The sequence below is a fragment of the Capricornis sumatraensis genome, chromosome X (genome assembly GCF_032405125.1).
Source record: "Capricornis sumatraensis isolate serow.1 chromosome X, serow.2, whole genome shotgun sequence".
NCBI lineage: Eukaryota > Metazoa > Chordata > Mammalia > Artiodactyla > Bovidae > Capricornis > Capricornis sumatraensis.
Window position 1 is genome coordinate 22,981,702 of NC_091092.1, and position 288,358 is coordinate 23,270,059.

General features: G+C 40.3%; 2 protein-coding genes across 2 annotated transcripts; both read left to right on the forward strand.

Annotated features, from left to right (window-relative positions):
* Nucleotides 1-40,027: 40,027 nt before the first annotated feature.
* Nucleotides 40,028-176,561, forward strand: KLHL4 (kelch like family member 4). Its single transcript, XM_068962430.1, has 11 exons — nt 40,028-40,446; nt 123,246-123,413; nt 123,773-123,909; nt 129,627-129,823; nt 133,627-133,839; nt 136,494-136,680; nt 143,024-143,248; nt 146,894-147,056; nt 150,421-150,633; nt 174,064-174,235; nt 175,456-176,561. Exons 1-11 carry the CDS (start codon nt 40,028-40,030, stop codon nt 175,513-175,515), a joined length of 2,154 nt encoding a protein of 717 aa, XP_068818531.1. The 3' UTR covers nt 175,516-176,561.
* Nucleotides 176,562-249,724: 73,163 nt separating this feature from the next.
* On the forward strand, nt 249,725-250,366 carry LOC138071575 (protein FAM209-like). Its single transcript, XM_068963094.1, has one exon. It carries the CDS (start codon nt 249,725-249,727, stop codon nt 250,364-250,366), a length of 642 nt encoding a protein of 213 aa, XP_068819195.1.
* The last annotated feature ends 37,992 nt before the right edge of the window (nt 250,367-288,358 follow it).

Consider the following 288,358-nt stretch of genomic DNA (forward strand, 5'->3'; position numbering starts at 1 on the left):
GACTCCGATTGAGCGGATTTGAGTGTCAAAGTAGGAGAGGAATTGTTGAGCATTGACATACCTTATCCAAACTAATAAAGCTATTCTGAAGCAAAAGAAAAAAGCCTCTGATGTTGTTTATTCACTCTACAGTTTTACCTTTCCCAGAGTGTTGTACAATTGGCAGCATGCTGTGTATAATCTTTTCCAGACTAGCTTATTTTACTTAATAACATTCATTCAGGTTTCATTCATTTCTTTTTGTGATATGATAGCTCACTTCTTTTTATTCTTGAATAATATTCTGTTATGTTGATGAATCATAGTTTCTTTATTCAGTCGTCTATTTAAGGACACTTTGGTTGCTTCCAGTTTGTGTGTGTCTGTGTGTGTGTGTGTGTGTCTGTGTGTGTGTGTGTGTGACAGAGAGAGATTATGAATTAAGCTGTTATAAAATTCATGTGCATGTTTTTGTGTGGGCATTAACTATCAAATCATTTCCTGAACAGTTTAGGAATGTAATTGATAGATCATGTGGTATAACAATGCTTAGCTCTGTAAGAAATTGCTTCCAAAGTGACTCTACCATTTTGCAATCCCGCTAACAACGAATGAGAGTTCCTGTTGTTCCTCATCTTTGTCAGTAATTGGTTTGTCAGACACTTGTTTTCAAATGTCTGGTACTGTGCCTAATTAATAGTTTTCTAATTAATATTTTATCATTAGTAAAATGCACATTCTGTTTACTTCCAACACTGATTTAAGTGGCTCATGAGAAAAGACATGTTTCAGTTAAATATGTTTGGGATTGACATGTACACACTGCTGTATTTAAAATGCATAACCATCAGGGACCTACGTTATAGCACGGGGAACTCTGCTGAATACCCTGTAAGAACATAAATGGGAAAATTAAAAAAAAAAAGATATATGTATACCTGAATCACTTTGCTGTCAACATAAGCTATCACAACATTGCTGACCAACTGTACTCTGATATAAAACAGAACATTAAAAAAGGAAAATAAACTTTCACTGAACAAAAATAGCAATATACACTAATAAATGTTGAGAATGAGGCAAATGATTATTTTACTTCACGGAACACTAGCTTTATCAATATAAATAGTAGTCGTTATTTCAAATGGAAGGCAATTAACTCAACATTGCTCTTTCACATGAAGGCATATATATATACGCAGCTTACTTTAAGTCGTTACCATGGATTGGCCTAGTACAAAGTGAGCCTGAAGTAGACTGGTGGACTTACTCATCAGAGCACTGAAAATCATCCCACCACCAGTGCAAAAGGCAGCTCAATGGCAAGCCACTACTACTTGAGTTTTTTTTTTTCCTTTTTTCATGTCGTGTGAATCTCCTCGCATGAAATATTTAATCTCTCAAACATAAGGAAAAGAAATGAAAGATAAGGTCACAAGAAAGGACAGAAACGGTATGGACCTAAAAGAAGCTGAAGATATTAAGAAGAGGTGACAAGAATACACAGAAGAACTGTACAGAAAAGATCTTAATGACCCAGATAACCACGATGGTGTGATCACTCACCTACAGCCAGACACCCTGGAAGGCAAAGTCACATGGGCCTGAGAAAGCATCACTCGAACAAAGCTAGTGGATGTGATGGGATTCCAGTTGAGCTATTTCAAATCCAAAAAGATGATGCTGTGAAAGTGCTGCACTCAATATGCCAGCAAATTTGGCCACTGGATCGGAAAATGTCAGTTTTCATTGCAATCCCAAAGAAAGGCAAGGCCAAAGAACATTCCAACTGCACAATGGCACTCATCTCACTCGCTAGCAAAGGAATGCTCCAAATTCTCCAAGCTAGGCTTCAACAGTACGTGAACCAAGAACTCCCAGATGTTCCAGCTGGATTAAGGAAAGGCAGAGGAACCAGAGATCAAATTGCCCAGTCCATTGGATCATAGGAAAAGCAAGAGAGTTCCAGGAAAACATCTACTTCTACTTTATTGACTGCACCAAAGTCTTTGAGTGTGTGGATCACAACAAACTGTGGAACATAAAGAGATGGGAATACCACACCACCTTACCTGCCTCCTGAGAAATCTGTATGCGGGTCTAGAAGCAACAGTTAGAACTAGACCTGTGACAGCAGGCCGGTTCTAAACTGGGAAAGGGGTAGGACAGGGCTGTTTACGGTCACCTTTTCATTTAACTTATATGCAGAGTACATCGAGAGAAACCCCGGGCAGGGTGAAGCACAAAGTGGAACTGAGATTGCTGGGAGACATACCAATAACCTCAGATATGCAGAGGACACCACCCTTACGGCAGAAAGCGAAGAAGAACTAAAGAGCCTCTCAATGAAAGTGAAAGCGAAGAGTGCAAAAGCTGGCTTAAAACTCAACATTCAAAAAATGAACATCATGGCATCCGGTCCCATCGCTTTTTGGCAAATAGAGGGAGAAACAATGGAAATAGTATCAGGCTTTATTTTCTTAGGCTCCAAAATGACTGCAGATGGTGACTACAGCCCGGAAATTAAAAGATTTCCTGCTGGAAAGAAAAGCTTCTTGCTGCAAGAAAAGCTCTGACCAATCTAGACAGCATATGAAAAAGCTTTACTTTGTTTTGACATTACTTTGCTGACAAAGGTCCCTCTAGTCAAAGCTGTGGTTTTTCCAGTGGTCATGTATGGATGTAAGAGTTGGATGGTAAAGAAAGCTGAGCACCAAAGAAATGATGCTTTTGAACTGGGGTATTGGAGAGGACTCATGACAGTCTCTTGAGTTCAAGGAGATGAAACCAGTCTGTCCTAAAGGAAATGAGTCCTGAATATTCATTGGAAGGACTGATGGTGAAGCTGAAGCTCCAATATTTTGGCCACCTGATGTGAAAAACTGATTCATTGGAAAAGAAGTGAATGCTGGGAAAGTTTGATTGCAGGAAGCTAAGGTGATGACAGAGGATAAGTCAGTTAGATGGCATCAACGACTTGATGTACAGGAGTTTGAGCAAGCTCCAGGAGTTGTTGATAGACAGGGAAGCCAACAGAGAGTTTAGGCAACTTCCCTAAGATCAAAGATTGCAGAGGTGGAAGCACAGAGAGGTCAGACAACTTGTCCAAGATCACATAGCTCTTAAGAACAGAGAGGTCAGGCAATATGCCTGAGATAACATAGGTAGAAGTGGAAGCACAGGGAGGTCAGGCAACTTGCCTAAAACCACACAGCTTAAATGTGGAACAACAGAGAGGTCAGGCAACATACGTAAGTTCACATAGCTCATAAGGACATAAGCACATAAACACAGAGAGGTCTGGCAACTTGACAAAGAGCACAGCTCAGAAGTGGAATACAGATAGATCTGACAACTTACCTAAGTTCACACAGCTCAGAAGTGGAAAGAGAGAGGTTAGCAATCTTGCATAAGATCACACAGCCCACATGCAGAAGCACAGAGAGTTTAGGCAACTTGTCTAAGCTCACATGGCTGAAATATCAAAGAACAGCATATACAGGCATGTTGCCTAAGATCATAGAGCTCAGAAGTGAAAGCAGAGAGAGGTCAGGCAACCTGCCTGAAATTACACAGCTGAGATATGGAAGCACAGATAGGTTAGGCTACTTGCCTCTGATGGGATGGTGCAATCTCAAAAACGACAAAAAGATCTCTGTTCGTTTCCAAGGGAAACCATTCAATATCACAGTAATCCAAGTCTATGCCCCAACAAATAACACCAAAGAATCTGAAGTTGAATGATTCTATGATGACCTACAAGACCTGCTAGATCTGAAATAACAAAAAAAGATGTCTTTTCATCATAGGGGACTGGAATGCAAAAGCAGGAAGTCAAGAGATACCTGCCATAACAAGCAAGTTTGGCCTTGGAGTACAAAATGAAAAGCAGGGCAAAGGCTAACAGAGTTTTGCCAAGAGAATGCACTGGTCATAGCAAACAACCTCTTCCAACAACACCAGAGATGACACTACACGTGGACCTCACTAGACAGTCAATACCAAAATCAGATCGATTATGCTCCTTGCAGATGAGAAGCTGTATACAGTCAGCAAAAAGAAGACTGGGAGCTGACTCTGGCTCAGATAATGAACTACTGATTGCCAAACTCATTCTTAAGCTGAAGAAAGAAGGGAAAAACATGAGATGATTCAGGTATGATCTACATCATGTCCTTTAGGATTCTACAGTGGAAGTGACAGGCAGATTCAAGGGATTAAATCTGACAGACAGAGTGTCTGAAGAACTATGGACTGAGGTTCGTCACATTGCATAGGAAGCAGTGATGAAAACCATCCCCAAGAAAAGGAAATGCAAAAAAACAAAATGGTTGTCTGAGGAGGCCTTACAAATAACTGTGTAAATAATAGAAATGAAAGGCAAAGGAGTAAAGGAAAGATATAACCATCTGAATGCAGAGTTTCAAAGAAGAACAAGGAGAGAAAAGAAAGCCTCCTTAGTGATCAAAGAAAAGAAATAGAGGAAAAGGGTAGAATGAGAAAGGCTAGAGATCTCTTCAAGAAAATTAGAGATACCAAGGGAATATTCCACACAAAGATAGGCATAATAAAGTGCATAATTGGCATGGATCTAAGAGAAGCAGTAAATATTAAGAAGAGGTGGCAAGAATACACAGAATTATACAGAAAGGATCTTAATGCCCCAATTAAGCATGATGGTGTAATCACTCACCTACAGCCAGACTACCTGGAATGAAAAGTCAAATGGGCCTGAGGAAACATCACTATGAACAAACCTAGTGGAGGTGATGGGATTCCAGTTCAACTACTGTAAACTCTAAAACATGTTGCTGTTAAAGTGCTGCACTCAATATGGCGGCAAATTTGGAGAACTCAGAAATGACCACACAAAAGAAAAGGTCAGTTTTCATTTCAACCCAAAGAAAGGCAATGAAAAGAATGTTCAAACTAGTGCACGACGACACTCATCTCCCATGCTAGCAAAGGAAGGCTCAAAATTCTCCAAATATTCTTCAACAGTACATGAACTTAGAAATTCCAGATGTTCAAGCTGGATTTAGCAAAAGCAGAAGAACCAGAGATATTGCCAACATCCACTGGATCATAGAAAAATCAAGAGAGCTTCAGAAAAACATCTGCTTTATTGACTACACCAAATCCTTTGACTGTGTGGATCACACAACTGTGGAATATTCTTAAATTAATGGGAGTGCCAGACTATGTTACCTATTGAATTCTCCTCAAGTTCCTCACTTTCTGCCGTAAGGGTGGTGTCCTCTGCATATCTGAGGTTATTGGTATGTCTCCCAGCAATCTCAGTTCCACTTTGTGCTTCACCCTGCCCGGGGTTTCTCTCGATGTACTCTGCATATAAGTTAAATGAAAAGGTGACCGTAAACAGCCCTGTCCTACCCCTTTCCCAGTTTAGAACCGGCCTGCTGTCACAGGTCTAGTTCTAACTGTTGCTTCTAGACCCGCATACAGATTTCTCAGGAGGCAGGTAAGGTGGTGTGGTATTCCCATCTCTTTATGTTCCACAGTTTGTTGTGATCCACACACTCAAAGACTTTGGTGCAGTCAATAAAGTAGAAGTAGATGTTTTCCTGGAACTCTCTTGCTTTTCCTATGATCCAATGGACTGGGCAATTTGATCTCTGGTTCCTCTGCCTTTCCTTAATCCAGCTGGAACATCTGGGAGTTCTTGGTTCACGTACTGTTGAAGCCTAGCTTGGAGAATTTGGAGCATTCCTTTGCTAGCGAGTGAGATGAGTGCCATTGTGCAGTTGGAATGTTCTTTGGCCTTGCCTTTCTTTGGGATTGCAATGAAAACTGACATTTTCCGATCCAGTGGCCAAATTTGCTGGCATATTGAGTGCAGCACTTTCACAGCATCATCTTTTTGGATTTGAAATAGCTCAACTGGAATCCCATCACATCCACTAGCTTTGTTCGAGTGATGCTTTCTCAGGCCCATGTGACTTTGCCTTCCAGGGTGTCTGGCTGTAGGTGAGTGATCACACCATCGTGGTTATCTGGGTCATTAAGATCTTTTCTGTACAGTTCTTCTGTGTATTCTTGTCACCTCTTCTTAATATCTTCAGCTTCTTTTAGGTCCATACCGTTTCTGTCCTTTCTTGTGACCTTATCTTTCATTTCTTTTCCTTATGTTTGAGAGATTAAATATTTCATGCGAGGAGATTCACACGACATGAAAAAAGGAAAAAAAAAAACTCAAGTAGTAGTGGCTTGCCATTGAGCTGCCTTTTGCACTGGTGGTGGGATGATTTTCAGTGCTCTGATGAGTAAGTCCACCAGTCTACTTCAGGCTCACTTTGTACTAGGCCAATCCATGGTAACGACTTAAAGTAAGCTGCGTATATATATATGCCTTCATGTGAAAGAGCAATGTTGAGTTAATTGCCTTCCATTTGAAATAACGACTACTATTTATATTGATAAAGCTAGTGTTCCGTGAAGTAAAATAATCATTTGCCTCATTCTCAACATTTATTAGTGTATATTGCTATTTTTGTTCAGTGAAAGTTTATTTTCCTTTTTTAATGTTCTGTTTTATATCAGAGTACAGTTGGTCAGCAATGTTGTGATAGCTTATGTTGACAGCAAAGTGATTCAGGTATACATATATCTTTTTTTTTTTAATTTTCCCATTTATGTTCTTACAGGGTATTCAGCAGAGTTCCCCGTGCTATAACGTAGGTCCCTGATGGTTATGCATTTTAAATACAGCAGTGTGTACATGTCAATCCCAAACATATTTAACTGAAACATGTCTTTTCTCATGAGCCACTTAAATCAGTGTTGGAAGTAAACAGAATGTGCATTTTACTAATGATAAAATATTAATTAGAAAACTATTAATTAGGCACAGTACCAGACATTTGAAAACAAGTGTCTGACAAACCAATTACTGACAAAGATGAGGAACAACAGGAACTCTCATTCGTTGTTAGCGGGATTGCAAAATGGTAGAGTCACTTTGGAAGCAATTTCTTACAGAGCTAAGCATTGTTATACCACATGATCTATCAATTACATTCCTAAACTGTTCAGGAAATGATTTGATAGTTAATGCCCACACAAAAACATGCACATGAATTTTATAACAGCTTAATTCATAATCTCTCTCTGTCACACACACACACACACAGACACACACACACACACACAGACACACACAAACTGGAAGCAACCAAAGTGTCCTTAAATAGACGACTGAATAAAGAAACTATGATTCATCAACATAACAGAATATTATTCAAGAATAAAAAGAAGTGAGCTATCATATCACAAAAAGAAATGAATGAAACCTGAATGAATGTTATTAAGTAAAATAAGCTAGTCTGGAAAAGATTATACACAGCATGCTGCCAATTGTACAACACTCTGGGAAAGGTAAAACTGTAGAGTGAATAAACAACATCAGAGGCTTTTTTCTTTTGCTTCAGAATAGCTTTATTAGTTTGGATAAGGTATGTCAATGCTCAACAATTCCTCTCCTACTTTGACACTCAAATCCGCTCAATCGGAGTCTTCGTTGCCCCAGAGCTCATATACTGAAATGTTATCGGGTGCATCTGCAGGGACCTTGACGTTGGGAGGGTTGAGGTTACCACCGGTTGCCATGGCGAGTTTCAGATTCCACACTCTGGAAGCAAATTTCACAAGGTCCATCTCCAGCAGGGTTAAGGTATCGAACATACAGTCTTTGTTGGGGGAAGCCTCTTTCTTTTTCTTTCCCTGAAAGCCAAATGAACCGGCCTGACGGGCAAGAGGAGTCTGCACACTACTCTCACCACTCTCCTGCCAGCCTCACTGTCAGGTACATTGGCACAACGAAGAAAAGCCAGAAAATGTGATCTCAAGCCAGTCTTGGGCATGCTCTGGTAGATTCTGCCAAACTGGAAAGTGTCCTCCGCAGAGCTTCTTCCCCTGGAGTTCTTCAGCTTTCTCTCTCAGAGAAGTAAACATTAAGGCGTGGACACAGGTAACACAACCATGAAGAAGCACAGGAACCATTTGACAGACCACACGGTGAGCTGAGAGGAAATGGCCCCTGGTGCTCTGGTCTGCCCTGGCACCTGGAGACTGAGGACCAGCCAGGGCTGGGCCCTTGGTGATGCCAGAGTGGGCCCCGCCCCAGCCGGAACCCATGTGGCCATTGTGATGACTTCAGGGCGGAGGGTAAGGAGGCTTTCGGGGGCAACTGGGAGTAGGGCTTAAAGGGAAATGGGGACATTTCCAGCGAGCAATCGAAAAAGAGGTGGGGAGTGACAAAACGCCATCTCTTTGCTAGTGTATTCTTTCTGAACCTGATGCTCTACTGGGAGGGGGGGTTCTGTCTTCTATTTTCATTACTCATTTTGTTGAATCCAGGCACTGGGCTGAGCAGAGCTGACCTTTGAGCATGTGCCCCTGTGGAACAGAGAGCCTAGTGGGAAAGAAAGATATTAAACAAGAGGCCACAAACTAGGAGCCACTGATGTGTATTCTGTGGCCAACACAGTTCCTAAAAATGACTGTGCTCAGTCACTAACTCGTGTCTGTTTCTATGAGACCCCACGCACTGTAGCCCAGCAGGCTGCTCTGTCCCTGGGATTTCCCAGGCAAGAATACTGGAGTGGGTTGCCATTTCCTCTCCGGGCATAGAGGATGTTTAAGGGCAGTGGAACTATTCCGTATGATGTTATGGTAAATACATGGCACTATATATTTGCCAAAACCTGTAGACCCTTACAACACAAAAAGTGAATCAGTGTATGCATATCTAAAAAAAAAAAAAAGAAAAAACACATTTTGACATCAAGAATGGAATGCAGAATTTGACTAATCAATTTAATTATATTACAAATGTATGAAGCCACCTCACTAAGATCCGCTGACATAAGTAACTTTGGAAATGAATGTAGTTTGCAAGATTGAAACCAAAGATAAAAGCACTGTAATTGAGTTGATAGTGTTTTTTCTCTTGGGTTACAGGTTAACCATCCTGATAGTCTTGCTGGTGCTGCTAAGTCGCTTCAGTCGTGTCCGACTCTGTGTGACCCCATAGATGGCAGCCCCCCCAGGGCTCCCCGTCCCTGGGATTCTCCAGGCAAGAACACTGGAGTGGGTTGCCATTTCCTTTTCCAATGCATGAAAGTGAAAGGTGAAAGTGAAGTCGCTCAGTCGTGTCTGACTCTTAGCGATCCCATGGACTGCAGCCTACCAGGCTCCTCCGTCCATGGGATTTTCCAGGCAAGAGTACTGGAGTGGGGTGCCATTGCCTTCTCCGTTAACCATCCTGATAGTCTTACACATGCATAATTGAACTGAACAGTTAAATAGATGGCACATGTGTATACATACATATATTTCTTTGTCTTGTTAGCTGAAAGGGTCTAAGAGAAATGATACTCTGAAAATCTGAAAGAAACAATGATGTTGATATAAGCACAGATCTTGGTTCCCAATACTCTTTTCCAATAAAAGGAGCCAGGCTTCTTGGAGAAATTACTGATTGTAGGGCTCAGAGAGGAACTATAGAAGAGGAGTCGGGTGGATATTATTGTATCAAAAAGGAAATAGTAAAAAAAAAAAAAAAAAAAGCCCCAGAGTAATGTAAGTAAGTAAGTGTTAGTCGCTCAGTCACGCCCGACTCTTTGCGACCCTATGGACTGGGGCACGACAGGCCTCCCTGTCCATCGCCAACTCCCGGAGTTTACTCAAACTCATGTCCATTGAGTTGGTGATGCCATCCAACCATCTCATCCTCTGTCATCCCCTTCTCCTCCTGCCTTCAATCTTTCCCAGTATCAGGGTCTTTTTAATTGAGTCAGTTCTTCACAACAGGTGGCCAAAGTATTGAAGTTTCAGCTCCACCATCAGTCCTTCCAATGAATATTTGGGACTGATTTCCTTTAGGATGAACTGGTTGGGTCTCCTTGCAGTCCAAGGGACTCTGAAGAGTCTTCTCAAACACCACAGTTCAAAAGCATCAATTCTTCTGTGCTCAACTTTCTCTATAGTCCAACACTCACTTCCATACATGACTACTGGAAAAACCATAGCTTTGACTAGATGGACCTTTGTTGGCAAAGTAATGTCTCTGCTTTTTAATATGCTGTCTATGTTGGTCGTAACTTGTCTTCCAAGGAACAAGTGTCTTTTCATTTCATGGCTGCAGTCACCATGTGCAGCGATGTTGGAGCCCAGGAAAACAAAGTCTGTCACTGTTTCCACTGTTTCCCCATCGATTTGCCATGAAGTGATGGGACTAGATGCCATGATCTTAGTTTCCTGAATGTGAGTTTTAAGTCAACATTTTCACTCTCCTCTTTCACTTTCATCAAGAGGCTCTTTAGTTCTTCTTTGCTTTCTGCCATAAGGGTGGTGTCATCTGCATATCTGAGGTTATTGATATTTCTCCCAGAAATCTTGATTCCAGCTTGTGCTTCATCCAGCCCAGCATTTCTCATGATGTCCTCTGCATATATATAGTTATATAAGCAGGGTGACAATAACAGCCTTGACATACTCCTTTTCCTATTTGGAACCGGTCTGTTGTTCCATGTCCAGTTCTAACTGTTTCTTCCTGACCTGCATACAGATTTCTCAAGAGGCAGGTCAGGTGGTCTGGTATTCCCATCTCATCAAGAATTTTCCAGTTTGTTGTGGTCCACACAGTCAGAGACTATGCCAGAGTCAATAAAAGAGAAGTAGATATTTTACTGGAACTCTCTTGCTTTTTCACTTTGAGAAGAGTGAAAGCAAAAACACATTACACCTAAGGTAGGGGGTGTGGCAAACCAAAGTCAAATAGGCAGCCATAGTAAACAATCTATATCGCAGCATAATAAATGAAATGGAGAATAGAAGAACCACAGAGGTACTCAACAAATGAAAATTTCATTGTTTAGAAAGGTCAGTAAGTTGACACAACTTTCGTGATATTGTTCAAGGGAGGAAGAAGACCCAAATCACTAAAATGAGGAATAGAAAAGGAAAAATTACTACCAACTTTAGAGGAATAAACATAATTGTAAAGGAATACCATGGCACTATTTAGAAAATTTAGATGAAATGGAAAAATTTCTAGAAATACACAAATGACTGAAATTGACTCAAGAAGAAACTGAAAATCTGAATAGCAAAGAGAGAGAATTATTCATTTTTAAACTTCCTGCCCAACCCACCTCACAAAAGTCCCACTACCATACCTAGACCCAGATAGCCTCACTGCTGAATTCTACCAAATATTTAAACTAAAAGTCATGCCAATTCTCCACACATGCATTCTAAATGTATCCGTAGAAGTGGAAAGGGACATTTCCCAGCTCGTTCAGTGAGGCAGTATTACTCGAATGCCAAAACTAGAGGACAGTTGTAAAATTCTCCTCAACTTTGCTCCATCCAGTGTTTGCTCATGAAGCAAACACTTTGCTCATGAAGAATATCATGTTTTGCATCTTTGACAGGAAAATGATGGAAATGATACTGTGTTCAGATCATCTCATTCTATCAAGTGGTTCATGATTTCAGTGTGTCCCAATATTGATGACGTTCACTTGGATCACTTGATTAAAGTGGTTGCTGTCAAGCTTCTCCACTGTCAAGTTACTCTCCCCTATCTTGTAATTGAAACATTCTTTTGTGTTTTAAAGTATATATACATATATATAATTCCTCTCCAAAATTTAGATTTATTAACTTAATTCAATCTATTTGATTAATAACCTCTTATTTTACTAAGGGAGTCATGACTTGTCACTATCTTTATTTATATTGATGTTCATATCGTTCCAGCCTCGGACGGGACAGTGGGAACCTCCTTAAGCCAGGCTCTCTGTCCTTTGGACATCTTCCCATCATTCTTTGAACAATTTGATGCTTTTGGTACAAGGTATTCCAGGCTCATCTTGTACTTTCCCTGACCTTGCCATGGAATTAACAATTTCTCCCAGAAATCCCAAAAAGTTTTAGTGGAAAATGGAATTTAGAATCCAATATATGAGACTCATTATTTCTCAGTTCCTCTCATTGGACAGAGTCTGGGAAGTGTACATGTGCGTGTGCATGCCTTTGTGTGAGTATCCTCCCTCCATAACTCTGGCTCTGATATCACAAAACTCTGGATTGTCCCCAACCCATGTGCCTTTCTCAACATATTCAGACTCTGACACCCACTCCAGGCAACCATTTTATAAACCTACTCCCCTTACCCTGCTTGGGCTTTGATACTCTGCAACGGGATACCCCCACGTTCAGATACTCCCCTTGTTCCACTCAGCCTCTAACTGCCCACACAGGGCTGCCCACTTCGGTGCATGGATGCCCTCCTCCTCTTGCTTAGCCTCTGATCTTCTACACAAATCTGCCTCCTCCATGTGCATTTCCACTCCTCTGGACTTAGGCTTTTACTCTGCATGCCTGGCAAGCGTCCTATTCGATATCCTCTGGATAAACTGACTCTTGTGGCAGGCTTCTCTGCTCTGTGAAGGCCTCTTAATCCCACTTTGGCCCTGACTGCCCATGATACGTCCTGGGATGGATATCCTTTTTTCCCTGTTCAAGTTCTCACATATCATGCTACATAGCCCCCTTCCCCGTTCTTGTGGACCTTATTGTTTCACCCTATTTGAGTTCTGATGCCCCATACTAGGCTACGTTGTCTGCATGGATATCCTCTTCACCCCTGCCATCTCGTCTGGCCCACTATGGCACCATGACCCCCTATCTTGGATGCCTGTCTTGAAAGACCTCACTGAACTGCTTTTTGAAGAGTTGCTTTATACTTTGGGGTATAATCCCAAAGGATGACTTACTTAATTTATTGCATTGCTCATTCTGTTCTAGCTTTTGCCATCGGAAGCTCATTCTTGTCTTCTTTGACATAGCGCCATTACTGTGGGCCTTTTTTTTTTTTTTTCCACTTCCCTTTTGATACGATAAGGTCCCCCAGACTCCTCTTCTATATTTCTTCTCTGAGCCCTGTAATCAGCAATTTCTCCTAGAAGCCTCGTTCCTTTCCTTGGAAAAAGTATTGGGAACCAAAATCTGTGCTTATTTCCACATCATTGTTTCTTTCAGATTTGGGGAGTATCATTTCTCTTAGAGTCTTTCAGCTCACAGAACAGAGAAATACATGCATGTATACTCATGTGCCATCTATTTAACAGTTTAATTCACGTATGCATGTGTAACTGTACCAAGATTGTTAACCTGTACCCCTACGAGAAATAACACTATCAACTAGATTACAGTGCTTTTATCTTTTGCTTTCAGTCTTGCAAACGCCGTTCATTTCCAAAGTTACTTAAGTCAGGGAGTCTGATTGAGGTAGTTTTAAATATTTGCAATAATATAACTAGATTGTTTAGTCAAGTTTCGTATTCCATTCTTGATGTCAAAATGTGTGTTTTTTCTTTTTTAATATGCATACATAGATTCTCTCCATATGCTGTAAGATTCTAAGGCTTTTGACAATTAGGCAGTGCCATCTATTTACCATAACATCATACAGAAAAGTTTCACTGCCCTAAAACATCCTCTATGCCTGGAGAAGAAAATGGCAACCCACTCCAGTATTCTTGCCTGGGAAATCCCAGGGACAGAGGAGCCTGAAAGGCTACAGTCCTTGAGGTCTCAATGAGTCACTCATGACTTAGCAACTGAGCACAGTCATTTTTAGAAACAGTGAAGGCCACACAAAACACATCCTTGGCTCCTAGTGTGTGGCCTCTCCTTTACTATCTTTCTTTCCCACTTGGCCCTCTGCTCCACAGGGCCACATGCCCATGGGTCTGCTCTGCTCACCCAGTGTCTGGATCTAACCAATGGAAAAATAAAAATGAAAGATGGACCTATCCTCCCAGTAGAACACCAGGTTCAGAAAGAATACACTGGCAAGGAGGTGGCATTCTGTCATCCCCCAACTCTTTTGCAACTACCAGCTGGAAATGTCGCCATCTTCCTTTAAGCCCTACTACCAGTTGACCCCTGCGAGCCTCCTTATCCTCTGCCCTGAAGTCATCACAATGGGCACATGAGTTCTGGCTGGGGCGGGGCCCTCTGTGACATCAGCAAGGGCCCAGCCCTGGCTGGTCCTCAGTCTCCTGGTGCCAGGGCAGACCAGCACACCAGGAGCCATTTCCTCTCGGCTCACCATGTGGTCCCTCAAATCGTTCCTGTGCTTTTCCATGGGTGTTACCTGTGTCTACGCCTTAATGTTTACTACTCTGAGAGAGAAAGCGGAAGAAATCCAGGGGAAGATGCTCTGGGGAGGGCACTTTTTAATTCGGCAGAGTCTACAAGAGCATGCCTGACACTGGCTTGAGATCACGTTGCTCTGGCTTTTCTTCATTGTGCTGATGTACGTGACAGTGAAGTGGGCAGGAGAGAGTGGTGAGAGTAAGTGCACACTCCTGCTGCCCATCATTGGGCTCTCTCAGAAGGAGAAAGGAAAAGTCTTCCTCTGAAGAAGACTACATGTTCCATACCTCAACCCTGCTCGAGATGTACCTTGTGAAATTTGTGTCCAGTCTGCGGAATCTGAAACTCACCACGTCGACCGGTGATAACCTCAACCCCCTCAGTGAGGAGGTTCCTGAAGACCTATGAGCTCTGGGGCAATGAAGAATCCGCCTGAGTGGATTTGTGAGTCAAAGTAAGAGAGGAATTGTTGAGCGTTGACATACCTTAGCCAAACTAGTAAAACTATTCTGGAGCAAAAGGAAAAAGCCTCTGATATTTTTTATTCGCTCTGTACTTTTACCTTTTCCAGAATGTCATATAATTCGCAGCATGCAGTGTATAATCTTTTCCAGACTAGCTTATTTTACTTAATAACATTCATTCAGGTTTCATTCATTTCTTTTTGCCATTTGATAGCTCATTTCATTTTATTCCTGAATAGTATTCTGTTAGGTTGATGTACGGTAGTTTGTTTATCCAGTTGTCTATTAAAGGACACTTTGATTGCTTCCAATTTGTGTGCGTGTGTGTGTGTGAGAGAGAGAGAGTATGAATTAAGCTGTAATAAAACTCATGTGCATATTTTTGTGTGGGCAGTAGCTATCACATCACTTACTGAACTATCTAGGGGCATAATTGTTAAACTATGTGGTGTGACAACATTTAGCACTGTAAGATATTGCTTCCAAATGGCATTCCCACTAACAACGAATGAGCGTTCCTATTGTCCCTCTTTGCCGGTAAATCGTTTTTCAGATTTTTGTATTTGACCATTCCAATAAGTCTGTAGTTGTATCTCATTGTTCTAATGTCACCAGTCTACTCTGAAAAGTTATCTTATTTCCATATTTCCATTGTATTTTATTACCATAAATTCTTCAGGTGTTTCATTTTTAACCTGAGGTTTAAAAAGATCTTCTGCTCAGCAAAACTTTTGCCTCTGTTTATGCCATCAGTCATTACTTTCTTTAATCAGTCCTCTAATAATTTTTTCATGAAGGACTCATACATTGAAATCACGTATATTAGAAAACAAAATAGTTTTAATTGACCAACACCGAGCACATTTTCTTTTCCTGAGTATTGCTGTGTCCACTATTCTTTAGTGCTTCCACACAAAACTTTAAGTTCAGCATCAACTTCTCCCCATTGTTGTTGGTTTTTTTATTTGTTTGTTTGTTTTGATTCTCTTCTATACTTACTAGATGTTAACCAAGTCTGTGTTTGTACAAGTTGCAGTTGCAGTTTTGCATGTATCGTGAAATTTTATGACAAGTGTATGTGTATTTTATATGAATCTTCACTTGATTATGTGTGTTCTTCATAATGTTTTGAAAAGCTATATGCTCATTATTCCAGTTTTTAACAGTCTGTGCCTCTTCTCCATTGAGATTCAAATGAATCTGTTTACATAATGTTTGAAACAGAGAGCAATCATAAAATGTGTTGGTATAGTTATTGAAGAAAATATATTTCCATAGTAACAGTAACTAAATGGTTTGCTATTTGATAGCAAAATTAATTTTCTCTCAGTGTATTTTGTAACCATGAAAGCCAAAATGTTCTTGCATATAGTCTATAAACAGAGAAGATAAGTTAGTAAGCACCTCAAAAGAACATAGATTTACAGAAAATCTAATGTTCTGTTTTAACTGGCTCAACTTACTCTCTTGTTATAGTTCAGTTATCCACAGTCTTGTTTTCGTGTCAGCAAAGAGAATATGCTAGTTCTCTTTGGGGGGAAGATATTTTAATCAACATTTTCATATGCTTTTGATTTTCCAGAGAAGAGAAATCTTTAGATACTTGTTTTCGAGTTTCTGGTACTGTGCCTGATGAATATTTTTTCTATTTAATATGTTATCATTAGTAAAATGTGCATCCTGTTTACGTCCAACACTGATTTAAAGTTGGATTGGCATCACCAACTCCATGGACATGAATTTCAGCAAGCTCCGGGAGATGGAGAAGGACAGGAAAGCCTGGCGTGCGTGGATCGCAAAAAATTTATGGGTCACAAAAAATTAGACACGACTGAGCGACTGAAACGATCCTATTAAGTACAATCATTACAAATTTTCAAAATAATATGTAGTCCTCAAATAAGACCTGATGACAACATTTGTCACAGGTATTTTGTCCTAAATTCACCTGGTAATTTGTTGTAGCCATCAGTTTTGGTAATTTGTTTTCTATGAAGGAATGTTAAATTGCACATAATTTAATGACTGAATGTGGATTTGGAATGAGGCATTCTCTCAGTTACTCTCTACAGAAATGAGTCTTTAGGGGCTAGTGTTAATGAATACCCATGTACCCAGTATAGTTAGGCCATGCGATATCAGAACATTGGAGCTTAAAGCCGAGAAAGTTTTATTGCAGGGCTATGAAAGGAGATGGGTGGCATATGGCTTTAAAAATCCTGAGCTCCCCAAGAGTTTTCAGCAAAACGCACTTCTGGGAGAGGTGAGGGAGAGGTGTGGTTAACTGTTGCAAACGTCTCCCTGTCAGATCCCCCGCTACTGAAATAAGGTCACGGTGAGGTAACAGTGTTCATGTAAGCCTCTGCTGCTGCTGCTGCTAAGTCGCTTGAGTCATGTCTGACTCTGTGCGACCCCTTAGACAGCAGCCCACCAGGCTCCCCCGTCCCTGGGATTCTCCATGCAAGAACACTGGAGTGGAGTGGGTTGCCATTTCCTTCTCTAATGCATGAAAGTGAAAGGTGAAAGTGAAGTCGCTCAGTAATGTCAAACTCTTAGCGACCCCATGGACTGCAGCCTACCAGGCTTCTCCGTCCATGGGATTTTCCAGGCAAGAGTACTTGAGTGAGGTGCCATTGCCTTCTCCCATGGAAACCTCTAGCGAAACAAATATTATTCCCTATGTTGAAAAAAAAAAAAAAACACTTCCAAGCTTGACTTTCACACTCCAAGGTCCTGTTTAGGAGGAGGGGGTCCCTGGGCCGGCTGGTTATCCTGACTGGGAGCATTCATCCAGCACCCAGTCTTGATCCTCCCACCAGTGGCCAGTCCCAGCTGAAGAGGCAGCTCTCAGTCTCTGGGCCCTCCTCTTACCATGGTCCCATACCTTGCCCAAACATCTTCAATGAGGGAGCCAGGTGTCCAGCATGCAGCTGGCCCTCAGTCTCCTCAGTCTACCCAGCAGGCGGGGGCTGGGTCCTGTAGACTGATTCATGCAGAAGCCACAACCGTTTGGTCATGGAGGTGGGGATGGGAGAGCTCGGCTATTGCTCTGAACCTGGGGCCAGGCCAGTGAGTGGCTCTAGCAAGCAGCTCTGGGCCACTGCAAGACACAGCCTTTAGCCTATCCTCAGGTGCCCTGGCTTGCTCCCCAGCCCAAGGCCAGAGGACCTGGAGGGCCCTGGGCAAAGCCTGCAATATATCTTTAACTAAAGTCTTCTGAAAGCCTGACTCTGGTGGAGCTGGATTTCGAACTTCACTAATGGACCTGAGCTCAGTGTGCAGCTCCATATTTCTTCTGCCCTCTTACAGTATCTTCTTTGGTGAGATTATTCAACGTATGACTAAAGTTGGTACCTTGGACCACCATGGTCCATTTCCGCTAGTCCTCGATAACCACATTCAACTCTCTGTTTCTATCATACCTGAGTGATAACTAAAAATATATAACTAAAAATATCACGTGATGAGAAAGTTTTCGTCTTCCTCCAGCTGAAATATTTTCCTTAGCGTAATGTCCCTAAAGACATTGCAAATGGGGGAACCATTTATTTATTCACTGCTGGAGGTACAGTTGCATTGCAACATTTTAAAATCAATGTTTATTTGAGTATAGTTCCTTTACATTGTTGTATTAGTTTCTGCTGTACATCAGTGTGAATCAATTATATGCTTACATAGATCCCTTCACGTTGGATTGTCTTCCCATTTGTGTCACCACAGAGCACTGAGTAGAGTTCCTTGTGCTTTCCTTTCTTATTTTGTCAGTAATTTAAATTGATTTCTTTAACTGGAGGATGATTACTATACAACATTGTGATGGTTTTTGCCACACATCAAGCTTAGTGAGCCATAGGTACACATGTGTCCAACATATCCTTAAGCCCACCCCACATCCCTCCCCACCCTATTCCTCTGGGTTCTTCCAGATCACTGGCTTTGGATGCCCTGGTTCATGCATATGTACACCTGAAGGATGATTTTCCTGCATGAAATATGTGTTTTCTATGTTTCACATATGAAAATATGGGTGCAGAGTTTTCTATGTGAAATACGAAATCTGCATTTCACTTTTGAAAATCTAGTTGTATACGTTTGGTCATGATACATGGCGTATGGGATGTTACACATCTGGATGTCTGTGTACACTTTTTCCTACGTGAATATGGAATTGTGTATATCTCACATAGGACAATTTGAGCATACATCTTCCTCCTTGAAGTATGGAATTTTATATATTTTCCATATGAAAATCTCCGTTAAGATCTTCTGACATGAGGCATATTCTCAATAGTTCAAATATGAAAGCATGATGCAAATTTTCACTCGTGAAAGAGAAACGTTGTACATTTCAAAAATGAAAATCTAGGTACAGATCATCGTACCTGAAATTTGGTATATTCTATATTTCACACAAAGACATTTGGGCGCAGATTTCCTTGATCTACATATGCAATACTCTATTATTTCTCATAGGAATATATGAGCAGTGTTGTTTCTGCACTAAATACATGTAATTCTCTATAGTTCACATTTGAAAATCTAGGCACACATTGTCCTGCATGATATATGGAATAGACTCTATGAAAATCTGGAAGCAGTCTTCACAATGGAAATATTGACTTCTTTATGTTACATTTATGAACATCTGTGAGCACGTTTTCCTGCACAATATTGGAATTCTCCATGTTAAACCTTTGAATATATGGACATTCATTTTCCTACATTAAGTATGAAATTCTCTCTAAAAAACATAGGAAAATATTAGCATGGCTTTTGTGGGCATAGATTTTCAAACGTGGAATACAGAATTCTGTATGTTTCACACGTGCTAATCAGTGTGCAGATTTTCTTAAATGAAATATGGAATCTCATATATTTTACAGATGATAATTGGAACAAAGACTTTTCTGCTATATTGACATGTGGGATTCTGTATATTTCATATATGAAAATCTTAATTGAGATTTTCTGACATAAGTATCTAATTTTCTATATTTCACATTATAAAAATCAGGGAACCGAATTTCCTACATGAATGAGGACATTTCTACACTTCACAAATAGAAATCTGTGAACAGATTTTCATACGTGTCATGTGAGATTTTTCACATTTAATATAAGTAAATCTCGGCCCAGATATTTGTACAAAAATAAAGAAAGCTTTATGCTTCATATATGAAAATATGAGTGCCAATATTCCCATATGAAATATGGAATTCTCTATGTATCATATTTGAAATAGCACCATCCATTTTCTTTGTATCACACATGAACATCTCTGCTCAAATTTTCCTAGAGGAAGTATTGAACATTATGTGTATCACATAGGAAAACCTGGGTGCCAATTTCCCCACATGCAATCTGCAATTCTGTATGCTGAAGATATCTATCAAATTCTGTGTACCAATTTTACTACATAAAATATAAAATTCTGTATATTTCAGAAATGAAAATCATTGTGACATTTTCACTCTATTAAAAATAGAATTCTCTATATGTTACATAAGAAAATTTCAATGCCAGTTTTACTACATGAAATGTTAAATGTTTTGTATTTCACATTATTAAAATCTGTACGCAGAGTTTTTTTACATGAAATATAAAATTCTTTATACTTCCTATATGAAACCCTGGGTAGTGATTTTCTTACATTAAATATGGGATACTCTACATTTCACACATGAACATCTAGGGATTGCTTAAGATATGGAGATCCAATATGGTGTTGGTATTGCCCCTATTTCACAAGTGAAAATATCGGCACCACTGTTTCTTCATGGAATATGGAATTCTTTGCATTTCTCATACATATATCAATACAATGATTTTTCGCCATGAAATATGGAATTTCCTATATTCCCTATATCAAAATCTAGGTGCTAATGCTCCTTCATGGAAGTTGGACTTTGGTATAGTTCATATTTGAAGTTCAGAATGGAGATTTTCCTATAAGAAATATGGAAATCTCTATATTTTGTATGAGAAAAGTGTTCTTCATGTACTGCCACGTGTTCCCTGTTTGCATTTGTGTCCCTGTCCCTTACACGTGTGTGCTTGTGGTGTGTGTGTGTGTGTGTGTGTGTGTGTGTGTGTGTGCATGGGTCCTGCCCACTGCAGACACAGAGATGAAGGTGACATCATCTCATGTGATGATGAGACAGTCCTGAGATGTGGAGCAACAAGAAGAGGAGGCACGAGGCGTTCACAGACTAGGGGAGACTGGTCCATGCATCTCTGTGATGCCCCTGTCCAGGACAGGAATGAGGAAAGGATGACAGGTGACAGCTCTGGACAGGGACTCTGCAAATCTGCAGTTACATCAAGAGGCATAACCAAGCTCACAATTTCTGCTGTGTTGTGTGTTTGTATCAGTAAGCAGTGGTGGGGGGGGGGGTTTGGAGACTCACCCAGAGGAAATAAATCAAGTGATGTGGGGATTTCAAACCACTGTCTGTGGACTCATCAGTCTGTGGAACATTGGCTACCCTGTGGAAATGCTGGATGAGGCTAGGGCAGGACCCCTGATTTTGAAGAGGCCAGAGTCCTTTGGAAAAAGGAAGAGACTGGAAGGAGGAGGATGGGAATGAGAGCCAGCTTCACTGCAGATTGTTCCACACAGGTGAGAAGGAGATCTGGGAAAGTCTTGTGCTAGTGCTGCCTAGGATCAGCCTGTCAGCCAGCACACTCCCTCTCCAAGTGTGTTACATATTGGCACCATGCGAGGCAAATGACATGCTAAGCTAGGCTCTCAGAGTGAATCCCCAGGCATCCTGGCAGAGACGGGGTGTGACCGTGGAATCCGATGGGCACTTCCAGCTACCTGGCAGTGCAGAAAGGTGAGGAAAGTGCAGGTGTTGGGTGTGTGTGTGTGCCCCACTGCCAGTGTCTGTCTGTGAGGGAGGGAACAGGGATGAAACAAGGACGGCAGGCTGTTTGCATGCAGGGACCCTGGGACAGTGAGAGACAGGTTCCAGTTCGGAGCCTGCTGTATTTAGGCTCCAGGCATTAGTGAACAGCAGTCATGAGGAAGACACCACATTGCTCATTTAAAGATGTCCTGATGTGAATTCCTTCCTTTTTCCGAGTGTGCTTCTGTACCCTGTATCCCTTGCCAAAAGAATAGGCAGGTAGATAGCACCAGTGGGAAGTCAGTGACAATGGAAAGGAGCCAAGAAACAGAATGGGGTGGATTCCCAGGCACAGAAGAGGGGGCAGGGCTACAGCCCCTTGGACACCCAGCTACAAAGATCTTTCTATCCTTCTCAACTGTAGCAGCATTCTTTCCCGAAAATGACCAGGGGCATGAGCACACCTTTTGTTTTATGTAAGCGTTGGTTGACTGACGGGACTGCAGCATAAGCAGCTGTTACCTGCAGAGTTTGCCAGTTTAAAACATCACTCTTTATACTCTTCACAGAACGCTAGGTATCAAGACTATGCAAAGGACGGTTTCAGTTTATCCATCGCTGCTCCCGACCCCACAGGCCTGAGGAGACAGGGTAGGCTGCAGTGTGTTCTCAACCTGGAGGCTGAACGAGAACAGCACCACTTTGAAAGGGCCTGTATACACTAAATGGGCAGACTTCAATGCCTCTGGCACTGGTGAGTCGTGGCCCTTAATGGAGAGGTGTCCTTGGCGTCTCACTGACGCACTCAAGCAAGTTTCAGGGAGTCCCCTCATGCCAGCTAGAGCATGCCCCATTTCTCCCCCTGTCCAAAGTGTGGCCAAGCCACCATAGTCCTGTGCAGTGTTCATGTCCACCATGTGAGGGAGGGAGGGAGGGACGCCTGTCTCCTTCTGTGGTTCAGCAGAGATTGCCTGTGTTTGCCTCTAAGTTTGAGAAAGCATTCCCCAGCTGTGTGTACTGATGAAGTCAGATCTCCTATGGGTGCAACTGACACAGGAGGAGAGCTTTGGCTTCATGCCTAGGTTAAGCGTCTTTTATGAGTGCTGGTGTCCAGAGAGTGGCAGAGGGCAGCAGCACCAGTCAGAGAGACAGAGACACACAGACACAATCCCCTACTACACACAAAGAAAGATGGACAGAGAAACAGTGCGTGCCAGAAGCAGAGACAGAGACACAGAGAGCTCTGTACCCTGTGGCTCTGCTGCCCCTGAGCAAAGGAGCTCAACAGTATCAAACTGGGTCTGTACCCAGTCTCCTATCATCCAGACCGCATGGGCCTCTCTGCTCAGTGAGGAAACTATTCAGCCACATTGCCCCCTGCCTTTCATGGGACACTTTGGGAGAGCACCCAGAGATTAAAGGTCCTGTGGGACACAGGAGTGTCCTTTTCTGATCTGGAAGTGGGAATTCATGGTTTGAATTTCTGGAGGCCAAGGAAGTGGCAGCTTGCACCTGGATTTTGCCAGATGGAAAACAGGCAACGTGCCTGGAGACGGGCAGTCAGCGAAGCAGAGGCATCACGTGGCTCGCTGCAGCCATGGAAGCCGTGGGGTGGGGGTGTGGGGAGGTGGAGCGGGGTGGGCCCGGGGAAAGGGGTGGAGGTGGGCTGGAGGCGACTCCCTTTGGGCTTGGGGCCTGTCCGTGGAGCGTGACGCCCACTACCCTCTCTGCCAATGGCTGAGAGTGGGCGCAGCGGACTGGGAGTGGTTCACAGCTCCAGCAGCCTAGGGGCCCGATAGCCTGAGCAATCAGGCCGGCCTGCGCACCTTGCTCCAGTTGGTCCCCCACCGCATTCTTCAGTCTCAGGGCACCCCAGAAGGAGGAGCTATGGCCACTGGGTGACGGCAGCATTTGCATCAGCTGTGCAGGCCGCCTGCTGTGTTGTCATGTCCAACCCCTTCACAGCTGCTCCAGCTCGAGCCACAGCCAGGGCCCGGTCCAGAGTGACGCTGCCAGAGGATGGCGGAGCACCCCGGGACTCTGGATCTTCCTAGCTGTGAGGCCAAGTCTTCAGGGGACGGAGGTCCTGGGTCCTGCCCTCACGGTGCGGGTGTCGGGGATCTTGTAGGCACCAGGTGGCGCAACAAACAAGGAGGCGGCTCTCTTCAGTGCGGAGGCGAAGAAAGAAAGGGGAGGCGCTGGAAGAGGGAGAGATGGGGGGAATCGGGCAAGAGGTCAGGCTGCTGGTGAAAGAAGACAGCACAGAGGAGGTGGAATTGGTGGCGGACGTGGAGCAGGAGCAGCTGTCCTCGCAGGAGCCAGAGAAGCAGGAGGAGCAGAGCCAGGAATGCGCAAGGCCAGGAACCCCGGGTGATTTATCCGGCCCATGCTGGAGGGGCTGGAGTCGCTGGCGGCCCTTCAGACAGTGAGCTTAGCTCTGGGAATGTGAAAGACAACAGGACCTACGTTTGTATCAGGTGGAACAACCATCAGAGGAGGGTCACTTGGCTCAGAGATGCGCCATCTTCCAGGGCATCGCAGGCTCCTGGGTTCCAAGCCCTATCCTGACTGCTATTCCTCAGAGTCACCTGTTCAGGAGGAGGCGAAGGACCACGAGCAGGAATAGAGGTGGGGACAAGGGCACAGGCAAGGTGAGGGGTGGCCAAGGGAACTGGGTGCTGGGGGTGTGGAGGTCCAAAGATACAGCAGAATTTGGGCATGGCCAAAATGCCTGTAGGTGTCTGAGCCGTAACTTTGGGTGACTCGTTTTGGCCTGCACCTGAAGCGGAGTAGTACCTGGGGGTGGGGATTCTATATCAGGAGTGACCAGAAACATCACGCCAGAGTAGCATTCCCAGAGAATTATTACTGTCATTTGTGGATAATCCCAGGAAGGAACAGAGACAGCGGGAGTCCCACAACCCATCCGGGTCAGCCAGAGCCCCTGTGGCTGTTCCCACTAGTGCAGTGCAGAAGCAGGTTTTCCACGCCCAGGGTGGAGATGGAAGGGGCTGCTGGCTGGTACGCTGGGAGAGCCAGCTGACTCCACCCACAGGGCTTTCTTGTTAAACACACACACACATCCCCATACACAACATACACGCTTGCCCCCAGACAAGGTGTGTCAAAGGGACTGCAGTTCCTGACGTTTTAAACAGACATGCCACTACTCAACACACACCAGCCCGTCAGAGATCAGAAGTGGTCAGAAGCAGGCTCTCCTTTGGCAAATGCAGACAACTTCAGACGCCAAAGACGAAAGGAGACCAACAGCCGTGAGCATGTTTGATGTTATGGCACTGGCTGGGGACATCGGTGGCGGGCAGGCAAGCGTGAGTGCCCAGAGTGCTTGCAGATGTCTGTTCCAGTGTCCCTGTGAAAGGCTGTTGCTGAGCCGTGAAAGATACTGGGATTCTTGGCCTGGGGAGGAGAGGAATTCAATCTGGGGCCAGTGACAAAGTTTGATCACTTAGAGCTTTTGTGTAATCAAGTTTTATTAAAGTATAAAAGAGATAGACAAAGATTCTGACATAGACATCATAAGGGGAGAGAAAGAGTGCCCCTCCCCCCCGCCCCTGGCTAGTCTTTAGCAGGAAGTTATATACCCACTAGCAGGCTGCTAATTAGAGAAAAGAAATGTCTCCACACTCAGAGAGGGGCACCAAGCCCCTCAACCACAACATGTATCTTGATATAACATTGGCTCAAGGTGAGTCATCCTGGGCCATAAAAGGATTGACAGGAATCTTGAAGAAAGGCAGGTTTCCAAGCAAATACATAGTCTTAATAAGATAGATTAGGAGAACAATTGTATGAGTAAACCATACTGGTTTGTTGAGGCATTGTCTGTTCTGAGTCTTAGGTGGAATGGACTTGAAGAATGACAGAGTCTAGGGTAAATAAATAGTTCATTAGCATAGCTTAAGAAAAACGGTTCCATCAGAAAAACGCATTGGTTGGCTCAAGGTTTGAGAAAAGTTAAGTCCAGGTGGAACCAGGTGTCATCATGGCAACACAGAATTTTAAAAGCAGCTTCCTTTTAATTTTGTATCAAGAAGGGGAAAAAAAAAATCTGATACGTGTAGTTTGTTTCCTCCTGCCGCTTAAGCGAGAGATAAAAATGTCTGACACTTGCAGCCTATTTCCTCCCTTGGCAGGCCCCTAGCCTCCCTGCCTCTGACCCTCTCACTTGTTCCTTCCCAAACTAGCCCTGTTGCTTGTGGCTCTACCTGGCCCAGCATGTGGCATGACTGGCTCCTTGACCTGCAGCGGATTGTGAAGAACCGCCAACTATCCATCATGATCAGTGAACAAGTTGAACTCTTGCTTAGCCACGTGATCGATTTGAAGGTCAATGAGGGAGAATGAGGACAGGTGGGTAGGGGAGCTGGGCAGGGAAGTGGGGGAGCATCTTATGTGGTGTGAGCACTTGGAGTGGAGAAGCAGAAGCTGTTGATGCCTGCCCTGCAGGCAAGCTATGGACCCTAGAAACTTGCACATTTCCCCTCCTCCTGGTCCTGGCAGGTGCAGGAACTGAGGCATCCCTGGTCCTGCTGCACACTGGTAAGGTGCCTTTCGGAGCAAACCCTACTTCAGGAACACAGTTATCGTTAAGGAGTACTACCTTGACATCACTGGTACAACCTGCCTCCCAGCGTGGTGTGGGTGGGTGGGGAAGGGAGTGGACGCTCCTCCTGCACGATCCTTCCCTGCCTCCCCTGTCTTCCTCCAGGATACATGCCGTGTTATTCCACTCCAGTCCACTGGTTCTGGGTTTATAAACGGGGAGCTCCAAGCTGCAGGCTGGAAACCAGCAGCCTTAACTTCCTCAACTGGTTGTTGGATCACAACAGCCCAGGATCAAACAGGATTGCTGAGATCGGGTTGCTCTGGGCCTCTGAGGAATTGGTGATTCGTGTTGGAGTTCTTCACTGTTCACGAAGGGTTTGGGTCCTGGTGAGCCCCATGCTGACCTTGTTCGTGTTGCCAGCAGGTAATCAGTGAAGACGTGTGGCTCGACCTCCTGCAGTACTTCCCAGGGGGGTAGATCCTGCCATGAGAGGTTACTGACAGAAACACAGGTTGTGAGGGGATCAAAGGTGGGCCCTGAAGGGACAGCCACGTAGAGGCTGGGACACTGTCCTTTCCCAAATGGGGATGCTCGGGCTCATGCAGGCTGGATGTGGAGCCTGGATGTGGGTCATACTGGTAGCAAGTGACAAGCTGAGACTGGAGGCTTAGGGACTTCGTGTGTCCAAGTCTCACTGGAAGAAGCTGTGATTATGAGAATCCTAGGTGATTCTGAGAGAGACAGGGTGAATCAAGCACCTTTGTCAGAATCATCTTTCCCCAGGTTGAGCCACCCCCAGGCCTCCTGCTGCTCACTGAGTTTGAGATTCCCCTGGGCCCTTAAGTCCCAACCTTCCTCCTGGAAAGCCCCACCACTTGGAAAGGGTTTCTCTCCACTGTCCCTTGGTACTTTTGTGCTGACTTTGGGGTCTTCTGTGAATTTCCACATCCACCGATTGGCCTCTCACCACCACCACAAAGTCAGAGACGACTTAAGGCTGGCTGGTGATAATACTGAATAGCTGGGGGAAGAAATGGACAGGGATCCCAAAAGGGCAGGACACGGCGCCTACTGACACCATCTCCCACGTTGCTGGACACAGGCATCCTCAGCTACTGGAACACCTGTGTTCCCTGTTTGTGTCTCTGTGCCTTCCTCGTGTGTGTTTACACAGGTATGCTTATGTCGCCTGTGGTGGTGTGTCTTTCTGTGTGTGCATGTGCCTGGCTCACATCAGACGCAGAGAGGAAGGTGACAGAACACGAGACTTGGAGCAACAAGAAGAGGAGGCACGAGGCATCCACAGGCTCGGGGAGCCTGGTCAGTGTATCTCTGTGGCATCCCTGTCCAAAACAGGAACGAGGAAAGGATGGCCAGTGACATCTCCGGACAGTGGTTCCACAAATCTACAATTACATCAAGAGACATAAACAAGCTCACAGTTTCTGCTCTGTTGCCCCGTTTTTGACTACCAGCCTTTTTCCATGACTGATCTCCTTAACTGGAAACAGCACACCCCTCATACTCTGAAAAGCCCCAAGCGGTGATTGGTCTCTTAGAATCCATCTTCCAGACCCACCGCCCCACCTGGGGAAACTGCCTGCAGCATCTCCTCACCCTATTCAATACAGAGGAATGGGGATGAGTCATGACAAAGGCTAGAAAATGGCTCCAGGCCAATGCCCCAGGCGGCCAATTAGATGTGGGGAACTGGGCTTGGGAGAACTTCCCAGAGGAAGAGCCTGGCTGGTACCCCAATACGGAGAGGGGAAGAAAGCAGTTGGAGAGATATCCACAGGCCCTCTCTACTACAGTGGGTAAAAGACAAGGCTAAGAAGCCTGCTAACATGGCTAAGACCACTGAGGTGCTACATGAACCAGATGAAAGCTTGGATGATTTCTACAAAAGGCTGTATGAGGCCTTCTGGGTTTTCACCCCTTTTGATCATGAAACCACTGAAAATCAATGGATGATAAATTCAGCCTTTGAAGGATAAGCCCAATCGGACATCTGAGAAAAAAAATTACAGAAGTTAGAAGGTTTGCAGGTAAAAATGCCACAGAACTGCTTTGCCAACAAAGTCTTTGTCAATCACAACTAAACAGAAAAAGTGTATGAAGCAAAAAGTTGCACCCTTGGCAGCTGCCCTGTCAAAGCGTGCACTCGTGTTGGGACCACACCGTAAGGCAAGGGGTCAAGATCTGAAAAGAACAATTCCCCTCAGGCATGATCAGTGTGCCTATTGCAAGGAAAACGGACACTGGAGAAATGAGTACCCCAGTTGCCCTGAGAAGAAAACCAAAGCAGCAGGCCCACCGAGCTGGTATCAACCCAGGCCACCCGGCACTAATCTGATTGGACTAGCTCAGGTAGAATCCAACTAGAGGGGACTGGACTCTATCCAACTGGGTCTCTGAGAGCACATGGTCAGAATTCAAGTAGGGGGCCATCCAGTGGATTTTATGTTGAAAACTTGTGCTGAGCATTCTGAGGTCACCCCGGAGATAGGCCCCTTATCGGGAAAAGAAACTATCACATCATCAGGGGCACAAGCGCCCAGATCCACGGACACCCAGACCTGCAGGCCGTTTTGCAGTCCTTGACAATGCCGACTGGGGGGCCATGAGGTAGAGCACGAGTTCCTCCCCTTGCCTAACTGCCCTATTCCCTTGATGGGAAGAGACCTGCTTGCTAAGATGGGGGCCCAGATTTCCTTTTCTGCTAATGAGTAACCTCTCCTAAAGCTAGCAGGCCCACCCTCCTCCTTGATTATGACTCTTGCTGTAAGGTGAGAAGAAGAATGGCGCTTGTATTCCTCCCTTCCAAGAGAAGGGACCATTCCTCCGGAATCAGAGAATGAGCACCCACCAGTTTCAGCCGAGGAAGATGTTCTGGGCCTGGCAAAACCCCTTGGTCCCATCCTGATTGATCTGAAACCAGGAGTGCAGCCCGTAAAACTACAACAGTATCCAATTCCCTGGTAGGCCTGGCTGGGAATCCAGGCTCATTTAGACAGACTACTCCAACACAGCCTTCTGATGAAATGCCAGTCACCCTGGAACATCCCACTACTACCTGTGAAGAAGCCAGGGACACATGACTACCATCCAGTTCAGAACTTAGGAGCTGTAAACGAGGCGACAATTACTCTGCATCCAGCAGTGCCTAAAACCTACACCCTGCTAGGACTGATCCCTTCCACAGCTGAACGGTTTACTTGCTGGCACTTGAAAGATGCCTTCTTCTGCCTCCAGCTTGCACCTGTCAGCCAACTACTATTTGCCCCTGAATGGGAAAACCCACATATTAGAAACAAGGAACAGCTCTCATGGACGAGGCCTTCTCCGGGTTTCAAGAACTCCCCTATTCTTTTCAGCGGAGCTTTGGACACTGACTTTGTGAAATTTCCTGGACAGGAGTTAGACTGTGTCCTGCTGAAATAGGTCATTGAGCACAATACAGGCTCGATGCCTAGAAGGAACAAAGGCCCTCGTCTCCTTGTTAATGGACATAATCTCATATCCTTATTAATTATTGGTATTTTAAGTCTATTATTTTGTGCCAATGGACATGAAATATGATATCACTTTCATATTTCATTTGTACTTTTCTGATCACACATGATTCTGAGCTTCCCTTCACATTTTGAGGGAACACACAGTTCTTTTCCTTTTCTTCTGGATTTTCTGTTCACATAAATTGCTCTTTTTTTATATTTCTTGCCTAACTTTACTGTATTTTTGCAAAATAATTGTGGACAGTACCAATTTCCTACACAGGAACCTGTGTGTGTGTGTTGTGTACCAAGAGCAGTTTTATGAGAACAAAGTTTACATATTAAAACAAAATTCAGTAAAATATTTTGGCAGATCATAGGTTTTTTTGTAATGTAAACTAATGCAGTTTTAAAAATCAAGACTAAAATGTTAGCTTTTCTATATTGGGTGGGCCAAAAAGTTCATTCGAGATTTTCTGTAACTGGAACAAATGGTTTGGCCAGGCCCAATATTGTGTACTGAAAGAGGCTAGCATATTTTATTTTTTCTCTCTTTCCTTGGACAGCACATAGTGCACTTTTTCACATTTCCGTATTACTTTGCTTTGATCATTCTAAACCGACAGTCATGCTTATAGACTTATATAGAAGAGATAAATGGCATCATTTAAGTGTACTGTTAACTGTTGAGAACATTTCATTAACCTTTTTTATGAGAAAATAGTAACTCCTTTTAACTCTTAGAATTCTTAACCACCTTTCCAACCATCCGAATATGTTCTGTCCACCCCATTAACTAGCAATATACTCAATATTGAGGGCTATGACTTTTCTTGATTTTTTTCATAATATTCCATAAAACATAGGGATTTGTTCAAATAAATTTTTCCAACAATAAAACCCTCTGAAATAATGGTTTTATAATGAGAAATTGTATTTTTACTTTGCCTGTTTTTAGACATCTTATAGATTAAATTGCCTTTTTTGTCCTCACAGTATCTCACAAACTAGGGAAAGGGCATATTTTCTTTACTTTCTTTTACAAAAACAACTTGAGGCACAAAGCAGTTTTCATGATTTTGCTCACACAGAACACATAAGGGAACTGAGAATAAGATCAGTTCAAAGATTTCTTTCTAGGAAATCTTTAGTGACCTCTCTCTCAGTTACCTTTTGATGACTCTGCTACTTTCATTTTATGTCTTTATTGAAGCCACATGCCCTGATAAACTTAGGCCATTCTTTTCTAATGGCATTTTATTCAAAACATTTTAACTATAAAGCTAGGTATAACCATTTCATGGAGCTCATCGTTTTTGCATGACCAAGGAGACAATAACCAGATTTTAAAGAAAGAAAACTGTTAAACAGAGCCCTTAAATTATTATAAATGTCAATATATACATGTTCACTTAGCCTTGATATTAATTAACATCTACAACTGCCTGTGGAAAGCTTCAGGTAAAATTTCACATTTGTGTACACAGTTTCATCTGTCCTCACAATTCATGATTTGAGAAATGTGGTTTACATAATGTATATTATAAGAATTTCCACAGCCTGCACCTCTGTTTTCTAGTAGATAGTTAATATATAAAAAATGACTCATGAAATTTTCTCTGCTGTTACTAAGCAGATACCAAGCACAGAGTTATCCTTAAAACTCCTGACCTTGCAAACATGAGCTCAGTTTTCTGCTCTGTATAATGTTGTTGTTTAGTAGCTAGGTCATGTCTGACTCTTGCAACCCTATGGACTGTAGCCTGCCAGGCTCCTCTGTCCATGGGATTTCCCAGGAAAGATTCTATATTACATAACAATATAATTTAAACTGTATTGAAATTACTTTGACTCTGGCTTATTATGACTAATTCATTTAGATTTTAGAGTTACAATTTTAATCGACTTTCTCCCTCTGTATAGAATGTTGAGAACCTTGGGTTCTCACTAAAAACACTTCCTAAATTGTTTCCTCTGTCCCTCTCTTATTCTCTTCCCTCAAATCTCGCAGACATCTTTACATAAACTGATCCACTTATAAGACTTTTCTTTCATACATACATACATACATATATATATATATATATATATATATATATATATATATATACACACACATATCCCCTTCATTTTGGATTTCCTTTCATTTAGGTCATCACAGAGCATTGAGTAGAGTTCTCTGTGCTATAGAGTAGGTTCTCAATAGTTATCTGTTTTATATATAGTAGTCTATATATATAAATCCCAGTCCCCCAATTCATCCCACCACCCTCTTCCCCCCTTCTTGATATCTGTATGTTTGTTCTCTCTATGTCTCTATTTCTGCTTTGCAAATAGCTTCATCTATACCATTTTTCTAGATTCCACATATATGCATTAGTATATGATATTTGCTTTTTTGTTTCTGACTTCCTTCACTCCGTATGACAATCTCTAAGTCCATCCATGTCTCTGCAAATGGCACAATTTCATTCCTTTTCATGGCTGAATAATATTCAACTATATATATATGCCACATCTTTAAAAATTATTTTTTAATTGAAGGATAATTGCTTTACAGAATTAATTTTGATGTTTTCTGTCAAACATCAACAAGAATCAGCCATAGGTACACCAATGTCCCCTCCCTACTGAACCTCCCTCCCATCTCACTCCCCATTGTGCCACATCTTTATTCATTATTCTATTGATGGGCATTTAAGTTACTTCCATGTCCTGGATATTGTGCTGCAATAAACATTGGAGTGAATGTATCTTTTTGAATTATGGTTTTCACCGAGTATTTGCCCAAGAATGAAATAACAAGATCACCTATTTTTAGCTTTTTAATAGACTCCCATACTGTTCTCCATAGAGCTTGTATCAATTTACTTTCCCACCAACAATGCAGGAGGGTTCCTTTCCTCTCCACCCACTCTCTAGAATTTATTATTTGCAGACTTTTTGATGATGGCCATTCTGACCAATGTGAGGTGGTACCTAATTGTAGTTTTGATTTTCATTTCTCTAATAATTAGTGATATTGAACTTCTTTCTATGTGCCTTTTGGACACCTATATGTCTTCTTGGAGAAATGTCTGTTTAGGTCTTCTGCCCATTTTTGAGTTTTTAAAATATTTTAGGGATTTATATATTTTAGATATTAATCCCTTGTTAGTTGCTTAATTTGCAAATATTTTATCCGTTCTGAAGGTTATCTTGTTTATGGTTTCCTTTGCTTTGCAAAAGTTTTTAAGTTTAATTAGACCCAATTTGCTTATTTTAGTTTTTATTTTCATTAGTTTAGGAGGTGGATTAAAAAAGATCTTGCTGTGATTTTATGTCAGAGTATGTTCTCCCTAAGTTTTCCTTTAAGAGTTTTACGGTATCTGGCCTTACATTTAGGTCATTAATCCATTTTGAGTTTACTTTTGTGTATGGTGTTAGGGAGTGTTCTAATTTCATTCATTTACATGTAGCTCTTCAGTTTTCACAGCACCACTTATTGAAGACACTGTCTTTTATCCATTGTATATTGTTGCCTCCTTTGCTGTAGATTAGTTGACCATGGATAGATATATGCGTTTATCTCTGTGTTTTCTATCCTCTTCCTTGATCTGTATTTCTGTTTTTGTTCCTGTACCATATGGTCTTGATTACTGTAGCTATCTAGTATAGTCTCAAGTTATAAATTGAATTTTATTTTTTAAACTTCTTTTGATTCTAAACATAATTTTTTCTCTGAAGGAGGATTTTAGCTATTAGTATAATAATTAAACAAAACAATATAGATCCATTTTATATTTTTAAAAGATATTGAACACATTAAAATTTTATTGGGAACTTATTAGTGGAGACAGATGAGTCTACTTTTGTGCTCAGTTCAGGTAATAACAATGGCTATTACTTTTTAATGAAATGAGACAGATGTGAGCAAAATTCAGTCATTTTGTTATTATAGATGTAAGCACTGAAGAAAGTTAGTTCATCTAAATAAGTGGATAAAATGAAGGAGTTTCCTTCAATTTATCATTCAGTTATTTGAGCTCCTTTTGCAGAGTCAGGAAACTGATAGGGACTCTGAGTCAATATTAATGTTTTTTAACCTTCTTCAATATTTCATAGTGATTTTGGGCACAGTGACTTAGGACAGGATTGGCTGAGAGCCATGTGCTTAGCATCCGACTTTTCCAATCAGATATTGCTTTTCTTTTCACCATAGTGCTACCTGTAGTGGTTTGTGTCAAATGAATAGTTCAATGTCAGGACCATGGTAGGTTGTTGATGTGTAACCTTTACTGCACAGAAATCTATGACCATGTTACTTTAAGTTTTATAATCATATAATTACTGGAAAGAAGTAAAACTAAGTATCCCTAAGTACATTTGGATAATGTTAACTATGGAGGTGTCCTATTAGCTAATTTAATTTGTTGGCCAGGATTTTACTCAGAATGAAACATCATTAGCGCATATAGCTGCTAAGCTGGTGGGAGTTTTCAGTTGGTTTGCACACTTGTTCCCCAACCTGTATAATTATTAATGATTTAGAAGGGTATTTTAGACCATAACCAATTTTGCATTTTCTTTTTAAAATTCCAGCACTTATTGAGATAGTAAATTCTGTGATAATAAAATAATTTAGAATTTTTCATTCATTAGTTCTACTTGGTATTTATAAACTACTTAATATTTCATTAATTTCATGTATATTAAATAGTATTAATAGATAGCAGGTAGATAATAAGGAAATGATTAATAAAATAAAATTCCTATCCTCACAAACATTTTTATTTCTATTTGAATATGCTTAAATCTTTCTTTTATAATCAGAAACTTCAAAGGGACCCTCATGGTTAATAATATATTATTCTTTTTATTTTCTAGATGGCACCCCACTCCAGTACTCTTGCCTGGAATATCCCATGGACAGAGGAGCCTGGTAGGCTGCAGTCTATGGGGTCACGAAGAGTCAGACATGACTGAGCGACTTCACTTTGATTTTTCACATTCATGCATTGGAGAAGGAAATGGCAACCCACTCCAGTATTCTTGCCTAGAGAATCCCAGGGATGGGGGAGCCTGGTGGGCTGCCGTCTATGGGGTTGTGCTGAGTCAGACACGACTGAAGTGACTTAGCAGCAGCAGATGATTTATATACTTTTTTGGTCATTCTAAAGTTTTGTATCTAATATCTAAGAAAATGGTCATAATCTACATATTTTAAACAAACAAACAAAAAAACGCACTCTTGGTAGAATCATACAAGTTCACTTCAGTTCAATCGCTCAGTCGTGTCCGACTCTTTGTGACCCCATGAATTGCAGCAAACCAGGCCTCCCTGTCCATCACCAACTCCCGGAGTTCACTCAGACTCACGTCCATCGAGTTCATGATGCCATCCAGCCATCCCATCCTCAGTCGTCCCCTTCTCCTCCTGCCCCCAATCCCTCCCAGCATCAAAGTCTTTTCCAATGAGTCAACTCTTCGCATGAGGTGGCCAAAGTACTGGAGTTTCAGCTTTAGCATCATTCCTTCCAAAGAAATCCCAGGGCTGATCTCCTTTGGAATGGACTGGTTGATCTCCTTTCAGTCCAAGGGACTCTCAAGAGTCTTCTCCAACACCACACTTCAAAAGCGTCAATTCTTCGGTGCTCAGCCTTCTTCACAGTCCAACTCTCACATCCATACATGACCACAGGAGAAACCATAGCCTTGACTAGACGGACCTTAGTCGGCAAAGTAATATCTCTGCTTTTCAATATGCTATCTAGGTTGGTCATAACTTTTCTTCCAAGGAGTAAACATCTTTTAATTTCATGGCTACAATCACCATCTGCAGTGATTTGGAGCCCCCAAAAATAAAGTCTGACACTGTTTACATTGTTTCTCCATCTATTTCCCATGGAGTGATGGGACTGGATGCCGTGATCTTCGTTTTCTGAATGTTGAGCTTTAAGCCAACTTTTTCACTCTCCTCTTTCACTTTCATCAAGAGGATTTTTAGTTCCTCTTCACTTTGTGCCATAAGAATGGTGTCATCTGCATATCTGAGGTTATTGATATTTCTCCCAGCAATCTTGATTCCAGCTTGTGTTTCTTCCAGTCCAGTGTTTCTCAAGATGTACTCTGCATATAAGTTAAATAAGCAGGGTGACAATATACACCCTTGACGTACCCCTTTTCCTATTTGGAACCAGTCTGTTGTTCCATGTCCAGTTCTAACTGTTGCTTCCTGACATGCATACAGATTTCTCAAGAGGCAGGTCAGGTGGTCTGGTATTCCCATCTCTTTCAGAATTTTCCACAGTTGATTGTGATCCACACAGTCAAAGGCTTTGGCATAGTCAATAAGCAGAAATAGATGTTTTTCTGGAACTCTCTTGCTTTTTCCATGATCCAGTGGATGTTGGCAATTTGATCTCTGGTTCCTCTGCCTTTTCTAAAACCAGCTTGAACATCAGGAAGTTCACAGTTCATGTATTGCTGAAGCCTGGCTTGGAGAATTTTGAGCATTACTTTACTAGCGTGTGAGATGAGTGCAATTGTGCGGTAGTTTGAGCATTCTTTGGCATTGCCTTTCTTTGGGATTGGAATGAAAACTGATCTTTTCTAGTCCTGTGGCCACTGCTGAGTTTGCCAAATTTGCTGGCATATTGAGTGCAGCATTTTCACAGCATCATCTTTCAGGATTTGAAATAGGTCTACTGGGATTCCATCACCTCCACTAGCTTTGTTCGTAGTGATGCTTTCTAAGGCCCACTTGACTTCACATTCCAGGATGTCTGGCTCTAGATGAGTGATCACACCATCGTGATTATCCAGGTAATGAAGATCCTTTTTGTACAGTTGTTCTGTGTTTTCTTGCCATCTCTTCTTAATATCTTCTGCTTCTGTTAGGTCCATACCATTTCTGTCCTTTATCGAGCCCATGTTTGCATGAAATGTTCCCTTGGTATCTATTGTATTATAAAGGATTGCAGCCATGAAATTAAAAGACACTTACTGCTTGGAAGAAAAGTTATGACCAACCTAGACAGCATATTGAAAAGCAGAGACATTACTTTGCCGACTAAGGTCCGTCTAGTCAAGGCTATGGTTTTTCCAGCAGTCATGTGTGGATGTGAGAGTTGAACTGTGAAGAATGCTGAGTGCCGAAGATTTGATGTGTTTGAACTGTGGTGTTGGAGAAGACTCTTGAGAGTCCCTTGGACTGAAAGGAGATCGAACCAGTCCAGTCTAAAGGAGATCAGCCCTGGGATTTCTTTGGAAGGAATGATGCTAAAGCTGAAACTCCAGTACTTTGGCCACCTCATGTGAAGAGTTGACTCATTGGAGAAGACTTTGATGCTGGGAGGGATTGGGGGCAGGAGGAGAAGGGGACGACAGAGGATGAGATGGCTGTATGGCATCACTGACTCAATGGACGTGAGTCTGAGTGAACTCCGGGAGTTGGTGATGGACAGGGAGGCCTGGTGTGCTGCAATTCATGGGGTCACAAAGAGTCGGACATGACTGAGTGACTGAACTGAACTGAACTGATTGTTCATAAAAGATACACAGGGAAATACACAATTATATCTGAATTGTTAGCAAGCTCAGGAAATACATAAAAAACTAGGTTGCTGATTCTTAGTATCCAAGAAGATATTTTTTAGAACTACTTAGATGGTCAATGTAGTGATTCTTCTTGTGCTTACCACATACTGTTTGCACTTCTATTGTAATACTTTATTCATTCTGCTTGGTATTTGCAGTTTGTTTACTCTTTGTCCAATATTGTGTTTTAGGCATATTGGTGAATACAAAGATCTTAAATATAAATCTTGACTCTAGGCATTCGTTTGGAATGTTATCTACCCAGATAAGAGAAAGGGAATTTACATTTAGTTGTCAGGACTCACTGTGCCTGGGACTCATCAGAACTATTTGAGATCCCCTTCAATTATTTATATGTTAAATATCAGGAACCGACATTACACCACTCACCAAGGAGAGAGGATGATAGAAGTGAACATTGAGGTTTAAGGAGCCTATTGGAAAATAGGTTGGGAAGTTGGAGAAAGGAGTAATGTGTTTGTAACTGGTATAAAAATCAGCTGTATATCTATCTGTGTATTTATCAATTTCTTAGTACTAGAAAAATATCGCTCAGCATGTCCGACTTTTTGCAACCCCATGGACTGTAGCCTGCCAGGCTCCTCTGTCCATGGGATTTTCCAGGCAATAGTACTGGAGTGGATTGTCATTTCCTTCTCCAGGGGATCTTCCCGACCCAGGGATCAAACCATGGTCTCTTGCATTGTAGACAGCCGCTTTACCGTCTGAGCCACCAGGGAAGTCCCATAGAGTAACAGAAAAATATAAATAGGTAAATTAATAGATATTCATTTATTATAAGGAATTGACTTGATTATGGAGGCTGACAGATCCCAAGATTGTAGTCAGCAAGTTGGAGACCCAAAAGAGCTGATGGTATAGTTCTGATCCAAAGGCCTTGCAGGTGTTGAGACCCAAGAAAAGTCAATATTTCAGTTTGAGTCTGAAGTCAGGGAAAACAGATAGTGTCCCAGCTTGATGGCAGTCAGGCAAGTGAAATTCCCTCTTGTTTAGGGAAGTGTCAGCATTCTGCTTATTCAGGCTTTCAGCTGACTAGAAGAGGCCCACCCACATTATAGAACTTCCCTGGTGGCTCAATCAGTAAAGAAACCACCTGTAATGCAGGAGATAGCCTGCAATATAGGAGACCAGGGTTCAGTCCCTGGGTCGGGAATTTCCCCTGGAGAAGGAAATGGCAACCCACTCAAGTATTCTTGCCTGGAAAATCCCATGGACAGAGGAACCTGGCAGACTACAGTCCATGGGGTCACAAAGAATTGGACATGACTGAGCGTCTAAACCATCACCACCTACATTAGGGAGGATAATCTATTAGTCTATTGATTTAAATGTTAAACTCATTCAAAAATACGCTCACAGAAACACCCAAAACAATACTTGACCAAATAGCTGGGTATCCTGTAGCCCATTTAAATTGACACAGAAATTTACCACTATACATATACAAAAAAAGAGGAGAAAGGAAATGGTATATTAGATTTATAGAAAACTGCAGGTAAATTTTCTATTTATAAATTTTTAAAAATTCATTGCAAGTATAAACTTGGAAATTTGTTCAGCCACTCCATATTATATATGACGAAACAGATACAAACAAGTAAATGACTTGTTCAAGATAATACAGCTCATTAATCATAAAACCTGAGCTAGAATCAAAACCTTATAATTTCAGTATTCTTTCTAAAGATACAGTGGTACAATTCCCCTTTATCACATGTGTGCATGACATGTAAGCTATAAAGTTCAAACTAAATTTCAAAATGGTATTGGTGAATATATTCTTTATATGTTACTGTTATAGAAACATTTACCCCTGTACAAAGTAGAGATTCTGAATCAGAGATCTCAAAGTACTTTGTGCACAGTTATTACTGAGATATGTGACAATTTGGAGTTACTTCAAAACATGCCTTTTGCACATCCTCTCATACGAACTTTTGAACAAAGAAAATAGACCTTTAACACTGCCTGTGAGAGTAAAGAGCATGATAAGGAAATGTTTATACAGGCACAGAGCCAGAATAGACTATTCGTTTTCAAGTTTTGGTTCGTGAGAGAAGACATGTCTTCCTACCTATGAGCTTAGAAAAACACTGTTCTCTTCCTTCAGGGGTAGACTTAAAATACTGCTAATACATCCTCTAGTGTTTTTAGCCATAGGTAACCAACACATTATGTTTCTAAAATTGTTCAGGTTTTCAAACAAATATCTCTATAAAAACAGTCACATTTCAGACATTTTGTAAAAAAATAACTACAAATATGCATGAGGAGACTGGTGGCAAGATACTTTTTCTTAATGAACTACCTTCAAATTTTCCATCAGAACACCAAAATAGATCATAATGAATTCATTGTTACAAATTCTCCTAGGACAAAATGTCACATTTTTAGAAGTGGGCTGCCAGGAAATAATATCTGACAGAGGGTGGGGTGAGTGGAATTTAGAAACAAGTGTTTTTAAACACTTTGCTTTTGTTCACTTGCTTGGACTTAAAAGCCAAAGCTACTATACTTCAGTTAGGAAGGAGCTGGGTTAGATATTTACAAGTCCAGGCGGGAAGGCTGGGAGTTTGCAAATCTAGCAGCTGGAGTGTGTTGTAGCTGTTTTCCTGTGCTAAGCTGATTTACTTGTTTAAGGTCTGACCTCATCATCCTGTCCGTATGGGTTCCCACCTACACTGTTAGCTGCTGCTTTCTGCTTCAGCTGGAAAGCTTGAACTGTTCGCAGTGTATCACAAACAGTGGGGGAGGGGGGAACAAGAGACTGCTCTCAACACTTGTGCTTTTGTTAGTCCTACAGAAGAGGCAGAGAAACAAGAGATAACAAAGGCTGTTTCCTTTCTGTGAGAGAAGGCTTTCGTCTTTCCTCCTGCAACAATGTCAGTGTCTGGCAAGAAAGAGTTTGATGTGAAACAGATCCTAAGGCTACGCTGGAGATGGTTTAGTCATCCTTCTCAAGGCTCACCCAACACTGGAAATTGCCTTCAGCAGGAAGGATATGAGCATAGAGGGACCCCGGTTCAGGGCAGATTGAAGAACCACTCTCGGGACAGAAATGGACTGAAAAAAAGCAACAGTCCTGTCCACCACAGCATATTACCACCAGTGCCAGAATTGGCCCCTGCCCATCAAAGAGCCTTTCAGAACTGGCACTCACGAAAACTGATAGAACATCTTCGAGCAAATGAAGATACTCCTAAAGCAGTTCCATGGAATTTGTTCAAAGAAGCTTATGAAAAACACTCACAAGATGTGGAGATGATGGCTGATGACAATACAGAAGATTCTACAGCAGGGTAGGAGTTTTTGAACACATAACAAAGTCATAGCTTAGATTAACTTATCCTCTGAAGTGCTCATTTAGTGTTTAAATAAAAGTTATAATAATTTATGAATTTGTATGCAGCCAATCGGGGTGTTCAAGTAATCCCCTTATCTAAGTCTATAAAAGAACATAGTCATAGTACATACTTTTAGTAATTAATGGGAAATATGCTTTAGAGTTGTGAGTTTAGTTTCTCTATTCCATTTTGATTCTGTTAAGAATTCTGTTTCAGTTTTTAGAGATTGGCAATTATTATAATTGTTACTTTTCTGTAAATATCCTCTGTGGCTTGAATGTTCAGATAGTTGTGTTTCTTTCTTTCTTCCTTTGTAAAATTGTGATCGATTACCTAGAACTCTTTCTGACTTTGTCAGGCCAGCTCTGACTGCTCAGCACATCCTTGTCTATAACTTAGTACATAGTTGCCATACTGATGCTTGATAAATATTATCTTTATGTGAGAGTATGGAAAAGTTTCTTTTGGCATTTGAGATTTATTTCAAGTAGTATTAGGTTCCATAGTTTGCATTTATGAAAATATTTTGCATAAAACAAGTAATGAAATGCTGCTTATGGCAGTGAGATCTTAAAGTAGGAAATGGAACATATCAACTATTTTAGAATATTAAAATGTGATAAAAAATGATAATAAAGTATTTTGTAAGTATAGCTCATAAAATCTTTGACCTCATTTTTATTTTTGTGTCTACCAGTATTGTTTGATTCTGTTTTATATTTTGTTTTTTTGGCCACAAGGCATGTGGGATCTTAGCTCCCAGACCAGGGATCAAATCCACACATCCTGCATTGAAAGGTGGAGTCTTAACCACTGGACCACCAGGGAAATCCCACACCAGTATTGTTTGAGTAGAAGAAAAGTATGTTCCCTCCTCTAATGCTGTCTAACATAACTTAATCTAGTATATTTTTACTTTATTTTCCTTTTTTCATTATCAGATTTTATTTCCTCAACATGTAGACACAACTAATGATTTTGATAATGTAATTACAGTGTAAAAGGTTATAGTAAAAAATGTATTTTTGAAATGGCTTAAATTTTATAGTGGTTCAGCATAAAGGTATGCTAATTTATTTAGAAATCTGGATATTTTGTGTACTATCTATTAGTGTGGGCTTCCCCTGTGGTTCAGATGGTAAAGAATCTGCTTGTAATGCAGGGGACCCAGGTTTGATCCCTGGATTGGGAAGATCCCCTGGAGAAGGGCATGGCTACCCACTGCAGTATTCTTGCCTGGAAAATCCCATAGACAGAGGAGCCTGGCAGGCTACAGTCCATGGGGTCGCAAGAGTCAGATGTGAATTAGTGACTGTTTTAGGGAAATTAAATTATCCACTGTGAATTCCTGATAAAATTTTTTTGAGCATCCTTAAATTGATTTTCCAGCATGAGAATATATTTACAGTAATTCAGATGCTAAACGAAAATACTAGATAAAATGTCAAATATAAAGTGTCACCAAATAATATCTTAAAAATATATTTCTCCTTTTATTCTTTACAGTGTTCATATTCTAAAAAACGTTCCCTTAAATATGCTATGGTTACAGTGCAAAGTTAATATTTTACTAAAATAAATACAGGAAGTAGTTTTATAGATGTGCCAGGAATATTTTAAGCTGAAGAGAAGAGGTAAATTGAGTGCTTAATTAATTGAAAATGATGATTTATTAATCTATAATTACCCATTCTGAATTACTTCATCTTGGGTAAAGAAAATTTGATAAGGAACTTTCTTATTTCCCACTTCTCTAATGCTTCTTTTTAAGCAAAATTGGGGAGCAGGAGGAAAAGATCCTGCAAAATTGGCAGCAACGTACTGTCCCCTCAGTAGAACTCTTGTGGTTAAATAACAAACAAAAACAGCAGTCAGTGTGGAGAACACAAGGTGAGTTCTAACACTTGGGCAAAAATAAGGGTTCTTAAGTCATCCTGCTTTCTACAAATATTGCAGGAACTAGAGAATGGACTAGTTTACTAAAATATAATATAGTTGAATAACCTATAATTAAATCTAAAACAGATAGTAAAGCCAAGATATTAAAGTTATATTAATACATTGGCTAGGGGATTTTAAAACTCAAATACATTCTTTGTAATTGAATTTTAAGTTTGTATTTCATTTAGGAGCAGCTCTGTATCATGGTCCCACACTGTGAGTATGCACGTATCAGCATGCATGTCATCAGAGGCCTAGGCTCAATTATCATCTCCTTTTTGCCCTCAGTTCAGTCGCTCAGTCATGTATGACTCTTTTTGCCCTAGTTATGTACTAACTCTGCATCTTTGCTTCCCATAACAAGCTTGCTCAATGGCCTTTCTTTTCTTATATCATCCTTAGAATTCAAAATATTAAACTATTTTGACAGTGTATTATGATCATGATTTTATGTGACAGAATATTGTTATACGGTTATATATATATATATATATATATATATATATATATATATATACATACATACATACATACTGCTGATAAAGAGATGATTGTGTAAGTACCCAGGAGTATAAAGTTGTTCAACTGCATTTGCTAAGATAAATGTGGTTATCTCTTCATTGTGCTTGAGAACATTGAATAAAATCCTGATGACCTGTGTATTGGCCCAGAACAACAAAGCTGAAGATTCACAGGGATGTTTAGTTTTAAGGAATTGGCAGCAATTGGGATCATACCCTCACCCTATATGTTTTTGTGTAATTTGTTATTTGTATGATATATGATTTTGTGTATCTTTGGCAGTATTACTCTGTTAGACAAGCAACAAAATTCCCTCCATTTTACACCTTTTTGATTTTCAAGTGAGGTGTCCCTCGGGAACAACAAGGATGATGTCACTGTAAATTGCGATAGCCTGAAGAAGGGGGGATTGAATGAATAAGACTTAGAATTCATTAATAATTCATTCCACAAATATTGAGCACCATTGTGTGTCAGGTACACTTCTACATACTGGAGATAAATCAGGATCAAAACAGAAAATATGTTTTCATAGAGTATACATTCTAATAAGGATAGAAACAATAAAAATAAACCAAATATAGTACTTTAGTAGTTGTAAGTAGTATGAAGAAAAAAAAATTAGAAGGAAGAGAGAGAAGAAAGGATCCTACTTCAGATAGGGAAGGCCTTTCTGATGAGGTAACATTTGAGCAGAGATCTAAACAAAGTGAAAGGGCAGTCATGAGGATGTCTGACACAGAATTCAAAGCAAGTGAGAGGTTACTGCTGCTGTGCCTCATGGGAGTCCATAACCTCCATTCATATTTTTTTTTACTCAAATCAATACCACATGTCCCCACACAATCCATTGATTAATGTTTCAAACATTCTTAATTTAAGTGGTGAAATCAAAAATATGCCCTGCCTGTTGCTTATTACAGTGACTTTAAGATCACATGCATATCCTCATGGCCACAGAGGTGACTTTCCAGTCATCCTTTAACCATGATGCCATTTTGTCCTCTGGGGATCTGGCTATTCAGCTAGTAGACTATATACTTCAGGTACAGAGGCCCCATGCCCTTAGTGAAAATGGACACATGATGGTTTATTTGTTCTCTTCACAAAACAATCCAGATGGGTCCAAACCAAATGCATTGTGTGTCTTTATCCTCAACACAAATCCACATGTAATATGGAATATGCTTGGGGAATATTTATGCATAAGAGAAATCTTAAATAATGAAGCTTACTGTAATATCTTTTCTCATAAAGTAGGAAGTAAGGTATGTGAGTATTTACAGGGAGCAGTTTCCAGAAAGACAGAACGGCGATTTCAAGAGCCTTGAAATGGAGTGTGCTTCATATGTTAAAACACAGCAAGGCTAGTGCAGCTGCAGGAGGGCTTTCAAAGGGGAGATTAATAGCAGATAGCTTTGAAAAGGCAACAATAGCACACATTAAAAATAATCAGCATCTTTTATAGATATTTACTCTGTGCCAAGCACTAAATACATGTATTTTCTCATGTTCTCAGGAAAATTTTTGAATGCAAAGAATGTTCACGTCTTTCTCTGGGTACTATGTTATTGGATATCTGTTGTTGTTGCTTATCTTCTTTCAAGACAACATTATGTGGCTTTATAAAGTTCAGAGTTAGGCTTGCTTGACTTAATTTCACACCGCATTACTGAGTAGAAACTGCTACTTCAAAGGAAAGAATAAGGAACAAACTACAATTTTATTGTTGTTTATAGAAAGTTTAAGATTAAATCTCTTTGTCTATGGGTTAAAATGTACCATACAAAACTACACAAGTTATTCAATTGCTTTGTTAAACTAACAACATTTTTAGAGCATGTTAACACCTAATTTAAATATAGTGCAATGTTTCATAATATTCCTAATTTCTAATGGAACTTTCGTTGGTTGATTTTAAATCCTTGCTAGGCACAGCCTATTTACTGAGAGTGAGGCACCATGGTCTTCACAACTCATTCTTAACAGTGTGGTATTGTGTATACATTTAAGTTAACATTAGTTAAAATGTATTTAATATTTGAGACATTTGGGGCTCCTTTCTATCCAAGGATCTGGCAATATGTTAGGACCATGTTTCTTTAAACATTATGATTACACACCTATAGTTGTTATTTCTGATATTTGAAGACAAAACTCAGTTTCCTTCTGCATTTGGAAATTTAAAAAAAATTATTTATTTTAATTGGAGGTTAATTACTTTACAATATTGTATTTGTTTTGCCATACATCAACATGAATCCACCACAGGTATACACGTGTTCCTCATCCTGAACACCCCTCTCCTCCTCCCTCCCCGTACCATCCCTCTGGGTCATCTCAGTGCACCAGCCCCAAGCATCCAGTATCATGCATCGAAACTGGACTGCCTATTCATTTCATATATGATATTACACGTTTCAATGCCATTCTCCCAAATCATCCCACCCTCGCTCTCTCCCACAGAGTCCAAAAATTGTTCCATACATCTGTGTCTCTTTTGCTGTCTTGCATACAGTGTTATTGTTACCATTTTTTTAAATTCCATATATATGCGTTAGTATACTGTATTGCTGTTTTTCTTTCTGGCTTGCTTCACTCTGTATAATCGGCTCCAGTTTCATCCACCTCATTAGAACTGATTCAAATGTATTTTTTTTAATGGCTGAGTAATACTCCATTGTGTACATGTACCACAGCTTTCTTATCCATTCATCTGCTGATGGACATCTAGGTTGCTTCCATATCCTGGCTATTGTAAACAGTGATGCAATGAACATTGGGGTACACGTGTCTCTTTCAGTTCTGGTTTCCTCAGTGTGTATGCCCAGCAGTGGGATTACTGGGTCATAAGGCAGTTCTATTTCCAGTTTTTTAAGGAATCCCCACACTGTTCTCCATAGTGGCTGTACTAGTTTGCATTCCCACCAACAGTGTAAGAGGGTTCCCTTTTCTCCACACCCTCTCCAGCATTTATCGCTTGTAGACTTTTGGATTGCAGCCATTCTGACTGGCATGAAATGGTACCTCACTGTGGTTTTGATTTGCATTTCTCTGATAATGAGTGATGTTGAGCATCTTTTCATGTGTTTGTTAGCCATCTGTATGTCTTCTTTGGAGAAATGTCTGTTTAGTTCTTTGGCCCATTTTTTGATTGGGTCGTTTATTTTTCTGGAATTGAGCTGCAGGAGTTGCTTGTATATTTTTGAGATTAGTTCTTTGTCATTTGCTTCATTTGCTATTATTTTCTCCCATTCTGAAGGCTGTCTTTTCACCTTGCTTAGAGTTTCCTTTGTTGTGCAGAAGCTTTGAAGTTTAATTAGGTCCCATTTGTTTATTTTTGCTTTTATTTCCAATATTCTGGGAGGTGGGTCATAGATGATCCTGCTGTGATGTATGTCAGAGAGTGTTTTGCCTTTGTTCTCCTCTAGGAGTTTTATAGTTTCTGGTCTTACATTTAGATCTTTAATCCATTTTGAGTTTATGTTTGTGTATGGTGTTAGAAAGTGATCTAGTTTCATTCTTTTACAAGTGGTTGACCAGTTTTCCCAGCACCACTTGTTAAAGAGATTGTCTTTAATCCATTGTATATTCTTGCCTCCTTTGTCAAAGATAAGGTGTCCATAGGTGAGTGGATTTATCTCTGGGCTTTCTATTTTGTTCCATGGATCTATATTTCTGTCTTTGTGCCAGTACCATACTGTCTTGATGACTGTGGCTTTGTAGTAGAGCCTGAAGTCAGGCAGGTTGAGTCCTCCAGTTCCATTCTTCTTTCTCAAGATTGCTTTGACTATTCAAGGTTTGTTGTATTTCCATACAAATTATGAAATTATTTGTTCTAGCTCTGTGAAAAATACCGTTGGTAGCTTGATAGGCATTGCACTGAATCTGTAAATTGCTTTGGGTAGTATACTTGGTTTTACTATATTGATTCTTCCGATCCATGAACATGGTATATTTCTCCATCTATTAGTGTCCTCTTTGATTTCTTTCACCAGTGTTTTATAGTTTTCTATATATAGGTCTTTAGTTTCTTTAGGTAGATATATTCCTAAATATTTTATTCTTTTTATTGCAATGGTGAATGGAATTGTTTCCTTAATTTATCTTTCTATTTTCTCATTATTAGTGTATAGGAATGCAAGGGATTTCTGTGTGTTGATTTTATATCCTACAACTTTACTATATTCATTGATTAGATCTAGTAATTTTCTGGTGGAGTCTTTAGGGTTTTCTATGTAGAGGATCATGTCATCTGCAAACAGTGAGAGTTTTACTTTTTCTTTTCCAATTTGGATTCCTTTTATTTCTTTTTCTGCTCTGATTGCTGTGGCCAAAACTTCCATAACTATGTTGGATAGTAATAGTGAAAGTGGGCACCCTTGTCTTGTTTCTCACTTTAGGGGAAATGCTTTCAATTTTTCACCATAGAGGATAATGTTTGCTGTGGGTTTGTCATATATAGCTTTTATTATGTTGAGGTGTGTTCCTTCTATTCCTGCTTTCTGGAGAGTTTTTATCATAAATGGATGTTGAATATTGTCAAAGGCTTTCTCTGCATCTATTGAGATAATCTTATGGATTTTATTTTTCAATTTCTTAATGTGGTGAATTACATTGATTGATTTGCAGATATTGAAGAATCCTTGCATCCCTGGGATAAAACCCACTTGGTCATGATGTGTGATCTTTATAATGTGTTGTTGGATTCTGATTGCTAGAATTTTGTTGAGGATTTTTGCATCAATGTTCATCAGTGATATTGGCCTGTAGTGTTCTTTTTTTGTGGCATCTTTGTCAGGTTTTGGTATTAGGGTGATGGTGGCTTCAAAGAATGTTTGGAAGTTTACCTTCCTCTGCAATTTTCTGGAAGAGTTTGAGTAGGATAGGTGTTAGCTCTTCTCTAAAGTTTTGGTAGAATTCAGCTGTGAAGCCATCTGGACCTGGGCTTTTGTTTGCTGGAAGATTTCTGATTACAGTTTCAATTTCTGTGCTTGTGATGGGTCTGTTAAGATTTTCTATTTCTTCCTGGTTCAGGTTTGGAAAGTTGTACTTTTCTCAGAATTTGTCCATTTCTTCCAAGTTGTCCATTTTATTGGCATATAATTGCTGATAGTAGTCTCTTATGATCTTTTGTATTTCTGTGTTATCTGTTGTGATCCCTCCATTTTCATTTCTAATTTTATTGATTTGATTTTTCTCCCTTTGTTTCTTGATGAGTCTGGCCAATGCTTTGTCAATTTTATTTATCCTTTCAAAGAACCAGCTTTTGGCCTTGTTGATTTTTGCTATGGTCTCTTTTGTTTCTTTTGCATTTATTCGTGCCCTAATTTTTAAGATTTCTTTCCTTCTAATAACCCTGGGGTTCTTCCTTTTCTAGTTGCTTTAGGTGTAGAGTTAAGTTATTTATTTGACTTTTTTCTTGTTTCTTGAGGTATGCCTGTATTGCTATGAACTTTCCCCTTAGCACTGCTTTTACAGTATCCCACAGATTTTGGGTTGTTGTGTTTTCATTTTCATTCATTTCTATGCATATTTTGATTTCTTTTTTCATTTCTTCTGTGATTTGTTGGTTATTCAGCAGCGTGTTGTTCAGCCTCCATAGGTTGGAATGTTTAATAGCTTTTCTCCTGTAATTGAGATCTAATGTTACTGCATTGTGGTCAGAAAAGATGATTGGAATGATTTCAATTTTTTTGAATTTATCAAGGCTAGATATATGGCCTAGGATGTGATCTATCCTGGAGAAGGTTCCATGTGCGCTTGAGAAAAAGGTGAAAATCATTGTTTTGGGGTGAAATGTCCTATAGATATTAATTAAGTCTAACTAGTCTATTGTATCATTTAAAATTTGTGTTTCCTTATTAATTTTCTGTTTAGTTGATCTATCCATAGGTGTGAGTAAGGTATTGAAGTCTCCCACTATTATTGTGTTATTGTTAATTTCCCCTTTTATACTTGTTAGCATTTATCTTACATATTGTGTTGCTCCTACATTGGGTGCATATATATTTATAATTGTTATATCTTCTTCTTGAATTGATCCTTTGATCATGATGTAGTGTCCTTCTTTGTCTCTTTTCACAGCCTTTGTTTTAAAGTTTATTTTATCTGATATGAGTATTGCTACTCCTGCTTTCTTTTGGTCTCTATTTTCATGGGAAATCTTTCTCCAGCCCTTCACTTTCAGTCTGTAAGTGTCCCCTGTTTTGAGCTGGGTCTCTTGTAGACAACATATATAGGGGTCTTGTTTTTGTATCCATTCAGCCAGTCTTTGTTTTTTGGTTGAGACATTCAACCCATTTATGTTTAAGGTAATTATTGATAAGTTACTGTCTTAAGGGGGCCTGTTCTTCTCCAAGGTTGTTCAGAGTAGTTATCTCTTAAATGACTAAGGCAAGGAATTTTGGAGATCAGCCTTTCAGAGGCTGGACCAGCTGAGAGCTGGGCATAATCAACCTTAATGTCCATTTCTTTTGGCGGGGGTCGGGGGGGGGGGGCACGGTGAGAGAGTTCTTTGTTTTCCATAGAATGGTGGGGAGGACCTGGAGGGGAGTTTTAACTCCAAGCTATTTTGAGCCATGTAACTTTCCAATAAATAGATTTCATAAATAAATACTAGGAGACCACCCAATTATACGAATTTAATACGTGCTGTTATTTGTTTTGCTTATTTTTGTTCTTTGGCAACTGATTAGAAGGATACCAAATCAGAATCAGTGGGCTGTTATTAGGTTGGTGCAAAAGTAACAGCAGTTTTGGACTCTGAATTTTAAATCATTATAACTAGGCTCAGATGCATCTTTATTAATCAAAATAGGAACCATTACAATCAACACATTTTTTCAGTAAGAAATGTTCATTTATTCCTGTAGCAAAAAAAAAAAAAAAAATCCATGCTTTGAGATTTGATGAACTCTTGGAAAGAATTTTCTATGTCCTTCTGGTTATGGAAGCATTTTACCTGCAAAAAAGTTGTCAAGATGCTTGAATAAGTGGTAGTCAGTTTATGAGAGGTCAGATGAATATGGCAGATGAGGTAAAACTTTGTAGCCCAATTCATTGAACTTTTGAAACTTTGGTTGTGTGACATGCACACACATGTCATGGAGAAGAATTGAACCCTTTTTGTGGACCAGTGCCAGCTGCAGTTGTTACAGTTTTTGGTGCATCTCATCAATTTTCTGAGCATACCTCTCAGATGTAATAGTTTCACAGGGATTCAGAAAGCTGTAGTGGATCATATGGGCAGCAGACCACCAAACGGAGACCATAATCTTTTTTATTGGTGCAAGTTTGGCTGGGAAGTGCTTTGGAGCTTCTCAGTCCAACCATCGAGCTGATTATTGCTGGGTTTTGTATAACATCCACTTTTGGTTGCACACCACAATCTGATTGAGAAATGGTTCATTGTGTAGAATAAGAGAAGATGACACTTCAAAACGACAGTTTTTTGATTTGCAGTCAGCTCAGGATGCACCCACTTTTTGATCTTTTTCACCTTTCTAATTTCCTTCAAATGCCAAATGACCATAGAATGATCAACATTGAGTTCTTGGGCAACTTCTTGTGTAGTTGTAAGAGGATCAGCTTCAATGATGCTCTCAGTTGGTCATCATCAACTTCTGATGGCTGACCAATGTGTTCCTCACCTTCAGGGCTCTTGTCTCCTTTGCAAAACTTCTTGAACAACCACTGAACTGTACGTTCATTAGCAGTTCCTGGGCCAAATGCGTTGTTGATGTTGCAAGTTGTCTCCACAGCTTTATGACCCATTTTGAATTAGAATAAGAAAAATGCTTGAATTTGCTTTTTCATGACATCATTTCAATAGTCTAAAATGCATATAAATTAAACAGAAAGTAATAATTCATTAGCAAAATCATAAAGCAAGAAATGTGCATTACATGATGTATAGCATAACCACAGTCATTTAAGAATGTATTCCAGTATCAAATGCCAAAGTTCAACAATGCAAAACCAAAACTACTTTTGCACCAACCAATTACCTCTTCTATGCAAAAATCCTATACATTGGCAACCAGATAATATCCTAAAGGCAATCCTAGGAAAATCAGCTAAAGTTATGATAACAATTAAAAATTACATGAAATTTCAGGTCCTATCCCGATGATATTGATTATGTGTAACATTTGGTGTGGACCAACTTTTAAGGGCATCACAACTGATAAAGTCATAGTTGGAAACTCATTTTTATTTAAATCACTCCAGAATAAATGAATTAAAGTCACTCAGTCAGGTCCAACTCTTTGTGACCCCATGGACTATACAGTCCAAGAAATTCTCCAGGCCAGAATACTGGAGTTGGCAGCCATTCCATTCTCCAGGGGATCTTCCCAACTCACGGATCAAACCTGGGTCTCCTGTATTGCAGACAGATTCTTTACCAACTGAGCTACCAACGAAGTCCTTGAATCACTCCAGAACACTGTGGATACTAATGAAGTGGCATACATTTATTGGTGCTTTCAAACAAAAACACAGTCTTCTATGTTTTTTTCTGTTTCTTTGTATTGCTGTCTGTGGTTTATCTCTCCAAAGGAAAATAATGGTACACATAAAACACACTTCCATACATAAAAATCTTTATTATTCCATGCTAAAATGAAAGATACACCCATTGAGTATATTTTATTCATGGTGATTACATTCCATTAAGATTATAATTTCATTAAAGAGAGTGAAAATGTATATCCATAGTGACTGATAATTAAGATTTTTAAAATAGACTTTAAAAGAACTATCTAATAAAATGTAACTAAAAGTGAGAAAATCTAAATAAAATAGTTTTCATTATCTAATGTTTTAGGATGGAACAGGTTATTACTGAAAATGTATCCTGCATAAGGCTTTACACTGAAAACATTATAAAATATGTATTTCCAAAATCAATGTATAGATATAATACATACCACTAGCCTTTGCACTGAAGGAGAGCAGTACCAGTGATCATATTATTGAAGCTATCAGATGTGAATGCTTCATTACTCCTGGCTAATCTTTCTTAGCCTGTTACTGTTAGTCAAAGTGACTTATCCTTTGCATACTTTCAAATGTTGTTTTACAGAATGGAAACTGTTGCCCTCCTCACATACTGTCTATTGCTGTTGTTTCTTCAGGAGCCATAGTAAATGCCTTGCCAATTTTTTCAATGGGTCTTTAACATAGGTGATTTGTTCATGGTCATTCCAGTGCTAGCTCAGTCAATAGAAACTATCTGTTAAATATTTTTGTCCACATTTTCCCTGTAAAACTATTAATAGATTGCTTCAGCACAGTGGCATTTAAATGTCCTTTTTTGGTGAATGTTGATCATATTAGCTATAACAATTCCAATCAGCAATTACATGTTTAACAGATGATCACATAGCACTTTAGGGCAGCACAACTATTTAATTTGGCCTGAATTCTGTTGTAACATTCAACAAATATTTGTTTAACTAAGATGTTGATATTTGTTTGTTTCTTCCATTCAGCAAGTGTTTATTGAACTGGCACTCTGAAGATGTAATAGAGGCTGATTCCCACTAGAGACTTACAATACTGTTGGGGAGATAAACTGGATCCACTTGGAAAGTTTTATGGCAAAAATAGTTTAAATTGATTGGTCATTAAGACCAATAGGCATTCAGAGACAAATAATTCTTTTCACCAGAGCAACTGTAGAAAGCTTCATGTAGGAACGATTTGAGATCAGTCTTAAGGATGGATAGCATTTTGATGCAGATATGGAAAAGAATGAATTCTAGGTAGGAGGACAAACACAATGCCTTGAAACAGGAATTGAAACATGGTGTGCTCAAATGGCAGATTTCAGTTTGGCTGAAGTGAATGATATATTTTGGAGAATAGCATAAAATTAAATAAGAAAGGAAAGTTAGGCATAGATTATGGAAGATCTTAAAAGACAGAAAAAGAACCATCTGGACTTTATCTTAGAGGTCTGGGTTTATTAACCTCCAAGAATTTACTGAAGTATTTTGCATCTGTGAATAATTTTGTAAAGAAGTTCCACTTGCTTTCTTCAGATTCTCCAACGTTCCATTACACCAGAAAAAAAAAAAAAAGCTATTAAAACATCTCCAGCTGGCACTGGAGCTGCAGCTGCATGGTGCTGGAGTGGTGGCTGCATGGTGCTGGAGAGATTTTGAGGAGATACCCCACCTCCAAGGGCAAAGAAGAAGCCCAAAAAAGATGGTAGGAGGGGCGAAATCGCGTTTAGAATGAAACCCCATACACACCAGGATGCTCAGAGAGCTCAAACAAACCTTGTTTGCACCCAGGACCCAGAGACTGCATAGAGGCTGAGTTTGAGTGTTTTTGTGTTTCAGTGTTTTTGAGTTTGAGTGTTGACCTGTGTTTGAGTGTCTCCTGTGGAGGTATGGGTCAGCAGTACACTGCTGCAGGGACAGGGACACTGGGTACAGCAGACCTGGGTATGGCATAAGCCCTCTTGGAGGAGATTGTCATTAACCCCACCATCGAGTTGCCAGAACTTACATAGGACTGGGGATACAGATTCTCGAAGGGCACAAACAAAATCTTGTGTGCACCAGGACCCAGGAAAAAGGAGCAGTGACCCCAAAAGAGACTGACCCAAATTTGCCCGTGAGTATCCAGGAGACTCTGGTGGAGGCATGGGTTCGTGGTGGCCTGCTACAGGGATGGAGACACTGAGTGTAGCACTGCATGCATGGTACATTTTGAAGGAGGTCGCCTTTATCTTCATTACTTCCACTGCAGTTTGCTAAGTTGCTTCAGTCGTGTCCAACTCTGCGTGACCCCACAGACGGCAGCCCACCCGGCTCTCCTGTCCCTGGGATTCTCAAGGCAAGAATACTGGAGTGGGTTGCCATTGCCTTCTTCAATGCATGAAAGTGAAAAATGAAAGTGAAGTCGTGTCTGACTCCTAGCGATTCCATGGACTGCAGCCTACCAGGCTCCTCCATCCATGGGACCTTCCCGGCAAGAGTACTGGAGTGGGTTGCCATTGCCTTCTCCAACTGTAGTTTGGCCTCAGGTCAAATAGCAAGGAGAGAACACAGCCCCACCCATCAATAGAAAATTGATTAAAGATTTACATCAGAGGGCAGACAGAATGAAAACCACAATCACAGAAAACTAACCAATCTTATCACATGGATCACAGACTTGTCTAACTAAGTGAAACTATGAGTCATGCCCTGTAGGACCACCCAAGATGGATGGATCGTGGTGGAGAGTTCTTACAAAATGTGGTCCACTGGAGAAGGGAATGGCAAACCACTTCAGTATTCTTGCTTTGAGAAACCTATCAATGGTATGAAAAGGCAAAAAAATAGGACACTGAAAGATGAACTCCCCAGGTTGGTAGGTGCCCAATATGCTACTGGAGATCAGTGGAGAAATAACTCCAGAAAGAATGAAGAGAAGGAGCCAAAGCAAAAACAACATGCAGGTGTGGATGTGACTGGCAATGGAAGTAAAGTCTGATGCTCTAAAGAGCAATATTGCATAGGAACCTGGAATGTTAGGTCTATGAATCAAGGCAAATTGGAAGTGGTCAAACAGGAGATGGCAAGAGTAAACATTGATATTTTAGGAATCAGTGAACTAAACTGGACTGGAATGGATCAATTTAACTCAGATGACCTTTATATCTACTGTGGGCAAGAATCTCTTAGAAGATATGGAGCAGCCATCAGAGTTAACAAGAGTTGGGAATGCAGTCTCAAAGAGGAGAGAATGATCTCTGTTCCTTTCAAGGCAAACAATTCAATTTCAGAATATTCCAAGTCTATGCCCCGATAAGCAATGCTGAAGAAGCTGAAGTTGAACAGTTCTATGAAGACCTACAAGAACTTCTAGAGCTAATACCCCCCAAAATATGCCCTTTTCATTATAGGGGAGTGGAATACAAAAGTAAGAAGTCAAGAAATACGTGGAGTAACAGGCAAATTTGACCTTGGAGTATAGAATGAAGCAGGGCAAAGGCTAAAATACTTTTGCCAAGAGAACGCACTGGTCATTGCAAACACCGTCTCCCAACAACACAGGAGAAGACTCTACATATGGACATCACCAGATGGTTAATACAAAAATCAGATTGATTATATTCTTTACAGCCAAAGATGGAGAAGCTCTATACAGTCAGCAAAAACAAGACCAGAAGCTGACTGTGGCTCAGATTATGAAATCCTTATTACCAAATTCAGACTTAAATTGAAGAAAGTAGGGAAAACCACTAGACCATTCAGATATGACCTAAATCAAATCCCTCATGATTATACAGTGGAAGTGACAAATTGATTCAAGGAATAAGATCTGATAGACAGAGTGCCTGAAGGACTATGGATGGAGGTTCATAACATTGTACAGGAGACAGGGATAAAGACCATCCCCAAGAAAAAGAAATGCAAAAAGGTCTGAAGAGGCCTTACAAATAGCTGTGTAAAGAAGAGAAATGAAAGGCATAGGAGTAAAGGAAAATATACCCATTTGAATGCAGAGTTCCAAAGAATAGCAAGGAGAGATAAGACAACCTTTCTCAGTGATCAATGCAAAGAAATAGAGGAAAACAATAGAATGGGAAAGGCTAGAGATCTCTTCAAGAAAATTAGAGATACCAAGAGAACATTTCATGCAAAGATGGGCACAATAAAGAACAGAAATGGCATGGACCTAACAAAAGCAGACAATTTTAAGAAGTGGTGGCAAGGATACACAGAGGAACTATACAGAAAAAATTGTCATGACTCAGGTTATCATGATGGTGTGATCACTCACCTAGAGCCAGTCATCCTGGAATGCGATGTTAAGTGGTCATTATGAAGCATCACCACGAACAAACTAGTGGAGGTGATGGAATTCCAGTTGAGCTATTTCAAATCCTAAATTATGATGCTGTGAAAGTGCTGCACTCAATATGCCAGCAAATTTGGAAAACTTAGCAGTGGCCACAGGACAGGAAAAAGTCAGTTTTTATTCTAATCCCAAAGAAAGACAATGCCAAAGAATTCTCAAACTGCCACACATTTGCACTCATATCACATGCTAGCAAAGTAATGCTCAAAATTCTCCAAGCTAGGCTTCAACAGCTCGTGAACCATGAAATTCCAGATGTCTGAGCTGGATTTAGAAAATGCAGAGGAACCAGAGATCAAATTGCCAACATCCACTGGCCATTAAAAAAAAGCAAGAGAGTTCCAGGAAAACATCTACTTTTGCTTTATGGACTATGCCAAAGCCTTTGACTGTGTCGATCATAACAAGCTGTGGAAAATTCTTCAAGAGATGGGAATACCAGACCACCACACATGCCTCCTGAGAAATCTATATTCGGGTAAAGAAGCAAGAGTTAGAACTGGATGTGTAACTACAGACTGGTTCCAAATAAGAAAAGGTGTACATCAAGTCTGAATTTTGTCACCCTGCTTATTTAACTTATATGCAGAGTACATCATGTGAAATGCCAGGCTGGATGGAGCACAAGCTGGAATCAAGTTTGCCAGGAAAAATAACAATAACCTCAGATATGCAGATGACACCACACTTATGGCAGAAAGCAAAAAAGAACTAAAGAGCCACTTGATGAAAGTGAAAGAGAAAAGTGAAAAAATTAGCTTAAAACTCAACCTTCAGAAAACTAAGATCATGTCATCTGGTTCCATCACTTCATGGCAAATACATGGGGAAACAGTGGAAACGGTGACAGACTTTATTTTGGGGGGCTCTAAAGTCACTGCAGATGGTGACTGAAGCCATGAGATTAAAAGAGGCTTGCTCCTTGGAGGAAAAGTTATGACCAACCTAGCCAGCATCCTAAAAAGCAGAAGCATTAGTTTACCAACAAATGTCCGTCTAGTCAAAGCCATGGTATTTTCCAGTAATCATGTATGGATGTGAGATTTGGACTATAAAGAAAGCTGAGCATAGAAGAATTTATGCTTTTGAACTGTGGTGTTGGAGAAGACTCTTGAGAGTCCCTCGGACTGCAAGGATATCCAACCAGTCCATACTAAAGGAGATCAATCCTGAGTATTCATTGGAAGGACTGATGCTGAACATGAAACTCCAATATTTTGGCTTCCTGATGGGAAGAACTGACTCTTTTGAAAAGACCCTGATTGTGGGAAAGATTGATGGAGTGAGGAGAAGGGGACAACAGAGGATGAGCTGGTTGGATGGCATGACTGACTCAATGGATATGAGTTTGATTAAGCTCCGGGCACTGGTGATGGCCAGGGAAGCCTGGCAGCTGCAGTCCATGGGGTCGCAAAGAGTCAGACACGACTGATCGACTGAACTAAACTGAACTGAGAAAATAAAAACTATGATTTTTTTTTTAAATCAAGGTCTGGTTGAATGATACTTCAGTACTCAACACTTCACTATACATTTGAGTTAGTGATTTTTGATTTCTAAAAATCTTTTGCTGCTGCTGCTGCTGCTAAGTTGCTTCAGTCGTGTCCGACTCTGTGCGACCCCACAGACGGCAGCCCACCAGGCTCCCCTGTCCCTGGGATTCTCCAGGCAAGAATACTGGAGCGGGTTGCCATGTCCTTCTCCAATGCACAAAGTTGAAAAGTGAAAGTGAAGTCGCTCAGTCATGTCCGACTCTTAGCAACCCCATAGACTGCAGCCTACCGGGCTTCTCTGCCATGGGATTTTCCAGGCAAGAGTACTGGAGTGGGGTGCCATTACCTTCTCCAAAAAATATTTTTTAGCTTTATTTTATTTTTTATTGTGATAGGAACACAACATTGAGATCTATCTTTTAAGTACACAATAGAGTATAGACACAATGTTGTATAGCAGATCTCGAGAACCTATTCGTTTGTATTGAAAACATACCCACTAAACAGCACATTTCCATTTCCTCAGTTCAGTTCAGTTCAGTTGCTGAGTTTTGTCCGACTCTTTGTGACCCCATGAATCGCAGCACACCAGGCCTCCCTGTCCATCACCAACTCCCGGAGTTCACTCAGACTCACGTCCATCGAGTCCGTGATGCCATCCAGCCATCTCATCCTCTGTCATCCCCTTCTCCTCCTGCCCCCAATCCCTCCCAGCATCAGAGTCTATTCCAATGAGTCAACTCTTCGCATGAGGTGGCCAAAGTACTGGAGTTTCAGCTTTAGCATCATTCCTTCCAAAGAAATCCCAGGGCTGATCTCCTTCGGGATGGACTGGTTGGATCTCCTTGCAGTCCAAGGGACTCTCAAGAGTCTTCTCCAACACCACAGTTCAAACGCATCAATTCTTCTGTACTCAGCCTTCTTCACAGTCCAACTCTCACATTCATACATGACCACAGGAAAAACCATAGCCGTGACTAGACAGACCTTAGTCCGCAAAGTTAATGTCTCTGCTTTTGAATATGCTATCTAGGATGGTCATAACTTTTCTTCCAAGGAGTAAGCATCTTTTAATTTCATGGCTGTAGTCACCATCTGCAGTGATTTTGGAGCCCCCCAAAATAAAGCCTGACACTGTTTCCACTGTTTCCCCATCTATTTCCCATGAAGTGATGGGACCAGATGCCACGATCTTCGTTTTCTGAATGTTGAGCTTTAAGCCAGCTTTTTCACTCTCCACTTTCACTTTCATCAAGAGGCTTTTTAGTTCCTCTTCACTTTGTGCCATCAGGGTGGTGTCATCTGCATATCTGAGGTTATTGATATTTCTCCCGGCAATCTTGATTCCAGCTTGTGTTTCTTCCAGTCCAGCGTTTCTCACGATGTACTCTGCATAGAAGTTAAATAAGCAGGGTGACAATATACAGCCTTGATGTACTCCTTTTCCTATTTGAGACCAGTCTGTTGTTCCATGTCCAGTTCTAATTGTTGCTTCCTGACATGCATACAGATTTCTCAAGAGGCAGGTTAGGTTGTCTGGTATTCCCATCTCTTTCAGAATTTTTCACAGTTTATTGTGATCCACACAGTCACAGGCTTTGGCATAGTCAATAAAGCAGAAATAGATGTTTTTCTGGAATTCTCTTGCTTTTTCCATGATCCAGCAGATGTTGGCAATTTGATCTCTGGTTCCTCTGCCTTTCCAAATACCATTCTACCCTATTTTTATGAGTTTGATTGTTTTTGTACCTCATAAATTTGAAATAATAGTTTTTGTCCTTTTGTTACTAGCTTATTTAACTTAGCATGATGTGCTCCTGATTTACTCATGTTGTTATATAAAGCCCAATTTCTCTAAGGTGAATAATACTCTAATGTGTGTCTATACATAATACAACACAGTAATACTGTACTACAATAATACTCTGTTGTATTGTATATACCACATTGTCTTTATGCTTTAATCCATCAGTGGACACTTAGGTTGTTTTCGTTTCTTAGATATTGTGACTAATGATGCAATGAACACTGTAGTGAAGATCCCTCCACAAGAAAGTAATTTCAATTTTTTTTTAATGATATATATCCAGAAGTAGAATTGCTGGATCATGTGGTAGTTCTATTATTAATTTTCAGGGGGAAGTTCTAGACTGTTTTCTGTAACAGCTACACCATTTTACATCTCCACCAACATTGTACAAAAGTTCCGATTTTTTCACATCCTCATCAACATTTGTTATCACTTTTGTTGTTGTTGTTCTCTCTATCATAATTGTCCTTCTAACAGATTTGAAATAGCTCATTGTGAGTTAATTATTTATTTTTTGAATTATATTTTTATTTTTATTTTGTTCAACATCATTCCTTTACTTTTTAAAATTTTTTTTCAGATTATATTATATTTTATTTTACTTTACAGTGTGAGTTTGATTTATATTTCCCTGATGGTTAGTGATGTTGAGCACCTTTTTATATACATGTTGGCCATTTGTATGTCTCCTTTGATGAAATGTCTATTTAAGCTCTTTGCCCATTTTTAAATTAGGTTGTTTTTTTGCTATTGACATGTGAGTCACTTATATAGTTTAGATATTCAGTTCAGTTCAGTCGCTCAGTCATGTCCGACTCTTTGCAACCCCATGAATCGCAGCATGCCAGGCCTCCCTGTCCATGACTAACTCCCGGAGTTCACTCAGACTCACGTCCATAGAGTCAGTGATGCCATCCAGTCATCTCATCCTCTGTCGGCCCCTTCTCCTCCTGCCCCCAATCCCTCCCAGCATCAGAGTCTTTTCCAATGAGTCAACTCTTCGCATGAGGTGGCCAAAGTACTGGAGTTTCAGCTTTACCATCATTCCTTCCAAAGATTGGGAAAGACTAGAGATCTCTTCGAGAAAATTAGAGATACCAAGGGAACATTTCATGCAAAGATGGGCTCAATAAAGGACAGAAATGGTATGGACCTAACAGAAGCAGAAGATATTAAGAAGAGGTGGCAAGAATACACAGAAGAACTATACAAAAAAGATCTTCATGACCCAGATAGTCATGATGATGTGATCACTAATCTAGAACCAGACATCTTGGAATGTGAAGTCAAGTGGGCCTTAGAAAGCATCACTATGAACAAAGCTAGTGGAGGTAATGGAATTCCAGTTGAGCTGTTTCAAATCCTGAAAGATAATGCTGTGAAAATGCTGCACTCAATATGCCAGCAAATTTGGAAAACTCAGCAGTGGCCACAGGACTGGAAAAGGTCAGTTTTCATTCCAATTCCAAAGAAAGGCAATGCCAAAGAATGTTCAAACTACCACACAATTGCACTCATCTCACATGCTAGTAAAGTAATGCTCAAAATTCTCCAAGCCAGGCTTCAGCAATATGTGAACCGTGAACTCCCTGACGTTCAAGCTGGTTTTAGAAAAGGCAGAGGAACCAGAGATCAAATTGCCAACATCCACTGGATCATGGAAAAAGCAAGAGAGTTCCAGAAAAACATCTATTTCTGCTTTATTGACTATGCCAAAGCCTTTGACTGTGTGGATTACAATAAACTGTGGAAAATTCTTAGAGATGGGAATACCAGACCACCTGACCTGCCTCTTGAGAAATCTGTATGCATGTCAGGAAGCAACAGTTAGAACTGGACATGGAACAACAGACTGGTTCCAAATAGGAAAAGGAGTACGTCAAGGCTGTATATTGTCACCCTGCTTATTTAACTTCTATGCAGAGTACATCATGAGAAACGCTGGACTGGAAGAAACACAAGCTGGAATCAAGATTGCCGGGAGAAATATCAATAACCTCAGATATGCAGATGACACCATCCTTATGGCAGAAAGTGAAGAGGAACTAAAAAGCCTCTTGATGAAAGTGAAAGAGGAGAGTGAAAAAGTTGACTTAAAGCTCAACATTCAGAAAATGAAGATCATGGCATCCGGTCCCATCACTTCATGGGAAATAGATGGGGAAACAGTGGAAACAGTGTCAGAGTTTATATTTTGGGGCTCCAAAATCACTGCAGATGGTGACTGCAGCCATGAAATTAAAAGATGCTTACTCCTTGGAAGAAAAGTTATGACCATCCTAGATAGTATATTCAAAAGCAGAGACATTAACTTTGCGGACTAAGGTCCGTCTAGTCACGGCTATGGTTTTTCCTGTGGTCATGTATGAATGTGAGAGTTGGACTGTGAAGAAGGCTGAGGGCCGAAGCATTGATGCTTTTGAACCATGGTGTTGGAGAAGACTCTTGAGAGTCCCTTGGACTTCAAGGAGATCCAACCAGTCCATCCCGAAGGAGATCAGCCCTGGGATTTCTTTGGAAGGAATGATGCTAAAGCTGAAACTCCAGTACTTTGGCCACCTCTTGAGAAGAGTTGACTCACTGGAAAAAACTCTGATGCTGGGAGGGATTGGGGGCAGGAGGAGAAGGGGACGACAGAGGATGAGATGGCTGGATGGCATCATGGACTCGATGGACGTTAGTCTGAGTGAACTCCGGGAGTTGGTGATGGACAGGGAGGCCTGGCGTGCTGCGATTCATGGGGTCACAAAGAGTCGGACACGACTGAGTGACTGAACTGAACTTCCAAAGAAATCCCAGGGCTGATCTCCTTCAGAATGGACTGGTTGGATCTCTTTGCAGTCCAAGGTACTCTGAAAAGTCTTCTCCAACACCACAGTTCAAAAGCATCAAATCTTTGGCGCTCAGCCTTCTTCACAGTCTAACTCTCACATCCATACATAACTACTGGAAAAACCATAGCCTTGACTATTAACCCTCATCAGATAGATGGTTTATAAATATTTTTTCCCTTACATAGGTTGTCTTTTGAGTCTTGTTTCCTTTGCTATGTAGACACTTTTTAGTTTAATGTATTCCCACCTGTCTATTTTTAGGTTTTGCTGATGTTTTGGTATTATATCCACGAAATTATTGCCAAGACCATTGCCATGAAGCTTTTCCTCCGTGTTTCATGCTAGGAATTTTATAGTTTCAGGTTTTCATTAAAATGTTTAATCCCTTGTGGCTTGATTTTTGTGTATGGCATAAGGTCCAGTTTCATTATTTTGCAGGAAGATATCCAGTTTTTCCAACACCATTGTTAAAGAGGCTATCCTTTTCCCAATCTAGGTTGTTGGCAGCCTTGTCAAAGATTAGTTACCCATATATGGGCGAATTTGTTTTCTTGGCTCTCCATTCTGTTTCATTGGCCTATAAGTCTGTTTATGCCAAAACCTATGCTGTTTTAATTGATGTTGCTTTGTAGTGTATTTTCAAATCAGGATGTGTGTTGCCTCCAGGTTTTGTTATTTCTTTAGATCTCTTTGGCTATTTGAGGTCTTTTGTAGTTCCATATGAATTTTAGAATTTTTTTCTATTCCTGTTGAAAAATTCCACTGGGATTTTGATAGAGATTGTACTGAATTTGTAGGTAGCTTTGGGTTTTATTGGCATTTTAACAGTATTGATTTTTTCCAATCTATGAACATGGGATGTCCTTCCATTTCTTTGTCTTTAATTTGTTTCACCAATGTTTTATAATTCTCACTTTATTAATCTTTCATCTCCTTGATTAAATTTATCCCTAAGTGTTTTATTCTTTTTGATACTTTTGTAGTGGAATTATTTCTTAATTTATTTTTTAGGTAGCTTTTGTTAGTGTAGAAACAAAGGACTTTTATATATTAATTTTGTATCCTGCAACTTTACTGAATTTGTTGATTAGTTCTACCAGTTGTTTTTTTGTTTGTTTGTTTTGTTTTGTTTTGCAAGAGTCTTTAGGTTTCTCTACATTTAAGAGCATGTTGTCTGCAAACACAAATAATTTTTCTTCTTCCTTTCTAATTGTGATTAATTTTATTTCTTTTTCTTCCTAATTGCTCTGTCTAGGACTTCCAGTATTATGTTGATTTTAATGGAGTGTGGGGGGCAAATCATTTTCAGAGACACTAGTTAAATGAGCTATTCCTGAAGCAATTCTCTTTCCTCATAGTGCAAATAGGATATTGGACTTCACTGTGCCTAAGAATCCTCTGGGGAGCTTGTTAAAAATGTAGTTACTCAGTATCTACTATCAGATAATTTAACTTACTCATTTCAATTGAGATTTAGGATTCTGAATTTTAACAAACTTCTGAACCAAACTTAAAAAAAAAAAAAAAAAGACACTTGGTCAGCTCCTGCAAGCCCAATTTGTCAGAATTCCTACAGAATCCTAATATTTGATATATTGATAAAAATGCAATAAACAAAAATGTTGACCAAGAAAATGTCTTAAAAATAGCCAACAGCATTAATTTAACCTTTTGTTCTTAATGTGTAATAAACTTTATTAATTTCTGTGAAAGGATGTCAGAGAAATAAAAACATAGATCCTACCCCTACGGAGTTTATAGTTGGAGTGAAAAAGTACACCCCCTCAACAAAAATGTTAAAAGCAATTACAAGGCAGCAGCTCAGTTCAGATCTCCTAGTGTTTAATATTGAAACTACACAGGATAATGAAGATGGAAGTAGGACTGATGACTCAGGACATGTTGAAATGCAAACACAAAGTTTAAGAATAGAAACAAATTTCAACCACATGGAAATTGTTTATTATTGTTAAGTTTTCAATCCAGAAACAAAATAACCAGTCACAATTTAACATCACTGTGGTCCCTCAACTCAGGTGAGCAATTTTGAAGGCTGGACGATTACTAATATAATGCTGTATATACTATAGATACTTTTTGAAAATACTGATTATATTTTGGGACATTACCTGCAGACTTGCCATCACCTGCTCATTCCCATAACTAATTCACTGCTCTTCTCTTTCTTTCTCCTCACATTTTTTTAGCACTTGAGAGATGCTCTCTTCATCTTCTCTGTTACCTTTGCTCTCTGTATAAGCTAATACACTAAAAGTATCTAAGTCTAAAATTGTAACCCAAATTAAAGCAGTAAAAGGGAGAAATAAGGTTTTGTCATTTTAAGTTAGCTAGGAAATGAGATGAAAAATTAAGCATTTCTTCACAAATTATGAATCTGATTAAGATAATTTTAATCGTAGATTTAGTAATCCCCATTCAGAAGTATTTGGCTGATCTAAATATTTGGCTTGCTTAAAGATAAAGAAAATTTGATAGCAATTACCATACATCTTAATAATATATCAAGATAGTTTTATTTCTATATTAAAGTGCTATGCATATATTTGAATTTGCCACATATGATCAAAGCAAGTATATATGCTATAATTATTTTCATAACAATTTCATAATTACTTCATAACCATTTTCTGGAGAAAAAGGAAATTTATGCTCTGATTATTTTTATCTGTTTTCAGGTGACTTAAGTGTCTATAATAATTGCATATTTATGTATATCAGGATTGTGGTTAGAAAATCTTTTAAAGAAATGGACAGTGTGAGAAAAGCCTAAAACATAGAATTTCTGACTACAGTTAATTAGGGGCAAAAATGAAACTAGAAGTAAAATTTCCTGACTTCTATACTTTAACCATTCTATTCTCTCATCAGCTTATTCAACCCCTTTCTTCTGGTAAATCTGTGAGTGTCCAAACATCATTATAACTGATGTTTAAAAGTGTCAATGTAGTGTAAAGTAATTGGCCTCCAATTAAAATAAATAAATTTATATTAAAAAAGTGTCAAGGTAAGGCTGATTACAGAATTTCTTATAATTAAATATGTGAAATAACTGTTACATTTTAAATCGGATAACTGCCACATCAAATACATCAGTTTAGTTCAGTCACTCAATCATGTCCGACTTTTTGTAACCTCATGGACTGCATGCAGCAGGCATCACCAACTCCCAAAGCTTGCTAAAATACAAATCCATTGAGTCGGTGATGCCATCCAACCATCTCATCCTCTATCGTCCCTTTCTCCTCCTGCCTTCAACATTTCCCAGCATCAGGGTCTTTTGCAGTGAGTCAGTTCTTCACATCAGATGGCCAAAGTATTGGAGTTTCAGCTTCAACATCAGTCCTTCCAGTGAATATTCAGGACTGCTTTCCTTAAGAATGAACTGGTTGGATCTCTTTGCAGTCCAAGGGACTCTCAAGAGTCTTCTCCAACACCACATTCAAAAGCATCAATTTTTCAGCACTTAGCTTTCTTTGTAGTCCAACTCTCACAACTATACATGACTACTGGAAAAAACATAGCTTTGACTAGACAGACATTTTTTGGCAAAGTAATGTCTCTGCTTTTTATTATGCTGTCTAGGTTGGTCATACCTTTTCTTCTAAGGAGCAAATGTCTAATTTCATGGCTGCAGTCACTATCTGCAGTGATTTTGGAGCCCCCTCAAAATAAAGTGTGTCACTGTTTCCATTGTTTCCTTATATATTTGCCATAAAATGATGGGACTGGATGCAATGATTTTACTCTTCTGAATATTGAGTTTTAAGCCAACTTTTTCACTCTCCTCTTTCATTTTCATCAAGAGGCTCTCTAGTTCTTTTCTTTCTGCTATAAGGGTGATATCTTTTGTGTGTCTGAGGCTATTGATATTTCTCCTGACAGTCTTGATTCCAGCTTGTGCTTCATCCAGCCTGGCATTTTGCATGATGTACTCTGCATATAAGTTAAATAAGCAGGTGACAATATACAGCCTTGATGTAATCCTTTCCTAATTTTGACCCAGTCTATTGTTCCATGTCTGGTTCTGTCTCATCTTGGCCTGCATACAGGTTTCTAAGGGAGTAGGTAATGTAGTCTGGTATTTTCACCTCTTTAAGAATTTTCCAGGTTGCTGTGATTCACACAGTCAAGGGCTTTAGCATACTCAATGAAGGAGAGGTAGATGTTTTCCTGGAATTCCCTTGCTTTTTCTATGATCCAACATATGTTGGCAACTTGACCTCTGGTTCCTCTGCATTTTCTAAATCCAGCTGAAAAATCTGAAAGTTCTTGGTTCATGTACTGTTGAAGCCTGGCTTGGAGAATTTTGAGCATTACTTTGCTAGCATGTGAGATGAGTGCATTTGTGCTGTAGTTTGAACATTCTTTAGCATTGCCTTTCTTTGGGATTGAAATGAAAACTGACTTTTTCAAGTCCTGTGGCCACTGCTGGGTTTTCCAAATTTGCTGGCATATTGAGTGCAGCACTTTCATAGCATCATCTTTTAGGATTTGAAATAGCTCACCTGGAATTCCATCACTTCCACTAGTTTTGTTCGTAGTGATGCTTCCTAAGCCCCACCTAACTTCGCAATCCAGGATGTCTAGCTCAAGGTGAGTGATCACACCATCATGATTATCTGGGCCATGAAGATCTTTTTTTGTATAGTTCTTCTGTGTATTCCTGCCACCTCTTCTTAATATCTTCTGCTTCTCTTAAGTCCATACCATTTCTGTCCTTTATTGTGCTCATCTTTACATGAAATGTTCCCTTGGTATCTCTAATTTTCCTGAGGAAATCTCTTGTCTTTCCCATTGTGTTGTTTTCCACTAGTTCTTTGCATTTATCCTTGAGGAAGACTTTCTTATTTCTGAGTTGTTTTATTGTGCAATCATCAGCTCTGGGCTTAAAGATAAAAAGTTTGTCCTTTTCTCCCCCTTGAGAAGCCAAGACTCCTTTCTCCTTCTCTAGGGCTCTGGACCCCTTTCTCCTCCTTGGGGACTTCTTATCAACTTACCTCGGAATTGACTCATTCCTCCCCTTGTGTTTTAGGAGAATTATGTTGCCAAGGGAAAAGGTCATCGTTTTCATTCCATAACTACTTCCTGTTGTGATGTGGCACTGTCTCTGAACTGTTGAGGCAACGTATTCTCCTAACCCTCAAATTGAGGGGCCCGAAGTAATAGTTTGAGGAGGCTGTGGCATTTATAGGAGGCTGGACAACCATTTGTAATCTAAAACCTTTCACATGGTTAGAAACAAACCCCATTATACAGTTAAAGATGTAAGGCAAAATAGTCATTAAAACAACTTAAAACCTAATCAAAATTAAAAGTCACATTATGTCCGTAGTTAAGGTACAATGTACTATATAGTCTATCTTAGTATTGTTAGATGTCATCAGATCAAGAAGAGGCATCACATATGATTGTTGTTGGTGAAAGTATTCACAGAGTTGAAAAAAGTCCTTTTTTTGAAGTGGAGGAACCAGCCATGCAAAGCCTTTCCCTGATGGGGAGGTTGAAAAGCTGAATGCTGAGTCACATAGTTATTTCTAAGGCTTTAAGATCTATGACAATATTTGTGCACAAAAATGATCTGACATTGAGACAGTCCCTTCTTCTTAGGGTCAGTTTGAGCCCTCATTAAAGCTATGGGTAAAACTTTAAACCCCAACTGTCTTGTGTTTCCTTAGTTAGCTTATGTAGATGCCTCTTAATAATATCATTAGACTTTTTAACTTTTTCTGAAGACTGGGGTCTCCAGGAACAGTGTAAGTGATATTCTATTCCTAGAGCTTTCAGCATCTCTTGAGTTATACAGCAGCTTTAAGGACAGAGCCATTGTCACTCTGAACTTTAGAGTTTAAGATCCCACTTATATAATGAGAAGTCAGTACAGTAAGATTTTGCACCTTAGTAAACTTAGGAGCTTTAGGCATTAGCAAAACAATGGTAGTAATTACCCTCAAGCAATGTGGTGGCCATAGCCTTTTTTTTTTTTTTTCAGTAACAAACAAACTAAACTCTGATCCTGCAGGCAAGCTCAAAGTTGGAGTCTGCAGGAGTTTGAAGAGCCTTTTGAGTCTCTGGGGACCAAACCAGCTTGTCAGTTTAGACCTGTTGAGTTTCAGTTATAAGTTTATATGACAGCCATGCAAGTTCCCTTCACCCAGAATCCAAATGCTGCAATAGCCTGTGATGCCCAAGAATCCTCTCAATTGTCTTAAAGTCATAAGTAGAGGATGATTTAGTATAAGTTTAACTCTAAAAAGTATCCTTCAAATTAATGAGTGAAAAATATTTGGTTCGTTCAGGAATTTCAGACAATAAAGTATAAGAATTAGGTATTTATTATTCGTATATTTTGAACACGTGTCCATTTACCTTTTGACTTTTTTACACCCAGAATAGCAGTGTTAAGACATTTTAGATACCTTTGTACCATAAAACATAGTTAAATCATCTTGTTCATTCTGTTTACAGAAAATATCTAAAATATTCAGTCAATTCAAGAATAGATGTTTGCTTTATATAGTAAATTGTCTATCACGACACAGAGGCTTCACAGACATTCAGTTGTGCAAGAACAAGACAAAGAGTATCCCTGGTCAAGGAATCATCTACTCTTTTGGCATCTGCCCATTAGTAGTATGGGTAATCAAGAACTTAGATCATATTTATGTCGTTATTTTAAACTAGATCAATGTTGCAACTTTATTGAAAAAATGAGGAGGTAATTAAAATAACAATTTATCTGAAAGCTAACCACAAATACACTAGAACAATTAGGTCTTATTCTCTTATTTTCCTCTCAGCAATATAAAACTTGTGATAAATATATCTATGTAAAACTTTCAAGATAATTTTTAAAGTTACACTGTAACTTTTTGTTCTTTAAGCCCAATTGTCAGAATTGACATAAAAGTCTTATTATCCCCTTTCTTACCCTCTAGATAATTTAGTTAGTCTTCTGTTGATGGCTATACAATTAGTAAGAGTTTGGTCATCACAGATTTTGTTACTTTTGTATTGAAAGTGGCTTGCAAAAATAAATGGATAAAAATTGCTGATTGTACTCAAAATTCTCTGACATTAAAATGAGAAGAAAATACTGGGAAAAATATGAAAATTCATGAAACATCAGGTACTGCTTCCAGTCAAGCTGAAATAATAGATATTTACCCTTAATAAAATTATTTCCTTTTATATTTCCAGCGTAACATGGATTTTTACATATGCATGAAAATTCTAGTCATCATTTAGCTAAAACATCAATCTGCTGAAGAGTGTGGTAAAGGCTCATGCGGGGGATATACTTGACAAAATTATTAAGTAGCATTTCTTTGTCTTTCGTTTTGAATGAATACACTGAGAGTCTTTCTAAAGTTCTATTAAAACTGTATAGAGTTAATTAAGTCATTCTTAAATAGATTGATCACTTCATACTTTTAAAATATAGTTTAAAAGTATATGTAAAAGAATTTAAGCATATATTACCTATTTATTAAAATTTTATACCAAATCACTTCTATTTTTTATAAGTAAATAGAAGCAATTTCTTTTGTTTGTTGAATGATGATTGCTTAATTCTGAAAGTGTACCTAAGAAGCACTTATAAACTAATGAACTATCAATCATTTGTAATGATTAGACCATTTACATCTTTAGTACTTTTAAGCTATTTATTACTTTGTACTGATGTACGGCAACCCACTCCAGTGTTCTTGCCTGGAGAATCCCAGGGACGGGGGAGCCTGGTGGGCTGCCGTCTATGGGGTCGCACAGAGTCGGACACGACTGAAGCGACTTAGCAGCAGCAGCAGCAGCATGCAGTACCATTAGTGAAGGACACTGAAGGCTTGGGATACATGAGATGATTTATTGATAGTAGTGAGAACAGTATGCATTGTGACATCAAAACACACTCTACTTATTGAATTCAAGACAGTTATTTAATTCCTTTGATTTGTAAAATATCTTCATGTTGAGAAATATCTTAATTATTCATCTTTGCTACCACTGCTATCGTGCTAGTTCCCAGAAGGCATGCTTTGACCCTTGTGTGCAATCAAAAAAAAAAAAAAAAAGAAACTCATTATATCTAACACAATAGTATATCTTCTCCTCCCTACCTCCATCACCCTAAAAAGAAGAATGGCTCTTGAATTTATAGTAACGGTGTTCAGATTTAAAAAAAGAGCCATTAAGGTCAAGATCTTACCTACACTGCTGAAAAATAGTCAAGTGAATATGTGTGTAACTGAGTAAATTAAATATTTCTAGATATTTTCCCAGTTTTGCTGCTTTAGTTGATATGTGGGAACCAAAACATCATTGATTTGGTACAAGTTGTCCTTTAAAAATACAACTCTGACTACAAAAGAAAGATGCACTAAAACAAGATAGTTTTTATATATAATATTAATTTGAGTTAGAAATAATGTTTTTACCAGTGATTTGGGGTTTTTAGAAATATATTTTATATGATTTTCTAGTTTTTTCAAATTTAAATGGAAATTCATGAATGACTATGATTTTCATCTCAAAGGTCCAATAATAGCATTCAACTTATACACACACACACACACACACACACACACACACTCACTCTCTCTCTCATACAAACACAAAAACACATGCACTCTTCCCAGAACAGGTCAAGCTTTCAAAAACTGTACCCTCTTTTCAATATAAATTGAATAAATATGATTTGTTTTACTCATAAATGCTTAAATAAATCTTAACTAACTTCAGATTTTACTTGTCTTTTTAAAAAGTTGTTCAATATCTAATTATTTTTTCAATAGCTACAATCACTTCTCATTTAATGGAAACTAGAAGCACATTGCCAGAAAAAGAGAGCCATAGCAACATTTATATTTTTTGGTTTTCATAATTAATTCAAGTTTTCTAAGAATTGACTCCAGAGTGTTACAAAAGTCATCATGAATTAGAAAGACACTCTAATATGAGTCTGCAAAATGTTCTGTCTGACTATGTTATAAAGTCAGGGTTGTGTTAGGAACCAACTATGGCAAAAAGATAAAGGTTACCTGACTAGGTATGAATTATGAGTAGTATTGTAATGGCTAATTACCCATTATAATGGGTAAGTAATATTGATGTTAATTTCTGGAGACTACTGCATTTTGTTGTTGTTCAGTCACTAAGTTATGTTCTAATCTGTGACCTTGTGGAATGCACCATCAAAGCTTCTGTGGCCTTCACTCTCTCCCAGAGTTTGCTCAAATTCATGTCCATTGAGTTGGTAATGCTTTCTAACTGCCTCATCCCCTGCTGCCACCTTTTCCTTTTGGCTTAAATCTTTCTGACTCATTGGAAAAGACCCTGATACTGGGAAAGATTGAAGGCAGAAGGAGAAGGGGACAACAGAGGATGAATGGTTGGATGGCATCACTGACTCAGCGGACATGAGTTTGAGCAGGCTCCAGGAGTCGGTGATGGACAGGGAAGCCTGGCATGCATGGGGTTGCAAAGAGTCAGACACAATTGAGTGGCTGAACTGAACTGAACTTTCCAGTATCAGGGTTTTTTCCAGAGTTAGCACTTCAAATTAGGTGGCCTAAATACTGGAGCTTCAGATTCAGCATTCAGTTCAGTTCAGTTCAGTCGCTCAGTCATGTCCAACTCTTTGCGACCCCATGAATCGCAGCACGCCAGGCCTCCCTGTCCATCACCAACTCCCGGAGTTTACCCAAACTCATGTCCATCGAGTTGGTGATGCCATCCAGCCATTTCATCCTCTGTCGTCCCCATCTCCTCCTGCCCCCAATCCCTCCCAGCATCAGGGTCTTTTCCAATGAGTCAACTCTTCACATGAGGTGGCCAAAGTACTGGAGTTTCAGCTTTAGCATCATTCCTTCCAAAGAAATCCCAGGGCTGATCTCCTTCAGAATGGACTGGTTGGATCTCCTTGCAGTCCAAGGGACTCTCAAGAGTCTTCTCCAACACCACACTTCAAAAGCATCAATTCTTCAGTTCTCAGCCTTCTTCACAGTCCAACTCTCACATCCATACATGACCACTGGAAAAACCATAGCCTTGACTAGACGGACCTTTGTTGACAAAGTAATGTCTCTGCTTTTTAATATGCGTTCTAGGTTGGTCATAACTTTCCTTCCAAGGAGTAAGCGTCTTTTAATTTCATGGCTGCAGTCACCATCTGCAGTGATTTTGGAACCCCCCAAAATAAAGTCTGCCACTGTTTCCACTGTTTCCCCATCTATTTCCCATGAAGTGATGGGATCAGATGTCATGATCTTCGTTTTCTGAATGTTGAGCTTTAAGCCAACATTTTCACTCTCCTCTTTCACTTTCATCAAGAGGCTTTTTAATTCCTTTTCACTTTCTGCCATAAGGTGTCATCTGCATATCTGAGGTTACTGATATTTCTCCCAGCAATCTTGATTCCAGCTTGTGCTTCTTCCAGCCTAGCGCTTCTCATGATGTACTCTGCATAGAAGTTAAATAAGCAGGGTGACAATATACAGCACTGACGTGACATACTCCTCTTCCTATTTAGAACCAGTCTATTGTTCCATGCATAAGTCCTTCCAATGAATATCCAGGGTTGATTTCCTTTAGAATTGACTGATTTTGTGTCCTTGTATATCAAGGAACTCTCAAGACTCTTCTCCAGTACCACAGTTTGAAAGCATCAATTATTTTGCTCTCAGTCTTCTTTATGTTCCAAATCTCACATTAATACATAACTACTGGAAAAACCATACCTTTGACTGTATGAACATTTGTTGGCAAAGTGATGTCTCTGCTTTTTTAATATGCTGTCTAGGTTTGTGATAGCTTTCCTTCTAAGGAGTAAACATCCTTTAATTTCATGGCTTCAGCCACAATCTGCAGTGATTTTGGAGCCCAAGAAATTAAAAACTGTCACCTCTTCCATTTTTTCCCCTTCTATTTGCCATGAAGTGATGGGATCAAATGCCATAGTCTTCATTTTTTGAATGTTGAGTTTTAAGTCAGCTTTTTCACTCTCATCTTTCATCTTCATCAAGAGGGCTCTTTAGTTCCTATTCATTTTCTGCCATTAGAGTGGTACTACCTGCATATCTGAGGTCATTGATATTTTTCCCAGCAATCTTGATTCTAGCTTGTGATTCTTTCAGCTCAGCATTTCACATGAGGTCCTTCCTCTGCATAGAAGTAAAATAAACAGGGTGACAATATACAGTCTTGACATATTCAGTTCCAAATTTTGAACCAATTCATTGTTCTATGTCCATTCTGTTGCATCTTGACCCATATAAAAATTTCTCGGGAGGCAGGTAAGGTGGTCTGGTATTCCCATCTCTTCAAGAATTTTCCACAGTTTGCTGTGATCCACACAGTCAAAGCCTTTAGTGTAGTCAATGAAGCAAAAGTACATGTTTTTTTTCTGGAATTCCCTTTCTTTTTCTATGATACAAAGAATGTTGGCAATTTGATCTCTGGGTCCTCTCCCTTTTCTAAACCCAATTGTACATCTGTAAGTTATTGGTTTACATACTGCTGAAGTCTACCTTGAAGGATTTGAATACAACTTCACTAGCATGTGAAATGAGAGCAACTATATGGTAGTTTGAACATTTTTTTGGCATTGCCCTTCTTTGGGAATGGCATGAAAACTGAAGCTTTCCAATCCCGTGGCCACTGCCGAGTTTTCTAAATCTGCTGACATATTCAGTGCATCACTTTAACAGCATCATCTTTTAGGATTTGAAATAGCTCAGCTGGAATTACATCACCGCCACTAGCTTTGTTCATAGCAATGCTTAAAGCCCACTTGAATTGACACTCCAGAATGTTTGTCTGACTCTAGGTGAGTGACCACACTGTTGTGATTATCCTAGTAATTAAGATCCTTATTTATTTATTTATTTATTTATTTTTGTATAGTTGTTCTGTGTATTCTTGGGCTCCCCGGACGGCTCAAATGGTAAAGAATCTGCCTGCAATGCAGGACACCCAGGGTCAATCCCTGAATTGGAGAAGATCCCCTGGAGCCAGAAATGGCTACTCACTCTAGTATTCTTGCCTGGAGAATTCCTTAAAGAGAGGAGTCTGGTGGACTACAGTCCATGGGGTGGCAAAGAGTTGGACATGGCTGAGTGACTAACACTTTAACTTTTTTTTTTTCTTCTGTATATTCGTGCCACCTCTTCTTAGTCTCTTCTGATTTTGTTAGGTCCTTACTGTTTCTGCCCCTTATCTTGCATGAAATATTCCCTTGATCTCTCCAATTTTCTTGAAAAGATATATTGTCTTTCGCATTGTATTGTTTTCCTCAATTTCCTTGCATTGTTCATTTAAGAAATCCTCCTTATCTTTCCTTGCTATTCTCAGGAACTCTACATTAAGTTGGGTTATATCTATCCCTTTCTCCCTTGCTTTTCACTTCTCTTCTTTTCTCAGCTATGTGTAAGGCATCCTCAGACAACCACTTTGACTTCTTGCATTTCTTTTTCTTTTGGATGGTTTTTGTCACTGCCTCCTGTACAATGTTATGAACCTCTGCCCATAGTTCTTCAGGTAGTCTGTCTACCAGATCTAATCTCCTGAATCTATTTGCCACATCTACTCTATAAGAATAAAGATTTACTTTAGATCACACCTGAATGGCTGAATGGCCTAGTGGTTTTTGCTGCTTTCTTCAATTTAAGCCTGAATTTTGCAATAATGAGTTCATGATCTGAGCCACAGTCAGCTCTCGGTCTTGTTTTGGCTGACTGTGTAGAGCTTCTCCATCTTTGGCTGCAAAAAAGATGATCAATCTGATTTTGGAATTGACCATCTGGTGATGTCCATGTGTAGAGTCTTCTCTTGTGTTGTTAGAAGAGGGTGTTTCCTGTGAGCAATGTGTTCTCTTGACAAAACTGTTATTGTTAGACTTTTCTCTGCTTCATTTTGTACTCCAAGGCCAAACTTGCCTGTTACTCCAGGTATCTCCTGACTTCCTTCTTTTGCATTCCAATGTCCTACAATGAAAAGGACATCTTTTTTTCAGTGTTAGTTCTAGAAGTTCTTGTAAGTTTTCATAGAATCAGTCAACTTCATTTTCTTTGGCATTAGTAGTTGGGACATAGGTTTGGATTACCGTAATTTTTAAAAAATTTTAATTTATTTATTTTAATTGGAGGCTAATTACTTTACAATATTGTATTGGTTTTGCCATACATCAACATGAATCCACCATGGGTGTACACGTGTTCCCAATCCTGAATCCCCCTCCCACCTCCCTCCCCATACCATCCCAGTGCACCAGCCCCAAGCATCCTGTATCCTGCATCGAACCTAGACTGGCAATTTTTTATTTGCCTTAGGAATGAACTAAGATCATTCTGTCAGTTTTGAGATCCACCCAAGTACTGGATTTTGGACTCTTTTCTTGACTATGAGGGCTACTCCATTTCTTCTAAGGGATTCTTGCCTACAATAGTAGATACAGTGGCCATCCGAATTAAAATTGCTCATTCCTGTCCATTTTAGTTTACTGATAACTAAAATGCTGTTGTTCCCTCTTGCCATCTGCTGTTTGACCATCTTCAGTTTTCCTTGATTCATGGACCTAACATTCCATGTTCCTTACGCAGTATTGTTCTTTACAGCATTGGATTTTACTTTCATCACCAGACACATCTATAACTGAGAATCATTTCTGCTGTGTCCCAGGCACTTCATTCTTTCTGGAGTTTTAGTAATTGCCCTCCATTCTCCCTCAGTAGAATACTGGACACCTCCCAACCTGGAGGGCTCATTTCTCTGTGTCATACCATTTTTGCCTTTTCATATTGTTCATGGGGTTCTTGTGGCAAGAATACTGGAGTTGCTTGCCATTACCTCCTTCAGTGGACCAAGTTTTGTCAGAACTCTTCACTATGACCCATTCATCTTTGGTGGCCCTGCATAGCCTGTCTCATATTTTCATTGAGTTACACAAGCCCCTCAACCATGACTAGGTTGTGATCTATGAATGAGTATTACTGTATTGATCTACCTAATTTTACTGTGTGTGCTGCAGTGGTATAGAATCTATCTGCCAATGCAGGAGATGCATGAGACTCAGTTTGGATCCATGAGTTGGGCAGATCTCCTGGAGAAGGAAATGGCAACCCACTTCAGTATTCTTGCCTGGAAAATTCCATGAGCAGAGGAGCCTGATGGGCTACAGTCCATGGGGTTACAAAGAGTTGGACACAACTGACTGAGAGAGTACTAGTGCTAAATTTTGCTAGGTATGGTAATTTAATTAGCAGAGCAATAATCTAAGATGACAAAATTGTCCTTGAAAAAAGTGACAATTTTTTAGAGGACTATTACTATATTTAGAACATATAATTAAAAGAGAAAATGATTTCTAGAAGTTTCTACTTAGTAAATTCTGCTCATACAGGTCACCTTGGGAATTCATAATCTGAATTCAGTTTATTTAAAGAAAATGTTTATTTTTGTGGATGCTTAAGGGAAAATCTCAAATTCTATCACAGTATATCACTAATGTGGTTTTGAATATAAGCTTCATCTAGCTTTACATTCTCCATCCTCATTCCTTTATATCTCTCTTCTTAAAGTACAAAGAGTTTTGTGAGAAAACTTGAAGAGATATAACACTACAGATTCCCAAAACTGCACCTAATCTTATATTTGGATTGCTTACCTTTCTGGACATTGTTGTCCAAACCTTTGACTTTCACAGATCTCATTAAAGAGTGATAGGCTCTTTAAGAACTAAAATAAAACAAGTCACATGAGGTGTTCATTTTAATTCCCTATTTTATAAATAATTGTGACTAAAATATACAGTAACATTTGAGAAGAGACCACTGCACAGTATATACAAGAATTTGCCATTTTAATGAGATTATAAAATGCAAAAAGGACCAAGAATATACAAATTATAGTCTTATCATATATGCAGTATAATGTACAGTGTATATATTTATATACATTCATATATTCTTAGTAATGTTAAAACATTTAGTCATCTTTTGTTTAATTTGGTTTCATGCTGGTTTCTGTGGAATCTTCTACTGAGGACTTATCATTAAGTCTGCTGCATTTAATAAAGGGTTATAAGGAGGACTTAAAATTATTTTTTTCTCAATTGAAACTTTTTGTCCTTTTTAAAAAATATAATTGTGCTGTTTTTTTTTTCCCCAGTGTGTCCAATTCCCTTTATGTTCCCTGTCTATCTGGAGAGTAGCTTGATCTCTTCTGCTAAAACATCATATTCGTGGCAGTTTAACTGGTTTGCTTGAAGTGTCTGATTTTCACATTCAATGATTTTTTTCTGGGTTTCAGCAATACTAAACATGATTTTATTGTTTTTTTTTTTCCCTAAATTTTCCATGTCTCCATAAAACATCTAAAATAATATGCCATTATAAAAATATACCTAGTTGATTTTCAAAGTGAGCTGTGACTGAATAGCAGCAATGCAAATTTGTAAATAATTATTATATCAATATCTATGAATTTTAAGCAGGCATCATTGAAAGGTCAGTCCTGAGCTTGTACTCTCTTGCTGCTCTGCCAAATGCAAACCAATTTTCCTCCTGTCTCTTCATTTGCTCTGTGCTGTTAGCTGTAAACATAGAGAATAATTGCTAATTGTTATGACCAGCAGACAAAGTGTGACTTTGTAATTTATGGTTTGTCTACCATAGAAGAATCATTATTTTCATAGTCTACCACAGTTTGATTTTCTCAAAATATCAAACATCACTTATTTTATAAAACCAATATAAATGGAAAAACATGCTGATGAAATGGCTAATATGGTGAAGAAAAAAATAATTGTTATGAGCAATGGAATTTTTCTTCAATTCTTGCTAACAAGCCTAAATTGCCCATTGTTTTTAGCCAAAAAAAAAAAAGAGTTATTTATGGCTCCATACCCAACCAGGGACAGTTTTCTTCCACACTCTATATAAAAAAGCATGATGAGGTGCACTCTGGATTTAAAGTATCAAAATCAAAGGCTAGTTCTGCAACATCTTTGTGTTAGACCTCAAGTGAATTATTTAACCTCTCAGCTTCTTATTTTTAATATGAAAAAACATATGTTAACTTATTTCATATTGTTGTGTGGAAGATATTTGAGGCAATAAAGATAAAGTTGTTGAAATAGTATCCTAAATATAAGTATTCAATAAAGGTTAATGTTATCATCTACATTTTGAACAGTTTTCATCATACCTCATTTGTCTTATGTAATAATGCAGATTGTTAAGCATACTATAGTTTCTTATTGGTGATAGTAACTATCTCCTAATTAGTCATTGCTTAATCATTCAGTTAATTATTTTATAATAGGTATGTCACTGTTATTTTACCAGTTCTTTCATTTAATTTCTCATTTGCAGAGATTTCTACATATATTCATAGCCTAGTCAATTGTAAACACCCTTCTCACCTTTGCTAAAGTGAATATTTGGAATGGTAATATTTAGCAGGTAACATTTTCTACACCTGTGACTGATTCCTGTGGATGTATGGCAAAAACCACCACAATATTGTAAAGTAAATTAGCCTCCAATTAAAATAAATAAAATTTTTAAAAAGATCAATTTTAATGAACCATTGTGTTTTTGAATTGTGGTAAAATCAAGCTAACAGAATATAACCTATAAGATAATAAAAAACTTTTAAGTCTGTTGATAATCTGGAAACACATTGTGAGACATAAATGCAATGAATATTTTACAGGAGCAGGTAAATTCTCTATAAAGGAACAAAGAGTAAATATTTTGGGTTTTTCAGCCCATCTAGTCTCTGTTGCTACTTCTCAACTCAAACTTTATCTCAAAAGCAGTCTTAGATAATAAGTAAATGAATGAGTGTGAGAGTATTCCAGTAAGATCATACTTGTGAACATTGAACTTGAAAATTACATAATTTTCTTGCTTCCCTTTGATTCTGTTAACCAGTTTTTTAAAAAAAATTTAAAACCCATTTTTAGCTCACAAACCATACAAAACAGATGGCTGTCTGGATTTGGCCCATGGCTATATAGTTTGCCAACCCTTATTCTAGAAGTACTTTGTGAGACATGAAGGGACTGTATTCCACAAGAGACAATCATGAAACTTCTGTCATTTTGACAGCCTTAGCTGAAATACTTTGAGCCTTGGATTTTCCCAGTCTTGGTCTTACTTCAGTAGTGTTTTGATTTGACATTTTATTTAGATTCAATTTTGTATGTCAAAGTTCTCTCACTACTATTACAGAAGCTAAGATAATTCTGACTGAACATTTTTTTTTGCACTGATACAAAATTGTAAATGAAAGTCAAGAAGGTGTATTTATTAGAAATTCCTCTCATGTCTGGAAAACAAAAATCACATGAAAGTAAAACACCTTAAACTACTACTTCATTCATATATCAAAAAAACATTTAGAATGCATAATATATCCAAATTGCAGTTGAAGCATGGGTCAGTGGTAGCCTGCTGCAGGGTCAGGGGGACTGAGTGCATGGGACATTTTCAAGGAGATTACCATTATTTTCCTTAACTTCACCTTTGTTTACCTGGTGGGCTTCCCTGGTGGCTAAGAGGTTAAAGAGTCTGGCTGGAATGCAGGAGACCCAGGTTCGATCCCTGGGTCGGTAAGATCCCCTGGAGAAGGAAATGGCAACCGACTCCAGTACTCTTGCCTAGAGAATCCCAAGAAAGGAGGAGCCTGGTAGCTACAGTCCAGTTCAGTTCAGTTCAGTTGCTCAGTCATGTCCGACTCTTTGCAACCCCATGAATCCCAGCACGCCAGGCCTCCCTGTCCATCACCAACTCCCGGAGTTCACTCAGACTCACGTCCATTGAGTCAATGATGCCATCCAGCCATCTCGTCCTCTGTTGTCCCCTTCTCCTCCTGCCCCTAATCCCTCCCAGCATCAGAGTCTTTACCAGTGAGTCAACTCTTTGCATAAGGTGGCCAAAGTACTGGAGTTTCAGCCTCAGCACCATTCCCTCCAAAGAAATCCCAGGGCTGATCTCCTTCAGAATGGACTGGTTGGATCTCCTTGCGTCCAAGGGACTCTCAAGAGTCTTCTCCAACACCACAGTTCAAAAGCATCAATTCTTCGGTACTCAGCCTTCTTCACAGTCCAACTCTCACATGCATACATGACCACAGGAAAAACCATAGCCTTGACTAGACGGACCTTTGTTGACAAAGTAATGTCTCTGCTTTTCAATATGCTGCCTAACTTGGTCATAGCTTTTCTTCCAAGGAGTAAGCATCTTTTAATTTTATGGCTGCAGTCACCATCTGCAGTGATTCTGGAGCCTCCCCCCGCCAAAAAATCTGACATTGCTTCCACTGTTTCCCCATCTATTTCCCATGAAGTGATGGGACTGGATGCCATGATCTTCGTTTTCTGAATGTTGAGCTTTAAGCCAACTTTTTCACTTTCATCAAGAGTCTTTTTAGTTCCTCTTCACTTTGTGCCATAAGGGTGGTGTCATCTGCATATCTGAGGTTATTGATATTTCTCCCGGAAATCTTGATTCCAGCTTGTGCTTCCTCCAGCCCAGCATTTCTCATGATGTACTCTGCATAGAAGTTAAATAAGCAGGGTGACAATATACAGCCTTTACGTACTCCTTTTCCTATTTGGAACCAGTCTGTTCTTCCACATCCAGTTCTAACTGTTGCTTCTTGACCTGCATATAGGTTTCTCAAGAGGCAGGTCAGGTGGTCTGGTATTCCCATCTCTCTCAGAATTTTCCACAGTTTATTGTGATCCACACAGTCAAAGGGTTTGGCATAGTCAATAAAGCAGAAATAGATGTTTTTCTGGAACTCTCTTGCTTTTTCTGTGATCCAGCAGATGTTGGCAATTTGATCTCTGGTTCCTCTGCCTTTTCTAAAACCAGCTTGAACGTCAGGGAGTTCACGGTTCACGTATTGCTGAAGCCTGGCTTGGAGAATTTTGAGTATTACTTTACTAGCGTGTGAGATGAGTGCAATTGTTTGGTAGTTTGAGCATTCTTTGACATTGCCTTTCTTTGGAATTGGAATGAAAACTGACCTTTTCCACTCCTGTGGCCACTGGTGAGTTTTCCAAATTTGCTGGCATATTGAGTGCAGCACTTTCACAGCATCATCTTTCAGGATTTGAAATAGCTCTACAGGAATTCTATCACCTCCACTAGCTTTGTTCATAGTGATGCTTTCTAAGGCCCACTTGACTTCACATTCCAGGATGTCTGGCTCTAGGTTAGTGAACACACCATCGTGATTATCTTGGTTGTGAAGATCTTTTTTGTATAGTTCTTCTGTGTATTCTTGCTACCTCTTCTTAATATCTTCTGCTTCTGTTAGGTCCAGACAATTTCTGTCCTTTATCGAGCCCATCTTTGCATGAAATGTTCCCTTGATGTCTCTAATTTTCTTGAAGAGATCTCTAGTCTTTCCCATTCCATTGTTTTCCTCTATTTCTTTGCATTGATCACTGAGGAAGGCTTTCTTATCTCTTCTTGCTATTTTTGGAACTCTGCATTCAGATGCTTATATCTTTCCTTTTCTCCTTTGCTTTTCACTTCTCTTCTTTTCACAGCTATTTGTAAGGCCTCCTCAGACAGCCATTTTGCTTTTTTGCCTTTCTTTTCCATGGGGATGGTCTTGATCCCGGTTTCCTGTACAATGTAACGAACCTCCATCCATAGTTCATCAGGCACTCTATCTATCAGATCCAGGCCCTTAAATCTATTTCCCACTTCCACTGTATAATCATAAGAGATTTGATTTAGGTCATACCTGAATGGTCTAGCGGTTTTCCCTACTTTCTTCAATTTAAGTCTGAATTTGGCAATAAGGAGTTCATGATCTGAGCCACAGTCAGCTCCCAGTCTTGTTTTTTTTTGACTGTATAGAGCTTCTCCATCTTTGGCTGCAAAGAATGTAATCAATCTGATTTCGTTGTTGACCATCTGGTGATGTCCATGTGTAGAGTCTTTTCTTGTGTTGTTGGAAGAGGGTGTTTGCTATGACCAGTGCATTTTCTTGGCAAAGCTCTATTAGTCTCTTTGCCCTACTTCATTCTGTATTCCAAGGCCAAATTTGCCTGTTACTCGAGGTGTTTCTTGACTTCCTACTTTTGTATTCCAATCCCCTATAATGAAAAGGACATCTTTTTTGGGTGTTAGCTCTAAAAGTTCTTATAGATCTTCATAGAACTGTTCAACTTCAGCTTCTTCAGCGTTACTTGTTTGGGCATAGACTTGGATAACTGTGATATTGAATGGTTTGCCTTGGAGATGAACAGAGATCATTCTGTCATTTTTGAGATTGCATCCAAATACTGCATTTCAGACTCTTTTGTTGACCATGATGGCTACTCCATTTCTTCTGAGGGATTCCTCCCTGCAGTAGTAGAGATAATGGTCATCTGAGTTAAATTCACCCATTCCAGTCCATTTTAGTTTGCTGATTTCTAGAATGTCAATGTTCACTCTTGACATCTCTTGTTTGACCACTTCCAATTTGCCTTGATTCATGGACCTGACATTCCAGCTTCCTATGCAATATTGCTCTTTACAGCATCGGACCTTGCTTCTATCACCAGTCACATCCACAACTGGGTATTGTTTTTGCTTTGTCTCTATCCCTTCATTCTTTCTGGAGTCATTTCTCCACTGATCTTCAGTAGCATATTGGGTACCTACTGACCCGGGGAGTTCCTCTTTCAGTATCCTATCATATTGCCCTTTCATACTGCTCATACAGCAAAGTGCGGCTGCGCTTTGCTGGAGCAGCCGTGAAGAGATACCCCCCGTCCAAGGTAAGGGAAACCCAAGTAAGAAGGTAGGTGTTGCAAGAGGGCAGACACACTGAAACCATAATCACAGAAAACTAATCACACTAGGACCACAGCCTTGTCTAACTCAATGAAACTAAACCATGCCCTGTGGGGCCACCCAAAATGGGAGGGCATGAATCAGAGGTCTGACACAATGTGGTCCACTGGAGAAGGGAATGAAACCACTTCAGTATTCTTACCGTGAGAACCCCATGAACAGTATGAAAAGGCTGGAGTCCGTGGGGTTGCAAAGAGTCGGACACAACTGAGTGACTTCACTTTCATGTTTCACCTTAGTTTGGCTTCAGGTCAAAAACATCAAGGGAGCACAGCCACACAGAATAACAGAAAATTGGATAAAAGACTTACTGAGCATGGCCCCGCCTATCAGAACAGGACCTAGTTTCCCCACAGTCAGTCTATCCCATCAGGAAGCTTTCATAAGCCTCTTATCCTTATCCTTATCCTTATCCTTATCTTTATCCTTATCCTTCAGAGGGCAGAAATAATGAGAACCACAATCACAGAAAACCACATGGACCACATGGATCACATGGACCACAGCCTTGTCTATCTCAATGAAACCATGAACCATGCCATATAGGAACACCCAAGACAGATGGATTGTGGTGGAGAGTTCTTACAAAACATGGTCCACTGGAGAAGGGAATGGTAAACCACTTCAGAGTTCTTGCTTTGAGAACCCCATGAATAGTATGGAAAGGTAAAAGGATAAGACACCGAAAGATGAATTCCCCAGGTCTGTAGGTGCCCAATATCCTACTAGAGATCAGTGGAAAAATAACTCCAGAAAGAATGAAGAGAAGGAGTCAAAGCAAAAACAACATGCAGCTGTGGATGTGACTGGTGATGGGAGTAAAGTCCAATGCTATAAATAACAATATTGCATAGAAGCCTGGAATGTTAGGTCCATGACTCAAGGTAAATTGGAAGTGGTCAAACAGGAAATGAAAAGAACGAACATAGATATTTTAGGAATCAGTGCACTAAAATGGACTGGAATGAGTGAATTTAACTCAGATGACCAGTATATTTACTACCTGGATGCAATCTCAAAAATGACAGAATGATTTCTGTTCGTTTTCAAGGCAAATTATTCAATGTCAGAATAATCATAATCTGTGATCAAACCAGCAATGCTAAAGAAGCTGAAGGTGAATGGTTCTATGAACACCTACAAGATATTCTAGAACTAATGTTATGCCCAAGTCGCAAAATCTCCCAATGACCACCAGGGAGCCAATATCTGATGCAAAACCAAGAGAGTTTTTATTACCAAGCTTGAGCTGGGGCTCCCACCATTACCGACGCAGCGGCAAAGGAGAGGAGCCCCGAACTCTGGGTTACATTGCTTATATAGGGTATTCTCATGCGAATAATTTGAAAAACGGGAGTTTCCAGGTTGGGAGATGTCTAATTGGTTACCTTCTATGGAAGGGTTAGGTGTTGGGTTCTGATTGGTTTTCTTATTTCCACGGTAAATCATCACAAATGTAACTCATTACTTTCAAGGTAAATCACAAATGTAAATCATCACTTCCAAGGTAAATCACAAATTCTTGAACTTAAAGTCAGGAGGTTTAACCTAAGGGCTGATTGGCTCGTGCACAGTGGGGCAAGTTTAGGCAATATCCAAAGTCTAAGTCTGTTTGCCTGGAACCTTTACAAAATGGAGTTCTTTTACAAGATGGAATAGCTTAGGCTCTTCACTAACACCCAAGAAAGGTGTCCTTTTCATCATAGGGGGCTGGAATGCAAAAATAAAGATCAAGAGATACCTGGAGTAACAGGCAAATTTAGCCTTGCAGTACAAAATGAAGCAGGACGAAGGCTAACAGAGTTTTGCCAAGAGTTTTCTATGCCACTGGTCATAGAAAACACCCTTTTCCAACAACACAAGAGAAGACTGTACTCATAGACATCACTAGATGGTCAATACCAAAATGAGATTGATCATATTCTTTGCAGCCAAAGATGGAGAAGCTCTATAGAGACAGCATAAACAAGACTGGGAACTGACTGTGGCTCAGATCATGAACTTCTTAATGCCAAATTCAGACTTAAATTGAAGAAATCAGGGAAAGCCACTAGACTATTCAGGTAAGATCTAAATCAAATCCCTTATGATTATACAGTGGAAGTGACTAATAGGTTCAAGAGATTAGATCTGATAGACAGAATGGCTGAAGAACTATGGATGGAGGTTTGTGAGGCAGTGACCAAGACCACCCCCAAGAAAGAGAAATGCAAAAAGTAAAATGTTTGTCTGAGGTGGCCTTACAAATAGGTGAGAAAAAAAGAGAAGTGAAATTTGAATGCAGTAGAATAGAAAGCAGAGATATGAAAGCTTTTCTCAGGGATCAATGGAAAGAAATAAAGAAAACAATAGAATGGGAAAGATTAGAGATCTCTTCAAGAAAATTACAGATACCAAGGGAACATTTCATGAAAGATGAGCACAATAAAGGACAGAAATGGTATGGACCTAACAGAAGCAGAAGATATTAAGAAGAGGTGGCAAGAATACACAGAAGAACTATACAAAAAGATCTTAAGGAACCAGATAACCATGATGGTGTGATCACTCACCTAGAGGCAGACATCCTGGAATTCAAAGTCAAGTGGGCCTTAGGAAGAATTACGATAAACAAAGTTAGTGGAGGTGATGGAATTCCAGTTGAGCTATTTCAAATCCTGAAAGATGATGCTGTGAAAGTGCTGCACTCAATATGCCAGCAAATTTGGAAAACTCAGCAGTGGCCACAGGAGTGGAAAAGGTCAGTTTTCATTCCAATTCCAAAGAAAGGCAATGTCAAAGAATGTTCAAACTACTGTACAATTGTACTCATCTCACATGCTAGCAAGGTAATGCTCAAAATTCTCCAAGCCAGGCTTCTACCATACATGAACTGTGAACTTTGTTCATGCTGGATGTAGAAAATGCAGAGGAACCAGAGATCAGATTGCCAACATCCATTGGATCATCAAAAAAGCAAGACAGTTCCAGGAAAACATCTACTTCTGCTTTACTGACTATGCCAAAGCCTTTGATGGTGTGGATCACCACAAACTGGGAAATTCTTCAAGAGATGGGAAAAACAGACCACCTTACCTGCCTCCTGAGAAATCTCTATGCAGGTCAGGAAGTAACAGAACTGGACATGGAACAACAAACTCGTTCCAAATTGGGAAAGGAGTACCTCAAGGCTGTATATTGTCACCCTGCTTATTTAACTTATATGCAGAATACTTCATGTGAAATGTCGGGCTGGATGAAGCACAAGCAGGAATCAAGATTGCCGGCAGAAATATCAATAACCTCAGATACACAGATGACACCACCCTTATGGCTGAAAGAAAAGAAGAGCTAAAGAGCCTCTTGATGAAAGTGAAAGAGGAGAGTGAAAATTTTGGGTTAAAACTCAACGTTCAGAAAAGTAAGATTATGGCATCCAATCCCAATCACTTCATGGTAAATAGATGGGGAAACAATGGAGACAGTAAGAGACTTTATTTTGGGGGCCTCAATATTACTGCAGAAGGTGATCGCAGCCATGAAATTAAAAGAAGACAGCATATTAAAAATCAGAGACATTATTTTCCCAACAAAGGTCTGTCTAGTCATAGCCATGGTTTTTCCAGTAGTCATGTACGGATGTGACAGTTGGACTATAAAGAAAGCTGAGCACTGAAGAATTGATGCTTTTGAACTGTGGTGTTGGAGAAAACTCTTGAGAGTTCCTTGGAGTGCAAGGGATCCAACCAGTCAGTCCTGAAGGAAATCAGTCCTGAATATTCATTGAAAGGTCTGATGCTGAAACTGCAGATCCAATACTTTTGGCTACGTGATGCAAAGAGCTGACTCATTGGAAAAGAGCCTGATACTGGGAAAGATTGAAGGTGGCAGAAGAAAGGGACGACAGAGGGTCAGATGGTTGGATGGCATCACCAACTTGATGGACATGAGTTTGAGTAAACTCCGGTAGTTGGGGTAGGACAGGGAAGCCTGGCATGCTCCAGTCCTTGGGGTCACAAAGAGTTGGACATGACTGAGCGACTGAACTGAACCCAACCTTGACAGAAAAAAATGATGTATAAAACAACTACTTTCCAGTTGCTTGTATTTTAGTAGATAGCATAAGTATGTTTACCAAGATCAGTAATATAAGATAAAATGTAATAAGTGCTACAATAGTAGCATGTCCAGTAAGTCATAGATATTGATATTGTGTATTGTGAAGTAAATTTGAAAAATGCTGACAAAACTGTACCCTTAGTATTAAAAAATATGAAACTGTACCTTTAGTCCCGGTATGTTAAGTAACTATTGCTATATTTTGTGTTTGTGTGATGTATTTATTCCTTTGGGCAATAGTTAGGTGCCTAGTAGTTTCACAAAAAGCAAGATGTTTCTCTATACTGGAAAAATGTTTATGCTACGGTAAAGCCAGATAACTAAAGGGAGTGTTGCAGACCTGGATTTCTTTTTAGAGTCCAGTAACATAATATGTCATTCTTGCTTCTGGAGTCTTAATGGCAGTACCTTATGCTGGCAATGTGTAATTTGAAGAATATAAGAAAAACACCTCAAGGTTCACATATTCTATCCTTATCTACCTTGCTAATTACCACATTTTGGGGGGAAGATTACTGCCTTTTCTTCAAGGCAGTCATTGTAAATAGCCTTGGCTTTCTGCTAATGGTTTTATAAAGGATCATATTTATTTGCAGACCTCTACTCTGTTTTCCACATGTTGTTAGGTTAATTTTCTGCTTAAGTTGCTAGAATATTAAATTACTGCTTAATAAGTAGTTATTGTTATTTGTAAACAATGTCATCCCAGAAATTCACTTTAGCAAATAAGAAAATATCTTAATTTAATTAAATGTGGGATAGAGATATATTTGGAAATATAATCTAAAACATAGAAAAGAAACTTTATCAATAAGAAAAAATTCTAAAAATGACCACTATGGTTTGAAAAATTGAAATCTGTATTAAGAAACAGTTAACATTGTTCTGGTATTGAAGTACAGATATGTACAAAGATATCTTGCCAAAGTGATTTAGTTGTAATGCATTGGCCACCAAGTTACAGATATATGAATGTGCATTTTTGTAAGATTTTTCTAACATAATTTTATAATCACATCATCAAAGTAAGATCAATTAGGCTTTTAATCAAGATCCATGTAAACTTATGTAATGCTACTGTTAACGCATGTCCTTCCAATAAATATTCAGTTACTTATTTTACATAATTTCAGTTATTTCCATGCCTTGGCTGAAAGGAGTTAATGCTGCTATGAACATAGGAATGTAGATATGTCTTTGAGATACAGATTTCATTTCCTTAGTAGAGAAACCTAGAGGTGGTATTGTTAGATCTATTTTTAATTTTTTGAGGAAACTTCAAACTGAGTTTCATAACAAATGCACCATTTTTCATTCCTACCAAGAGTGTACATGGTTGATTTCCTTTAGGATTGACTGGTTTTATCTCCTGGCTGTCCATGTGACTCTCAAGAGTCTTCTCCCAACAACACAGTTTGAAATCATGAATTCTTTGGTGCTCAGCCTCCTTCATGGCCCAACTCTCACATCTGTACATGCCTACTGGAAAAATCATAGCTTTGACTAGAAAGACTATCGTTGACAAAGTGATGTCTCTGCTTTTTAAAAAACTGTCTAGGTTTGTCATAAGTTTTCTTCCACGGAGCAAGCATCTTGTAATTTCATGGCTGCAGTCAGCAACTGCAGTGAATTTAGAGCCCAAGAAAAGTCTCCCACTGTTTCCATTGTTTCCCCATCTATTTGCCATGAAGTGATGGGACTGGATGCCATAATCTTAGTTCTTTGAATGTTGAGTTTTAAGCCAGCTTTTTCACTCTCTTCTTTCACTTTCATCATGAGGCTCTTTAGTTCTTCTTCCATTTCTGCCATTAGGGTGGTGTCATCTGCATATTTGAGGTTATTGATATTTCTCCCAGAAATATCCCTTGTGATTCATCAGCCTGGCATTTCACATTATGTATTCTGCATATAAGTTAAATAATCATAAATTAAAAAATAAAAATACTCAGAGTGACAATATTCAGCCTTGAGGTACCCTTTCCCAATTTTGAACCAGTCCATTCTTCCATGTCTGGTTTTCCATGTTGCTTCTTGACTTGCACACAGGTTTCTCAGGAGGCAAGTTAGGTGGTCTGTTATTCTCATCTCTTGAAGTTTGTTGTGATCCACACAGTCAAAGGCTTTAGTGTAGTCAATAAATCAGAAGTAGATATTTTTCTGGAATTCCCTTGCTTTTTCTGTGATCCAACTGATGTTGGCAATTTGATCTTTGGTTCCTCTGCCTTTTCTAAATCCATCTTGAACATCTGGAAGTTCTTGGTTCATATACTGTTGAAGACTGGCTTGAAGAATTTTGAGCCTTACCTTGCTAGCATGTGAAATGAATGTAATTATGCAGTAGTTTGAACATTCTTTGGCATTGCCCTTCTTTAGGATTGCAATAAAAATTGACCTTTTCCAGTCCTGTGGCCACTGCTGTTTTCCAAATTTGCTGGCATACTGACTGCAGCACTTTAACAGTATCATCTTTTAGGATTTGAAATAGCTCAGCTGGAATTCCACCACCTCCACTAGCTTTGTTCATAGTGATGCTTCATAAGGCCTACTTGACTTCACATTCCAGGATGTCTGGCGCTAGGTGAGTGATCATACAATAGTGATTACCCCAGTCAAGAAGACGTTTTTTGTACCTTTTTTCTGTGTTTTCTTGCTGCCTCTTCTTAATCTCTTCTGATTCTGTTAGATCCATACCATTTCTGTTCTTTATTGTGGCCATAATTACATGAAATGTTCCTTCTGTATCTTTAATTTTCTTTTTTTTTAATTTTTATTTTTACTTTATTTTACTTTACAATACTGTATTGGTTTTGCCATACATTAACATGAATCCACCACGGGTATACATGAGTTCCCAATCCTGAACCCCCCTCCCACCTCCCACCCCATATCATCTCTCTGGATCATCCCCGTGCACCAGCCCCAAGCATCCTGTATCCTGTATCGAACATAGACTGGCGATTCGTTTCTTACATGATAGTATACATGTTTCAATGCCGTTCTCCCAAATCATCCCACCCTCTCCCTCTCCCTCTGAGTCCAAAAGTCCACTCTACACATCTGTGTCTCTTTTGCTGTCTCACATACAGGGTTATCATTACCATCATTCTAAATTCCATATATATGTGTTAGTATACTGTATTGGTGTTTTTCTTTCTGGCTTACTTCACTCTGTATAATCGGCTCCAGTTTCATCCATCTCATTAGAACTGATTCAAATGTATTATTTTTAATGGCTGAGTAATACTCCATTGTGTATATGTACCACAGCTTTCTTATCCATTCATCTGCTGATGGACATCTAGGTTGCTTCCATGTCCTGGCTATTATAAACAGTGCTGCAATGAACATTGGGGTACATGTGTCTCTTTCATTTCTGGTGTTCTCAGTGTATATGCCCAGCAGTGAAAAGATCTCTCGTCTTTCCAATTCTATTGTCCCCTATCTCTTTGCATTGCTTGTTCACTTAAGAAGGCTTTTTCATCTCTCCTTGCTATTCTTTAGAACTCCGCATTCAGATGGATATATCTTTCCTTTTCTCCTTTGTCTTTCACTTCTCTTTTTTTCTCAGCTATTTTAAGGCCTCCTAAGACAATCATTTTGCCTTTTGGCATTTCTTTTTCTTTGTGATGGTTTTTTATTACTGCCTCCTGTAGAAAGTTATGAACCTCTCTTCATTGTTCTTCAGGCACTCTGTCTACTAGATGCAATCCCTTGAATCTATTTGTCACCTCCACTTCCACTGTAAGAGATTTGATTTAGGTGATAAGGTGATACCTGAATGGCCTAGTGGCTTTCCCTTCTTTCTTCCATTTAAATCTGAATGTTGCAGTAATGTTGCAGGAGTTCATGATCTGAGCCACAGTCAACTCCCAGTCTTTTTTTTTTTTTTTTTTTTTTTTTTTGCTTACTCTATAGAGTTTTTCCATCTTTGACTGCAAAGAAGATGATCAATCGGATTTTGGTGTTGACCATCAAGTAATGTCTATGTGTAGAGTTGTCTCTGGTGTTGTTAGGAGAGCGTGTTTGCTATTACCATTGTGTTCTCTTAGCAAAACTCTGTTAGCCTTTGCCCCACTTCATTTTGTACTCCTAGGCCAAACTTGCCTGTTACTCCAGGTATCTCTTGACTTGCTACCTTTGCATTCCAGTCCCCTATGATGAAAAGGACTTCTTCTTTGCTGTTAGTTCTAGAAGGGTCTTATAAGTTCATAGAACCATTCAACTTCAGCTTCCTTGGCATTAATGGTTCAGACATAGATTGCTTTTATATTGAATGGTTCCCCTTGGAAACCAACAGAGATCTTTCTGTCGTTTTTGAGATTGCACCCAAATACTGCATTTCAAACCCTTTTGTTTACTATGAGGGTGAATCCTTTTCTTCTAAGGGATTCTTACCCACAATAGTAAATATAATGGTCATTTGAATTAAATCTGCCCATATCCATCCATTTTAGTTCACTGATTTCTAAGATGTTGATGTTCATTCTTACCACCTCCTGCTTGACCACCTCCAATTTATCTTGATTTATGGACCTAACATTTCAGTTTCCCATGGAATATTTTGCTTTATAGCACTGGACTTTACTTTCACCACCAGCCACATCTAAACTGAGCTTCGTTTCCACTTTGGCCCAGGTGATTCATTCTTTCTTGAGCTATTCGTAATTGCTCTCTGCTCTTCCTCAGTAGCACAATGGACACCTTCTGTCCTGGGGGCTCATCTTCCAGTATAATATCTTTTTTTTTTTTTCCTTTTCATAGTGTTTATGTTGATGTGATTCTCACGGCAAGAATACTGGAGTGGTTTGCAATTCTCTCCTCCAGTGGACCAAGTTTCATCAGAACTCTCTGCTATGACTCATTTGTCTTGCATGGCCCTGCATAGCATGGCTCATAACTTCATTGAATTACACAAGCCCTTGCCACAAGACTGTGATCCATGAAGGGGAGATCACAAATTAGCTTAGGCCAAAATGGCTCCTTTTATTTCAAGAATGCCATTCTGTTCTCTTTCTCTGAGGACCCTCGAACTCATCTGTTTGTAGAAAGGCCAAGAAAACCCAGTGTGGCTTTTGCAAGTTTGCTTTTCTTTTTAAGTTTCTGCAGCTATTATTTCAAATATGTATGTAAGAAAATTGGACCCACAAACTGTCTCTTTTGGAAAACCTCCCAATTTCTTAGATGCCTGAAGAAATCTGACCTATTACAGCTGCTACAATTATCTATATCTTGATAAAATTTTATTATATGGTTAGTCATTATTAGTCTGTATTTAATCTCTGAAATTAATCAAGAAAGGGAAAAATGAGAAAAGATGCTTTATAAAGAGAGATTTTATTCAGTAGTCAAGACTCTGAATCTCTATGGAGAGACTATCTGGATTCAAGTTCTGACTGTGGTGTTTAACAGCTTTATGACAAGCAGTTTACTTAACCAATCTGCACAGCCTATTTCTTTATCAGTGAAATTAGTTTAAAAGAGTTGTCCAGAAGATGAAATGAGTTACATTATATGGGCTATGAGAAGTAGTTGTCATATGGGAAGTGATTATTCAGTGTTAGCTAGGATTGTTATTGATACTGACACTGTAGGTGAAATTCATTTCAGAATATAAAGATTGGCTTAACATAAGTAATTGAAATTCTCATAACTATTCCTAAGCTTTCTATGAATAGGAAGAATAAGAAAATCAAAGTTTGTCTAAATCGGCTTATATTTCTAGATGTTACAGATATTAGTACAGTTTCTTCTAGTTTAAAGTCTCTTCAAAGATGCCATGGCAATTCCAAGCTCAGCGTTTATCTAACCTTATTCCTCTTGAGTTTCTTCTCAATATTTCAAAGTTAATTTAACTGAAATTCAGTGAGGAAAATAAATTGCAATATGTTTTAGGCATTAAAAATATGTGTGGAGAAGGGACAAGATAATGGATACTTTAGTTCAGTTCACTCACTCAGTCGTGTCCGACTCTCTGCGACTCCATGAACTGCAGCATGCCAGGATTCCCTGTCCATCACCAATTCCGGGTGTCCACCCAAACCCATGTCCATCGAGTCTATGATGCCATCCAACATCTCATCCACTGTCGTCCCCTTATCCTCCTGCCCTCAATCTTTCTGAGCATCAGGGTCTTTTCCAATGAGTCAGCCCTTCACATCAGGTGGCCAAAGTATTGGAGTTTCCACTTCAACATCAGTCCTTCCAATGAACACCCAAGACTGATCTCCCCCAGAATGGACTGGTTGGATCTCCTTGCAGTCCAAGGGACTCTCAAGAGTCTTCTCCAACACCACAGTTCAAAACCATCAATTCTTCTGTGCTCAGCCTTCTTCACAGTCCAACTCTCACATCCATACATGACCACTGGAAAAACCATAACCTTGACTCGATGGACCTTTGTTGGCAAAGTAACGTCTCTGCTTTTCAATATGCTGTCTAGGTTGGTCATAACTTTTCTTCCAAGGAGTAAGCGTCTTTTAATTTCATGGCTGCAGTCACCATCTCCAATGATTTTAGAGCCCAGAAAAATAAAGTCTGCCACTGTTTCCACTGTTTCCCCATCTACCTGCCATAAAGTGATGGGACCGGATGCCATGATCTTAGTTTTCTGAATGTTGAGCTTTAAGCCAACTTTTTCACTCTCCTCTTTCACTTTCATCAAGAGGCTCTTTAGTTCTTCACTTTCTGCCATAAGGGTGGTGTCATCTGCATATCTGAGGTTATTGATATTTCTCCCGGCAATCTTGATTCCAGCTTGTGCTTCCTCCAGCCCAGCATTTCTCATGATGTACTCTGCATAGAAGTTAAATAAGCAGGGTGACAATATACAGCCTTTACATACTCCTTTTTCTATTTGGAACCAGTCTGTTGTTCCATGTCCAGTTCTAATTGTTGCTTCCTAATCTGCATACAGGTTTCTCAAGAAGCAGGTCAGGTGGTATGCCCATCAACAGTATTCCCTTTTTGTTCATATTTGTTTTAATGTATGTAGACATGCAGGAAAACACTAGGCTATAAATATCTTTTATTGAGATTCGGACCATAAGACCTTCTAAAGCAAGGATCCCCAACCTCGATGCAGCTTACCAGTACTGGGTGGCCTGTTGGGAACTGGGGCCACACAGTGGGAGATGAGCAGCAGGCAATGGAGAAAAGTTTCATCTGCTGCTTCTCATCACCATCTGAGCCATCTTCCCTGCTTCCCCCTCCCACCCTGTGCTGCCCTCATTCCATGAAAAAAATTGTCTTCCAAAAAACCCATCCTTAGTCCCAAAAAGGTTGGGGTCCTTTGTTCTAAAGAAAGTGGTGTGCTATTCACATGTATTATGTAGTGTACTATTCATCAGCTCTTGTACATAAGTGGGATCTCAATAAAATGTGCTATCAAAACGTCTACAAATAATAAATGCTGGAGAGGGTGCAAAGAAAGGGCAACCCCCTTACACTGTTGGTGGGAATGCAAACTAGTACAGCCACTCTGGAGAACAGTGTGGAGATTCCTTAAAAAACTGGAAATAGAACTGCCATATGACCCAGCAATTCCACTGCTGGGCATACACACTGAGGAAACCAGAATTGAAAGAGACACATGTACCCCAATGTTCATTGCAGCACTATTTACAATACCTAGGACATGGAAGCAACCTAGATGTCCATTGGCAGATGAATGGATAAGAAAGTTATGGTGCATATACACAATGGAGTATTACTCAGTTATTGAAAAGAATGCATTTGAATCAGTTCTAATGAGGTGGATGAAACTGGAGCCTATTATACAGAGTGAAGTAAGTCAGAAAGAAAAAACACCAATACAGGATATTATGCATATATATGGGATTTAGGAAGATGATAATGACGACCCTATATGCAAGACAGCAAAAGAGACAGATGTAAAGAGCAGACTTTTGGACTCTGTAGGAGAAGGCAAGGGTGGGATGATTTGAGACAATAGCATTGGAACATGAATATTACCATATGTGATCTAAATCTCCAGTCCAGGTTTGACACATGAGATAGGGCTCTCAGGGCTGGTGCACTGGGATGACACTGAGGGGTGGAATGGGGAAGGAGGTGGGAGGGGGGTTCAGGATGGGAGACACATGTACACCCATTGCTGATTTGTGTCAATGTATAGCAAAAACCACTACAATATTGTAAAGTAATTAGCCTACAATTAAAATAAATGAATTAATTTACAAAAATAAAATATGCTGAATTGAATGAATCAGTATTTTACATATTTTTTTTCTCATAAGAAATGAGAGAGTAATATCTTCCAATCATTTAACATTTGGTGCAGAGGAATCATTCATAATGCTTTTTCTGTGTAGAAAAGTCTGCTCATTCAGATTTTATTTTCACTAATCAATCTTAGGTGGTAAAACATTATAGCAATGGAATTCAGAATCTGTTTTGAAAAGAAATAATTTTTTAAAATGCATATGTCCTCTTAGGACCATTAATTCAATGTGTATTCAAGAATTACCTGTAATGAGTACATCAAAACCCAAACTGTTCTTCTCTGTTTATATAAGAGTTATATTTTTAGCTTGTAAATGACTGTTTCTCATATATCTTAAGATTGCCTTCTCTTTAAATGATAGATATTTCCCTTTGGCTTGGTAAACTCTTTTCAACAGAATTAGTCTACCATTTGTTTGAAGTATTACAAATTCTGAATTAGCAAAGTTCAAATTAAGATGTTTGACAGGACAGTTAAAGTAATTAATGTAAGTGCTAAGTTGCTTCAGTCTTGTCTGACTCTTTGTGACCCTATGGACTATCCCTACAGCATGGGGTTCTCCTGGCAAGAATGCTGGAATGGGTTGCCATGTCCTCCTCCAGGGGATCTTCCCAACCCAGGGATACAACTCACATCTCCTGCATTGGCAAACAGGTTCTTTACTGTTAGTGCCACCTGGGAAGCCCCAATAGTTAACATGAATGCAGAATATATTGACCCTGTAGCATTCCATTTGATAAAAATGATGACTGAAAACTTCCCAAATCTGTTAGAGAAATTTTAATATCCCAACACAAGAAGCTCACATGTGAAACTCGCTCAATAGTTGTGTCTGACTCTTTGTGACTCCTTGGACTATAGCCTGCCAGGCTCCTCTGTCCATGGGATTCTCCAGGCAAGAATACTGGAGTGGGTCACCATGCCCCTCTCCAGGCAATCTTCCTGACCCAGAGATTGAACCTGCGTCTCTTACATCTCCTGCATTAGTGGGTTCTTCATTCAGTCTAAAGGTATATTTTCCTTTTTATATTACAATTAATTAAGCTTTGATTAATCAAGCTTTGATAATTGAATAGCCTTTATAATGTTCTGTCAGAAATTTTTCTGCCACATATGAATTACACTTATCTTTTAATTTTGTTCTTATAACAACACTCTGAAAAATATCACTTTTTCACAGGTTCTGACTATTTTAAACACCTGAGGTAAACATATAATCAGATTCACTTGATCCTATGAATGGTTCAGAAATATGGTTCAGCAAACAAAACAGTGATGTGATTCTCAGAGAATGCCAAACATGAGTTTAGAGGATTGTACTGTGCTGCTTTGAATAGAGCATTCTTAAATCACTGACAGGATGTGATTATTTCAGTACATCATTTATACTTCTGTCACTATGTCATCCATCAACAGCTCTATTTTGGATTTGGTGATAGCATCACTCTCTGAAAAAGGAACCAAGAACAATGTGTGTGGCCTAAATATTCAGATAAAGCATATATACAAATTGCGGTAAAGCCATCCAGCTTAATTAGATTAAGATAAAACCTGTTATTCTGCTTTTGTTGCTTCTTGTAGTTTCTGCTTACCAAGAACACTATAAATCAAAGATTTGGTACAAGAGTCTAAAAAGTATAAATAAAATCAAAACACTTCATTATAAATCTGGAAATATATTTTCAAAAGTAAATACCATTCCCTCCTTTTATGTGTCTCCTCTAAAATCTAGTATGTGCGTCCCTACATGCCAAGTTGCTTCACTCATGTCTGACTGCTTGTGACCCTATGGACTGTAGCCCGCCAGGCTCTTCTGTCCATGGGGCTCCCCAGACAAGAATAGTGGAGTGTATTGCCATATCCTCTTCCAGGGGATCTTCCCCACCCAGGGATGGAACCCATGTCTCCTGTGTCTCCTGCATTCATAAGTGATTTCTTTACCACTGGCACCACCTGGGAAGCCAAAATTCTGGTATAGAATTACATTGCGTTTTTTTCTTTTAAAATATCCATAGGTAAGATTTTTTTTAGAGTATGATAAATGACATAGCTTCAAGAGTCTAGTCTTCTTGAAACAAGGTCTAAAAGTTGAGACTCTAAAATGCTGAAGTTAGTAGGTCATGTTATGCCCAGAGTCCGAGTCCCCAAAACTGAGAGAATAAGATGTCCACAGCAATGCAAAAGCATGAAGGGGTTTTATTTCTAGCTCGAGCTAGGGCTCCCGCCACATCCAACGCAGTGGAGTGGAGCAAGGAGCCCCGAGCCCAGATTTACAGCAGTATTCATAGGTTTTAGAACAGAGAGTTGGCAAGGGCTGATTGGCTGCAGGAGTTTCCTAGTATTTACTAATTGGCTAATCTTTATTGGCTGCAGGGGTTTCCTGGTATTTACTAATTGGCTATTGGCTGCAGAGGGATGTCTTTTACGTCCTGATAAACTCAAACCAGGTTACGGGGAGTATGCCGATTAGACAAGTCCTGGCATCCGCGGGGATGACCTCACTGGGCAATGACTCAGCCTTTCCCGTGAGTCCTACCTTAGTCCCTGAAGCCTATCATGGCGTTTGTTAGGTCCCAACAGTCAGCCAGGAAATTAATGCAGTTTTCAAATGACTTCTAAGCCAAGCATTCCCCAGATACCTTGTCTTCTTACATTAAAATATCTTGAGTTAAAAATGTAATTATCACAATGGAATATTACTCAGCCATAAAAAGGAACACATTTAAGTCAGTTCTAACGAGGTGGATGAAACTAGAACCTATTCTACAGAGTGAAGTGAGTCAGAAAGAGAAAGATAAATACTGTATTATAACACAAATATACAGAATCTAGAAAATGGTACTGAAGAATTTACTTAAGGGCAGCAATGGAGAAACAGTCATAGAGAATAAGCTTATGGACATGGGGAGAGGGGAGGAGAGGATGAGATGTATGGAAAGAGTAACATGGAAGCTTGTATTTGCATATGTAAAATAGACAGCCAACGGGAATTTGCTGTATGGCTCAAGAAACCCAAACAGGGGCTCTATATCAACCTAGAGGGGTAGGATGGAGAGGGAAATGGGAGGGAGGTTCAAAAGGGAGGGGATATATGTACACCTATGGCTGATTCATGTTGAGGTTTTGCAGAAAACAGCAAAATTCTGTAATGCAATTTTCCTTCAATAAAAATAAATTGATTTTTTAAATGTAATTTCTAGGTCACTAATTTGTAATCTTCACATTTTATCAATATAATAAGTGCTTTAAGAAGCTTTTTGAAATTGTAGTTAAGAAATTAGAGAACTTCTATCTCAACATTCTTATCTTTTCTGAGATTTTCTTCAGAATACACGTATACTTTACATTTGCCAATTATTTGGATATAATACAAAGATTCCAACATTCTCTAAGTTAAATGTGCAATGTAATGTAAGTACTTAAATGGTATTGTGGAATACTAGAAAGAAATAAGCCTTAGGACCACACAGATCTTGGTTTGGCTTGAAGCCTAACTCTTAATTTACTAACAACACAATATTAGGCATTTAAAAAAATCTTTCTGAGCTTGAATTTCCATTGCTGAAAAATAGAGATAAATTTTAACTTATAGTGAATATTAAATGAATTAATATATAAGAAAATATCTAGCCTGTTGCCTGGCTTATTATAAATACTAATATACTGGCAATGTATGAGAATATGTAAGTCTTTCTTTTCTGATAAGTGAAAACCAAAATAAAAGACTGTCTTATATTTACATGGGAATTTGCACCATAACTAAAATTATAAACTACAGAGTTCATACTAAAATGAATTTAGATATATTGCTGTTCAAACTGTCTCCTACTATGTAAAAATTTAACAAGTGTCTAATAAAGCAAGTGTCAGTTCTGTCAGCTCCCTTTTCAGCCTTATGAAGATATTTTTGATGTTATTTTTACAAAAACTCTTTTGGATCTAAAAGAGGAAAAGCGCTTTTTGTAAATAAATGTTTTCACTTGATTAACAAGTTAATACTGATTTTACTATGCTTGAAGAATGCATGTTTGGAAGACATTTGAACATTACCCAGAGTAAATATATTAGCATGATACTCAACCTCTCCCTATTACTAATTTAATTATATTTCATTTAGGCATGTAAAATTGATAGAAATTAATTGTATTTTAGAATGAGGAGAGAGAGGTCACAAGTACAAGAAAAGCAATTATTAAAGAGTTAACATTTTCTATAAGAATTATAATTAAAACTCACGACCAGTAGTTTTTTTTATTTTTGTCCTGTGGATTATTTCTGTCTTTCATTAAATTTTATTTCAAAACTAAGAAAAGCAACAGAAAAATCAAATAGCATTTGGAGTATAGGGTACTCTAAGTAGTAACACTTCAGCTTCCAGCATTCTCCTGAGAAAATCTTTTAAAAATATATTCTTTTGTCTTTATATGATGATATACAGCATGTTAGTCTTATATTCCACAAGTATATCTTTATTATAGTCTCTAATTTTCATTTAGGATATAGAAGTGAATATACATTTTTCCATTTAATCTAGATCTAGGACTTGACATATACTTCGTAGCACACTTTCACTAAGGTGGGTAGAACTGTGATGTGTGTATCTGCACACATATATATTCAGACAATTTTTGTAAAACAATATTAGGGTTATACCAAGAAAGCTTGGAAAAGAATGGCACTAATGAGTATTTTTATATATACAAAATAGCCTTCCATGGTGGTACCAAAAAGGAAAAATATACATGCGTTGCTGGCAGACTTATAAATATATAGGAAACAAGTATAACTCTTCATATTGGAAGTACTTTGATATGTTTCATTTTCAGCTCTAATAGTTTTTCTGTTTATATTAAATGAAACACTTGATAGACATCAGAGATTCAATATATTAAGGGAAATGTGGAAAATGTGCCTTAATTATGATAACTTATTGAAAAAGGAATTTTGAGTCGACATGTACCAATACTTAGTGATTTGGCAGCATTACTTGCAAATGCTTATACCAAATTTCATAACTTACTATTCAGAATTCTATAATTGTTCATTTTTGTTAGATTAAAATAGTTATTTTGAATGGAAATATATTCATACACAATATAAAATCTTTAGAATTATGAATACCTATAAGTAAAATTAATATATTTTCTAGACAAAGATCATTCATAATAAAATATTTAGATTAAAAAACATATTTAAATAATTTTATCATTAACTCAGGACTTCCCAGGTGGTACTAGTGGCAAAGACTCTGCCTGCAGTGCATAATACACAAGAGACATGGATTTGATCCCTGGGTGAGGAAGATCCCCTGGAGTAGAAAATGGCAGCCCACTCCAGCATTCTTGTCTGGAAAATTCCATGGCAGAGGAGCCTAGCAGGCTCACAAAGAGTTGGACATGACTGAGCACAGCCCTGGGATTTCTTTGGAAGGGATGATGCTAAAGCTGAAGCTCCAGTTCTTTGGCCACCTCATGCGAAGAGTTGACTCATTGGAAAAGACTCTGATGCTGGGAAGGATTGGGGGCAGGAGGAGAAGGGGACGACCGAGGATGAGATGGCTGGATGGCATCACAGATCGATGGACGTGAGTCTGAGTGAACTCCGGGAGATTGTGATGGACAGGGAGGCCTGGCGTGCTGCGATTCATGGGGTCGCAAAGAGTCGGACACGACTGAGCGACTGAACTGAACTGAACTGACCACACTGCAACATCATTAACACAAAAATTTGATCTCTGAATTTAACATAAGTCACAAATTTCATAAATCTTATAAAGCAGATGAAGAACAATAATGTTACTGAGTCCAAGTCCTTACTGCTCCTCCATGACAGGCCAGTAAATTGAGAGGTGAAGTTTTGGTGCAAAAAATAGCTATTTTATTCAGAAAGCCAGCAGACTGAGGAGATGGTCAATTAGTGTTCCAAAGTACCATCTTTCCCAAGTTAGAATTTAGGCTTCTTTTTTTTTAATATACTAAAAGGGGCAGAGGTGGCTGGTTGTTGCAAACTCCTTGGTGCCAGAGTTGCTTGCTTTTCAGTTCAGTTCAGTTCTGTTGCTCAGTCATGTCTGACTCCTTGCGACCCCATGAATCACAGCATGCCAGGCCTCCCTGTCCATCACCATCTCCCGGAGTTCACTCAGACTCGCGTCCATCGAGTCCGTGATGCCATCCAGCCATCTCATCCTCTGTCGTCCCCTTCTCCTCCTGCCCCCAATCCTTCCCAGCATCAGAGTCTTTTCCAATGAGTCAACTCTTTGCATGAGGTGGCCAAAGTACTGGAGCTTCAGCTTTAGCATCATTCCTTCCAAAGAAATCCCAGGGTTGATCTCCTTCAGAATGGACTGGTTGGATCTCCTTGCAGTCCAAGGGACTCTCAAGAGTCTTCTCCAACACCACACTTCAAAAGCATCAATTCTTCGGCACTCAGCCTTCTTCACAGTCCAACTCTCACATCCATACATGACCACAGGAAAAACCATAGCCTTGACTAGACGGACCTTAGTCGGCAAAGTAATGTCTCTGCTTTTGAATATACTATCCAGATTGGTCATAACTTTTCTTCCAAGGAGTAAGTGTCTTTTAATTTCATGGCTGCAGTCACCATCTGCAGTGATTTTACAACTGTCCATGTAGATCAGGTCACATATTTCTGAAAACCTTCAACAAGACAAATGTTATTCTCTTTTCCACAATGTTTTGTCTTTATGTCTCTATATGAATGACACATAATATACCTTTAAAGGTCAAGCTTGGAAGGCAGAGTTGAGAATGGGTTATCATGTATATTTCAGTTTTTTTTTTCCTTCTCCATTATATTAGCATAGTAAAAAAAAATTACTATCAGCAATCCTTAGAAAACCATATTAAAACAATAAATAAGCAAACGTTTTAATACCATATTAAAAACAGCTTTGGAGACTGTATACTTTCCTTGTCTCACCCATTGTTCTCATTAGGAAACCCAAAGCTACAGCAGTTGCTACATAAAGCTTTCACTTCAGTTCAGTCACTCAGTCATGTCTGACACTTGGCTATCCCATGGACTGCAGCATGCCAGGCCTCCCTGCCCGTCACCAACTCCCAGAGTTTACTCCATCTCATGTGTATTGAGTCGATGATGCCATCCAACCATCAAATCCTCTGTCGTCCCCTTCTCTTCCTGCCTTCAATCTTTCCCAGCATCAGGGTCTTTTGCAGTGAGTCAGTTCTTCATATCAGGTGGCCAAATTATTGGAGTTTCAATATCAGTCCTTCCAATGAATATTTAAGACTGATTTCCTTTAGGATGGACTATTTGGATCTCCTTGCAGTCCAAGGGACTCTCAACAGTCTCCTCCAACACCGCAGCTCAAAATCATCAATTCTTCAGCACTCAGCTTTCTTTATAGTCCCACTCTCACACCCATACATGACTGCTGGAAAAACCATAGCTTTTACTAGACGGACCTTTGTTGGTAAAGTAATGTCTCTGCTTTATAATATGCTGTCTACATTGGTCATAGCTTTTCTTCCAAAAAGCAAGTCTTTCACCAGTCTTTAACTTAACACATCAATCTTGACATCGAGGGGACTGTTATTTATGTATAGACTGTATGTATGTCTCATAATTTTCGTTTATAAATCTCTTTCACATAGTGTTTTGTCCAGCATAGCGTAACCAAAAAAAAAAAAGAAAAAGAAGAAGAAGAAGAAAGAAAGAAGAATTAGATTCTCTTCAGTTAACTAACTTTTCCCCAAATAAAATACACCAAACAGACCATTAGCTTTTCTTGATCCTACTGCTGTTTAAGTCACAATTCTATATTTTCTTTCTTGTCCTTGCTGCATTTCATTAAATTTGTGAATGTCCACCCCAACTGTGTCTGCCATACCCCCATCTCCTCAGCCAAAATGAGCAAGTGAGCCCTAATAAGCTGCTACTTTCACCCCCTCATGTCTGGGCAGAGAACAGACACATGGGGGCAGGCTAAAGGCAGAGGCAGGGCCAAAGCCAAAGCACAACACCAGGCTATGTAGGCAAAGGAAAGAAGAGGAAATTACTTCTGCAGCAACAGATATAGGGATTAAATCCCCACAATTAGCCAGCAACTGTGGACTTTTGGGGAAATTATAGACTTTGGAAGCAGGTACAAACTGGACTAATGCCAGATTTGAGTATGAGCAGATCCCACACCACTCACAAAACTTTGAGAAACCTTACTAGAAATATTGGAGGACTTTCTAAGTAGGCAGATTTACTGGAGCTCACTGTGTGGAGGGGTCAACAGAGAAATTATAAGAGGATTCTTCTGCTAACACTCTCTACACATTTTTCTCTTTTTTGTCTTTTTCATATTGTTCTATTTTTTATTATTCCTTTAATTTTTAAAACAAAAATTTTTAAAGCATCTCAATTTTAAACAATTTCATGTTATTTTATGCATAATTATTGCATTTTCCCAATGTTTTTAATTTTCTATTTTTGCTAGGCCATTTTTAGTATTTATTTTCAGTTATGCATTTGACTATTGGCTTGAATGTTCTCTTCTTTATTCATTCCTGTTTTTCTCTATTTTTTCCCTTTTCTCTCTCTCCCTTCCTCTTTGTAAGAGTGTGAGTTTCTTTGGGTGTTCTGGGATGTTGAGTGTTATTTCCACCATTAGTCTTGGGGTTTTGTTTTCTGCACTGTGAAGTCTTGGTGCTACACTAAGTAGTCAGACATGAATCCCCACCAAGTAGGAGACCCAAGTCCAGGACTTTGGATCACCAGAGAACTTCCAACCTGATGGAACATTAAGTGGCAAAATCTGTCCCAAAGTCCTCTATCTCAGCACTAAGACCAAACCCCAGCCAAAAGCCAGCAAGCCCCAGTGCCGGACATTTCACACCAGACCTTCAGCAAAACAGGAACACAACCCCACACATTAGCACATAGGCTGCCCAAAGCCATACCAAGCCCATAGATACCAGAAAACACACTATTGGACCTAGAATTTCCCTTCAGAGGAACAAGATCCAGTTCTATCCACCAGAACACAGGCATGAATCCCCTAAACCAGGAAACCTTCACAAGGCACTGATCCAAACCCAATCACAGGGGGGCAGACTTCACAATTAAGAGGAACAATGACCTCTCAGCCTGCAGAAAGGAGATCCCAAACACAGTAATTAAAAAAAAATGAAAAGAAAGATAAACATGCACCAGATGAAGGAACATGATAAAAACTCAGAAGACCAAACAAATGAAAAAAATAGGCAGTCTACCTGAAAAAGAACTCAGAGGATTGATAGTAAAGATGATCCAAAATCTTGGAAATAAGATGGATGCCCAGATAAATAGACTGGAGGGATGGATTGAGAAGATACAAGAAATGTTTATCAAGGACCTAGAAGGAATAAAGAACAAACAATCCAATGAACAACACAATATCTGAGATTAAAAATACACTGCTGCTGCTGCTAAGTCACTTCAGTCGTGTCCGACTCTGTGCAACCCCAGAGATGGCAGCCCACCAATTGAAGAATAACTGAGGCAGAGCAGATAAGTGAGCTGGAGGATAGAATGGTGGAAATAACTGAAGAAGAGTAGAATAAAGAAATAAAGAATAAAAAGAAACAGGGACAATCTCAGAGACCTCTGGGACAAAATTAAGTGTCAACATTCATTTATAGGGGTCCTAGAAGAAGAAGAGAAAAAGAAGCAGTATGAGAAAATATTTGAAGAGATTATATTCAAAAACTTCCCTAACATGGGAAAGGAAATATCCATCCAAGTCCAGGAAGCCGAGGGAGTCCCATACAGGATAAAGTCTAGGAGAAACACGTTAAGAGACATATTAATCAAAATAATGAAAATTAAGTACAAAGAACAAATATTAAACGCAGCAAAGCAAAAGCAACAAATAATATACCCATATAGTTACCATTGAATCCCCATAATGCTGCTGGCTGAGTTTTCAAGAGAAACTCTTCAGGCCAGAAAGGAGGGGTGAAACGTACATAAAGTGATGAAAGGGAAAAAAAGCTGCAAAGATTACCCTATCCAGCAAGGATCTCATTCAGATTTGAAGGAGAAATCAAAAGCTTTACAGACAAGCAAAAGTGAAGAGAATTCAGCACCACCAAATCAGCTTTACAACAAATACTAAAGGAACTTCTCTAGGCAGGACACAAAAGAAAAAGAAAAGACCTACAAAAACAAACCCAAAATAATAAAGGAAGTGGTAATAGGATCATGTATATCAATAATTACCTTAAATGTAAATGGTTTAAATGTTCCAACCAAAAGACACAGATTACTTGAATGAATACAAAAGCAAGAATGTGCTGTCCACAAGAGACCCACCTTGTACCTCAGGGCATATACAGACTGAAATTGAGGAGCTGAAAAAAAAAGATATTCCAGCAAATGAAATGCAAAAGAAAGCAGGAATAACAGTACTCATATCTGAAAAACCAGAGTTTAAAATAAAGACCATTAAAGAGACAAGGAAGGACACAACATAATGATTAAGGGGTCAATCCAAGAAGATATAGCAATTATAAATCTATATGTACCCAACATAGGAGTAACTCAATACGTAAGACAAATGCTAACAACAATTAAAGGAAAAGTCGACAGTAACACATGATAGTGGGGGAATTTAACACACGACTCACAACAATGGACAAATGATCCAGACAGAAAATTAATCAGGAAACAAACGCTAGAAACAATGCATTGGCCCAGTTAGACCTAATTGATATCTACAGGGCATTTCATCCAGAAAGAGTAGATTTCAGGTTTTGTCAAGTGAATATGGAACATTCTCCAAGACAGATCACATCTCGGGTCACAAATCAAGCCTTGGTAAATTTTTAAAAATTGAAATCATTTCAACCATCCTTTCTGACCACAATGCTATAATATTAGATATCAATCACAGTGAAGTTACTATAAAAAGCACAAGGACATGCAGGCTAAACAATACACTTCTGAATAACCAAAAGGTCACTAAAAAAAAATTTAAGAGGAAATACAAAATACCTAGAAGCAAATGACAATGAAAACAGGGCAACTCAAAACCTACAGGATGCAGTAAAAGCAGTTCTAAGAGAGAAGTTTATAGTCATACAAGCCTACCTAAAGAAGCAAGAGAAACATCAAATAAATAACAACTCTACACCTAAAGCAACAAGAAAAAAAAAAAACAAAGAAACCCCAAAGATAATAGAAGGAAAAAAATATAAAAATCAGAGCAGAAATAAATGAAAAAGAAATGAAGGAGACAATAGCAAAGATGAATAAAAATTGGTTCTTTGAGAAGATAAACAAAGTTGACAAACTTTTAGCCAAACTCATCAAGAACAAAACAGTGAAAACTCAAATCAGTATAATTAAATATGAAAAGGGGGAAGTTACAACACACAATGCAGAAATACAAAGGTTGATAAGAGATTACTGCAAGCAACTACATGTCAATAAAATGGAAAACTTAAGGGAAAATTGAAAAATTCTTAGAAAAATATAACTTTCCAAAACTGAACCAGGAAGAAATAGAAAACATGAGGAAACCAATCACAAGCATGAAAATAAAAACGTGTTCCAACAAACAAAAACCCAGAGCCAGAGGGCTTCATAGGAAAAAATCTACCAAAAGTTTAGACAAAAGCTAACCCCTACCTATCCTGCTCACATTATTCCAGTAAATTGCAGAGGAATGGAAGCTCCCAAACTCATTCAACAAGGCCACCATCACCCTGATACCAAAACCAAACAAAGGTGCCAAAAAAGAGAAAATTACAGGCCAGTATCACTAATGAACATAGATATAAAAAGTCTTAAACAAAATTTTAGCAAACAGAATCCAATAACGCATTAACTTGATCACACATTATAATCAACTGAGCTTTATCCCAGGGTGCAAGGATTCTTCAACATATGCAAGTCAATCAATGTGATACACCATAGTAACTAACTGAAAGACAAAAACCATATAATCATCTCAATAGATGCAGAGAAAGCTTTTGAGAAAATTCAACACCCACTTATGATAAAGAATCTCCAGAAAGTAGAAGGAACATCTACTGTGCTGTGCTTAGTTGCTCAGTCATGTCCAACTCTTTGTGACCCCATGAACTGTAGTCAGCCAAACTCCTCTGTCCATGAGAATTCACCAGGCAAGAATGCTGGAGTGGGTTGCCATGCCTTCCTCCAGGTAGAAGGAACATACCTCAATGTAGTTAAGGGCATATATAAACAAACCCACAGCAAACATTATTCTTAATGGTGAAAAAGTGAAATCATTTCCTCTAAGATCAGACAAGACAAGGGTGCCCACTCTCACCACTATTATTCAACATAGTTTTGAAAGTCCTAACCACAGCAATCAGAGAAGAAAATAATTATAAAATGAATTGAGATTAGAAAAGAAGTAAAACTCACTCTTTGCAGATGACATGACACTATACATAGAAAACTCTAAAGATACCACCAGAAAATTAATAGAGCTAATCAATGAATATAGTATAGTATAGTTGCATGATATAAAATTAATATACAATAGAAATTCCTTGAATTCCTGTATACTAACAATGAAAAATCAGAAAGAGAAATTAGGGAAACAAGCACATTCACCATTGCAGCAAAAATAATAAAATATCTAGGAATAAACTTATCTAAAGAGACTAATAACCTCTATGCACAAAACTATAACACAGTAGTGAAAGAAATCAAAGATGACAAAAACAGATTGAGAGATATAACATGTTCTTAAATTGGAATAATCAATATTGTAAAAATGACTACACTATCCAAAGCAATCTATATTTTCACTGCAATCCATATCAAAATATGAATGGTATTTTTCACAGAAATAGATCAAAAAAATTCACATTGTTTTGGGAAAAAAAGACACCAAATAGCCAAAGTAATCTTGAGAAAGAAAAAAAGTGCTAGAGGACTCAACCTTCCTGACTTCAGACTACACTACAAAGCTACAGTCACCAAGACAGTGTGGTACTGGCAGAAAAACAGAAATATAGACCAGTGGAGCAATACAGAAAACCCAGAGATAAACCCACACACTATGGCCACCTTACCTTTGACAAAGGAGGCAAGAATATACAATGGAGAAAATACAGGCTCTTTAGCAAGTGGTGCTGGGAAGACATGCAAAAGAATGAAATTAGAGCACCTTCTAGTACCTTACACAAAAATAAACTCTAAATGGATTAAAAACTTAAACATAAGGTCAAAAACTATAAAACTCTCAGAGAAAAACATACCACACTCCTTGACATAAATAAGAGCAAGATCCTCTATGACCCACCTCCTTGATTAATGGAGATAAAAACAAAAGTAAACAAATGGGACTTAATTCAACTTAGAAACTCTTGCATAACAAAGTAAAATATAAAGAAATGGAAAGACAATACTTAGAATGGGAGAACATAATAGCAAATAAATCAACTAACATAGGATTGATCTTCAAAATATAGAAGTCCATGCATCTCAATACCAGAAAAATAAACAGCCCAACAAAAAGCAGTCAGAAAATCTAAACAGACATTTCTCTGAAGAAGGTATACAAATGGCTAAGAAAAGTTGCTCAACATTGCTCATTATTAGAAACATGTAAATCACAACTATAATGAGGTATCACCTCACACTGGTCAGAATGACATTCACCAAATAATCTACCAACAATAAATGCTGGAAAGGATGTGGAGAAAAGGGAACCTTCTTGCACTGTTGGTGGGAATATAAATTAATAGAGCCACTATGAAGAACAGTATGGAGATTCCTTAAAATACTAGGCATAAAACTACCATATGATCCAACAATCTCACTACTAGGCATATATCCTGAGGAAACCGTAATTTAAAAAGATACATGTACTCAAATGTTCATTTCAGCATTATTGACAATAGCTAAGATATATAAGCAACCTAGATGTTCACTGAAATAAGTGGTAGTACATAAATGTAGTGGAATATTCAGTTCAGTTCAGTCGCTCAGTCATATTCAATTATTTGCGAATCCATGAAGAGCAGCACACCAGGCCGCTCTGTGCATCACCAGCTCCCAGAGTTTACCCAAACTCATGTGCATCGAGTCAGTGATGCCATCCAGCCATCTCATCCTCTGTCGTCCCCTTCTCCTCCTGCCCCAATCCCTCCCAGCATCAGGGTCTTTTCCAATGAGTCAACTCTTCTCATGAAGAGTGGCCAAAGTACTGGAGTATCAGTCTCAGCATCAGTCCTTCGAATGAACACCCAGGACTGGTCTCCTTTAGGATGAACTGGTTGGATCTCCTTGCAGTCCAAGAGACTCCCAAGAGTCTTCTCCAACACCATAGTTCAAAAGCATCAATTTTTCGGCACTCAGCTTTCTTCACAGTCCAACTCTCACATCCATACATGACCACAGGAAAAACCATAGCCGTGACTAGATGGACCCTTTGTTGGCAAAGAAATATCTCTGCTTTTTAATATGCTTTCTAGGTTGGTCATAACTTTCCTTCCAAGGAGTAAGCGTCTTTTAATTTCATGGCTGCAGTCACCATCTGCAGTGATTTTAGAGCCCCCCAAATTAAAGTCTGACATGGTTTTCACTGTTTTCCATCTATTTCCCATGAAGTGATGGGATCAGATGCCATTATCTTAATTTTTTGAATGTTGATCTTTAAGGCAACATTTCACTCTCCTCTTTCACTTTCATCAAGAGGTTTTTTCGTTCCTCTTCACTTTCTGCCATAAGGATGGTGTCATCTGCACATCTGAGGTTATTGATATTTCTCCAGGCAATATAGATTCCAGCATGTGCTTCCTCCAGCCCAGCATTTCTTATGGTGTACTCTGCATATAAGTTAAATAAGCAGGGTGACAATACACAGCCCTGACATACTCCTTTTCCTATTTGGAACAAGTCTGTTGTTCCATGTCCAGTCCTAACTGTTGCTTCCTGACCTGCATATAGGTTTCTCAAGAGGCAGGTCTGGTATCCCCATCTCTTTCAGAATTTTCCACAGTGTATTGTGATCCACACAGTCAAAGGCTTTGGCATAGTCAGTAAAGCAGAAATACATGCTTTTCTGGAACTCTCTCGCTTTTTCGATGATCCAGCGGATGTTGGCAATTTGATCTCTGGTTCCTCTGCCTTTTCTAAAACCAGCTTGAATATCTGGAAGTTCATGGTTCACGTATTGCTGAAGCCTGGCTTTGAGAATTTTGAGCATTACTTTACTAGTGTGTGAGATGAGTGCAAGTGTGCAGCAGTTTGAGCATTCTTTGGCATTGCCTTTCTTTGGGACTGGAATGAAAACTGACCTTTTCCAGTCCTGTGGCCACTGCTGAGTTTTCCAAATTTGCTGGCATATTGTGTGTAGCGCTTTCACAGCACCATCTTTCAGGATTTGAAATAGCTCAAGTGGAATTCCATCATCTCCACTAACTTTGTTTGTAGTGATGCTTTCTAGGCCCACTTGACTTCACATTCCAGGATGTCTGGCTCTAGGTGAGTGATCACACCATCGTAATTATCTTGGTCATGAAGATCTTTTTTTGTACAGTTTTTCTGTATTCTTGCCACCTCTTCTTAATATCTTCTGCTTCTGTTAGGTCCAGACCATTTCTGTCCTTTATTGAGCCCATCTTTGCATGAAATGTTCCCTTGGTGTCTCTAATTTTCTTGAAGAGATCTCTAGTCTTTCCCATTCTGTTGTTTTCCTCTATTTCTTTGCATTGATCGCCAAGGAAGGCTTTCTTATCTCCTCTTGCTATCCTTTGGAACTCTGCATTCTCCTTTGCTTTTCACTTCTCTTCTTTTCACAGCTGTTTGTAAGGCCTCCTCAGACAACCATTTTGCTTTTTTGCATTTCTTTTCCATGGGGATGGGCTTGATCCCTGTCCATAGTTCATCAGGTACTCTGTCTATCAGATCTAGTCCCTTAAATCTATTTCCCACTTCCTCTGTGTAATTGTAAGGGATTTGATTTAGGTCATACCTGAATGGTCTAGTGGTTTTCCCTACTTTCTTCAATTTCAGTCTGAATTTGGCAATAAGTCAGCTCCCGGTCTTGTTTTTGCTGACTGTACAGAGCTTCTCCATCTTTGGCTGCAAATAATATAATCAATCTGATTTTGGTTTTGACCCTCTGGTGATGTCCATGTGTAGAGTCTTCTCTTGTTTTGTTGGAAGAGGGTGTTTGCTATGACCAGTGTGTTCTCTTGGCAAAACTCGACTAGTCTCTTTGCCCTGCTTCATTCCATATTCCAAGGCCAAAATTGCCTTTTACTCTAGGTGTTTCTTGACTTCTTACTTTTGCACTCCAGTCCCCTATAAAGAAAAGGACATCTTTTTTGGGTGTTAGCGCTAAAAGGTCTTATAGATCTTCATAGAACTGTTCAACTTCAGCTTCTTCAGTGTTACTGGTTGGGGCATAGGCTGGGATCACCGTGATATTGAATGGTTTGCCTTGGAAACGAACAGAGATTACTGTCATTTTTGAAATTGCATCCAAGTACTGCATTTCAGAATCTTTTGTTGACCAGGATGGCTACTCCATTTCTTCTGAGGGATTCCTGCCCGCAGTAGTAGAGATAATGGTCATCTGAGTTAAATTCACCGATTCCAGTCCATTTTAGTTTGCTGATTCCTAGAATGTCGACGTTCACTCTTGACATCTGTTTGATCACTTCCAATTTGCCTTGATTCATGGACCTGACATTCCAGGTTCCTATGCAATATTGCTCTTTACAGCATCGGATCTTGCTTCTATCACCAGTCACATCCACAAATGATACTGTTTTTGCTTTGTCTCTATCCCTTCATTCTTTCTGGAGTTATTTCTCTACTGATCTCCAGTAGCATATTGGGCACCTACTGACCTGGGGAGTTCCTCTTTCAGTATCCTATCATTTTGCCTTTTCATACTCTTCATGGGGTTCTCAAGGCAAGAATACTGAAGTGGTTTGCCATTCCCTTCTCCAGTGGACCACATTCTGTCAGACTTCTCCACCATGACCCGCCCATCATGGGTGGCCCCACAGGGCATGCCTTAGTTTCATTGAGTTAGACAAGGTTGTGGTCTGTGTGATCAGATTGGCTAGTTTTCTGTGATTATGGTTTCAGTGTGTCTGCCCTCTGGCAACACCTACCATCTTACTTGGGTTTCTCTTACCTTGGACGTGGGGTATCTCTTCACAGCTGCTCCAGCAAAGTGTAGCCACTGTTTCTTACCTTGGACAAGGTCGCCCCTCCGGACCTTGAACGTGGAGTAGCTCCTTTCGGCCCTTCTGCACCCATGCAGCCACCACTCCTTGGATGTGTGGTTGCTCCTCTCAGCTGCCGCCCCCGACCTCAGACGTGGGGTAGCTCTTCTCGGCCTCCACCCCTGACCTTGGACATGGGGTAGCTCCTCTCAGCCTCCATCCCTGACCTCGGACATGGGGTAGCTCCTCTAAGCCACTCCTATGCCATTGCAGCCTGGTGCTCAGCCATTAAAATGAATGTATTTGAGTCAGTTATAATGAGGCAGATGAACCTAGTGCCTATTACAAAAAATGGAGCAAATCAGAAAGAGAAAAACAAATATTTTATATTAACACATATATATGAAACCTAGAAAGATGGTATTGATCAAAATATTTGCAGAGCAGCAATGGAGATGCAGACAGAGAAGCAACTTGTGAACATAGTAGGAGAAGAGGGTAGCATAAATAGAGTGTAGCATTGAAACATATACTTTACCATATGTAAAATAGATAGCTGGTGGGAATTTGCTGTATGACTTAGGGAGCTCAAAGCTGGTGCTCTGTGACATTCTAGAGGAGTGGGATGGGGTGAGAGGTGGGAGAGAGGTTCAAGAAGGAGGGGGCATATGTGTACTTATGGCTGATTCATGTTGATGTATGGAAGAAACCAGCCCAATATGTAAAGCAATTATCCTCCAATTAAAAATAAATACATTTTAAATAATCAGTGAATGTTAATTATTGCTTTCACTTTTGTTTCATATGTAATCTGTATATCCCAATGAAGGTGGTCAAACACTAGCGCTGAACATGCTGTGCACTTTTCTACTGCCAGGCATCTGGCTCAGAATTGCTATTATTTCACTCAGGGAAGACCTTCAAAAAGGGTCTCACTGCAACCAAATGCTAACTACTTTGATTTTCTTTGTCAAGTCACTGTCAGGTGAAGTCTAGAACTGCCCTTCAGACTAACGCTGAGCAAATTCTTCCCAATGACTCAGTTCCCAGGTGCAGATTTCTCTTTTCTCAGTTTTCATTGCCCATACCAGGTTTTGTAAATGGCCTATGATTTTACCAGTGTTTAACTTCTATTCCTAGTCTACATTTTACTTTGCTACTTCTCCCTTCCTTCCAACATGTTATGAGAAGTTTAGCTGGGCAAAATAACAGCAGTACAACACTTACAAACTTTTGTTCACGTTGCTCTCCATTTCTAAAACGTCTTTCTCATTCTTTTCTGCTCAGCCAGGACATGTCCATCCTTCAAGGCTAAGCTCACCTATATTCTTACTGTATCCTTCTAAAGCTATCCTTATTTTTTTTGCTGCTGCTTTCACTGATCATTGTAGTACTAGATGGTGATTATCATGATGAAATTATTATGATTGTAGTATCAGTGCTGGTGCTTTTGGTGACTATGATAGCTAATATTTAATGAGTACTTCTTGTTGCATCATTTAAAAAAAATCTTTGGAGTTGGCACTATTTTACAGATAAGAGGATTTGAGCATTAGGAAAGATTAGTAAATTTCTTAAAGTAATTAATTATTAGAATGGAAATGAAGACTTTATCTGAGTAAAAGGTATAAGTTCTTAATGACTACACTACATTGTTTCCTCTCAAATTTTATTAATTTTTAAAACAATTAATGTAATTAATATTTAATAAATTGTTGACATCTCATGTGATTTTGTCATTTATTATTATAAAATGCATGTAGTCTCTTTCAGCAAATGTTTATAAGCTAATGGTGAAAAGAACCTAACCTTATCATATTCAATTTTATATATGGCTTACATTAGTTTTCTAGGACTGCCATAATGAAATACCACAGACTTGGTTATTTAAACAATATAAGTGTCAGTTCAGTTCAGTTCATTCACTCAGTCGTGTCCGACTCTTTGTGACCCCATGAATTGCAGCACACCAGGCCTCCCTGTCCATCACCAACTCCTGGAATTCACTCAAACTCACGTCCATCGAGTCGGTGATGCCATCCAGCCATCTCATCCTCTGTTGTCCCCTTTTCCTCCTAACTCCAATCACTCCCAGCATCAGAGTACTTTTTCTTAATTCTGAAAGCTAGAAATCCAAGAGCAAATAAATTTTAGAATCTCAGATGAAAGTAATTTCAACTTTGATGCATCATTTATAATAATTAAATAACAAAATTTTGAAATATATTGTCTGAAATATTAACAACTGATAAGCCTTCATAGATGGCAAATGTTTTGGATTGAATGGAAACATTTTAGTCTCTTGTTTTGTATTATCTATATATAATATTTCTTTACAAATAACAATTTCAGTAATTTACAACAGATAATATCTTAAAATATGATCACATATGATATTGGGCTCACCAATATTTTGTTCAGGTTTTCCCATAACATTATATAAAGACCTGAATGAACTTTTTGGCCAACCCAATATATTAAAAGACTTACTTGGCTTGACACAGAAGAATGCATCATTTCTCCAGAGAAAAATCTATTACTTATTATAGATTTAAAATGTTGCTTAATTTATGTCACTCAAAATTATGATATCTGCATGACTACAAGTTTATATTATGTGCATAGCTATCTTAGAAAGAAGAAGTTTTAAGTTTGTGATTTGCTCTTGAGATTTAATTTATCCACTTCCAAGACTCCAAATGTAGTAAAGTTCAAGCTGTGTTTGTGCTCAGTCACTTCAGGTATGTCAGACTGTTTGTGATCCTATGGACTGTAGCCTGCCAGGCTCCTCTGTCCATAGGATTCTCCAGGCAAGAATACTGGAGCGGGTTGCCACGCCCTCCTTCAGGGGATCTTTCCGACCCAGGGACTGAACCTGTGTCTCTTACGTCTTCTGCATTGGCAGGTGGATTGTTTATCACTAGAAAGTTCAAGCTACAATAGCATTTAATATGTGCATAAATTATACATTAATATGTGCATAAATTATACATTAATATGTGCATAAATTAGACATTTTAGGACCTAAGGCAACACCATTATAAGAAGGCTAAGTTTCCATTGGATTTCGCAGGTGCCATTAAGGTCCCAAATCAATTGTCTTTGAGTTAATTAAGGGAGATTATTCTGGGTGGGCCTGACCTAAACAGATGAGCCAGCCCTTAAAAGGGACTGGACCCTTGCTAAAAGAAGAAATTTGAGTCACCACACCACGGAACCTCCTGCTGGAATTGAAGAAGTAGACTACCATGTTATGAGAGGGCCTATGGAGAAAATCCTGATGGAGAAAAGACTTTGATGCTGGGAACGATTGAAGGCAAGAGGAGAAGCGGGTGGCAGAGAATGGGATGGTTAGATAGCATCACTGACTCAATAGATGTAAGTTTGAGCAAACTCTGGGAGATAGGGGAGGGCATGGAAGCCTGGCATGCTGCAGTCCATGGGGTCACAAAGAGTTCAACAAGACATCGTTCATTGTTGAACGATAACAATGGAGAAACCCAAGTGGCAAACACCTGCAGGCAGCCTCTAAGATCTGGAGCTACCCTCACCTGATGACTACAAGAAAATGTGAACTTCAGTCCTACAGTCACCATGAACTGAATTCTGCCAACCACGGAGCTTGGAAGAGGCCTCAACACGTATGAGATTGCAGTTCTAGTAGATTAATGCTATCTGTGAGGTAATAGCTGGCCATTGTTTAAAGTCACTAAGTTTGTGGTAAATTGTTATGTAGCAATAAAAGTTGAATTTTCATTGAACAACAACAAAAAAAGAAAAGTAGAACTTACAAAAGAAAAACAAAAAGTATGAAGCTACTTGTGAAATGCTTAAACATTAATTTATGCACTCTGTTATCACTACCTGGTTCTTCTTTTTTTTACCTTTTTTTTTTTTAATGTGGATCATTTTTAAAGCTTTTATTGAATTTGTTGCAATTTTGTTTTTATGTTCTGGTTTCTTGGCTGTAAGGCATGAGGGATCTTACTTCCCTAACCAGGGATTGAACCCATACCCCTTGCATTATAAGGCAGAGTCATAACCACTGGACCACCAGGAAAGTTCCTTGCTCTGTGTTATTGCAGCATTTGAACTATAGTAAAAGACACATTCTCTAAAATAACTACATTCAGATTTTCAACTTCAAACTCAGAAGCTTGCCAAAAATGTCTTTACAAAGTATGCTTTAATTTTTTTAAGTTTATGTTTCCAAACAGCCTTCCAAAGTGGCCTCCAAAATTAATCACACCCTCACCATTTTTTAAGATACCGCTTTTCATTTTTTCTTAAAGTAATATTTTACAAAAAGCTTTGCAACAAAAATCTTAAAGTTTTATTTTTCTGATATCTGTTTTACTGCTAATCAGAAAAATAGGAACTTAAAGTATTCTTTTTTTAAAATATAAATTTATTTTAATTGGAAGCTAATTACTTTACAGTATTGTATTCGTTTTGCCACGGTGTACATGTGTTTCCCATCCTGAAATTAAATAAAAATCATACTGTAAAGCTTCTGTGATGTCAGCACAATGATGAGTTAAGAAGCTCCAGACCTTTGTCCTCTATGTAAATTTCAAGTAAACAATTACAGATTGATTTAAAAGGCTTTTGGGGAGCTTTGGAAGGAAATCAAGGATATACAGCAGTCAAGCAAGTCAATAAAAAGTCATATTCAAATCAATAGGAAAATTCATGGCATTGATGCTTGCTCTTGTACCAGGGTGGCACAACACAACTGGACGTAGGCAACTTATTTCTTGATTTCTCCCTCAAGTTATAAGAAATGAGTGAACTTTTTTTGCTACATTCTGCCCTATCCACATGATATGCAACAAACTGATCTCAGTATTGCCTAATTCAGTGCTCAGATGAGAATACCAGTGTGGTTTGAATCCTAGATTAGAAGTCACAGAAAGCAGTAGCAGGTATCACAGCATGTGAAAAATGTAGAAAGACTATAGACCTATGGAAACCTGGTGGCAAGAGATTATAGGCAAAGGAATATTGGTAGAATATTTAAGGCCCAACAAAGAAGCAGAGGTGAGACTTAGAGAAATTAAGACATGTATAAGCAGGTGTGTGTATGTGAGATTGGTATTAAAATGCACACATGCAAGTCCACAGAGAGGCATTCTCAAAAAAGGCCTGAAAAGACCTCATCCTTCATGCTGGGTAGATTAGTGAAAGACATCCCCCACACTGAACCATCATGCAAAGATTAGGAAAAGTGACTGTTTTTCAAAATACCCAGTTTTAACAAAAGATCATAAGACATGCAAAGAAACATGGAAACATAGCTCATTCAAAAGGAGCAAAATAAATATCCAGAAACTGACCTTAAAGAGCCACATGTTTTAAAATCTCTAGACAAATAACTTAAACAATTTTCTTAAGTATCTTCAAAGAGCTAAAGGAAAACACAGAAAAATAATTAAAAGAAGTCAGAAAAGCAATATATAAACAAAATAAGGATATCAAGAAAGAGATAGAAATTACCAAAAAAAAAAAAAAAGGCAAACAAACAGAAATTCTGGACCTGAAAAATACAATACTGAATTGAAGAATTTACTAGAGAATTTCAATAACAGACTTGAACTTGCAGGAAAAAGATCTGTGAATTTGAAGAGAAGTTATATGAACTTGTGATCATAAGACAAGTTAAATGAACAAGTTATATGAATTTGTGAGTCCTTACAATTATACAGTGGAAGTGACAAATAGATTCAAGGAATTAGATCTGATAGACAGAGTGCCTAGAAATATGGACAGAGGCTCATGACATTGTGCATGAGGCAGTAATCAAGACCATCTCCCAGAAAAAGAAATGCAAAAAGGCAAAATGGTTGTCTGAGGAGGTCTTTCAAAAAGCTGAAAAAGGAAGAGAAGCTAAAGGTAAAGGAGAAAAGGAAAGATACATCCATCTGAATGCCAAGTTCCAAAGAATAGCATGGAAAGATAAGAAAAGCTTCCTAAGTGATCAATGCAAAGAAATAGAGGAAAACAATAGAATGGGAAGACTAGAGATCACTTTAAGAGAATTAGAGATACCAAGGGAACATTTCATGGAAAGATGAGCACAATAAAGGACAGAAATGGTATGAACCTAACAAAAGCAAAAGATATTAGTAAAATGTGTTGAAAATGCACAGAGTTAAAATCGCTCAGTTGTGTCCGACTCTTTGCGACTCCATGGACTGTAGCCTGTCAGGCTCCTCTGTCCATGGGATTCTCCAGGCAAGAATATTGGAGTGGGTTGCCATTTCCTTCTCCAGGGGATCTTCCTGACCCAGGGATCGAACCCAAGTCTTCTGCCTTGCAGGCAGACTCTTTACCAAGTAAGCTACAAGGGAAGCCCCAGAAATACACAGAAGAATTACACAAAAAAGATCTTCATGACCCAAATAACCATGACAATGTGGTCACTCACCTAGAGCCAGACATCATGGAGTCCAAAGTCAAGTGGGTCTTAGGAAAAATCACTACAAACAAAGCTATTGGAGGTGATGGAACTCCAGTTGAGTTATTTTGAATCCTGAAAGATGCTGCTGTTAAGGTGCTGTGCTCAATATGCCAGCAAATTTGGAAAACTCAGCAGTGGCCACAAGACTGGAAAAGATCAGTTTTCATTCCAATCCCAAAGAAAGTCAATGCCAAATAATGTTCAAATTACAACACAATGGCACCCATCTCACATGCTAGTTAAGTAATGCTCAAAATTCCCTAACCCAGGCTTCAACAGTACATGAACCGAGAGCTTCCAGATGTTCAACTTGGATTTAGAAAAGGCAGAAAAACCAGAGATAATATTGCCAACATCCATTGGATTCTAGGAAAAGCAAGAGAATTCCAGAAAAACATCTACTTCTGCTTTATTTACTATGCCAAAGCCTTTGACTGTGTGGATCACAACAAATTGTGGAAAATTCTTCAAGAGATTTGAATACCAGATCATCTGACCTGCCTTCTGAGAAATCTATACACAGGTCAAGAAGCTAGAACTGGACATGGAATAGCAGAATGGTTCCAAATTGGGAAAGAAGTTTGTCAAGGCTGTATATTGTCACCCTCTTTATTTAACTTACATTCAGAGTACATCATGCGAAATTCTGGGCTGGATGAAGCACAAGCTGGAGTCAAGGTTGCCGGGAGAAATATCAATAACCTCAGATATGCAGATGACACCACCCTTATGGCAGAAAGTGAGGAGGAACTAAAGAGCTTCTTGATGAAAGTATAAGAGGAGAGTGAAAAGGCTGGCTTAAAACGCAACCTTCAAAAAACTAAGATCATGGCATTTGGTCCCATTACTTCATGGCAAATAGATGGTGAAATAATGGAAACAGTGAGAGACTTTATTTTCTTGGGCTCCAAAACCACTACAGATGGTGACTGCAGCCATAAAATTAAAAGACATTTTTCCTTGGGAGAAAAGCTATGACCAACCTAGATAGCATATTAAAAGGTAGAAACATTACTTTGCTGACAAAGATCCTTCTAGTCAAAGCTATGGTTTTTCCAGTAGTCATGTATGGATGTGAGAATTGGACCATAATGAAAGCTGAGCACCGAAGAACTGAGGCTTTTGAACTGTGGTGTTGGAGAAGACTCTTGAGAATCCCTTGGACTTCAAGGGATCAAACCAGTCAATCCTGAAGGAAATCAGTCCTGAACATTGATTGGAAGGACTGATGCTGAAGCTGCAGCTCCAGTACTTTTGGCTACCTAATGTGAAGAACCGACTCATTGGAAAAGACCCTGATGATGGGAAAGATTGAATGCTGGAGGAGAAGGTGATGACAGAGGATGGGATTGTTGGATGGCATTACCCACTCGATGGATATGAGTTTGAGAAAGTTCCTGGAGTTGGTAATGGACAGAGAAGCCTGGCGTGCTGTAGTTAATTGTGTCACAAAGAGTCAGACATGACTGAGCAACTGAAATGAACTGAACTGGTATGAAATTATCAAATCTCGAAAACACAAAGAAAAAAGTGAAAACTGTGAATGGAACCTTAGAGAATTAAGAACTATCATCAAACAGACAATATATTCAGAACTAAAGTCCCAGATGGAGAAAAGGGAGAAAATGGGCAGAGAGTTTCTTAGAACACTTAATAGGGTCTTGGAGATATGTTATCAATGAATACTTGAATGGAAAGGTGTTTAAAATGTTTCACAGTATCATCCCATATATTGTTCATTTACAAAAGGAAAAAATGTACTTTAAGTAAACAAAGATCTGGCAGTTACCATCTAAAAAAAGTAATCATCTTAGCATCACCAGCAGTGGGGCAGCTTGACATTCTGTATCTCTACTGATGCACTAAGAGATGCACCACAGAGTGAGAAATTGTAATTTAAATCTACTAAGAAAAGAAAAACAAACAAAGAAGCAAACAGAAAAATCCAAGTTTTAGGACTTTCTACAAGAATTCAGAATGGTTGAAAAAGTTCAAGGTCATAATGGAAAAAAATGCCAGAAAGAAGTATTCCTTATTAAATTAAAAGAGGAAAGACAAAAAAAAAAAGAGAGAGAGAAAAGACATAACCTGATGGGTGTATAAATTTTGGCTAGATCCTGGATGAGGAAAAAATTTTAAAAGACATATTAGAACTATAGGGGCGATTATTCCATATAAATCTATCATATTAGATTTTACTGAGCTATTGATCTCAGGTGTTGCAGTGGCACACCTTAAGATGTGAAGTGAAGTGAAGTCACTCAGTCGTGTCCAACTCTTTGTGACCCCGAGGACAGTAGCCCACCAGGCTCCTCCATAAGATGTAGAATATCCTTATTCCTAGTAATAGCTATGGTGAACAATGTTGGATTTGTGATCCCTGAAGAAGATTTAGCTTTGGGGCCAGGGACCAGGCTTGATCACTCAAGACCTTTTGTGTAGCAGAGTTTTATTAAAATATAAAAAGGGATAGAGAAAGCTTCTGACATAGACATCAGAAGAGGGATGGAAAGTGCATCCAGTCACTAGTTTTATCAAAGCCTTATATACCTCTACCAGACCCACTCCCAGGACATACATCTTAAATTATCAAGATTAGAACTAACAACAGAAAAGTCTTAACCAGACCCACTCCCACAATATAATTTTAAGATAACAGGATTAGTCAGAATGTTCTTAAGAAGGAGAAACATGTCCTTGAGCAGGCTACATTGTTGTGATATAGTTTAAGATGAGTTGTTTCGTTGTGTAATCATTAGCTCTGAGCTGAGAGAAAATAATGTCTTATGTAACTAAGACAAAGCAATGTGGAAAAATTGTGGTTTTCTCCTCCTTGAGAGCACTGTGCCCCTTTCTCCTCCTCAGAGACCCTGGACTTCTTATCAACATACCTAAGAATTGACTCTTTCACTAGGAGATAAATGCTTATATATTCAGGCATGAAGTGTCATATTGTAATAACTTACTTTCAAATGATTCAGTAAAACAGATAAAGTACTTTTGGTAACAGTTAAAAGTTGGCAGGTCTTGGGGGACATTATGCTTTTGTTCTTTCCCTTCAACTTTTCTGCATATTTAAAAATTTCAGTGTCAAAATGTTTTCTAAATTCTTGAAATTCATCAAGATCATTATCATAAATTCATCTCTTCTATGATTGTGATTTGTGAAAATACAAAGTTGTAACCAATCAATAAATATTTATTGTGCTCCTACTTATATACTTAAAAAATAAGAAATAAAAGTAGTGAATTCCCCAAATTTGAGGAGAGATATAGATTTGAAATACAAGTATCTAAATGAACTTTTTGTAGGATAAACCAAAGAGATCCAGACACACTGTAATGAAACTGTAATGGACAGAGTTGTCTAGAAAGCAGCAAGAAAGAAGTGACTCAGTACATACAAGGAATTATCAATAAAATTATCGATAATTTTCTGAGAAGAAACCTTGCAAGACAGAAGGCAGTGGTATGATATACATTTGTCCCTCAGTATCCATGGGGATTGATTCCAGGACCCACCACAGATACAAAAATCTGTGGATGGGTTCAATCCACAGATATGAAGGGCTTACTCTAAATAAAGTGCTGAAAGAAAAAAAATCTTGGCTATTCTGTATCTGTAAAAGTGGTCCCTTTTACATGTGACTCAGTGGTAAAGAATCCACCTGCCAATGCAGGAGACACAGCAGATGCAGGTTCCATCCCTGGGTCAGGAAGATCAGCTGGAGGAAATGGCTACCCACTCCAGTATACTTGCCTTGAAAAATCCCATGGTATGACTTAGTGACTGAGCATGCACGCAACCTTATCATGGTAATCATTTCACAATATATATGAATATCATCATCACACTGCACATTTAAAACTTACTCAATGTAATATGTCAGTTATATCTCAGTAAAACAGAAACAATATAAAAGGTGGAAATATGTTTATTTTCTTGATGGGAAACAACTGTAAACAATATCGTGGAACTCTCAGGCTTGAGATTCTCTAGGAAATATTTCTGATGTGCAATGAATACTTCATGGAGAAGCTCCAGAACATAACAAATTTGAAAAAAATATTTTAAATTATACCTACAATTCTACCATATCATGCCTAATGATTTAACTGTGATGTCAATAAAATTTTTAAAAAGTGGTTTGTGTTTTGAAATTTATGTTTGTGCATATAAAATTAGCATGACGTCTGCAGCTGTACTATACATAATTAGATCCATGGTTACATTCCAGATATAAATACTAACCATGACACTTCACTTTAATGGAGGTTAGGGAGCAATAACAGTAAAATATTTAGGATTGGTGGGCAAATATTGTTTACTTTAATTCAATTTATTTCTTTTAGAAGTGATGTGCCTAAATGTCCACTGGATATTTGCACACTCACTAGGAGAAACAAACCATATTCTCACACTTATCCCCCTTTCAGATTGGCTACACAGCATGCTGAAGACATGAGTGTTAGCAGATTTGAGGAGCAGTTTCATGCTGTAAACCATGCACAGCAAACTCTTCAAAAAATGGAGAACTACTTGAAAGAGAAACAGTTGTGTGATGTGTTACTCATTGCTGGACATCTCCGGATTCCAGCCCATCGGTAAGTACTGAGTATAGCATGTATGAATGAGAAAGAATCAGTCCATTGATTACAAATTGGAGCTTTTAAGAAAATAGATTATGTCATTATATTAAAAATACACTAGCCCATATGATCCATGTCGCCCTGTGATATTTAGAAGAGCTAAACATTAGAGAAATTAATGAAGAAAAGCAGCACAAATTGTCTAAAGAAAATAAACTTAATTTACTTTTCTAATTTCACTATACTTTAGTGACATATGAAATATGTACGCAGAAAGCATACTTACCAGTATTACACATTTACTGACTGTATTTCATGCTTTTCAGTGAGATTACGGACTGTTTTAAATTCCTATGAAACATTCCTATTTCTAGGTTGGTGCTTAGTGCAGTGTCTGATTATTTTGCTGCAATGTTTACTAATGATGTGCTTGAAGCCAAACAAAAAGAGGTCAAGATGGAAGGAATCGATCCTAATGCACTTAATTCCTTGGTGCAGTATGCTTACACAGGTAAGTGCTTGGTATGTATAAATTCATTCAATCCTCACAATATCTCTACATCATATAACTCACATTATTATTAGCCTGTGAGTCTATTATTAGTTAGTGAGAAAACTGAAGGATAGACCAGTTAAGTAAATTTCCTAAGGTAGTAAGTGACAGAGTCAGTATTTAAATTCAATAGTATAAAAGAGGAAGAGGTAAATAATATGCTATAAAATTTGGGGCCATGAGAAAATATAGCTATATTAACACAAAGTTACAAGAGCATGTCTGTCTGTCTCTCTCTGTGTCTCATGTTGTGAATACATTCTCATTTGTAAAACTAAGAGTGGAAAAAGAATATTCTACCTCTATAGATTTAGCTTCATTTTTTGAAATAATAATGTCATATTTACTCAAACCATAAAACAAAAGTAACAGGAACAGTTTGGGGGCCAAGAAACATTTATTCATTCATTCATTCCAAATTTATTGAGGAATGATTGACAAATATAATCATATATATTTAAAGTATACAACTTGATGATTATATATACATAGGGCTTCCCTGGTGGCTCAGACAGTAAAGAATCCACCTGCAAAGTGGGAGTCCCAGGTTCAATCCCTGGGTTAGGAAGATCCCTGGAGAAGGGAATGGCTACGCACTCCAGTATTCTTTCCTGGAGAATCCCATCAACAGAGAAGCCTGGGAAGCTATAGTGCATGGGGTTGCAGAGTCGAACACGACAGAGCAACAAATACACGCACATACATATACATCAGTTCAGTTCAGTTCAGTCACTCAGACGTGTCTGACTCTTTGTGACTCCATGAACCGCAGCACTCCAGGCATACCTGTCTATCATGAATTCCCAGAGTCCACCCAAACCCATGTCCATTGAGTCGGTGATGCCATCCAACCATCTCATCCTCTGTCATCCCCTTCTCCTCCTGCCCCCAATCTTTCCCAGCATCAGGGTCTTTTCATATGAGTCAGATCTGGTGGCCAAAATATTGGAGTTTCAGCTTCAACATCAGTCCTTTCAATGAACACCCAGGACTGATCTCCCCCAGGATGGAATGGTTGGATCTCCTTGCAGTCCAAGGGACCCTCAAGAGTCTTCTCCAACACCACAGTTCAAAAGCATCAATTCTTCAGTGCTCACCTTTCTTTATAGTCCAACTCTCACATCCATACATGACTACTGGAAAAACCATAGCCTTGACTAGACGGACCTTTGTTGTCAACGTAATGTCTCTGCTTTTTAATATGCTGTCTAGCTTGGTCATAACTTTCCATCCAAGGAGTAAGGGTCTTTTAATTTCTTGGCTGCAATCACCATCTGCAGTGATTTTGGAGCCCAGAAAAACAAAGTCAGCCACTGTTTCCACTGTTTCCCCATCGATTTGCCATGAAGTGATGGGACCAGATGCCATGATCTTAGTTTCTGAATGTTGAGCTTTAAGCCAACTTTTTCACTCTTCTCTTTCACTTTCATCAACAGGCTCTTTAGGTTTTCTTCACTTTCTGCCATAAGGGTGGTGTCATCTGCATATCTGAGGTTATTGATATTTCTCCCAGCAATCTTGATTCCAGCTTGTGTTTCTTCCAGTCCAGTGTTTCTCATGATGTACTCTGCATAGAAGCTAAATAAGCAGAGTGACAATATACAGCCTTGACGTACTCCTTTTCCTATTTGGAAGCAGTCTGTTGGTCCATGTCCAGTTCTAACTGTTGCTTCCTGACCTGCACACAAGTTTCTCAAGAGACAGGTCAGGGTGTCTGGTATTCCCTTCTCTTTCAGAATCCTCCACAGTTTATTGTGATCCATACAGTCAAAGGCTTTGGCATAGTCAATAAAGTAAATATAGATGCTTTTCTGGAACTATCTTGCTTTTTCGATGATCCAGCAGATGTTGGCAATTTGATCTCTGGTTCTTCTGCCTTTTCTAAAACCAGCTTGAACATCTGGAAGTTCTCAGTTCATGTATTGCTGAAGCCTGGCTTGGAGAATTTTGAGCATTACTTTGTTAGCCTGTGAGATGAGTGTAATTGTGCAGTAGTTTGAGCATTCCTTGACATTGCCTTTCTTTGGGACTGGAATGAAAACTGACCTTTTCCAGTCCTGTGGCCACTGCTGAGTTTTCCAAATTTGCTGACATATTGAGTGCAGCACTTTCACATCATCATCTTTCAGGATTTGAAATAGCTCAACTGGAATTCCATCACCTCCACCAGCTTTGTTCATAGTGATACTTCCTAAGGCCCACTTGACTTCACATTCCAGGATGTCTGCCTCTAGGTGAGTGATCAGACCATCATGACTATCTTGGTCATGAAGATCTTTTTTGTACAGTTCTGCTGTGTATTCTTGCCACCTCCTCTAAATATCTTCTTCTGTTAGGTCCATACCATTTCTGTCCTTTATTGAGTCCATCTTTCTTGAAATAGACTAGAGATCTCTTCAAGAATGATGGGCTTAATTAAGGACAGAAATGATATGGACCTAACACATATACATACATACACATATAGTGGAATGATTATCAAGATCAAGGTAATCCACACATCTCATATAGTTAACCCTTTTTCTGTTGATTTGTTGGTGAGACCACTTAATATACACTTTTAGCAACTTTCAAGTATGAGTAGCCAATGTTGTGTTGCTTCAGTTGTGTCTAACTCTTTGCAACCCTAGGGACTGCAGCCGGCCAGGCTCCTCTTGTCCCTGGGATTCTCCAGGCAAGAATACTGGAGTGGGCTGTGTGCCCCCTTCCAGGGGATCTTCATGATCCAGGGATCAAACCTTCATATTCTATGTCTCCTGCATTGTCTGATGGATTTTTTAACACTAGCAACACCTGGGAAGCCTGCAGTACCCAGTACAATACTATTAACTATAATCACCATGCTGTACTTCATATCCTAGAACTTGTTATAACTGAAAGTTTGTACCCATCAATCTACTTTTCCCCATCTTCCCTTCATGCCTCTATTTCATATACAAGTGATACCATATAGTATTTTTCTTTCTTTATCTTATTTCAGTTAGCATAATGCTCTCCAGTTTTATCCATGTTGTGACAAATGGCAGAATTTCCATCTTTCTCATGGTTGAATATTATTCTTGAGTATGTGTATCACATTGTATTAATTCACTAATCTGTCAATGGACATTTAAGTTATTTCCATATTTCATGAATAATGCCAAACAAACATAGCAGTTCATGGGGTTGCAAAGAGTCACTAACAATTTAGTGACTAAAGAAAAATAACAAAACATGGGAGAGCAGCTACCCCTTTAAGATCCAGTTTTCCTTTCCTTTGGAGTGGAATTACTGGACCCCATGGTAGTTCTTTGGCCACCTGATGCGAAGAACTGACTCATTTGAAAAGACCCTGATGCTGGGAAAGATTGAAGGTGAGAGCAGAAGGAGATGACAGAGGATGAGATGGTTGGATGGCATCACCAACTCAATGGACATGAGTTTGAGTAAGCTCCAGGAGTTGGTGATGGAGAGGGAGGCCTGGCGTGCTGCAGTCCATGTGGTCACAGAGATGGACATGACTAAGCGACTGAACTGAACTGAACTGATGGTAGTTCTAATCTTTAATTTTTTTTTAAAGAGCCTTCTTACTGTTTACCATAATGGTTGACCCAGTTTATATTTTCACCAACAATGTACATGGGTTCTCTTTTCTCCAAAGCCTCACCAACATTAACTGTCTCCTCTCATTTTGATAACAGCCATTCTAACAGGTGTGAGGTGATATCTCATTGTGGTTTTGATTTGCATTTCCCTGATGATTAGTGATGTTAAACATCTTTTAATGTATCTGTTTGTTATTTGTATGTCTTCTTTGGGGAAAAAAATGTCTATCCAGATTCTTTGTCCATTTTTAATTATATTATTTGCTTTTGTGCTATTGAGTTGCAGATATTTTCGCTCATTCTGCAAATTTCTTCTCAATTTATTTTTGTATCCTTTGCTGGGGAGAAGTTCTCTAGTTTGATGTAGTGTCACTTGTTTGTTTTAGCTTTTTCCCCTGTGCTTATGGTCTCTTACCCAGGAAATTATTGTCAAGACCAAGGAGCTTTTATGCTGTTTTCTTCTATGGGTTTTATGGTTTCACTCATTGAGAAATGAATATCATTCTTCATAACCAGGCCAAGTTTCAATGTCTATGACAGGTGAAACTTTATACCTGATTTGGAGAATAGTTTGTACTTCTGAGTTTTATGAGATAGAGGCAGGGCTCTCGTTTCAAAATCCAGATAGGAAACAATACATGAAAGTCTGCTAACGGACTGGATCCCTTTACAACATATTTTAAAGGCTGAACCAAATACTGTAATATTCTATTTTATACTTATGCAATTAGATAGAATCTATATTATGGTATTTTAGAAAGCAAAATCATAAAATAATAATTCATAGTTTATATGCTGCCAAGTCGCTTCAGTCATGTCCGACTCTGTGCGACCCCATAGACGGCAGCCCACCAGGCTCCCCCGTCCCTGGGATTCTCCAGGCAAGAACACTGGAGTGGGTTGCCATTTCCTTCTCCAATGCATGAAAGTGAAAAGTGAAAGTGAAGTCACTGAGTCGTGTCCAACTCTCAGTGACCCCATGGACTGCAGCCTATCAGGCTCCTCCGTCCATGGGATTTTCCAGGCAAGAATACTGGAGTGGGGTGCCATTGCCTTCTTATAACCCATATGAAATATTCTTTACAACTTCTCTAAGTGTGGCTAAAACAAAAATATAGAAATATAACATCAAAATAGTATAACATTTACAATGATTCATCAGTAATTCTTGCTTAAAAATAATGATGCATCAATAAACATTAAACAGCTTAAATTGCTCTGATCTTAATTTTTAAAAATCTTTATGGATATTTTAGCTGAATCTGTTTTTATACCTAAGAAAATAATTGTATAAGCAGTTCTTTATCTGAGGACACTTGGCAGCATTTTCTTTCTTTTAAAGAAGTGCTAGTGATTAATTCCAGGCATAATATTTGAGCAAAGTCACCCTAATCGGCTAATAAATGCAGATGCAAAAAAAAAAATTGACATATAAGCTTAATGTTCTTATATACCAAGACATTTTCCCACACAAATGACAGTTACCTGTATAGCCCATCATGATCCTTATGTGATAGTGAAAGTTAAGTACTCAGTCGTGTCCGACTCTTTGCCATCCCGTGGACTGTAGTCCGCCAGGCTCCTCCATCCATGGGATTCTCCAGGCAAGTGTACTTGAATGGGTTGCCATGTCCTTCTCCAGGGGATCTTCCCAACCCAGAGATTGAACCCAGGTCTCCCACATTGCAAGTAGATGCTTTACCATCTAAGCCACCAGGGAAGCCCCATGATCCTTATGTAATATATCATAAAGTTTCTTGAGTCCTAGTGTAGACAATATTTGATATTAGATTTATATACAGGTCTAAGATGGTAAATAAACAAGAAATTGCTGTTCTTTGCAATGATGGTACTCACAGGTCTTTTGCTCCAGTTGTTTTTCATAATCTTGCTCCTTTCAGCCATCTTGTTAGTGTTTGTACAGACTCACTCGCATATATTCACCTCAAATGGCATTCCCTAAATAGTCACTGTACGCTAGAAAAAAATAGCCCTATTAATGAGATAAATTGAACATTTTAGCTCTCTAGCATATTTGTGTCTTTTTTATGGAATATATAATCATTTTTTTTAACTTTTCAAACAATCTAGGTGTCCTGGAATTGAAAGAAGATACTATTGAAAGTTTGCTGGCTGCAGCTTGTCTCCTGCAGCTGACTCAAGTCATTGAAGTCTGCTCCAATTTTCTTATAAAGCAACTCCACCCTTCAAACTGCTTAGGGATTCGATCATTTGGAGATGCCCAAGGCTGTACAAAGCTCCTAAATGTGGCGCATAGATACACAATGGTAAAATCAATTGATTCTTGTTGTATTTATAATATATTAACACAATATCTACGGAGAAGGCAATGGCACCCCACTCCAGTACTCTTGCCTGGAAAATCCCATGGACGGAGGAGCCTGGTAGGCTGCAGTCCATGCGGTCGCTAAGAGTCGGGGACGACTGAGCGACTTCACTTTCACTTTTCATTTTCATGCATTGGAGAAGGAAATGGCAACCCACTCCAGTGTTCTTGCCTGGAGAATCCCAGGGACGGGGGAGCCTGGTGGGCTGCCGTCTATGGGGTCGCACAGAGTCGAACACGACTGAAGCGACTTAGCAGCAACTTAGCAGCAACACAATATCTAACCTAATGAAATGTTTACTGATATGTGTGTTTAGAACCATTCCAAGGTAAAGATTATAATGTTGGGATAACATTAAAAAGCATTATAGATTTATATAATTTTCAAATTACTTGCACATAGTAAATATTAGCTAAAAATATTGGTCTGGTTGATCTGTATACAAACAAATTTCACATTTTTTAAGCTAAAAAGATTTAATTAAACCTCAGAACTTTGAGAAGTGAAAATATTAGCAGTAATTAAACTGGACAAGTATATATTTCAAGTAGAATCCACAGTAATAAGATTAATAATTTCCCTGATGTTTTTATATTATTAGAATTTCATAAAGTTGTACAGATTATTGTTTCTAATGAAATTTAGATATCATTCAATATATAAAAAGGAAATATTAATGGCTCAGTGTTAACTGGAGGAGCTTAAGAACTGTCAAAATTAGTAGGTCAGACCATTCTATTGAATGGACTTTTTATTTTCCAATTAAAATATGTATTTTGGTTTAAAACAATTCACAGTTCAATTCCTTAATTAACTTAAAGTCCCTTTCAATTCTACTAGTAGTTACAATAAACTAAATCAACATGTTTAGCGTTAATTCTATAAAAGTTGCATTGGATAAGACTACCTTTATTCAGTCAAGTGACAGTGACATGAAATATAGATTATCTGTAGGGAGACAAGTAGACAGAGGATATTAGATAAATCCTTACCATTCATGCTAAATCAAATTAAAAGATAAAATTTCAAGCTAAGAAAATAGCTACATTTATTTAAGATTCAAAAATAAAAGACAAGTACATAAAAGTGAACAATAAAGAATCACAACTAAAAGCAACAATAAAATTAATATTACAATCCCATAATTGAGAGATATATAATTAAAAAGTATTTCTAGAGTTTTATATAGACCTCAAAATTTTCAAACTTGAAATATTTAGATTCTCTAAAAAAGTTCTTGTAAAACTTCACCTCTGTTCTTCCCACCCTTGGTCATTCTTCAATATTTGAAGTTTTAAACATGTTCCTGAAATGATACCATATTATAATGGATTGACATTTTAACATGTTATTTAATTATGCTATTTATATTCATATGTCCTAAGTAGAGATGCCATATAAATTATAGAACAGCAGTTCAAAGGTTAATCCTACTACAAAAGCCAAACATGAAAACTTCCTGTTAAATTACTTAAATTCTTGAACTATGTATTAACAGTTTCCTGTCTGGTATCTTACTCTTGCTGACAAAACACATTCTGATAAACAGCTTGAATTATTTTTGTTGCTCAAAATGGACTTGTCTTCCTTTTCCTATTATGTGACTGAAACTGAATGCTAAAGCAGGATGTACATAAAAATGCAACAATGTCTCCTTTAAGCTCTCTTTAGTTATTTTAGTATCTATTATAAATTTGGTAAAATATGCCAAGATCATGCTATAATAATGCTTTAATAATACTGTATTGATAGTATAAAATGCAAATAACTTTAATGTCTAAGAATAATGTTGATCTCTAAGAATTTAGTCATTTGAACCATAGACTGAATAAACAGATTGTCTTATCTAATGTGAGTGGGCCTCATCCAGAAATATCTTCACAGACACACCTAGAATAATGTATGGCCAGAAGACTCCAGGGCTGAGTCAAGTCGACACATAAAATTGACTATCACAGTCATATAAATAGTAGTCTGCATTGATGAAACATTCAGGAAATAGGCTATATTCATTTAATATTATTTAACACAACATAATTGTGGATTTTAAAAGATGAATACCAAATCAAGGGCACACACACAAAAGACACTTGGGAAGGTGATTAGAAGAAAGCATTTACCTTGAAATTAGGAGTAAAATAAATCAATTTAAAATTAATCTTTAAGCTTGACTAAGTATCTGTTTTATAGTACTGGATATTTCAGTGCCATATGTATATAATTTAATTAGCCATTAAGGTTTTACATACTAGGCTAATCTGCTTTTTTTCCTCTCTCTCTCTATTTTTATTTTCTTTCATCGGACAGTAAATAGGAGAATGAGATATGGGATCATGCATAACAGTTATACAGCTTCAAAGTTTACATACAGTATCAATAATAGGTAGCCATAAGTTTTGGAGTGTTTTATCTTTTTCTTAACCCTTTCATAAAAATTATGTCATTTATGAAAGTCAGTTGCAGTATCAAATAAAATGAAGTAGACCTGAAGGCATAGATGTGAGTCCACGCTTAGCCATTTACTGTGCAGGAGATCAAACCAATTCACAGCCTGTTTAATTACACTTTCCACAAGATTGCATTGGTGTGACTTAATGTTTATAAAAGAAATTTTTAAAGTGTGAAATGCTGTACAAGTGTAATGAATTATTAGTTTTAGTACTAACTTCACCACTTTGCTATAGGTGAGAGGGTTTTCAACAAGGAACATCTGCTATAGTAAATTCAACAGTTCTCCCCCTGGTGCTTGCCTTAGTCACAAGGAGGCTCTTTGTCAAAAAAGGCAAGTCAACTTGGAATTTATGGTCTTAGAGCCTCCTGATGGGACTGTCAAGCTTGATGATTGGTGTATGAAGAATTTTGTTATTAGGTTAACTGAGTTTCACAATGAATAAACTCAAGGGGATGAGTGGTTCATTGCCAGAAGTCTCACCTCCCACAATGACTAAACTCAGAATGGAGATGAAAGAGTGATCTGGTTTATCCAGATCCCCCAGTTACAAAGAGGCTGTCTTAAGCTGCTTCCAAAATATCAGTGTACTAGGCAATATAAGTTACCAACTAAACAGCTAAATGCAAAATAATGAGATAAGAATATTCCTTTATATCAATTTCAAAAGTATATTTTACTGAATTTAAACTTAAAATCATCACTATGAAAAATATTCGAAATGGTAATTGTGTTGTCAAATAAATATATATAATATAAATAGAAAAAGCATAATAATGTTTTGATTTTAAAAGTTGAAACATAACTGCCTGAGATTTGATACTTGACAGAAATACAGCACAAATGACAGAAGGGAGAATTAAGGTAAAATATATAAAAATTGAAAGATAGCCCCACTATCTATCCCTCAACAAACAACTCCATAAGAGTCACTTTCAGATAAACCTTAACTTGTAGATCTTTATTCATTATAAAATATACCTTTGCCTTGATTAATAGATCGTGTTTTTTCACAAGAGGAAGGAGTTTTTAATTGACCTCTTTTTTTCATCGTGAAATAATTCAGTATGTTGCCCCCTCAAATGCACAGCCTCTCCCAGGCCTTCTTTGATTCCTCAGCTTCAGAGGACACATCCGACCCCCCTCTCATGGGCGGCAATAGCATCTATTTTTTATAAATGCATATATCTATCTCTCTGACTTTTTCTGAAGTTTAACAAAGTAAAATGCTTTGATAAACTTATTTTGTTAAGAAGTTAAAAGCACAAAATTTCAGTAGATCTCTCTTTTCTAGGAACACTTCATCGAGGTAATACAGAACCAAGAATTCCTCCTCCTTCCAGCTAATGAGATTTCAAAACTTTTGTGCAGTGATGACATTAATGTGCCTGATGAAGAAACCATTTTCCATGCTCTAATGCTGTGGGTGGGGCATGATGTGCAGGCTAGGCAACAAGACCTAGCAATGCTGCTTTCTTACATCAGATTGCCGTTACTTCCACCACAGGTATGGAAACTTACTCAGGTAATGGAAATTATAATTCTAAATGACAACTGGACATTAATCTATTCCTTACTTCCCTGGTGGCTCAGACGGTAAAGCGTCTGTCTACAATGTGGGAGACCCGGGTTCGATCCCTGGGTCAGGAAGATCCGCTGGAGAAGGAAATGGCAATGCACTCCAGTACTTTTGCCTGGAAAATCCCATGGACAGAGGAGCCTGGTAGGCTACAGTCCATGGGGTCGCAAAGAGTTGGACACGACTGAGCGACTTCATTTATCTGTTTTATATGGAATTTCTAGTACAGGATTTGTTTCACAGAAGGACAAATACAGCCTTCAGTTACGATATTAATAATGATAAGAGAGAGGGGAAAGAAAGTTTAATAAAAGACCTACAAATAATCTCCAAACTTTAGCATACTCGTTACTCTCAGTTTTCTCTCACCAAACAGCACTTGTAACAAGCAGGGGAAATGACTAAAGCTAACTCTTTTTCTTTTCCTACCACCTTCTAGGAAAGATGATAGTAATTATTACAGTAACATCCCAGAGGAGACTCTAGGAAGGAGTTAGATTCTGAATAAAACCTACTAACTAACATGAGCAATTAAGTGCTATGATTGAAACCATATTAAAGAGTTTCAGATGCACTAGAGCATCATTATAGTCAGTAATCAACTTTTATTGAAATACATAACAATGCTATGTTAGTTTCAAGTGTATGGCAGATTTTATATATATATAAACTGAGCATAACACACTTCAGGACCATCCATGTTATTGCAAATGGGATTTTTAATGGCTGAGTAGTATTCCAGTGTGTGTGTGTATACACCACATCTTTGGGTGAGTAGACTTATGTTTCTTCTCAGTTAGTTGTTTCACCTGAGGCATCCCAGGATTAGTGCCTTTAGTCTATTGGATAGGGGCAAGTCTGGCTGCTATTAAGCTAAAGGGAAGTTTCCAAAATGGCCCTTGCTAGGACCAGTGTCCACATGGTAGAATGAACTCCCACAATGGTTGCTGCCCATGTCTGATTCTAAGGTGAGCTATCTATTGCTTTTCCTGGTGACTCTAAAATCAGCTGGTAGCTCTTACCCTGTCTCCTTTCAAGTTCCTGTTTTTTCCCTGGATCCCAAACCATGTGAAATTTTGTGTGTTCCCTTTAAGTATAGAGTCACTATTTCCCACAGCCCTCTGAGTCTCCTGAATATAAACCTTGCTGACCTTCAAAGCTAAATAGTCTGGAGTCTTCCTGGTACAGGACACCTGGACTAGGGAGCCCAGTGTGGGGCTTAGAACCTTCGCTCTTTTGAGGGGTTGTAATTATTCTCCTGTTTGTGGGTCAGCCACCCTAGGATTCTGGGTCTTGACTGTACCAAGATTCTATCTCTCCTACCTAACTTGTGGTTCTGTCTTTACATCTTTAGTTGTAAATGATCTTTTCTGGTAGATTCTGGTCTGTTTTTAAATCAATAGTTATCCTGGAAATAGTTGTAATTTTCATGTGCCCAGGAGAAGAGATGAGTTCAGAGTCTTTATTCTCTGCCATCTTTGGAACTCCCAGTATATATTTACTCTTAAGACTGGAAGCTTGTTTGAAACTCAGCTTCTCAGGCCCCCACCACAAACCTACTGAAACAATTTATGCAGTTGAAGCCAAGGAATCTGTATTTTAGCAAGCTTTTCAGATGACTCTTAAAAATTTGAGGTGCACTGGTGTACAGGTTCAGAAGCCCTTAATTTTATACTTCATAAAGGAGGTACCTGGAATCTCACCAGCCAAGTCAAAACAGTGATCCATCAGAGATAACAAGTGGGGTGAGAACAGAGCTTAGGTTAACCAGTGCAGCACAGGAAACTTCAGGGAAGTTTTATGGGGTAAGATTAGTACCTCCTTTCCAACAACCTGATTGCTGTTGCTAACAATGTCCTATGATAGATGATGTGGACTTCAAACTTCTAAGAATCAATCTAAATGACCCTTGGAAAAATTCTAAAAAGGCTCGTAACTTCTCCTCAACTAGTCTCAGGAAGACTACTTTACCTAGATCTTATTTCATTCAATTGGGGTCATATTATCTGTCAGGCAACATTGGCTAGAAAAGATTGGTGTCATATACTACTGACAATGAATCATCTAATTACTAATACATGTACTTCACCTGTGTATACATGTACATATATAGATAAAAAACACCTGCTTTGTGCTTTGATTTGATGATAAAGATGCAGCCCCCATGGTAATATTGCTTTAATTGGTCATGTTTGCTCTACTTCCCTTAAATCAACCACAAATTTGATTGTTTCTCTAGCTACATGCAGTAGGAGAGGAGATGCTTGCTTTGTGCAGACACAGCCATTTACTTCACTTTCAGTAACACATTTTATGAGTGCTTTTTCACTTTTACTCCTGGAGATTGTATGCAAAATACATATTCAAATGAGGAATGGTATGTCAAATAAATTTTCATTAATAAATTAGTTGCTGCCATGAGGCTTTTAGTCATAAAATATGTTACTTAAGTAACTTAAAATATTAAGTAATAACACATACATTAGAATTAGCTTGAGTTTCCTGCAAAATTATATAAATGAAAATGTTACTTCTAATGATCTGCTCTTTTACTTCATATACCATGCATCATTACTTTTTAGTTACTGGCAGATCTTGAAAACAGCTCCATGTTTACTGGTGATCTTGAATGTCAGAAACTCCTGATGGAAGCTATGAAGTATCATCTCTTACCTGAGAGAAGACCCATGATGCAAAGTCCTAGGACAAGGCCTAGAAAATCAACTGTGGGAGCACTTTATGCTGTAGGAGGCATGGATGCTATGAAAGGTAACAGAAGCAAATTAATTACTCTTAACACCCTCTAAATTGTGAGGGTGGTATTAAAGCCATATTGAAATGTGTGCATCTAAAGCCAATTTTTATAAATAAAGTAATATAAATTTTCTGATACCTTTTTTTTTTTTTTTACTATTGCCTTATGGGATATAAGCCTTTCATTAGAGTTTCCTTAACTGTTAATAGGTACTTTTTCTCTTATGACAGAAATTTATTTTTCTATGGTAAAATTAATTTTGTTTATATTGAAGTATAGACTTATTATATTAGTTACAGATGTACAGCATGGTGATTCAGTATTTTTTTAGACAATACTCTTAAGTATTACAAGATAATGGCTGTGATCCCCTGTGCTATAAAATGTATCCTTGCTACTTGTCCATTTTATTAACAGTAGGTTGTATCTATTAATCCCATACCCCTAATTTGTCCTTCCCTCCTTCCCTCTCATCTTTAGTAACCACAGGTTTGTTTTCTATAATATATGTGCGTATCTCTTTCTGTATTCAATATACATTCATTTGTGTCAATTTTTAGGGGGATTTCACATATAAGTGATATCATGTAGAGACTTATATTTGCCTGACTTACTTCAAAAGCATAATATTGTCTAGGCCCATCAATGTTACTGTAAGTGGCAGAATTTCCCTTTTTTTTGTCAGAATAATATTTCACTGTGTGTGTGTGTGTGTGTGTGTGACACACAATGAAATATTATGCCAAAGAATGCTCAAACTACCGCACAATTGCACTCATCTCACACACCAGTAAGGTAATGCTCAAAATTCTCCAAGCCAGGTTTCAGCAGTACATGAACTATGAAGTTCCAGATGTTCAAGCTGGTTTTAGAAAAGGCAGAGGAACCAGAGATCAAATTGCCAACATCCGTTGGATCATGGAAAAAGCAAGAGAGTTGCAGAAAAACATCTGTTTCTGCTTTATTGACTAGGCCAAAGCCTTTGACTGTGTGGATCACAATAAACTGTGGAAAATTCTGAAAGAGATGGGAATACCAGACCACCTGACCTGCCTCTTGAGAAACCTATATGCAGGTCAGGAGGCAACAGTTAGAAGTGGACATGGAGCAACAGACTGGTTCCAAATAGGAAAAGGAGTACGTCAAGGCTGTATATTGTTACCCTGCTTATTTAACTTCTATGCAGAGTACATCATGAGAAACGCTGGGCTGGAAGAAGCACAAGCTAGAATCAAGATTGCCGGGAGAAATATCAATAACCTCAGATATGCAGATGACATCACCCTTATGGCAGAAAGTGAAGAGGAACTGAAAAGCCTCTTGATGAAAGTGAAAGAGGAGAGTGAAAAAGTTGGCTTAAAGCTCAACAGTCAGAAAACGAAGATCATGGCATCTGGTCCCATCACTTCATGGGAAATAGATGGGGAAATAGTGGAAACAGTGTCAGAATTTATTTTGGGGGGCTCCAAAATCACTGCAGATGGTGATTGCAGCCATGAAATTAAAAGACACTTACTCCTTGGAAGAAAAGTTATGACCAACCTAGATAGCATATTCAAAAGCAGAGACATTACTTTGCCAACAAAGGTCCATCTAGTCAAGGCTATGGTTTTTCCAGTAGTCATGTATGGATGTGAGAGTTGGACTGTGAAGAAAGCTGAGCACCGAAAAATTGATGCTTTTGAACTGTGGTGTTGGAGGAGACTCTTGAGAGTCCCTTGGACTGCAAGGAGATCCAACCAGTCCATTCTAAAGGAGATCAGTCCTGGGTGTTCTTTGGAAGGGATGATGCTAAAGCTGAAACTCCAATACTTTGGCCACCTCATGGGAAGAGTTGACTCATTGGAAAAGACGCTGACGCTGGGAGGGATTGAGGGCAGGAGGAGAAGGGGACAACAGAGGATGAGATGGCTGGATGGCATCACTGACTTGATGGACGTGAGTCTGAGTGAACTCCGGGAGATGGTGATGGACAGGGAGGCCTGGCATGCTGCAATTCATGGGGTCATAAAAAGTCAGACACGACTGAGCGCCTGAACTGAACTGATAGCATCTTTTTCATCCATTTGCATGTTGATGACACTTGGGTTGCTTCCATGTCTTGAGTATTGTGTATGGTTCTGTGAACATTGTATGCATATATAATTTTTATTTAGTGTTTTAGTTTTTTGAAATATACACCCCAATAGTGGGATTTCTGGATCATATGATAGTTATATTTTTAGTTTTTGAGGAACCTTCATACCATTTTCCATAGTGGTTATACCGATTTATATTCCCAACAATAGCATACAAGGGTTCCCTTTTATCCACATCCACTCCATCATTTGTTATTTGGAAACTTTTTGATGATAGTCAACTGATAGGTGTGAAGTGATATCTCATTGTGTTTTTGATTACCTTTCTTTAATAATTAGCAATGCTAAGCATCTTTTCATTTGCCATTTAGCTGTCTTCTTTAGAAAAATTTCTATTCAGTTCTTCTACCCATTTTTAATTTTTTTTATATTGAATTGTATGAGCTATTTACATATTTTGGATATTGACCACTTGTATTTCACATCATTTGCAAACATTTTCTTCCATTCCATAGGATGCCTTTTCATTTTTTTGGTATTTTCATAATTAATTTTTTCCTAATATTTTTCTAATTAAGCTTAATTAGACCCCCCCTTGTTTATTTTTTGCTTTTATTTATTTTGCCTTAGGAGATGGAACCAAAAAATATTGCTTTGATTTATGTCAAGTAGTGTTCTGCTTTTTTTTCCTAGGAGTTTTATGGTATCAGATCTTACATTTAGGTCTTTAAACCATTTTGATTTTATTTTTGTGTATGATGTGAAGGAGTATTCTTATCTCATTATTTTGTATGTAACTGTTTAGTTTTTTCAGCACCACTTGTTGAAGACTATCTTTTCTCCATTGTATATGCTTGCCTCCTTTGTCATAGATTAATTGACTGTATGTGGGGGCTTATTTCTGTACTTTCTATTCTGTAACATTGATCTTTGTATGTGTTTTAGTGCTAGTTCCATGCTGTTTTGTTCACTTTAGCTTTGTGGTATAGTCTGAAGTCTGGGACAGTGATATATCCAGCTTTGCTTTTTTTTTTTTTTTCACAAGATTGTGTTGGCAATTTGAGGTATTTTGTGACTCTTATGGCAGCATTTTTTTTTAATTTGAGTATTTGCTTTGCAACCTAAGATCTTTTCAGGGAGAACTTACAGATTTATCATAAGTGGAAGGGATGAGGTCCTCCAAATTTGTTTTTTGACAGAAATAAGAGAATGACTTCTAATTTCTTGCTGTCAATTTCCTGATAGATGACCAAAGACCATTTACAAATAAGCTTAAAGTGTTGATAACAAGATCAACAATTCAATTCTGAAATAAAAATAATGATTTTACAAAAGAATTGTTTTCAATAAGAATAGGGAAAATTTTCTGAAGCCATCATGTCTACCTTGAATACTTCTTAAAACATTTTTTTCCCACAGTTCTGTCTCTTTACATTGATTTCTACCTATAGAACCATGTTGCCAAAACAATGAGGCAAGGATTTTTTAATTAAGAATTGGCTGTGTAGGAACTAAAATCAACTCACTTAAAATTTGCCAAATCATACATGGAAATGTTTTGACACCTTATAGAGAATGATACAAAAATCAAAGTTCTATGATTCTGGAAAACTATTATTTCTTTTGGTATGTGTAATTGGAAATTGGAAGACCATATAGGAGATATCTCAATTAATAATAAATCTGTATAACAGGAGTTTGCAACTACAGTTATTTTCTAAAGATGTAGAGTAACTTCACAGAACTAGTGTTCTTCAGAAAATAACAAATACAGTAAAATATTATAATAGATTTCAAGTCTAGCAACTTGATATGTTACTGCATTTTGTTGACTAGAAAGAACAGGCACAGAATTTAAAAGGTGTCTTGTTTGATATTAAATCAAAAGGATACTAAGTATAAAATGCAAAAATGGCTATCTATAATATTTGATTTAAAAAATGTCCAACTAGCAGAGTTAGAAATGGGAAAAATTATGTTTATTTGTTTGATTTTTGTGTTTATTTGCTATTTTTGTTATTTTTTCAGGTTCTTGTCTTTCACATTAACATTACACAAATGAATATATTACACAAGATGGTAATAATATGTATCTTCAACTCCTTCATAGCTTACAAAAATGAGTGAAATGTGAGCCTATAATCCCTTGACTCTGCTACCACAGTTTGATATGGAAAAAAGTAAAGCCATCATTTTGAGACTCTTGAAATACCCAGTACATGAAAATATAAAAAGCTTTATGGGAAGTTACAGAAAACTACAATAATAGTAAATACAATTATTTGTGAATACTTGATCCTTGATTGGCATTTTGCAGACATTATTTCTAATCCTCACAGTAATGCTACAAGATAGATTTTTATTACCTTAATTTTGAAGATAAGGAAACTAAGGCTCTTAAAGTTAGATAGCCATGCCAAGGGCAAGCAACATAGAACTACTGGACAGGGAATTATTACTCAAATTTTATGTTCTTTGTTGCTATATTGCCACTATTTTAGATGAAAGAGCAGCAACAACAAAACTGACCCCTCTCTTTGAGGGTCTTAGAATTGAAAAACCGGAGTGAGCACATAGGAGCAAAAAAGGAAAGAAAAGAAAAGGAAAAAAAAAACACTACATAAAGCAAAAATATTAAGGTGATAGCATTTATCTATGTAAATCAGAATTGCATTTTAAAACATACCAATTTACATTCTTAAAAATTTTTCTATATGCATGCCTTTTCTTACAATGGTAGTTTTATTTATCTTTTTAAGATACTTGTTGAACTTTCACCATTTGATATTTAGGAAATATAGTACTTCCTCAGTCTTTAATTTCCTTTTGACTCATACAATTAACTTGGAATTAGTTGCTAAATATAGATACCACACAAGTGGCTGGAATTAACTATAACCCCTACCGTGTATATTAAAAGAGGCATCAAAAAGTTGTAAGTATGATCACACAGTCAAAAATTTTAAATGGTTGAATGCTAAACTTCAGGCTTTTGTGCATGCCAGGTATTCAGTAAATTTTCACTTACTAAAATAATGAATTCTGAGAGACAGTATAGCAGGGAACAAATAAAAGCTAACATAGTGATTTTTAAGTTCATTTGAAAATAGATGGAGGAAATAACTGAATTAGATATATTCACAACTACAGGAACTATTGTTCTAAACAATACCACAAAGTTTAGTTGATTTTGTTCACCCTTGAATAGATCATAAGTGAGAGCTGAATAGGAACTTTGAAATGAAGTAAGAAGCAATATTTGCAACATTTTAGAGCAGAAAGTTGATAAACACAGAAAAAACTGTGAAGTGAGTCCCAAAGAAAAAGATTAGTTAAAAAAAGGAAAACTCTTTTTCAATCAAATACAGAGTTGCCATAATAAGCCAGCTAGATGATCTACATTTTGATTAGTAGGAAAATGGGCTAAAAACATTTCAGAATTAAAGGTACAAAACTATCAGTCATATATGTTCATAGATGCAGATAAGAGATATAGAGTAAATTCATCTTTTATATTTTATTTAGTGTTTGGAAAAAATAACTTGGCTTTAAGCAGACTTCTACATCATTTTAATGTAAGTCTTCTATATATAGTTGATTAATGTAGCTTGGTATAATTTCCTACTTACTTCATCATTAATACCTTCATAATTTTAGTAATCAGTGCAGCCTAGGTTTCAAGAAGATCTCTTCAAGAAAATTAGAGATACCAAGGGAACATTTCATGCAAAGATGGGCACAATAAAGGACAAAAATGTTATTATGTGAATCATGTGAATTAACACCGAAGGCCCATTTAAAAGGAATTTTCTTTTCTGTTCTTTTAGTCATTTGTGTTTTAAATAAACACACACATACAGACCAAATTGAGTAAAATGAAAGGGCATAAATTAGTATATTGAATGTTCATAGTTAAGTAAAACCGTAATGAATGTGTAAACAGTAATACATTCCAAAGCAGTTTTTGTTGTAAAATATGGTGTCTGGAACCTGTGTTAGTACTAACAGTAGCATATTATAGCCAAATAAGTCATTATAAACATATAAACCATATATATTAAATAAACTATTTTATTCTCACTTTTCCATTTGGATTCAGAAGTGGTGAAATATTATCCTTGCCTTGTCTTACAGGTTGGAGAATTATCTGGACTACTTATTTTAATTTGAACTGCAATCACTGAGTCTATACTATAAATATAGAGACATAAATATAATATGAATGATGAAAACATTTTGCACAAGTAGTTTTTAGCATTGTTTACTGTCCCTTTAACAGGTACCAGTACAATTGAAAAATATGACCTGCGGAACAACAGCTGGCTACATATTGGCACCATGAATGGGCGTAGGCTTCAGTTTGGAGTTGCTGTTATTGATAACAAACTCTATGTTGTGGGAGGAAGAGATGGTTTAAAAACTTTGAATACTGTGGAATGTTTTAATCCAGTTGGCAAAATCTGGACAGTGATGCCTCCCATGTCAACACACAGGCATGGTTTAGGTAAGAGCTTAATGTTCTATAGTTTCTAAAGACTGTACATTTACTAGAGCTTAAATAAGTGCATATCATTGAAATTTAGTCATACTCATATTCAAAATGTCTGAAAATTCTGAAAAGCTTAAATAAATGGTAAAAGCGTGTGAAAGTTTTTTCCTTGTTTCAGGTGTCATACTTGTTGTAACTGTACCTCCATTCCACTGGTATTTTAAAGGGGTCCCGCTTCAGGAAGGATTAAACCTTTTAGAAAGAATACATTGCTGAGGAGCATGCAACTACAGGTTTTCTTCTAAGGTCAGTTTAGAGAAAAGAACACTTGCTAACAGAGAGACAATGTGTTTCTAGTTACCAGTGTCCCTTCCCATAAGAATCAAATCTGTATTTAGGCAAAAGCCTTCGGATGCAGTTTGAAGGAAGGGCTATTTAGAAAAACCACTTTCGTTGAGAGCAGCCTTAATTTATACTTAAGTCAGAGGTTCCCAAGAAGCTTAAGAAGGAACAGAGACTTCTTGAACAGTGAAAAACTTTGATTCTCCTAATGGCTTGTCAAGGTCCACTTTTCTTAGTGCTAAACTCCGTATGTTTCAATACTACAGAGTTTGTTTTTTAAGAAAAGAATTATTGCATTGCTTTTAAAGAACCAAATTTTACACAGCTAAAGTGTGACATATCCAAGATGGGTATTGTTTGCCCCAATATAACTGATAAATTATATCAAATGATAGACTATGTAATTATTCAGCTCAGTTCTATATATGTGACTTTTTAGAAAACATATCTTACAGAGACACTGAAGCAAATTTTAAAACTCTTAATCGCTATTGCTAAAGAGATAGGAGAGGTAGTGTAGATGGCAAGCTGAGATGGTGAAGAAGGTGGCAGGAGGAACCAGTAACGTGAATTCCCAGAGCAGATGAGAAACAGAAAGGAGTTATTCATAGAATCCAATAGAAAAAATCAGATTGATTATATTCTTGCAGCCAAACATGGAGAAGCACTATACAGTCAGCAAAAACAAAACTGGGGGTATACTCTGGTTCAGATCATGAACTCGTTATTGCCAAATTCAGACTTAAATTGAAGAAAGTAGGGAAAACCACTAGACCATTCAGGCATGACCTTAAATCAAATCCCTTATGATTATACAGTGGAAGAGACAAATACATTCAAGGTATTACATCTGATAGAATGCCTGAAGAACAAAAGACGGAGGTTCATGACATTGTACAGGAGGCAGGAATAAAGACAATCCCCAAGAAAGAGAAATACAAAAAGGCAACATGGTTGTCTGAGGAAGCCTTACAAATAGCTATGAAAAGAAGAGATGGGAAAGGCAAAGGAGAAAAGGAAAGATATACCTATTTGGATGCAGAGTAGCAAAGAGCAAGGAGAGATAAGAAAGCCTCCCTCAGTAATCAATGCAAAGGAATAGAGGAAAACAATATAATGGGAAAGACAATAGATCTCTTCAGGAAAATGAGAGATACCAAGTGGATGTTTCATGCAAAGATGGACTCAATAAAGGACAAAAATGGTATGGACTTAACAAGGGCAGAAGATATTAAGAAGAGGTGCCAAGAATACACAGAAGAACTACACAAAAAAGATCTTTATGACCCAGATAATCATGATGGTGTGATCACTCTCCTAGAGCCAGACATTCTGGAATGTGAAGTCAAGGGAGCCTTAGGAAGCATCGCTACGAACAAAGCTAGTGGAGGTGATGGAATTCGAGTTGAGTTATTTCAAGTCCTAAAAGACAGTGCTGTGAAATGGCTGCACTCAATATGCCAGCAAATTTGGAAAACCCAGCAGTGGCCACAGGACTGGAAAAGTTGGTTTTCATTCCAATTGCAAAGAAAGGAAATAACAAAGAATGCTCAAACTACCTCATAATTGCACTCATCTCACACTCTAATAAAGTAATGCTCAAAATTCTCCAAGCCAGGCTTCAACAATACGTGAACCATGAACTTCCAGATGTTCAAGCTGAATTTAGAAAAGGCAGAGGAATCAGAGATCAAGTTGCCAACATCTGTTGGATCATAGAAAAAGCAAAAGAGTTCCAGAAAAACGTCTACTTCCACTTTATTGATTATGCCAGAGCCTTTGTGTGGATCACAATAATCTGTGGAAAATTCCTCAAGAGATAGGAATAGCAGACCATCTGACCTGCCTCCTGAGAAATCTACTTGCAGGTTAAGAAGCAACAGTTAGAACTGGATATGGAACAACAAACTGATTCCAAATTGGGAAAGGGGTATGACAAAGTTGTATATTGTCATCCTGCTTATTGAACTTTTATGCAGAGTACATCATGAGAAATGCTGAACTGTATGAAGCACAAGCTGGAATCAGGATTTACAGGAGAAATATCAATAATGTCAGATATGCAGCTGACACCACCCTTATGGCAGAAAGTGAAGAAGAACTAAAGAGCCTCTTGATCAAAGTGAAAGAGGAGAGTGAAACAGTTGGCTTAAAATTCAGTATTCAAAAAACTAAGATCATGGCATCTGGTCCCATGACTTCATGGCAAATAGATGGGTAAACAGTGGAAACAGTGACAGACTTTATTTTGGAGACCTCCAAAATCGCCACAGATGGTGACTGCAGCCATGAAATGAAAAGATGCTTGCTCTTGGAAGAAAAGTTATGACCAACCTAGACAGCGTATTAAAAACCAGAGACATTACTTTGCAAACAAATGTCTGTCTAGTCAAAGCTATGGTTTTTCCAGTAGTCATGTATGATATGAGAGTTGGACTATAATTAAAGCTGAGCATGGAAGAAATGATCCTTTTGAACTGTGGTATTGAAGAAGACTCCTGAGAGTCTCTTGGACAGCATGGAGATCCAACCAGTCCATCCTAAAGGAAATCAGTCCTGAATATTCATTTGAAGGACTGATGCTGAAGCTGAAACTTCCAATACTTGGCCACCTGATTTGAACCACTGACATCTGAAAAGACCCTGATTCTGGGAAAGATTTAAAGATGGGTGGAGAAGGGGACAACAGAGGATGAGATAGTTGGATGTCATCACTGACTCAATGGACATGAGTTTGAGTAAACTCCGGAGTTAGTGATGGACAGGGAGGCCTGGCTTGCTGCAGTCCATGGGGTTGCAAAGAGTTGGACATGACTGAGCGACTGAACTGAATAGAACAAATTTCTAACTAAACTTCAAAAACCCCTGTCTACTGAGATGTCCTATGGGAATCATTTTTATCCCTTTAATAAAAATAAGGGATTAGAAAGATCTATCAGACTTAGCCAACAGTTCTAGTTTTTATCTAAGAATCACTACCATATCTCATCTATCTTTTATATTTGAAAAATGGCATTGAAACTGTGACAGAGAAAAATCATCTTCCCTTTTCTGTTAATTGCAAGAAATGGTGTGTTCATCTACTTTCTATGCCTTTAGCATTATAACCATGATACCCTTCCATGATATTTCCTAGGGTTAAAAGACCATATTTAGTTTTAGTTTCAAATCAAGACTGGCAAATTATTCATTAAATGGCTATTCACAAAACCATTAGTAGATAAAAATCATGTTTTTAAGTAGTCACTTCCTTATAAAATGAAGTATCTACTATATATGCCCTACCTAGGTGAGCTCTCATGCTATTTTTTCCTTTAGGTGTAGCCACACTTGAAGGACCAATGTATGCTGTTGGTGGCCATGATGGATGGAGTTATCTAAATACTGTAGAAAGATGGGACCCTGAGGGACGTCAGTGGAATTATGTGGCCAGTATGTCAACTCCTAGAAGCACAGTTGGTGTAGTCACATTAAACAATAAGTGAGTAGAACCAAACATGCATGCTTTTGCTCCCATTTCTTGTAGTACAGCACTTCAGTGATGTGATACACCTGCCAATAAGCATTCCCAGTGACTGGGACATCCTAGTAATGGATTGTAAAAGGCCTTTGTTGGAACTTGCCCTTCATTATGATGGAAAATATTTATCTAAAATGAATACCTAATTAAATATCCTGAGACCAGCAATAACATTAATACCTGAGATCCATTTAGAAATGCTGAATCTTAACCCCAGCCCAGACCTTCTGAATCAGAATAGACATTTTAAGAAGATCCTCAAGTAACTTGTATTACACATTAAATTTGAGAAGCACTTTTGTAAGCAAGCCAGTTTCAATCTTACCCTCAAGAAACTACCATTTTTTGGTTATAACTTTTTCTTGACTTATCAAAACTTCAGTCTGTTTTCGTAATATGCCAAGTCTTTTTTTCTCTTTATAACTCACTCTCCTAAGTGTTCTAGAATTATAGCTAGTCCCATGTTTCTGAATCTTTCCTACTTTCTGATCACTTTCCTATGAAGGAAAATAATATATTAACTTGCCTTACTTGCCTTAAACTTGATAATATTAGAGGTTTCTACAAGCTTGAATTATTCTTCTTGCAGGTAACTTGTAATTGTGTCCTTTCTGAAAAGGGATTTTTGGAGATAATGACAAGCATATAGGAGGAACTTGAATGATGAAAATTTCAGACACCAGGATGACAGTCTTGTGTGTCTGTATTGACTATTCATAAAGTCAGTATCTCATCATATAACTGGATTCAATAGAAATTTCAATGCAGATGTTTTTTAGCACCTTGTGCATAAAGTAAGTGGAGAAGGCAAAGGCAACCCACTCCAGCACTCTTGCCTGGAAAATCCCATGGGTGGAGGAGCCTGGTAGGCTGCAGTCCATGGGGTCGTGAAGAGTCAGACACGACTGAGCGACTTCACTTTCACTTTTCACTTTCATGCATTGGAGAAAGAAATGGCAACCCACCCCAGTGTTCTTGCTTGGAGAATCCCAGGGATGGTGGAGCCTGGTGGGCTGCCATCTATGGGGTTGCACAGATTCAGACATGACTGAAGAGACTTAGCAGCAGCAGCATAAGTAAGAAGTGTCTGTGGTTAACAGGAAACCCAGACTTACAGTGTTTTAGGGTTTAAAATACTCCTAAATCTGATTATCTCTAGCCTAACCTGAATGATATCCAGTGACTCGGTAGTGATCTCCTACCTATTACAGAAGAGGTTGAAATAATTGAATTTAAATAATTTAATTTTGTCTTGCTAACTTGCTATTTTTCACAACTGAGCATGAAGGACAGTAAACTATATGAAGGCATATAGTTTAATAAATGTTGATCTTCTCTACTGATTGGAATTAGCTTTAAATTAGACTAAAAATAATGTCAGAAAAAAACATCTATTTCTGCTTCATTGGCTACACAAAAGCCTTTGACTGTGTGGATCACAACAAAATGTAGACAATTTTTAAAGAGATAAGAATACCAGACCACCTTACCCGCCTCCTGAGAAACCTGTATGCAAGTCAAGAAGCAACAGTTAGAACAGACGTGGAACAATGGGCTGGTTCAAAATTGAGAAAGGAGTATGTCAAGGCTGTGTATTGTCACCCTGCTTATTTGACTTCTGTGCAGAGTGAAGTGAAAGTCGTTCAGTCATGTCTGACTGTGACCCCATGGACTGTAGCCTGCCAGACTCCTCTGTCCATAGAATTCTCCAGGCAATTCTACTGGAGTGGGTCTCCTGCATTGCAGAATGATTCTTACCAGCTGAGCTATCAGGAAAGGCCCCTCTATACAGAGTATGTCATGCAAAATGCTGGGCTGGATGAATCACAAGCTGGAATCAATATTGCTGGGAGAAATATCAACAACCTCAGATGTGCAGATGATAGCACTCTAATGGCAGAAAGCAAACAGGAACTAAAGGGCCTCTTGATGAAGGTGAAAGAGGAGAGTGAAAAAGCTGGCTTAAAACTTAGCATTTAAAGAATGAAGATTATGGCATCTGATCCCATCACTTCATGGCAAATAGGTGAGGAAAAAAATGGAAACAGTGACAAACTTCATTTTGGGGGGCTCCAAAGTCACTATGGATGGTGACTGCAGCCATGAAATTAAAAGAAACTTGCTCCTTGAAAGGAAAGCTATGACACAACTAGACAGCATATTAAAAAACAGACATTTTGCTGACAAAGATCTGTATAGTCAAAGCTATGGTTTTTCCAGTAATCATATACGGCTGTGAGAGTTGGTACATAAAAAAGGCTGAGTGCCAAAGAATTGATGCTTTTGAACTGTGGGGCTGAAGAAGAGAGTCCCTTGGACATCAAGGAGATCCAACCGAGCCTAAAAGAAATCAACCCTGTATACTCATTGGAAGGACTGATGCTGAAGCTGAAACTCTAATACTTTGGCCACCTGATGTGAAGAGCCAACTCACTGGAAAAGACCCTGATCCTGGGAAAGATTGAAGGCAGGAGGAGAAGGGGATGACAGAGGAGGAGATGGTTGGATGGCATCAGTGACTCAATGGACATGAGTTTGAGTGGACTCCAGGAGATAGTGAAGGACAGGGAAGCCTGCTGTGCTACAGTCCATAGAGTCACAAAGAGTAGGCCACAAAAGAGTTGAACAACAATAACAAATTAAAAACACTGCTAATCCACCTGTGGCGGATTCATGTTGATGTATGGCAAAACCAATACAATATTGTAAAGTATTTAGCCTCCAATTAAAAAAAATAAATTTATATTAAAAAATAAATACATACAAAAAATTGGCATTTTAAAACTTATGAGAGAAATGTTATAGATAACATCTTCCTAGGAAAAAAATCTGTTTTTTAGGTTTTATCTTATTCTGTTAGTTATTTGTTAAATTAATATCTTCTTAGTTACAAATGTTTCTTACACTAAATAAAGTAGTTCAATAAAGCAATAGAGAGTCTAATGCTAGGCAATTAAATCTAGCTAAAATTGTAAGGTTCCTAGATTTGGGTTTTGGAAAGATCTTACCATCTTTAAAAATGTTCAGCTTTATTGTGGTTTAGTAGACAAATACTACCAATGCTTTTTATCTCTTTCCTTTCTTTGTAGTTCATTTCCCATATAAACCTTTAATCTATTATATCAAAGAAACTTTCAAAAAAATTATGAAGCAGGTAGGTTTAGGGTAAGGTAGACTTTAACAAATGCCTTCACAAATTCAGGCCTTTTGCTATAAAATCCTGAGGGAGTAGAATACACAGTCCAATGCTGTGTGCAGTGTATTTTCACTTTCATTCTATGCACAAATATATACACACATACACATACTTCTGTCTTTATTCTAGGCTATATGCTATTGGTGGACGTGATGGAAGTTCCTGCCTCAAATCTATGGAATATTTTGACCCACACACTAACAGGTGGAGTCTGTGTGCTCCAATGTCCAAAAGACGTGGAGGTGTAGGAGTTGCAACATACAATGGATTCTTATATGTGGTTGGGGGTCATGATGCCCCTGCTTCTAACCATTGCTCCAGACTTTCTGCCTGTGTTGAACGGTAAAATATTTCTATTTATTCATTATTTATTTGGTTATTTGTTTTTTTCAGAAATGAGAAGGATTTTTAAGCTGCCAAAATGTAGTCTTCCAAATAAGTGTTAATCCTTTCAGAGGTTTAATTCTTTTAAAAATTTTATCCTTACTCCTAGACTCAAAATATTTTGAAGAAATCTTGCATATGCATTCCAGATTCATCATGAGAAGTGTATGAAAAGAATACATTTTACATTTTTTATCATTTAATAGTCACTCTATAAAATGAGACAGAAGTAAGAATAAATATATTTTTATTACAAGCTATATCACTCAACTATTTACTGGCTCAAATCACAACTTTACTGTTTCAAAAACTGAATCAGTTCTCAAAGGATAAAAGCTTCAGTTCAGTTCAGTTCAGTCGCTCAGTCGTGTCCGACTCTTTGCAACCCCATGAATTGCAGCACGCCAGGCCTCCCTGTTCATCACCAACTCCAAGGCTTATCACTGCAAAATAAACAGAAAAAAATCCCAAAGAGAGGTGTTTATGATGTTCTGAACAATGACTGTATTGAGTTAAGTATTTAATTTCTCACAGGTAGATTCTTCGAATGGGAGACATTAATCTGGATGAACAAAGTGTGCTACATTTTTTGTCAGTCATGTTACTTTGTAGCTTCACCACTCACGTTCTATTCCTAAATTGGGAAGATCCTCTAGAGAAGGGAATGGCTATCCACCCCAGTATTCTTGCCTGGAAAACTCCATGGACAAAGGAGACTGGCAGGCTACAGTCCACTGGATCACAAAATCAGACACGACTGAGCAACATTTTCACTTTTCCCTTTCAAGATAGAGTGCATGCACACACACACTATATGTGTGTGTATATATATATATATGTATATGTATAAAGTGAAGTGAAGTCACTCAGTAGTGTTTGACTCTTTGTGACCCCATGGACTGTAGCCTACCATGCTCCTCTGTCCATGAGGTTTTCCAGGTAAGAGTACTGGAGTGGGTTGGCATTTCTTTCTCCAGAGGATCTTCCTGATCCAGGGATCGAACCCGGGTCTCCCACACTGGAGGCAGACGCTTTAACCTCTGAGCCACCAGGGAAGTCCTATATATATGTATATATACACACAAACATAGCAGTTGATAATAGCCTAAGTCCAAGTAACAAATTTACAGTCAGTTAAGTTATCAGAATTCAGAAGACAGATCAGTATGGATGGCATCTGTCAAGAGAAATGCATGAACCAGGTAGAATGTGTAATTTGTAGGCATAAAAAAGAATGGAGGGAGTTTCAGGTCTAGGAAAAAACACAACCCAAACCATGAAAGCAAAGGAGAAAGCTTCATAGTTATGAGCAGAGACTTTAGACTTAAAGGTAGAGCAAATTGGAAGAGCAATTAAAAACTCAGTTATGTACCAGATTTTTGATAGCCAGAAATGTCAGGATGAAAACTTTTGGATTTTATCTCGCAGACAAAAGGATTTTAAGTTTGGGAGAAATGGAATATTACCAAGAAAAATAGTTTGGAGAAAATTGATTTAACAGTCATATATAGGATAAAATGTAGGCAGAAAAGACTAAAGGAAAGCATACAAATACTATTATTTTTTACTAATATTATTTTTCTTCTGAAAGGCATAATTGATAGTGCTAATACCTTGTTTCTTACAGGGAATAATTGATCTTTGGTATTTTTTTTTTCCCTAAGTTTAATCCTAAATGATTGGCTACCTGCTACTCAGTGTATATCTGGAATGCTTTTTAAGAGATTGGTTCCTAACAGATGCAAACAAACTTTAAGAATTATGCAAAACATAAAGAAGGTCAATTACTGTCTCAAATGTATAATACAGTTCAGTTCAGTCACTCAGCCATGTACCACTCTTTGCGACCCCATGGACTGCAGCATGCCAGGCTTCCCTGTCCATCACCAACTCCTGGAGCTTGCTCAACCTCAGGTCCACGGAGTTGGTGATGCCATCCAACCATCTTATCCTCTGTTATCCCCTTCTCCTCCTACCTTCAATCTTTCCCAGCATTAGGGTCTTTTCCAATGAGTCAGTTCTTCACATCAGGTGGCCAAAGTATTGGATATTATACTTAGATATATGTAAAAGTGAGCTTTTCCATATCAGTTTTCTCCAGAGTTAGTAAAGTAATAATTGATCACCTGTTTGTTATGCCAGATTATTTTTTAGTGTGGCAAAATATATATAACATAAAATTTATCATTTTAAGCATTTTTAAGTGCACAGTTCAGTGTCATTAAGTACATTCACATTGTTGTGAAATATTATCATCATCCACCTCCAAAACTTTTTTCACTTCCTCAGATTGAAACTCTATCCTCATTAAACAATAAATCCCCATTCCTTCCTCACCTCAGTCCCTGGCAACCACCATTTTACTTTTTGTTTCTATGAATTTCATAATTCTAGGTACCTAATAAAAGTGGAGTCATAAATAATCCTTTTGTGTCTGGCTTATTTTACTGAGCCTTAAAATTCTTCAAGTTTCATAGAAGTTATAGTGTTTATCTGAATTTTCTTTACTTTTGAAAGCTGAAAAATATTACATTATATGTACAAACCACATCATTTTGTTTATCCACTCATTCATCAATTTACAATTGGGGTTGCTTTACTTTTTGACTACTATGAACAATGCTGCTAGAATATAGGTGTACAGATATCTGTTTGAACCTCTGCTTTCAGTTCTTTTGGGTATACATAGAACTAGAGTTTCTTTATCATAATTTCTATTTTTAAATGTTTAAGGAACCTCCATACTGTTTTCCATTGAAGCTGCACCATTTTATATTCCCACCAGCAAAGCAAAAGGAATTCAATTTCTGTACATCTTCACCAACACTGATTCGTTTTTCATAGCTATCCCAATGGATTTGAAGTGGTATCTCTTTGTGTTTGTGATTTGGGTTTCTCTATTGGTTAACTTTGTTGAGCATCTTAATGTGTGCTATTAGTCATTTGTACATCTTCTTTATAGAAATGTCTATTGCAGTTCTTTGCCCATTTTTATTTGGGTTGTTTGTCTTTTTGCTGTTGAGTTATAGGAGTTCTTTATATATTCTGTATATTAACTTCTTGTCAGATATGTGATTTGCACATCATTACTTTCATTGCATGGGTTGCTTTTGCACTCTGATAATAGCACCCTTTGATGTGCAAATGTTTTTAATATTGAATCCAATTTTTCTTCATAGTTTGTGCTTTTGGGGTCATATCTAAAAGATCTTTGCCAAATTAAATGTCATAAAACATTTCCCCTATGTTTTCTTTTTTTTAATTTTTACTTTATTTTGCTTTACAATACTGTATTGGTTTTGCCATACATTGACATGAATCCACCACGGGTGTACATGAGAAAACATGTGTACATGTTTTCTTATAAGAGTTCCATAGTTCTAGCTCTTGTGTTCAGGCATTTGATACATTTGAGTTAATTTTTGTATATGGAGTAAGGAAAAATACAACTTCATTATTTTACAGGTGGATATCCATTTTTCCTATGAATATTTGTTGAAAAGACTGTCCTTTCCTCATTGAATGGTCTTGGCCTCATTTGCAAAAATTATTTTACCATGTATGTGAGGGTATATTTCTGGCTCTGTATTCTATATCTGTATTCTATGTATTCTATATCTGCCACTATGCCAGTACCACACTCTTTATTATTGTAGCTTTCTAGTAAGTTTTGAAATCAAGAAGTATTAAACCTCAATCTTTGTTCATCTTTTTTCAAAATTATTTTGGATGCTCTGGATCCCCAACATTCAATATAGATTTATAATAGATATCTCTATTCCTGCAAAAAAAGTTGCTGGGGTTTTCATAGACATTGCATAGATTCTGTAGATCACTTTGGTGATATTGACATCTTAATAATATTGTGTCTGCTAATCCAGGAACATGAGATGTCTTTCTACCTCATGATATCTTTAATTTCTTGTTTCCAGTGTGTTTGCATTTTATTTCTCTATGTTGAATTGAAGTGGTGAAAATTCCTATTATTGTCTAGTTCTTGATCTCAGAGAGAAAGCCTTCAGTCTTTCCTCATTGAGTATGATAGATCTGGGTTTTTTATATCTGGCCTTTATTATGTTAAGTTGGTTTTATTCTGTTCCTACTTTGGTTACTGTTTTTATCATTAAAAAATGATTGAAAGTATTTTGTCACATACTTTTTGTGCATTAGGTGAGAGAATATGTGTTTTTTTCCTCTTCATTCTGCCAGTGTAGAGTGTTCAGTTCAGTTCAGTTTAGTCCAGTGGCTCAGTCGTGTCTGACCCTTTGTGACCCCATGGACTGAAGCATGCCAGGCTTCCCTGTCCATCACCAACTCCAGGAGCTTGCTCAAACCCAGGTCCATCGAGTTGGTGATGCCATCCAACCATCTCATACTCCGTTGTCCCCTTGTCCTCTTGCCTTCAATCTTTCACAGCATTTGGGTCTTTTCCAATGAGTCAACTCTTCATATGAGGTGGCCAAAGTACTGGAGTTTCAGCATTAGCATCATTCCTTCCAAAGAAATCCCAGGGCTGATCTCCTTCAGAATGGACTGGTTGGATCTCCTTGCAGTCCAAGGGACTCTCAAGAGTCTTTTCCAACACCACAATTCAAAAGCATCAATTCTTCAGCGCTCAGCTTTCTTCACAGTCCAACTCTCACATCCATACATGACTACTGGAAAAACCATAGCTTTGACTAGACAGACCTTTGTTGACAAAGCAATGTCTCTGCTTTTCAATATGCTGTCTAGGTTGGTCATAACTTTTCTTCCAAGGGGTAAGCATCTTTTAATTTCATGGCTGCAGTCACCATCTGCAGTGATTTTGGAGCCCCCCAAAATAAAGTCTCTTGCTACTTCCATTGTTTCCCAATCTATTTGCCATGAAGTGATAGGGTCAGATGCCATGATCTTAGTTTTTTTGAACGTAGAATTTTAAGCCGACATTTTCACTCTCCTCTTTCACTTTCATCAAGAAGCTCTTTAGTTCTTCTTCAATTTCTGCCATAAGGGTGATGTCAGCTGCCTATCTGAGGTTATTGATACTTCTTCAGGCAATCTTGATTCCAGCTGGTGCTTCATCCAACCTGGCATTTTGCATGATGTACTCTGCATATAAGTTAAATAAGCAGGGTGACAATATACAGCCTTGATGTACTCTTTTCCCAATTTGGAACCAGGCCCTTGTTCCATGTCCAGTTTTAACTGCTGCTTCTTGACCTGCATACCAATTTCTCAGGAGGAAAGTAAGGTGGTCTGGTATTCCCATCTCTTGAATAATTTTCCACAGTATGTTGTAATCTACACAGTCAAAGGCTTTGGTGTAGTCAATAAAGCAGAAGTAGATGTTTTTCTGAAACTTTCTTGCTTTTTCTATGATCCAATGGATGTTGGCAATTTAATCTCTCATTCTTCTGCCTTTTCCAAAACCAGCTTGAACATCTGGAAGTTCTTGGTTCATGTATAGTATGTAGTGTATTACTTGGGTTGATTTTTATATGATAACCCATTGTTTCATGCCAGGAAGAAATCCCACTTTATTATGATATATAATCATATCAATAATCTGATGAATTCAATTTGCTAGTATTATGTTGAAGAGTCTGTTGGACTGCAAGGAGATCCAACCAGTCCATTCTGAAGGAGATCAACCCTGGGATTTCTTTGGAAGGAATGATGCTAAAGCTGAAACTCCAGTACTTTGGCCACCTCATGAGAAGAGTTGACTCACTGGAAAAGACTCTAATGCTGGGGGGGATTGGGGGCAGGAAGAGAAGGGGACGATTGAGGATGAGATGGCTGGATGGCATCACGGACTCAATGGACGTGAGTCTGAGTGAACTCCGGGAGTTAGTGATGGACAGGGAGGCCTGACGTGCTGCGATTCATGGGGTCACAAAGAGTCAGATACGACTGAGTGACTGAACTGAACTGAACGGAACTGTTTGCATTTAGTATTTATTAGGAATATCGGTGTGTAGTTTTCTTATAGTGTCTTTGTGTGGTGTTGGTATGAATGAAATGCCGACCTTACAGAATGAGTTTAGATGTGTTACTTCTTCAATATTTTGAAAGATTTTGAGAAGGATTAGTGTTAATTCTTCTCTAAATATATGAGAAAATTCACCAGTGAAGCCATCTGACCTTTGTCTTTTCTTTGTTGTGAGATTTTTCATCAGTATGAACTGCACAAATCCACATATGTGAATTTTTTTTTTCAATAATATGTACTACAGTACTACCAGGCTCAATGAAGCACAGGCTGGAATCAAGATTGCCGGGAGAAGTATCAACAACCTCAGATATGCAGATGGCATCATCCTTATGCCAGAAAGTGAAGAGGTACTAAAGAGCCTGTTAATGAAGGTGAAATAAGAATGTGAAAAATCTGGCTTAAAACTCAACATTCAAAAAACTAAGATCATGGCATCTGGTCCTACCAGTTCATGGCAAACAGATGGTCAAATAATGGAAACAGTGAGAGACTTTCATTTTCTTGGACTCCAAAATCACTGCAGATGGTGATTGCAACTATGAAATTAAAAGTCGCTTGCTCCTTGGTAGAAAAGTTATGACATGATTATTAAAAAGGCATATGACATGGCATATTAAAAAGCAGAGGTATCACTTTGCCAACAAAGGTCTGTATAGTCAATGCTATGATTTTTCCAATAGTGAACTCTGGGAGATGGTGATGAACAGGGAGGCCTGGCGTGCTGCGACTCATCGGGTCTCAAAGAGTCGGCCACGACTGAGCGACTGAACTGAACTGAACTAATGTATGGGTGGGAGTGTTGGACCATATAGAAGGCTAAGCACTGAAGAATTGATGCTTTCAAACTGTTGTGCTGGAGAAGACTCTTGAAAGTCCCATGGACTGCAAGGAGAATAAACCAGTCAATCCTAAAGGAAATCAGTCTTGAATATTCATTGGAAGGACTGATGATGAACCTGAAGCTTCAATGCTTTGGCCACCTGATGTGAAGCACCAACTCATTGGAAAAGACCCTGATGCTGGGAAAGATTGAAGGCAGGAGGAGAAGCAGACAGCAGAGGAAAAGATTGTTGGATGGCATCACTGACTCAATGGACATGACTTTGAACAAGGTCCAGGAAATGGTGAAGGACTGCGAAGCCTGGCATGCTGCATTCCATGGTATGGCAAAAAGTCAGACATGACTGAGCAACTGAAAAACAACAGTACTATAGTAAATACATGCTACAATCTATAGTTGGTTGAATCCACTGATACAGAACCATGGATATGGAGGGATGACTGTAAAGTTATACACAAACTTTCAACTGTACAGGGATCCTCTATCACTCACACTGTTCAAGGATCAACTGTAATTTGTTAGGAAACTTTTGATTTCCTTACAATTATAGGTCTATTGTGGTTTAATCTTGATGAGTGGTGAGTTTCTAGAAATGTGTCCATTTTATCAAGGTTAATCAAATTGTTAGTGAACAATTTTTCATAGTACTTTTATCATCTTCTCTTTTTCATAAAAGCAGTATTAATTTCCACTTCATTTGATTTTATATGTGTTTTGTCCTTTTCTCAAACTCAATCTACCTAAAGGTTTATCAATTTTGATATTTTGCAGAACTAACTCTTGATTTCTTTTTTTTTTCTATTGTTTTTCTATTCTTTGTATTACTTATCTATGCTATAACTTCTATTATTTCCTACATTGTGCTAACTTTGGGTTTAGTTACTCTTCCTTTTCAAGGTGTAAAGTTAGGTTTTTGATTTGAAAATTTTTTCCCTTTTATATGCAAGCCTTTACAGTTATAGACTCGTATCATTGTTTTCTTTGCATTCCATAAGACACTTGTGAGTCATGTTTTCATTTTCAATTGCTTCAAGATATTTTCTAATTTCCCTTATAATGTATCCTTTGACTTGTTGTTTAAGTGTGTATTCTCTATGTGCGGACATACCACTTTTCCTTCTGTTGTTGATTTAGAGTTTCATTCCACTGTGAAAAGACTGCATGTTTTCAGTCTTTTAAATTTGTTAAGACTTGTTTTATGGCCTAAAATATGTTTTATCTTGGATAATGTTTCTTGCTCATGAAAAATGTATCTTCTGAGTTTTAGGGGAGTAGGTCCAATTGGTCTATAATTGTTCATCTTTCATGTACTTACTGATCTTCTGTCTGGTTTATTCTATTCATTATTGTAAGTGGGGAATTGAATTCTACTAGTACTATAGAACCATATCTTCTTGATCTTCCCCACCTCCTCTTCCTCCCTTTCTTCTTCTTCTCTTTCTGTTTCTACTTCTTCTCCTAGAATGCATATGTTAACTTACTTGATGTCATCTCAGAATACCCTTAGACTTTGTTCACTTTTCTTCATTCTTTTTGCCCCTCAGACTTGATCATTTTCAAAAGACTTGTCTTCATGTTCACTTATTCTTTCTTCTGCTTGCTCAAGTCTCCAATTAAACCTTCTAGTAAGGTTTTAAATTCAGTCATTTCATCTTTCAGCTCCAGAATTTCTATTTTTTCTTCTTTATAAGTTATTTCCTCTGTTGATATTCTTATTTTGTTCATTTATCATTTTCCTGTTTCCTTAATTCTTTGCCTGTTTTTCTTTTTGCTTTTTGAGAATATATGACAGTTCTCTTAATATCTTTCTCTAGTAAGACAGATGCCTATGTTTCTAACAAAAATGGCTCTGGAGGTTTACTTTGTTCTTTTGAGTAACTTTCATTTTCCTATTTATTTGTATGCTTTGGGATATTTGTTGAAAACTGGACATTTTGAAATATCCTTCCCAGTCCTTGCAGATTGGCTCCATACATAGGAAGACTGTCACTAATTAATCACTAATTATGTTCTGTGCTTGAGATCAACCTAGCATTAAGATTTGAGGTCTTCTCAGAACTTTACTAGATTTGTCTTTTTCCTGGGTGTGTGTGTGATTCTCTGTATACATGGCTGCTTTTAAATGCCTTACTTTTCTTAAGAGTCTTGGCCCTGCTGTCTTTCAGGGCTTTAGCTTTCTTTTGGAGCAATCAGTAGTTTTGTAGTATCAGTCATCTCTTTTTTCAGTTGTCAGTGCATCTGTAAACTCCCCACAAATTTCACAAACTATGTGCACTACTTCTCATGGCTTTTCCTAGCCTGATACCTAAGCTATGCCACATTAGACTATCTGAGCTCTAAGCTAGGTAACACAGAAAATAACCTCTTTGTGAACAATTGAGACAGGTTAGATTGTAGATTATTAGCTCTGCTCTTCTCTCTCTGATTCAGGAAAAGGAACTGAAGGAACTGGTGCTGAACTACTGCTTTCTCCAATCCATACCATGTCTTTCTAGGAGGGAGTGGGGTAACAGCAAGTAAGAATTTCACAAAATTCCCTACTTCTTTTTCTTAAATGAGCATGGAATTTATTGCTTTGGAGCTTGACTGATTTCCAGAACTGCTACAAAGTTATCTGAGCCAGTTTCTGTTGGTTTATTCAATAATTTTTTTGTGCTAGAATAAGATACTAGAACTTCCTAGCCTACTCTCTTGCTGGTATTACTCCCTAGTTATTTAACATTGAAAACAAAATAAAAAACACATGAAAATCACCTTGAGTTGTTTGTATATTTAAAAAGTAGAGCTGAGCTTGTTCTGCCCTTTATATAAATGTCCAGAAGCACAATGATGAAATTATATGTAATTACAAATGGAAAGGACCTTGAAAATCTAGTATATTCTTGTCATCTTACAGAAGTGGAAGTTGAAACCCTCTATGGTTAACTGATAAATAGTGGCTAAAGGATTTTTTTTTCATATAAGTGAAGTTTGTAAAAGATTGGAAACCAGTCATATTTGACTTTCCAATTTATTATAAAACCAAAAGTTCACTATAGTACACTCAGTACTATTGATAGGATTAAACGTGAATATTTCCTGTTTTATTGATACAGAATTTCATTGTGTATACCAAATTCTACGCATTTACTCAGCACTTGTGTATATATACTTGATGGGAATCATGTTTCACTTTTAGAAAGGCCAAAGGAATATGGTACATGCAAGACTTGTTAAAGTTCACTGTAAGAAGTTGAGAATTATAGATTTTATTGAAGTTTTAAATTGCCTAGATAATTTATTGATGCTTTCTAGAGAACACAAAAAATTACAGAGGACACACAATTCACAAAAGATTAGACCCACCTGTCTGTGAATGTATATATACTCTCAACTCATATTTGTATTCAAAAAAGTAAGTGTAATAGGAAAACATACACAGAACACTCTTTGACATAAATCATTGCAAGATCCTCTATGACCCACCTCCTGTAATAATGGAAATAAAAACAAAAGTAAGTAAATGGGACCTAATTAAGCTTAAAAGCTTTTGCACAACAAAGGAAACCAAAAATGAGATGAAAAAAACAGTCCTCAGAATGGGAGAAATTAATTGCAAATGTTCATGTTATTCATGAGGTTCTCAACACAAGAATACTGAAGTGGTATGCCATTCCCTTCTCCAGTGGACCACATTTGTCAGAATTCTCCACCATGACCCATCTGTCTTGGGTGGCCCTACAAGGCATGGCTCATAGTTTCATTGAGTTAGACAAGGCTGTGGTCCATGTGATCAGATTGGTTATTTTACTGTGACTGTGGTTTTCATTCTGTCTGCCCTCTGATGGAGAAGGATAAAAGGCTTATGATAGCTTCTTGATGGGAGAGACTGACTGGGGGGAAACTGGGTCTTGTTCTGATGGGTGGGGCCATGCTCAGTAAATCTTTAATCCAATTATCTGTTGATGGGTGGGGCTGTGTTCCCTCCCTGTTGTTTGACTTGAGACCAAACTATGGTGGAGGTAATGAAGGTAATGACAACCTTCTTCAAAGGGTCCCATACAGGTACTGCTGCACGCAGTGCCTCCAATCCTGCAGCAGGCCACTGCTGAACAGTATGAAAAGGCAAAAAGATACAATACTGAAAGATGAACTCCGCAGGAGGGTAGGTGGAGATCAGTGGAGAAATAACTTGCGAAAGAATGAAGATACGGAGAAAAAAAAAAAAAAGCACAGAGTTGTGGATGTGACTGGTGATGGCAGTAAAGTCCGATGTTGTAACGAGCAATGCTGCATAGTTACTTAGTTAAAGTTGCTCAGTCGTGTCCGACTCTTTGAGATCCCATGGACTGTAGCCCACCAGGCTCCTCCATCCATGGGATTCTCCAGGCAAGAATACTGGAGTGTGTTGCCATTTCTTTCTCCAGAGGATCTTCCCGATCCAGGGATTGAACCCAGGTCTCCTGCATTAGAGGCAGACGCTTTAACCTCTGAGCCACCAGGAAAGCTTAATACTGCATAGGAACATGGAATGTTAGGTCCATGAATCAAGGCAAATTGGAAGTGGTCAAACAGGAGATGGCAAGAGTGAACGTTGACATTCTAGGAATCAGTGAACTAAAATGGATTGGAATGGGTGAATTTAACTCGATGACCATTATATCTACTACTGTGGGCAGGAATCCCTTAGAAGAAATGGAGTAGCCATCATGATCAACAAAAGAGTCTGAAATATAGTACTTGGATGCAGTCTCAAAAACGACAGAGTAATCTACATTTGTTTCCAAGGCAAACCATTCAATATCACAGTAATCCAAGTCTATTCCCCGACCAGTAATGCTGAAGTTAAATGATTCTCTAGAACTAACACTCAAGAAAGATGTCCTTTTCAATATAAGATGCTGGTATGCAAAAGTAGGTAGTCAAGAGATACCTGGAATAACAGGCAAATTTGGCCTTGGAGTACAAAACAAAGCAGGTCAAAGGCTAATAGAGTTTTCCCAAAAGAATGCACTGGTCATAGCAAACACCCTAATCCAACAACACAAGAGAAGACTCTACACATGGACATCACCAGATGGTGAATACCAAAATCATATTGATTATATTCTCTGCAGCCAAAGATGGAGAAGGTCTATACAGTCAGCAAAATCAAGACTGCTGACTGTGGCTCAGATCATGAACTTCTTTTTGCCAAATACAGACTTCAGTTGACTAAAGTAGGGGAAACCACTAGACCTTTCAGGCATGATCTAAATCAAATCCTTACAATTATACAGTGGAAGTGGCAAATAGATTCCAGGGATTAGATCTGATAGATACAGTGCCTGAAGAACTATGAATGGAGGTTCATGACATTGTACATGAGACAGTGATAAAGATCATCCCTCCCAAAAAGAAATACAAAGAGGCGAAATGGTTGTTCAAGGAGGCCTTATGCCAGGGTCCAGCACCTGCAGGATCCAGGGAAACCCAAAGGAGAAACGGTGTCGGTGATTGATTTAGAGAGAGAAGGAAAGAATGTTATAGATAAGAAAATAGTGGAGAGAAAGAGGCTGATATTTCTTGGTTTATGTAGAAAGCCAATAAAACTCTGAGACAAGAAGTTTGCCCTGTTCACGGAGGCCACAGGTACCCTCCCGGTCTCCCGAGGGAGTGAAGATGCAGAACATCTTCCCATTCAGGTCTTAGAAACTCGGGCAGATAAGTGAACGCAGGGAGCCCTCATGCTCCAAGGGATCGGCCTGAAAAAGAGAGGGAGAGGGAGAGAGAGAGAGAGAAAGAAAGATAGAGAGAAGAAAAAACACGGGGTGACCAAGCTTCTGTGAGGCCCAAAAGCTTTATTTTTCAAAAGGTACTTTTATACCTTGCCTAATACATAGAGGGAAATGAAAGATGCAAGGTCATACAGAGTCAGCCCAAACCTTCCAGCAGTTTTGCCCTTATCAAAACCAGGATTTTTCTGCATACCTTTGCCACAAATGATGTTGTGTACAGTATCTTCTGGCCTTGGAGGCCTGTGAACATTTTATGATCCTCTTTTGATAAAGGCTGCTCAACCAGAAAACTTATTTTCCCTCAAAGTGTTTTTTCTTTATATTTTTAATCTATGTCAGCCTCAGAAAATGCCAGACAGAGTTACGTTTTTCACAGAGCAAAGGTGCAGTGAGTTACAAGAAAGAACCAGTTAGCTCAAAAGTCTGATATGGTTAAATTCAAGGCTACACTTGTTTTTCTTGCATTCTCACTATGTTAACTAATGCATTCCCAGGTGCACAGTGGATAAGAGATATGGGAACTTAGCAACAAGCATTGGCCCAATAATGAAATCCTACATCAGCACTACTCTAATAACTTTTAACTCTTTCAAAGGCTCTATGATTTAGGCTTTCCGTGCCTCTCACAGTTGGGAGGCTGTAAATAATCACATGTGTAGCTTTAAGAGTCTGGATATACCTGCCAAGCAAGCTAGAATGCTAACAGAGGGAGTTTGATTTGAAATATTCCTCTCATGTCCAGGAGACTTATTAGCTATAGCCCTAAGTTGATTTTCTCCAGAGAAAAGTGGTCAGGGTTAGCCCCCTGTTAATGTCAGAGGAGTTGGTGAAAGTCATGAAACAGTAAAACAGACAGATTCTGGTTTTGGGGTAGATGCTCGAGAAAGCCTAGGGAGCCCCTTGAGTTCTGAAGCCTTGCTTAACAGTTCTCTTCCACATGACCTTGTCATGGGTGGGATCTCCCATGGCGGCTCCTGGAAGCCTTACAAATAGTTGAGAAAAGAAAAAAATGTGAAATAAAAGGAAAGATATACCCATTTGAATGGAGAGTTCCAAAGAATAACAAAGAGAGAAGAAAGACTGTCTCAGTGATCAGTGCAAAGAAATAGAGGAAAACAGTAGAATGGGAAAGACTAGAGAACTCTTCAAGAAAATTAGAGATACCAAGGGAATTTTTCATGCAAAGATGGGCACATCTGTTAGGTCCACCTAAACAGAAGCAAAAGATATTAAGAAGAAGTGGCAAGAATACACAGAGGAACTATATAAAAAAATCTTCATGACCCAGATAACCACAATGGTGTTATCACTCACCTAGAGCCAAACATACTGGAGTGCGAAGCCAAGTGGACCTTAGGAAGCATCACTACGAACAAAGTTAGTGGAGGTGATGGAATTCCAGTTGAGCTATTTCAAATCTTAAAAGATGACGCTGTGAAATTGCTACACTCAATACACCAGCAAATTTGGGAAACTCAGCAGTGGCCACAAGACTGGAAAAGATCACTGTTCATTCCAATCCCAAAGAAAGGCAATGCCAAAGAATGTTCAAACTACTGCACAATTGCACTCATCTCACGTGTGAGTAAAGTAATGCTCAAAATTTGCCAAGCCACCCTTCAATAGTACATGAACCATGAACTTCCAGGTGTTTAAGCTTGTTTTAGAAAAGGCAGAGGAACCAGAGATCAAATTGCCAACATCTACTGGATCATCAAGAGAGTTCCAGAAAAACATCTGCTTCTGCTTTAACGACTATGCCAGAGCCTTTGACTGTGTGGATCACAACAAACTCTGGAAAATTCTACTAGGGATGGGAATACACGACTACCTGACCTGCCTCTTGAGAAATCTGTATTCAGGTCAAGAAGTAACGATTAGAACTTGACATGTAACAATGGACGGGTTCCAAATCGGAAAAGGAGTATGTCAAGGTTGTATATTGTCACCATGCTTATTTAACTTATATGCAGAGTACATCATGAGAAATGCTGCTCTGAAGGAAGCACAGGCTGGAATCAAGATTGCATGGAGAAATATCAATAAGCTCAGATATTCAGATGACACCACGCTTATGGCAGAAAGTGAAGAGAACTAAAGCCCCTCTTGATGAAAGTGAAAGAGGAGAGTGAAAAATTTAGCTTAAAGCTCAACATTCAGAAGGCTAAGATCATGGCATCTGGTCCCATCATTTCATTGCAAATAGATAGGGAAACAGTGGAAACAGTGACATACTTTATTTGGGGGGCTCCAAAATCACTGCAGATGGTGACTGCCACCATGAAATTAAAAGATGCTTGCTCCTTGGAAGAAAAGTTAAGTCCAACCTAGACAGCATAGTAAAAAGCAGAGACATTACTTTCCCAACAAAAGTCTGTCCAGTCAAAGCTATGGTTTTCCCAGTAGCCATGTGTGGATGTGAGAATTGGGTTATAAAGAAAGCTGAGAGTCAAGGAGTTGATGCTCTTGAACTGTGGTGTTGGGGAAGACTCTTGAGAGTCCCTTGGAATGCAAGGAGATCCAACAGTCAATCCTAATGGAAATCAGTTGGAAGGGTTGATGCTCATGGTGAGACTCCAATACTTTGGACACTGACGTGAAGAACTGACTCATTGGACAAGACCCTGATGCTGGGACAGATTGAAAGTGGGAAGAAAAGGGGACAACAGAGGATGTGATGGTTGGATGACATCACTGACGCAATGAACATGAGTTTGAATAATCTCCAGCAGTTGGTGATGGACAGGAAGCCTGGTGTTCATGGGTTTGCACAGTGTACCCCATGACTGATTGACTGAACGGAATTGGAAATAAAGTAACTGACAAATGATTAATCTCCAAAATATGCAAGCACCTCATGCAGCTGAATATCATAGAAACAGAAAACCCAATCAAAAATTGGGCAGAAAACCTAAACAGGCATTTCTCCAAAGAAGACCTTCAACTGGATAACAAATACATGAAAAAGTGCTCAAAATTGCTTATTATTAGAGAAATGCAAAACATAACTATGATGTATCATTTCACACTGGTCAGAATGGCCATCAGCAAAAATCTACCAACAACAAATTCTGTAGAGAATGTGGAGAAAAGGGAATCCACTTGCACTGTTGTTGGGAATGCAAATTGATACTGCCTCTATGGAGAAATGTATGGATATTTCTCTTTTAAAAAACAGGAGTAAAACTACCATATGACCCAGAAAATCCTACTACTGGGCATATACCCTGAGGAAACCATAATTGAAAAGACACATGTACCCCCACTGTTCATTGTAGCACTATTTACAATAGCCAGGACATGGAAGCAACCTAGATGCCCATCAACAGATGAATGAATAAAGACAATGTGGTACATATATACTATGCCATATTACCCAAACATAAAAAGGAATGAATTTGAGTAAATTCTAGTCAGATAGATGAACCTAGATCTGTTATACGAGTGAAGTAAGTTAGAAAGAAAAAACAAGTATAGTATATTAATACATATATATGTATAGAATCTAGAAAAATGTTACTGATGAAACTATTTGCAAGGCAGGAATAGAGACTCAGAGAACACATTTATGGACACAGTGGTATAAGGAGAGGGTGGGGAGAATTGAGAGCATAGCACTGAAATATATATATTCAGTTCAGTTCAGTCACTCAGAAGTGTCTGACTCTTTGTGACCCCATGAACTGCAGCACACCAGGCCTCCCTGACCATCATCAGCTCCCGGAACCTACCCAAACTCATGTCCATTGAGTCAGTGATGCCATCCAACCATCTCATCATCTGTCGTCCCCTTCTCCTCCTACCCTTAATCTTTCCCAGCATCAGGGTCTTTTCAAATGAGTCAGTTCTTCACATCAGGTGGCCAAAGTATTGGAGTTTCAGCTTCAACATCAGTCCTTCCAATGAACACCCAGAACTGATCCTGCTTGGATCTCAAGAGTCTTCTGCAACACCACAATTCAAAAGCATCAATTCTTCGGCGCTAAGCTTTCTTTAGACTCCAACTGTCACATCCATACATGACTACTGGAAAAATCATAGCCTTGACTAAACACACATTAGTTGGCAAAGTAATGTCTCTGCTTTTCAATATGCTGTCTAGGTTGGTCATAACTTTCCTTGCAAGGAGTAAGCATCCTTTAATTTCATGGCTACAATCACCATCTGCAGTGATTTTGGAGCCAAAAATAAATAAATAAAGTAAGTAAGTAAGTAAGCAAGCCACTGTTTCCACTGCTTCCCTATCTATTTGTCATGAAGTGGTGGGACCAGTTGCTGTGATCTTAGTTTCTGAATGTTGAACTTTAAACCAACTTTTTCACTCTCCTCTTTCACTTTCATCAAGAGGCGCTTTAGTTCGCTTCACTTTCTGACATCAGGGTGGTGTCATCTGCACATCTGAGGTTATTGATATTTCTCCCAGCAATCTTGATTCCAGCTTGTGCTTCTTCCAGTCCAGCGTTTCTCATGATATACTCTGCATATAAGTTAAATAAGCAGGGTGACAATATGCAGCCTTGATGTACTCCTTTTCCTATTTGGAACCAGTCTGTTGTTCCATGTCCAGTTCTAAGTGTTGCTTCCTGACATGCATACAGGTTTCTCAAGAAGCAGGTCAGGTGGTCTGGTATTCCCACCTCTTTCAGAATTTTCCACAGTTTATTGTGATCCACACAGTCAAAGGATTTGGCATAGTCAATAAAGCAGAAATAAATATTTTTCTGGAACTCTCTTGCTGTTTCAATGATCCAGCAGATGTTGGAAATTTGATATCTGATTCCTCTGCCTTTTCTAAAACAAGCTTGAACATCTGCCTTTTCTAAAACAAGCTTGAACATTTGCAAGGGCACAGTTCATATATTATTGAAGCCTGGCTTGGAGAATTTTGAGGATTACTTTACTAGTGTGTGAGATGAGTGCAATTGTGCGGTAGTGTGAACATTCCTTGGCATTTCCTTTCTTAGGGATTGGAATGAAAACTGACCTTTTTCAGTCCTGTGGCCACTGCTGAGTTTTCCAAATTTGCTGGCATATTGAGTGCAGCACTTTCACAGCATCATCTTTCAGGATTTGAATTAGCTCAACTGGAGTTCCATCGCTTCCACTAGCTTTGTTCATAGTGATGCTTCCTAAGGCCTAGTTGACTTCACATTCCAGGATGTTTGACTCTAGGTCAGGGATCTCACCATCGTGTTTAACTGGGTCTTGAAGATCTTTTTTGTACAGTTCCTCTATGTATTGTTGCCACCTCTTTTTAATATCTTATGCTTCTGTCAGGTCCATAACATTTTTGTCCCTTATTGAGCCCATCTTTGCATGAAAATTTCCCTTGGTATCTCTGATTTTCTTGAAGAGATCTCTAGTCTTTCCCATTCTATTGTTTTCCCCTATTTCTTTACATTGATCACTGAGGAAGTCTTTCTTATCTCTCCTTGCTATTTTCTGAAACTCTGCATTCAAATGATTATATCTTTCCTTTTCTTCTTTGTTTTTGGCTTCTTTTCTTTTCACAGCTTTTTGTAAGGCCTCCTCAGAGAGCCATTTTGCTTTTTTGCATTTCATTTCCTCGGGGATGGTCTTGATCCCTGTCTCCTGTACAATGTCACGAACCTCTGTCCATAGTTCATCAGGCACTTTGTCTATCAGATCTAGTCCCTTAAATCTATTTCTCTCTTCCACTGTATAAAGGGATTTTATTTAGGTCATACCTGAATTGTCTAGTGGTTTTCTCCACTTTCTTCAATTTAAGTCTGAATTTGGCAATAAGGATATCATCATCTGAGCCACAGTCTGCTCCCAGTCTTGTTTTTGCTGACTGTATAGAGCTTCTCCATCTTTGGCTGCAAAGAATATGATCAATCTGATTTTGCTGTTGGCCATCTGGTGATGTCCATGTGTAGAGTCTTCTCTTGTGTTATTGGAAGAAGGTCTTTGTTATAACGAGTGTGTTCTCTGGCAAAACTCTATTAGTTTTTGTCTGCATCATTCCATATTCCAAGGCCAAATTTGCCTGTTTCTCCATGTGTTTCTTGAATTCCTACTTTTGTGTTCCAGTACCCTATAATGAAAAGAACATCTTTTTTGGGTGTTAATTCTAAAAGGTCTTGCAGGTCTTCATAGAACCATTCAACTTCAGCTTCTTCAGTGTTCCTGGTTGGGGCATAGACTCGGATTACCGTGATATTGAATGGTTTGCCTTGGAACAGAGATCATTCTTCATTTTTGAGATTACCGTGTAAAATAAATAGCTAATAGGAAGTGCAATGGCACCCAACTCCAGTACTCTTGCCTGGAAAATCCCATGGATGGAGGAGCCTGGTAGGCTGCAGTCCATGGGGTCGCTGAGGTTCGGACTCAACCGAGCGACTTCACTTTCACTTTTCACTTTCATGCATTGGAGAAGGAAATGGCAACCCACTCCAGTGTTCTTGCCTGGAGAATCCCAGGGACGGGGGAGCCTGGTAGGCTGCCATCTATCGGGTCTCACAGAGTCGGACACGACTGAAGAGACTTAGCAGTAGCATACAACACAGGAGGAGCTCAGCATGGTGCTTTGTGACAACTTAGAAGATTGGAGTGGGCTGGGAGGTCGAGGGAGATTCAAGATGGAGGGGACATGTGGCTGATTCATTTTGATGTATGGCAGAAGTCAAGTCAGTATTGTAAAGCAATTTTCCTTCGATTAAAAACAAATAAATTTTTTAAAAATAAAAATTTTAGTAAAGGTAAATTTATCTAAGCGTAGCTTTCATTTTAAGGAAGAGTATCTAGGCATTGAATTCTATCCCTACAGTTGTAAAACTATGTATCTTTCTGTATCTAAGAATAAATATAGCTTCCTCTTTATATGACAGTTGGTAATATGAAAAACTGTATCACCTCCTATATGATAAACAGACAGTATCAGTAATTATTATATTTGGGAAAACTTGGTTTAATCAAATGTACAAAGAAACCCATGTAAAAGTAATTATTCTTTCTCAAATTCCATTAATACTTAAGTTATATTGGAGTAGTAAATTCACAAGGAGAGGTCAAAGAGTGATATTGATATAATAAATTCATATTGTTCTTTACAATGGTATTAAAAGTTGTCTAGAAGGGTTTTATACAAAATAAGCAATATTATTCAAAATTATATCTAGTAAATAAAAAGTAATGAAGGTTTGTCACCATGAAAATCAAACCTGACTTCACAAAAATTTCATCTAAAATGAAAGCTAAATCATATATAGAAACAAGTAATACTCCCAGCTCTTATAATAGCCATTTTCTTTTAATAAATTCAAATTAGTAAGAAATTTTCTTTCTGGAATACTAAAGTCTTATGTTTTTGTCTATTTCAGTGTTGGAAGCTTTTTGTTTTATCTTAGTGGTTTAGCTTGTGTTGCATTTACTTGGTTTCTTATATCTAAATGTATTGGATTATGAAGTTAGCTTTAGTCTATAAAGCATACATTTCATAAGGAAAAAATCTAGACTACATAAAAAAGTTTAATTAAATCACCTTCCTCTATTTCATTATTATGCCTGCATTTTCCTGGCTTTACTTAGAATGCCTGCAATTGTGTAGTTCTATGTTGAGACCTGAAAAAGAGAGTAATTTGTCTGCATTCTAGCACTATGAAATTAGCCTTACAATAATATGAGGTGTCTAAACCAATTTCAATAGGCATTTACACATACAACTAGGAAAATATAAACTCACGGGAGGAAGCTGGATATACAGTTCATAATTCAGGCTACAAAATTAAATAGTTATCAACATATCATAATAACTAATTTTTATTTATTGATATAATTATATTTCCAAATATACCACTTTTAATTTAATTTTTAATGGGAAAAAAGCACTTCATGCATATCAAAAATCATATAGTATACTAGTTAAAAGCACTAGATTTGGAGTCAGAAAGATCTGGGTGCAAATCCCAGATCTGTTATTTGCAAGTTATGGGACTTTGACACAGTTACTTTACCCCTCTAAACAGTTTCCTCATATGAAAAGTGGGAATAATCAACCTCATAGGGTACAGAATAAAAAGTGTGTTGCCTGGCACATATTAAGTACTTAATGGAAGCTAGTTGCTGGTTTTATTTTGTTTGTATTATTTTATAATTAGTATTATTATTACTATCATTATCCCCTTATTGGCATTTTCTTTGAAAAGATATTGAAGAAATAATTAGTGTTAAAGTATAATTTTTGAAAAGTTATGCCTTTGATACAAATATGAGTAACATGTCAAATGTTTTGTGTAATTCATTAATTAATGTGGTAACTCATAAGGTATTCAAATTATTTCAAAAAATCTTTGAAGAAAATACATAAAAACAGTTAGGAAAATGGTGAATAATGCTGTAAAAATTGTTCATAGATGCAAAAGTAGTTAGTATCCTATAGAGAATAAAGCAGTATTTGGGAGGGTCATCATTTCGGGTTAGAAATTAATTCTATCTCTATCAAGCAAAATTTATTTTATTGTTATGTATAGGAATCACAAGAAAATTCAGTTTTCTACAACTTAATTTCTACACTTATAGAGTTGTAAAATAGTCTTGTCAGTAGAAAGTCAAAGATGCACACTATGGAATTAGATAATTCTCATTTCCATGTCCTAGACAATATTCCTGAAACTCTTTTTCTACTCAAACATCAACAGCTTACTATAGGAGATTCATCCAGTTAATTAAGATAATCATTTTAAATTAAAGTTTTCTAAAACCATCACATAAACTTATGATGGCTGGGTCAGGGATTACCATTTCTATAGCGTTGATGAGAAAACTGTGGCAAAGAAGTCAAGCAAATTATCCATAATTACACCATGTGGAGGAATAAGTCTATGACCAGTTCTCCTTACTTATGTCTGCATTTTATTTCCACTAGAATATATATACTTATAACCAAAGTAAGGAGAAACCAAAAAGCAAAAGAGAAAGAAAACGGGAGAAACAGGTGCTGTTTAATTTGAAGGTGATGTAGTGGTTAACTTTTTCTTTAATAATTGCTCCTGTGTGTCCTTACAGATAATAACAAAGGTGACAATTTTCTTTCTTCAAAAGATTCTACATTCTTCAAACCTCTCATTAATCAAGCAGTGTCCAGATATTATTAACATTAACCACATTTTTGAACATTTATTATCATGTATATGCAGAAAAATCTTGGGCTCTGGATGCCCATCTATAAAAGAATCCTGTGAGCCCTGGTTCACCAGTCATACATGTGTGTAGTTGTATGAGTGTACTCTGTTAGATGAATGCAGCGTCAACTAATAATAGCAATTGTGTTGAAGATTCAGCTTAGCTAAAACACAGCTGTGGATCTTTAGGTTGTGGGTTTCAGTATAACATCATAATTTAAGGTGAAATCCTTCATGACACTCAACAATATGTGGTGGATATTGAGGATATCTTAATTATTGTTGATTTCAGATATTATTGAAAATATTACTGGATGTGAAGGCCAAGTTCAAGTGAAAGCTGGGGTTATATGATTTAGATTATGATTAAACAAGGAAAAACAGAAATCAGACGAGTAATACAAATATAAGGAAATTAACAGACGGTAATAAATGAAAATATATTTAGTAAAATAAATGTTTTCATTGGAATTTACAAATAGGCCAGTATAAGATCAGAGAAAATTTACACATATAACTGTATAAGTTTTTTTGTTCACTGTGTTTTAAAACTATTTAAACCTTTTTTCTATAATAGAGAAACTTTTTAAAATTCAGTTTAATTTGTTTATTTAATTTTGGCTGTATTGGATCTTCTTTGTTGAACACGAGCTTTCCCTAGTTGTGGAGGTTGGGAGCTGCTCTTCACTGTGGTGTGCTGGCTTCTCGTTGCAGTGGTTTCTCTTGTCTGGGAGCGCAGGCTCCAGGCTCGAGGGCTTCAGTAGTTGCAGCATGTGAATTTCAGTAGTTGTGGCTCCTGGGCCCTAGAGCTCAAGCTCCGTAGTTGTGTCCCATGAGCTTGATTGCCCCGTGGCATGTGAACTCTGCCCAGACTTGGAGATCAAACCTGTGTCCCCCACACTGGCAGGTGGATTCTTAACCACTAGGACCATGAGGGAAGTTCTGTTCTACTTCTTTTAGATTTTATTATTATGTATTGGGTTCAAATTTTAGGAAATAATTCCTGGAGAAGATTTTAATTAATACAGATTACTGAATGCTCTGTCATTTTGCTTACAAAATATATTTGGGGATGAGGAATCAATTTCAAATTAAAATGTAAATAAAAATCCCAGGGTCCTGTGAAGATGAATAAGAACTTTCATAGAAGAAAGAATAAGAATAAGAAAAATAATAAGACTGTGGTCACTGTAACTACAAAGAGTATTAAAACCATGGTAACCATAGTTTATATAACAAAAAGGCAATTATATTCTGATTTACTTAAAATGTGAGCTCTCATAAACAAGATCAGGTATCACATGTATAACTTTGATAAAGAATAAGACAAAAATGTGTTCCAACCATCATACTAAATGGCAAAGAGGGCATTTTTCACATAACGTTGAGATGCCAATGTGTGGTTTCCTCAGAAAATCTGAGAACTGATCAAAGAAATGCATGGCATTTTTTAAAGGAAATTCACTTTCACTATACTTTGAGTGTCCTCTGGTGGCTGAAGAGAATTCTGTCATAGCCTTAATATTTATTACTCTGATTACATTGGCTATTTATAAGGTATTATTAAATTTCTTTTTATTAGATAAGTATATATTTTATTAATGTATATTATTTTTAATTTTCACACTGTATAACTTTCTTTTCAATTGTCTGCCTGAACTTCTTAAGGTATGATCCAAAAAATGATTCATGGTCAACTGTGGCACCTCTGAGTGTTCCTCGAGATGCTGTTGCTGTATGTCCCCTTGGAGACAGACTCTATGTGGTTGGAGGATATGATGGACATACCTATTTGAACACTGTTGAATCGTATGATGCACAGAAAGATGAATGGAGAGAGGTACTCTCAATTTAAGTATCCAAATTTATATATTTCAAGTTTTAATTCAAAAATTAAAATATATATTTGGAATTTATCCCATTCTCTTCCACTCTAGGGCTGAATCAAATTCTTTTAGTGAAATTTATTGCATGTGCTTTATTTAGCTATAGAGAATTATTAATTGAGCTGTTTGATCATTAGTAGAATCCATCAGTATTTATATAAAGTGAGGACAAGACATTTTCTAAGCTTCATGGACTCATTCCTTTCATAGAAAAGTGAATCAGATTCAATAATCCAAGAGCTTTACTCTCTAAACACCTTTTTATGTGTGTATTTTGACTTGAGAAGCAAGGAATAATATCTTTATCTACAATTGTCTGTCCCTTCTTATTGACTGGTGCCCAGGAGAAAAATCTTTCAGTCTCCTCCTTATAGAGATTCTACAAATTGCAACACTCTTAACTACTAATTAGTCATTCAGGGATTTGGTGCACAGTAAAAGACTGGAATTAAACCCTCTAAAGAGTTCTGGGTATCAACAGAAGAAATTCTAAGGAAAATATTAATATAAGAAGGGGCACAGAAAGAACGTGGGTTTCTATCTCTTTACTCCAACAATATGATTCATTATGACCCTCAGAAATACTCAAGTTCTGCCATATAGTTAGCTCTTAAATTTACAATGGTTAGGACCAGCTTAGAAATGAAAAGAAATATTTAGCAAACAGGGATGTTGGTCAAATATGATAAAAAATGTTTTTCTAACCTTGTGTAAATTACTTTTCAGAAAATTATAGACAAGTAGTTAAGAGATGTAGATTCTATTCCAGGTATTTCACTGTTTCATCGTGTGACCTTGCAAAGGGTGAAAGAGAACAACTAGATAAACAGATTATAACTACTATATCCCTAATCATTTTCATTCATTTTCTTGCTTACCCCTAACAAAAACATTGAAGGATGAGTGTTATTAGTTTCAATTTTTTAAGTGAGAAAATTACAAGAGAGGTGAAACTTAACCAAGATCACCTGTCCTTCAAACTCAGATCTACTGCATTTTAAAGACTATGCTGTCTCCACATTGGAATGTTATCTGGGCTGCATTCTCCATTATCTTTATACAAGATGAAGGCTGGGCCAGAACAGCTGAGGATTTTTTCAGCTCCAATATATTATGCCAAAGATAGAGTTCATTCAAACAGCATTGCTTTCTTTATTTTTGTTTTCTGCATTAGGAAGTTCCTGTTAACATTGGAAGAGCTGGTACATGTGTTGTGGTGGTGAAGCTACCATAAACTATCTTTATCAAAGGGGAGGAAACCAAATAATTTCAAGAAATGGAGTAGGAAGAGACGAGGAAGAAGAAACACGTCCTTTCCTTCGATAAGTAATCAAACATGAAATTTCTTGTGTCATTTTAATGTATAGTTATAAATGCTCTCATTTGTGAAGCCAAAGTACATTTTTGAACATAAATTATATATGGGTGTTTAGTGTGTATGTTGTTGCAGTTAATATAAATGAAAAGCCAGTAGTCTAGGTTTAGCCTTGTTATTTTAAAATGTTAAAAATGCTTCAGGGAAATTGATAGTGACCAAAGTATTGAAGGTTATAAAAGTATGGGTAATTTTAAGTTAGGAGTCTGATAAGTTAAAAATATTTTCTGTATAAAAAAAAAATAAGCACCCTATCATTTGGAACATAACTAATATAAAAGATCTAAAGCTCAAATTATAACATTTGATTTACAGTAAGACATCATCCTCATATTCAAACAGTATCCGAAATAGCTAAATAGTACCTCACATTTACCAAGAGGTAAAAAATTGGTTAAAAAAAAGCTCAGACATAATTTGTTATGCTGTTCACAGTATGTTAAAATCTTCACAGACATTCTTTTTACAGTATCATCTTTCAAAGCACACATAAAGATTTGGTAATTCCTTAACATGTTGTCTTGTTAGATTTGTTACCAGTAAAATATTATTGTAATTAAATAAACACAATCTATACAATATAGTGGTGACTATCTATCATATTGATGCAAACTTTGACCTTAGCTTTTGAGTGTCAGGACCTCACTTATATAGACATTAATATTATCCTTAAATATTTCTGCAAACTCTTGTAACACCTGTCATTGTAAACAAGTTTTCAAAATCAAAGAAATTTTGAAACAGTAGTAAAATTGAGATATTCTGCAATATTAACACATGGAAACACCAAAATATTCAATATTCGTGGTTAATTCTATATCCTTTATGTACCAGTACATGCTTTTATGTTAATTTTGTATTTATCCAGTAAAGAATGTTAAGGATATATGTACTCAAAAAGTCTTTGAAGTAAAAAACAACAAAAAATCTAACTGGGTAGTATTTTACTTTTAAATTCTTACTTCCATGTTCAGTTATAAAAAATATTTAAGAAAATGTTTAAAAAAAACTTCTTTATGACAGTAACTTTTCAAGTAAATTACTATTTTAGAATTTCTGCAATATGTTCTTTTAAATGGACTTTGTATTGTAGTATGTGAAACCAACAAATAAAATCCAGAGATGCTTATAAAATGTACTACCTTTTAAGTTTTACAAAAGAGCAACATAAATGTATGAAGATATTTGTGCTTTGACAAACTGAATTTAAATAAAATCTATTTCCTCTGGTTATAAAGAGTGTGGCTTTAAATTATGTCAAATGCACTTTTAATTGGCCTTTTAATATTTAAAGTTCCAATAGCTAAAATATTTAAATATGAAAAGAAAATTCTCCTGTTTTGTTTCTTATTTCTGCCATTCATTGTCTTTAATTCTAAATAAAGAGCTATAGACATCTTGAGTTCTAAGGGTAGAGATGGAAGCACAGAGATGCTATAAACACACACACACCACAGAGTTCCGCTGGATTTTAAATTCATACCTTATCTAAGTCAATGCAGAGGTAGAGTTACTTTTATCTGCGGAGCAAAGTTTAACCTGTCAAGTAAAACTGGAATATGAGCCAGTGGGAAAAACAAAATCAGAGGACCTATCATAGCCAGTGGTGAATGCTCCACTTCTGGGACTATATTTAAAGGAAATGAAAACACTAACTTGAAAAGATATCTGCATCCTCATGTTCAGAGAAGCATTAATTACAATGACCAAGATATGGAAACAACCTAAGTGTCCATTGATGGATGAATGGATAAAGACACTGGGGTCTGTCTACCTACCTATCTATACAATGGAATATTATTTTGCCATAATGATGAGGAGATCCTACCATTTCAATAACATGGATAAATCTAGAAAGAATTATGCTGAGTGAAATAAGTCAGAGAAAAACAAATATTACTTTATGATCTCACATGTGGAGTCTAAGCAAAAAGAGACAAAAAAGCCAAACTCATAGAAAAACATATCAGACATGTGGTTACTAAAGGCAGAGGGTGGATGAAAGAGGAATTGGAGGAAGGTGGTCAAAAGGTACAATTTTCCAGTTAAGATGTGTTTGTGTGTTAGTTGCTCAGTTGTGTCTGACTCTGTGTCCCTGTGGAATGTAGCTTGCCAAGCTCCTCTGTCCAAGTAAGAATACTGGAGTGGGCACACATTCCCTTCTTCAGGGGATCTTCCCAACCCAGAGACTGAACTTGCATCTCCTGCATTGCAGGCGAATTCTTCATGAGCTACCAGGGAAGTCCCAGTTATAATATAAATAAGTACTAAGACTATAATGTACAATGCAATGATTATAGTTAACACTTTGTTATTTAATACATAGGGAAAGTTTTTAAGAAGTTAAGTCCTGTGTTCTAACACAAGGAAATTTTTTTTCTTTTTCTTCTTTCTTTTCTCTTTATTATATTTATTTGAAATGATGGATGTTAGCTGAGCCTATTGCAATAATCATTTCACAATATATAAATTAAGTCATCATGCAGTATGACTTAAACTTATACAGTGATGTATTCATTATGTATCAATAAGAGTAGAAAAAATATTGTGCTTGGGCCTCTATGGCTTAGTTGGGCTGCTAAATCTGAGCAGATCTGAGCAGTCAGAATGGAGAGCTGCAGAGGCATAGAGTACTAAAGCACAAATTCACCTGCTTTAGTCAAATCTAGTTGGAGAAGGGAGTCACAGGGGCAGCCTCTTGCTACCATGACATGATGGAAATGACCTATCACTCCGGCTTAAGGTAACACAGATAAGAAAGGGAATTACTAATTTATAAACTGTTTCAAGAAGTGTAAGCGCTGATACATTTAGACATTATACTCATATTGGAAAGAAAATGTTTATTTTTCTTTAATCACTATAAACTTACTCTCAGGTTACCACCACTTTGCAGCCCTCAGCCTATATTATGAAGACTCTCCAGACAGTTACTTTCTCATTATTTCTATGGGGACTGCATGAACTTCTAAATACCTTCTATACTGCACAGGAGCTGAAGGAGACTCTAGGGCACTAAACTCAGGTCCTCTCTCTGCCTAACTATGCCATTCATCAACTTGATTCAGATTTGGTTGCTGGTACATTTTATTTTTTATTTTTTTCTATTTTTTTGCTGGTACATTTTAATATGGAGGGAACACTGAAAAGAAGTCTCTCCTGTAGTCCCAAATGGAGTAGAGAAGTAAAACTCTAATTTTGGGTTTTCTCTTAAACTCTCTAACAAGTTTCTCACCCCAAGATCTTATTTTGAGAAAAGAAAAAAAGAGTATAAAACATACATTTCTTCAGCTGTCTTCTTTGTCTTACCACAGGTACCTGAAGTAAGTTAACTGAAGAAGAGGGACAGATTTTTCAGTTACTTTCGCATTCCTGTTATAATACTAATCTGCTCCCTTTACAGACACACACACATACACATTGCATATACAAACAATGGGAGAAATGAATATATCTAGCAAAATACTGGAATCTCATATATGATACATGTTAAAAGGTAAAACACGTTAATAGCCTTCAAAAATAATACTTCAGTGTCACAAATATTTATTAAGGATCTACTGTGTCTTAGGCCCTAGTAATATGCATATAAATTATGACTAAGTCTATGAAATCTCTACCAAATACAGGTCCATATAATTTATATTATATTCTCAGTAATGAAGAATCAATCTGATTTCGGTATTGACCATCTGGTGATGTCCATGTGTAGAGTCTTCTCTTGTGTTGTTGGAAGAGGGTGTTTGCTATGACCAGTGCATTTTCTTGGCAAAACTCTATTAGTCTTTGCCCTGCTTCATTCTGCATTCCAAGGACAAATTTGCCTGTTACTCCAGGTGTTTCTTGACTTCCTACTTTTGCATTCCAGTCCCCTATAATGAAAAGGACATCTTTTTTGGGTGTTAGTTCTAAAAGATCTTGTAGGTCTTCATAAAACCGTTCAACTTCAGCTTCTTCAGCATTACTGGTTGGGGCATAGACTTGGATAACTGTGATATTGAATGGTTTGCCTTGGAGACGAACAGAGATGATTCTATCGTTTTTGAGATTGCATCCAAGTACTGCATTTCGAACTCTTTTGTTGACCATGATGGCTACTCCATTTCATTTTAGGAATTCTGTGGTTGCTTAGATTTCATTGGATATTCTGCATAGATGTCACTGACAAATAAGAACAGTTTAATTCTTCTTTTCCAAACTGGATCACTTCTCAATCATTTCTCAATTCATAACTTCAGGGACAGAAATTCAATATAATGAGAGTGGACATCTTTATGTTGATTCTGATCTTAGAAGTAAAGCACTCAGTATTCTACCATAAAGTGTGATGTTAGTTATACAATTTATTACCTTCATCAGGTAGAGGAAGTTTTCTATTTCTAGTTTGCTAAGAGTTTTTAGACAGAATGTGTTCAGTTGTGTCCAGCTCTTTGCGAACTCATGGACTATAAGCACAACAGGCTCCTCTGGCCTTGGGGATTTTCCAGGCAAGAATACTGGAGTGTGTTGCCATGCCCTTCTCCAGGAGATCTTCCCAACCCAGGGATGGAACCCAGGTGTCCTGCATGAGAGGCAGATTCTTTACCAGCTGAGCCATAAGGAAAGCCAAGTGGAGCAAGTGCAAGTGTATTCAGTGCAGTCTCACAGCTTGAAGACAGTGGTTTCAGATTAGAAACTAGAAAACTGAGAAGAGCTACATGAACAGTAAGAAAAGGAGGTGGGATGGGAAGGCCCACAATTAAATGGGCTTCAAGGTGCTTTCAGACCACCTTGAAGGAGGAAAGTGGAATGATTCTTATTTCCACAGACACTTCAATACAGCCTAATTATCATGAAGGGATTGTAGGTAAAATATTAAAAACTAGTTAATGATGAAAGGTGAGAGAGAACAGAATGAAAGCCTGAATACTGTGGTTGCAAGGCAAGGTTTGGAGGAGACACACTCTCCCTGCAATGTGACCCATCAGAGTTGACTTAGAGAGATGAAGATGGCAGGTGAGTTTGGAGGGCTCTTAAGGGCCTTCAAAATACCTCATTTCTCCCACAGAGAAGGCAATGACAAACCACTCCAGTACTCTTGCCTGGAAAATCCCATGGACGGAGGAGCCTGGTAGGCTGCATTCCATGGGGTCGCTAAGAGTCAGGTGCAACTGAGCGACTTCACTTTCACTTTTCACTTTCATGCTTTGGAGAAGGAAATGGCAACCCACTCCAGTATTCTTGCTTGGAGAATCCCAGGGACAGAGGAGCCTAGTGGGCTGCTGTCTATGGGGTCGCACAGAGTTGGAAACAACTGAAGCGACTTAGCAGCAGCAACAGCAGCATTTCTCCCATGGAATTATTTGAGTTGCTCCCCATCTCCCGTAGAGGTGTCAGGATGGGGCTTTGTGATGTCCAGGCTCACCCAGGGCCACTACTGGCTGGGGAAAGTGACTTGCTGACCTCATAAAGCATAACGGTGTGGCCCCCTGGGGATGGGTATATATAGGGGTGCTCAGGGGCTCTGGAGCAGACCACTGGGAGTCTTCAAAATGATTAAGGTGACTGGGAAGCCACAAGGCTCTAGAGCTGTTATGGAACAGCCGACTCTAGATGCCCAGGAGGAAAAGATGAAGACCTCCTATCAACTGAGGTCCAAAACAAGTCAAGGTGAGCTGAACTCACCATGGTCCTCTTGCCCATTGACACGACCTCATAAGACCCCCTGCTCTGTCCTCATGTGGCACATACCCCTTCTCTGCCCACACCCCTCCTCCTGAAGCCATCGTTCCCACCCGTCTTCACTCTCTTCCCCAAACCAATGCCGTTCTGTGCTTCCTCTCTTGTTTTCTCCAGATGGCCAGGGTAACCGTGAGGATGAATAAGCACATTTAAGCAAAGCTGACCAAGGAATCATCTCAAAAAAGTCCCACCTAAAGAAACTGAAGAAATTCTGAGGCTCAAAGCTCTGTAGCCAGTGTTCCAAGGTGAATGAAGAGCTCAATCACCTCCACTGCCCTCTGAGGTCTCAGTCTCCCTCCCCACTCTCCAGCACCTCCAGCCCCCTGCTCCCTGACCTACTCAAGGTACTCTCAGGTATGCTATGGACTCGGTCCTATGGGGAAGTGACCACAGGTTGTCTGTGGCTGAAGGAGGCCAGATAGCAGAAGGAAACACCACACTGCCACCCCTGCCCCCTCAAAGCACAAGTCCAGCTCTCTGAAGTCTCCCAGACCCCCAGAGCTGGCTGTCTCAGTTTCCCCACCTGTCACACCAGGGGTTAGGGTACCTGCCGCATCTTCTCAGGGCTTATGGGAGCCTAGAATGCATCAGCTGAGATTGGGAGAGCTTGGGTGGCTGAAACACGGAGTGGACTAGCCCTGCCCTCACCCGTGGCATCCTGGCCGCACACCCCACCCCCGGCCCTCACCAGTAGTTGCAGCTGTCGAGCCTGGCCAGCTGGGCGCCCAGACGGTGCCGCTATCTGGTCAGCAGGTCCAGGCAGCTGCAGTGACCCAGCTGCACGAAGACGGTGCCATCGGCACTCAGCACCTGGCCAGGGGGGCAGTAACAGCCGGGCTGGCAGCGCCAAATGCAGTGCTGGGGGACAGGGAAGGGAGGGCCCGGGTCAGTGGAAAGCGGGAGCCCCAAGAGGACTGCTGTGGGATGGAGGGGGGCGCCTGGGAGCCACGATGAAGTGAAGAAGGAGGCTGCGGGGGGTAGGAGGTGGGGGGGTGGGGTGAAGTGCGATGCTCCAGTTCATAGCTGTCTTTTCTAAACACAGTTTATGCCGACTTTCCACTGAAGTTTCTCCTCCAGGAGAGTGGGGAAGGGACAGCCTGTGAGGAGCTTCCCTGAATGGCATATCCACCAGACGCTGGGCCCCGTGGAGGGTTGAGTGGGGACCAAGGCAGATCTCCTAGGACGAGAGAGCCGGGGACCGGAAAGCTGGAGGGAGCGGTGGGCGTTCGGGAAGGTGCTGGAGCTCCCTGGGAGAAGCCAGGACCAGGCACCCTGTCCTGGTCCTCCCGCCTCCTTGTGGAGCCTCCAGTCCTACTTGGACAGGCCCGAGCAGGGCTTCTCAAAGCGTTGTCCCTTCGCCCTAGCTGTTTGCTGCAGTATCTTTTGACTTGGGGCAGCTTCCTCACCACTGCGCAGGCGCCACTGGACCGCGCCCCTCCCCGCACCACCCCACCCCCACCCCACCCCCCCACCCCAGGCTTGCCGCCGGCCTGGGTCCCTCTCCATGGTCCTGGACTGGCCCCGCGCCCCGGTACACGCGTGCGCACTCGCGCGTGCACAGGGTCAAGGTCTGCGCACCAACGTGCCCCACGCGGGGGTTTCGGATGATCCACCAAGAGGACTGCCCTTTTCCTGTGTGTTCCTGCTGTTTCTATCATAAAACGTGTCAACCGAGAAACGTATATGCTCTAAGGACTACAAGGGCTGCTGGATGAGGCTCACTGCCACTGCTCTCTAGAACCAGGAGCCAGGCCAGCTGGGCACTGACCCCTATCCTTCCCGCCAACCGCGGACGGCCCCAGGTCAGAGGGGCAACACCCTGCCGTCCAGCAACGTGACCATCAGGAGCCCAGACTCACCACGAGGTCATTGCAGGAGCGAGGGCAGGGAGGACCACAGGCGCTGTACTTGGCCCCTTCTATGGTGCAGTTGGTCACTGCGCGGGGGAGGGCGCCGGGTGGGTAGACAGCTGTGCGGGTCACTTCCCTGCCCCCCCACCTCCCCGCTCGCCTCCCCAGAATGCTCCCCGCAGCTTTCCAACCTCTCTTCCTTGACCCTCACAGCCGTCCCTGGCAGGTACCTGGGCACGGCAGAGCCTGGCAGGCCACCCCCTGGGTTCGAGGCCCTTCGCAGTAATTCCCCAGGCCCTGGAGTGGGGGCTGGTCACAGGCTCGTGTCTGGCTCCAGAGACCCCCCCACACACACACACAGCTCTGGCTACAGCTGGACCAGTGTCCCCAAGGGCCCGAGCCTCCAGCTTCCCGGGAATAGAAGAGGAAGCAGTGGCGAGGGGCTGGGCTTGGCTGGGGCAAGGCAACGGCACGTCTGGGCTTCATGGGACGCACAGTCACACTCTGGCAAGAGGCAGGGCTCCTCCTCTGCCTCGGAGCCTGGGCAAAGAGGGGGCGCCGAGGCCAGCAGGGGCAGCCCGGTACAGAAGTGGTGTCTATGACGCCGGGCTGGGCCACAAGAGGGAGAGCACTCGCTCCGTGGGGTCCAGGGTGACCACGTGGGCTGACCTGGGATGCGAAGCAGGGAGAGACAGAGAGGACAGCAGAGGCTGAAGGGGCCCAAAGGGCGGGGGAGGTGGGTGGTGGGCAAAGTGCAGTCCACAGGACAGGCCGTCCCCTCCCTGCTGCCATCCCTCCAGAGGGCTTTCCTCCCCAGTGCTACCCCCGATCCCTGCACAGACCCACTCTGGCGGGGCGGGGGTGCGGGGTGAAGTCAGGAGAGGCCCCCTTCTACCCTCCACACAAGGCCAGGAGATGCAGTTACTGATGAGCCCAGAGACACAAGAGCTGGTGGAGAAGCAGCAGATGGTGGGGGTGCTCTTACAGGCTGAATGTGTCCCCACAGATTCATATGTGGGAGCCCTAACGTGTGAGCATGACTGCAGAATTGTGACCTTGTTTGGGGGGGGCTCTTTTCAGATGTGATCAAGTTAAGATGGGGCCATTAGGGTGACCCAAACCCAGTGTGACTGGTGTCCTACAAAGGGGAAATTGGGACACAGGTGCAGACAGAGGGGATGTGAAGACCCAGGGAGGAGATGCTTATGATAAACAGATGGGAGGGATGCAGCCACAGGCCAGGGGAGGCCAGGAATTGCCCGCAAGCTCCACAAGATGAGGGGGTCTGGGAACAGCCCCAGCAGACGGAGACAGGTGGGAAGAGTGAGACTGGTGAGGAGGGGGCAGGCGAGTGGCACACACAAGCTTGGCTCCAAAGAGCTACACATTGTGGCCATGGGAGGGGGCGTCTCTGTGGCCCATGAAGGCCAACACCCCCCCCCCCACCGCCTCCCATGCAGAGGAGAGACAGAGGGTCCTTGGTGTCACGGGGCCATTGCAGGGGGCGGCAGCCTCACTAATTCTCACACGGACGAAACACAAAACTGCCTGGGGGATGGAGGAGTCCCCCGTGGGTACAGGGGCAGTCCCAGGAGCAGACCACTGCCAGTTTTCAAAATTGCAAAAGACAGCTCCAAGTGGAGCCAAGGCAAGTGAATTCAGTGCATTCTCACAGCCTGAAGACAGGGGTTTCAGACTGGAAACTGGAAAACTGAGGAGAACTATGGCAACGCTGAGAAAAGGAGATGGGATGGAAGTTTTCTAATAGGTGGCCCACAATTAAATGGCCTTCAAGTTACTTTCAGACCACCTTGTAGGAGGAATGTGGAATGATCCTCCTTTCCAGACACGTGAATACAGCCTAATTTTCAAGGAGGGATTTTAGGCAAGATATTAAAAACTAGATAAATGGTGAAAGGTGAGTGAGAACAGAATGAAAGCCTGAATACTGTGGCTATGAAGCCAGGTTTGGAGGAGGCACACTACCCCTGCCATGTGACACAGCATTGTGAAGTTACAGAGATGAAAATGGCAGGTGAGCTTCATGGGCTCATAAGTGGCATTTAAAATGCCTCTTTTAGGTCTAGCTTGTTCATTGTGTCATTTAAAGTTTGTGCTTCCTTGTGAAGTTTCTGTTTTGTTGATCTATCCATAGGTGTGAGTGGGTATTAAAGTCTCCCTCTATTATTGTGTTATTGTTAATTTCCCCTTTCATACTCGTTAGCATTTGCCTTACATATTGTGGTGCTCCTATATTCGGTGCTGCTGCTGCTGCTAAGTCACTTCAGTTGTGTCTTACTCTGTGTGACCCCATAGACGGCAGCCCACCAGGCTCCTCCATTCCTGGGATTCTTCAGGAAAGAACACTGGAGTGGGTTGCCATTTCCTTCTCCAATGCATGAAAGTGAAAAGTGAAAGTGTAGTCTCTCAGTCGTGTCCGACTCTTAGCGATCCCATGGACTGCAGCCTACCAGGCTCCTCTGTCCATGGGATCTTCCAGGCAAGAGTACTGGAGTTGGTTGCCATTGCCTTCTCTGATGTTGGGTGCAACTGTAATCAGAAATCTTTCAGTAAATAAAACCAAGGACCAGACGTCTTCACAGCTGAATTCTACCAAAAGTTTAGAGAAGTGCTAACACCTATCTTACTCAAACTCTTCCAGAAAATTGCAGAGGAAGGTAAACTTCCAAACTCATTCTATGAGGCCACCATCACCCTAATACAAAAACCAGACAAAGATGCCACAAAAAAAGAAAACTACAGGCCAATATCACTGACGAACATAGGTGCAAAAATCCTTAAAATTCTAGCAAACAGAATCCAACAATATATTAAAAAGATGACCATCTTGACCAAGTGGACTTTATCCCAGGAATATGAGGACTCTTTAATATCTGCAAATCAATGTAATACACCACATTAACAAATTGAAAGTTAAAACCTTATGATTATCTCAATAGATGCAGAGAAAGCCTTTGACAAAATTAAACATCCATTTATGATAAATTCTCCAGAAAAAAAGGAATAGAAGAAACATACCTCAACATAATAAAAGCTATACATGACAAACCCACAGCAAACATCATCCTCAATGGTGAAAAATTGAAAGCATTTCCCCTAACATCAGGAACAAGGCAGGGTGCCGACTCTCACCACTACTATTAAACATAGTTTTGGAAGTTTTGGCCACAGCAATCAGAGCAGAAAAAGAAATAAAAGGAATGCAGAATGGAAAAGAAGAAGTAAAACTCTCACTGATGACATGATCCTCTACCTAAGAAACCCCTAAAGACTCTACCAGAAAATTACTAAAACTAATCAATGAATATAGTACAGTTACAGGATATAGAATTAACACAAAGAAATCCCTTGCATTCCTATACACTAACATTGAGAAAACAGAAAGAGGAATTAAGGAAACAATTCCATTTACCATTGCAATGAAAAGATTAAAATACTTAGGAATATATCTACCTAAAGAAACAAAAGACCTATATATATGTAGAAAACTATAAAACACTGATGAAAGAAATTGAAGAGGACACAAATAGATGGAGAATTATACCATGTTCATGGATTGGAAGAATCAGTATGTGAAAATGTGTATACTACCCAAAGCAAACTATAGATTCAATGCAATCCCTATCAAGCTACCAACGGTATTTTTCACAGAACTAGAACAAATAATTTCACAATTTTTATGGAAATAAAAGCACCTCGAATAGCCAAAGCAATCTTGAGAAAGAAGAATGGGACAGGAGAAATCAACCTGCCCGACTTCAGGCTCTACTACAAAGCCACAGTCATCAAGATAGTATGGTACTGGAACAAAGACAGAAATATAGATCAATGGAACAAAATAGAAAGCCCAGAGATAAATCCATGCACCTATGGGCACCTTATCTTTGACAAAGGAGGCAAGAATATACAATGGAGAAAAGACAATCTCTTTATCAAGTGGTGCTGGGAAAACTGGTCAACCGCTTGTAAAAGAATGAAACTAGAACACTTTCTAACACCATATACAAAAATAAACTCAAAATGGACTAAAGATCTAAATGTAAGACCAGAAACTATAAAACTCCTAGAGGAGAACATAGGCAAAACACTCTCTGACATACATCACAGCAGGATCCTCTATGACCCACCTCCCAGAGTAATGGAAATAAAAGCAAAAATAAACAAATGGGACCTAATTAAACTTCAAAGCCTTTGCACAACTAAGGAAACTATAAGCAAAGTGAAAAGATAGCCTTCAGAATGGGAGAAAATAATAGCAAACAAAGCAACTGACGAAGAGTTAATCTCAAAAATATACAAGTAACTCCTGCAGCTCAATTCCAGAAAAATAAATGACCCAATCATAAAATGAGCCAAAGAACTAAGCTGACAGTTCTCCAAAGAAAACATGCAGATGGCTAACAAACACATGAAAAGATGCTCAATATCACTCATTTTCAGAGAAATGCAAATCAAAACAACAACGAGGTACCATCTCACGCCAGTCATAATGGCTGCTATCAAAAGGACTACAAGCAATAAATGCTGGAGAGGGTGTGGAGAAAAGGGAACCCTCTTACACTGTTGGTGGGAATGCAAACTAGTACAGCCACTATGGAGAAAAGTGTGGATATTCATTAAAAAGCTGGAAATAGAACTGCCATATGACCCAGCAATCCCACTGCTGGGCATGCACACCAAGGAAACTAGAACTGAAACATACACATGTACCCCAATGTTCATAACAGCACTGTTTATAATAGCCAGGACATGGAAGAAACCTAGATGTCCATCAGCAGATGAATGGATAGGAAAGCTGTGGTACATATACACAATGGAATATTACTCGACTGTTAACAAGAATATATTTGAATCAGTTCTAATGAAGTGGATGAAACTGGAGCTTATTATACAGAGTGAAGTAAGCCAGAAAGAAAAACACCAATACAGTATACTAAAGCATATATATGGAATTTAGAAAGATGGTAATGATAACCCTATATGCAGGACAGGAAAAGTGACACAAGTATAGAACAGTCTTTTGGACTCTGTGGGAGAAAGAGAGGGTGGGATGATCTGAGAGAATAGAAGTGAAATATGTATATTTTCATATGTGAAACAGATGGCCAGTCCAGGTTCCATGCATGAGACAGGGTGCTGAGGGCTGGTGCACTGGGATGACCCAGAGAGATGGGATGGGGAGGGAGGTGTGAGGGGGATTCTGGATGGGAAACACATGCAAACCCATGGCGGATTCATGCCAATGAATGGCAAAACCGCTACAATATTGTAAACTAATTAACCTCCAATTAAAATAATACACTAAAAAAAATTGCCTCTTTTATCCCACCAAACCATCTGAATTGCTCCCCATTCCTCCAAAGAGGTGGCAGGTTGGGGCTTTGTGATGTCAAGGCTCACCAATGGCCACCATTGGCTGGGGAAGTGACTTGCTGACTTCAAAAAGCATAAGGGTGTGGCCCCCTGGGGAGGGCTATATATAGGGGTTCTCAGGGGCTCTGGAGCAGACCACTGTGAGTCTTTAAAATGGCAAAAAACAGCTCCAAGTGGAGCAAGGGCAAGGGTATTCATTGCATTCTCACAGCCTGAAGACAGGGGTTTCAGACAGGAAACTAGAAAGCTGAGGAGGGGTACGTGAACACTGAGAAAGAGTGGCATGGAAGTTTGCTGGTAGGTGGCCCAGAAGTAAATGGTCCTCAAGTCGCTTTAAGACCACCTTGTAGGAGGAAATTGGAATGATCCTCATTTCCACAGACACTTAAATACAGCCTAATTATCAAGGAGGGATTTTAGGCAAGATATTAAAGATTAGATAATGGTGAAAGGTGAGAGAAAACAGCCTGAATACTGTGCCTGTGAAGGCCAGTTTGGAGGAGAAACACTAACCGTGCCATATGATACATCAATGTGGAGTTAGAGAGATGAAGATGGCAGAGGAGTTTTGCAGGCTCATAAGGGGCATTTAAAATGTCACTTTTATCCCACCAAACCTTCTGAATTTCTCCCCATCCTCCCCTAGAGGTGTCAGGATGGGGCAGTGATGTCAAGGCACACTCAGGGACACCATTGGCTGGGGAAGAGACATGCTCACCTCACAAAGCATAAGGGTGTGGCCCCCTTGGAAGTGGTATATATAGGGATGCTCAGGGGCTCTGGAGAAGACCACTGCCAGTCTTCAAAATGGCAAAAGACAGCACCAAGTGGAGCAAGGCAAGTGTGTTCAATACATTCTCACAGCATGAAGACAGGTGTTTCAGACTAGAAACTAGAAAACTGAGGAGAGTTATGTGAACACTGAGAAAAGGAGTTGGGACGGAAGTTTTCTGGTATGTTGCCCAGAATTAAATGGCCTTCAAGGTGCTTTAAGACCACCTTGTAGGAGGAAAGTGGAATGATCCTCATTTCTGCAGACACTTAAATACAGCCTAATTGTCAGTGATGGATTCTGGCAAAATATTAAAGACTATATAATGGTGAAAGTTTACAGAGAACAGAATGAAAGCCTGAATATTGTGGCTGTGAAGCAAGGTTTGGAGGAGACACACTACCCTTAACATGTGTCAAACAGTGTGGAGTTAGAGAGATGAAAATGGCAAGTGAGTTTTGCTGGCTCATAAGGGACATTTAAAATGGCTCTTTTATCCCACCAAATCATCTCAATTTCTCCCTATCCTCCCCTATAGGTGTCAGGATGGGGTTTTGTGATGTCAAGGCTCACCCAGGCCACCATTGGCTGGGGAAGTGACTTGCCAACATCATAAACATAAGGGTGTGTCTCCCTGGGGAGGGGTATATATAGGGGTGCTCAGGGCCTCTGGAGCAAATCACTGCATGTCTAAAAAATCGCAAAGGACTGATCCAAGTGGAGCAAGGACAAGTTTATAAGTGCATTCTCACAGTTTGAAGACAAGGGTTTCACACGGGAAACTCGAAAACTGATGAGAGCTACGTGAACACTGAGAAAAGGAGGTGGGATGGAAGTTTGCTGATAGGTGGCCCAGAATTAAATGGTCTTCAAGGTGCTTTAAGACCACCTCTTCGGAGGAAAGTGGAATCATCCTCATTTCCACAGACACTTAAATACACCCTAATTTTCAAGGAGGGACTTTAAGCAAGATATTAAAAACTAGATAATGGTGAAAGGTGAGAAGGAACAGAATGAAAGCCTGACTACTGTGACTGTGAAGCCAGGTATGGAGGAGAAACACTAACCCTGCCATATGTCAAACATTGTGGAGTTAGAGAGATGAAGATGGCAGGTGAGTTTCACGGTCTCATAAGGGGCATTTAAAATGCCCCTTTTATCCCACCAAACCATCTGAATTTATCGCCATCCTCCCCTAGAGGTGTCAGGATGAGGCTTTGTGATGTCAAGCCTAACTCAGGGCCACCATTGGCTGGACGAAATAACTTACTGACGTCATAAAGAATAAGGGTGTGGCTCCATGGGGAGGGGTATATATAGGGGTGCTCAGGGGCTCTTGAGCAGACCACTGCGAGTCTTCAAAATGGCAAAAGACAGCTCCAAGTGCAGCAAGGGCAAGCTTATTCAGTGCATTCTCACAGCCTGAAGACATGGGTTTCAGCCTGGAAACGGGAAAACTGAGGCAATCTATGTGAACACTGAGAAAAGGAGGTGGGATGGAAGTTTTCTGGTAGGTGGCCCAGAATTCAATGGTCTTCAGGGAGATTTAAAACCACCTTGTAGGAGGAAAGTGGAATGATCCTCATTTCTACAGACACTTAAATGCAGCCTAATTATCAAGGTGGCATTTGAGGCAAGATGTTAAAAACTAGATAATGGTGAAAGGTGAGTGAGAACAGAATGAAAGCCTGAATACTGTGGCTGTGAAGCCAGGTTTGAGGAGACACACTACCCCTGCCATGTGACACAGCATTGTGGATTTAGAGACATTAGGATGGCTGGTGAGTTTCTCATGCTCATAAGGGGCATGTAAAATGCCTCTTTTATCCCACCAAATCATCTGAATTTCTCCCCATCCTCCCCTAGAGGTATCAGAATGGGACTGTGTGATATGAAGACTCACCCAGGGCAACTTTGAGCTGGGGAGTTGATTTGCTGACCTCATAAAGCAGAAGGGTGTGGCCCCCTGGGTAAGGTTATATATAGGGGTGCTGACAGGCTCTGGAGCAAACCACCGCAGGTCTTCAAAATGGCAAAAGACAGCTCCAAGTGGAGCAAGGGTAAGTGTATTCAGAGCATTCTCACAGCCTGAAGACAAGGGTTTCAGACTGGAAACTAGAAAACTGAGGCAAGCTACCTGAACACTGAGAAAAGGAGGTGGGATGGAAGTATTCTGGTAGGTGACCCAGCATTAAATGGTCTTCAAGTTGCTTTAAGACTGCCTTGTAGGAGGAAAGTGGAATGATCCCCATTTCCACAGACACTTAAATACAGCCTAATTATCAAGGAGGGATTTTATGTGAGATATTAAAAACTAGATAATGGTGAAAGGTGAGAGAGAACAGAATGAAAGCCTGAATACTGTGGCTGTGAAGCCAGGTTTGAGGAGACACACTACCCCTGCCATGTGACACAGTGTGGAGTTAGAGAGATGAGGATGGCAGGTGGGTTCCGAGTGCTCATAAGGGGTATGTAAAATGCCTCTTTTATCCCCCCAAACCATGTGAATTTCTCCCCATTCTCCCCTAGAGGTGTCAGGATGGGGCTGTGTGATGACAAGGCTCACCCAGGGCCACAATGAACCGGGGTAGTGACTTGCTGACTTCATAAAGCATAAGGGTGTGGCCACCTGGGGAGGTGTATATATTTGGGTGCTCAGGGGCTCTGGAGCAGACCACTACGAGTCTTCAAAATGGCAAAAGACAGCTCCAAGTGGAACATGGGCAAGTGTATTCAGATCATTCTCACAGCCTGAAGACGAGGGTTTCAGACTGGAAACTAGAAAACTGAGGCAATCTACGTGAACACTGAGAAAAGAAGGTGGGATGCAAGTTTTCTGGTAGGTAACCCAGCATTAAATGGTCTTCAAGTTGCTTTAAGCCCACCTTGTAGGAAGAAAGTGGAATGATCCTCATTTCCACAGACACTTAAATACAGCATAATTATCAAAACATGAATTTTGGGGGTGCCACATTCAGACAAAAGCTGTATTTGTGTGTATGTGTGTGTGTAGTTGAGTTGATTTCTGCTTTCACTTGCCTCATGAACTGTAAGGCTAGCCATGTACCAGTACTAGTTGTATAACAGTACTTCTCTATGTAAGTATGTAGGTATCCACATGTTTTAAAATCTTGTAAGTACAGCCTTCATGCTCATTATTCTTCTTTTTCAGAAACGTTCTGCCTCTTATTACTTGTTTTTCTCCACATATGTTTTAGAATTAGCTTATTTCCCCCACCAAACATATTAGTATTCTTACTGAAATCTTATCATAATTATAGAATAATTTGGGGACAATTGATATCTGTATAAAATATTTTCATCTTCCCCGAAGAGATATCTTTCCATTTCATCATGCATTTCACTGCATTTTTTCAGTAGCATTTCAGAATTTTCTTCAAATAGCTATTGCATATTTGTTCTTAAATATATTCTTAATATTTATCTGTTTGTAGCTATTATAAATGGTGTCTTCCTTTATAAATGTAATTACTTGTTAGTATTTAGGAACACTGTTTTACATATTATTATTTTTATCCAGCCATCTAGGTCAATTCCTTTAAAATACAGCTTTCCCTAGATATCTGTGGGAGATTGGTTCTAGGACACCCCTGCCAACCATCAGATACCAAAATCCACAGACGTTCAAGTCCCTTAAATAAGTAGCATAGCATTTTAGTATTTGCATATAAACTACACACATCCTCCCATATACTTTAAATCATCTCTAAATTTCTTACGAACCTAATACAATGTAAAAGATAAGCAAATAGTTGCCAAGACATGGCAAATTTGCAGTTTGACTTTTGGAACTTTCTGGAGTTGTTTTTTTTTTTTAATATATATTTTTAATGAATGAATCCTTGGATGTGAAACACATAGATAGGAAAGGCTAACTGTATAGAGTACTTTTCTCTTGGAGGCTCCAGTTACACAATTGTGTCATCAGGAAACAATGTTGCCTCTATTGCTCTATGATTTGAAAATAAACTTTAAAAAACCTTGGAACTATTTTAGATTTACAAGAAAGCAAAGATATTTTCCTTATACCAGAAAGTTCCCAAATATCACCCATATTGTTATAGAGTGCCTACATTTTTTCTAAGATTTTTCCTACTAAGATTTTCTTAATTTTTACCTAATATCCTTTTTCTGTTCCAGGAACCCATCCTGGATCCCACATTGCATGTAGTAGCCATGCCTTTCATGTTCTTCTTGGATGTGACAATTTCACATACTTCTCTTATTTTTTATGACCTTGATACTACTGAGGAATACTATCATGTATTTTATAAAATGTTGCCCAATTTGGATTTGCCTGATGATTTTCCTATTAGCTTGGGACTATGGATTTTGGGGGAAAGGTTCCCTTGTAGCTCAGCTGGTAAAGAATCCACTTGCAATGAAGGAGACCTGGGTTCGATCCCTGAGTGAGAAGATCCCCTAGAGAAGGGAAAGGCTACCCACTCCAGTATTCTGGCCTAGAAAATTCCATGGTGTTTTGAAGAGTCGAACATGACTGAGCAACTTTCACTTTCACTGTCACTTCATGGATTTTGGGGGAAGACTGCAGAGGTGGAATGTCCTTTTAATCATGTGATATGATCAGCAAGCTTTATCACTGGTAAAGCTGATCTTTACCACCTGGTTGAAGTAGTGTTTGTCAGGTTATTCCACTGCCAAGTTACTCTGTTTCTTCCTCTCCATATTGTTGTATTTTTTGAAAGGAATTCACTACATGTAACTCACTCTTCAGGAATAGGGAAGTACACTCCACCTCCCTGAGAGCCGAATTACCTATGTCAACTATCTGAAATTCTTCTGCATGGGAAATTGGTCTATTGTCTCACATGTATTCAATCATTTATTTATATCAGTATGGCCCATAGATATTAATTTTATACTTTGGGGTATAATCCCAAAAGATGACTTACTTAACTTATTATATTGCTCATCTTGTTACAGTTTTTGGCCATTGGAAGCTCATTCGTGTCTTCTTTGACATAACCTCATTACTCTGGGGCTTTTTTTAAATTATATTTTTAGCATTCCCTATAGAAGAGTTCTCTCAGACTCCTCTTCTATATTTCCTCCCTGAGCCCTACAATCACTAATTTTTCCAAGAAGCCTGGTTCCTTTCATTGGAAATTAGTATTGGGAACCAAGATCTGTGCCTATTTCTTTCATTATTTGGAAGTATCATTTCTCTTAGACCCTTTCAGCTAACCAGACAAAGAAACATACATATGTATGAATATTCATGTGGCATCTACGAAACTGTTCAAGTATGCATGTGTAACAGTATCAGGATTGTTAACCTATACTTCTATGAGAAAAAACACTACCAACTAGATTTCAGTGGTTTTATCTTTTGCTTTCAGTCTTGCAAAATCTATTCATTTCCAAAGTTACTTAATTCAGCAGATCTTAGTGAGATGGTTTCATAAATTTATAATATAATTTGATTGGTCAAATTCTGCATTTCATTCTTGATGTCAAAATGTTTTTTTTAAATATGCATACATTGATTCACTTTGTTTGCTGTAAGATTCTATGGGTTTTGACAAATATATAGTGCCATGTATTTACCATAACATCATACAGAATAATTTCACTGCTCTAAAACATCTCCTATGCCTAGAGAAGGAAGTGGCAGCCCACTCCAGGAGCCTTGCCTGGGAAATCCCAGGGACAGAGGAGCCTGTTGGGCTACAGTCCATGGGGTCTCAAGGACTCAGATACTATTTAGCGACTGACCACAGTCATTTTGAGAAACAGTATAGCCCACACAAAACATATCAGCGGCTCCTAGTTTCTGACCTCTGCTTTAATATCTTTCTTTCTCACTTGGCTCTCTTCTCCGCAGGGACACATGCCCTGGGCTCTGTTCTGCTCAGCCCAGGGTCTGGGTTCAACAAATGGAATAATGAGAATAGAAGATGGATCCACCCTTCCAGTAGAACATCAGGTTCAGAAAGTATACACTGGTAAGGAGATGGCATTTTGTCACTTCTGACCTCTCTTCGCTTGCCTGCTGAAAATTTCCCCATTTCCCTTTAAGCCCTACTTCCAGTTGGCCCTGCAAACCTCTTTTCACAATGGCCACATGGGCCCTTTATGACATCAGCAAGGGCCCAGCCCTTCCTGGTCCTCAGTCTCCAGGTGCCAGGGCAGACCAGCGCACCAGGAGCCATTTCCTCTTGCCTCAGGAGAGCTCCAGGGTAAGGTCCTCTGCTGAGGACACTTTGTAATTTGGCAGAATCTACCATAGCATGCCCAAGACTGGTTTGAGGTCACGTTGCTCTGGCTTTTTTTTTGTTGTGCTGATATATGTGACAGTGAAGTTGGCAGGAGAGAGTGGCAAGGGTAATGTGCAGAGTCCTGCCCGTTAGGGTGGTTCCTTTGGCTCTCTGGGAAAGAAAAAGAAAAAAGGCTTCCCCAGAAAAAGACTATATGTTTGATACCTTAATCCTGCTTGAGATGGACCTTGTGAAATGTGTGTCCAGGGTGTGGAATCGGAAACTACTAACCAGTGTTAACCTCAACCCTGCCAATGTCAAGGTTCCTGCAGACGCACAGAATAACATTACAGTATATGAGCTCTGGGGCAATGAAGACTCCAATTGAGTGGATTTGTGTGTCAGTGTAGGAGAGGAATTATTGAAGGTTGACATACTGTATCCAGACTAATAGAACTATTGTGATGCAAAAGAAAAAATCCTCTGATATTTTTAATTTGCTCTGCAGTTTTTCCTTTCCCAGAATGTTGTACAATTGGCCGCATGCAGTATATAACCTATTCCAGACTAGCTTACTTCACTTAATAGCATTCATTCAGGTTTCATCCATTTCTTTTTGTGATTTGATAGCTTGTTTCTTTTTATTTTTGAGTAATATTCCATTATGTTGATGTACCATTGTTGGTTTATCCATACGTCTATTAAAGGACACTTTGGTTACTTTCAATGTGTGTGTGTGTGTGTGAGAGAGAAAGAGTATGAATTCAGTTCAGTTCAGTCGCTCAGTCGTGTCCGACTCTGCAACCCCATGAATCGCAGCACGCCAGGACTCCCTGTCCATCACTATCTCCTGGAGTTCACTCAGACTCACGTCCATCGAGTCCGTGATGTCATCCAGCCATCTCATCCTCGGTCGTCCTCTTCTCCTCCTGCCCCCAATCTCTCCCAGCATCAGAGTTTTTTCCAATGAGTCAACTCTTCACGTGAGGTGGCCAAAGTACTGGAGATTCAGCTTTAGCATCATTCCTTCAAAAGAAATCCTAGGGCTGGTCTCCTTCAGAATGGACTGGTTGGATCTCCTTGCAGTCCAAGGGACTCTCAAGAGTCTTCTCCAACACCACAGTTCAAACGCATGAATTCTTTGGTGCTCAGCCTTCTTCACAGTCCAACTCTCACATCCATACATGACCATAGGAAAAACCATAGCCTTGACTAGACGGACCTTAGTTGGCAAAGTAATGTCTCTGCTTTTGAATATGCTATCTAGGTTGGTCATAACTTTTCTTCCAAGGAGTAAGCGTCTTTTAATTTCATGGCTGCAGTCACCATCTGCAGTGATTTTGGAACCCTAAAAAATAAAGTCTGACACTGTTTCCACTGTTTCCCCATCTATTTCCCATGAAGTGATGGGACCAGATGCCATGATCTTCGTTTTGCTGTTAGAAAATTCATGTGCATGTTTATATGTGGGCATTAGCTATCAAATCATTTGGTGAACTAACTAGGAGGGCAATTGTTAGATCATGTGGTATGACAATATTTAGCTCTGTAAGAGATTGCTTCCAAAGCAACTCTATCATTTTGTAAAACCACTAACAACGAATGAGAGTTCCTATTGTCCCTCATCTTTGTCAGATTTTTGTATTTGACCCTTCCGATAAATGTGTAGTGGTATCTCATTGCTCTAATTTCACCAGTCTACTCTAAAAGGTGATCTTATTTCCATATTTCCATTGGAACATTTCCATTGTGTTTTATTACCATGAATTCTTCAGGTGTTTTATCTTTAATCTGAGATTTAAATAGATCTGCTCAGCAAAACGTCTGCTGCTGTTTATGCGATCAGTGCTTGCTTTGCTTAATTAGTCCTCCAATAATATTTTCATGTAGGACTCATAACTTGAAATCATGTAGATTGTAAAAAATTTATTTTATTTGAGCAACACTGACATTTTCTTTTCCTGAGTATTTCTTTGTCCAGTATTGTTTAGTGGCTCTACACAAAAGTTTAAGTTCAGCATGAACTTCCCCTTATTTTTGGTTTGTTTTGATTATCTTATATACTTACTAGATGTTAACCAAATAGATATTAATACCAGTTGCAGATGTAGTGGCACATTTATCATGAAGTTTTATTACAAGCATTTATATTTTTTATCAGAATCTTGAATTTATTAGGTTTCTTTTTTGTTTTGTTTTTAAAAACACATGCTCATTCTTCAAGTTTTCAATAGTCTGTGCCTCTTCTCCACTGAGATTCCAATGAATCCATTTATATAATTTTAGAAAGAGAGAACAATCTTAAAATATGTTGGTATAGTCATTGAAGAAAATATATTTTAAAAGGAACAGTAACTAAACTATTTGCTAACAAAATTAATTTTCTCTCAGGATATTTTGTAATTATGAAAGTACAAATGCTCTTGCCTGTAGTCTATAAGCAGGGAAGATAAATTAGCAAGCACCTGAATCAAACATCAATTTATAGAAAATCTAATGTTCAGTTTTAACTAGTTTAACTTAAAGTCTTCAATATAGTTCAGTTATCAACGTTCTTGTTTTTCCTGTCAGTAAAGATAATGTGCTAATTCTCTTTGGGAGAAGACTATTTTACTAAATACTTTTCTATGCTTTTGATTTTCAAGAGAAGAGATACTTGTGTTCAAATGTCTGGTATTTGCCTTAGGAATATTTTACTAATTAATATTACCATTAGTAAAATGTTCATTCTGATTAGTTTCCACCCTGATTTAAAGTGACTTATGATAAAAGACATATATCAATTAAGTATGTTTTGGATTGACATGTACATGCTGCTCTATTTAAAATGGATAACCTAAAACACTATAGCACAGGGAACTCTGCTGAATACTCTGTAAGAACCTAAATGGGAAAAGAATTTGGAAAAGAATATATATATATATACACAGTTCAATCACTTCGCTGTACACTAGAAGTTAACAAAACATTTCTAACCAATTATACTTCAATATAAAATTAAGCATTAAAAAAATAAACTTTTGCAGAAGACAAAAATAGCGATATAAACTAAAAAACATTGTTCAGTTCAGTTCAGTTGCTCAGTCATGTCCGACACTTTGTGACCCCATGGACTGCAGCACACCAGGCCTCCCTTTCCATGACCAATGCCCAGAGTTTACTCAAACCTATGTCCATTGAGTCGGTGATGCCATCGAACCATCTCATCCTCTGTAGTGCCCTTCTCATCCCACCTTCAATCTTTCCCAACATCAGGGTGTTTTCAAATGAGTCAGCTCTTCACATCACATGGCCAAAGTATTGACATTGCAACTTCAGCATCAGTCCTTCCAATGAACATTCAAGACTGATTTCCTTTACCATGGATGGCTTAGTTCTCCTTGCAGTCCAAGGGACTCTGAGGAGTCTTCTCCAGCAGCACAGTTCAAAGCATCAATTCTGCGGTGCTCAGCTTCCTTTATAGTCCAACTCTCACATCCACTCATGACTACTGGAGAAACCATGGCTATGACTAGATGGACCTTTGTTGGCAAAGGAATGTCTCTGCATTTTAATATGCTGTCTAGGTTGGTCAAAACTTTTCTTCCAAGGAACAAGCGTCTTTTAATTTCCTGGCTGCAGTCACCATCTGCATGATTTTGACACTGAAAAACATAAAATCTATCACTGTTTCCACTGTTTCCCCATCTATTTGCCATGAAGTTATGGGACCAGGTGACATGATCTAAGTTTTCTGAATGTTGAGTTTTAAGTCAACTTTTTCACTCTGCTCTTTCACTTTCATCAAGAAGCTCTTTAGTTCTTCACTTTCTGCCATAAGGGTGGTGTTATCTGCATATTTGAGGTTATTGATATTTCTCCCAGAAATCTTGATTCTAGCTTACTCTTCATCCAGTCTAGCATTTCTGATGATGTACTCTGTATATAAGTTAAATAAGCGGGGTGACAATATACACCTTTGATGTACTCCTTTCCTGATTTGGAATCAGTCTGTAGTTCCATGACAGTTCTAACTGTTGCTTCTTGACCTGCATACAGATTTCTCAGGAAGCAGGTAAGATGATTTGGTATTCCCATCTCTTTAATAATTTTCCAGAGTTTGTTGTAATCCACACACTCAAAGGCTGCATAATCAATAAAGCAGAAGAAGATGCTTTTCAGGAACTATCTTGCTTTTTCGATGATCCAAGATATGTTGTCAACTTGATCTCTGGTTCCTCTGCACTTTCTATATGCAGCCTTGAACATCTGGAAGTTCACAATTCATGTACTATAGAAGCCTGGCTTGGAGAATTTGGAGCATTACTTTTCCAGCATGTGAGATGAGTGCAACTGTGTGGTAGCTGAGCATTCTTTGGCATTGCCTCTCTTTGGGATTGGAATGAAAACTGCCCTTTTCCAGTCCTGAGGCCACTGCTGAGTTTCCAAATTTGCTAGCATATTGAGTGAAACACTTTCACAGCATCATCTTTTAGGATTTGAAATAGTGCAACTGGAATCTCATCACCTCCACGAGCTTTGTTCGCAGAGATGCTTCCTTAGGCCCACTTAACTTCAAATTCCAGGATGTCTGGCTCTAGGTGAGTGATCTTACCATCATGATTATCTGGGTCATGAAGATCCTGTTTGTATAGTCCTTCTGTGTATTCTTGCTACCTCTTCTTAATATCTTCTGTTTCTGTTAGGCCCAAAAATGCTATGGACCTAACAGAAACAACATTGAGAATGGGGCAAAAGATTATTGTACTTCGCAGTACAATCATCAGCTTTATCAATATAAATATTAGTCATTTTTTGAAATGGAAGTAAATTAACTCAGCATTGCTCTTTCAGATGAAGGCATATAAATACATATACAGATACAAACATATAAAGGCAATCCTGTCAATCATTCAGCTCCTTTTATGTTGTTCCATTATAATAGAACGTGTATTTGTTATCTCTCTTACTATAGTGGTGTCATTTGCTTTCATACATCTGATGTTTTTTAAGCACCTACTATGGGTCAGTGTTTTTCAGGTACTGGACATATAGTGGTAAAAAAAAAAAGATATCCGTTTCCTCATGGATTTTATACTTTAATCCCAAATTAGATAGAGATATCTAGTTCCATCACTTAATGGGAAATAGATGGGGAAACAGTGAAAACAGTGTCAGACTTTATTTTGGGGGGGGGGGGCTCCAAAATCACTGCAGATGGTGATTGCAGCCATGAAATTAAAAGACGCTTCCTCCTTGGAAGGAAAGTTATGACTGCCCTAGATAACACATTAAAAAGCAGAGATATTACTTTGCCAACAAAGGTCCATCTATTCAAGGCTATGTTTTTTCCAGTGCTCATGTATGGATGTGAGTGTTGGACTATAAAAAAGCTGAGCACCAAATAATTGATGCTTTTTAATGGTGGTGCTGGAGAAGACTCTTGCAAGTCCCTTGGACTGCAAGGAGATCCAACCTGTCCATCCTAAAGGAGACCGATCCTGGGTGTTCATTGGAAAGACTGATGCTGAGGCTGAAACTCCAATACTTTGGCCACCTCATGTGAAGAGCTGACTCATTGGAAAAGAGCCTGATGCTGGGAGGGATTGGGGGCAGGAGGAGAAGGGGACGACCGAGGATGAGATGGCTGGATGGCATCACGGACTCGATGGACATGAGTTTGACTGAACTCTGGGAGTTTGTGATGGACAGGGAGGCCTGGCGTGTGGCAATTATGGGGTTGCAAAGAGTCGGACATGACTGAGCGACTGAACTGAACTGAACTGAACTGATACAATAAGCAAGGAAGCAAAATATATCATATAATCACGAAGGGCTACAGAGAAAAAAACGGAGAGAGAGAGAAAGAACTCAATTAACTAAAGATACATGGAAACAGAAAGAACACTTACTTGTTCTAAGTTTTTAATTTTTGTCACTAATATGGGAAATCTGAGACAGTGTGGAACTGACATTGAGAAAGTCATGCCCTGAATTATATCTTGTTATTAGTCAATGCAGTGTTTAAAGTAGACATGGTGAGATTTTAGCCACATCCTCAAAAGATACATGCTTTTATATATTTTAAATACAATCTTCTTTTTTTAACTTGAAGTATAGTCCATGAGGTTGCAAAGAAGCGGACATGACTGAGCAAATAAGAACAGCACATAGTTGGTTTACAATGTGATTGGTTTTTTGCTTTTTTTCTGTGTTTTTTTAAACTTTTTATATGCAATGTTTACCATGTTATTGAAGACAGATTTCTCTTCCCTGATGGCTATCTCTTGGTAGAATCATAATAAGCTTGAGATTAGAAACAAAGACTTTCCTGGGATGCATGTGTTCTTCTTTGGCACATTTCTTATTGGATGTTTTAAGTGATAGAAAAATAGCACAGCAATCTTTTGAAAATGGCAATATATCTTATTTGGGATTCACTCTGGAACTTCATGAAAGAAGCCTATTTTATCACTGTTTATTTTGAATGCCAAAAAGCTTATATCATTATTAATTTCTCTGGAGTATATCCTTCAATTCTTAACTGAACTGAGTCTATCAGTTTGGCAATTTTCAGTAGAAAATAAGGTCCTAAGTGAATAAGACACCAAGAAAAAGGTGAGGTTGGAGATAGCTTTGACTATAGGTGTAGACCTAGGAGTCAAGATATTCCATAGTATTTCAAAAACATGTGAGAGATACTAGTTTTGGAAGGACAAGCCTTGTGTACTTTTTAAGATTGTCCTGTGTTGGCTCATTTCTTGCTATGCAGTGAAAGTGAAAGTGTTAGTCACTCAGTTGTGTCTGACTCTTTATGACCCCATGGACTGTAGGCCACCAGGCTCCTCTGTCCATGGAATTCTCCAGGCAAGAATACTGGAATGTGTTGTCATTTCCTTCTCCAGGGGATCTTCCAAAGACAGGGATCGAACATGGCTGTCCCACACTGCAGGCAGGCTCTTTACCCACTGAGCCACCAGGGAAATTCTTGCTATGCAGAAGGATTATTCTAATTTCATCCCTGGAAAAAAAAAAAAAAAAAGAATGAAAGATAAGAAAAAGCTCATTTCTTCAGTCGCCAGAATGTGAGACAACTTTAACAAAACTTGACCTTTAAAGGCTAGCTCCATTATTCGCACTGAGACTTTTATTGAAGACCAAATTTCAGCTACCAAATTTGACTACAGTCTTGTATGGTAGGTATAAACATCTGAGTTATTGAGAGTTAAGAGATATACAGGGCACATTTATCTAATCACTTTGTTAATATTTTCCTACTTTGTTATTATGAAATATTTCACAAGGACAATTGTGAAACAAAATCATAAAATAAAATAAGAATGGGGGTGGACTTCACCATAGACAGGGAAATGGTTGGCAACACCATCCTTGTAGGCTGAATAGGTTTTCAGGACCTATTATTTCCATTGGCCTGTTCAGAACATGCACAACAAGCTCTTCTAATCAAAGATGTATGGATTCCCTGCCATAAACCTAGAAGTCCTACCACAACTGGCCCAATAGACTGGGTGTGCCACCCATGTGACACTAGATCGTCACAGAGTTGGACCCTGTGAAAGGACCCCTGGAATTCCTGACCCTGTAGCTGTAAAGATTTATTTACCTTTAAGTAATGTGACCCCAAATTTTATAAAACTGTAGTTTTTAATCTCACTTTTAAAAATTGCTTTTCATTATGATAGGACTTTAAAGTATTGCATATTTCCCAAATGACTGGTCTATACACACTGCCTTAAGCCATGGTCCCTCTCTTGGCCATCTGTCTTCTGTCATCTAGGGCTGCCCTGACCCCTTGCTTAGAACTCCTTCCCTTAGGCTCTCAGAGCAACTAAGGAATAACAGGAGTTCCCTAAGATCCCACTCTTGGGCAAAGTGAATGAAGATGGGCTTAATGGTTATGTGTTCTGTGCAATTACACCAGGCCCTATTCTTGGGTGCTTGGAAGGGCCTCAATCATGATTTCATGATCTGCTGTGAACGTCTTGAAAGTTTGAATCATTTTTGAATCATCTTGAAGCCCCATATTTTATTCTTTACTGTATTCTGTCAATTATGTAGCCACTCCTGAGATCCAGCATCTGTTATAATTAGTCTGCTCAGTGAAGTGAAGTAAGGTGAAATGAAAGTCGCTCAGTCATGTCCGACTCTTTACAACCCCATGGACTGTCCATGGCATTCTCCAGGCCAGAATACTGGAGTGGGCAGCCATTTCCTTCTGCAGGGGATGCTTCCACGTCTGAGACTGGTGATCCTAGGCAAGTTGCCTGACTTTGTGTGCACCCACATACACAGATTAAACAAGTAAAAATCTTTAACCATTTGCTTTTGTGTGTTTGCAGCTAGAAAACTGGAACTATGCCATTTAATTAGGGAAGCATCCTGTCAAATTCTCTCTGGTTGGCATTGGAGCGCAAGATCTGAAAGATGGAAATCAAACCCTGACTTAAGCTTTGGTCTGGCACCTGATAAGACTGTATGCTACACAATTTTAGCTTTTTAAGCTTCACTATCATACAGGTCTGTGATCTAGTCCTTACTATTTTTAAAGAAACGTATCGATGACTCTGCCTTTGAAATTTTTGTGCTTGGACTCTGAAGTGAGCTTAAGTAATGAATATATGTTAGATGGCTAATGGAAAATGCTTTCTTGAAAGTGAGGCAGTAGAACTGTGAATATTTCCTTTTTTTCATACGAAGTTTGACACAGGCTTGATCCTCATTTAGTGTTGGTGGATGAAAATAGCAAAAATTATGGACATGTATATATTTGAGAAAGAAGGTCTGTTAACTGTAGCACTAAAAAGCAATTCATTATAACTGGGTTCCAGCCAAAGCACAGCATCCTTTAAGACGTCACTATGGGTTGGTCTAGTAGAAAGTGAAACTGCAGTAGACCACAGGACTTACTCATTAGAGCACTGAAAATCTTCCCACCACCAGTGAAAAAGGTAGCTCAAAGGGAAGCCACTACTACTTGATTTTTTTTTCATATAGTTTGAATCTCTTTCCATGAAATCTTTAATCTCTCAAATCTAAGGAAAAGAAATGAAAGATAAGGGCACAATAAAGGACAGAAACAGTATGGACCTAAAAGAAGCAGAAGATTATAAGAAGAGGTGACAAGAATACACAGAAGAATTATACAAGAAAGGCTTTAATGCCCCAGATAACCACAATGGTATGATCACTCACCTACAGCCAGACAAAAGCAAAGTCACATGGACCTGAGGAATCATCACTATGAACAAAGCTAGTGGAAGTGATGGGATTTTAGTTGAACTATTTCAAATCTGATAAGATGATGCTGTGAAAGTGCTTCACTCAATATTCTAGCAAATTTGGACAACTCAGCAGTGGCCACAGGACTGGAAAATGTCAGTTTTAATTGCAATCCCGAAGAAAGGCATTGCCAAAGAATGTTCAGACACAATGGCACTCATCTCACTCACTAGCAAAGAAATGCTCCAAATTCTCCAAGCTAGGCTTCAATGGTATGAGAACCAAGAAATTCCAGATGTTCATGCTGGATTTAGAAAAGGCAGAGAACCATAGATCAAATTGCCAACATTTATTGGATCATAGAAAAAGCAAGAGAGTTCTAGAAAAACATCTACTTCTGCTTTCTTGGTTAGACTAAAGCCTTAGAGTGTGTGATCACAACAAACTGTGGAACATACTTAAAGAGATGGGAATACCAGACCACCTTACCTGCCTCTTGAGAAATCTGTATGTGGGTCAAGAAGCAACAGTTAGAACTAGGCATGGAACAGCAGGCCAGTTCTAAACTGGGAAAGAACAACAAGGCTGTTTACGGTCACCCTCTTCATTTAACTTATATGCAGAGTACATTGGGGGAAACGGCAGCCAGGATGAAGCACAAGGTGGAATCAAGATTTCTGGAAGACATACCAATAATCTCAGATATGCAGATGACGCCACCCTAATGGCAGAAAGCGAAGAACTATAGAGCTTCTTGATGAAAGGGAAAGAGGAGAGTGAAAAAGCTGGCTTAAAACTCAACATTCAAAAAACGAAGATCATGGCATCAGGTCCAATCATTTTTTAGCAAATAGAGAAAGAAACAATGGAAATAGTATCAGGCTTTATTTTCTTGGGCTCCAAAATGACTGCAGATGGTGCATGCAGCCAGGAAATTAAAAGATGCTTCTCGCTGAAAGAAAAGCTCTGACCAACCTTGACAGCATATGAAAAAGCAGAGACATTAATTTGCTGACAAAGGACCCTCTAGTCGAAGCTGTGATTTTTCCAATAGTCATGTATGTATGTGAGAATTGAATGGTAAAGAAAGCAGAGAACTGAAGAAATGATGCTTTTGAAATGGGGTATTGGAGAAGACTCTTGACAGTCTCTTGAATTCAAGGAGATGAAACCAGTCCATATTAAAGGAAATCATTCCTGAATATTCATTGAAACGACTGATGCTGGATTTGAAGCTCCAATACTCTGGCCACCTGATGTGAAAAACTGACTCCCTGGAAAAGACCCAAATGCCAGAAATTTTGATTGCAGGAAGCCAAGTTGATGACAGAGGATGAGTAGGTTGGATGGCATCACCAACTCGATGTACAGGAGTTTGAGCAAGCTCTGTGAAGTGGTGTTTGATAAGGAAGTCTGGCCTGCTGCAGTCCCTGGGGTCACACAGAGTCAGATAGGATTGAGAGACTAAAGTGAACTGAACACAACAAAGATATGGAAGCACAGAGAGGTGAGGTAACTTGCCTAAGATCAGAGAGCTGAGAATGGGAAGCAAGTAGATGTCAGGCAACTTGCCTAAGATCAGAGAGCTGAGAATGGGAAGCAAGTAGATGTCAGGCAACTTGCCTAAGGTCATGGAGCACAGAAGTGGGAGCACAGTGAGCTTAGCAAACGTGTCTAAGATCACACAGCTCAGACGTGGAAGCACAGAAAGGTCAGGCAACTTGCCTAAGATCAGAAAGGTCAGAAGTGGAAGCACAGAGAGGTCAGGCAACTGGCTTAAATCACACAGCTCCTAAGCGGACGCACACCTGGGTCAGGCAACTTGCCTAAGATTGCACAGCTCAGAAGTGGAAGCACAGAAAGGTTGGCTACATGCCTAAGATCACCCAGCTCATAAGTGGAAGTGAGATGTCAGGCAACATGCCTAATATTGTTTTGATTTTGCCTAATATCATTTGATTGTCTTCTATACTTAATAGATGTTAACCAAATCTGTGTTACTACCAGTTGCAGTTGTACATTTACCCTGAAGTTTTACTTACAAGCATATATGTATGTTATCAGAGTCTTGACTTTATTATGTATGTTCTTTGTATGGTTTTGAGAAACTATGTGCTCATTACTCAAGGCTTTTAATTGTCAGATGGCTAGCACATTCTTCAGTACTACCCTTCTTGGGAATCAGGATGAGGATTGACCTTTGGCAGTCCTATGGCCATGGCTGCATCTTCCTTATTTGCTGACATATTGAATGCAGCACCATGAATGCATCATCCTTTGGGGAATTGCATAGTTCAACTGGAATTCCATTGCATCCTCTAGCCTTATTATCACTAGAGCTTCCTAAGGCCCTCTTGACTTCCCACTCCAGAATGCTTGGCTCTGGGTGACTGACCACACTAACATAATAATCTAGTTCATTGGGATCTTTTTTGTACAGTTCTTCCATGTATTGTTTCCATCTCTTCTTGATCTCTTCAGCGTCTACTAGGTCTCTACTGTTGCTATGCTTTATTGTGCTCATCTAAGGCCAAAATTGCCAACATCTGCTGGACCATGGAAAAAGCAAGAGAGTTCCAGAAAAACATCTATTTCTGCTTTATTGACTATGCCAAAGCCTTTGACTGTGTGGATCACAATAAACTGTGGAAAATTCTGAGAGAGATGGGAATACCAGACCACTTGACCTGCCTCTTGAGAAATCTGTATGCATGTCAGGAAGCAACAGTTCGAACTGGACATGAAAAAACAGACTGGTTCCAAATAGGAAAAGGAGTACGTCAAGGCTGTATATTGTCACCTTGCTTATTTAACTTCTATGCAGAGTACATCATGAGAAACGCTGGACTGGAAGAAACACAAGCTGGAATCAAGATTGCTGGGAGAAATATCAATAACCTCAGATATGCAGATGACACCACCCTTATGGCAGAAAGTGAAGAGGAACTAAAAAGCCTCTTGATGAAAGTGAAAGAGGAGAGTGAAAAAGTTGACTTAAAGCTCAACATTCAGAAAACAAAGATCATGGCATCCGGTCCCATCACTTCATGGGAAATAGATGGGGAAACAGTGGAAACAGTCAGACTTTATTTTTTGGGGCTCCAAAATCACTGCAGATGGTGACTGCAGCCATGAAATTAAAAGATGCTTACTCCTTGGAAGGAAAGTTATGATCAACCTAGATAGCATATTCAAAAGCAGAGACATTACTTTGCGGACTAAGGTCCGTCTACTCAAGGCTATGGTTTTTCCAGTAGTCATGTATGGATGTGAGAGTTGGACTGTGAAGAAGGCTGAGCACTGAAGAATTGATGCTTTTGAACTGTGGTGTTGGAGGAGACTCTTGAGAGTCCCTTGGACTGCAAGGAGATCCAACCAGTCCATTCTGACGGAGATCAGCCCTGGGATTTCTTTGGAAGGAATGATACTAAAGCTGAAACTCCAGTACTTTGGCCACCTCATGCGAAGAGTTGACTCACTGGAAAAGACTCTGATGCTGGGAGGGATTGGGGCCAGGCGAAGAAGGGGACAACAGAGGATGAGATGGCTGGATGGCATCACTGAGTCTGAGTGAACTCCGGGAGATGGTGATGGACAGGGAGTCCTGGAGTGCTGCAATTCATGGGGTTGCAGAGTCGGACACGACTGAGCAACTGAACTGAACTGAACTGAAGGCCAAAATGCTCCCTTGATATTCCCAGTTTTCATGAAGAGATCTCTATTCTTTCTTCTGCTGTTGTTTTTCATCTAGTTTTATGCGCTGTTCATTGATGAAGGCCTTCTTGTCTCTGGGTGCTCTTCTTTGGAATGCTGCCTTTAGTTCGGTGCACCTTTCCTTTCTCCCTTGGTTTTTTGCTTCTCTTCTTTAATCAGCTATTTGAAAGCCTCCTGGGATAACCCCTTTTGCCGGGGTCCAGCCCCGGTGGATCCAGGGAATTCGATGGGTGGACAGCGTTGGCTTGAGAAAAACTTATTTGTTTATTAATATAAGATTAGATTAGGAAGAAATAGTGTAGTAGGAAGATTAAGTGGAGGAAGAGGGCTGAATAGCTTGGATTACACGGAAGACCGGGGGGGGGGGGCGGTTCATGTTTGGGCACCATCTACGTTGGGCCACCGGCGCTCGCTTGAATATCTAAGGGTGCCTCACCTTAGGCTCCCTTTCGCGTGGGTCTTAACAGCCAGGGCAAGTAAGTAGACCTGGCGGGCTTCCGCGCCCCAGGTGGAGATTCAGCCTGAAATTAAAGTAAAGAGCGGAGGGAGGGAAAGGGAGAGAAGAAGAGAGAGAGAGACACGGGGGGAGCCAGATTCCCAAGAAACCAGGCCGAGAGACTAGTCCGAGAAACTGGTCCAATCCTTTATTGTTCAGAAGGCCTTTTATACTTCTGATAAAACATGGAGATCAATGGGTAACACAAAATTATGTAGTGTTTGCAACCCAGACTCTTTCTGTATATCATTTTGTATACAAAAGGTCTCAGGTGATTTACATTATCTTCTGGCCAAGAGGCTTGCTAACACTTTTTGGCTCTCTTCCTTAATGAATGTTAATTTCGTTTCCCCCCAAGTGTTTTTCTTTAAATTCCTAGGATGTTTTAAGCTTCCTGTTCCTCCTGCGGTCAGGAGGCCTCAAACAATCACATGCGCAGCTGTATGAGTCCTGCAGGCAGGCTAGAAAGCCATCAGAGGGGTTTTTGGATTGAAACACTCTTTCAAATGCAGACTAAAGCCCTGAATTGACTTTTTCCAGAGAATGTCAGAAGAGTGGAAAAGCAGAGCACAAAAACCGGCAGATTTTTGTTGGGGTACAATGCTTAGGAGTTTCCAGAGGGGCCCCTGAAGTCTGAGCACGCCTTGCGTATGTCAGCTTCCTTCCTCATGACCTTGTCACGGGCGGGATTCCTCACACTGGCTCCCAGCACCCTTTGCCTTCTTGCTTTTCATTTTCTTTGGGATGGCTTTGTTCGCTGCCTCCTGTACAATGTTAAGGACCTCCATCCACAGTTCTTCAGGCGCACTGTTGACTGCATCTAATCCCTTGAATCTATTGGTCACCTCCACTGCATATTCATAGGGGATTGGATTTCAGTCACACCGGGCTCTCCTAGTGGTTTTCCCCACTTTCTTTAGTTTAAGCCTGAATTTTGCTATTAGAAGCTGATGAGCAGAGCCACAGTCAGCTCCAGGTCTTGTTTTTGCTGGCTGCATACAGCTTCTCCATCTTTGGCTACAAAACAATGTCATCAATTTGATTTTGGTATTGACCACTTGGTGATGTCCATGTGTAAACTCATCTTTTGTGCTGTTCAGAAAGGGTATATTCTGTGATGAGTGCATTCTCTTGGCAGAATTTAGTTAGCTTTTGCCCTGATTCATTCTGTTCTCCAAGGCAAAACTTGCCTGTTACTCCAGGCATCTTTTGACTTCCTCCTTTGGCATACCCATCCGAACTGATGAATAGACCATCTGTTTTTGGTGGTAGTTCTAGGAGGTCTTCTAGGTCTTCATATGACTGATCAGCTTGAGCTACTTTGGCACCTGATTTGAATTACTTTGAGGGGAATGAAAGAAAAAACACATCACATCTAAGTTAGGGAATGTAGTGAACTGAACTCAAATAGGCAGACATAGTCAACAATAAATATTAGAGCAAAATAAAGGAAATAGAGAATAAAATAACCACAGTCTATGTTTGATGTAGGATACAGGATGCTTGGGGCTGGTGCACGGGGATGATCCAGAGAGATGATATGGGGTGGGAGGTGGGGGGGGGGGGCGGTTCATGTTTGGGAACTCATGTACACCCGTGGTGGATTCATGTCAATGTATGGCAAAACCAATACAGTATTGTAAAGTAAAATAAAGTAAAAATAAAAATTAAAAAAAATAAAATAAAATAACCACAGATATAATCAACAAATGAAAGTTTCGTTATTTCAGTTCAGTTCAGTCGCTCAGTCGTGTCCAACTCTTTGCGACCCCATGAATCGCAGCACGCCAGGACTCCCTGTCCATCACCAACTCCCGGAGTTCACTCAGACTCACGTCCATCGAGTCAGTGATGCCATCCAGCCATCTCATCCTCTGTTGTCCTCTTCTCCTCCTGCCCCCATTCCCTCCCAGCATCAGAGTCTTTTCCAGTGAGTCAGCTCTTCACATGAGGTGGCCAAAGTACTGGAGTTTCAGCTTTAGCATCATTCCTTCCAAAGAAATCCCAGGGCTGATCTTCAGAATGGACTGGTTGGATCTCCTTGCAGTCCAAGGGACTCTCAAGAGCCTTCTCCATCACCACAGTTCAAAAGCATCAATTCTTCGGTGCTCAGCTTTCTTTATAGTCCAACTCTCACATCCATACATGACCACTGGAAAAACCATAGTCTTGACTAGACGGACCTTAGTCGGCAAAGTAATGTCTCTGCTTTTTAGAAAGGTCAAAAAATAACACAACTTTAGCGATAATGATCAAGGAAGGAAGAAGACTCAAATTACTAAAATTAGAAATAAAATAGGACAAATAACTACCACTTTAGAGAAATAAATAAAATTATAAAGGAATCAGTCAGATAGTTCAGTTACTCAGTCATGTCTGACTCCTTGTGACCATCTGGACTGCAGCACACCAGGCCTTCCTGTCCATCACCAACTCCCAGAGCTTACTCAAACTCATGTCCATTGAGTCGGTGATGCCATCCAACCATCTCATCCTCTGTTGTCCCCTTCTCCTCCCATCTTCAATCTTTCCCAGCCTCAGAGTCTTTTCAAATGAGTCAGTTCTTCGCATCAGGTGGCCAAAGTATTGGAGTTTCAGCTTCAGCATCAGTCCTTCCAATGAATATTTGGGACTGATTTCCTTTAGGATGGACTGGTTGGATCATCTTGCAGTCCAAGGGACTCCCAAGAGTCTTCTCCAACACCATGGTTCAAAACCATCAATTCTTTGGTGCTCAGCTTTCTTTATAGTCCAACTCTCACATCCATACATGACCACTGGAAAAACCATAACATTGACCTTTGTTGGCAAAGGATATTTCTGCTTTTTAATATGCTGTCTAGGTTGGTCATAACTTTTCTTCCAAGGAGCAAGCATCTTTTAATTTCATGGCTGCAGTCATCATCTGCAGTGGTTTTGGAACCCCCCCAAAATAAAGTCTCTGAGTGTTTCCATTGTTTCCCCATCTATTTGCCATGAAGTAATGGAACCAGATGCCATGATCTTAGTCTTTGGAATGTTGAGTTTTAAGCTAACTTTTTCACTTTCCTCTTTCATGTTCATCAAGAGGCTCTTTGGTTCTTCTTCACTTGCTGCCATAACGGTGGTGTCATCTGCATATCTGAGGTTGTTGATATTTCTCCCAGCAATCTTGATTCCAGTTCGTGCTTCATCCAGTCCAGTATTTCTCATGATGTACTCTGCATATAAGTTAAGTAAGCAGGGTGACAATATACAGCCTTGTCGACCCCTTTCCCGATTTGAAATATGCACTAATGAGAAAATTTAGAAGAAATGGACAAATTTCTAGAAATACACAGTTGACTGAAATTGACTCAAGAAGAAACTGAAAATCTGAAGTAAACAGAAAGGATTATTCATTTTTGAACTTCTTGCCCAACCCAGCTCACAAATATCCCCCTACTGTACCTAGCCCCAGATAGCCTCACTGCTGAATTCTACCACATACATAAACCAAAAGTCATGCCAATTCTCCACACATGCATTATAAATGTACCCATAGAAGTGGAAAGAAACATTTCCCAGTTCATTCTGTGAGGTAGTGATACTCGAATGCCAGAACTAGAGGTCAGTTATTTTGTAATTCTCCTCAACTTTGCTCCAGTATTTGCTCATGATGAATATCATGTTTTGCATCTTTGACAGGAAAATGATGGAAATGATACTGTGTTCATATTATCTCATTCTATCAAGTGGTTCATGATTTCAATGTGTCCCAATATCGATGATGTTCACTTGGATCACTTGACTAAAGTGGTTGCTGTCAAGCTTCTCCACTGTCAAGTTACTCTCTCCTATCTTGTAATTAAGACAAGTACATACATATTTTATTCCTCACCAAAATTTAGATTTTTCAATGTAATTAAATCTATATGATTAATAGTCTCTTATTTTACTAAAGGAATCATGACCTGTCACTATCATTATTTATTTTGATGTTCATATTTTTCATATCGTTCCAACCTTGGAGAGTGGAAACTTCCTTAATCCAAGTTCTCTGTCCTGTTGATATTTTCCCATCATTTTTTGAACAGTTTGATGCTTTTTGTAAAAGATATACCAGGCTCATCTTGTTCTTTCCTTGGACTTGCCATGGAATTAACAATTTCTCCCAGAAGCTCCAATAATTTTTAGGGGGAAATGGAATTCAGAATCCAATATATGAGACTTGTATGTACTCATTATCTCCCAGTTCCCGTCATTGGACAGAGTCTGGGAATTGTACATGTGTGTGTGCTTCCCTTTGTGTGTGAGTCCTCACTGCATAGCTCTGGCTCTGGGATCACAAAATTCTGAATTGTCCCCAACGCATGTGAATGCGTTTCTCAACATATTCAGACTCTGACACCCACTCCAGGCAACTGTTTTATAAACTTACTCCCCTTACCCTGCTTGGGCTTTGATACTCTGCAAGGGGGTACCCCCACGTTCAGATACCCTCTTTGTTCCACTCAGCCTCTAACTGCCCACACAGGGCTGCCCACTTCCATGCTTGGATACCCTCTTACCCTTGCTTGGCCTATGACTTTCTACACAAATCTGCCTCCTCCATGTGCATTTCCACTTCTCTGGGCTTAGGTTTTTACTCTGCATGCCTGACCAGCCTCCTATTTAATATCCTCTGGACTAAACTGACTCTTGTGGCAGGCTCCTCTGCTCTGTGAAGGCCTCTTATTCCCATTTTGGCACTGACTGCCCATGATACGTCCTGGGATGGATATCCCTTTTTCCCTGCTCAAGTTCTCACATCTCATACTATACCCCTGCCTTCCCTGTTCTTGTGGATCTTATCATTTCACCTTATTTGAGTTCTGACTCCCTGTACTGGGATACTCTGTCTGTATGGATATCCTCTTCACCCCTACCCTCTCATCTGACCCACTACAGCACCATGCTCCCCTGTCATGGATGCCTGTCTTGATAGATCTCACTGAATTGCTTTATGAATAGTTGCTTTATACTTTGGGGTATAATCCCAAAGGATGATTTACTTAATTTATTACGTGGCTCATCCTGTTCTAATTTTGGTCATTGGAAGTTCATTCCTTTCTTCTTTGACATAACCCCATTACTAAGGGGATCTTTTTGTTCACTTCCTTTTTGATACAACAAGACCCCCCCCCCAAGACTCCTCTTTTATATTTCTTATCTGAGCCCTACAATCACTAATATCTCCCAGAAGCCTGGTTCCTTTTATTGGAAAAGAGTATTGGGAACCAAGTTCTGTGCTTTTTTATGCATCATTTTCTTTCAGATTTGGGGAGTACCACTTCTCTTAGACACTTTCAGCTCACAGAACAAAGAAATATATGTATGTATACACATGTGCCATCTATTTACCTGCTTAATTCATGTATGCATGTGTAACTGTATCAAGATTCTTAACCTGTACCCCTATGAGAAAGAACACTATCAACTAGATTACAGTGTTTTTATCTTTTGCTTTCAGTCTTGCAAACTCCATTCACTTCCAAAGTCGCTTAAGTCAGGGGATCTGAGTGAGGTAGTTTTAAATATTTGCAATATGATTAGATTGTTTAGTCAAATTCTGTATTCTGTTCTTTTTTAAAAAATATATAAATTTATTTATTTTAATTGGAGGTTAATTACTTCACAATATTGTATTGATTTTGCCATACATCAACATAAATCTGCCACAGGTATACACGTGTTCTTCATCCTGAACCCCCCTCCCCCCTCCCTCCCCGTACCATCCCTCTGGGTCGTCCCAGTGCACCAGCCCCAAGCATCCAGTATCATGCATCGAACCTGGACTGGTGATTCCTTTCATATATGATATTATACATGTTTCAATGCCATTCTCCCAAATCATCCCACCCTCTCCCTCTCCCAGAGTCCACAGCAAAAGAGACACAGATGTATAGAACAGTCTTTTGTATTCCATTCTTGATGTCAAAATGTTTTTTTTAATATGCATACATTGATTCACTTTATATGCTGTAAGATTCTAAGGGTTTTGACAAATATGCAATGTCATCTATTTACCATAACATCATAAAGAATAGTTTCACTGCCCTAAAACATATTCTATGCCTGCAGAAGAAAATGGCAACCCACTCCAGTATCCTTGCCTGGGAAATCCCAGGGACAGATGAGCCTGAAGGGCTACAGTCCATGAGGTCTCAAGGAGTCACACATGACTTAGCAACTGAGCACAGTCATTTTTAGGAACAGTGAAGGCCACACAAAACACATCAGTGGCTCCTAGTTTATGGCCTCTATCTTTCCTTCATCTAGGGCTAAATTGCCTCACCACTGAGGTAATATCTTGCTGAATAATGTACAAGATACCTGCATATTATGAGTGTTTTCTTTCCTCTGGCAGGTATAGAAGACGAACTATCTCCATCCCTCTGTGAGCTCTGGGATTGTTCCACCCACTCCTTTTCGGTGGTTCTTTCCTTGGCCTTAGGTACATTCTGCACACATATGAGCTGATCAGAATGGAGCAGGGGCCTCCCAGGGAACCCTGGGCAAATATCGATAGCACTCGCTCCTGTTCTCTCTCTCTGCAGTCCTACCCCTCGGTGCAGCTCCCCTTTCTCTTGTCCTGTGTTCCAGGAATTCTGGCTGTTTTGGCCTCCCTGAATGCTGTGCTCTGTTTCCTCAGATCTGGGAGAGTGCTGGTCTCTGGCTGAGTTCCTTCTTCCTGCACTAATACTTGGAAAGGTTCTTCAGGTAGTAAGCTAGGAAAAATTGGAGTTTTCATCTCATTTTTCCCCTTCTCTCAGGCATCAGCATCCTGCATGGTGTACTATGTATGAAAACCGTCACAAAATTTTAGTCACTTAAATTGGGAGGATAAATCCAAGCCTGTTAATTCCTCATAGGCAGAACCAACTCCTAAGTCAGTCTTATTGTTTTTTAATTTATTTATTTTATTTTAATTAGAGGATAATTTTCTTGTTTTTTTAAAAACAGTTTATCTTTAATTGATCTCTTTACAATTTGCATTTGTGTATATATTTTGTAATATACATAATTTATTAGCACAGTAGTAAACCTGTAACATAAATAAATAGAGAGTCCGTGCACCACAAGCAAAGATCTGAAACTCAACTGGGGTTGCACGGACTCTCTAGTTGTGCCACAGGCTCAGTGACTGCAGCGAACCCACATGCCCTGCACTGCAAGGTGAATTTTTAACCATAGGACGACCAGGGAAGTCCCCTCAAGTCCATCTTAGCTATTGAATTCTGGGTTAAGAGGATCACTTATTTTTCCCTATGGCGTGTATGCATGTGTGTGTGTGTGTTCTGCGATGAAAACATTGAGTGAAACTCCCAAGGAATTTCAGTTCAGTTCAGTTCAGTTGAGTCACTCAGTCGTGTCTCTTTGCGACCCCATGAATCGCAGCACGCCAGGCCTCCTTGGAGGCCATCTCCCGGAGTTCACTCAAACTCACGTCCATCGAGTCAGTGATGCCATCCAGCCATCTCATCTTCTGGCATCCCCTTTTCCTCCTGCCCCCAATCCATCCCAGCATCAGAGTCTTTTCCAATGAGTCAACTCTTTGCATGAGGTGGCAAAAGTACTGGAGTTTGGAGTTTACATCAATGCAAAGATGTAACAACTTTGATGCATCATGAAAAGTATCTCTATTTTTGATGAGGAGGAGGTTGTTATGAGGGTCTGGAGTCTGAACCAACCCCATCTTCCCTATTGTACCTACACCAGAAGCAGATCAGCAAGAAACATTTACCGTGGCCATGTGCTGCTCTTCCCTACCCTCACATGAGCTGGGTTCCCTTATGCACACTAACTGCTTGGCCCTGGGCCATGTAAGTTTGAGCACCCTGTTCCTGGACATCTTCCAGAGGCCCTCACATACAAATGCTCTGTGGTACAGGCATTGTTTTCATCATATGACCTTGCTTTCTATATTAATAGTTACTCAAATATTATCTGAGTACGGGGCTGGTGAAGGATTCCATTAGTATATCAGCACATGGACTACACAGGTCATCTCACTCCACGTTCTCTGCTTCCAGGGCCTACCACTGGGGTTAGTTATTGGGGCCTCCCTGTTCCTTTCAAACACGTTTCTCTGTATTTAAACCACACACACACACACACACACACACACACACACACACACACACACACACACACACACACGGCTTCCCTGGTAGCTCAGCTGGTAAAGAATCTGCCTGCAATGTAGGAGACCCCAGTTCGATTCCTGGCTTGGGAAGAACCTGGAGAAGTGATAGGTTACCCACTCTGGTATTCTTGAGTTTCCCTGGTGGCTCAGATGGTAAAGAATTCACCTGCAATGCAGGAGACCTGAGTTTGATTCCAAGGTTGGGAAGATCCCCTGGAGGAGGGCATGTCAACCCACTCCAGCATTCTTGCCTGAAGAATCCCCATGGACAGAGGAGCCTGGAGGGTTACAGTCCATGGGGTTTCAAAGAGGTGGATGTGACTAAACACAGCACACACACACACACACACACACACACACACACACACACACACACACACACACAGAGCCGGCCCCACTATGAGCATCTCCCATTTGCTTCCCCTCTCCATGACTATTAACAGCATGTCCTGAAGGAGTTCCATCTGATCAGTACACACTGGTCCCCTCATTGCGTTCCATGGCCGGTGTGTGCTGCATGCTATACCATGAACCCCTCACCGTTCGTTTGCCGTCCAAAAATCGTTGACAATTAATGGACATAAAGAGGTTTTGCACAATTATTTGCTACCACCTTCCTTCTACACACAGGTCTACGCTGGATCAAGACTCAGACAGTCACAAATCACCCAGTTATCACCTATTCTGTGCCGGGCACTGGGGTGACTGACAAAACTGGACCAAAAATGTCCTTCCCTCAGGGACACGGCAAGGGATTTGTCAGGAGTTTTCACTTTGATAGATGCCACAATGCTGTCCATCTGTGGTGCAGGAGAAATCAAGCTTGCTTACTACCTCCTCACATCAGTCTCAGGGAAGACAGAGGGGAATCCCCTTTCTCATGTCCAGGAGGCCGCTCCAGCCCCATTTTGCCCACACCCATCCCCTGCAGATTTGAATACACTGGCAGCAGTAATTGGTTGTGGAGCTTGGGAGGCACGGAATCCTAGACCACTCTTTGCAGCCCACGTGGAAAACGCAGGTTCAGGCTCTCGTGGGGTACAGGGACAGAGACCCCAGATGAGACCAGGGCTCACACAGTCAGGCACTGAGGCTGATGAGCAAGAGCTTGCAGTGTGGGCCTGGGGCCTGAGCACTGAAGGACCAGTGGAACCCAATCTCCAGGAGTGTTTGCTGCCCAGTCAACAGGCTGGAGACGCTTCTCTGATCAGTGGCTGCTTTAGTGAGGTCACTCTAGGAGTCAGCTGGCGTCCGTGGGCAGGGATCTCAGTTTCAGGTAATCATCCTTCTGAATTGCAGTGTCCGAAGCACTTCTAAGGTACATCTCACTTCCTCCTCACTAGGCCCCTTGAAGAAAACCCTGTCACACCTGTGGGACCTTGAGTCAAGCTCTTTCTCTCAGAGACCATCACCCTTTCCCACCAGCTCTGAGGGAAGTACCCTGGACTCCTGGTCTGGGTCTGGATTTTCTCTGGATCCTGGAGATTTTCAGTTCCTCCCTCACCAGGACTTTATGACAGACACCTGTGTGGGGCAAGAGAAAGGTGTCCTGAAGAATGCAGGGAGTAGACAGGGTCCTCAAGGGATCCTCTGAGGCAGTGCGGGTGCTGGGTGAGAGGTCACAATTGGAGAGAGGGTGTAAATGTGTCCCTGGGAGTAGGGCTGGGCGAGGGACTAAAGAGGCCCCTGAGGTGGGAGGGGAGGCCTCTTGGAAGATGAGGAGAGGGCTGGGAATTTGGGGAGAGAGAGGAGTTGTGGCAGCTGTCACCAAGAGAGGGACTCTGTAAAATGACAGATGATTAGAGTGATGTAAGGGAGTTGTCATAGGCACAGTGAGGGGAAAACCTCTCCTATCTCCAGAATTCAGTAGCCCACAGTCGGTGCTGACATAGACGACCAGATCCCCGGGGCTTCTTCTGTAAATCTGGGATTCACTCTGAACCTCCTGTGGGGCAGGATACAAGGTTACCATGACCAGAGGTGACTGGGGATGGGGTGAGGGTTAAGGCCTAAGTCAGGACCCAGACATGGGAAATCAGTTTCAGAACCCCTCAGCTCTAAGGCACATCACACCCCTGGAAGGAACCTGCCTTCCTCAGAATGACATGCTGGTGAATGCAGACTGCAGGGATTGCAAGGCTGGCGGTCTCTCTCCCTTGGGGTTGACTTAACAGAGCCTTATTGCCACTGCCCACACAGAAGCCCAGAGGGAAAGATTTGGGGCTGTGTGTCCCAGAGTGCAGCCTGTAGGCCCTGTGGGGAGGGGTGTGAGGCCTCCGAGCTAAAGGCAAGCTGTTAGTTTGTGTAGTGTCTACTTAATGAAAAACATACAGTGGAAGTGTTGTGAATGGTTCGATCAGGGTCTTCTGGGGACTAGAGCCCAGGACACAGCTACTCTGCTAGCTCTGAGGAAACTGCTCTGAGGAGGTAGCAGAGAAGTCAATATGAGTTTGGCTAGGAAATACATGCAGTCAAGCATGCATATTGGTAAAAGGTTACTGTGAAACACAGAGATCAGATATCACAAGTTAATGCTTTTCATGCTTTTCTGTGTTTGGGAAGATGCAAGAATCTGGGGCCACTGAACCTTTTATTGAGGCATCCAAGTAACTAAACAAAAGCCAGCTTGTCCAAAGCATAGTGAGCCTCATCCTTTTTTCATTCTGAATTCCTTCAGAATGCAGTGTCATTCAGCATCCACAGAGGTTACAACTTCACCCCATAGAACTGGCTGTGAGCAGTGCTGTTTGTCTTAGGGATCCTAATTTATCTGAGGCCACAGTGGGAATTTCTGAGCTGGATAGGGTCTGTGTCCTCAGGTGTGACGTATTTGAGCTGTTTGGGGTTGCTGTCCAGGATGAGCAGGCTCTGAACTATTTGTGGATCTCTGTCCCAGGCATGGAGTCTCTGAATTATTTGGGGGAAGGTGGTCTTTGCCCAGTGCGTTGGGCTTCTAGGCTGTTCATGTATCTGCAAATGAGAGTGTTCTTGAGAGGAAGGCTGGATGGACCCCACTCTCATGGGTCTTAGACCTGTGATTTCACATTTGCTATGATTTCTACCATGCCTACCTACGGAGATAAAAGCCTAGGGCCCAATCTTCAGGGAGAGTAAGTAATGTGCAGTTCACAGGAGCCCATGGAAATAATCCTGATAAAAACAAACCTTGCTGACATGAGTGCCACCCTTGATATCAGCCCTGTCACTAAAACTGTGTTCACACACTCACTCATTCAATCTGCCCAGCCCACAACAAGGAGGGTGCCATTTGCAGATGGGAGCCCAAGCCAAAGCCCAGTGTAAATGGAAGGTCTCAGCACATGAGGAAGAAAGAAACTGGATGTAAGCTTGGGTTCCTTGTAGGAAGCAGGAAAGACTCAGCACAACCCTGGCCAGGTAATGGGGAAAGGGGGCATTTGCACAGGGCTACAAGGACCCTGTGACTGATGCACTGTCAGGCTATGTCTCTGTGTCTCCCCATCACACACACAGCTAATCACCAGATATATGGAATGTAACCTTCTCATTCCCTGGGAGGTGGTGACTGAAAGTCACAGAGGTGAGCCTCCAAGCAGGTGGGGAGAAACCTCACATTCACCAATTTGTATGAGGCTCCACCACAAATGCAGAGATCCCTGCCTTTTTCCCCATTAAAGCATTAATTGGCACTAAGGTCAGCAGGAGGGCAGTCTGGACAGAACAGGTTGTGAGGCACCCTGTGTACAGCATAAGCCTCCCCATGACTGGAACATGTCCTTGTCTTGATGGGCAGAGGCCCCTGATGTGTGTCAAGGGGGCGTGACTGAGGCCCAGGCCATGGGCAACTGAGTCATTCCCTAGAGGCAGTCCCCGGGGAGGGGCTTCTTTTCTCTTGCAGAAACAGATACATCATCCAGTAGCAGGGCTGGGGGCCCATAGGTGGGTGTGCAACTAAGTGGGGACTCTTTGCTTCCAGAAATAGTCTCTCTGCTCCTGTCTAATGCTCTAGCTTTGTCTTTCTCCCTGACAACTGTGTGTCTGTTACATTGTCCCTCTTTGCCTTTGCAAGACTGAATGTGACCTCACTCACACCATGAGGGTCCTTCTTCTCTCCTGAGGGTATCATCAATTGACATGGATGTTCACTGGGAGCAGTACGGGGGATTCCCCTTGAGAGTGGGGGATTTGAGGAAAGGCACATTAGGCTTCAGGGCCTGTGGTTTTCCTGGGGTGAACCAGGCGTTCCTCAACAATCATTGTGTAATCTGGGCCTCTGAAGGAAGCATGGGGACTTCTCTTGTAAGAATCCTCCTGGGGCTCAAGTCAAAGTCCTCCAAATGGCCAGTAGGCCCTATGGGACCTGCCCCATATTACCTCTCTCATCCGATCTCCTGGCTCTCCCTCCATCATGCTGTGACAGTCACATCAGCCTCCTCACTGTTTTCACACACATGACACTGAGTTCTACTCTCCAATTTTTCAGCTGGCCATTATCTCTGCCTGGGGTACTTTTCTCCCACATAGGCATCTCCTCTAGGCTTTTGCTCAAATGTCACAATCTTAGAAAGAACTTCCCTACCACCCTTTCTAGACATGATCCCCTCTCTCTATTTCACTATCCTGATTTAATTTTAATTATAGCAGTTACAAACACCTGAAAAATTACTTAGAGTTTGGGGCTGTATGATCGCCACAGAATGTACATTCCACAAGGGCAAGGTTGATTTTCTCCTTCCTAACACTCATAGTTGTGCTTCAAACATACTGTGGAGACAATGAATGAATGACAGAATGAATAAATTTAAACTTGTCGAGAGAGGCACAGCGAGACAGGACAAGGCTTCTGCTAGGGAGAGTATTCAGGGACGACAAGATGATGACAACGCTGTGGTCTTTATGTCACATACACGGTGTTCTTGGGTCTCCTTAGAAAAGGAGATGACCCCTTTTCTAACAATGGAAAGTCCTGTTGTCCTTTCACATATCACCCACAGTCAGCGACAGAGGCCGTCCCCACGCCAGGCCTTCAGATCCCTTTCTCAGAAGCTTTATCTCTCCTGCCAGTTGGGGGACTGTGTCTGGTTTTCTCCATGAGACTTATTCTGTATTAAACAGAAAAGCACAAACAAGCACCAATACCACTGCCCAGAACAGAGAAAATTATTTGAATGCTTCCTGTTACAATAGTGGCCACCACAGAGGAGTAATCTTCAGTTTATGAAGACTTTTTTCTGAGTCCAAGAGTGTGGCAATCTGTGAGGTTTTCATCCTGACTTTTATCTTTACACCCTTTGCATATCATCCTGGGACGGTAGGGACATGTACTTCTGTTGTTTCCCAATCTCACCACCAAGGGGCGCTCGAGATGAAACAGTTCTGTCCTGGGATGTACCACTGAAGTGTAGCGGTGGGACCACCCACTCTGGAAGGTACCATTACGACAGTGAGTGTGAAAAAACAGAGGGTGCCCTGACACTGCGTCGGGCATCGACCACAGTTCCCAGCGGAGGCACTCATAGCGCCAGTGGGTCCAACGGCATTCGCTCCACTTCGTCTTCCCACCGCATTTGAATTAGAGTGGACACCGATATTAAGCTGCAACTTTGTCTCTTTTCCAACTCCACCCCTTCGTTTCTACATGGTCTCAACGAACGTGCGGATGGGTACAGAGCGAGAGATTGGCTGCAGCTTCGAGGGTACGGCGACCGGGAGATTGCCTGAATTAGCTCTTCCGGGGCGCGAGTACACGCGGAAGTCCGGCTACTCCCGCCCTCCTTCGTCTCCTGCTCAGTTCCCATTGGCTGCCTGTCTTAGACAGGCACTGAGGTCGCGGAGCTGGAACTCTGGGCGAGAGGCGTGTGTATACCAGTGCGCCTGCGTTCGCTTGCGTGGCTTTTCAGAGTGTGCAGTTTTTCTCCGAGTTTTACCGCTTTTCCCGAAGAGGTTGAATCACTGCCTTGGTGAGTGGCGAGGTTCGGCACAGTCAGCGGCAGTGCAGAGTGACGCTGTTTCAGTGTTACTTAGCTCTCACTCAGTCTGGATCATATGGCAACGCGCGGTAAGTCGCACAGATGCATGCAATTCATGACCAGGGAGAGGTCTCTGCGCTTGTTTCGTGTCTCTCCCTGGAGAGTACCTGTGTCAGGGAGCTTGGGGTTGTGTATGGCTACGTATGACATCACAGATGCTGTTTTGGGTACATTTGATCTCTCTGAACCATTGGCCAGGAAGGTGGTTGATGGGATATTTGATTTGAGTGGATTTTGCGAGCCATAGTCTAAAGCCTCTAGGATGTGTGTGCCTGTATGCCGGGATGTGCATTTTTGGAGCTTTTGGGCCTTTGAGTCCCTGGGTGTGAGATCCCTCTGTAGGCGTCTGCTCCCCAGAATGTGAGATCGCTGAGCTTTTGATTCTGGGTCCCAAGTTGTGATGTCTCTGAGCTGCTTTTAGGAGAGGTTTGTCTTAAGGTGTAAGCTATCAGCTGCTTGGGGTCTGTGCACAGGGTGCAGGTTTTCCATTTGTCTGAGGACTTTATCTTCAGGTTGTATGATGTTCTTGAGTTACTCAAAGTTCTGTCTTTATGCTTAGGGATTTCTGTATTAGGTTAGTAAGTGTCCAGAGTGGTTCAGAAGTCAGTCTCCGTGATGTGAAGTATCTGTGCAATTCTCATTTGTTTCTGTCTTTGAAGACCTTGGTCTGTTTGGAGGCTCTTTGTCGCAGTGTGTTTGGTCTCTGTCGTGTTTGAGGGTCTGAGACTCGAGTTGTGAGCTCTCTGTCTGATAGTCAGTGACCCGTTTTTGTTGTCTCTCGGTATCTACCTGAACTGTTTGGAGTCGTTGTGTTAGAAATAAAGCCTCTTGCGTTCTTGGCTGTGAGGTCTCTGTCCAGGAACTGAGGATTTGGAAGCTGGCAGATATTCCGAAGCCTGGAAGCTGACATGCCGACTGTGTGTTGTTGAGCGTGTCACTCGTCTCCTGGAATCTCAGTATGTATGATAATTAATACAGTGGGGCCAGTGTCCGTCTTGGAGGGCACCTGTGTATGTTAGCAATGTGTGTAAAGGGGCCTGGCTCCCGACTGTCCTTGAGCAAATGTTTTCTGAGCACCTGCCATATACCAGAGCCCTAATTCGAGGAGTTTGTGACAGGACAAAACGGACCAAGGCTCTCATTTCATAGACCTGGTAGTCAGTAAGTAAATCAAGGGTGGCAGGCACTATGAAGAAAGATAATGCTAGATCAGGGGAAAGGGTGTGTGCAGGTATGATACTATTTTATTCAAGATAATGAGGGAAAGTCTCCCTGAAAGATGGCAATTAAGGAGTGATGTGGAGGAAGTGAGTGAGCAGGCCATGGGCTTACCTAAGGGAAGAGCATTCCAGGCAGAAGGAACAATAAATGCAAGAGTCCTGGCAGGGAAATCTACTTGACATGCTTCTGAATGTCAAGGAGTCCTGTGATGCTCTGGGTTTGGCATGTTTCAATGGGTTTAGTACTCATTGAAAGGGTCTTGTGCTGCTGTCTCTGTTTTTCCCACCATTTGTGGTCAGCCACATTTCACAGATGAAGGACTCAAGACTCCAACATGTGCCCTGCACCTTCTCTCCTACCTACACGTGAAATTAGGAGTGAAACCTTCTGGTCTGTGATGAGAGACAGAGAGCTTGAGTATACCAGCTTCAGGGATGATAGCATCCATGCTGAATGTCAGTCAACCAGCGGATATCAGTTATAATGTGGGAACTGTGCCTCATAATGTTTCTACTCTTGATGGAGGGCAGGACTTCAGTTACAAGAAAGCAACTGGGCCAAAGGAGGGAGGCAGGAAGGGGAAGCTGGAGGACAATGAGAAAATAAAAACCAATGGCTTCAGCACATTGCTTGGATTTGCCCCATTTTACCTTGAGTAACTAATTGTACTAGAATATAGTCACCTTTTCTCTTTCCCTACCCATTTTTTCTCTCCCTTTCTCTTTTGTGCCAGGGATACCACCTGGGCCTGGAGATTTCTGTAAATTTTTCAACTAGAAGCTCGGTTTTTCAATAGATTATCTATTTCTTTTTGGCTGAACTTAGTTCCTTTCACCAAACTTGCCAGATGTCGTTATGTAGAATCATTCACAGAATCCTTTTAATTTCTGTGGGATCTGAAATCAATTTTACTCCCAATATTGGTAAGTGTTGTCTTTAGTTATCTTGCTTTCTTTGTTGTATATGAGTAGAAGTTTTTAATTTGTATTGATGTTTTGAAAGAGCCAACTTTGGGGTTTGTTGATCATCTGTATTTTTTTTTTTCTCATAGCTGTTCTGATTGCTATTTCCGTTATTTTGCTGACAATCTTGCTCCTAAAGGGGTTTAATAAAGTCCCTGAGAGGTTCCCAAGCATAATGAAAAGTGACAGATTCTAGGGCATTCTTGTAGCTGCACTAAGTGAGATTCACTGAGTGCAGATCATGAAATCTGCATTTTTTTTTTTAGAATTCCTCAGTTCTGATTGACATGGACAACTTGTCTAGGCACTACCAGAGCAGAGGAATGGTCTTATTTTGCCTCCTGCCAGGCTCTGTCTCCACTGGGAGCTTGTGTAGGTGACAGGGGTTTGCTGCCTTCTCTGATGCACAAACCCACGACCTCCAGTCTAGGAGACTCGCTGACATGCTGCCGGCTGTTCTGAGGAGGCTCTCAGACCATCGATTCTACAAAACATCCTGATTCCAGTCTTGCCAAGCCTCTATCTGAAAGATTTCTGAAGAAATCAGATTTCTATTTAGTGTGCCTTTCCATGATGTAAGATCAATTTGTGTTATATGACATTTTTTTTTAGCATATGAGTATTCACCTCTTCTTATGGGCATATTGTGAAGCCTAAATGCAACACTGAGGTTTCATCATGTGCTTACATGGAAAAGTTTAGTGCATATTCTCTATGAAATTATAAGTCCAATAACCCCTTCATATGATCTGTATAATAACAGGAAATAAGTGGTCACTGGACCATTGTAGAACATGAGTATATAAAGTTTTTAAAACCTTATAAAGGGAAATTTAAAGGCTGAGATCCCGCATCACATAGTTTTTGGTGTTTTTTTTTTGCATTCTTTTTATCAAGTCTAATTCTCATGGATCAAATTCTGCAAATCTGAATCTGATGAAGACATGAAAATGTTAATAGTCAGACTTTGATCAGTAATGCTTTATTTCTTGTGTAGTTTTCACATTGCCAGTTTTAGTCTGTTTCTTATTTCTTCCGCTAATATTCATGATTTTTAATCCAAGGGTGATGGTATGGGTATTTTCTGAGGTAAATCTTGAGATTGTCATTCATGTTTTTAGATGGAGAGTCTGAGGATGGGGCACAGGTGCTAGAGAGCGGAGTTGAGGTGGGAGGGGAAAAGGGTGGGGCCAGGGACAGGGGGGTGTGAGTACAAGCAGAAATGGAAGTGAAGAGAGGCAAGAAGATAAGCTCACCCTTCTGAACCGTGTTAGCTCTCCATATGTGCATGTACAATAAAGTCTTTGAGTACTCATCACAACACTATGAGGTAAGCATTTTTAATGCTATCATCCCTTTCGGCAGCTGAGGAAGCAGAAACATGTTGCAGTTAACAGGTGACTGAATTTTGCCAAAAGTCACCTCCCTGGAAGAGCTGAGTCAGATTGGTGCCCAGGCCAGAGAGGAACAGAGACGTGTTGTATTGACCCGCAGTCTGGAACACACTGCAGCGTCTAGTGTACTCTGGATCAAAAGGCAGATCAACACGTCTATCCGCAGGAAACTTTACTGTGTATGGATCTGTGTGTGGATTGAACACCGTGTCTCCTAAGTGCATGAAAGACCATGGGGTGTCATGTCAGCATGCACACATCACAGAGAACAGTTCCTGGTCCAAATGAATGTCTCAACATGTGTTTCCTCTGACCAACATTAGTGGAGCACCCTCATTATTATGGAAAGTAGCATAACCATAGTATAATATAATGATAAACAGAACAACAGATACAGAATCATGAAGACATTAACTCCCCTATCTCATACTTTTTAAAAATGAAGAGAACATAACCTGGAAGGCAACAGACCGCATATTAAGTTATTTTTTTCCTCTCAAGTGTGACATTCTAGATAATTTCCAAGTAACCTTTTTTTTAGCTTTTTAAAGAATATTTATCATTGATTGATTATTATTTACAGTATTGGTTTGATTTCTGTCACACATCAACCTGAATTAACCGTAGGTGTAGGTGTACATATGCCCCTTCCCTCTTGAATCCCTCCCACTTCCCAATCATTCCCACCCCTCTAGGTTATTACAGAGCCCCCATTTGAGTTCCCTGAGTCATACAGCAAATTCCCACTGGCTGTCTATTTACATATGTTAGTATAAATGCGTCCATGCTATTCTCTCCGTTTATCTCACCCACTCCCTCTTCTCCCCTACCCTTGTGCATAAGTCTGTTCTCTGTCTGTGTCTCCATTGCTGCTCTGTGAACAGGTTTATCAGTACCATCCTTCTAGATTCCTTATATATGCATTAATACACGGTATTAGTTTTTCTCATTCTAACTTTCTTCACTCTGTATAATAGGCTCTGGGTTCATCCACCTCCTTAGAACTGCCTCAGATGCATTCCTTTTTTTCTGTAGCTGAGTAGCATTCCATTATATATATGCACCACAGCTTCCTTATCCATTCCCCTGTCAATGGACATCTAGCTTGCCTCCATGTCTTGGCTACTGTAAATACTGCTGCAATGAACACTGGGGTACGTGTGTCTTTTTTGGCTTTGGTTTTTGAAGGGTATGTGCCTAATAGTGGGATTGCTGGGTCATATGGTGGTTTTATTACTAGTTTTTTTTTTTTTTAAGGAATTACCATACTGTCTTCCATAGTGGCTATATCAATTTACATTCCAGAAGTGTAGGAGGGTTCCCTTTTCTCCACACCCTCTCCAGCACATGGTGCTTGTGGATTATTTAATGATGCTCATTCTGTCTGGTGTGAGGTGATATCATATTGTAGTTTTGATTTGCATTTCTCTAATAATGAGCTTCCCTGGTGCCTCAGATGGTAGAGAGTCTTCCTGCAGTGCAGGCGACCTGGGTTCAATCCCTGGGTCAGGAAGATCCCCTGGAGAAGGAAATGGCAACCCACTCCAGTATGCTTGCCTGGAAAATTCCATGGACAGAGGAACCTGACAGGCTACAGTCCATGGGTTCACAAAGAGTTGGACATGACTGACCAACTAACACTAATAATGAGTGACGGCGAGCATCTCTTCATGTGTTTATTAGCCATCTGTATGCCTTCTTGGGAGAAATATCTGTTTAGGACTTTTGCCCACTTTTTCACTGGGTTGTTTGTTTCTCTGGTATTGTCTTATGTGAGCTATTTGTATGTTTTGGAAATTAATACTTTGTCAGTTGTTTCATTTGCTATTATTTTCTCCCATTCTGAGGATGGTCTTTTCACCTTGTTTATAGTTTCCTTTGCTATGCAAAAACTTTTAAATTTAAATAGCGCCCACTTATTTATTTTTGTTTTGATTTCCTTTATTCTAGGAGGTTTCTCGTAGAGGATCTTACTATGATTTATGTCATACAGTGTTCTGCCTATGTTTTCTTCCAGGAGTTTAATAGTTTCTGGTCTTACATTTAGGTCTTTAGTCCATTTTGAGTTTATCTTTGTTTATGGTATTAGGAAGTGTTCTAACTTCATTCTTTTGCACTTAGTTGTCCAGTTCTTCCAACACCACTTATTGAAAGTGCTCTCTTGTTCCCATTGTATATTCTTGCTTCCTTAGTCAAAGATAAGGTGCCCATACATGTGTGGGTTTCTCTCTGGGCTTTCTATCTTGTTCCATTGGCCTCTACTTCTATTTTTCTGCCAGTAACGTACTGTCTTAATGACTGTAACTTTGTAGTATAATCTGAAATCAGATAAGTTTATTCCTCCAGCTCCATTCTTCTTTCTCAAGATTACTTTGTCTATTCAGAGTCTTTTGTGTTTCCATACAAACTGTGATATTTTTTGTTCTAGTTCTGTGAAAAACACCATTAATTTGATAGGGATCACATTGAATTTGTAGATTGCATTTGGTAGTATAGTCATTTCCCACAAGCTCCTCCTTCCTCCATTGTTCCATATTGATAGATAACAATCCTCATCTGGGATTGTTGCTGTGACAGTTCCAACACAGTTGCGATTTCGTTAGTTATAATCTCAAGTACCACCTGCAGTCAGATTGTTCGGTTGAGCATGAAAATGGGGGTCCTGTATCCCCAACTCCCATCTTTGCCCCAGTTTTGTTTTCCCCCTAGCTCAAGGAATCATTTTTCTCTGTGTCTCAGGTTGTAGCAAATTGGGAACACCAGTGTGTCCCTTGGTGTCGGGTAAGAGGAAGAAACCAGACTGAATTATTCCTATGGTGCAGGTTCCTCCACATCTGGATGGGAGCCCTGAGTAGGCCCTTCTGCCACAATTCCAAAAAGTCCCCCTCGGGGCTGCCATAAGTCTGGGTTTGTGGAGGAAAGATGCTTCCAATATGGGCTAATGCCTGGGAGTGCAAGAAACGGATTAGTATCAGGTTAATTTTCTGTACAGTTTTGCTCTAGAATCCCAGAAGTGGAGGTGAAGGGAGTGCAAGTGTGATTTCCATTCCCTCCTTTTTGGGGAGCCGAATACCAGCTTGGGGCCCCTGGCTACCATAGAAGTTTCTTACAGGTATCATTATAGACCAGGGCTCTTCTGCATTTTGTTTCTCTGACCCAGGTATAATTTATCCTTTCTTGGCTTAGGCATTCTTTGCCTACTGTTTCCTTGGACAGGGTTCAACTGTGAATAGGACCCCCTGCCTGCCTGCTAATTGTTCGATTCCATCAATAGCAGAAAGGCATCCAATCCAGTACATTTCCAGGGCCATGTTTTAAACATCAGAGAACCTCCACAAACCCAGCAGCTAGTGACATTTAATTCCAGGGCCACCTCCTAGGCTAGATGGATAAAAGGATTATTACTAATAGTGGGCATTTCTAACTTATCTTTGAGGGAGGCTCAAAGCTGGTTGTACAGTCCAGAGGACCCTGTCTTTGCACTTGATGCCAATTGGTCTGGCTTGGTTACTTGGGCCTTTAACTGTTTGACCACCTCTTGGGGTGGTTCTTTCCTAGCCTGGTCTTGCCCCTCCCCCCCACCCCATCTGATATCCCAAAATTAGTCTGTTGAGCCTATCAGGCCATTTGTCTTGGGGTGCCATAGCACATTAGGCCATTCACACTGTGGGCTCTAATTTCTCCCTCCCAGTAATGCTTCCCTTCCCTAGTGCATGGGAAAGCTGAACTATATCATGTGGTTGGTTTGTATGTACAGTCAGTGAATCCTTGGGCCCATTTACCCTCATAATAGAAAGACTCCATATATGCTGGCTCTCAGATGAGGAGGGGATTTTACAACTTAACAGAACTGTAAGGCAAAAATATGCTGTTTTCATACTTAAGTTGATCACAGTAGGAGGAGACTCCAAAAAACAAGAACTATGAAGAAGTAGGCAAAGCAGAGAGAGAGTTTTTGGATACAAGTCCACTCTGGGGTAGAGAGTAAAGCCCTATTCCAAATAAGATGAATAGGGGGAGTCCCAGACCAATTAATAACCAATACACCTGCCTTTTTTTGGTCCTATTGGTTCCTCAAGATTCAGCCATGCTTTTATTGATGAGCTTCCAGTGTGGCCAGAGTGGGGCTTAGGGTGGGTGTTTCTTTCACTGCAAGGTCAGGCACAGGGGTTCCTCCAGACTAAGGGTTGTTTCCCACTTCTCTTGGCTATCAATCGGCCTTGCAGGTTTGACTCTGGAGTAATGGATCCAAGCGTCTGTTCCTGGCACCTTGAGATCAGTGGGGTAGTTAAGTTTAAAGAATAGGGCCCTTTCCACATGGGTTTTAAAGGCACTTTTTTATAATCCTTTACCCATACTCAGTCCCCTGGTTGGTGAGGATGCACTGTTATGCCTAAGGAAATGGGTATTCTATCAATTATCCATGTATGTATTTGAGAGATCGTGTGTCGTAACCCTTGTAGCTGCCTATGTAAGTCCAAGTTCCCCAGTTCTCTGGTGTCTCCCCTTAAGTTGACTAGCGAGGGTGGTCGTCCATACAGGATTTCAAATGGTGAAAACCCTATCCCTGCCCAGGGCAAACTCCTCACTTTTAAGAGGGCTGCAGGCAACAAGCCTACCCAAGATAAGCTGGTCTCCTTGCATAGTTTTGCTAGGGTTTGTTTGAGGGTTTCATTCACGCGTTCCACTTTCCCTGAGCTCTGGGGATGGTAGGCAGTATGCAATTTCCACTGGGTTTTCAAACTCTTTGCCACCTGTTTTTCTGTGTCAGCTACAAATGCCGGTCCATTGTCTGACCCTATGGTCACAGGCATTCCATATCTGGGGTCAATGTCTTTCAGGAGTGCCTTGGTTACTTGTCTTGCTTTTTCAGTTTGGGTAGGAAAGGCTTCCACCCAGCCTTAAAAGGTGCAGATAAAAACTACAAGGTATCTAAATCTTGATTTGAGGTGATTTCAGTGAAGTCTGCTTCCATATCTTCAAAGGGGGATAGTCCACAATGCTGTGTCCCTGCCGACCTACTAGGCCCATGGCAAGCATTATTTTGTAAACAGGTTACACATCACTGGGAGACAGAAGAACAGAGTGTGGGGAGGTGAGCAATGAAATAGTATGGGCCTAGCGAAGTCTCTAAGGCAGTCTTGCCCATATGGGTCACTTCATGTTGCTGGTGCAACAGCTTGTAGGCAAGTTGTTCCAGAACATAGACTTGTGGTCATGTGTGAACCACCATCCTGTCTTGGCCTTGGTTCCCTCTTCCGTTTTTATCCATTTTTCCTCCTCGGGAGAGGACCTGCAGGCAGCTGGTATCTCCAGGGGTAGCAGGACTATTTGTCTGGTGGCTGCCCCCAGGCAGCCTCCTTGGTGGCTGCATCAGCGTGACGGTTCCCTTTGGCCACCGGGTCACCTCCCTTCTGGTGACCTTTTCTGTGGACAACTGCTACTTGCGTTGGTTCCCATAATACTTCCAGAAGTTTCAGGATTTCAACTTGAGGTTTGATCCTTTTGCTCCTGCTGTAAGTAGTCCTCTTTGCTTGTATAAGGCTCCATGGACATGAAGAGTAGCGAAAGCATACCACAAGTCTGTGTTGGTATTGACTCGCTGCTCTCAGCTGAGTTCCAGGGCCCTGATTAATGCCCATAATTCCACTCTCTTCACTCACCATCCTTGAGGAAGTGCCTCTCCTTCTTCCACTTCAGAGTCAGACACTGCAGCATACCCAGCCATCTTCTTTCTGTTTTCCCTATAGCTGCTACCATCAGTATATAGGACCAGGTCTGGGTTGTGGAGTGGGTTGTCAGTCAGGTCTGGTCTATTAGAAAATACTTCATCTAGTAATTCCAAGCAGTCGTGTTCCAAGGGCCCTGCTTCTTTTGGTAGAAAGAAGTTCGTACTTCTTTGGTTTGGTTTTAGAGTTCATACAACTTGCAGTTTTACCGTGGATGTTCTCATAGTAACCTTGATACTGAGTCATCCGTGCATGTGTGAGCCAGTGGTGGCCTCTGCTGTCCATCAGGGTTACAACTGAGTGTATGACCTTAACATTGAGGTTTTGCCCCAACATTAATTTGTCAGCCTCCCTCACTAGCAAGGTAGTGGCTGCTGCTGCTTGGAGGTAGGGTGGCCATCTATTTAGACAAGTAGGCCACTGGCCTTTGCCAAGGCCTGAATTTTTGGGTCAAGACTCCCAAGGCCATTTTGTACTTTTCATGACCACAGAGATTGAGCTCTCTGGTTACATTGGGAAGTTCTAGGGCTGAGGCATCGGAGACTTCGGCCTTAATTGTTTGAAATGCCACCTCTTGGCTCCCATTCAAAGGGAGCCTTTTCTTCTCCTTTCAGGGCCTCATATAGGGGTCTGGCCAGGTTTGAACATCCAGGGATCCATATCCTGCAGAATCCTGCTGCTCCCAGGAGCTCATGGACCTTCTGGCGAGTGGTAGGGGGAGGGTTGGCGCAAACGGCTTGTTTCCTTTCAGTTCCCAGCATTTGCTGGCTCCAGATGATGTTAAAACCTAGATATTTGACTTGTCTTTTACAGATTTGTGCATTTTTCTCTGATACCCAGTACCCAGCTTCCATTAACAAGGAGACGAGGGCCTTTATTCCTTCTAGGCATTGAGCCTGTGTTGTGCTCAATGACCTATTTCAGCAGGACACAGTCTTACTCCTGTCCAGGAAATTGCATGAAGTCAGTGACCAAAGCTCCGCTGAAGAGAGTAGGGGAGTTCTTGAAACCCTGAGGAGGCCTCATCCAAGAGAGCTGTTGCTTATCTCCCATGTGTGGGTTTTCCCATTCAGGGGCAAATAGTGGTTGGCTGACAGGTGCAAGCTGGAGGCAGAATAAGGCACCTTTCAAGTGCGAGCAAGTAAACCCTTCAGCTGTGGAAGGGATCAGTCCTAGTAGGGTGTATGGTTTAGGCACTGCAGGGAGCAGAGTAATTGTTGCCTCGTTTATAACTCTTTAGGTTCTGGATGGTAGTCATGTGTCCCTGGCTTCTTCACAGGTAGTAGTGGGATGTTCCAGGGTGACTGGCATTTCATCAGAAGTCCGTGTTGGAGTAGTCTGTCTAAATGAGCCTGGATTCCCAGCCTGGCCTACTGGGGAATTGGTTACTGTTGTAGTTTTACGGGCTGAGCTCCTGGTTTCAGATCCATCAGGATGGGACCAAGGGGTTTTGCCAAACCCGGGGCATTTTCCTTGGCCCAAACTGGTGGGTACTTAGTCTCTTATTCCAGAGGAATGGTCCCTTCTCCTGAAAGGGAGAAATACAGGCGCCATTCTTCTCACCTTACAGCAAGAGTCATAATCAAGGAGGAATGTGGGCTTGCTAGCTTTAGGAGAGGTTACCCATCAGCAGAAAAATCTGGTCCCCCGTGTTAGCAAGCAGGTCTCTTCCCATCAGGGGAATAGAGCAGGCGGACAGGTACAGGAATTTGTGCTCTACCTCATGGCCCCTCAGTCGGCATTGTTGAAGACTGCAAAACGGCCTGCAGGTCTGGGTGCCTGTGGGTCTGGGCACCTGTGCCCTGATGATGGTAGTTTCTTTCCCGATAAGGGGACTATCTCCTGGGTGACCACGGAATGCTCAGCACCTGTGTCCACCGTAAAGTCCACTGGATGGCCCCCTACTTGAATTCTGACCATGGGCTCTCAGGGACCCAGTTGGAGAGAGTCCAGTCCCCTCTAGTTGGATTCTGCTTGAGCTAGCCCGATCAGATTAGTGCCGGGTGGCTTGGGTTAATACTGGCTCAGCCGGCCTGCTGCTTTGGTTTTCTTCTCAGGGTGACTGGGGCACTCACTTTTCCAGTGCCCCTTTTCCTTGAAATAAGCACACTGATCGTGGCTGAGGGGAATTATCTCTTTCAGATCTGGGCCCCTTGCCTTGCGGTGTGGTCCCAGGGGTGCACGCTTTGAAAGGGCAGCTGCCAAGGGTGCGACTTTTTGCTTCATACACTTTTTGCTATTTGGTTGTGATTGACAAAGACTTTGTTGGCAAAGCAGTTCTGTGGCATTTTCACCGGCAAAGCCTTCTAACATCTGTAATTTTTTTTTTTTTTCAGATGTCCAATTGGGCCTGTCCCTCAAAGGCTGAATTTATCATCCGTTGATTTTCACTGGTTTCAGGATCAAAAGGGGTGAAAACCCAGAAGGCCTCACACAGCCTTTCGTAGAAATTGGCCAGGCTTTCATCTGGATCATGTAGCACCTTAGTGGTCTTAGCCATGTTAGCAGGCTTCTTAGCCCCACCTTTTACACTTTGTAGGAGAGAGGGCCTGTGGATATCTCTCCAACTGGTTTCTCCCTGCCTCTGCATTGAGGTGCCAGCAAGTCTCTTCCTCTGGGAAGTTCTCCCAAGCCCAGTTCTCCACATCTAATTGGCCGCCTGGAGCATTGGTCTTGAGCCATTTTCTAGCCTGTCATGACTCATCCCCATTCCTCTGTATTGAATAGGGTGAGGAGATGCTGCAGGCAGTTTCCCCAGGTGGGGCGGTGGGTCTGGAAGATGGATTCTAAGAGACCAATCACCGCTTGGGGCTTTTCAGAGTATGAGGGGGTGTGCTGTTTCCAGTTAAGGAGATCAGTCATGGAAAAAGGCTGGTAGTCAAAAACGGGGCAACAGAGCAGAAACTGTGAGCTTGTTTATGTCTCTTGATGTAATTGTAGATTTGTGGAACCACTGTCCAGAGATGTCACTGGCCATCCTTTCCTCGTTCCTGTTTTGGACAGGGGTGCCACAGAGATACACTGACCAGGCTCCCCGAGCCTGTGGATGCCTCGTGCCTCCTCTTCTTGTTGCTCCAAGTCTCATGTTCTGTCACCTTCCTCTCTGTGTCTGATGTGAGCCAGGGACACACACACACACACAAAGACACACCACCACAGGCAACATAAGCATACCTGTGTAAACACACACGAGGAAGGCACAGAGACACAAACAGGGAACACAGGTGTTCCAGTAGCTGAGGATGCCTGTGTCCAGCAACATGGGAGATGGTGTCAGTAGGCGCCGTGTCCTGCCCTTTTGGGATCCCTGTCCATTTCTTCCCCCAGCTGTTCAGTATTATCACCAGCCAGCCTTAAGTCGTCTCTGACTTTGTGGTGGTGATGAGAGGCCAATCAGTGGATGTGGAAATTCACAGAAGACACCAAAGTCAGCACAAAAGTACCAAGGGACAGTGGAGAGAAACCCTTTCCAACTGGTGGGGCTTTCCAGGAGGAAGGTCTGGACTTAAGGGCCCAGGGGAATCTCAAACTCAGTGAGCAGCAGGAGGCCTGGGGGTGGCTCAACCTGGGGAATGATGATTCTGACAAAGGTGCTTGATTCACCCTGCCTCTATCAGAATCACCTAGGATTCTCATCTTGTAATCACAGCTTCTTTGAGTGAGGCCTGGACACATGAAGTCCCCAAGCCTCCAGTCTCAGCCTGTCACTTGCTACCAGTATGACCTGAATCCAGGCTCCACATCCAACCTGCATGAGCCTAAGCATCCCCATTTGGAAAAGGAGAGTGTCTCAGCCTCTATGTGGCCAACTTTGATTCCCTCACAACCTGTGTTTCTGTCAGTAACCTCTCATTGCAGGATCTACCTCCTTGGGAAGTACTGCATGAGGTCAAGTCACAGGACTTTGCTGATTATCTGCTGGAGACACGAACAAGGTCAGCATGGGGCTCACCAGGACCTGAACCCTTCGTGAACAGCGAAAAATTCCAACACAAATCGCCAATTCTGCGAAGGCTTAGAGCAACCCCATCTCAGCAATCCTGTGTGATCCTGGGCTGTTGTGATCCAATAACCAGCTGAGGAATTTAAAGCTGCTGGTTTCCAGCCTGCAGCTTGGAGCTCCCCATTTATAAACCCAGAACCAGTGGGCTGGAGTGGAATGACAGGGCATATACCCTGGAGGAAACAGGCGAGGCAGGGAAGGATAGCACAGGAGGAGCGTCCACTCCCTTCCCCACCCACCCACACCACCCTGGGAGACAGGTTGTATCAGTGATATTAAGGTAGTACTCCTTAACGATCAGTGTGTTCCTAAAGTAGGGTTTATTCCGAAAAGCAACTTAGCAGCGTGCAGCGGGACCAGGGATGCCTCAGTTCCTGCACCTGCCAAGTTTCTGGAGTCCGTAGTTTGCCTGCAGGGCAGGCATCAACAGCTTCTGCTTCTCCACTCCAAGTGATCACACCACATAAGATGATCCCCCACTTCCCTGCCCACCCCCCCTACCCACCTGTCCTCATTCTCCCTCACTGACCTTCAAATCGATCATGTAGCTAAGTAAGACTTCATCTTGTTCACTGATCATGATGGATAATTGGCGGTTGTTCACAATCCGCTGCAGGTCAAGGAGCCAGTCATGCCACATGCCGGGCCAGGTAGAGCCACAAGCAACAGGGCTAGTTTGGGAAGGAACAAGTGAGAGGGTCAGAGGCAGGGAGGCTAGGGGCCTGCCAAGGGAGGAAATAGGCTGCAAGTGTCAGACATTTTTCTCTCTCGCTTAAGGAGCAGGAGGAAACAAACTACAAGTGTCAGATTTTTTCTGTATAGAAAATTAAAAGGAGGTTTCTTTTAAAATTCTGTGTTGCCATAATGACACCTGGTTCCACCTGAACTTAACTTTTCTCAAACCTTGAGCTAACCTCTGTTTTTCTTATGGAGATGTTTTTCTTAAGCTATGTTAATGAACTGTGTATTTACACTGGACTCTGTCTTTCTTCATGTTTGTTCCACCCAAGGCTCAGAAGGGTGAATGCCTCAACAAACCAGTTATGTTTTACTCATACAATTTTTCTCCTAATCTGTGTTAATAAGACTATGTATTTGCTTGGAAACCTGCCTTTCTTCAAGATTCATGTCAATTGTTTTATGGCCCAGGATGACTCACCTTGTGCCAATGTTATATCAAGACACATGTTGTGGGTGAGGGGCCTGGTGCCACTCTCTGTGTGTTGAGACATTTCCTTTGTCTAATTAGCAGACTGCTATTCGGTATATAACTTCCTGCTAAAGACTAGCAGGGGGCACTCTTTCTGCCCTCTTCTGATATCTATGTCAGAATCTTACTCTATCTCTTTTGTACTTTAATAAAACTTGATTACACAAAAGCTCTGAGCAAACAAGCCTTGTCACTGGCCCCGGATTGAATTCCTCTCCTCCCCAGGCCAAGAATCCCAGCGTCTTTCACTGCTGAGCAACAACCTTTCACAGGGACACTGGAACAGGCCTCTGCAAGCGCTCTGGGCACTGATGCTTGCCTGCCCACCCCACTGATGTCCCCAGCCTGTGCCGTAACATCAGACATGCTCACTGCTCTCGGTCCCCTGTGGCCTTCAGCATCTGAAGTTGTCTGCATTTGCAAAGGGAGGGTCTGTTACTGACCACTTCTGATCTCTTGACTGGCTGGTGTGTGGTGAGTAGTGGCATGTCACTGCTTAGAATGTCAGGAACTGCAGTCCCTTTGACACAGCTTGTCTGCCGACAAGTGTGTCTGTCGTGTGGGGGTATGTGTGTGTGTGATTCTCAAGAAAGCCCTGGGTCTCTGACCTGCTCCCTGTCTTCACAAGGGTGTGTCTGGAGTCATCTGGCTCTCCCAGCGTACCAGCCAGCAGCCCCTTCCATCTCCACCCTGGGCGTGGAAAACCTGCTTCTGCACTGCACTAGTGGGAACAGCTACAGGGGCTCTGACTGACCGGGAGGGGTTGTGGGACTCCCGCTGTCTCTGTTACTTCCCGGGATTATCCACAAATACAGTAATAACTCTCTGGGAATGCCACTCTGGCCTAATGTTTCTGGGCACTTCTGATATAGAATCCCCACCCCCGGGTACTGCTCCTCTTCAGATGCAGGCCAAAAGGAGTCACCCAACGTCACAGCTCAGACACCTACAGGTGTTTGGGGCATGCGCGAATTATTCTCCTGCTGTATCTTTGGACCTCCACACCCCCAGCACCCAGTTCCCTTGGCCACCCCTCACCTTGCCTGTGCCCTTGTCCCCACCTCTATTCCTGCTCCTGGTCCTTCTCCTGAGCAGCTGACTCCAAGGAACAGCAGTCAGGATAGGGCTTGGGCCCAGAAGCCTGTGATGCCTTGGTGGATGACGTGTCTGAGCCAGGTGACCTGTCCTCCTCTGATGGTTGTTCTACCTGATACGAACGTAGGCCCTGTGGTCTTTCACATTCCCAGAGCTAAACTCACTGCCTGAAGGGCCACCGGTGACTAGCAGCCCCTCCAGCATGGGCTGATAGATCACTCGGGGCTCCTGGCCTTGCACGTTCTTGCCTCTTCTCCGGCTTCTCTTCTGGCTCCTGCGAGGACAACTGCTCCTGCTCCACGGAGTGGTCCTCCACCCCCTCCACGCTGTCTTTTTACACCAGCACCCTGACCTCTTGCCCAATCCCCGCCACCTCTCCCTCTTCCAGGGCCTCACCTTCCTTTCTTTACCTCCACACTGAAGAGAGCTGCCTCCTTGCCTTGTGCACCACCTGGTCCCTGCAACATCCCCAATGCCCCCACCGTGAGGGCAGGCCCCAGGGCCTCAGTCCCCTGAAGACTTGGCCTCACAGCTAGGAAGATCCAGAGTCCCGGGGTGCTCCGCCATCCTCTGGCAGCGTCACTCTGGACGGGGCCCTGGCTGTGGCTCGAGCTGGAGCAGCTGTGAAGGGGTTGGACATGACAACACAGCAGGTGGCCTGCACAGCCGATGCAAATGCTGCCGTCACCCAGTGGCCATAGCTCCTCCTTCTGGGGTGCCCTGAGACTGAAGAATGCGGTGGGGGACCAACTGGAGCAAGGTGTGCAGGCTGGCCTGGTTGCTCAGGCTATTGGGCCCCTAGGCTGCTGGAGCTGTGAACCACTCCCAGGCTGCTGGGCCCACTCTCAGCCATTGGCAGAGAGGGTAGTGGGCGTCATGCTCCACGGACAGGCCCCTAGCACCAAGGGAATCACCTCGGCCCCACCCCCACCCCTTCCCCTGGCTTCCGGGGGCTCCAGCAAGCCACGTGATACCTCTGCTTCCTGGAGTGCCCGCCTCCAGGCACACTGCCTGTCTTCCATCTGGCAAAACCCAGGTGGAAGCTGCCATTTCCTTGGCCTCCAGAAATTCAAACCGTGAATTCCCTCTTCCATATCCAAAAAAAGACACTCCTGTGTCCCACAGGACCTTTAACCTCTGGGTGCTCTCCCAAAGTGTCCAATGAAAGGCAGGGGGCAATGTGGCTGGATAGTTTCTTCCATTGAGCAGAGTGTCCAGTGAGGTCTGGATGATAGGAGAGTGGGTACAAACCCAGTTGGATACAGTTGAGCTCCTTTGCTCAGGGGCACCAGAGCCACAGGGTACAGAGCTCTCTGTGTCTCTGTCTCTGCTTCTGGCACACACTGTTTCTCTGTCCATCTTTCTTTGTGTGTAGTAGGGGCTTTTATCTGTGTGTCTCTGCCTCTCTGACTGTTGCTGTTTCCCTCTGCCACTCTCTGGACACCAGTGCTCATAAAAGATGCTTAACCTAGGCATGAAGCCAAAGCTCTCCTCCTGTGTGAGTTGCACCCACGGGAGATCTGACTTTGTCAGTTCACACAGCTGGGGAATGCAAATACTGGGGAATGTAAATGAGAGGCAAACACAGGCAATCTCTGTTGAACCACAGAAGGAGACAGGCATCCCTCCCTCCCTCCCTCACATGGTAGACATGAACACTGCAAAGGACTACGGTGGCTTGGCCACACTTTGGACGGGGGAAAATGGGGCATGCTTTAGCTGGCATGAGGGGACTAACTGAAACATGCTTGAATGCCAGTCAGTGAGATGCTAAGGACAGCTCTCCATTAAGGGCCAGGACTCACTGGTGCCAGAGGCATCAAAATCTGCCAATTTAGCCTATACAGGCCCTTTCAAAGTGGTGCTGTTCTCGTCCAGCCTCCAGGTTGAGAACACACTGCAGCCTACCCTGTCTCCCCAGGCCTGTGAGGTCGGGAGCACCAAAGGATCAACTGAAGCCATCCTTTGTATAGTCCTGATATCCAAGTGTTCTGCAAAGAGTATAAAGAGTGATGTTTTAAACTGGCAAACTCTTCAGGTAGCAGCTGCTTATACTGCAAGTTGCATCAGTCAACCAAAGCTTACACAAAATGCAAGGTGTGCTCATGCCCCTGGTCATTTTGGGGAAAGAATGCTGCTACACTTAAGGACAGAAGGATCTTTGTAGCTGGGTATCCAAGGGGCTGTAGCCCCGCCCGCTATTCTGTGTCTGGGAATCCACCCCATTCTGTTTCTTGGCTCCTATCCATTGTCACTAACTTCCCACTGGTGCTTTCTACCTGCCTGTCCTTTTGGCAACGGATTCGGGGTGCAGCAGCACACTCGGAAAAAGGAAGGAATTCACATCAGGACATCTTTTAACGAGCAATGTGGTGTCTTCCTCATGACTGCTATTCACTAATGCCTGGAGCCTAAATACAGCAGGCTCTGAACTAGAACCTGTCTCTCACTGTCCCAGGGTCCCTGCATACAAACACCCTGCCATCCTTGCTTCATCCCTGTTCCCTCCCTCACAAGCAGACACTGGCAGTGGGGCACTCACACACACCCCACACCTGCACTTTGCTCCCCTTTCTGCACTGCCAGGTAGCTGGAGGTGCTCGTCAGATTGCACAGTCACACCTGTCTCTCCTAGGATACCTGGGGATTCACTCTGAGAGCCTAGCTTAGCATGTCATTTGTCTCGCATGGTGCCAATATGTAACACACTTGGAGAGGGAGTGTGCTGGCTGACAGGCTGATCCTAGGCAGCACTAGCGCAGGACTTTCCCAGATCTCCTTCTCACATGTGTGGAACAATCTGCAGTGAAGCCGGCTCTCATTCCATTCCTCCTCCTTCCAGCCTCTTCTTTTTTCTGAAGGACCCTGGCCTCTTCAAAATCGGAGGTCCTGCCCTAGCCTCGTCCAGCATTTCCACACGATAGCCAATGCACCACAGACTGAGGGGTCCACAGACAGTGGTTCTAAATCCCCACATCACTTGATGTATTTCCTCTGGGTGACTCCTCAAACTCCCCACCACTGCTTACTGATACAAACACACAACACAGCAGAAATTGTGAGCTTGGTTATGCCTGTTGATGTAACTGCAGATTTGCAGAGTCCCTGTCCAGAGTTGTCACCTGTCATCCTTTCCTCATTCCTGTCCTGGACAGGGGCATCACAGAGATGCATGGACCAGTCTCCCCTAGTCTGTGAACGCCTCGTGCCTCCTCTTTTTGTTGCTCCACATCTCATTTTCTGTAACCTTCCTCTCTGTGTCTGCAGTGGGCAAGAACCTTGCACACACCACCCCCCCCCACACACACACATATGCAACACAAGCACACATGTATAAGGGACAGGGACACAAATGCAAACAAGGAACATGTGGCAGTACATGAAGAACCACTGGTTCATAAAAAATATAGAGATTTCCATATTTCTTATGGGAAAATCTCCATTCTGACCTTCAAATGTGAACTGTACCAAAGTCCAACTTCCATGAAGGGGCATTAGCACCTAGATTTTGATATAGGGAATATAGGAAATTCCATATTTCGTGGCAGAAAATTGTTGTCTTGATAATGTATGAGAAACACAAAGAATTCCATATTTCAAGAAGAAACAGCTGTGCCGAAATTTTCACTTGTGAAATAGGGGCAATACCAATACCATACTGGATCTCCATATCTTAAGAAAAGCAATGCCTAGATTTTCTTGTGTGAAATGTAGAGTATCCCAGATTTAATGTAAGAAAATCACCACCTAGTTTTTCATATAAGAGGTACAGAGAATTCCATATTTCATGTAAAAAACTCTGCATACAGATTTTAATAAAGTGAAATAAAAAATTCAATATTTCATGTAGTAAAATTAGCATTGAGATTATCATATGTAACATATAGAGAATTCTATTTTTAATAGAGTAAAAATGTTGCAATGATTTTCATATCTGAAATATACAGAATTCCAAAAGGCATGTGGGGAAATTGGCACCCAGGTTTTCCTTTGTGATACACATAATGTTCAATACTTCCTTCAGGAAAATTTGAGCAGAGATGTTCATATGTGATACATAGATATTTCATATTTATGTAGAAAATGGATGGCCCTATTTCAAATATGACAAGTAGAGAACTCCATATTTCATATAGGAATATTGGCACTCATATTTTCATGTATGAAGCATAAAGATTTCTTTATTTTTGAACAAATATCTGGGCCAAGATTTTCTTATATTAAATGTGAAAAATCTCATATGACATGTATGAAAATCTGTTCACATATTTCTATATGTGAAATATAGAGATGTCCTAATTCATGTAGGAAAATCTGTTCCTTGATTTCTATAAAGTGAAATATAGAAAATTACATACTTATGTCAGAAATCTTAATTAAGATTTTTGTATATGAAATATACAGAATCCCACACATCAATATAGCAGAAAAGTCTTTGTTCTGATTATCATCTGTAAAATGTATGTGATTCCATATTTCATTTAAGAAAATCTGCACACTGATTGGCATATGTGAAACATACAGAATTCTGTATTCCACAGTTGAAAATCTATGCCCACAAAAGCCATGGTAATATTTTCATATGTGTTGTAGAGAAAATTTAATGTAGGAAAAAGAATGTCCGTATATTCAAAGGTTTAATATGGAGAATTCCATATATTGTGTAGGAAAATGTGCTCATAGATATTCATTAATGTAACATAAACAAGTCAATATTTCCATCAGAAAATCTTTATCCAGATTTTCATAGAGTGTATTCCATATATCATGTAGCACAATGTGTGCCTAGATTTTCAAATGTGAACTATAGAGAATTACATATATTTAGTGCAGAAATGACAGCACTCATATATTTGTATGTGAAATAACAGTATTGCCTATGTAAATCAAGGAAATCTGGGCCCAAATGTCTTTATGTGAAGTATAAAATATAGCATATTTCAGGTAAGATAATCTGTACCTTGATTTTCATTTTTGAAATTTACAAAGTTTCTATTTCATGAGTGAAAATTTGCATCATGCTTTCATATTTGAACTATTGAGAACATACTTCCTGTCAGAAGATCTTAATGGAGATTTTCACATTGAAAATATATAAAATTCTATACTTCAAGCAGGAAAATATATGATCAAATTGTCCTATGTGAGATATACTCAATTCCATATTCATGTAGGAAAACGTGTGCACAGATATCCAGATGTGTAACATCCCACAAGCCATGTATTACATCCAGAAATATACAACTAGATTTTCAAAAGTGAAATGCAGATTTCATATTTCACATAGAAAACTCTGCACCCGTATTTTCACATGTGAAACATAGAAAAGTACAAAAGTTCCTTCATGCAGGAAAATCATCCTTCAGGTATACATATGCATGAAGCAGGGCATCCAAAGCCAGTGATCTGGAAGAACCCAAAGGAATAGGGTGGGGAGGGATGTGGGGTGGGCTTAAAGATGTATTGGACACATGTATACCTATGGCTCACTAAGCTTGATGTATGGCAAAAACCATCACAATGTTTTATAGTAATCATCCTCCAGTTAAAATAAAGAAATCAATTTAAATTACTGACAAAATAAGAAAGAAAAGCACAAGGAACTCTTCTCAGTGCTCTCTGGTGACATAAATGGGAAGACAATCCAACGTGAAGGGATCTATATAAGCATATAATTGATTCACACTGATGTACAGCAGAAACTAATACAACAATGTAAAGGAACTATACTCAAATAAAAAACTGATTTAAAAATATTACAATGCAACTATACTTCCAGCAGTGAATAAATAAATGGTTCCCCCATTTGCAATATATATGTCTTTAGGGACATTACGCTAAGTAAAATATTTCAGTTAGAGGAAGACAAAAACTTTCTCATCACATGATATTGTTAGCTAAAATACCTGAGTTATAGAAACAGTTGAATCTGGTTATCGAGGGCTAGTGGAAATGGACCATGATGGTCCAAGGTACCAACTTTAGTCATACGTTGAATAATCTCACCAAAGAAGATACTGTAAGAGGGCAGAGAAATATGGAGCTGCACACTGAGCTCAGGTCCATTAGTGAAGTTCGAAATCCAGCTCCACCAGAGTCAGGCTCTCAGAAGACTTTAGTTAAAGATATATTGCAGGCTTTGCCCAGGGCCCTCCAGATCCTCTGGCCTTGGGCTAGGGAGCAAGCCAGGGCACCTGGGGACAGGCTAAAGGCAGTGTCTTGCAATGGCCCAGAGCTGTTTGCTAGAGCCACTCACTGGCCTGGCCCCAGGTTCAGAGCAATAGCCAAGCTCTCCCATCCCCACCTCCATGACCAAACGGTTCTGGCTTCTGCATGAGTCAGTCTACAGGACAGAGGATGAGATGGCTGGATGGCATCACTGACTCGATGGACGGACGTGAGTCTGAGTGAACTCCAGGAGTTGGTGATGGACAGGGAGGCCTGGAGTGCTGTGATTCATGGGGTCGCAAAGAGTCCGACACAACTGAGCAACTGAACTGAACTGAACTGATGGCCAAAATGCTCATTTGATATTTCCAGTTCTTATGAAAAGATCTCTATTCTTTCTCCTTCTGTTGTTTTCTTCTAGTTTTATGCACTGTTCATTGATGACGGTCTTCATGTCTCTGCTGCTGCTGCTGCTAAGTCGCGTCAGTCGCGTCCAACTCTGTGCGACCCCATAGACGGCAGCCCACCAGGCTCCCCCGTCTCTGGGATTCTCCAGGCAAGAACACTGGAGTGGGTTGCCATTTCCTTCTCCAATGCATGAAAGTGAAAAGTGAAAGTGAAGTTGCTCAGTCGTGCCTGACTCTTTGCGACCCCATGGACTGCAGCCTACCAGGCTCCTCTGTCCATGGGATTTTCCAGGCAAGAGTACTGGAGTGGGGTGCCATTGCCTTCTCCCTTCATGTCTCTAAGGTGCTCTTATTGGAATACTGCCTATAGTTGGATGCACCTTTCCCTTTCTCCCTTGGTTTTTGCTTCTCTTCTTTCTTCCGCTATTTTAAAGCCTCCTGAGATAATCACTTTGCCTTCTTGCTTTTCATTTTCTTTAGAATGGCTTTGTTCACTGCCTCCTGTACAGTATTACAGTCCTCCATCCATAGTTCTTCAGGCACACTGTTAATTAGATCTAATCCCTTGAATCTATTTGTCACCTCCACTAACATATTCATAGGGGATTGGATTTCAGTTGCACCTGGCTCTGCTAATGGTTTTCCCAGCTTTCTTTAGTTTAAGCCTGAATTTTGCTATGAAAAGCTAATGTGCAGAGACAGGCATCTCCAGGTCTTATTTTTTCTGACTGCATACAGCTTCTCCATCTTTGGCTACCAAGAATGTAATCAGTTTGATTTCGGTATTGACCATTTGGGTCAACTCGTCCTTTGTGTTATTCAGAAAGGGTATTTGCTGTGATGAGTGCATTCTCTTGGCAGAATTCAGTTAGCCTTTGCCCTGCTTCATTTTGTTCTCCAGGGCAAACTTGCCTGTAATTCCAGGTATCTCTTGACTTCCTACTTTGGAATACCCATCCCCACTGATGAATACATCTGTTTTTGGTGTTAGTTCTAGGAGGTCTTCTAGGTCTTCATATGACTGATCAGCTTCAGCTTCTTCGGCATCTATGGTAAGGGCATCAACTTGAATTACTTTGAGGAGAATGAAAGAAAAATACATCACACCTAAGTTAGGGGATGTAACAAACTAAATACAAATAGGCAGCCATGGGAAACAATAAACATTAGAGCAAAATAAAGGAAATAGAGAATAGAAAAATGACAGAGGTACTCAACAAAGGAAAATTTTGTTATTTAGAAAGGTCAATATATTGGCACAACTTTAGCTATATTGATCAAGGGAGGAAGAAGACTCAAATTACTAAAATGAGGAGTAAAAAAGGAAAACATATTACCAACTTTAGAGAAATAAATATCATTGTAAAGGAATACCATGGCACTAATTATAAATTTTAGTTGAAATGGATAAATTTCTAGAAATACACAAATGACGGAAATTGACTCAAGAAGAAAATGAAAATTTGAATAGCAAAGTGATAGAATTAGTATTTTTAAACATCTTGCCCCACCACCTCACAAAAGTCCCCCTACCATAACTAGACACAGATAGCCTCATTGCTGAATGCTACCTTATATTTAAACCAAAAGTCATGCCAATTGGCCACACATGCATTCAAAATGTATCCATAGAAGTGGAAAGGGACTTTTCGCAGCTCATTCTATGAGGCAGTATAACTTGAATGCTAAAACTAGAGACCAGTTATTTTGAAGAATTCTCTTTAACTTTGCTCCATCCAGTATTTGCTCATGATGAATATCATGTTTTTCATTTTTGACAGGAAAATGGTGGGAATGATACTGTGTTCATATCATCTCATTCTATCAGGTGGTTCATGATTTCAATGTATCCCAATATTGATGATTTTCCCTTGGATCACTTGATTAAAGTGGTTGCTGTCAAGCTTCTCCACTGTCAAGTTACTCTCCCCTACGTTGTAATTAAAACATTCTTTTCTATCTTAGAGTATATAAATATTTTATTCCTCACCAAACTTTAGATTTATTAATTTAATTAAATCTATTTGATTAATAGTCTCTTATTTTACTAAAGGTATCATGACGTGTCACTATCATTATTTATTTTGATATTCATATTGTTCCAGCCTCAGATAGTGGGAACCTCCTTAAACTGGGCTCTCTGTCCTTTTGACAGACATCTCCCCATCATTCTTTGAATAACTGATCCTTTTGGTACAAGATATTCTATACATGCCTTGTACTTTCCCTGACCGATTCATGGAATGAACAGTTTCTGCACAAAGTACCAATATTTTTTAGTGGAAAATGGAGTTTGGAATCCAATATATGAGACTTGTATATACTCATTATTTCCCAGTTCCTCTCATTTGATAGAGTCTGGAAAATGTACATGTGTGTGTGCATGCCTGTGTGTGTGTATCCTCCCTATATAGCTCTGACTCAGATATCGCAAAATGCTGGATTGTCTCCAACCCATGTGAATGCCTTTCTCAACATGTTCAGACTCTGGCACCCACTCCAGGCAACTCTTTTATAGATATACCCCCCTTACCCTGCTTGGGCTTTGATACTCTGCACTGGGTCACCTCCACGTACCCCTTGTTCCAGTCAGCATCTAACTGCCTACACAGGGCTTCCCCACATCCATGCCCTTCTCCTTTTGCTTGGGCTCTGACTTCCTACACACACAAATCTGCCTCCTCCATATGGATTTTCTCTTCTCTGGACTTAGAATTTTACTCTGCATGCCTGGCCAGCCTCCTATTTAATATCCTCTGGACTAAACTGACTCTTGTGGCAGGCTTCTCTGTTCTGTGAAGGCCTCTTAATCCCACTTTGGCACTGAATACCCATGAAACGTCCTAGCACAGATATCCCTTTTTCCCTGCTCAAGTTCTCACATCTCATACTACACACCTCCCTTCCCTGTTCTTGTGGATCTTATCGTTTCACCTTATTTGAGTTCTGACTCCCTGTACTGGGATACTCTGTCTGTATGGATATCCTCTTCACCCCTACCCTCTCAACTGGCCCACTACGGCACCATGCTCCCCTGTCATGGATGCCTGTCTTGATAGATCTCACTGAATTGCTTTATGAATAGTTGCTTTATACTGTGGGGTATAATCCCAAAGGATGACTTAATTAATTATGTTGTTCATCCTGTTCTAGTTTTGGCCATTGGAAGCTCATTCCTGTCTTCTTTGACATAACCCCATTATTCCAGGGCATTTTTTTTTAGCACTTCCTTTTTGATACAATAAGAACCCCTGCACTCCTCTTCTATATTTCTTCTCTGAGCCCTACAATCAGTAATTTCTCCAAGAAGCCTGGTTTCTTTTCTTGGAAAATAGTATTAGGCACCAAGATCTGTGCTTATTTCTACATCATTGATTCTTTCATATTTTGGGAGTATCATTTCTCTTTGACCCTTTCAGCTAACAGAACGAAGAAACATATGTATGTATGCTCATGTGCCGTCTACTTAACTGTTAATTCAAGTATGCATGTGTAACAGTATCAAGATTGTTAACTTGTAACCCTATGAGAGAGAACACTAACAACTAGATCAAGTGCTTTTATCTTGGCTTTCAGTCTTGCAAACTCCAGTTCATTTCCAAAGTTACTTAAGTCAGGAGATCTTAGTGAGGTGGTTGTATACATTTGCAATATAATCAGATTGTTTAGTCAAATTCTGTATTCCATTCTTTATGTCAAAATGTTTTTTTTTTAATATACATACATTGATTCACTTTTGGTGCTGTAAGATTCTACAGGTTTTGACAAATATGCAGTGTCATGTATTTACCATAACATCATACAGAAAAGTTCCACTGCTCTAAAACATCCTCTATGCCTGGAGAGAAGGAAATGGCAACCCACTCCAGTATTCTTGCCTGGGGAATCCCAGGGACAGAGGAGCCTCGTGGGCATAGTCCATGGGGTCTCATAAAGCCAAACACAACTTAGCAATTTAGCACAGTCATTTTTAGGAACACTGTAGGCCACAGAAAACACATCAGTGGCTCCTAGTTGGTGGCCTATCATTTACTATCTTTCTTTCCCACTTGGCGCTCTGCTCCACAGGGGCACATGCCCACGAGTCTGCTCTGCTCACCCAGTGTCTGGATTTAACAAATGGAAAAATAAAAATAGAAGATGAACTCACCCTCCCAGTAGAACACCAGGTTCAGAAAGAATACACAGGCAAGGAGATAGCATCCTGTCATTCCCCACCTCTTTTTCAATTGCCCGCTGGAAATGTTGCCATTTCTCTTTAAGCCCTACTCCCAGTTGACCTCTGCAAGCCTCCTTATCCTGTGTCCTGAAGTCGTCACAATGGCCACATGGGTTCTGGCTGGGGCGGGGCCCTCTGTGACATCAGCAAGGGCTCAGCCCTGGCTGGTCCTCAGTCTCCAAGTGCCTGGGCAGACCAGAGCACCAAGGGCCTTTTCCTCTCAGCTCACCATGTGGTCCCTCAAATGGTTCCTGTGCTTATCCACGGGTGTTACCTATGTTTCTGCCTTAATTTTTACTTCTCTAAGAGAGAAAGCCGAAGAACTCCAGGGGAAGGTTCTGTGCAGAGGGTGCTTTTTTATTTGGCAGAATCTACCAGAGCATGCCCAAAACTGGCTTGAGATCACGTTGTTCTGGATTTTTCTCACTGTGCTGATGTACCTGACAGTGAAGTTGGCAGGAGAAAGTGGCTACAGTAATGTGCAGAATTCTCCTGCCCATCAGGGCACTTCATTTTGCTCTCCCAGAAGGAAAAAGGAAAAGGCATCTCCCAACAAAGACTACATGTTCCAAACCTTAATCCTGCTCATGATGGACCTTGTAAAATTTGTGTCCAGTATGCAGAATCTGAAACTCACCACGGCAAATGGGAGTTACCTCAATCCTTCCAATGTCGACGTTTCTGTAGATGCACACAACAACATTACAGTATATGAGCTCTGGGGCAATGAAGAATCCAATTGAGTGGATTTGTGCATCAAAGTAGGTGAAGAATTGTAGAGCGTTGACATACCTTATACAAAATAATAAAACTATTCTGAAGCAAGAGAAAAAAAGCCTCTGATATTTTTTATTCGCTCTACAGTTTTACCTTTTCCAGAATGTCATATAATCGGCAGCATGCAGTGTATAACCTTTTACAGATGAGCTTATTTTACTTAATAACATTCATTTTGGTTTCATCCATCTCTGTTTGTGATTTGATAGCTCATTTCTTTTCATTCTTGAGTAATATTCTGTTATGTTGATGTACCGTAGTTTGTTTATCCAGTCATATATTAAAGGGCACTCTAAGTAAGTGAAGTCACTCAGTCGTGTCTGACTCTTTGCAACCCCATGGACTATAGCCTACCCCACTCCTCCATCTATGGGATTTTCCAGGCAAGAGTACTGGAGTGGGTTGCCATTTCCTTCTCCAGAGGATCTTCCCGACCCAGGGATCAAACCCAGGACTCCCACATTGTAGGCAGACACTTTACCATCTAAGCCACTAGGGAAGGCCAAAGGACACTTTGGTTGCTTCCAATTTGTGTGTGTGTGTGTGTGAGAGAGAATATAAACTAAGCTGTTATAAAATTCATGTGCATGTTTTTATGTGGGCATTAGCTATCAAATCAATTGTTGAACTCTCTAGGAGCATAACTGTTAGATCATGTGGTATGACAATGTTTAGCTCTGTAAGAAATTGCTTCCAAAGTGACTCTACCATTTTGCAATCCCACTAACAACGAATGAGAGTTCCTGTTCCTCATCTTTGCCAGTAGTTGATTTTGTCAGATTTTTCTATTTGACCATTTTAGTAAGCATGTAGTGGTATCTCACTGTTTAATTTCACCAGTCTACTCTAAAAAGTTATCTTATTTCCATATTTCCATTGAAGCATGTCTATTGTGTTTCATTACCATAAATTCTTCAGGTGTTTTATCTTTAATCTGAGGTTTAAATAGATCTTCTGCTCACCAGAATTCTGCTGCTGTTTATACCATCACTGATTATTTTGCTTAGTCTTCTAATTATTTTTTCATGAAGGACTGATAAGTTGAAATCATGTATATTGGAAAATATTTATTTTTAATTGAACACTGACAACACTTTCTTTTCCTGAGTATTGCTTTGTCCACTAATGTTTAGTGCCTCCACACAAAAGTTTAAGTTCAGCACGAATTTCTCCCCCCTCGCCTTTTTTTGTTTGTTTTGATTCTCTTATATACTTACTAGATATTAACCAAATCTGTATTAGTACCAGTTGCCATTGCAACTGTACATTTACAAGTTTTACTACAACCGTATATGTATTTTATCAGAATCTTGATTTTATTATGTGTCTTCTTCATGTAGTTTTGAAAAACTATAGGCTTATTATTCAAGTTTTTAATAGTCTGTGCCTCTTCTCCACTGAGATTCAAATGAATCCATTTATATAATTGAAGAAAATATATTGAGTGAAGCACTTTCACAGCATCATCTTTTAAGATTTGAAATAGCTCAACTGGATTACATCACCCCCACTAGCTTTGTTCATCATGATGCTTTCTAAGGCCCACTTGACTTTGAATTCCAGGATGTCTGACTCTAGGTGAGTGATCACACCATCGTGATTATCTGGTTCATGAAGATGTTTTTTGTATAGTTCTTCTGTGTATTCTTGCCATCTCTTCTTCATATCTTCTGCGTCTGTTAGGTCCATGCCATTTCTGTCCTTTATTGGGCCCACCTTTGCATGAAATGTTCTCTTGATATCTCAGATTTTCTTGAAGATATCTCTAGTCTTTCCCATTCTATTCTTTTCCTCTATTTCTTTGCATTGATCACTGAGGAATAAATGAGTATATCTTTCCTTTTCTCCTTTGCCTTTCACTTCTATTCTTTTCACAGCTATTTGTAAGCCCTCCTCAGACAACCATTTTGCATTTTTGCATTTCTTTTTCTTGGGGATGGTCTTGATCCTTGCCTCCTGTACAATGTCACAAACTTCCATCCACAGTTATTCAGGCACTTTATCATTCTAATCCCTTGAATCAATTTCTCACTTCCACTGTATAATCACAATGTATTCAATTAAGGTCATACCTGAATGGTCTAGTGGTTTTCCCTACTTTCTTCAATTTAAGTCTGAATTTGGCAATAAGGAGTTCATGATCTGAGCCACAGTCAGCTCCCAGTCTTGTTTTTGCTGACTATATAGAGCTTCTCCATCTTTGGCTGCAAAGAACATAATCAATCTGATTTCGGTGTTGACCATCTGGTGATGTCCATGTGTAGTGTCTTCTCTTGTGTTGTTGGAAGAGGGTGTTTGCTATAACCAGTGCGTTCTCCTGGAAAAACTGTTAGCCTTTGCCCTGCTTCATTCTGTACTTCAAGGCCAAATTTTCCTGTTACTCCAGGTATTTCTTGACTTCCCACTTTTGCATTCCAGTCCCCATAATGAAAAACACATCTTTTTTGGGTGCTGGTTCTAGAAGGTCTTGTAGGTCTTCATAAAACCATTCAACTTCAGCTTCTTCAGCATTACTGGTTGGGCCATAGACTTGAATTACTTTGATATTGAATGGTTTGCATTGGAAACGAACAGAGATCATTCTTTCATTGTTGAGACTGCATCCAAATACTGCATTGTGGACTCTTTTGTTGACTATGATGACTACTCTGATTCTTCTAAGGGATTCTTGTCCACAGTAGTAGATATAATGATCATCTGAGTTTAATTCACCCATTACAGTCCATTTTGGTTTGTTGATTCCTAAAATATTGATGTTCACTCTTGCCATCTTCTCCTGTTTGATCACTTCCAATGTGCCTTGCTTCATAGACCTAACATTCCAGGTTCCTTTGCAATATACCTGTCAGAGAGGCTCAGAGGGCTCAAACAAACCTTGTGTGCACAAGCAGCCAGAGTTCCCATGGAGACTGGGACAGAGCTGTGTTTGAGAGTCTCTTGTGGAGATACAGGTCAGCAGTGGACTGCCGCAGGGGCAGGGGCTCTGGGTGCAACAGACTTGGGTATGGCTGAGTTTAGCAGACTTGGGTATGGCATAAACTCTCTTGGAGAAGGTCACTTATAGCCCCAACATAAAGCTGCCAGAACTTACACAGGACTGGGGAAATAGACTCTTGGAGGGCACAAACAGAACTTTGTGCATGCCAGGACCCAACAGAAAGGAGCAGTGACCCCACAAGAGACTGACCCAGACTTGTCCTTGAGTGTCCAGGAGTCTCTGGTGGAGGCATGGGGTGGCGGTGCCCTGCTTCAGGGTTGGGGGCACTGAGTGTAGCAGTGTGTGGATGGGACCCTTTGAAGGAGGTCACCATTATCTTTATTACCTCCATCATAGTTTGGCCCCAGGTAATAACAGGGAGAGAACACAGCCCCAACCATCAACAGAAAATTGGATTAAAGATTTACTGAGCATGGTCCTGCCTATCAGAACAAGACCCAGTTTCCCCCTCAGTCAGTCTCTCCCATCAGGAAGTTTCCATAAGCCTCTTACCCTTCTCCATCAGAGGGCAGACAGACTGAAAACCACAATCACAGAAAACTCACCAATCTGATCATTCTTTGTGACCCCATGGACTGTGGCCCACCAGGCTTCTCTGTTCATGGGATTCTCCAGGCAAGAATACTGGAGTGAGTTGCTATTTCCTTTTCCAGGGGATCTTCCCGACCCAGGGATTGAACCCAGGTCTCCCGCATTGCAGGACATGGACCACAGCCTTGTCTAACTCAGTAAAACAATGAGCCGTGCCTTGTAGGGCCACCCAAGATGGACTGGTCATGGTGGAGAGTTCTGACCAAGCATGGTCCACTGGAGAAGGGAATGGCAAACAACTTCAATATTCTTTCTTTGAGAACCCCATGAACCTCATACTAAAACATCAAATTGTTCAAAGAATGATGGGGAGATGTCAAAAGGACAGAGACCAGCTTAAGGAGGTTCCCACTGGCCAAGGTTAGAACAATATGAACTTCAAAATAAATAATGATAGAGACAGATTATGATTCATTTAGTAAAATAATAGACTATTAGTTAAATAGATATAAATTAATAAATCTAAAGTTTCAGTTCAGTTCAGATGCTCAGTCATGTCTGACTCTTTGTGAGCCCCATGAACCACAGCACGCCAGGCCTCCCTGTCCATCATCAACTCCTGGAGTCTACCCAAACCCATGTTCATTGAGTCGGTGATGCCATCCAATCATCTCATCCTCTGTCGTCCCCTTCTCCTCCTGCCCCCAATCCCTCTCAGCATCAGGGTCTTTTAAAATGAGTCAGCTCTTCGCATCAGGTGGCCAAAGTACTGGAGTTTCAGCTTCAGCATCAGTCCTTCCAATGAACACCCAGGACGGATCTCCTTTAGGATGGACTGGCTAGACCTCCTTGCAGTCCAAGGGACTCTCAAGAGTCTACTCCAACACCACAGTTCAAAAGCATCAATTCTTCAGCACTGAGCTTTCTCTATAGTCCAACTCTCACATCCATACATGACCACTGGAAAAACCATAGCCTTGACTAGACGGACCTTTGTTGGCAAAGTAATGTCTCTGCTTTTTAATATGCTTTCTAGGTTGGTCATAACTTTCCTTCCAAGGAGTAAGCATCTTTTAATTTCATGGCTGCAATCACCATCTGCAGTGATTTTGGAGCCCAGAAAAATAAAGTCAGCCACTGTTTCCACTGTTTCCCCATCTATTGAAAAATAAAATATTTCTGTAATTTACAATACACAAAAAAAGGTTTTAATTACAGAATAGGGGAGAGTAACTTGACAGTGGAGAAGCTTGACAGCAACCACTTTAATCAAGTGATACCAATTAATATTATCAATATTGGGACACATTAAAATCATGAACCACCTGATAAAATGAGATGATATGAACACAGCATCATTCCTGTCATTTTCCTGTCAAAGATGCAAAACTGAAGTTCATCATTAGCAAGTACTGGATGAACCAAAATTCAGGAGCACTCTACAAAATAATTGGCCTCTAGTTTTTGCATCTGAGTAATACTGCCTCATAGAATGAGCTGTGAAATGTTCCTTTCCAATTCTATAAATACATTTACAATCCATGTGTGGTGAATTGGCATGACTTTTGGTTTAAATATTCAGTAGAATTCACCAGAGAGGCTATCTAGGTCTAGATAGGGTGCGGGGAGTGAGGGAGGGAGTTTTGTGAGGTAGGTTGGGCAAGAAGTTTAAAAATGATTAATTCTATCCCTTTGCTCTTCAGATTTTCATTTTCTTCTTGAGTCATTTTCAGTCATTTGTGTATTTCTATAAAACTGTTCATTTCATCTAAGTTTTCTATTTAGTGCCATGGTATTCCTTTACAACTATATTTATTTCTCTAAAGTTGGTAGTAATTTTTCCTTTTTTATTTCTGATTTTAGTAATTTGATTCTTCTTCCTCCCTTGAACAATATTGTTAAAGTTGTGTCAATTTTTTTACCTTTTTAAATAACAAAATTTTCATTTGTTGAGTACCTCTGTGGTTTTTCTATTCTCTCCTTCATTTATTTTGCTCTAATATTTATTGTTTACTATGGCTGCCTATTTGAGTTTGGCTCGCTACATCCCCTACCTTAGGTGTGGTTTGTTTTTGCTTTCATTCTTCTCAAAGTAAAGTTGATCCTTGAACAACAGGAGTATTAACTGTGCAGGTCCACTTATACAAAGATTATTTTTCAGTGGTAAATACTACAGCACCACACCATCTGCAGCTGGTTGAATCTGCAGAGGTGAAATTGCGGGTGTAGAAGAACCACGTAGATGGAGGGCCGACTATAAGTTACACACGAATTTTCAACTGCAGAAAAGGTTGGTCCCCTAAATCCCACATTGTTCAAGGATCAAGTACATTTTCTACTTGTGATTCTTTCTTTGACCCATTGACTATTTAGGAGTATGCTGCTTAACATCCACTATCAGTCTGTCTCTCAAAATGCTTTGTTTTCTAATTTCATTATATTCAGAGGATGTACTCGATGTGGTTTGAGCCCTTCAAAATTTATTTAGATTTGTGTTATGTCCTAGCATATAGGGGATCCTGGAGAATGTCCCTTGCACTCTTAAGAAGAATGCATATCCTGTATTGGATAAATTGCTCTATACATATCTATTAGGTTCAGTTGGTTTATATTATCATTCAAGCTCTCTGAAAGTGAAAGTGAAGTCGCTCAGTCATGTCCACCCCATGGACTGTAGGCCACCAGGCTCCTGTGTCCATGGGCTTTCCGAGGCAAGAATACTCGAGTGGGTTGCCATTTCCTTCTCCAGGGGATCTTCCTGACCCAGGGATCGAACCCATGTCTCCTGCATTGCAGGCAGACGCTTTAACCTCTGAGCCACCAGGGAAGCCCAGCATTAACACACTGTAACTACTTCATAGTTAATCTTCTGCCTAGACTTTCTATCCCTTATTGAAAGTGGATCAGTAAAGTCTAGCAATTATTTTTGAATTGTCTATTTCTCTCTTCATTTCTACCAGGTTTTTTTTCCTCCAGGCATTTTTCAGTTGTCTTGTTAAGTGTCTTTCTAATAGACCCCCCTGTTTATCATTGTAAATGTCCTTTATCCCTAGTAACAGTTTTTAATAAAAATCATTTTTGGTTGACATTAGTACAGTACAGCCAATTATCTGTTTGGTTAATGTTGGCCTGATATATAGTTTTCAGTCATTTCACTTAAAATCTATATCTTTGACTCTAAATTATCTCTCCCATAGATAGCCTATAGTTGGATCTTTGATTTTTATCGAGTCTAAAAATGTTTGCTTTTTGATTAGATTGTTCAATTCATCTATTGCATCATTATTTAGATGATCAAATTTATGACTGCCATTGTATTTTTGCTTTTTCAAAACTTCAAATTTTTGTCCTTTTTATCTTTACTGTTCTTCATTTATAAATGAATGTTCTCAGTGTAGTATTTGGTTTGCTCTAATGCTATATTTTAAATTTTATTTTCTTAGTAACTAGAATAGGACTTTCCATATCTATATTAACTTATTAGCTTTCTTCATCTTTATACTCACTCTAACGGCAGTGAGAATAATCATCAACATCCTGGGTAACAGTGAACTAAACTGGACAGAAATGGGTGAATTTAATTCAGATGACCATTATATTGACTATGGTGGCAAGAATCCCATAGAAGAAATGAAATAGCCCTCATAATCAACAAAAGATTCCCAATAAGAACTACTGGGGTGAAGCCTCCAAAATGACGGAGAGATCTTAGGCCGTTTCCAAGGCAAGCTATTCAACAACACAGTAATTCAAGCCCATGCCCCTACGGGAGTTGGTGATGGACAGGGAGGCCTGGCGTGCGATTCATGGGGTCGCAAAGAGTCAGACACGACTGAGCAACTGAACTGAACTGAACTGCCCCTACCACAGATGCTGAAGAACCCAAAGCTGATCAATCCTATGAAGACATAGAAAACCTCCTAGAATTAAAATCAAAAATAGATGTTCTATTCATCAGTGGGGATTGGTATGCCAAAGTAGGAAGTCAAAAGATAACCTGGAGTAACAGGCAAGTTTGGCATTGGAGAAGAAAATGAAGCAGGGCAAACGCTAACTAAATTCTGCCAAGACAATCCACTTGTCATAGCACATACCCCTTCTGAACAGCACAAGAGACGACTTTACACATGGACATCACCAACTGGTCAACACCAAAGTCAAATTGGTATCCAAATTGTAGCCAAAGATGGAGAAGTTGTATGCAGTCAGGAAAAACAAGACCTGGAACTGACTGTGGATCTGGTCATCAGCTTCTCATAGCAAAATTCAGGCTTAAACTAACAAAAGCTGGGAAAACCACTAGGACTGCCAGGTAGCTGTGAAATCCAATCCCCTATGAATATGCAGTGGAGGTAACAAATAGTTTCAAGGGATTAGATCTAGTTAACAGTGTGCCTGAAGAACTATGGATGGAGGTCCATAACACTGTATGGACAGCAGCAAAAAAAAAGCTGTCCCAAAGAAAAAGAAAAGCAAGAAGGCAAAGGGGTTATCTCAGGAGGCTTTGAAAGATCTGAAGCAAAAAGAGAAGCAAAAGCCAAGGGAGAAAGGGAAAGGTACATCCAACTAAACGCAGAGTTCCAAAGAAGATCAAAGAGACACAAGACGGCCTTTCTTGATGAACAGTGTATAAAACAAAAAGAAAATAACAGAGAGAGAAAGACTAGAGATCTCTTCATGAAAATAAAGAATAGAGATCTTTTCATGAAAATCAAAAACGTCAAGGAAACATTTCAGGAAAAGATGGGCACAGTAATGGACAGTAATGGCAGAGACCTAGTAAACGCTGAAGAGATCAAGAAGAGATGGAAAGAATACATGGAAGAACTGTATGAAAAAGATCCTAATGAACCGGATTTTTTGATGGTGTGTTCAGTCACCCAGAGACAGACATTCTGGAGTGCGAGGTCAAGAGGGCCTTAGGAAGCACTGCTGTTAATAAAGCTAGAGTGCCGGGGTCCAGCCCCCGCAGGATCCAGGGGAACCTGAAGGAAAAACGGCGTCGGCGGATGATTTAGAGAGAGATAAGGAAAGAATATTGTAGATAAGAAAATAGAGGAGAGAAAGAGGCTGATATTCCTTGGTTTACATAGAAAGCCAATAAAACTTTGAGACAAGAAGTTTGCCCTGTTCACGGAGGCCACAGGTGCCTTCCTGGTCTCCCGAGGGAGTGAAGACGCAGAATGTCCTCCCGTTCAGGTCTTAGAAACCTGGGCAGATAAGTGAACGCAGGAAGCTTCTATGCTCCAAGGGATCAGCCTGGAAAAGAAAATAAGATAGAAAAAAAGAGAAAAAAGAAAAACACGGGGTGACCAAGCTTTTTCAAGCGAGGCCCAATAGCTTTATTTTTAAAAGGTACTTTTATACCTTGTCTTATACATAGAGGGAAATGAAAGATGCAAAGTCATACAGAGTCAGCCCAAACATTACATCTGTTTTGTCTTTATTGAAACCAGGATTATTTCTGCAAACCTTTCCCAAAAACAATATTGTGTACATTATCTTCTGGCCTTGGAGGTCTGTGAACATTTTATGACCCTCTTTTGATAAAGGCTGTTCAACCAGAAAACTTATTTTCCCTTGAAATGTTTTTCCTTATATTTTTAATCTATGTCAGCCTCAGAAAGTATCAAACAGATTTACATTTTCACGAAGAGAAGGTGCAGTGAGTTACAAGAAAGAACCAATTAGCTCAAAAGTCTGACGTGGTTAATTTTAAGGCTACACTTGTTTTTCTTACTTTTCAACTATGTTAACTAATGCACTCCCAGGTGCACAGTGGATAAGAGATATGGGAACTTAGCAACAAGCATTGGCCCAATAATGAAATCCTATGCCTAGCACTACTCTAATAACTTTTAACTCTTTAAAAGGCTCTATGTTTTAGGCTTTACATGCCTCTCACAGTTGGGAGGATGTAAATAATCATATGCGTAGCTGCAAGAGTCTGGATATACCCGCCAAGCAAGCTAAAATGCTAACAGAGGGATTTTGATTGGAAATATTTTTCTCATGTCCAGGAGACTTATTAGCTATAGCCTTAAGTTAATTTTTTCCAGAGAAAGGTGGTCAGGAATAGCCTCCTGTTAATGTCAGAGGAGTTGGTGAAAGTCATGAAATAGTAAAACAGACAGATTCTGGTTTTGGTGTAGATGCTCGAGAAAGCTTAGGGAGCCCGTTGAGTCCTGAAGCCTTGCTTAACAGTTCTCTTCCACATGACCTTGTCATGGGTGGGATCTCCCGTGGTGGCTCCCGGCATTAGAGGATGGTCCTAAAATGGTGGAGGAATAGGACAGGGAGACCACTTTCTCCCCAACAAATTCATCGAAAGAACATTTGAACGCTGAGCAAATTCCACAAAACAACTTCTGAACGCTGGTAGAGGACACTAGGCACCCAGAAAGGCACCCATTGTCTTCGAAAGGAGGTAGGACAAAATATAAAAGATAAAAAGAGAGACAAAAGAGTTAGGGATGGACACCCATCCTGGGAGGGAGTTGTAAAAGAGAAGTTTCCAAACACCAGGAAACCCTCTCACTATTGGGTCTGTGGGGAGTTTTGGAATCTCAGAGGGCAACATAACTGGGAGGAAAACTAACTAAATAAATAAACCCCACAGAATATGTTCCTAACAGTAACTCCCAACAGAGAAGTAGCCCAGATGCTCGTGTCCGGCACCAGCAAGAAGGGGCTCAACAGGGAGGCACGGGCTGCATTGCTTAGGGTAAGGACCAGGCCTGAATGCACACAAGACAATCTAAGGGAGCTAACGTGAGATAGTAACCCAAACTCTCAGAGAGAGAGAAAAAAAGAGAGAGAACCAAAACTTTCCCGTGAAAAGCCCTAACGTACTGCCGGCCACTTACAGAACAAAGGACTGAGCGAATACCACAGGAGAGCTAGCAGGCTGTGGACCGGCCCATCCCCCGCCAGAGGCAGGGGGCAGGCGTGTGCCAGCCAGAGCCGGAAAGGGGCAAACTCGGCCCCAGAGATGGCATCCCCTACCAAACTGTGAACAGGCTTCCAGTTTCTAACCAAGACTTCCTGGGATTCTGGAAGGTTGATATCAGCCTAGAGGGTCGCAGCCAGAGATCAGCTTCCCAGAAGAGACATATGGCACACTGGAGATGGGCACACCTGCTGCCACCCAGGAAACTGAGCGGCTGGGACTGGGGAGGTGATAAGATGCACTCACTGCCTGGGGAGAGTGAGCTCGCCAAGCACCTGGTTGCCTGAGCTGCTTGGACCTGGGAAGAGCACAAAACGCAGGCCCAACCGAGTCTGTGCCTTTGTGGAGAACCTGAACCTGAGTGGCTTAAACCTGGGAAGTGCACGCAACACAGGGCCCGTTCCCTGCAGAACAACCTGGAACCTGAGCAGTGTAGACTGGGAAAGCACACACGCTGTGAGCAGGGGCAAACCCAGTGTGGCCAAGACACTGTGAGCACTCCCACACACACCAGTGATATTTGTTTGCAGTGTTCCTCCCTCCTCACAGCACGACTGAGCAAATGAGCCTAAACAAGAGACCACCTTCGCCCCCTTGTGTCAGGGCGGAAATTAGACACTGAAGAGACCTACAAACAGAAGAAGCCAAATAAACAGAGGGAACCGCATTGGAAGTGACAGGTGAAACAGATTAAAATCCCTGTAGTTAACATCGACTACATTGGAAGGGGCCTATAGATCTTGAGAAGTATAAGCTGGAACAAGGAACTATCTGAAACTGAACTGACCCCAAACTGCCCGCAACAGCTCCAGAGAAATTCCTAGATATATTTTTACCATTATTATTTTTTTTAATTTTTTAATTTTTTCTTTTTTCTTTAAGTCCTCTATTACTCCTTTAATTTTCATTTTTATAACCTACTATTACCTTGCAAAAAAAAGACCCGATTTTTGAAGAAAATTTCATATATGTTTCTTATACTTTTTGTGATTTTGTTTGTTTGTTTGTTTTTTAATGTTGTATTTTTGAAAGTCTAACCTCTACTCTAGATTTTTAATCTTTGCTTTTTGGTATTTGTTATCAATTTTGTACATTTGCTGCTGCTGCTGCTGCTAAGTCGCTTCAGTCATGTCCAACTCTGTGCAACCCCATAGACGGCAGCCCATCAGGCTCCTCCATCCCTGGGATTCTCCAGGCAAGAACACTGGAGTGGGTTGCCATGTCCTTCTCCAATTTGTACATTTAAGAATCCAATATTCCATACCCATTTTTACGTACAAGTGTGATTACTGGCTTGATTATTCTCTCCCCGTTTTGATTCTCCATTTTTTTCCCCCAGGTCAACTCTATCTCCTCCCTCCCCCTTATCTTCTCTACCCAACTCTGAATCTCTGTGTGTGTTCCAGGCTGCGGAGAACACTTACGGAACAGAGTACTGCCTAGATCTATCTCTATCCTTTGACTCCCGCTTTTCTCCTCCTGTTCACCTCTATCTCCTTCCTCCCTCTATATAAAGAGTGAATATATAATGAATAATGCAATAAATGAGATCAAAAACACTCTGGATGGAACCAATGGTAGAATAATGGAGGCAAAAGTTAGGATAAGTGAGGTAGAAGATAAAATGGTGGAAACAAATGAAGCAGAGAGGAAAAAAGAAAAAAGAATTAAAAGAAATGAGAACAATCTCAGGGACCTCTGGGACAATGTGAAATAGACAACACAGAAATGCAAAGGATCATAAGAGATTACTATCAGAAACTATATGTCAATAAAATGGACAACTTGGAAGAAATGGACAAATTCTTAGAAAGTATAACTTTCCAAAACTGAACCAGGAAGAAATAGAAAATCTTAACAGACCCATCACAAGCATGGAAATTGAAACTGTAATCAGAAATCTTCCAGCAAACAAAAGCCCAGGACCATACTCCTTCACAGCGGAATTCTAGCAAAAATTTAGAGAAGAGCTAACACCTATCTTACTCAAACTCTTCCAGAAAATTGCAGAGGAAGGTAAACTTCCAAACTCATTCTATGAGGCCACCATCACCTGATTACCAATACCAGACAAAGATGCCACAAAAAAAGAAAATTACAGGCCAATATCACTGATGAACATAGATGCAAAAATCCTTAACAAAATTCTAGCAAACAGAATCCAACAAAATATTGAAAAGATCATACATCATGACAAAATGGGCTTTACCCCAGGGATGCAAGGATTCTTAAATATCTGCAAATCAATCAATATAATACACCATAATAACAAATTGAAAGATAAAAACCATATGATTATCACAATAGATGCAGAGAAAGCCTTTGACAAAATTAAATATCCATTTATGATAAAAACCCTCTAGAAAGCAGGAATAGAAGGAACATACCTAAACATAATAAAAGCTATATATGACAAACCCACAGCAAACATTATCCTCAATGGTGAAAAATTGAAAGCATTTCCCCTAAAGTCAGGAACAAGACAAGGGTGCCCACTCTCACCACTACTATTCAACATAGTTTTGGAAGTTTTCGCCACAGCAATTAGAGCTGAAAAAGAAATAAAAGGAATCCAGCCTGGAAAAGAAGAAGTAAAATTCTCACTGTTTGCAGATGACATGATCCTATACATAGAAAACCCTAAAGACTCCACCAGAAAATTACTAGAGCTAATCAATGAATATAATAAAGTTGCAGAATATAAAATTAACACACAGAAATCCCTTGCATTCCTATACACTAGCAATGAGAAAACAGAAAGAGAAATTAAGGAAACAATTCCATTCACCATTGCAACAAAAAGAATAAAATACTTAGGAATATATCTACCTAAAGAAACAAAAGACCTATATATAGAAAACTATAAGACACTGATGAAAGAAATCAAAGAGGACACAAACAGATGGAGAAATACACCATGTTCGTGGATTGGAAAAATCAATATAGTGAAGAGGAGTATACTACCCAAAGTAATCTATAGATTCAGTGCAATCCCTATCAAGCTACCAATGGTATTTTTCACAGAATTAGAACAAATAATTTCACAATTTGCATGGAAATACAACAAACCTCGAATAGCCAAAGCAATCTTGAGAAAGAAGAGTATAATTGGAGAAATCAACCTGCCTGACTTCAGGTTATACTACAAAGCTACAGTCATCAAGACAGTATAGTACTGGCACAAAGACAGAAATATAGATCAATGGAACAAAATAGAAAGCTCAGAGATAAATCCACGCACCTATGGACACCTTATCTTTGACAAAGGAGGCAAGAATATACAATGGAGAAAAGACAATCTCTTTAACAAGTGGTGCTGGGAAAACTGGTCAACCACTTGTAAAAGAATGAAACTAGAACACTTTCTAATGCCATACACAACAATAAACTCTAAATGGATTAAAGATCTAAACATAAGACCAGAAACTATAAAACTCCTAGAGGAAAACATAGGTAAAACACTTTCTGATGTAAATCACAGCAGGATGCTTTATGACTCACCTCCCAGAATATTGGAAATAAAAGCAAAAATAAACAAATGGGACCTAATTAAAATTAAAAGCTTCTGCACAACAAAGGAAACTATAAGCAAGGTGAAAAGATAGCCTTCAGAATGGGAGAAAATAATAGCAAATGATGCAACTGACAAAGAATTAATCTCAAAAATATACAAGGAGCTCCTTCAGCTCAATTCTAGAAAAATAAATGACCCAATCAAAAAATGGGCCAAAGAACTAAACAGACATTTCTCCAAAGAAGACATCCAGATGGCTAACAAACACATGAAAAGATGCTCAACATCACTCATTATCAGAGAAATGCAAATCAAAGCCACAATGAGGTACCATCTCACGTTGGTCAGAATGGCTGCTATCCAAAAGTCTACAAACAATAAATGCTGGAGAGGGTGTGGAGAAAAGGGAACCGTCTTATACTGTTGGTGGGAATGCAAGCTAGTACAGCCACAATGGAGAACAGTGTGGAAATTCCTTAAAAAACTGGAAATAGAACTGCCATATGACCCAGCAATCCCACTGCTGGGGATACACACCGAGGAAACCAGAATTGAAAGAGACACATGTACCCCAGTGTTCATCACAGCACTGTTAACAATAGACAGGACATGGAAGCAACCTAGATGTCCATTGGCAGATGAATGGATAGGAAAGCTGTGGTATATATACACAATGGAATATTACTCAGCCATTAAAGAGAATACAACTGAATCAGTTCTAATGAGGTGGATGAAACTGGAGTCTATTAATACAGAGTGAAGTAAGCCAGAAAGAAAAACACCAACACAGTATACTAACGCATATATATATGAAATTTAAAAAGATGGTAATGATGACCCTATATGCGAGACAGCAAAAGAGACACAGATGTATAGAACACTCTTTTGGACTCTGTGGGAGAAGGCGAGGGTGGGATGACCTGAGAGAATAACATTGAAACATGTATATTATATGTGAAACAGATCGCCAGTCCAGGTTTGATGCATGAGACAGGGTGCTCAGGGCTGGTGCACTGGGATGACCCAGAAGGATGGGATGGGGAGGGAGGTGAGAGGGGGGGTTCAGGATGAGGAACACATGTAAACCCATGGTTGATTCACGTCGATGTATGGCAAAACCACTACAATATTGTAAAGTATTTAGCTTCCAATTAAAATAAATTAAAAAAAGAATGACATTAGCAACTGCATGTAAAAGAATGAAAATAGAACACTTTCTAACACCATACACAAAATATAAACTCTAAATGGATTAAAGATCTAAATGTAAGACCAGAAACTATAGGAATCTTAGAGGAAAACATAGGCAGAACACTCTCTGACATAAATCACAGAAAGATCCTCTATGACTCACCTCCCAGAGTAATGGAAATAAAAATAAAAATAAACAAATGGGAGCTAAAAAAGTTAAAAGTTTTTGCACAACGAAGGAAACTATAAGCAAGGTGAAAAGGCAGCTTTCAGAATCAGAGAAAATAATAGCAAATGAAACAACTGACAAAGAATTAATTTCCAAAATATACAAGCAGCTCATGCAGCTCAATACCAGAAAAATGAACCAAATCAAAAAGTGGGCCAAATAACTAAACAGACATTTCTCCAAAGAAGACATACAGATGGCTAATAAACACATGAAAAGATGCTCAACATCACTCATTATTAGAAATGCAAATCAAAACCACAAAGATGTAAAATCTCATGCCAGTCAGAATGGCCACCATCATAAAGTCCACAAACAATAAATGCTGGAGAGGGTTGGAGAAAAGGGAACCCTCTTACACTGTTGGTGGGAATGCAAACTGGTACAGCCAAGATGGAGAACAGGGTGGAGATTCCTTAACAAACTGGAAATAGAACTGCCATATGACCTAGCAATCCCACTGCTGGGCATATACACTGAGGAAACCAGAATTGAAAGAGACACATATACCCCAAGGTTCATCAGAGCACTGTTTACAATAGCTAGGACATGGAAGCAACCTAGATGTCTACTGGCAGATGCATGGATAAGGAAGTTGTGGTACATATACACATTGGAATATTATTCAGCTATAAAAAAAAGAACACATTTGAGTCAGTTCTAATGAGCTGGCTGAAACTGGAGCCTATTATACAGAGTGAAGTAAGTCAGAAAGAGAAACACCAATACAATATATTAATACATATGTATGGAATTTAGAAAGATGGTAACAACAATCCTATATGCAAGGCAACAAAAGAGACACAGATGTAAAGAACAGACTTTTGGACTATGTGGGAAAAGGTGAGGGTGGGATGATTTGAGAGAATAGCATTGAAACATGTTATATTCAGTTCAGTTCAGTCACTCAGTCGTGTCCGACTCTTTGCGACCCCATGAATTGCAGCACGCCAGGCCTCCCTGTCCATCACCAACTCCTGGAGTTCACTCAAACTCACGTCCATCGAGTCGGTGATGCCATCCAGCCATCTCATCCTCTGTCATCCCCTTCTTCTCCTGCCCCCAATCCCTCCCAGCATCAAAGTCTTTTCCAATGAGTCAACTCTTCACATGAGGTGGCCAAAGTACTGGAGCTTCAGCTTTAGCATCATTCCTTCCAAAGAAATCCCAGGGTTGATCTCCTTCAGAATGGGCTAGTTGGATCTCCTTGCAGTCCAAGGGACTCTCAAGAGTCTTCTCCAACACCACAGTTCAAAAGCATCAATTCTTCGGCGCTCAGCCTTCTTCAAAATAGATGACCAGTGCAAGTTTGATGCATGAAGCAGGGCACTTAGTGCCCCGGGACAAGCCAGAGGGATAGGATGGGGAGGGAGGTGGGAGGAGGTTCAGGATGGGGGCACACATGTGCACCAATGGCTGATTCATGTCTATGTATGGCAAAAACCACCACAATATTATAAAGTAATAATCCTCCAATTAAAATAATTAATTTTTTAAAATGTAGCAACTTTTTATTAATTTACTCATAAATTAGGTGAAGATATTGAAACCTGGAGAAGTAAAAAGATTCATTCAAATCTGAGGTCAGAGGTTGATGAGGTCATAAGGAGTTTATGATGCTGACCACCCTCTCTCTTCTCCCTTCATCTCTCCCTGCTCCAGCTGCTGATTCAAAGAACATAGATGTCATAGAAAGCTATGATACAGCATACAAAGTCAATGTCTGCTGAACTCTTATCCACTCACCCACATCAACAGGAGAGTGTGCCAATGATATGGTCCATAAGAGGTGATTGGCCAGTATAACTACTAGAAAACAGTCCCTTGTGACTCCCCCATCAAACTAGTATAAATTTCTAAATCACCTGTGTGTGTTACTACTCAAATCACAAACAGGACATCATAAATAATAACCTATTATTCTTTCAATGTTACTGTGCATGCCTTAAGCTATAAACCAGAAGAATAAGATAGAACAGGCATTTGACAGCTCTAGTTTTCTTCCTGTAATGAAACGACAAATGAGTTTCTGCTGGATCATTCCCAATAGAGATTTCAACAAATAAACAAAGCTTCTTAACTAGGAGGCCCTATAGCAAAGTGTGTTTCACATGGGAAGTTACACACAGTCTTCAGGGATTCCAGCATAGAATGAAAAAAGGTCCTTCCTTCAGAAACTGAGGGGACAAACATGATCACCTCAAATTCTTTCCTAGCTCTGGGGTTTGTGAAAATATCAGGATATTTTGATAGTTTTAAAAGGTCTCAGGTTTCTGAAATAACCCTGCCTTTGCATAGTCTTAGCATTAAGAACCCACCTCCATGGAATCAGTATAAAATCAATTAAAATCTTCAGAAACTCATCTTTGTAAAACAGAAAGTAAACCTGGGAGTTCTATTCCATACCTATCAGATGTGTCAAATCAGCTCCAGTAAAATACTGGTATTTTCTGGACTTTGAGTTTAAAGTGAGTTCAGTGCTATTGGAACATACAAATAGGTTGATATTTGACTCCCACAGGCAGAACTCCTCTGACCATTACGATGAACAACTATAGCGACTGAACCCACCTGAACACACTACTAACAAGACAATAACTCGAGGAAATTCCGTGAGAGACCTGCCTTGAGAGAAGAGCCTACTGTACAGAAGGGGGAAACATAAAGCACAACTGAGGCCTGTACTACATACCTATCAGAAGTGTGAAGTCAGTGTCTGCTCTTTGTCTGTGCTTGCACTCTGGGTCCACACCAAGGCAATGGATGAACTATTGATCACACCCTTTGATTCTCTTAACTGCACCTGAAAAGAAAGAAAATATGGTTGAATACCTTTGCCACAGATGCAAATTAATTTCTCTCAGTAGGAATTAAGCAAGAAAAACATAAAAAACAAAACAAAAACACACCAGTCTTCTAGCTCCAAAAAAAAAAAAAAGAATCCATCCAGCCACTACCTACCCTGAGGAGAAATAAGCCTAAATGGACAGATGGTCTGGACTTTATACTGCAAAGACATTGTGTTGTAACCCACTGTGACCATTTAGTAACTTCATAGAGTAATTTGCTGGGATTGAGGTTTATGGTGAAACATACTGATGAGCCTTCTGCTTACTTAAATACTGGCCCTGAGGTTCCTGAAATAAATAACCTATTAGCTTTGCATCCACAGATACACAAACATTCTCACACTTATAACTTATTGATTCCCATGAGGGATGAGTGTTCTGGCGACACTCAAGGGACAAATGACAGTTTAGGGTTTGTGCAGCACTCTCAGTCACGTAGCTAGAAACAAGTTACAAAACACGATGGACCCACTTAAGTAAGATGCTCTGTAGGGACCAGTCTCTATACCTATTCCAAAAGGATCCATATTACAGGAGCATGCTCTTTGTACACATGGCAAGAACTTGGATTTATTCAAAGTGGCAATGGTCTTCAACCAAACCCTAATATGTGAATCATCAAGGTAACTCAGGCCCTAACCCTGACCAATAACAAACTGACAGAATACATCACAGCTCCTCTTGCTTCAAAACTGGAGGGTAAATGACTATTTGTATTCATAACTATTTAAATGATTTAACAGCATAACTTCATAAGCGGCACACAGGATATGATCCTCACAGGATAATGCCCCAGATTTCCACAGGGACATCCCCACACCACCTGGTCACTTCCTCAGGCCTTTATGTCTCCTTCTCAGGGAGGCCCTGGCCAAACAACCTACCTGCAAGTGCAGGTCCCTCCCCCTCCCCCTCCCCCTCCCCCTCCCCTCCCCCTGCCCAATTCCCCTGCTCTGCTTTTCTGTGGTGACAGCAGGCATCATTATCTATCAGGGTATACCTGTATCTCATTGAGCTTACTTTTCAGTTTCCTCGACTAGAATGTGAGCCCCATGTGAGCAGGGATTTATGTCTTTTTTGTGTCTGTATTTCCAGCATGAGGAAGAGTAGCTGGCCCATAGTAGGTGCTCAGCAAATGATGAAGGTTACCTTTGGCCACCAGCCCTAAAAGTTCATGCCATTCTCAGAGCTGACCCTGTTAAATGTACAGTATGTATCCTCCAGAATTTCTTCTCCATCTTTACATTCTCACACAGGGATCATTAGAAATAGATACTCTACACTATAATTAAGCAGTTGAATAATTCTACACTATTTAAAAATCACCTGTTTCCAGTCCTAACTGGAGATACAGCCAACTACATTTTGGTAATGCAACCAGAATCAACTCTTTCAGGTTGGTATTTTCACCCATATTACTCAATAGCATACTCAGAATGCTATGACTTATCAGTTTTGATTACATAGTTGCTTTTGGACAGTTTTAGCTCTTTATCGTGAATCACTTCAAACAAAGCCTATACAACAATATAACAAAAACTCTATGTCAGTTAAGCAGTTTTAACAATCAACATGTCTTCAAGTTTTTTTTTTTTTCCTAACATATTCTAAAGCATATTCCTGGTATTTTACTATACCATGTGTATACCTAAAGAAGTTATTTCCTCCACATACTCTACTGTAACATAAACTATAACAAATAGGACTTTAAAATATATAAGCAAAATACTATTACTACGTCTAAGAAAAATTACAATTATTCCCTAGTGCCACATGAAGCCATCCATGTCCAATATCCCTATTTGGTCTAAATATCTCTCTTAAATTAGATTTGTTCTTATTAGGATCTGAACAGGTAACTTACATAGCACTAATTGAAATAGGACTTAGTCTTCTTTTCACCTATAACAGCCCCTGCTCTTTTTTTTTTTTTTTTTTGCTATTCTTTTGATGAAAAGATTGGATTATTTGTCCTGTAGAATTACTCACATTTTGTATTCATCTATATGTATCCCGTCCTGAACAGGTTCCATTAGAAACAGAACATTCCCTAGTGAGATCTATGAACTTGGTTAGATGCAGGCTCAGTTATTTTAGCAAGAACATTTTAGATGTGATGCTTCGTACTCCTATTGTGTCATATCTGAACACCCACGTTGTAACCCACACTTTAATGTAAAGGCTGATCAGTGAGTTGTAGTATTCTAACCTTAATTCACCCACATTATAAAATTTTCCATCGACCTTTTACTGAAATTTTATTAAATGTATGTGCTGACTTACTATAAATTTTTGATATGCTCTTCACATACCATATAATTCACAATATTAAAATGTACTGGTTACTGATTTTTAGTATATTCAGAAAATTGTGGATCCATGACCACAATAAATTTTAGGACATTTTCAGCACCCCCAAAGAAAGTCTATACTTATTATCAATGACTGCCTATTCTCCTGATATGACTGAATGGTACAAAGAGAAGTTCAAATTGAAAACATCTGAGCTACAAGAGAGGCAGAAATAAATCATTTCTGAACTTGTCTTATCTGACTAAAGCTGAACTTTGTAAGAGACAGCTGTTACAACCTCACCCACATTGCCAGGAGGTGGGGGTGGGGGTGGGATATATGTCTCTGATCAGGGAGGCCTGAACTTGGGCATTGGTTTAGTGGTTTAGTTGCTAAGTCCTTCCAACTCTTTGTGACTCCATGGACTGTAGCCTGCCAGGCTCCTCTGTCCATTGGATTCTGTAGGCAAGAATACTGGAGTGGGTTGCCATCTTCTTCTCCAGGGGATCTTCCTGACCCAGGGATCAGACTCAGGTCTTGCATTGCAGGTGGAGTCTTTACCAACTGAGCCATCAGGGAACATTTCAAAAGACTGCATAAATAAGCCTCATCAAATGCTTTCATCCTCTGAAGTTCTAATCCACCAAGCCCCTTGAAAAGCTGGTATATAAACCTCTATCTCTAGCCCTTTAGGGAGCCTCTTCATCTGAAAGTTCCTACATAGTTAATAAACCTTTCTCCTGTTAATTTACTGTTAATTAATTTTCAGGCCCCTAGCCAGATGAACCTAAAATGGTAGAGAAAATGGTTTCTTCCCAACATTCCCTTCTCACCAGCCTTTGACAACCATGAGTTGATGTTTTATCTCTGTAGATTTCCCTGTTCTGGATAGTTTAAGTGAATGAGATCTTACAATGTGTGTTCTTTGGTATCTAGCTTTTCTCATGTATCACGTTTCCAAGATTAATCTGTATTTCAGCATGTATCACTGCTTTGTTTCATATTATGGTTAAATAAAACTCCATGGTAGGGGTATAGCATAGTTTGCATAAAAACTCAAAAGTCAATGGACATCTGGGTTGTTTCCTCCCTTTTGGCTTTGAATTTAGTTTGCATAAAAACTCAAGAGTCAATGGACATCTGAGTTGTTTCCTCCCTTTTGGCTTTGAATAATGCTTCCATAAACATTCATGAACAACTTTTTTTGAATATTTGATTTCAATTCTCTGGGATATACGTCTAGGAGTGGAAGTGCTGCTCATGTGGTCACTCTAGGTTGAAATTTTGGTGGAAGTGCCAAACTACTTTCTAGAGTGTCCCCATCATTTTACATTCTCACCAGCAGTGTACGAGGAGTTCAATTTCTGAATATCCTTATTATGCTTCTTATTTTCATTTTTTAAATTAGAGCTGCCCTGGTAGATGTAAAGTGGTATCTCTTGGGATTTTCATGTTGATTTCTCTAACGACTACTGAAGTTGAACATCTTCTCTTACACTCAGTGGCCATTTGCATGGAGAGAGCAGTGGATCCATGAACCAGGTGGCAAAACCATGTAGCCTCTTTGGACCTCGATTTCCAGGCACAATGAGTAGTTATTAAATCTGTGTTCATGCAGGGAAGGGACACAGAAAAAAAGAGTTTGACTTGGATCTCTGTGTGGAGAAATAGCCACTATTAACTAGAGCCTGAATGAACTCCGGGAGTTGGTTATGGACAGGGAAGCCTGGCATGCTGCGATCCATGGGGTCGCAAAGAGTCGGACACGACTGAGCGACTGAACTGAACTGAACTGAACTAGAGTGAAGGAAAAGAAACTCACGGAGGAATCTAGAGGGCAGCTGAGATCCAGAGCCCAGGGGCTGGTCAGGGAATTCCACCTGGAGGGGACATGGACACCCCCTTCCCTTTCCACCCTCAACAAGGTGGGCAAATTGTAGCAGGGCATGAACCCTCCCTTCACTCCTTAGGAGTTGAAGGCTGCAGGGTTTTGTGTAATTTCCTGTGTTGACCTAAAATGCTTGGAGGCAACTTTCTGGGCAAAACTAAGCACCTGAGGGGCTTCATTGTCCTTCTCCTTTCTGCTTTGGAAATTCCCACCACCTCTGCCCAAAAAACGAAATGGGGGAGAAAAAGGGCTGAGAGTCAGATTCTGAGTCAAGATTGGGACTAGCCAGACAGCAGGTGGTCTTGGGGGCCCTGAGCCTGTGCAGGTCCTGTGTGGGGAGCAGAATGGGGGCAGGAAATCCTGAGGCATTAGGGGTAGGCAGCAAGCCAGTTGTGCTGCCCTGCAGTGGGTGCAGAGCCCATGGGTTTACTTCAATTGTTTCTTTGAAGGGTGGTTACACTGGGGAATAGATCTGGGTAGGGATGACTTCAGTTCTCCCTTGAAAAACTGCATTTGTGATGATGTTTCTTCTTAAAAAGTAATCAAGCTTGAATTCCATTTTTCAATGGAAATAATCAGTTAATAAAAACATCTTTATAGTCTTGATCATTTTAACCATCAAAATGCTGCAGGTTACTCATGCTCCTAGACACAATCTTAATTTGTATCAATCTCCTGCTTTCTAAGCTCCACTAACACCTCTGTAAGGAACAGAGGTGGACACAGAGGTATCCGGTGGACACAAGGCCAGATTTAACATCTGCCATCTCTGAGTGGAGGCATTATCTGTTATCTTCCTTTTCTTGTCTGTGCTACACGTGTCTCCTCTGCCTGCTAAGTTATTTCAGTTGTATCTGACTCTTTGCAACACCATGGACTGTAGCCCGCTAGGCTCCTCTGTCCATGGGATTCTTCAGGCAAGAATACTGGAGTGGGTTGCCATTTCCTTCTCCAGGGGATCTTCCATACCCAGGGATGGAACCCTGATCTTCTGATTTGGAAGTAGATTCTTTACTGCTGAGCCATGGGGAAGCCCATGTTTCCTTTATTTGAATATTATTTCGCTAGAGGAGAATGTTCTTTTCTTCCACAGGAAAAAACTAGACAAGGCACTCGTCAGGCAGGAGATACATGTTTGTCACTGTGACTCTTTAGGACCCAGGACGTCTCCCCAACCAAGGCGGTGTGGACACCACCTGAGAAAACGCCAGGAAAACCCACTTAAGAGGCAGCAGCTCCCTAGTAGGCCCATGACAAAGAGTGGGAGGTGACAGAAGCCAAGGAGTTTCTGCTCTTGGGACACTTCCTTTCACCTAAGGTCAGAGTAATTCAAGTAATAATAACCTCAACTATATGAAGGATACAATAAAAGACAAACAGGGACACAATAAAGTACAGCAATGGTATGGATCTAACAAAAGCAGAAAGGTGGGAAGAATACATAGTAGAACGATTCAAAAAAAGATTTTAATGACCTGGATAACCACAATAATGTGATCACTCACCTAAAGTCAGACATCCTGGAGTGTGAGGTCAAGTGGGCCTTAGGAAGCATCACTATGAAAAAGCTGCTGAAGGTGATGGAATTCCAGCTGAGCTATTTCAAATCCTAAAAGATGATGCTGTGAAAGTGCTGCACTCAATATGCCAGCAAATTTGGAAAACTCAGCAGTGGCCACAGAACTGCAAAAGGTCAGTTTTCATTCCACTCCTAATGAAGGGCAATGCCAAAGAATGTTCAAACTTCTGCACAATTATACTCATCTCACACGCCAGCAAATTAATGCTCAAACTCCACCATGCTAGGCTTCAACAGTACGTGAACCAAAAACTTCCAGATGTTCAAGCTGGATTTAGAAAAGGTAGAGGAACCAGAGATCAAGTTGTCAACATCCGTTGGATCATAGAAAAAGTAAGAGAATTCAAGAAAAAACATCTACTTCTGTTTCACTGACTTCACTAAAGCCTTTGACTGTGTGGATCACAACAAACTGTGGAAAATTCTTAAAGAGATGGGAATACCAGACCACCTTACCTGCCTCCTGAGAAATCTGTATGCAGGTCAATAAGCAATAGAACCAGAGGTGGAACAATAAACTGGTTCTAAATTGGGAAAGGAGTATGTCAAGGCTGTATATTGTCACCCCGCTTATTTAACTTATATGCAGAGTACATCATGTGAAATACCTGTACTTGGGATGAATCCCAAGCTGGAATCAAGTTTGCTGGGAGAAATATTAATAACCTCAGATATGCAGATGACACCATCCTTATGGCAGAAAGCGAAGAGGAACTAAAGAGCCTCTGATGAAAGTGAAAGAGGAGAGTGAAAAAACTGGCTTAAAACTCAACATTGAAAAAACAAAGATCATGGCATCTAGTCCCATTACTTCATGGCAAGTAGATGGGGAAAAAAATGGAAACAGTGACAGACTTTATTTTGGGGGGCTCCAAAATCCCTGCAGATGGTGACTGCAGCCATGAAATGAAAAGACGCTTGCTCCTTGGAAGAAAAGTTATGACCAACATAGACAGCATATTAAAAAGCAGAGATATTACTTTGCCGACAAAGGTCCATCTAGTCAAAGCTGTGGTTTTTCCAGTAGTCATGTAGGGATGTGAGAGTTGGACCATAAAGAAAGCTGACAACAGAAGAATAGATGCCTTTGAACTACAGTGTTGAGAAGACTTGAGAGTTCCTAGGACTGCAAGGAGATCAAACCAGTCAATCCTAAAGGAAATTAGTCCTGAATATTCATTGGAAGGAATGATGCTGAAGCTGAAGCTCCGATACTTTGTTCACCTGATGCGAAGAGGTGACTTACTGGAAAAGGGCCTCATGCTGGGAAAGATTGAAGGTGGGAGGAGAAAGGGACCACAGAGAATGAGACGGTTGGATGGCAACACCGACTCAATGGACTTGAGCTTGAGCAAACTCTGGGAGATGGTGAAGGACAGGCAAGCCTGGCATGCTGCTGTTTGGACTGAGCGACTGATGGAGTATACAAACTTGTAAAATCGTCTGAGCGACTGATGGAGTATACAAACTTGTAAAATCGTCTGAAAGTATACTTATTTAGACTTTTTTCGCTAAAAAAAAAAGTTTTGAGACCGTTGAACAGTAAAATTTCCGTTTACCATTCATTCACTTCTGTTGTTGGAGGCAGAGACCCTACAAGGGGGACAAGGTGGCTCTCACGAGGTGTCCTATCACTTCCCCAATCTCACCTCTTGCACTAGCGGTTCCGGCTAGAGGCTGTCTCAGCCCTCCCCTGGGCGGGGCCAACAGCGAGGAACCCAGATTCCCATGCCCTCTCTCTTAAGCGCCCTACCTCCAGAGGAGACGCCCACAACGGGGAGCGGGGGTCGTATTCGCGGGAAAACGCAGGCGACGCTTTACGGCAAGGACGAGCGGGGTCGCAGTCAAGCCTCGCTGGCTCCCGCGCGAAACTGAGGGGACCGGGTGTTTCTCGCCGAAGCGTGGCCTCAGCCACGTTGGTCCCCTCAGCCTCCTTCGTGTCCTTTCCCTGGGGCACGGCGGGGCGACGCGGGGTCGGGACCGGCAGCCTTTCTGGCTGGAGGGACCCTCCCCATCTTCTAACATCTGAGCAGCCTGTACCCTGCATGCAAGGTAGGCCAGTGTTGGCTGCAGCCCGGCCGGCCGGGGGAAGCGGAGACGGGCAGGGGGGCGCCGCATGGGCCGGGCCGTGGTTTGGCGTTTAGGCTGGGCTGGGTGAGCGTGGGCACCGGGATTGTATTGCCGTGTGTGTTCTGTGCCCTCGCGCCAGTAGGGACAGGGTCCAAGTAGAGCCCCTCGGGCCTCCCGGTCGGTGGGCCTGGAAGCGGTTCCCAGTGGGCAGAGGGCGGGGCGGGCCGGAGGAGTGTGGGAGGCTCGCCAGCTGCTTCTCCCTTCCTCCCCATTTATGTGGCTGTCCTGGAGTCCCCTTCATCGAGTGAGATTGACGTGCTGACCACGGGGTCTGGGCATCTCGGAATACAACCCTAGAGAAGTAACATTTCCTTTCATGAGTTTTTGACCTAAAAAAAATGTAGCTCCATTCTCACGTATCATTGAACCACGTGGAAGAATGTGCTGTACTTAGTCGCTCAGTCGTGTCCGACTCTTTGCGACCCCATGGGCTGTGCCCGCTAGTCTCCTCTGTCCATGGGATTCTACAGGCAAGAATACTGCAGTGGGTTGCCATGCCTTCCTCCAGGGGATCTTCCCAACCCAGGGATCGAACCGGGTCTCCCGCATTGCAGGCAGATTCTTTACCGACTGAGCCACCAGGGAAGGAGGGCAATCGAAATAAAAGGGTCAGGGATTTTCATGTAAAGGACTGTACATTGTTTACAGTGGGATTATAAGCATTTCATGGGTAAAAAGGTTTTGGGGCCACTTGAGACAGTTCTAGAGGTGAGGGATTGTCAGGTAATACAGGCCCGTCTGAAAGGGCAGGTCTTGGTTGGGAATTCATACTTTGTATGAAATTATACCATAGTGTAGTTTTTGTTTGTATTTCCTTTGTATTAACATGTTATATAATATATATTCATATATGTGGCTGGGGAATATTTTTATATATTTAAGAGCCTTTTGTGGCTCTTTTTTTGTGAACTATTCTTTTTCTCTTGGTTGTTACTGTCTCTAAACGGATATCTAGAAGCTAGTTCTCTATATGTTAGGAAGACTACTGAAGTGAATTAAATTTTTTTCCCATTTGTCAGTGCTTTTCTAACTTAGAGTATGCTTTTGTTGTTGTTAGCATGGTAAATGTTATGTGTTCACATTTATCTTTTTTTTTTTTAACGGATTTTTGAGTCATACGTATAATAGGCTTTTCTTGCTCCACAGCTATAAAGGAATGTTGCCCATTATTTCTGCGAATAGTTGTGTGGTTCTGTGTATTGTCCGTTTAATTCTTGGATCCCTGTACAGCTTATCCTGGTTTATTGTGAGAGGTGTGGCACTATGAGCCTATTCTAAATGGGTATCACTTTGTCCCACAGCTGACTGTGTTCCCATTGATTTGGGAGGCTGCCTCATTGTATAGTCAATTCTGGTATGTTTTCAGGTCTGTTCTTGAACTTTGTGTTCTACTACATATTTTCATGTATGGTATGAGTAGTTCTCACACAACGTGGCTATTCTTTGTCATAACTCTCTTGGATATCCCTGCCTATTTATTTTGCCTTGTTTACAATGGAAAATAACTAAGTGTTGAAAAGCCTTTAGATTTTCTTTGAGATTCGAATGGATTGCTTGATTTACTGATGAATCGATATGTTCTTGAGCCTAAGTGTCTTCTTTATCTGAGACTATAGTACATCTTTATTCTTGTTTGTGTCTACTTTTCTGTCTTACAGGAATTTTAAAGTTTTCTTCTTGTAAATTTTCATATTGTGATTTTACATTATCCTAAGCATCTTTCGTCATTGGTCACTTAGAACCCTGTAAATGTTACTAGCTGGATATTTATTTATGAAATTGACTTATAAAAACCATCCATAAGGCACTTAATTGTTAGCAATTTTATTAACTTTCTCAGTTTTACTGAATGGTATATTATCGTGTTCTAATCAATGATTTGAAAGAAGTCTGGAGCCACATAAACTTCCTACCCAAGGCTGTGAACAAGGTGTGCCTTTTTGACCAAAGTTAACACCTGGGCATATAAAAATACACCAGATAGACCACCTGCTTGAGGTCCCAGATGTCTTTCCAAACAGGAGGATCTTGAAATCAGTCGGAAACAAGGAATTAGGCACTCAGTTGATTATTGTGGACAAGTATTGATAACAGACTTTGATCCAGTGATTCCAGTAAAGGATGAATATCTCAATAAATGTATAATGAAAGCATAGAGACATCCTACCCAATACATCACAAGATGGGCCAAGAAACTCTGGAGACTAAGACCCAGACATTGAAAAGGTCCAAACAAAATTACCTTGATATATTTGCGTTACCCTTCCTTTGCATTGCCAAGAAAAAGGGGTAAAAATCATCTCTATTGAAACAAATTACCAAATACTGGTGATTTTCTTCTTAAAAGACTTCCATTAATATTATCTCTTTTTATGATACACAGACTCTACATTAGTGATTAGGGGTGGATAGGGGGGGAAACATAAAATATTTTCAAACAGGAAATGCTAGAACCTTGCATTACCTAAGGATGGAGCTTTTGTCACTCATTTAGAGGAATTTGTATTTAATTTCTGGCACTGTGTAAAACAGTGGGAAACAAAGTGACCCTGCAGCAACTCTGGTTCCTTTGCTGTCTCTGATATGAACCTACCTTGTCTGGACGGACCATGTGTACAACCGTCAGCCTGGAATGTCTGTGACTCTAGAGACAGCGCCTCAGCTGCACTAGTAAACGGGGGTAGGCCCATGCATGGTGCGTCTCCTGAGGTCTCTTGCGCCGCCCCAGTGCTAAAGGCACAGGAACGGAAAGGGGATAGGTTCAGATCTACTGCTACCTTCCTGGATGAGGAACCTTTGCTTTTCTGGTCAGCAAGGCAGGCCGAGGACCCAACAGGGATGAGGCTCCACTCATTGACATATGGAAAGGCTCCCCAAATGTGGCCAAGACAGTGAGCTGCCATGTTGGAGTCAATTTGCACAGGGGTTAAACAGGTTTTTCCCCCCTCGCACAGGGCAAAGGGACAGGTCTTAGGGAATGGGAGGTGGGGTGGAGAAGGGCAGGATGGCATTTTTTGTGCACTGCTGCCATTGTGAGGAACTCATCCTCACATCCCACGCACACAGTACTGTCTTTTAGAAACTATGCAGAATGAAGTCAGAGTCCCAGGCAGGATAAGGGACCAGCTCTGCCTCCACACCCCCAGGGTCCAAGCTTGGCCCGGCCTGGTGAAGTTTAGGCCAAGAGCAGCCAAAACTGGGAAAATTCTGGGCTCCAGGAAAATGACCAACTGTGCTACCACATAACACATAGCCAGAGGTGAAGTCACTGGACCCTGGTGGCCACCATGTCTGGGCGAGACTAGTGGAAACTGCTGTTTTGCAATGTCCAGTGCCACTCTGGACTGACCCGTGTGTGCCACCATCCATACCTGAATCCCCCTGGGCCCCTGTAGGAGAAGAGACAGGTCCTTGGTGGCCATCCATCCATTGTCCGACCAAAGAAAGTTGACGTCAACTGTTGACACCTGTCCAGTGCCTCTGGGCTTTCATCATTTGTGTCCCTCTGTGACCCATGAGAATGGGGCTCTCCAGCCACTGGCCAGGTGTGACTCGATCTGTGTGCCCACACTCAGGATGTTTCCCAAAGTCTTAGGCAGATGTAGGTGCTAAAGACACTGCTGCAGGTCCAGTGCTGGGTGCCTGCATGGGGAGTCTTCGCTTTTTTGTGATGAGGGCAGACTGAAAGGACCCCACGGAGACCAGGCCCCACAGACTAGAGTGACAGACTTTGAGTGCCCCTCTGAAGTGGCCATGCTGTTGAGATATCTCTCTTTGGCCAGGTTGGACAGGGCGTGGTGTTTCTTTTTTTCTTCAGTAAAGGGCTAAGAGAGACATCTTAGGGTGAGGGAAGGGGAAGGGCAGGTGGCCATTTCTGGAGCAATGCTGCCATCAACAGGACAAGGGATCTGCCAAATACACGAACCCTGTACTGTCGCTTCCTGGGGAGGACTGATAAGGGATTGAAGGGACAAGGGACAGTGGCCCCTGGGAAGTGCAAAGCTCTGCCAGGGAGGTGCGAGAAGCAGGTCCCAGGGCTGGGTGAAGCCTTGAAAGCTCCAGGGACACCACCAGGACAAAGGGCACGGCCAGGGTGCCTGCCCTGTGGGGTACAGGAAGTGGAGTCTCCATGGACCCTGGTGGCCACCATGTCTGGGCGGGACCAGAGGAAGCTGCTCTGAAGGAACCCAGTGCAGGGCTGCAGACATTGGCCCACAGGCCCCTTTCCCTCGGGAGCCAGAGCAGGATGGGCCTGGGTGGGCCCAGAGCCCCAGAAGCCTCTCTCTGGGCCGCTATGCGGCCCAGGCAGAGACCATCCTGGACAACTGGAGTTCCGCTGCCATCAGGGGCGGAGGCAGGCCTAGTGACCTTCTGTCGAGTGCAGATGGCATGTGGATCCTGGCTACTCAGTGCCAAAGGAACCCGAGGCCCAAGGATAGCTCCCAGTCAACCTCCAAAGGGAACAGTACTCGCTGGACACAGGAGGCAGCGCAGAAGGCGCCCTTGTCCTAAGCCGAAGAATCTCATTGGCAGGTGCAATGTCATCTTCCAGGGTGTCCAGGATTCTGGCTCTGGCCAGTGTTGTCCCCAGGTCTCCCAGAGCCACGTCCCAGAGAGCAGAGAAGAGCCCAGCCAAGTGGATCCCCAGGCCATGTCTTTGCAGGCTTCAGCTTTCTCCTCAAAAGGCCCTGAGCCTCAGTTCAGTGACCAGAGGAGGGCAGGCCCTAGCTTCCATTCAGCCCTGGCTCTCCAGGTCTCAACCCTGTGCTTGCACCCGCAGCCCAGGCAGGACATCAAGAGGAAGAGGTCTGGAGAAGCTGCCTGAAGCTCACCTCTATTGGACTAAGAGAAACGCCTCCTGCTTCCCTCTCTTTCAAGACCACCACTCTTCCAGCTTGTCTGCCAAGGCCAGGAGCCTGGTGCATCCTGCCGGGCACAGGGCTCTGCCTTCTAGTCCCCGGCTGACACAAAATGCCACTTCTGGAGCAAGCTCTGGGGCAGCTCATGCCTGCCCTTTACTTGGCTCTAGCCTGTCTGAGGGGTGGGGGGGGTGGGGTGTTTTTGTGGTAAGGGACAGGGCTGAGGTGGGGTGGCTTCCAACTGGAAGGAAATTTCCATGCGGGAACACTACCTCTTCCAAACATACCCCCTCGCTTTCACCCCTCCTCGAAGGGTGCTGAATCCCACCCCATGCCCCTTCTTTCACACTAATGAGTTGCCCGAAATGTTGTCAGGTGAGGTTATGTTGCTAGAGCCTCCCTTAGGACTGGGCCCTGACCAACCTGGGGGTCTGATGGGTCAGCTGGGACAGGTGGTCTCCTTGTGCCCCTGTGCCCAGGACCAATGTCTGCACATGCAGAACAGAGCCCCTTGTGAAAAATCACAGCAGTCCTCCCCAAGAAGAGGACCTGGGTCCTCCACAGTTAGGGCAGTGGGGCAGTGGAGGCGAGGAATAGGGGCTCCCCTGGTTTCACAGTTCTGTTCCTGAAATAGAACACCAAGGAAAACAGACCTGGATCCCCTCGCTGGCTGCAGATGGTGACACCCAACTCAGTACCACTCTGGGGCCAGTTTCATCCCACTGCCTAGATACCCTGTGTCACAGGGCACAGTAAGGGCCTCACGGGATCCTGTGGGGCATGGAACCCAGACTCTTTGGCAGTAGCAAAAGTTAACAAAAACTCAACTTCTACCCGGACATAAAGTGCACCTGCATTTGTCTGGATCTGGGACCAAGCCTTCATCAGGCAAAATTCCATATCCTGTCTGCTGGATGTTCGCCCCTGACAGGGTTGCCACCTCTTCCCCTTTTGGCTTTGTCCATATCGCCAGGAACAGTGGCTCCACCAGGGCAATAGTTCCTGGGTCCCCGGTGGCCCTGAGACCCGAGTTACCCCACTGGCGGACCTTGCTTCTGTAGGAATGGTGGGGATATCCTGGCCAGAGGCCCTGGGGTTAGAGCTTCAGTTCCTTGTTCTTAAAAATAACTGATGCTGAGGCCATGCCCCGGAGGCCCTGGCAGCCATGGGCTCCTCGGTGGGCGAGCCCTGACCCAGAACACCACTGTTGCTTCCACACCAGCTCAAGAGGTGTTCCTGGTGTCCAGGTTCTCCCAGAAGCCTCTGTGTTCTCCAAACCCTCCCTTCCTCCCCTAAATGCCTTCCCCAGCATGATCCAGAGGCAGGACCTGGAGACCAAGCTCAAAAAAGCTTCCGCTTGATGGCACTGTTGCTCTAGAAATGCCATCCACCCTCTGGAGCCTGGCCTTACCCTCAACCCTTTGCAGGTCAAAAAAGGCCCATGGAGGCCCAAGAGTTGCAAGCCATCCACTGGAGTGTTATGGGAAGAGGTGTCTCCATTGGGGGCTTCCACTCTGCAGTAAGAATGTGAAGATAAGGACAAGCAAAGGAAGCCATCCATCTCTGGGTGCATGTCCACAACACTCTTAAGAGATTCTGAGTCCCCATGGCCTGATCCCCATTTCCTGGAGACCCAGACGTGATTTATTTTGTCACTTTATTTTTATTGGTCAGGATTAGGATAGAATTACCTTGACGTTTTACATAATTAATAATTGGTTGAAGACCTGTGCTACTTGGAATAAATCCAGGTTCTAGCCATGCATACAAAGTGTGTCTCTTGTAATATGGATCCTTTTGGAATATGTGTCGAGATTGGTCCCTACAGAACATTCTTACTTAGTGTCTCCGTCCAGTTTTATAACTTGTTTCTAGCTAGGTGACTGAGAATGCTGAACAAACCCCAAACTGTTATTTGTCCCTTGTGCCAGAACACTCATCCCTCATGGGAATCAATAAGTTGTAAATGGGAGAACATTTCTGTATCTATGGATGAAGGGCTAACAGGTTATTTATTTCGGGAACCTCAGCGCCAGTAGTTTAGGTAAGCAGAAAAGCTCATCATTGTGTTCAATCCCAGAAAATTGTTGTATGATACTAAATGCTCACAGTGGGTTACATCACAAATGGTTTGCAGTATAAACTCCAGTCCATCAGTATATTTAGGCTTATTTCTTTCAAGAGTAGGTAGTGGCTGGCTGGCTATTTTTTCTTTTTAATGGAACTAGAAGACGACGTGTGTTGTTGTTTTGTTTCTTATGTTTTTCATGCTGAATTCTTACTGATGGATATTGATCTGCATCTGTGGCAAAGGTATTCAACAGTATTTTCTTTTCAGGTCAGTTTGGTAAGAAAATCAAAGGGTGTGATCAACAGCTCATACATACAATGTCTTGGTGTGGACCCAGAGTTCAAGCACAGATGAAGAGCAGACGCTGACTTCACACTTCTGATAGATATGTAACACAGCCCTCACTTATGCTTTGATTCTGTTTCCCTCTTCTGTACAGTAGGCTCATCTCTCAAGGCAGGTTTCTCACCAAAATTCCTCAGATTAGTGTCTGGTTAGTAGTGTGTTCATGTATACTTAATTGCTATAGTTGTTCATCCAAATGATGAGAAGAGTTTTGCCTGTGTGATTCAAATATTAACCTATTTGTAAGTTCCAACAGCCCTGAACTCAGTTAAAACTTAGAGCCTCGAAAAGGCCATTTTTTTTTACTGGAGCCAATTTCACACATCTGATAGGTATGGAACAGAACTCTCAGGTGTACTTTGTGTTTTACTCCAGTGCTTTTTACAAAGATGACTGAAGTATTTTAATCCACTTTATACTGATTCCATGGAGGCATATCAATAATGCTAACACTGAGCAAATGCAGGGTTACTTCAGTAATCTGAGACCTTTTAAAGGAACTTCAGCTCCTTGTTCCTGAACATGGCTGCTGCCGAGGCCACACCCTTGATGGCCTGGCAGCCAGAGGCTCCTTGGTGGGCAAGCCAGGCCCCAGAACACTGTTGCCTGTCCCTTCCACACTTGCTCTGGTGGGGTGCCAGGGGGCCAGTTTAGCCTTGAATCCTCTGAGTTCTCCAAACCCTCCCTTCCTCCCCTCACAGGTCTTCCTCAGCAGATTCCACAGGAAGGGTCTGGACACCGTGCTCAAAAAACTGCGGCTTGATGGTGCTGTTGCTCCAGAAATGCAAACCACCCTCTGAAGGTGGGCCTTTCCCTCCTTTGCCATGTCAAAAAAGGCCCATGATGGCCCAAGAACCTTTCAAACCCTCCAAGCTGTGTTGGCTCCACTGGAGTACTGGGGAAGAAGTGTCTCCCCTTTGGGGGGTTTTCTTTGGCAGTATGAACATACTGAAAAGGACATCCAGAGGAGCCGTCCATCTCTGGGTCCATGTCCACAGCACTCTATGAGATTCTGAGCCATTTGGCCTGGCTACTGCTTCTTGGTTGTTGCTGAACCGTGAGATGCTGGTATTCTTGGCTTCTGGAGGAAAGAAATTCAATCTCGGGCCAGTGATGAGTCTTGATCACTCAGAGCTTTTGTGTAATAAAGTTTTATTAAAGTATAAAAGAGATAGTGAAACCTTCTGACATAGACATCAGAGGGGGGCAGAAAGAGTCTTTAGCAGGAAGTTGTATATCTACTAGCAGGCTGCTAATTAGAGAAAGGAAATGTCTCAAAACTCAGAGAGTGGCACCAGGCCCCTGACCCACAACACGCATTTTGAGATAAAACTGGCACTAGAAAACAATTGACTTGAATCTTGAAGAAAGGCAGGTTTCCAAGCAAATACCTAGTCTCATTAACATACCTTAAGAGAACATTTGCAGGAGTGAAACATAATGTTTGTTGAGTAAAACATGCGTTTGTCAAGTCAGTTCTGAGTCAGGCAGAACAGACTTTAAGACTGTCTAAGGTAAATATATAGTTCATTAGCAAAGCTTAAGAAAAACATTTCCATAAGAAAAATGCATTGGTTAGTTCAAGGTTTGAGAAAAGTTAAGCTCAGGTGGAACCAGATGTTGCCATGGTAACACTGCATTTTAAAGGAAACCTTTTATTTGTGTAGAGAAGATAAAAAAACCTGACACTTCTAGTTTGTTTCCTCCTGCTGCTTAAGAGAGGGATAAAAAATGTCTTAACACTTGCAACCTAATTCCTCCCTTTGGGGGCCCCCAAGGCTTCCTAACTGTTACCCTCTCACTGGGGACCAGGATGTGATGTATTCTGTCGCTTTGTAATTGTTGGTCAGGGTTAGGGCCAGAATTACCTTGATAATTCACATATGAGGGTTTTGTTGAAGACCCTTGCCACTTTGATTAAATCCAGGTTCTAGCCACACATACAAAGTGTGTGCTCCTGTAATAATGGATTGTTTTTGGATTATGTGTCCCTACAGAGGATTCTTACTTAAGTGGCTCTATTGAGTTTTGTAAGTTGTTTCTAGCTATGTGACTAAGAGTGCTGAACAAACCCCAAACTGCCATTTGTCTCTTGTGCCAGGACACTCATCCGTCATGGGAATCAATAAGTTTTAAGCGGGAGAACGTTTCTGTATCTGTGGATGCAGGGCTAACAGGTTATTTATTTCAGGAACCTCAGGGGCAATGGTTTAGGTAAGCAAAAAGGCTCATCGTTGTGTTAAACCACAAACAACAATCCCAGTAAAGTATTCTCTGAAGTGACTAAATGGTCACAGTGGGTTACATCAAAATGGGTTTGCTGTATAAAGTCCAGACCATATGTACATTTAGGTTTATTGCTCCTAAGTGTAGGTAGTGTGGCTGGATTGTGTTTTTTTTTTTTTTTTAATGGAACTAGAAGAAGACTGGTGTGTTTTTTGTTTTGTTTATGTTTTTCAAGCTGAGTTCTTACTGAAGGATATTGATCTGCATCTGTGGAAAAGGTATTCAACAGTATTTTCTTTCCTTTTCAGGTTGCAGTTTGCAGAAATAATAAAAGCATATCATCAACAGCTCATGCATTGCCTTCATGTGGACCCAGAGTGCAAGCACAGATGAAGAGCAGACACTGACTTCACACTTCTGAAAGGTATGTAATACAGCCCTCAGTTGTACTTTGATTGTGTTACCCCCTTCTGTATGGTAGGCTCCTCTCTCAAGGCAGGTCTCTCACCAAATTTCCTCGGGTTAGTGTCTGGTTAGTACTGTGTTCAGGTGTACTTAGTTGCTCATAGTTGTTCATCGTAATGATGAGAAGATTTCTGCCTGTGTGATTCAAATATCAACCTATTTGTAAGTTCCAACAGCCCTGAACTCAGGTTAAACTTAAAGCCCAGAAAAGGCCATTATTTTATTGGAATCAATTTCACACATCTCATAGGTATGGAAGAGAACTCTCAGATGTACTTTGTGTTTTACTCCAGTGCTTTACAAAGATGATTTTCTGAAGTGTTTTAATCAAGTTTATACTGGTGCCTAGGAGGTGTTTCCTTAATGCTAAAAGGGAGCAAAGGCAGGTTTACTTCAGTAACCTGAGACCTTTTAAAGCTATAAAATTAGCCTTCCTGCATGAAGGGCTAAGGATCCCCTAGCCAGAGGCCCTGGAGGAGGAGCCTCAACTCCTTGTTCCTGAACATGCCCTCTGCCGTGGCCACGCCCCTTTAGTCCTGGCTTGCATGGGCTCCTGGGTAGGCGAGCTGGTCCCAGAACACCACCACCTATTGCTTCCACACCTATCCTGGCGGGGTGCCCAGCATCTAGATTCAGCCAGAATCCTCTGAGTGCGCCAGTCCTCCCTTCCTAGTCTCACAGGCCTTCCACGGAGGGATCCACAGGCAGGGCCCGGAGACCATGCTCCAAATGCATCTGCTTGATGGCACTGTTGCTCCTGAAATGCCAACCACCCTCTTTAGAGGGGCCTCTCCTTCCGCCTTTTGGGTGTTGAAAAACGCCATTAGAGGCCCAAGAGCCTTCTAAGCCCTCCAAGCCTGGTTGGCTTCACAGGGGTGTTGTGGGATGCAGAGTCTCCTCTTTGGGGACTTTTCCTCAACAGTAGGAATATACAGATTAGTACATGTAAAGGATTCTGTTCATCTGTTAAGTTAAAAGTGGGAGAACGTTTCTGTATCTGTGGATGGCAGGCTAGCAGGTTATTTATTTTAGGAACCTCAGGGCCAGTAGTTTAAGTAAGCAGAAAGGCTCATCATTGTGTTAAGCCACAAGCCTCAATCCCAGCAAATTACTCTATGAAGTGACTAAATGGTCACAGTGGGTTACATCACAATGGCTTTGCATTATAAAGTCCAGAGCATCTGTACATTTAGCCTTGTTTCTACTAAGGGTAGGTAGTGTGGCTGGATGGGTGTTTTTTTTTTTTTTTAATGGAAATAGAAGACTGGTTTGTTTTTATTTTGTTTTGTTTCCCATATTTTTCCTGCTGCATTCTTACTGAGGGAACTTAATTCACATCTTTGGCAAAGGTATTCAACAGTATTTTCTTTCCTTTTCAGGTCACAGTTTGTTAAAATAATAAAAGGGCATGATCAATAGCTCATACATTGCCTTGGTGTGGACCCAGAGTGCATGCACAGAGGAAGAGCAGACACTGACTTCACACTTCTGATAGGTATGTAATATAGGCCTCAGTTGTGCTTCGATTCTGTTTCCCCCTTCTCTATAGTAGGCTCCTGTCTCAAGGCAGGTCTGTCATCGAATTTCCTCAGGTTTGTCTCTGGTTAGTAGTGTGTTCAAGTATTTGTTATTGTTATTCGGTCACTGAATCCTGTCCACACTCAGTTGTGTCCGACTATTTGTGATCCCATGGACTGTAGCCCACCAGAGTTCCTGGTCCTTCACCATCTCCCAAAGCTTGCTCAAATTCATGTCCATTGAAGTCGGTGATGCCATCCGACCGTCTCATCCTCTGTCGTCACCTTCTCTTCCTCCCTTCAGTCTTTCAGGTATACTTAGTTG

Excerpts from the sequence above, each read along its gene's own strand:
- KLHL4 (XM_068962430.1), top strand. The coding sequence starts at position 40,028 with ATGTCAGTGTCTGGCAAGAAAGAGTTTGATGTGAAACAGATCCTAAGG. Across the intron at positions 123,414-123,772 it reads CTCCGGATTCCAGCCCATCG|GTTGGTGCTTAGTGCAGTGT; the intron begins GTAAGTACTGAG and ends TCCTATTTCTAG. Across the intron at positions 129,824-133,626 it reads TGGCGCATAGATACACAATG|GAACACTTCATCGAGGTAAT; the intron begins GTAAAATCAATT and ends TCTCTTTTCTAG.
- LOC138071575 (XM_068963094.1), top strand. The coding sequence starts at position 249,725 with ATGGCCACATGGGTTCTGGCTGGGGCGGGGCCCTCTGTGACATCAGCA.